At 53.5% G+C, this 283,992-nt stretch overlaps 2 protein-coding genes and 1 pseudogene across 3 annotated transcripts; all 3 read left to right on the plus strand.

Annotated features, from left to right (window-relative positions):
- The first annotated feature begins 4,221 nt into the window (after window positions 1–4,221).
- On the plus strand, window positions 4,222–30,554 carry SC5D (sterol-C5-desaturase). Its single transcript, XM_081114112.1, has 5 exons — window positions 4,222–4,430; window positions 23,274–23,491; window positions 24,701–24,833; window positions 26,622–26,722; window positions 28,391–30,554. Exons 1-5 carry the CDS (start codon window positions 4,391–4,393, stop codon window positions 28,844–28,846), a joined length of 948 nt encoding a protein of 315 aa, XP_080970238.1. The 5' UTR covers window positions 4,222–4,390; the 3' UTR covers window positions 28,847–30,554.
- Window positions 30,555–41,572: 11,018 nt separating this feature from the next.
- LOC308535283 (protein SET-like) lies at window positions 41,573–42,811 on the plus strand (annotated as a pseudogene). The gene is made up of 3 exons: window positions 41,573–41,784; window positions 42,030–42,590; window positions 42,704–42,811. The product of its transcript is annotated as a protein SET-like (transcript).
- Window positions 42,812–75,608: 32,797 nt separating this feature from the next.
- Window positions 75,609–228,404, plus strand: SORL1 (sortilin related receptor 1). The gene is made up of 48 exons (XM_081113349.1): window positions 75,609–75,692; window positions 96,258–96,374; window positions 102,137–102,262; window positions 106,421–106,582; window positions 108,718–108,785; window positions 115,364–115,544; window positions 118,200–118,301; window positions 119,430–119,599; window positions 121,752–121,944; window positions 123,908–124,025; window positions 124,236–124,309; window positions 126,536–126,624; window positions 135,006–135,184; window positions 141,909–142,095; window positions 145,803–145,931; window positions 146,856–146,941; window positions 150,774–150,946; window positions 151,801–151,932; window positions 154,758–154,849; window positions 156,636–156,882; window positions 157,411–157,549; window positions 164,791–164,964; window positions 167,790–167,903; window positions 171,046–171,168; window positions 172,740–172,859; window positions 176,938–177,063; window positions 180,797–180,904; window positions 182,003–182,134; window positions 183,811–183,954; window positions 184,554–184,688; window positions 185,714–185,869; window positions 189,704–189,853; window positions 194,325–194,456; window positions 195,653–195,779; window positions 197,179–197,348; window positions 198,483–198,595; window positions 198,791–198,895; window positions 199,573–199,645; window positions 202,325–202,407; window positions 203,491–203,587; window positions 205,568–205,752; window positions 211,636–211,755; window positions 215,608–215,772; window positions 216,974–217,148; window positions 218,001–218,107; window positions 220,815–221,007; window positions 226,307–226,519; window positions 228,256–228,404. The coding sequence occupies exons 2-48, from the start codon at window positions 96,285–96,287 to the stop codon at window positions 228,321–228,323; spliced, it is 6,345 nt and encodes a 2,114-aa protein (XP_080969475.1). The 5' UTR covers window positions 75,609–75,692; window positions 96,258–96,284; the 3' UTR covers window positions 228,324–228,404.
- The last annotated feature ends 55,588 nt before the right edge of the window (window positions 228,405–283,992 follow it).

The following is a 283,992-nucleotide window of genomic DNA, read 5'->3' on the forward strand; positions in this document are numbered from 1 at the left end:
TTTCAATTATAGAACCTAAACAAACCAGATACCGTCTTTCAGCAGCAGAGGCCTAAGAGCTGGAGCCTCAGAGCTAAAGCTGGCCCAGAATTTAAAAAAAAAAAAGAAAAAAAGGAGCGGTTGGGAGCTTCTGTCACCCACCAGCCTGAGAACAGCCCTAAGCCCCTCACCCAGGCTGGCCAGGCACCCCAGTGGGGACGCCTACCCTGAAGGGTGTGTGACCAGCTGCAAACAGCCATCATCCCCTCACCCAGGCTGGCCAGGCACCCCAGTGGGGACCCCCACCCTGATCCAGGACACCCTTCAGAGCAAACCAGCCGGCCCCCACCCGTGCACCAGGCCTCTATCCTATATAGTAAAAGGGTAATATGCCTCCCGGCAATGGGATCAGCATGACAGGGGGCAGCGCCCAAACCCCCTGATCGTCCTGCAGCTGTGTGTGTGACAGGGGGTGGGGCCACAACCTCCCTATCGGCCCTGCTCTGTTCGTGACAGGGGAACGCGCCCCAACCCCCTGTTCAGCTCTGCTCTGTGCCTGATACGGGGGAGGTCCCCAACCCTGATTGCCCTGCAGCTCTGTGTGTGACAGGGTGCGGCGCCCCAACCCCCTCCCCCCCACGGGCCCTGCTCTGTGTGTGATGGGGTAGAGCCATAACCTCCCCATCGGCCCTGCCCTGAGTATGACAGGGTGCAGCACCCCAACCTCCTGATCCGCCCTGCTCTGTGTGTGACAGGGGGCAGTGCCCCAACTCCCCTATTGGCCCTACTCTGTGAGTGACAGGGGGAGCTCCCCAACCCCCTGATGGGCCCTGCTCTGTGCGTGACAGAGAGTGGTGCCGCAACCTCCCCATCGACCCTGCCTTGAGTGTGACAGGGGACGGTGCCCCAACCCCACAATCAGCCCTACCCTGAGCGTGACTGAGGGTGGCATTGCAACCTCCCGATCCGCCCTGCTCTGTGCATGACAGGGGCGGCGCCCCAACTCCCCAATCAGCCCTACTCTTAGCCCGACCAGGGGCTGCACCTAGGGATTGGGCCTGCCCTCTGCCACCCGGGAGTGGGCCTAAGCCAGCAGGTCGTTATCTCCTGAGGGGTCCCAGACTGTGAGAGGGCACAGGCCGGGCTGAGGGACCCCCCCTTCCCCCCCGAGTGCACAAATTTTTGTGCACCGGGCCTCTAGTATTTATATAACTCTCCAACACATCCAATGTTCCAAGTTCCATTAATGGCCTCACCAGCTCTAGCAAAATGTAGCTCTGTGTGGGGACAGGTGGAGGGTGGAGGTGGGCGGGGGGCGGGGAGGGGGGGGGGAATGGGGAGGAAAGGCTTGCATGGGCGATGGTGCCCGAGGCAGTGTGCGTATGACGTGTATTGACGTGTACACTTCAGGCCTGTATGGTTTCACGGACCAATGTCACCCCAATAAATTCAGTTTAAAAAATGTAGCTCTCATTTCACCTTTCCTTTTCCATTGCTAATGATCTTACTTAAGCCTTCCCAGAGCCACAGCCCCTTCCACACTGTCTTCTACACAGAATTCTTTCCCCAAATAATAATGCCTCATTGGCTAATGGCCTGTCCCTGGGTGTGGCTGGCAGCCAGCACATCCCTAGTCATGCCAGGGCACTGGCACCGGGCCCGCGTCTCCCCGCCCTGGTCGTCCCTCCTCCAGTGCTTTGCTGGGAGCCGGTCTGTGTGGCCGGCCCGAGGGGAGGAACTAGAGGCCCCTGCAAACCCCAAAGAGAGAACAGGACGCTCCCAGGAAAGAGCTAATGGAACGACAGCAATTCATCAGAGGTCCGAGGAGCGGCTATAATGATGCTCAAGGATTTAGTGAGAACCACACAGCATGGAAAAGAACATAAATACCTTTTCAGTCACATTTTTATTTTTCCTAGATCTGCATATAAAATCTTAATCTAAAAAGTTAAAGGATGAAATAAGAATAACAAAGAAGAAATGTGATTTAGAAAGTATGAGGCAATTTTACAACATATGGAAGTCTAAAGTTTTGTAGAGCTGACATTCATATGTTAAGTGGCAAATTATTTTTAAAAGTCGGAGGCAAACTACAGATGTTTGAAACAATACTGCACACAGACGGTGTGTTTGGAGTCTAATCCCCCCCTTACAGCAGCGCCTCCAATGGTCCCTAAGGAAAAAGGGGGATCCCCGAGCGTCGTCGCCTCCCATGTCAGGTGTTTGTAATATGTAATATTATGTCATGTGTGTGATATGTAATACTATGTCATGTGTGATATGTAATACTATGTCACGTGTGTGATATGTAATACTATGTCATGTGCGTGGTGTGTAATACTATGTCATGTGTGTGGTATGTAATACTATGTCATGTGTGTGGTGTGTAATACTATGCCATGTGTGTGATATGTAATACTATGCCGGGTGTGTGTAATATGTAATACCATGTCATGTGTAATATGCGATACTATGTCATGTGTGTGATATGTAATACTATGTCATGTGTGATATGTGATACTATGTCATGTGTGATATGTAATACTATGTCATGTGTGTGATGTGTAATACTATGTCATGTGTGTGATGTGTAATACCATGTCATGTGTGTGGTATGTAATAGTATGTCATGTGTGTGATATGTAATACTATGCCAGGTGTGTGTAATATGTAATGCCATGTCATGTGTAATATGTAATACTATGTCATGTGTGTGGTATGTAATACTATGACATGTGTGATATGTAATACTATGTCATGTGTGTGGTATGAAATACCATGTCATGTGTGATGTGTAATACTGTCATGTGTTTGTAATATGTAATACTATGCCATGTGTTTGTAATGTGCAATGCCATGCCATGTAATATGTAATACCATGTCGTGTGTGTGGTATGTAATGCCATGTTGTGTGTGATGTGTAATACTATGTCATGTGTGTGATGTGTAATGCTATGTCAGGTGTTTGTAATATGTAATACTATGTCGTGTGTTTGTAATATGTAATACCATGTCATGTGTTTGTAATATGTAATGCCATGCATTTGTAATGTGTAATACCATGTCATGTGTGTAATATGTAATACTATGTCAGGTGTGTGTAATATGTAATACCATGCCATGTGTTTGTAATGTGTAGGTATGTCATGTGTGTGGTATGCAATGCCATGTCATGTGTGTAGTGTGTACTACTATGTTGTGTGTAATGTGTAAGACTATGTCATATGTGTAATGTGTAATGCCATGTCGTGTGTGATGTGTAATACTATGTCATGTGTTTGTAATGTGTAAGACTGTCAAGTGTTTGTAATGTGTAATACCATGTCATGTGTGTAATATGTAATACCATGTCGTGTGTGTGCTGTGTAATACTATACCGTGTGGGTGATATGCAATACCATGTCATGTGTTTGTAATGTGACAGCATGTCATGTGTAATATGTAATACCATGTCATGTGTAATGTGTAATACTGTGTCGTGTGTGTAATATGCAATACCATGTCATGCGTTTGTAATGCGACATGTCACGTGTGTAATGTGTAATACCATGTCATGTGTAATATGTAATACTATGTCGTGTGTGTAATGTGTAAGGCTATGTCATGTGTCTCCTGTTTCTCTCCGGAGGGAGCGGCTGCTCGGCTTTCCTGCCTGTCCACCCGCCAGAGCGACGCTCTCAGACCTGGTCACACGCAGCCCCGACACAGTTCCTGCGAGGCCGGCCGCCCGGAGCCGCCTCGCCCCCGGGAGGGGCCTGTGCACGCGCGACCCGCGCGGATCCGAGAGCTACAGCCGCCCCCGCGAGCCCTGCGCCCGCACCAGCGCCTCCGGGGCCGGGCCCTGCAGGGCACGGAGCGCGGCCGGGCTGTGAATGGCTGTGCCCGTTACCCTCCCACGGAAACCGGTTCGGGCAGATTCCGCCCTTCCGGGCAGGGCAGCCGGGAAGGCCGGGAGCCTGACGGACGCGGGCGCCGCCCTCGCGGGACGGAAGGCCCGCCGTTCGCCGCAGCGGAGAGGAAGCCCACGCTTCCCGCCAGAGAGCCGCCGGCAGGACCGTTTCCAGGAAGACGGCGACCTGCTCCCCGGGCCGCCAGCGCCGCCAGCCCGGGCCGAGGCAGCGCCGATGACGCCACGACCCGGACACGTCATCACACACCACCGGCCGCTCCCACTGCAGAGACACGCACCGAGCCTGCCCCGCGCGGCCCCGACCCGCGACCCGCGCCGGTCCCGCCCACCACACGTGACCGCGCTGAGCGCCGAGGCCCAGTCACGCGATCCGCCGTCATATCAGCTTATGGCCGCGGCCCCTGATTGGCTGGCGGCTCGGGGGTCCTGGCCCCGCCCCCGTAGGCAGCATCATTAGGCGGCCCGGCCCGGCCCCGGCCAGTGAGTCGGACCCACCGCTGGATGCGCAGCGCCGCCGCCCGAGCCGCGGCCGAGCTCCCAGGTAGGGGGCGGCGGGCGCGGAGGGGAGCGGGGCGGGTGGGGCCGCACTGAGGCCGGCACCGGCCGTCCCGGGGAGCGGGCGGAACGGACCCGGGGCTCCTCCGCCGGCCGGCCGCGGGCCCGGGAACCTGCGCGGTTTCCCAGGTGCACACGGGGGCGGCAGGTGAGCGGACACCGGGGAACGGGACGGGGCTGGGACGCCGCCGCTGGCCCGGCGGGGGGCGGGGGGCCTCGGGGCCGCTGCCCGGCTGGAGCGGCGTTCCGGCGCCGAGAAGGCCTGGCTGGCGGGAGGGGCTGGCGAAGAGGACGTGCTGGTGGCGGCGGCGGCGGCCCCTGTGCAGGGAAGGCGTCCCGGGCGCTGCTGCGCCTGTGAGGGCCTCCCTCTCGGTGGACAGAGGCTCCGCTTGTTTTTAGGGGAAGGGACTCCCGCTGACCGGCCGGGGGCGCGGGGGGAGCCCCCGTGGAGGAGGTTAGAGAGGAGGGAATCCACCAGCTTAGCGTCCTCCAAGGAGAGCCGAGCGCATCGGGGTCGGGTAGAAGACATCGCCTCGGTTGTGGATAAAGTTTCCAACGTGGGAAGCTTGGGTGGCTGGGCATGTTTAGCCAAGCCCGGTAGCACCTGAATTTATATCACCTTCCTTTCTTTTTCCCCTTAACTTTGTAATGCTAAATACCTACCAGTCAGAAGTGCATGACCCTTTACCTCTAAAGAGTGCTTTCCATTCATTGTGTATTGTACTTAACATAGCATCTCAGTTTCCCATCTGCACGTGTCATATCTCCAGAGATAACCTGATGGAATAGCTAAGTAGACAGACTCTGGAGCATACCTCCCAGCTGCTGCTTGTTTCTGTGGTTACTGAGCAAGTTACTTAGATACTGCTGATCTTAGTTTCCCATCTAGAAAATGGGGGTTATAGAATTAAACAATGGAAGACATAAAAGTGCTTTAAATATTACTAGGGCTATGAGAAATGAGGTTATGAGAATTAAGCAATGGAATACATAAAAGTGCTTTAAAAATACTTGGTTCTTAATAAGTTTTAGCTATATACTATACTTTTAAGGTAAAGCAAAATAGTAATGGTAGGCTCAGTCATTATAAGCTTAATTGTGTTTTATTGATAATTACATTTTAGGAAAAGATTTCTTCGTTGTTGCAAAGGTAAAATAATATTTATTATAAGCTATTTCTGGCAGATGTCTTTATTTTTTTGACTTTCTTAAAAAATTTTGTTTTATTGCTTAAAGTATTACAAAGGCTATTACATGTCTCCTTTTTTCCCCCCTTGACATTCCCCCGGCCTCCCCTACCCCCCAGTGTCTTGTGTCCATTGGTTACGCTTATATGCATGCACACAAGTCCTTCGGTTGATCTCTTACCTCCCCCTCCAGCCCCCCAACCCTCCCCAGCCTTCCTGCTGTAGTTTGACAGTCTGTCCCATGCTGCTCTGCCTCTGTATCTATTTTTGTTCATCAGTTTATAATGCTCTTTATTATCCATAAATGAGTGAGATCATGTGGTATTTTTCTTCCATTGACTGGCTTATTTCACTTAGCATAATGCTCTCCAGTTCCATCCATGCTGTTGCAAATGGTAAGAATTCCTTCTTTTTTACAGCAGCATAATATTCCATCGTGTAGATATACCACAGTTTTCTAATCCATTCATCTACTGATGGGCACTTAGGCTGTTTCCAGATCTTAGCTATGGTGAATTGTGCTGCTATGAACATAGGGGTGCATATATCCTTTCTGATTGGTGTTTCTGGTTTCTTGGGATATATTCCTAGAAGTGGGATCACTGGGTCAAATGGGAGTTCCATTTTTAACTTTTTGAGGAAACTCCATACTGTCTTCCATAGTGGCTGCACCAGTCTGCATTCCCACCAGCAGTACACGAGTGTTCCCTTTTCTCCGCATCCTCTCCAGCACTTGTTGTTTGTTGACTTGATGATAGCCATTGACAGGTGTGAGATGATATCTCATTGTTGTTTTGATTTGCATCTCTCGGATGATTAGTGACTTTGAGCATGTTTTCATATGTCTCTTGGCTTTCTGAATGTCCTTTTTAAAAAGTGTGTATTTAGGTCCTTTGCCCATTTTTTGATTGGATTGTTTATGTTCCTTTTGTTAAGTTGTATGAGTTCCCTATAAATGATGGAGGTTAAACCCTTATCGGTGAAAACATTGGCAAATGTGTTTTCCCATGCAGTGGGCTTTCTTGTTGTTTTGTTGATCGTTTCTTTTGCTATGCAGAAGCTTTTTATTTTGATGTCGCCCATTTGTTTATTTTCTCTTAAGTTTCCAATGTCCTAGGAGATGTATTGGTGAAGAAATTGCTTCGGCATATGTCTGAGATTTTGTTGCCTTTGGATTCCTCTAGTATTTTTATGGTTTCCCATCTTACATTTAAGTCCTTTATCCAGTTTGAGTTTATTTTTGTGTATGGTGTAAGTTGGTGGTCTAGTTTCATTTTCTCGCATGTATCTGTCCAATTTTCCCAACACCATTTATTGAAGAGACTGTCTTGACTCCATTGCATGTTCTTGCCTCCTTTGTCAAATATTAATTGAGCATAATGGTTCGGATCGATTTCTGGGCTCTCTATTCTATTCCATTGATCTATATGCCTATTCTTGCGCCAGTACCAGGCAGTTTTGAGAACAGTGGCTTTGTAATACAGCTTGATATCTGGTGTTGAGATCCCACCTACTTTGTTCTTTCTCAGGATCGCTGCAGCTATTCGGGGTCTCTTTTTATTCCAGGTGAATTTTTGGAGAGTTCGTTCTAGGTCTGTGAAATATGTCGTTGGTATTTTAATGGGAAGTGCATTGAATTTATAGATTGCTTTGGGTAGTATGGACATTTTAAGGATGTTGATTCTACCAATCCATGAACACGGTATATTCTTCCATCTGGCAGATGTCTTTAACTTCAGGTTTGTAGAGCCCCTAAGGTCAGCCCCTTAAAATGATACGCAAAATTATATGAGCTTGTAGAGTCACTGAGAATTTAAAAAATTAAAGAGCTAAAGAGTTGAGAGTGATGAAGAGGCAGTAGAACTTGGTTAAAATCAGTGGATTTTACAACCAGACTTCATGTATTTTTTTTTATTTAAATATATTTATTGATTGATTTCAGAGAGGAAGGGAGAGAGAGAAACATCAATGATGAGAATCATTGATTGGCTGCCTTCTGCTCGCCCCTGACCCGAGCATGTGCCCTGACCAGGAATCAAGCCTTGACCTCCTGGTTCATAGGTCAATGCTCAGCCATTGTTTTACTTGACTGTCCTGAGCAAGTTACTTGAATTTTTTGTGCCCAGTTTCATCTGTAAAATAAAAAAAATGGTACCTAACTCTTGGGGTTTCTTCAAAGAGTTGAATGAGTTAATATTTATAATACATAGTATATAACAAATATTAATATTTTAGTATTACCAATGTTTAATTGACTGCTAATTATTTTTCAAAGAAAAATCAAGTGGCACCTTATTTTTAGTTAGGTTGAGGTAGTTTTAACTCATCTTTGGCTCCCATTACAGTAGTAATAATAGCTCCTATAAATTGACTATTTTCTGTGCTGTGTATCAGATCATGCCTCAAAACTGTGTTCTTAGTCTATAAATCTTAAACAGTCTATAATGTGGATATGTTGTCACCACTTTATAGATGTGGATTTGAATCCAAACTTCAAAATTGAGTTGCATTTTTGCAATAGTGTTATTGATTTCAGAAGATTTTGTATTAGATGTAAGAAATTACATCAATATGTTAATAAATGTCCACTTGCAACATTTAGCAAATAGAATGAATCGAAACCAAAATTCTGAAAACTGCCTGTAGATTGACTGAGGCACTTTTCCTCCTCCCATCCAGGCACTGGTTTACCATCTAGTTCAGTGGTTCTCAACCTTCTGGCCCTTTAAATACAGTTCCTCATGTTGTGACCCAACCATAAAATTATTTTTGTTGCTACTTCATAACTGTAATGTTGCTACTGTTATGAATCATAATGTAAATATCTGATATGCAGGATGGTCTTAGGTGACCCCTGTGAAAGGGTCGTTTGACCGCCAAAGGGGTCGTGACCCACAGGTTGAGAACCGCTGATCTAGTTAAACCTCAATATAACGGATTGATTCAGGTGAGGGATGTCCTTTAAAGCCAAAAATCTGTTATATAATAAAGTAGGTTTTTCGAATGCATATGTAAAATATTGACAATTTAGTTTACCTGTTTTTATTTATGTAGATAGGTTTGTATAATTAAAATTAACTATGTATGAAAAGTTTAATTTCATTTTAATCTTTGCTCATTACCTAAAGCAGTGTTTGATATTTAATTATTGAATGATTAACAATGAATGATGAATGATACATGTCAATATCTGCCATTTGGTATTAATTAAAATTTTATTTCAGTGAGAAAAAAATATGTCCAACTCATATCACAAACACCCTAATACATAAAGAGCTTTTAGAATTTGATTTTAAGAGACTAAAAACCCAGTGGGGAAATGGGCAATGGACAAAAACAGATAATTTACAAAAAAAATACAAATTATTCTAAATAGATAAAATGATGTTCAACCTCACTTACAACAAGACAAAATATAAAATAAATATGCAAGGAGAAGCAAGATGGCGGCACCTGCTGCCTCCCACAACCACATCAAAATTACAACTAAAATACAGAACAGCTATCATCCAGAACCAATGGAAAGCTGGCTGAGTGGAAGTCCTGCAGCCAGAGCGGTAAAGAAGAAAGCGCACCGAGACTGGAAGGAGCTGCTGAGCATGGGACGGGCTGGTCCGGCCGAGTGTGCCGCTTTTTTAATCGGGAGGGAGATGGCCTCTGTGGGGGCCGCCCAGAGGACAAGAGGTCCCAGCTCCACACCAGACCCCTAGCCCAGGGTTCCACAGCTGGGGAAAGAAAGCCCTATGGGCATTAAGAACTATGGACTGTAAAAACCAGTGGAGATTGGGGCTGAGTGACACACAGGCTGCTGGAGACCCAGCAGCTCTTCTTAAAAGGCCACAAACTGAATTTACAAGCTCTCACTTCCTCTGAGCTCCAGCGCCAGGAGAGACTCTGGAGGACCCAGAAACATGGGGAGAAACTGGACTGTCTGGCATTGGAGCAGGAACTTGGGGGTGGCTTTCTTCCGGACTGGTGCTCACAGCGGTCATTGTTCCTGTGCAGGAACTGCTCCAGTGTAGGGCCTGCTCCAGTGCAGGGCTGAGTGGCAGCCATTTCTGTTTGCTCGGCCCTGGTGATTCCCTGAGACCTGGCCCACCCAATTTACAACCCCACCCAAGCTGTAGTCAGTGGCTTTTGCATATGAATGGCCTGTCCTTTCTCAAGCTAAAACTCTGTCAAACAAGCTGTAGCTGGGTCAGGGAGCCCTAACCCTATCAGTAAAAGGCCCAAGTCCCAGCACCAGCACCAGCTTGCCTGCCTTGCTTCACAGCTTGGCCTCGTCTGGGCACTTCCAAACCCAATACAAAGAGGAGGAATCTGAAGATCTCTCTGTAGCTCCTGCTGGGTGGCCCCAGGCACTGGCTGACTGCCCCTTCCTGGAGACCCAAGAGCCAGTGTACCCAGTGATCATTGTGAGACCATATCAGATTACAACTCTACACATCCATAAGCAACACACTCAAGGGGTAGACTCAGTGAGCACCAAAGCCCCACTGAAGCAAGTCCTACTCCATTAGGGTGTCTCCTGCACAACAGCTCTTCCATTGTAGACACAGCTGGTCCCCACAGCCAATTGGCCTTGAGGTCAATTCCTCCCAGTGACACCAACAGCAATTAAGGCTCAACTACAACAAAATTGTGCATATAGCCCATCAAGAGTGTCTACCTCAGGTGATTGCTGAGGCTGAGCCACTGGGCCCTATAGGACACCTACTACACAAGGCCACTCTATCAACTCAAGGAGACTTACATAGAAACAAACACAGGGAAGCAGCCAAAATACAGGGACAAAGAAACATGGCACAAATGAAAGAAATGGAAGAAAGCAAACTACTGGATGTAGAGTTCAAAACCACAGTTATAAGGTTACTCAAGAATCTTCTAGAAACCTCCAAGGAATTTAGTGAGACTTTTAAGGATCTTAGAATGCCAACAGAATGGAAAAGGACTAGTCAGAAATTAAGCATACACTGACTGAAATAAAGAATAATATACTGAGATTCAACAGTAGACTAGAGGATCCTGAGAATCAAATCAATGATTTAAAATAAGAGGAAGCAAAAATCCCAACCAGAAGAGCAAAAAGAAAAAAGAATCCAAAAATATAAAGATAGTGTAAGGAGCCTTTGGGACAACTTCAAGTGTACCAGCATCCGAATTATGGGGATGCCAGAAGAAAGAGATAGAGCCAGATATTGAAAACCTATTTGAAGAAATAATGACAGAAAACTTCCCCTACCTGGTGAAAGAAATAGACTTATAAATCCAGGAAGCACAGAGAGTCCCAAACAAGAGGAATCCAAAGATGACCACACCAAGGCACATCATAATTAAAATGCCAAGGGCCAAAGACAAAGAGAATTTTAAAAGCAGCAAAAGAAAAGCAGTTAGTTACCTACAAGGGAGTGCCCACACGATCGTCAGCTGATTGCTCAACAGAAACTTTGCAGGCCAGAAGGGAGTGGCAAGAAATATTCAAAGGGATGAATAGTAAGAACCTACAACCAAGATTACTCTACCCAGCAAAGCTATCATTTAAAATTGAAGGTCAGATAAAGAGCTTCACAGACAAGAAAAAGCAAAAAGAGTTCATCACCACCAAACCAGTATTTCATGAAATGCTGAAGGGTATTCTTTAAGCAGAGGAAGAAGAAGAAAAAAGTAAAGATAAAAAATATGAACAACAAAGTGGCAACAAATACATATCCATCAACAATTGAATCTAAAAATCAAATGAATAAAAAATCTGATGAACAGAATAAACTGGTGAATGGAATAGAATCAGGGGCATAGAAATGGAACAGATTGATGATTCTCAGAGGGAAGAGGCTGTGGGGGAGGGGCGGGAAGAGATTAAACAAAGATCTTATATGCATGTATGCATTTCCTATGGAAACAGACAATAGGGTGGGTTGGGTCCTGGGTGAAGGGGAGCTATGGGCGAAGGGAGGAGAGGGACATCTGTAATCTCAACAATAAAGATTAATTTACAAATAAATATGCAGCAAGATATCATTTCTTTGCTATGAGATTAATGAATATCCAAAAGTTTGATGATATTCTCTGTTGTTAATGTTGTATGGAAATAGGGACTATCCTACATTACTATGGACTTGCAAAGTAGCACAACTCCTATGAGATGAAATTTAACAATATTTACTAAAGCTACCAGTGCAATTACTCTTTGACCTTTGCAGTTACTCAAAGAACTCCTAGAAGTTCTTTGATTGTAGGAGTTTACCAATATAGGGTTAGTCATTGTAGCATTGCTTGACTAGTAATAGCAAAGGTTAGTTTCTATCCAGGTGTCTATATGTAGGTTGAATAAACAACAGAGAAATCACACAAAGGAACGTAGGTCCCACAGTCCCTTAGCCACAGTTTCAAAGTCTGGAAAGACCTGACTGACAACCAAAAGTTCTTTTAAAATTTGACCCTCTGCCCTGGTCAGGTTGCTCAATGGTTGGAGCATCATTTTGTATGTCAGAATGGTGGTGGGTTCAATTCCTGTTTAGAGCAATACCTAGATTGTGGTTTCAATCCCTGGTTGGGACACATATGGGGGCGACCAGTCAATGTTTCTCTCACATTTATATTTCTCTAAAATATTCAATAAAAGCATATCCTCAGGTGAGGATTAAAATGTTAAAAAATGGTGTTCAAAGTCATTTAATAGCAAAACTTGACTCCAGCTGATCTTGGTGTACCTACCAGGTCCTTCCTCTATTTTTTGTTTGTACTGTTTTGTTAGTTTGAGTTTAATTACATGTGAAAATAAAAAATAAAGGTAATCTGTGAATAACAGAATGAATGGAAACATCTGTGATTAGTAACATTAAAGGACATGGAGGTATTGTAAGAGCTTGTGCCTGGTATGTCTGTGAAGCATTGTACTGAAGAATAAGTGACTCTAAGAATAGAAAGACAGGCCTGACTGGTATGGTTCAGTGGTTGAGTGTCGACCTATGAACCAGGAGGTCACGTTTCGATTCCTGGTCAGGGCATGTGCCTGGGTTGCAGGCTCCATCCCCAGTATGGGGCTTGCAGGAGGCAGCTGATCAATGATTCTCTCTCATCATTGATGTTACTATCTCTCTCTCCCTCTCCATTGCTCTCTGATATCAATGAAAAATATATTTTTAAAAAAGGGAAGAACAGGAAGATAGATTGCAGATGTTTTACACTGGCAATGAGGACTGATAAGGATGAAAAGTAAAAAACCGCTGAAACCGGTTTGGCTCAGTGGATAGAGCGTCGGCCTGCGGACTGAAAGGTCCCAGGTTCAATTCCGGTCAAGGGCATGTACCTGGGTTGCGGGCACATCCCCAGTGGGAGATGTGCAGGAGGCAGCTGATCGATGTTTCTCTTTCATCGATGTTTCTAACTCTCTATCTCTCTCCCTTCCTCTCTGTAAAAAAATCAATAAAATATATTTAACAAAAAAAAACAACATTTCATGGGTTAGAAAATGATGATCCTAACCATGTTTTCATTAAGTAAATTTGATAAGGAGGTAAATAAATGCCACTGATTGCTTTGTTGATCATGACATAAACTAGAATATATCAGGAAGAGGTGCTGCTAAAGATGAATGTTAGTATTGCCACTGGAAATGGAGTCACAAGGAAAGCATCTAGGAGACCCACATCTGGGAGAATAGGTGATAAAGTTTATTGAAGCTGAAGTAAATGCAAAGGGCTGTCGCAAGGCCAACACTGTCATGCTCTGAAAAAACTTCAGCCTTGTCTTCAACAGGCCCAGAATAGGGCAGTGTCCGGACATTTTGCGTGAGCAAATGAGGCAAGCCCGTGTTCCTGGGAGGGAAGGAAGGCGGGAGAGAGGCAGCTGCCCTTTGTCTTTGTTAGGCTGGTTATATTATCTTGGGGTTGGGAAGGATCAGGCACTCCTTCAAACTAACCAAACAATTTCCAGTATTTCCTGGCTGGCACTGCGTCCTCCCTCTAGCCAGTTCACTTCCTAGACCTTCCAGGGTCCTGTGTCCCTTAACCAATCCCATTCTTTCCCAGGTTGAGTTCGCTACCTTTGCTTCTACTGTACACGTGCTTCCCTCCCCTTTATTGTTCTACTAGTGGCCTGGTGCATGAAATTCGTGCACGAGGCGGGGGGTCCCTCAGCCTGGCCTGCAATCTGGGACCCTTTGGGCCTGGCAGTCAGACATCCCTCTCACAATCGGGACTGCTGGCTTCTAACCACTCACCTGCCTGCCTGCCTGCCTGATCTCCCCTAACCAATCTGCCTGCCGTCCTGCCCGTCTCCAACTGCCCTCTCCCACCGGCCTGCTTGCCCCCAACTGCCCACGGGTACCCTTGCAGGTAGCAGGTGCTGATTTGGGGAGGAGGGCCTGATTGTTTCCTGGGACTGTAGGTTTCAAAGCTTTGCAGAGGGTTCGGTAAGCCTTGGAGGGCAGGCTCTGGACAGCAGCCCTGTAGCGGTCGTCTTTCCTGGAGGTGCTGGTGGGGGGTCGGGGGGCACTAGGGGGGCGGGGAGGCCAAAGGGGGAGTAACAGTCAAACCTCCCCATTTGGCGCCATTCTTTAAATGTGGCTGTTTCACAGCTGTAAGTGCACAGGGCGGGGCTGGAGCCAAGCCAGGGTGGGGCCAGGCAAGCTAGGAGGGCAGGTTTAGCTGCGGCCCCCAGCGAGGTTCAGTGCATTTCCACTGCAGAGACAGTGCTGCTGCTGTGACGGGGGGTGGGGGGCATGGGGTGCCAGAAGCCAATTCCAGCATGTCATAATTTCAAGCATTTCATCAAAAGGTTGATGGAACTTGGGGACTCAACAGGGTTGAGTCACACATGTAGTCACCTGTTGGTAATGGCTAAAGGCATTTCCCCAAACCTGAAAAGGGATGATTGCTTGGCTGCCAAACAGCTCAGGGCATCTTAATCTACATGTTATTGCCTCCTACTGGCCAAACACCTGAACAGCTAATTCCCGTAGGCTAGTTCCCGCATTCTAATGCCTCTGTATTGGAAACACTGACCCTTTGAAGTGTATATCTCTGCCTCACCTCAGGACAAGTTGTGTTAATAAAATGCATGGGATCCTGAGATGAGGAGAACTTAAAACTTAGATCTTAGTTTCCTTTAAACTAGGCTCCTCTGACCCCCAAATGCCTTTCAAAATTATGCTTCGTCTCTGGACTCCTATTTAATCTACGCACAGCCTTCTCCAGATTTCCTGAACCCTTCTTGATGCTGGGATAAGAACCCCAACGAGTGGGGGGATGGGTCTGACCCTGGGGGGCTGCTCGGGCCTGCCTCCACCCGGATCTGGAGTTGTAGGGAGGAGAGGCGTGCCCGGCCCCAGTGGTAGGGACCTGACAGCGGCGGGCCAGGGGCCCCAGTTGCCTCGGGGTGCTGACGGGTCATCGCTGGTGTACTATTGTTGTGGGCACCCCTGGCGGGGGTAGCGGGGGGAAGAGATTGGGAGTTGGAGATGTGGGGTGCAGCTACCTCCAAGTCTGGTTCTTCTCCCGGACCTGTCAGCTTCCCTGTCCCCCAGGGGTGCAGAGGCTGGGGTAGGGTGTCCATGCAGGGGGATTGGAAGAGCTCCCTGTGGCTGCTTCCTCTTCTTTGCAGCCTGGGCTCCTGTCAGGTGCTCTCCTCAGACTCCCGGAAACGGCTCTGGTTGCCCTGCCCCTCCATGGCTCCCTGCTGCCCCCGCTTCACTCTGCTCTCGTGGGCCGCCTGTTAGGAGGCAGCTGGGCTGCCCTGCTCCGGGCAGCATGGTCCTGGGGCAGGGGGTGGGGATGTGGGGAGCAGCTCCAATAAAGTTTAGTAAACCCCGGGTCCACTTTGGGATTTGGCTGTGGGGCTGCAGGGGAGTCTGCCTGGGTGGGACAAAATCTCACTCGACCCAGAGTCCCGCCACGTGGCCCCACAACCCCGCCCACCTTGTTGACCGGTCATGACTGGGACACCGTTAAGACCAATTAGCATATTACCTCTTTATATATATAGACTAGTGGCCCGGTGCACGAAATTCATGCACAGGTGTGGGGGGGGCGTTCCTCAGCCCGGCCTGCACCCTCTCCAATCTGGGACCCCTGGAAGGATGTCCTACTGCCAGTTTATAGGGATCGGGGCTAAACCAGCAGTCAGACATCCCTCTCACAATCCGGGACTGCTGCCTCCTAACTGCTCACCTGCCTACCTGCATGATTGCCCCTAACCACTCTGCCTGCTGGCCTGCTCGCCCCCAAATGCCCCCCCCCCGCCAGCCTGATCACCCCTAACTGCCCCCCTTGCCAGTGTGCTTTCCCACAACTGCCTTCCCTGCCAGGCTGCTCACCCCCAACTGGCCCCCCTGCTGGTCTTCTCACCCCCATCTGCCTCCCTCCCTCCCCCCCCCCCGCTGGCCTGATCACCCACAATTGCCATCCCATCCTGGCCTGATCACCCACAACTGCCCTCCCCTCTTGGCCTCTAACCGCCTCTACCTTGGCCCTGCCACCATGGCTTTGTCCAGAAGAACGTCTGGAAGATTTCCTAGAAGGTCTCCCAGTCTAATTAGCATATTACTCTTTTCCCTGAAGGGTGGGGGCCGGCTGGTTTTCCCTGAAGGGTGTCCCAGATGAGGGTGGGGGTTCCCTTAGGGTGTGGGGCAGCCTGGGCGAGGGGCCTGTGGTGATGGCAGGCCAGCCACGCCCCCATGGTGTGAGGGTCCCCGCTGGGGGTGCCTGGCCAGCCTGGGTGAGGGACTGAGGGCTGTTTTCAAGCTGGCCACACCCCCTTCAGGATGGGGGTTCCCGCTGGGGTGCCTGGCCAACCTGGGTGAGGGGCTGAGGGCTGTTTGCAGGCTGGCCATGGCTCCCCAGAGTCTCAGGCCCCTAGTCCCTCCTTGAGCGGAGGCCAGGACGGGATGGAAGCCTGCTTTGTCCCCAGCTACCCAGGCTCCCAGCCACTCCTTCAGTGGTGGCCAGGGGAGGTGGGAAGCTTGACTTCCTACGTCACCGGGGGCAACCCAAGCCTCCAGCTCTGTGGCCACCGCCATCTTTGCTGGGTTAATTCGCATACTTGCCCTGATTGGCTGGTGGGTGTAGTGAAGGGATGGTCAATTTGCATGTTTCCCTTTTATTAGTATAGATTCCCCCCAGTGATATGTGGGGCACAGACCTGTAGTTCCCAATGGGGTGTGTGAAACTGTAACTTCCTAGGGAAGCAAGCCAGCTTATTGTCCAGTTCAGCTCCCTGGTTTATTAGGCTTAATAATATCTCATTTACTTTGCTCCCTTTCTTTAATAATATCTAGCTACCTACACTAACAGTAGTATTAAGAAGGAAAGATTCAGAAATTTAGGAAGCAGTGTGGTGAAAAATATCTGAAAGTCTGATAAATACTCTGATCCTGAAGTAGCTAAACATTACCTTGATGAATTTGCTGAGATATCTGATGAAGACCTGAATGCTGAATAAATTTTCAATGGTGATGAAATAGTTCTGTATTTGTTTTACATTCCAAAAGCTACTTCAGACTGCAGGAGCAACACCAGTGCTTCAGACACACACAGATAAAGTTGGCAGTGATAGAAAAAACCACCACCTAAAGCAGTGATGGCAAACCTTTTGAGCTCGGCGTGTCAGCATTTTGAAAAACCCTAACTTAACTCTGGTGCCGTGTCACATATAGAAATTTTTTGATATTTGCAACCATAGTAAAACAAAGACATATTTTTGATATTTATTTTATATATTTAAATGCCATTTAACAAAGTAAAATCAACCAAAAAAATGAGTTTGCGTGTCACCTCTGACACACGTGTCATAGGTTCGCCATCACTGACCTAAAGTGTTTGAATCAGTCTCACAAAATTCCTGGGCATCTTTATGCCAAAAATCTTCAGCCTGATTCAGTAACACATCCTAGACAGCTCTTTAGTGCACTCTCCTCAACTTTTTTGTTAAAATAATGTTTTTTCCATTTGCTTTCCACCCCCTGTGACTGAGATACAGCCTTTATACCACGGTGTGTTACACTCTGGGAAAAATAAGTATTTGTAATACCTGCAGTAGTTAACAGAGACCTACAAATTAGCACCAGAAAAAGAAACCCCACACATGTATACATAACACATAGATGCAGATAAAAGTGTGGCGATAACCAGAGGGAAAGGGCCGTGGGGACTAGGTAGAAGTGGGCAAAGGTAGGGAAAATGGGGATGGAAAGAGACTTGCTTGGGACAGTGGGCACACAATGCAGTGTACAGATGATGTTTTATTGAGTTGTAACTTGAAATCTGCATGGTTTTACAGACCATTATGACCCCAGTAAACTCAATTAAAAATAAAAAGCTTTTCCACTTTTAGGAATTTATCCAAAGAATCCTGAAACACTAATTTGAAAGAATATATGCACCCCTGTGTTAATTGCAGCATTATTTACCATAGCCAAGATTTGGACGTAGCCCAAATGCCCATTGGTAGATAATTGGATAAAAAAATATGTGGTACATTTACACAATGGAATACTACTTGGCTATAAAAAAAAAAAGAAGGAAATTTTACCCTTTGTGACAGGATGAATGGACCTGGAGAGTGCTGGGAGCCGGTCCATCCTTGCTGCTTGACACAGTCGCTGCAGGGAAGGAACATCTGCACTGCATATGTTTCAAGGGACCTGGCATATATGGCATACTGTTCTTAATATGTTTGCTCACCTTCTTGGCACTATGTGTTTTAACCAAGGTCACCTCTCCGAGAAAGGTTGTTTCCCCAGGTAGGGATTTTCCCCTGAAGTTAGGGAGGGAATAAAACCCCTTAACTAAGTGCCAGGCGGGTAGTTAATCACTTTAACTACGAACAATCACACTTACACCTACATAATCTTTACTCTCTGGAATGGAGATAAGAAACGCCCTAACCTTTGGGATAGAGTTTGATAGGTTTGGAATCAACTGGTATAAATACAGATGTGACAAGACAACAGGACACAGAACCTAGAGACAGAACCTAGCAAGAGAACATGGCAAAAGATCCTGGACAGAACCTGGCTACAGAACTTGGCTGGAGAAACTAGACAGAACCTGGCCACAGAACCTGGCAACTGAACCTGGCTAGAGAACCTAGCGAGAGAACATGGCTACAGAACCTGGCTGGAGATCCTAACCAGAACTTTGCTGGAGATCCTGACCAGAGCTTGGCTAGAGATCCTGGCTAGGCTGCTGATCAACTGAACGCTGACTCTGTGTCATTCCTTCTTCGCTGACTCTGTCCACACCTTTGGGGACCCCTGGACCTGCTGGGGTTGGACCCCAGCAGGAGAGCATTCTGCTCAGTGAAATAAACCAATCAGAGAAAGACAAATACCATATCATCTAATGAACAAACAGACTCATAGATAGAGAGTAGGCTGATAACTATTGAGGGAAGTGGGCTTGGGGTGGGGGGACAGTGCATGGAGGGATTGAGCAAAAGAGAATAAAAGAACCCATGGACATGGGCACAGTGGTGATTGTAGGGGGAGAGGAGGGGAGGACGGTATAGAGGGGATAAAAGGTGATGGATGGAAATTTTACTGCGGGTGGTGAACACACAGTATACAGATGATGTGCTGTGGAATTGTGCACCTGAAACCTGTATAAGTTTGTTAACTAGTGCCTCCCCAATAAATTTAATAAAAAGGAAAAAAATTCTAGAAGATAAAAAAGTCAATCATAAAGATCTTGTTTTCCAAATTGCTAATGCTTGAAATGATATTGATAAATCCGCATTATTAAATGCTAAACACTGTAGTGACAATAAAGTTTGAAAATGAACCTGCAAATAAGGATTTTTGCAACATTTTGTATCACCAATGAGAAGATGATACCTGACTTCATTAAGTAGACCAGATATTTTAACAGCCGAAACCATAAATAAGTCAGCAGAATCTGACATTGAAGAAATGTTGGACATCGATCGCGATGCTTCCGTTATGCATTCTTGGATGGTGGGGAAACTACTGAAAGATTGTTAAACGCAAGCATGAAGAAAGTCATGCCTGCGTTGGTGGCTACATTACGAATACAAATGGAAAAATTACTGAAGGTATTATGGTGACAAACAGCATTGGTGGAGCAGAAACATTTAATATGACAGATGACATTGGTAGAAATCTTTTCAGGAGGCCATCTTGAGTAGCGTTGCTTTTTCACTTGAGAATCCTGATCCTGGCCCATCATCAATGTCTAATTCTAACCTCATGGGCCCTTCTCTACAAGATCCTCCAGCTACCAGATTTCATGAAAATGTATTACATATATAGACACACATACATGCAGTTATTTAACTTTGGAATGTATTTGAAAGTTTACCGAATATTTTCCTTTAAAAATAGAAGTAATAACTGTTTTAGTCTATACAATTCTATATTTGTTTATTACTACATATAGTTACTATATAAATTATTATACTGTTTGCAGTGTGCATCCATTTAATGTGAATATTCATTTTTCTAAACAAATATTTGTGTTTACTAGCAGGAAGATGTTTTTACCTTGGAGAAATCTAGAAATTCTGAATTGCAAAATACATCTGAAACCAAATGTTTCATGGAAAAAAAAAAGATGGTAGCCTTGTACTATAAAAAAGGAGATGGTGACTTCCAGAATAGCAGAGTAAGAACCTCCTCGGAAAGTCTGCTTTTTTATAAAAGCAACAAAACACTGACAAAAGTTGCCAAGATCAATGTTTGTAGAACTCTAGGAATTAAAGATTTACAATAATCCTAGGAAGGTTTATTCTAGAAAAATGACTGAGACACAGAAAGAGCAGGGAGCTTTGTGGCATTTTAGCTTTCCTTATTTCTGTCCCCTTCCCCCAGCTTTGTGGGAGCCTTGAAAATTAGCCTTACATCTGTAGGAGTTGTGAAGCACTGCAGCCTAGCAACCCTGGAAGGGACAGGACAGGTTTGCAGTTCCCCAAAAAGCCCCAACCCAGAGAATTTTCACTATTTGACCTCTCTGGCAGTTCTCTGAAAAACTTTATTTTCAAGGTTCTTCTTTATCCCCAAGGTTTTTGTCAAGAAAATCGGTGGTGATTGCTTAACCTCATAGTTTTAGGAGACAGTTGGCACTAACAAGAGCCAGACCAAAACTCTTAAAAGGAAACACTGAGGAATGTCCATAGGAGTCTTTGCAAAGCTCTAACATTTTGTTGGGAATCCAGAATGATATCCACGGGAAGGGTTGTGTACCCAAGAAGATGGAAGAAGGCCCTAATCTCTCACTTCTGGCTGACCCTGCAGGTCTGTGCAAGCAGGAAGTGAAGGCTAAGTCAGAGTTGTAACCTGCCCACGGAAACATTGAAAGCATGGCCCTATACACAGCACCCCACAAAGGCTGATGGTTTAAGGCATTTAAGAAAGTCTGTCCACCCATTAGTGAATAAAGACTTCAGTAGCTGCACACAACAAGGAATATAGGTGTTACACAAGCAGTCTGGAGAAGTCACTAAAATAACAGCAACATGAAACCCTGAGGAAGGCCCATGGGGAATCTGATTTCCAGAGCTGCCCATTATGTGATATAAAAGGTTCCTTATGGGACACACAGAGGAGCAGGTAATTATGGCCTGTGCATGCACAAGGAAGCAGTCAATTGAAACAATCTCTAAGAAAGCCCAGATTTCCTGGGAAAAGACTTTAAAATTGGCTACTACAGATATGTTTAAAGAACACCATCTAAATAACTCAAAGAAAGTAAGAGAACAATATCCCAGCAAATAGAGACTATCAATAAAGTGATAAAATTTATTTTTTAAAGAAAAGAACCAAATGAAAATTCAAGAGTTGAAAATATAACAAGTTTCAAATGAACTTAACATCATATTTGAGTGAAGAGAACAAAGAATTTGAAGATAGAGCAACTGAGATTTACCCAATCTGAGGAACAGAAAGTAAGAATGAAGAAGAATTAACAGTCTCGAGACTTGGAGGATACCATCAAGATACCACCATACACATAATGGGAGTCCCAAAAGAGAAGAGAGAAAAACTAGTAAAATGGTTGTTTTAAGAAATTATGGCCCAAAACTCCTTAAATTGGATGGCAAACAATGTACACATCTAAGCAGCTCAACAGTATGGAGAATGAGTTTCTTTTGGAGGTGGTGAGCGTGTTCTGAAATTGGATAATGATGATTGCACAACTGTGAGAATATGCTAAAAACTTTTGAATCATTCCCTATAAATTGTATCTTAATAAAGCTACTTTATTAAAAACAAAAAAGAGGATATTCTTATGATGGAAAGATCTCCAAAATACATGGTAAGAGAAAAGAATGTGTGACAGTGTATGTAATATGTCACTTTTTGTAAAGAAGGGGGGAAATAAAAATTTGTAGTTGGCTCTTACATTTAAAAATATTGTAAGGATTCATAGGAACGAATAAAGATGGTTACCCACTTGGCTGGAAGTGAGGTGATAATTGTGCTGTACGTATGAAAGCAACACTTCTCTGTATCTCACTTTACAGTGATTATTTTAAACTACATGTATGCATGATTTTGAAAAAGTCTAAATTCTTGTGTGGAATCAATGGGGAATCTAGTAGGGGAAATAGACTGTAAATAAGTAATTATATAAACATTGTAAAGAGTTATTTTAATTTTTTAATTTTATTTCATAAGTTGATACTTATTTATATGGTCCAGTATGTAGCAGATAAAGACCATGTGATAGACACAGGCAATGGTGTGGTGAAGGCCTGGGAGGGGTAGGTGCTTGTTGTTTATAGGAACAGGTTCTGGGTTTGACTCGGAGGCCCCAGTTTCCTAGCCCGTAATCTAGAGCAGTGGCCGGCAAACTGCGGCTCGTGAGCCACATGCGGCTCTTTGGCCCCTTGAGTGTGGCTCTTCCACAAAATACCACGTGCGGGCACGCACATACAGTGCGATTGAAACTTCGTGGCCCATGCGCAGAAGTCGGTATTTTGTAGAAGAGCCACACTCAAAGGGCCAAAGAGCCACATGTGGCTCACTAGCCACAGTTTGCTAACCACTGATCTAGAGCATTGCTTTGTGGGGGAAGGAATAAATGTATTCTAATGCTTAACATTAAGAATATATCTACCTTGTTCCGTCAATGAGAGTGGTCTTTCCTTGTGTCATAAGATCAGATAGTGCCTGACTTCTTTGCTTGTGGTGGCAACATAGATACCTTTTAGGAAATTAAGTTTCAGCACTGAAGCAAAAATCTCTGAAATGGGAGGTGTTTTGGTTTTTTTTTTAGGAGAGAGGCTGCTAAAACTTGTAGCTTAAAGAGGAAACCATTTGCCTAGGTACCTAGTGCCTTGCTTTCCACATCTTTACTACTTGCCGTGTTGCCCTTGGGCATAATAGGAAAGAACACTAAAAAGGAATTGGATCCCCATTTATCCATGGAAATGCTAAACCTTAGGGAAAAAACTTACTGGGTCTCGGTTTCTCTAACTGAGCTTTGGTGCCCCCTTCTACAGCATGAAGAGATTGGACTAGAGATGGTACTTCAGATCCCTCTAGCTCTGAAGATGGGCATTCAGGAGGTTCCGGTAGGAGCTGACTTCTACACATGCTTGTGAAAGCAGGCACTTCGGGTCGTTTTTCTGAAAACGTTGCTTTGAGAAAGGACGGCATGTAACTGTTGCACCTGTTTCTCCTCCAGGTGCGGAGATGGACCTAGTTCTCAGTGCTGCCGATCGTTATGTTTTCACACCATACGTATACCCAGCCACGTGGCCAGAGGACAGCTTCTTCCGACAGACTCTCAGCCTCCTGATTGTGACAAACCTTGGGGCTTATATCCTTTATTTTGTCTTTGCAACACTCAGCTATTATTTTATCTTTGATCATTCTTTAATGAAACATCCACAATTTCTGAAGGTAAGTGATTTTCTTACCTATTTTAACTACTGATGCAGTAAAAGGAAAGCACAGTGTGATGAACTTGTGAGCTACTCAGATCAATTGGTTATAAGCAGTAAGTAAAGTTTTTGAAACCAGCCCCAGATGGGTTATATGTTTTTGGTAGGGCTAATCCCACATCTCCTTCCTTAATTTAAACAAATAATGAATCCAACCTTTTTTTAAAAAACTAAAATCCTGGTACTTCGTAACTTTAGTTACAAAGAATTTCTTTAGTCCTGGCTGATTTTGCTCAGTGGATAGTGCATGGGCCTGTGAACTGAAGGGTCCCGGGTTCAATTCTAGTCAAGGGAACATGCAGGGTTGTAGGATTGATCCCTAGTAGGGGGTGTGCAGGAGGCAGCCAGTCAATGATTTTCTCTCATCATTGATGTTTCGATCTCTCCCGCTCCCTTCCTCTCTGAAGTCAATAAAAATATTTTTTTTAAAAAAAGAATTTCTCTGCTAATAGTGGTAAATAAATGCACACATTTGTGTAGTTATTTTTATATTTGACTCATAACTGAAATAAATTTTGCTATGTATATTTTTCTTTAGCTAGAGGATCCAAACACAGTAATTTTAGTTTATAATCATTTCTCTGTTTCAGTTATTTGTATTTGTCAAATACAAGTCTCCAAGAACTGAGGAAAAAGAGGATTATGGATGGACGTTAACTATGAAAGAAATAATTATTCAGTAAAATCGAAATTTAGAATATAAATTTGTTGGAAGGAGAATAAGCTTGAGAATCTTAAATATTTATTGTTTTTGCTCAGAACAAAAGGAATTTTTTCTGACCCATTCCCACGTATTAACATTTTAATAGAAACATTTTGGGAATTAGCTTGTTGATATAAAAGAGATTCTAGGCCGGCCTGTGTTGCTCAGTGGTTGAGCATCTACCCAGGAACCAAGAGATCATGATTCGATTCCCCATCAGGGCACATGCCCCAGTTGGGCTCAATCCCCAGTAGGGATTATACAGGAGGCAGCCAATCGATGGTGTTTGTCTCATTGATGTTTCTATCTCTCTGTCCCTCTCCCTTTCTCTCTCAAAAAATCAGTAAAAACATATTTTATTAAAAAAAAAAATACAAGAGATTCTAAAAATCCAACCCCAAACAACGCTGTGCTGGTGTTGCTTAATGAGCAGTGATTTTTAAGTATCGGAAATTTCATTTTCAGAACCAAGTCTATCGAGAGATCATGTTCACTGTCCAGGCCCTGCCGTGGATGAGCATCCCCACTGTCGCGCTGTTCCTGCTGGAGCTCAGGGGTCACAGCAAGCTGTACGATGACGTGGGAGGCTTTCCAAGCGGTGAGTGAATAGCACGGCCAGCCCACGCTGGTGTTTCTGCAGAGCCTAACCTGCCTCTTCCTTCTTTTAAAATAATTGGAAAGCCCTGGCCGGTTTGGCTCAGTGGATAGAGCATTAGCCTATGGACTGAAGGGTCCCGGGTTCAATTCCAGTCAAGGGCACATTCCTGGCTTGTGGGCTCGATCCCCAGCAGAGGGTGTGCAGGAAGCAGCCAATCAATGACTCTCTCACATCATTGATGTTTCTCTCTCTCTCTCCCTCTCCCTTCCTCTCTGAAATCAATAAAAATATAAAATAATTAGAAATTGCTCAGTTGTTTCTAATATTTGTTAATATTCTTTTATTTTATGCATTTATGTCTTCCCATATAATGTGCATTTATTTAAGTTTATCTGTCAATTTTAAATCTTTGTTTTAGATGAAATTGTGCCTGGAGAAAGATTGGCATGATCAGATATATAAGCCTTTGCATTTGCTTCCCTGTATTGAAATCAAACTTCTAAAAAGATAACTCAAGTAATACATGACAATTATGGAAAATACAGATTTTTAAAAATCAATTATCTTTCTACCAGAAACTGTAAATCATCTGACATGTCCTCTATGCCTGTATACTTCATTACCTACATTATAAAAATGAAACCTCACTATGCATACTGGTTTGGAGTCCATTTTTTTCCTGTTAACAATATCTATGCCCATATTGTTATGCCTATAAATATTAGCATTATCTAATGTTTGTTAGTTTCTCATTCTGTAAATAGCCATAGTTTATTTAAATGAGCTCTAATTTTTAGGCCTTTAGAGTGTTTCTTTTGTCTATTATAAACAGTCCTATAGTAACTAAGCTCACTTTTTGTGAAATTCTGAAATTATTCCATCAAGATACATTTCTAGTGTCTAGTATTAAACAGTAAGAATAATAGTTAACATTTATTGAGTGTTAATAAGTACCAGCTACAGATTTAAGCTTTTCACGTCTTAATTCATTTTATCCTACGTAAGTTGTATGAGGTAGGTTCTATTATTCTGCCTTATGGTGAGTAAATTAAGTTTGCAGAGAATTTTAGTAACTCGCCCAGGTTTCTCAACCAATAAGTGGTGGGTCAGCCCCAGCCCCTGCTTTCTAAGTGAAGATCAGTTAGTTAAGGGAGGGAACAGAAATCACACACCAGGCTTTGAAAAGTGATAGGATTGTGAGTGAAAATCAGTGGCGGAAGGGCATCTGGACGCATGGAAACGGATGAGTAACGGTATAGCGGCAAGACTTCCGAGATGTGGGGAGGACGTTGAGTAACCCAGCCTGGTTAAGACAGGAATAGATGACGTTGGGAAAATCAGAAAGGGCTGGGTTATGGAGTAAATGCTCAGTTTGAGGTATTTAGTGAAAAATGAAATTCTAACCAGGGAGATAATGTATAAAGACGTGTTTATGAAGGAAGATTATTAAATAGAATTATTCTCAGAGATTTAAATAATACCGATGCTTCAGGAATATCTTTTTTTTTGTCTCATTTTTTTTTGTCTTATTTAAGGTATAAATACCTTAATAGTATAATTAAAAAAGATTTTAGGTGGAGCATTTCCAAGTTTTTATAGGAAGAAAAAGAGGAAATGAGCAGATTCCAGAGAGTCAAAGGAGATGAATTTATAATGTGTTTAACTGGCAAAACCGATAGTTTGTAATATTTGAGTCTAGGTTCATACTTTGCATTTAGACATGTAAAAAATAAATGCTAATCCTAGGAGCTGACTGTGGATTCCACTGTGCACTGTTCTCTCTCCTAGGCTGGTTTCACCTCATTGTTAGTGTACTGTCCTTCCTCTTCTTCACTGACATGCTCATCTACTGGATCCACAGAGGCCTTCATCATAGGCTTGTGTATAAGGTACATCATTTTTTAGGGAAAGAAAACAATAGTATATATGAATATATATAAAACTGAAACTCATAGACACAGACAACAGGATGGTGGTTACCAGAGGGAAGGGGGAGGGCAGGTAGTAATTGGGGGCAAATACATGACGACAGAAGATGATGTGACACTGGGTGGTGGGCACACCATGCTATATACAGAGCATGTATGATAGGATTGTACGCTTGAAACCTATATGACCCTATTAACCAATGTCACTCCAATAAATTTAATTTTAAAAAGCAGAAATCGCCCTAACCGGTTTGGCTCAGTGGATAGAGCGTCGACCTGTGGACTGAAGGGTCCCGGGTTCAATTCCAGTCAAGGGCACATGCTGGGATTGCAGGCTTGATCCCCAGTGGGGGGCGTGCAGGAGGCAACTAATCAATGAGTCTCTCTCATTATTGATGTTTCTATCTATCTCTCCCGCTCCCTTCCTCCACATAGAAATATGCCTGAGTTCAGTAATCTGATGTGGCTTACAAAAAAACAAAACAAAAAAAACCAAAACGAAAAATCCTGCCCTAACCAGTTTAGCTCACTGGGCTTGATCCCCAGTGGGGAGGTGTGCAGGAGGCAGCCGGTCAATGATTCTCTCTCATCATTGATGTTTCTGCCTCTCTCCCTCCCTCTCTGAAATCAATAAAGAAATATATATATTTTTTAAAAATCCTATGCCTGACCTGATTTGTTGGTTTAGTCAATGAATCCCACCACTCAGGATCCTTGTGTAAAACTTCAAGAATAATTTGAGTTTCTTGATCCTGGGTCAGTCCCACTAGATACCTTTAGTCCAGACTGGCGCCCTTCAGGCGAGGCTAGCTGGGATCCGGGTTAGTAGGGAGGATGGAGTTACCAGGTTCCCAACTGATGTTCTCACTGAATTTTGTTGCCCATTTGAACAAAACTATAGATTCCACTGATACAGATATTGATTGACCACTGATACAGATTGAGGAACATGGAATTTTATTGACTGAATTGTGATTTGCCACATACCTCGTTCTAACTAAAATCCTACAGCAAGTGTTGCAATCTAGCAGTATTTTCAAAGAGGGTCCCCAGACTACCTGGGTCCTTATTAAAAACTGATATCTGGCTCCCACTCTACACTTAATCCATCGCAGTCTTGGAGCTAGAACTCAGGTGTCACTTTATCAAACTTCTCAGATGATACTTAGACACTAAAGATTGACGGTTGGAAGATGGCTGGGCGTCCGGAGAGAAGCCATGATGAGGGTCCCTGGTTCTGGCAGGGGATGCAGTGTGGAGTGCCCCATAGTGGGATGTAAGGCAAGCTGAGGTGACCAAAAAAAAGGAAAAATAGTATACATTTAAGCAGTTTGCAATTATAAATTAGTTCTCTATTTCCAAGAATTTCCTCTAATTATGGTAAATACCTAAGTAACCATAGTGATGAAAATACCAGGTGTATTTTGCTTGTATTTTTTATGAGTCTGGAGCGTTGGTCCTAAAGTTTCACTGTTTGGCAAGTAAAGAAGGAAGGCATTTTATAAGGTGATTCTGCTAGTTTCGGAGGGGTGTTTAGCTTAAGTCTTCTCCACAGCGTGAGTATGCCAAGCTCAGCTGAGTGCTGACCGGCGAAGTGTGTAGTGCTGATGGTGTTCTTTTCTTCTGCAGCACATCCATAAACCTCATCACATCTGGAAGATTCCTACTCCGTTTGCAAGTCATGCTTTTCACCCTGTGGATGGCTTCCTTCAGAGTCTGCCTTACCACATATATCCTTTTATCTTTCCACTGCACAAGGTGGTTTATTTGGGGTTGTACATCTTGGTCAACATCTGGACAATTTCCATTCATGATGGTGATTTTCGTGTCCCCCAAATCTTAAGGCCATTTATTAATGGCTCAGCTCATCATACAGATCACCACATGTTCTTCGACTATAACTATGGACAGTACTTCACATTATGGGATAGAATTGGAGGCTCCTTCAAAAACCCTTCCTCCTTCGAAGGGAAGGGACCACTCAGTTACGTGAAGAAGATGATGGAAGAAAAGTGCAGCAGCCACGCAGGGAGTGCTTGCCAAGATGGAAAGTCACTCCTTGGAGAGTTTACAAAGACTGAGTAGATTATTAAGTATTTTTAATAAGAAAAATACTCTATATCCAGCCAAGAGCCTAGCAGGTAAACAGTATCATTTGAAATCAGCATGTGGTGCTGCTGAAAAATGACCCCTGTGGTGAATCAAGGCAAGACGCTGTGAGCATCGTGAACTTAACCTCATGCCGGAACTCCGGATGGGGGTCCCAGGGACAGCGTGTGTCTTTCTAGGCAGCAGGGCTATCATCTGTATCGTCTCAATAACCGTTTTTAAAAGAGATACAATGCCTTAATCTATCATAATCATTCAGAAAAATCCGTTGTGCTTAAAATACCAAGGCAGCACCATGACAGTGAAATACTAATATAGAGATGGTTCCTTGTTTCAGGAATGGTTATCTCTGGTTTCGGTATGATTTGCTCAGACATCAGCGTGGAAAGAGATCCTCATACCGCATATCACAGCTTTGTAAATGGCCCATGAGAGCAGTGTAACTAGGTTACCACTTCTTACACATAGGAAGCTTATTCTCTAGGAACATTGTTAAATAATATGTTTTACTGATGAATAAATAAATTTGAATTTAAAAAAATAATTCATCCTATCATGGTTTAATCCAGATCAGAGATTATTTAAGATTTTGATGGGTTTTATTCAGAGCTACTATTTAATAGTTTAAAAATATATGAACCTGAATATGCAGTATTTCCCCCTTATTCATGGGGATACATTCCAAGACCCCCCGTGGGTGTGTAAACTGTAGATATTTCCAAACCACATATATGTATATATGCTATATTTTTTCTATACATACATAGCTATGATGAAGTTTAATTTATAAATTAGGCACAGGTTAACAACAATAGCCGATAAACTACGGTACATAGAAAGGAAATTAGATGCCCAAATAATACATTTGACACTACTGATTTTTAAATTAAGTTGATGCACTTTTTTGTTGAAAAAAATGAAATGTAAAGTATCCCTTTTATGAAAATATTACCATGGAGGCTATTCAGCATTTAAAAATAATAACCATTAGTAATAAAATATGAAGTTTTTCATGTGATTTACAGGAAAGTAACAAGATCTTCGCCAGAATTTTCTAATTTCTAACACAGCCCAGAAACTATGTCAGAAATCACAAAGACAAAATTGGTTCCGTTTTGAAATATGAATGGCATTGGTTATGCTGTGTTAATTTTGCAAAATCAAGTCTCTAGCTGACCTGGCATTCCTTTTGGCTGGATGCACTGCACTTTTGACGTTTCACTGTCACAAATCTATAATTTTCTATAATCATTGCCAAATATGTAGGCCTAACACTGAAGGTTAGTTTTGAAATATTCTCCCCTCACTTTTTCCCACTTCCTCTGCAAAAGATTTAACTAATATTTTCATAAATGTTGTTTATTGTAAAAAATATATTGGAGAAACATGGTTTGCAAAGACATTCTTTTAAAATCTAAAATCAATAAAAGATGATTATGACTATTATATTGTATCACAAATATTGTAACAGCGCAGAGTACTCTTTGTACACTTTGATATTAATTTGAAACCACAGAAATGATGTGGATTGTGAGAACTGTTTTAGAGTGTCCTCAAATGCTCATTGTCAAGGGGAGAAGAAGAGAACCTAATTCTCTTTACGTTTCACGTTTGTATTAGATTTGAGGGGGTAAGCACTCTAGTTTATGAGACTTGTCATAACACTAAATACTTGGGATCCAAATGAATTGTTTTTCCTCTTTGAATCGCTGCGACAATGTTTAGATTAAGTACAGCAGTGTACTACTCAATTTTCACTGGTCAATGTATCTCAGTGCTCTTCACTAACTACCCCCACCCCCTAGTACTCTGCTTTGCCCAAGAAAAAGGAGGAAAGTTAGAAGTAAATTTTGTTTCCTAATGATAATGGGAGCTAAAATTTATGGAGCTTTTACTCCTGATCAGACACTGTTATAAATGCTGGGAAACTGGGACCGGCTGCATAACTGTCCCAGGTTATCTCTCTCGTAAGGTTCAGTGAGCAGCCTCCACAGTGACTCGGAGGTTCCTTCCGCCTTGGGAGCCGCCTGGCTCTCAGTCTGCAGTCTCTGTTCAAGGGGCCCAGAAGGGAAGGGGGAGAGGCACCCATGGACATGTCTGGGTCAGGCCTGGACGTCAGGCATATCCCTCGCATATGTTCCTTTGGACAGAACTCCGTCACGTGGCCCATCTAAGTGAGACTCAGAGACTTGGGTAATCAGTTTCTTGGACAATTAGCCAGTTTGCCAAACTCATGTGATTCCCCTTTTTTATGGGGGTTGAAGTAAAGGTGTTGAAGAGATAAGTGCACTCAGGCCATCTCGAGTTATTCTTGAACACGTTGTCTTCACATCCTTAATTCCGTAACCCTAATTGTGAACGTTGAAGCTTCCTCTAGGTTTCATTACTGTGTAGCTAATAGGAAAGAAAGGGCATAATTTATGGAGAGAGGGAAGCTTCCTCAAAGGTAATCGAACTAGTGCCTGCCCTCCCACCCTTTTCTTCTTTTCAATCCTCACCGAATGATACGCTTTTATTGATTTCTAGAGAGCGAGCAAAGGTCAATCAGTTGCCTCCCCCATGTACCCTGAATGGGGATCGAACCCACAGCCTTTTTTGATGTACAGGATGATATTCCAACCAACTAAGCCACGCGGCCAGGACCCACCCTTTTTCTTAAAGTCTGGTCTTACTAAGAAATAGTGTGCTGAGCAGTCCTAAACACTTTTGTACACTACCATCACATTCTATTCTCCAGGAAAGGATTTCAGAGAATATTCTCTGACGTGAGGATCTAAATTCCCACAGGAAGGGAAAATCAAGATTATATTTTTCATGTTTATGTTAAAACTTGGAAAATGGATGGAGGTGATACAAAACCCAGAAGCCTCTGCTGACTCCTCATCGGTGTCTGTCTCTCTCTCCCTTGTCGGATGCTGTGGCCGCTGCCTTCTCATCGCCCTTCACATGTGTCTTTTCCTCCATCTTCAGGAAGTCGGACAGAACTCCAAGTTCAGTTCCTGAGACCTGGTTTACAGTGCAGGCTGGTTGTTTACATAGAGATGGTGTCTGGGAGGAAGACGGAAACTAGGGAGACAAATCAGAACAAATACATTTGTGATTAACTCCTGGAGGAAAGGTTTGAGACCCTGAGACTGATTGCCAATGAGTGCATGAAAAAAACAATGTCCAAAGAGACCAACTGAAGGGTGAAGAACTTTTGCTTGTTTTTCTAACTTCAAATTCAAAACACTTGCTAGGCTGTCTGTGTCAGTGCTCACTGCTTTCTGTCGTTGTGCTGCTGTTTATCCTAGACCCTAAATTCCTTCAAAGTAGAGACCATGTGTGAAACGTGGCTGTAGTGAACCGTATGTCCTGGAATGCCCGAGACCTGGGTGTGGTTCAAGAAATACTTTGCTGAATGAAGGAGCGGACATGCCGCACCTTTCAATAAATATTTCACCCCTTTGTCAAACACTGAATAGGTGCAAATCTTTCATCTCAGACACTGTCTTTTTAGGCAACCATTTTTCTCATTTGTTCCTTAGCTGACATTTGCTGTGTGCCTGGGGGAGTCCCAGGGAGAGCGACGGAGAACTAACACGGTCACTGCAGCAGAAACAGGCCATCTTCGTTTCCTTCCTCTGGAAGCGAACCATCCAGTCCCCGGGATTCAGACCACGTGGGACTCGACTCGGTGGTACGAGTACTGCTTCGAGGGGAGTGAAACGGGTTATTACATAAACTAGCTCTGGCACAGGAAAACCCTCACAAGTATTGATAGCTTCCGTCAAGAAGGTACACGCCTGGCAGGGTGACCTTTAGCTTCAGGTGGAGCCCAATTCACCTCGGAGGAATTGTGGAAGCCAAGAGCTTTGGAGGAAACAGTTTCGAATCGTGGCTCTGCCACTTGGCCGACTTCATGGCCTTGGTTGCTCTGTCTGTAAATGGATGAAAATACTACCTACCTAGTGAGACTAAAGTTAGAAACATGATCAGAGGCTCCCATTCATGGAAGTTGTGCTTCGTGTCTCCGGGTTTAATGGTTATTGTTAAGCCGACGGTATGTTGAGTAGAAATCGGTCGCAGGGAGAACAAAGCCCAGAGAGGACCTGAGGTGGCTGCTGCGTAGGTGGAAGCCACACACCTCCCCACACTACACCGAGGTCACAGCTAAATAAAACTATCGCCTGGGTGAGCAAGTGAAGGACGCTGAAGAGGAGATTGTATCCAAGGATTTTAGGAGACGTGGCCCAGGGACTGGGAGGGGCTGAGAAGCTGGAGGGATATCCAGCTGCAAGGGTCTCGCCTTAGGAGTGTGGGGTGTCAATCCCAGAACTCCCAAACCAGAGCCCCAGGGCCGGGAGGAGGAGCCTGCAGTGTGGCAGTGAGTCAGTGGGACTCTGTGCCCTGGAGAGAGGAGGAGCCCCCTAAAGCATCAACCCCGGGGCCGCCTGGAGCTCTGGTAGAGAGAAGGGGATGGCATGGGGCGCCATGAAGACCTGGGAGGTGTGGCTCCGGAGGGATCCAGAGGGCCGGCTGCTGAGGTCCTGTCCTGGGTCAGCTCCCACTCCGCCTTCAGGTGCCACATCTCAAGGCCGGCGATCCTACCTTACAGCACCTCCTGGGCCTGCACCTCCTGGGCCTCCACATAAGGTGGCACCACCATGCCAAGCTCCACTCTGGTAGAAAGGGCCGTTTGTCTATCAACAGGGTCCTGAGCTGTGCTCTTTTCCTGGAGAAACTATCGGCAGACTCTCGGTCATTGAACTGTGACCTTGAACAGGGACAACCCCCCCACCCCCCCAAATGGGTTCGACAGGCACCACTCCCCATGGAAACCCCTCTGCTGACCTGCACCACCCCCAGTGGAAGTGCTAATTCCCACTCGCCCTGCCTAGCTCTGCTCAGCTCAGGGGAGGAACTTGGCCCTGCTCAGAGGTGGGGCATTCATTAGAGAACATCTCCCCCAGAGGCTGCATGGAGGGGCTACAGCAGGCGTGGCTACAGGGCTGAGGGGAGGTGTGCAGCTCGCCCCTTTCCCTGGCCCAGCGGTGCCACCCCAGTGGAGGGCTTTCATCTCTTTGTCTAAGTCCTGGTGGCCTCAGTGACCTCGTCCTGCTCAGCTGGCTTCTGCAGTGGGGACAGCTGGCTGCACCCAACATGAGCCTGTGGTGCGCTCCTCCTGGGGGAGCTGGCGTTGCAGGCTCTGGCAGAGACTGAGTGGTATGGCTCTGCAAAGGCGGCCACCTTCTCCCCATTGAGTGCCTGATCGTGCTGCCCCAAGTCAGACACCCAGGAGTCCTGTCTTCCCAGCCTAGCTGCCCCACCCTACTGAGCTTGAACCATGTGTAAGGGTCAGTGGGCCTGGCCAGTGTGGCCTGCTCTGTAACCTTTCTGCATTAGACTCTGGGAAGTCCAGGCAACCTCAGGGGGAGGGGCTGATAGGAGGTTGTCGACCTTAGGAGCCTTAGACTTTTCATCTGCTCCAGCTCAGAGCTTTAGGAAGCCAATCCTGGAACACAGCTTGGCCTCCCACACACACCCCAAGACCAGTAGACACAGCCACAAAGAGCAAATAGTGTGGTGGCTCCAGATGGGTAGCCCAAGGCTGGTTACACACAACATCTGACATTGACCTCCATTGGAGTCCTGGCCAACACAACCAGTGGTGGGCTTCCAAACACACCAGAGCTCAACCCAACTAGCCACACAAATGGCACAGGCAAAAGGGGGGCCCGGAAGCCACGAGACCCTGCTGGGACCACTCTGCCTCAGGGGGCAGCTCTCGACCAGCAGCTCACACATGGTGAGTGAGTTCTGTCCAAATAATCAGGTCACCTGAAGGTTAACTACCCACCAAGTGACCCACAGCATTCGGCACATGACCCACACAGGAGTTACTTCTGGAGCACCTGGCTCCAGGGTTTAGAAGATTGCACCACCGAGACCCACAAGGGACCTGCATCAGAAGCCTCGTCACAAGCGTGGGAGTCAGCAGATCTACCCAACACACACAGGTGAACACAGAAAGGTAACAAAATGGGGAGACAAAGAAATATTCTTCAAATGAAAGGGCTAGAGAAGTCCCAGAAAAAGAATTAAATTGAAGCAACAAAACACCAGACGCAGAGTTTAAAGCACTGTTATAAGGGTGCTCAGGGAACTTGGAGAACAGTCTCAGTGAGAAGTTAACAAAGAGACATTTACTAAAAAAAACACAGAAGCCATGTAACAGAACCAGTCAGAGCGAACGGTGTCATATTTGAAATGAAGAATATGCTGGAAGGAAGCCCAGCAGGTTAGATGAGGCAGAGGTTGGATCAACAATGGAGAGGGCAGGCGAGCAGTGTGGCTGGCCCTGGCCCAGTGTGGCGGCCAGGAAGCCGGAGGGTATGGACTGCAAACTCCTGAACATGTAATATCACTTATATATTTGATCAATTATATTTTCTTAAACATTTTTTAATATTTTTAATTTATTGATTTTTGAGAGAGAGAGGAAGGAGAGAAAGAGAGAGAGAGAGGCAGAGAGAAACATCGGTTTGCTGTTGCATTATATTATGCATTTACACAGAAGTAGAAAAATGCGTCTCCCTTACGTAAAGGGACAAGTTAGGTCCAGGAGAGAGGGGCCATGCCTAACGATGTACCCAGAGAGTCAGAGCTCCTGTCTAGTCAGGACATGCCCCATCTGTGGGTGAGGAGGCCTGGTTTCCCAGGAAAAGCGGAGCTCCTAAAGCAAACGGGGCTGTGAGACCACCAGCTCCCCCTGGAGTAGGAGGCGCCCGAGTCCCATCCCCCCACCTGACTCCCTGGCCTGAGTCTGTACATCTTCGTGGGCAGGGCCACCTCATGCAGCGTCCTGCCTGCGGGATGGTCCAGCCTTGCATCTAGCACCCTCTTCAGACTCACTCCTTGCCACCCGAGCAATGCCAGAGCCTCAGCTAACGTGCCACCTCCCACCCGGGACCACTGCTCACTGAGAAAGGCTCGTGACTGTGGGTACCAGGCAGAAGGGGGGAATTGGCTGGTGCTCTGGCTAACATTACCCACCACTGCTTCTCTGTAAATCAGCGCTCATTTAGGGCCCTGCAGCAACCTCCGGGGAGGGGCCAGTGGACAGCGTCATGCCTGGACCTTTTGAAGGCGGAGAGAATGCTAAGCCTTTTCCAGGCCGAGCACCAGGCTGCGTGGGAACGCCATGTGCCCACCTGCTGAGCCGCAGCCCCAGCTCCCTGATTGCTCAGTAGTGCTGCTCCTGGCCCCGCCTGGGCAGGTGGGTGCCCGGCTGACTGTGCCCTGCTGCCCAGCAGGCTCCTTACAGATTCCCAGGCTGCTTCCTGGGGCTATGGAGGTGTGGCCTGGAGGCAATTTTAAAAATATATTTTTATTGATCAGAGAGGAAGGGAGAGGGAGAGAAAGATAGAAACATCAATGAAGAGAGAGAATCGTGGATCAGCTGCCTCTTGCACGCCCCCTACTGGGGATCGAGCCCACAACCCGGGCATGTGCCCTTGACTGGAATTGAAACTGGGACCCCTCAATCCGCAGGCTGATGTTCTATCCCAGGGGTGGGCAAACTTTTTGACTCGAGGGCCACAATGGGTTCTTAAACTGGACCGGAGGGCCGGAACAAAAGCATGGATGGAGTGTTTGTGTGAACTAATATAAATTCAAAGTAAACATCATTACATAAAAGGGTATGGTCTTTTTTTTCAATAGTTTTATTCATTTCAAACGGGCCGGATCCAGCCCGCGGGCCATAGTTTGCCCACTGCTGGTCTATCCAGTGAGCCGAACAAGTTAGGGCGGCAATTTTTTTAAATTGATTTCAGGAGGAAGGGAGAGGAACAAGAATTGGAAGCATCAATGATGAGGGAGAATCATTGGTCGGATGCCTCCTGCATGGCCTCTGCTGGGGATCGAGCCCGCAACCCTAGCATGTGCCTTGTCCAGAATCTAACCCAGGACCCTTCAGTCCACAGCCTGAGGCTCTATCCACTGAGCCAAAGCCACCAGGGCGGGAACAAATTTTTGACAACACACCCAGGGGCACTCTGAGGCAGCAAGTGCAGCAGCTGGCACTGGGAAACGATTGGTGCACCTCAGAGCTCCGCATTAATGCAGAGACAGCTGGTGGCCTCCCTGAACCTTGGATGGCGATTTTGGCATTTAGACTACTCTGAGTTGTCCTGTTATAATGCCCACATCACAGGATCACCAACTCTGCTTCCTCCCAGCCCCCCAGAGCAGAAGCTGGCCGGAGCAGCACACAGCCAGCAAGTGTGAAATATGGAGAGACTTCCCCTAACCAGGTCTCAACAGCCCTTTAAAAAATGCAACAGAGCTGGGAGAACCAAGATGGCGGGGTAGGAAACGCCTGTACTTGCTGCCTCCCACAACCACATCAAAATTACAGCTAAAATACAGAACAACCACCAGAACCACTGGGAAGCTGGCTGAATGGAAGTCCTACAACCAGAGAGGTAAAGAAGAAAGCGTGCTGAGGCTGGTGGGAGTAGCAGACGCGGCGGAGCAGGCTGATCCAGCGCCCACATGGATCAGAGGAGATTGCCTCTGTGGAGGCCGCCCAGTGGAGAAAGGGGTCCCAGCCCCACACCAGACCCCCTGCCCAGGCACCCAGAGCTGGAAAAGAAGTCCCTATGGGCAGTAAGAACTCTGGACTGTCAAAACCAGGGCAGACTGGGGCTGAGTGACACACAGGCTGCTGGAGACCCAACTGCTCCTCTTAAAAGGCTAGCACAACAAACTGAACTTACGAGCTCCTGCTTCCTCTCAGCTCCAGTGCCGGGCGAGGTTTGGGGGACCCAGACACATGAGACAAGAAACTGGACTGTTTGGCATCGGGACAGGAATTTGGGGGTGGCTTTCTCCCTGACGGGAGGTGCTCACAGCGGTCATTGTTCCCGAGCTAGGACCACCCCGGTGCAGGGCTGACTGGCAGCCATTTCTGTTTGTTCCACCTTGGTGATTCCCTGGGACCTGACCCACCCAATTTACAACCCCACCCAAGCTGTACACAGCGGCTTTTGCATATGAATGGCCTGTCCTTTCTGAGGCTTAAATCTCTGTCAAACCAGCTGCAGCTGAGTCAGGGAGCCCCAAATCTATCAATAAAAGGCCCAAGGCCTGCACCACCAGCAGCCGGCCTTGCTTCACAGCTGGGCCTCGTCTGGGCACTTCCAAACCCAATACAAAGAGGAGGAATCTAAAGATCTCTCTGTAGTTCCTGCTGGGTGGCCTCAGGCAATGGCTGACTTTGCCCCTCCCTGGAGACCCAAGAGCCAGTGTACGCAGTGGTCAGTGTGAGACCATACCAGATTACAACTCTACACATCCATAAGTGACACACTCAAGGGGCAGACTCAGTGAGCACCAAAGCCCCACTGAAGCAAGTCCTGCCCCATAAGGGTGTCTCCTGCACAGCAGCTCTCTCACTATAGTAGCAGCTGGTCCTCACAGCCAATTGGCCTGGAGGTCAATTCCTCCCAGTGTCACCAACAACAGTTAAGGCTCAACTACAACAAGACTGTGCACAAAGCCCACAAAGGGGTGCACGTAGAGCAGTGATGGCGAACCTATGACACGTGTGTCAGAGGTGACACGCGAACTCATGTTTTTGGTTGATTTTTCTTTGTTAAATGGCATTTAAATATATAAAATAAATATCAAAAATATAAATCTGCCGAAACTGGTGTGGCTCAGTGGATAGAGCGTTGGCCTGCGGACTGAAAGGTCCCAGGTTTGATTCCGGTCAAGGGCATGTACCTTGGTTGCGGGCACATCCCCAGTGGGAGATGTGCAGGAGGCAGCTGATCGATGTTTCTCTCTCATCATTGTTTCTAGCTCTCTGTCTCTCTCCCTTCTTGTCTAAAAAAATCAATAAAATATATTTTAAAAAATATATATAATCTTTGTTTTACTATGGTTGCAAATATCAAAAAATTTCTATATGTGACACTGCACCAGAGTTAAGTTAGGGTTTTTCAAAATGCTGACACACTGAGCTCAGAAGTTTCGCCATCACTGACCTAGAGTTTCCAACCCAGGTGACTGGGGAGGCTGAGCCAATGAGCCCTATAGGACACCTACTACACAAGGCCACTCTATCAACTCAAGGATACTTAGCAGCTACTCAATACATAGAAACAAACACAGGGAAGCAGCCAAAATTCAGAGACAAAGAAATATGGCACAAATGGAAGAAAGCAAACTACTGAATATAGAGTTCAAAACCAAAGTTATAAGGTTACTCAATAATCTTCTAGAAATCTCTGAGGAACTTAGTGAGACTTTCAAGGATCTTAGTGAGAATGCCCAAAAAATGGAAAAGGATCAGTCAGAAATTAAGCATACACTGACTGAAATAAGGAATAATATACTGGGATTCAACAGTAGACTAGAGGATCCCAAGAATTAAATCAATTATTTCGAATATGAGGATGCAAAAAACACCCAACCAGAAGAGCAAAAAGAATCCAAAAATATGAAGATAGTGTAAGGAGCCTCTGGGACAACTTCAGGCATACCAATATCTGAATGATGGGGTTGCCAGAAGAAGAGAGAGAGCAAGATATTGAAAACCTATTGGAAGAAATAATGACAGAAAACTTCCCCTACCTGGTGAAAGAAATAGACTTATAAATCCAGGAAGCACAGATTACCCCAAGCAAGAGGAATCCAAAGAGTATCAAACCAAGACACATCATAATTAAAATGCCAAGAGCCAAAGACAGAGAGAGTTTTAAAAGCAGCAAAAGAAAAGCAGTTAGTTACCTACAAGGGAGTGCCCATACGATCATCAGCTGATTCCTCAACAGAAACTATGCAGGCCAGAAGGGAGTGGCAAGAAATATTCAAAGGGATGAATAGCAAGAACCTACAACCAAGATTACTCTACCCAGCAAAGCTATGATTTAGAATTGAAGGTCAGATAAAGAGCTTCACAGACAAGAAAAAGCTAAAGGAGTTCATCACCACCAAACCAGTATTACATGAAATGCTGAAGGGTATTTTTTAAGCAGAGGAAGAAGAAGAAAAAAGTAAAGATAAAAAATATGAACAACAAAGTGGCAACAAATACATATCTGTCAACAATTGAATCTAAAAATCAAATGAATAAAAAATCTGATGAACAGAATAAACTGGTGAATGGAATAGAATCGGGGCATAGAAATGGAACAGACTGATGATTCTCAGAGGGAAGAGGCTGTGGGGGAGGGGCCAGGAAGAGATTAGACAAAGATCTTATATGCATGTATATATTACCTATGGACACAGACAATAGGGTAGCAAGGGCCTGGGGTGGGGTGGGAACTGGGTGGAGGGGAGCTATGGGGGAAAAACAAAGGGACCTCTGCAATAATCTCAACAATAAATATTAATTTTATAAAAATGCAACAGAGCCAATTGTATTTTTAATCACATCTCTCTACTCCCTCCCTAGCTCCCCACTGTCCCTTGTGGATCCCTCTAGCAGTCCCAGAACATAAAGTTCCAAAAATGCTGGCCACATGCCCAAGCCAGCACCTTCATGGATATGTCTGTTTGCGTTTAATATTGCACGATTGTACACTAACAGAAAAACTTCAATAGGAAGATAATAGTGGAAACCCGAAACACTCATCAGGAAGATTATATGCAGCCCTATGTTCATAGAAGCACAATTTACAATGGTTAAGACTTGGAAACAGCCTCAGTGCCCATCAGTAGATGAGTGGATTAAAAACCTGTGGTACACCTACACCATGGAATACTACGCAGCAGTAAAAAAGAAAGAACACTTACCATTTGCAACAGCATGGATGGACCTGGAGAGCATTGTGCTGAGTGAAATAGGCCAGTCAGAGAAAGATAAGTACCATGTGATCTCATATGTGGAATCTAATGAACCAAATAAACCGATGATCAAAAATAGACTGAGTCATAGAAGCATGAACAGACTGTTGAACCTCAGAGGGAAGGCAGGGGAGGGTGGGTGGGAAGAGATCAACCAATGAACTTGTGTGCATATATGCATAACCCGTGGACACAGACAAAGGGATGGTGAGGGCCTTGGGTGGGGGGAGGATGGGAGCAGCTGGAAGAGATTAATGGGGGAAAAGGAGGAACCATGTAATACTTTCAACAATAAAAAGAAGAAGAAGAAGAAGAAGAGGAGGAGGAGGAGGAGGAGGAGGAGGAGGAGGAGGAGGAGGAGGAAGAAGAAGAAGAGGCATCAGTGTCAGGAATCTGTTAATAAGACCAAATTTTGGAACTGATCACTGTGCACCACAAGCCTCTGAGGCCGTCGTCACCCAATGGCAGGAACAGAGACAAGGGGATGCTGCCGGGGGAGCCTGCTGGATGGAGGTGACACACCCACGATGGAAACTGCAGCCTGACCAAGAGTAAGAAAGCTTCTATGCCCTTATTTGGGAAAATGTTTTTAAATATAATGTTAATTGAAAAATAAAAGCAAAATGCAGAATCAAGATGACATATGTGTGTATTTATTTATATCTGCATTTCTGGTTGGATATGTTTTTTAAAATAGTATTGCCTGCCTTTGAGGAGAATGGAGTGGTGGTGTATGTATGTAGGAGAGAATGTGTGGGAGAGGGTTCTCATATGCTCTTTTGTACGTTAGTTAATGGTTACCTATTCCAGACATTAAATTAAAGACATATGGACAGCAGCTCCTCGGGCTTTCCTTACAGCATGGTTCCCAGACGCCAGTCCTCGCTCCCATCTCCAACGAAGAAACCAAAACTGCCTCAGCTCCCAAGCCAGAGAAGACGCCGACCCCTCAGGATGTGCCAAAGGGAGAAAAAGAGTAGCAAGAAGCGATTGAACATGTTGATGAAGCACAAAATGAAATAGACAGACTTAATGAGCAGCCAGTGAGATTTTGAAAGTAGAACAGAAATACAGTGGGGCCTTGACTTACGAGTGTCCCGACTAACGAGTTTTTGCTTTGAGTTGCGAGCTAAAATTCAGGTTATGAGCCAGCTTCAGATACCCCACCGCTGGTTGGTGCAGCGAACGTCACAGTGAACGCCACAGTGAACACCACAACATCAGCCCAGCATCACGTGTCTCACTTGTTCACTTTTTGATTTGACATACGAGTAATTTGTGTTACGAGCTTCGTCAAGGAACAAATTAAACTCATGAGTCAAGGCCCCACTGTATAACAAACTCCGCCAACCATTTTTTCAGAAGAAATCAGAATTGATGTCAAAATCCCACATTTTTGGGTAACAACATTTGTCAACCACCCAAAAGTGTCTGCACTGCTTGGGGAAGAGGGGGAAGAGGCGCTGCATTATTTGACAAGAGTTGAAGGGACAGAATTTGAAGATATTAAATCCGGTTACAGAATAGATTTTTATTTTGATGAAAATCCTTACTTTGAAAATAAAGTTCGCTCCAAAGAGTTTCATCTGAATGAGAGTGGTAATCCATCTTCAAAGTCCACTGAAATCAAATGGAAATCTGGAAAGGATTTGACGAAACATTCAAGTCAAACACAGAATAACGCCAGCAGGAAGAGACAGCACGAGGAACCAGAAAGCTTCTTTACCTGGTTACTGACCATTCGGATGCAGGTGCAGATGAGTTCGGAGAAGTCATCAAAGATGACATTTGGCCAAATCCATCACAGTACTACTTGGTTCCTGACATGGATGATGAAGAAGGGGAAGGGGAAGAAGAAGAAGAAGACGAAGACGAAGAAGAAGAAGAAGAAGAAGAAGAAGAAGAAGAAGAAGAAGAAGAAGAAGAAGAAGAAGAAGAAGAAGAGAAGGAGGAGGAGGAGGAGGAGGAGGAGGAGGAGGAGGAGGAGGAGAGGAAGGGTTGGAAGATATTGATGAAGAAGGGGATGAGGATGAAGGTGACGAAGATGAAGACGATGAGGAGGGGGAAGAAGGAGAGGAAGGTGAAGGAGAAGATGACTAATGAACACTGATGGATCCCAACCTTTTTAATTTTCTCCAGTCCCTGGGAGCAAGTTGCAGTCTATTTATTCTTTTTCTCCACCCTCCCCTTGTGCTCAGTCGCCCTGTTTTTGAGGTCTCTCTTCTCTCGTTTACATCATCTTTACACCATGGTTCTCACCTTCTTTGGGGGGCGACGTGTACCTTGAGCAGAATACAGTGGAGAAGAATGTTTGTCCCTTTCTGTTTCAAATTCACTGCTATCCCTTCCTGTCTCAAGAAAAACTTAATGGAACCAACACCACCATGCTCTGTGGGAAAAAAGGAAAACCTTTGCTCCCTGAGCTCTGCTGGGAGCTGGAGGTGGCTAGGCCCCTGTGTAGTAGTGCATAGAATTCTAGCTTTTTCCTCCTTTCTCTGTATATTGGGCTCAGAGATTACACTGTGTCTCTATGTGAATATGAACAGTTAGCATTTACCAACATGTATCTGTCTATTTTCTCTTGTTTAAAAAAAGAAAAAAAATTTAGAAAGGGGGAGGGAGGTTATAGAATGTCAGCAAAGGGTGGGTCTGAGACGTTTGGTGAGTTAAGCGGGCATTTTGACAACATGTCCCCTTCTTTGGCATGTTTAATTGTTGTTTAATGGACATCCTTGCAGTCTAAGATGGAATTTTTAAAATAAAAGTCTCTCCTAATGATGATGTGAGTCCTGCCACTCGATGGGAGAATCAGCAGACCCTGTAGGACAGGGGTGGGCAAACTTTTTGACTCGAGGGCCACAATGGGTTCTTAAACTGGACCGGAGGGCCGGAACAAAAGCATGGATGGAGTGTTTGTGTGAACTAATATAAATTCAAAGTAAACATCATTACAAAAAAGGGTACGGTCTTTTATTTCAATAGTTTTATTCATTTCAAACGGGCCGGATCCGGCCCGCGGGCCGTAGTTTGCCCACGGCTGCTGTAGGATCTTATTCAGAATTGACATTTCTCTATTGTAATTTTGTTTCAGTTTATTTTTAAATTTTATTTTTGTTTCACTGGAAAGAAAAGATGATGCTGAGTTTTAAACGTTAAAAGTGTACAAGTTGCTTTGTTACAATAAAACTAAATGTGTACACAAAGAAAAAGAACATATGTACATTAACAACTCTTAAGTACCATTGTGGGAATGCAGGTAATCTGCATGGAGCGAAATGTACAAGTATTTATTTTAGCTTTAATCTGTTTTTTGTTTGTTTGGTTTTTTTGCAACAGTTCCGCCTCTCTAATTATGTTTTGCTCACCATAAATTTAGACCAAACCTGAGTTACATGAACACACACAGCTAGACAGTAGAAGGAAGCAGCTAAGAAGAGAGTCACAGAGGAACATTTGCATAATGAAGCATGTTTAGGGCTTGAAGGGGACAGCGTTACTGGAATTTGCATGCTCTCACTAACTGTCAAAGGTCAACCTAAAATTATGGCAGTGGATGGCAGAAAATAGCCCGAGCCTTCCCCTCTGTGTGGCCACACCCGGACCCTTGACTGGTAGGTCTTCCTATCAAGCAATAGACCCTAGTTCCCTATTTCTTGACCCTGGCCTGCCTCCTGACCTTCTCTGGCTAATAAACTGAAGCAGACCCAGCGCTGTGCTCCCCACGCCCTGCACGAGAGGCCTTGCACTCTGCACATCCTCTTAGAGCCCTGACTTGGGCAGAGCCCAGACCTGGGCTCTCAGTTAGGAGGGGAGACCACATGGACCTTCGCGAGGGTTTCAGGTATGAGACAGCCACTGAGATCAGCAAAGTCTACAAGCCCACTGAGTGCAGACAGAGGAGAGTCCCAGGGCCGGAGCCGGCAGCTGACCCAGACACTCAGGACTGAAATAAACGCTGCTGTTTAAGCCACTGGGCTTTGTGGCTGTTTCTGGACAGCCCCACTGCAGCAACACATGACTGACACGGGACTCTGCCCTCCTCCTTCGCTTCCTGCCCTCCCCTAGAACTCTGCCATCGCCTTCCGATACCCACCCTCAGTCTCCATCCGGTGTCAGGTCTCCAATGCACAGTCCCTGGCCCCCGGAAACGGACAGGTGGGGAAGCAGGGAGCTAGGACTGAAGGGTGCAGTGACCATCGTAAGCATATAGGAGAGGGGACCAGCCCAGCCTGGAGCTCAGCACCATTTGCCGGTGCTTGAGAGAAATGCTCACCTGTCCGAATTCAAATAACGGACTCAGAGACAGAAGTGTGGAAAACCAGACTTCCAACGCGTTCCTGCAAGAGCAGGTGTCGGGTGGAACAGGCACACGGAGCAGCGAGCTCAGGCTGTGTATCCTGAGGGTGTGAGTCCCTCCTCCGGCTCCTCATTGGCTGAGTTCTGTGGGGTCACCTAGGTTCTTCTCTACATGATCCATTGTCATGGGATGGTTTGCTAATGAAAATAATCCTATCTAATAAAAGAGAAACATGGTAATTAGCATACGACCGCTACCCTTCCCATTGGCTAATCAGTGAGATATGCAAATTAACTACCAACCAAGATGGTGGCCGGCAGCCAGGCAGCTGACGTGAACAGGGAGGCTTTCTTGCTTCAGTGACGGAGGAAGCCAAGCTTCCCTGCCTGCCTTGCTGGCCTCTCAGCTGCACTCTAAGCAACATTGTAACAAATATAGAAGCTAAACAAAACCCCAGAAACCTGCTTTAGTCCCGGGCTTCAGCCAGCAGGATCGCAACATTGTTTCAAATACAGAAGGTAAACAAAGGCCAGAAACCTGCTTTCAGCAGCAGAGGCCTAAGAGCTGGAGCCAAGCCTGAGAGCTACAGCTGGCCCAGAATAAAAAGAAAAAAGAAAAAAAGGAACGGTTGGGAGTTTCAGTCACCCGTCAGCCTGAAAACAGCCCTCAGCCCCTCACAGAGACTGGCCAGGCACCCCAGTGAGGACCCTCACCCTGAAGGGTGTGTGACCAGCTGCAAACAGCCTTCATCCCCTCACCCAGGCTAGCCAGGCACCCCAGTGGGGACCCCCACCCTGATCCAGGACATCCTTCAGGGCAAACCAGCCAGCCCCCACCCATGTACCAGGCCTCTGTCCTATATAGTAAAAGGGTAATATGCCTCCCAGCACTGGGGTGAGCATGACAGGGGGCAGCGCCCAAACGCCCTGATCGCCCTGCGGCTCTGTGTGTGACAGGGGGCGGGACCACAACCTCCCTATCGGCCCTGCTCTGTTCGTGACAGGGGAAGGCACCCCAACCCCCTGATCAGCCCTGCTCTGTGCCTGATGGGGGGAGCTCCCCAACCCCCTGATTGCCCTGTGACTCTGTGTGTGACAGGCTGCGGTGCCCCAACTCCCTGATCAGCCCTGCTCTGTGTGTGACAGGGTGCGGTGCCCCAACCACCCCCCGCCCCCATGGGCCCTGCTCTGTGTGTGACGGGGTAGAGCCATAACCTCCCCATCGGCCCTGCACTGAGTATGACAGTGGTGTTGCCCCAACCCCCTGATAGGCCCTGCTCTGTGGGTGATAGAGGGTGACGCCCCAACCGCCCCCCACATGCCCTGCTCTGTATGTGATGGGGTAGAGCCATAACCTCCCCATCGGCCCTGCCCTGAGTGTGACAGGGTGCGGCGCCCCAACGCCCTGATCCACCCTGCTCTGTGTGTGACAGGGAGCAGCAACCCAACCCCCTGATGGACCCTGCTCTGTGCGTGACAGGGGGTGGTACTGCAACCTCCCCATTGACCCTGCCTTGAGTGTGACAGGGGACGGTGCCCCAACCCCCGAATTGGCCCTACCCTGAGCGTGACTGAGGGTGGCATCGCAACCTCCCGATTCGCCCTGCTCTGTGCATGACAGGGGACGGTGCCCCAACTCCCTAATCGGCCCTGCTCTGAGCCCGACCGGGGGCTGCACCTAGGGATAGGGCCTGCCCTCTGCCACCTGGGAGCAGGCCTAATCCAGCAGGTCGTTATCTCTCGAGGGGTCCCAGACTGCAAGAGGGCACAGGCCGCACTGAGGGACCCCCCCCCCTTCCCAGTGCACAAATTTTTGGGCACTGGGCCTCTAGTCCTATCTAATAAAAGAGAAACATGGTAATTAGCGTATGACCGCTACCCTTCCCATTGGCTAATCAGGGAGATATGCAAATTAACTTCCAGCCAAGATGGCGGCCGGCAGTCAGGCAGCTTGAAACTAACATGAGGCTTGCTTGCTTCAGTGACAGAGGAAACCAACGTTCCCTGCCTGCCTTGCCGGCCTCTGAGCCTGCAGTTTGAAACATTGTAACAAATATAGAAGCTAAACAAAACCCCAGAAACCTGCTTTCAGCCATCCGGGATCTCAGAGCTGGAGTTATACATTGTTTCAATTATAGAACCCAAACAAACCAGATACCTGCTTTCAGCAGCAGAGGCCTAAGAGCTGGAGCCTCAGAGCTAAAGCTGGCCCAGAATAAAAAGAAAAAAGAAAAAAAGGAGCGGTTGGGAGCTTCCATCACCTGCCAGCCTGAAAACAGCCCTCAGCCCCTCATCCAGACTGGCCAGGCACCCCAGTGGGGACCCCCACCCTGAAGGGTGTGTGACGAGCTGCAAACAGCCATCATCCCCTCACCCAGGCTGGCCAGGCACCCCAGTGGGGACCCCCACCCTGATCCAGGACACCCTTCAGGACAAACCAGCCAGCCCCCACCCATGTACCAGGCCTCTGTCCAATATAGTAAAAGGGTAATATGCCTCCCCGCACTGGGGTGAGCATGACAGGGGGCAGCGCCCAAACCCCCTGATCGCCCTGCGGCTCTGTGTGTGACAGGGGGCGGGGCCACAACCTCCCTATCGGCCCTGCTCTGTTCGTGACAGGGGAAGGCGCCCCAACCCCCTGATCAGCCCTGCTCTGTGCATGACAGGGGGGAGCTCCCCAACCCCCAGATTGACCCTGCTCTGTGTGTGACAGGGTATGGAGTCCCAACCCCCTGATGGGCCCTGCTCTGTGCGTGACAGGGTACGGAGCCCCAACCCCCCTGATGGGCCCCGCTCTGTGCATGGCAGGGGGTGGCGCCGCAACCTCCCTATCGACCCTGCCTTGAGTGTGACAGGGCGCGGTGCCCCAACCCCCCATCAGCCCTACCCTGAGCGTGACTGAAGGTGGCATCACAACCTCCCGATCCGCCCTGCTCTGTGCATGACAGGGGGCGGCACCCCAACTCCCCAATCGGCCCTGCTCTGAGCCTGACCAGGGGCTGCACCTAGGGATAGGGCCTGCCCTCTGCCACCCGGGAGCGGGCCTAAGCCAGCAGGTCGTTATCTCCTGAGGGGTCCCAGACTGTGAGAGGGCACAGGCCGGGCTGAGGGACCCCCCCTTCCCCCCCGAGTGCACAAATTTTTGTGCACCGGGCCTCTAGTATATAATAATAGCTTTAATAATACAAAAGATGATACATGGCATAGTTCAGTCAATACAGTTCATTAAAATTTCCTATGATTTACCAGTCTGTCTTGTTTTTTTACATACCTGTTACTATCACAAGGGGACAGTAGTCACATCAACCACAGCTTAATATAAAAAGACTGATCAGCATTCAGATTAAGTTCCCATGGTACAGAAATTTTTTTTTGCAGTAGTTGATGATTTTACAGTACATGATTTTACATTTACCCAGTAATTATAATTCACGAAGTGTCGTTTTACCTCCAATACTGCTGCTTTCAACACAGCAGCAGCTTTCTACACAGTCGCCGCTCTCTACACATGTGTGACTGGTCCGCATAAGTACATTTTGGCGCCAACCCTGTCACATACACCTGTATTTGTACGGGGTGTATGTGATGGGGTTGGCGTGATGATGTCATCATGCCAGGTACTCGTATGTGGGTGTATCTGCATGTGGGCAGACCTGCCTGGAGATGGATAGAGGAGCGGTGTCTCAGTTCCCAAGATCACTGAAAATATGTGTTTTCTGATGGTCTTAGGCGACCCCTGTGAAAGGGTCGTTCGACCCCCAAAGGGGTCGCGACCCACAGATTGAGAACCGCTGTTTTAGAGAATCTCACCATCAGAGTCTAAGGCATATTTTCTTTAGTCTTTTCACTGTTGTAAAGCTACTGAGACCAGAGGTAAGATACAATTGAGAAGTGTATTTTTTGACCAAAAAAAAAAAAGGGAAATAAAGTCCATACAAATATTTACATGTGAATGTTCAGGGAAACTTTATTCATAACAGCCCAAACTGGAAATTACACATCCATAAACTGGCAAATGGGTAAACAAGGCGGTATATTCAGACAACAGATGTGATTCGACCACAGGAAGGAAGGAAGTGCCGCTGCCGCTATAGCATGGATGGACCTGCGGTGCGTGTGCTGCTCCGACCTGGCCACTCAGGTGCTCGGAGCATCGCCCCAGTGCGCCCGACTCATGCTCAGCATTCACTTGGGGCACATACACATGGCAGCCAATGGATGCCTGGGTGCTGGAGCAGCCAATGGATGCCTGGGTGCTGGAGCAGCCAATGAATGCCTGGGTGCTGGAGCAGCCAATGAATGCCTGGGTGCTGGAGCAGCCAATAGATGCCTGGGAGCTGGAGCAGCCAATGAATGCTTGGGTGCTGGAGCAGCCAATGAATGCCTGGGTGCGTGGAGCCGCCAATGAATGCCTGGGTGCTGGAGCAGCCAATGAATGCCTGGGAGCTGGAGCAGCCAATGGATGCCTGGGTGCTGGAGCAGACAATGGATGCCTGGGAGCTGGAGCAGCCAATGGATGCCTGGGAGCTGGAGCAGCCAATAGATGCCTGGGAGCTGGAGCAGCCAATGAATGCCTGGGTGCTGGAGCAGACAATGGATGCCTGGGAGCTGGAGCAGCCAATGGATGTCTCTCTCTGGCTCTCTGGCTCTCTCTCATCAATTTAATAAAGACAGTACGCTCAGTAAAATAAGCCAGTCATAAAAGGTCAAGTACTGTACGACTCCATTTATATGAAATATCCAGAAAAGGCAAGTCTACAGGGACAGAAAGTAGTGGTGCTGGAGCTACGGGTGGAGATGGGGACGGAGATGCTCTAAAATTAGGCTGTGGTGACCATTGCACAACTTTGTAACTTCACTACAAATCACAAAAACGTATACTTTAAATGAGTGCATTTTAGTGTGTGCAAATTATAACAATAATTCTTTTTCAATAATAAAGTATGATAATTATAACCTATCTAAATTGATTTTTTATTGATTTTAGAAAGAGGAAGAGACAAAGAAACATTGATTTGTTGTCCCACTTATTTTCTAATTCTTTTTTAAAATAGTTTTATTGATTGCAGAGAGGAAGGGAGAGGGAGAGAGAGACAGAAACATCAATGATGAGAGAGGGTCATTGATCGAGTCATTGATCGGCTGCCTCCTTCATGCCCCACACTGGAGATCGAGCCCGCAACCTGGGCATGTGCCCTGACCAGGACTTAAACCATGACCTCCTGGTTCATGGGTTGATGCTCAACCAGTGAGCCATGCAGGCCAGGCTGTTGTCCCACTTACTTTTTTTAAAATATATTTTATTGATTTTTTTACAGAGAGGAAGGGAGAGGGATAGAGAGTTAGAAACATCAATGAGAGAGAAACATCGATCAGCTTCCTCCTGCACACGCCCCACTGGGGATGTGCCTGCAACCAAGGTACATGCCCTTGACCGGAATCGAACCTGGGACCCTTCAGTCCACAAGCCGATGCTCTATCCACTGAGCAACACTGGCCAGGGCTGTTGTCCCACTGACTGATGCACTCATTGGTTGACTCTTGCATGTGCCCTGACCGGGGATCGAACCGGCAACCTTGGCATATCAGGACAACGCTCTAACCAACTAAGCCACTCGGCCAGGGCTCCAAACTGATTTTTGTGTGACTTCTGAACCAGCTCTAAAGTAAATGCAGAGAGCGAGAAATTTCCCCCCTTCCAAAGTGTCACGATCGGTGGAGCAGTAATAGCAGTATCTTGAGAATGAGTGCGCATTTCTGGCCAGGAACTGACAGCCAAGTTCATTTTCACGCAGTCTCACACTTAGGGTTTCAGAGTCTTGACCACTTTTTCTGTTTTCAAGGTCTGAGTTGATGGCAGAGTAAGAATTAGGCTTTTTCCCCCTGTGGCTAATTTGCAAGATCCCTACATACAGGAATAACAAAGAGCATTCTGCCAAGGAGAGAATATCTCTAAAAGGGGGACATGTTGCCCTCCCTCCCAACCAGCCCCGCTCCCTCCAGTGTTGCTATAGTAATGGGCAACCTTCCACTCAAGTCCTTTTGCCCGAGTCCAAGAGAAATCGCACCACAATGGTATTGCCTATTCAAAGCCACAGATACACAGAAACAACTCAAGCTGCAGCCCAAGCGAGTGCACATGCTTTGATAAAACGGAGTTTCCGAGCCTTCCCAACTAAGAACCAGCTCCTAGACCTGGGGGTGCCCAAGCGTGGACCGGTGTGGCAGCCTAAGAGATGGGGGGTCTGACGACTGTAGTTCTCTCATCATTTAAATTCAAAAAGGCCTCTGGACATGGGAGCCTGGAACAGACTGAGGAATCTCGGAGGGGGTGGGGGGTGGGAGAGATTCACCGAAGAATTTACATGCACATATGCATAACCATGGACACAGACAATAGTGTGGTGAAAGGGGAGGTGATGGGGGGAGTACAGGGTGGAAGGCGTCAATGGGGAAAACAGGGGACATTGTAATAGTTTCAACAATAAAGATAAATTTTGTTTGACGCCCTCTGACCCAAACTGAGCCAGCGGTAGCTTGGCCCCTCCCATAACCAGCTCGCACTGAGGTGCCAAGTGCTGAAAGTCCCTCCAAGCTCAACGCAGTCACTGGCCCCACCTCTGGGGTGGCCCTGTTTGTTGCGGGAAGGGGCTTCCCGTGAGCTTGGCAACACTACAAACTTAAGCAACAGTCAGACCCCCTCCCCCGCTCCTGCTTCTGGCCGGTGCAAAATCTATGCAGCTGTTTAGTGTATGCAGCAACCAGAGGGGATGCTGGAGCTGGTGCACGTATTTCAACTGGCAGCGCGAGTGTCAACATGCTGGCCACTTCCGCTTCCTGTCCTTCCCCTCCCTCAGAAACCACAGGAGGCAGGCAAGGCAAAGCAGCTCGCTCTTTTCCCCTCTGCTTGCATCTCGTCTCCCATGGCTGCGCTGACCAGGGCGTCCCGCGCGGCAATTCCCGCTCAGCTTTGCCCTCCTGGATGCCACTCCAAGGGTTGTTTCCTCCTCTCTCCTCTGGGCTCTGTGACAACTGTCCGTGGCTGGATGAGATGTCTGTACCCCGTGTTCATAAGCACTGTCTACAAGAGCTAAGACAGGGAAACAACCAAGGACCACCATGGGTGAATGGATTAAGAAAGTGAGGTATACATATAAATGCGATACAACTCAGCCATAAAAAGATGGAGATGCTGCCATTGTGACAACATGGATGGACCTGGAGGGCATGATGCCAAGTGAAATAAGTCAGACAGAGAAAGAAAGAAATACTGTATGATTTCACTTATATGTGGACGCTAAGAAAAAAGTACCAGACTAAGAAAAACAGATGAGATTTGTGGTTATCACAGGTAGGGGAAGAGGGAATTAGATGAGGGTGGTCGAAAGGTACAAATTCCCAGTTATAGATCAATACTGGGATGTAATGCACACTGTGATGACTGTGGTTAGCACTGCTGTCTGGTTGTTCAGAGAGTACATCCTAAGAGTTCTCATCACAAAGAAAAATAAATTCTTGCTTTTGTATCTATATGAGATACTGTCGTGGTAAACAACCTGCTTCCCTATTTATAATGGTCTGGCCCTCTAGCAACTTCAGGGTGAAATTATAGCTAATTTGCCTACCAATGTCAGGTGGTCATAATAATCTGGCCACTCTGTATATGTCAAGTCACCATGCTGCACACCTTAAACTTACCCAGTGCTAAATGTCAATTTGTATAGATGTAGATGTGAACAAAACTAACTCCAAAAAACAAATGGGCTTGGCTTGAGTCTCATTTCTCACATCTGGTTGAAAAACATGGAAAACGATTTTAAAAAAAACCTCACCACTACCTGTTGCTAAGTCACTGATGCAGCTCCCAGTGTGTGCTCATCCCTTCCCAGCTGTGGGATCACAGATTTAAAGCCCCCGCTCCCAGCTCCGCGGTCTGCGTCATCTTGGCTTGCAACTCTGAGGGTTGAGCAAGAAGGACCCATATTCTGGGTCTCACAGCACTGTTACTCAAAGCAAGGATTTCCCCACACAGCCACATGCCCTGCAGAGAAGAAGAGAGGATGGAGAAATGAGTTCCTAGTCGGTGCTGAGTATATTTGACATGGTTTTAGTTTATGCAGACAGTTACCAAGGAGAGAAGACTAAAACCTCAGCATGACTTGCTACGCTTTTGTTCCTAGCATTTTCTTTGGATCAACTACATCTTCATGTTATAACGTACTCGATGGTCTATTGTGCTCACACCTTAGTGAGAATGAAACCATTACCCACTCTCCTTAATGAGCCGTTGCTTCTCGACTCGCCATGTCCCTCCTCAGTTTCCCATGTATGGTTTTAGAGTGCACGGCTGCAGCTACTGAGAAATTCAGACACACCAGTCTATTTAAAATTCTCATGCAGTTTCTGCACCCTTCTGCTACCACTAAAATTATTGGTATAAATGGGCCTATGCTCATGCACTAATGATAAAACAAGAGTAGGGAGTGACAGGGGCAGAAGGAGAATGTTGGGGACCAGCTACAACTGTAAGAAATACTCTGCCCTGACCGGTTTGGCTCAGTGGATAGAGCGTCGGCCTGCGGACTGAAGGGTCCCAGGTTCAATTCCAGTCAAGGGCATGTACCTTGTTTGTGGGCACATCCCCAGTAGGAGCTGTGCAGGAGGCAGCTGGTCGATGTTTCTTTCTCTCTCATCAATGTTTCTAACTCTCTATCCCTCTCCCTTCCTCTCTGTAAAAAATCAATAAAATATATTTAAAAAAAAAAAAAAAAGGCGCCTTCTGACATGGCCCTGGGAGCTCACCTGGAGATGCAGCCCCTCCTCCCCATCGGGAGCTGCCTATCATCACGGAAAGATGAGCAACCTGCTGCAGACCCCAGAGCCCTCAGCTCTTTGAATACCGCCCCTTCCCTCCACCCCTTCCCCCCCGCCCCCAGCCTTTGCATGTCGCCAGCCCTTTGACGAACCCAGCCCTTGCATATCTCTAAGCTCTTTGAGGATGCCCAGCCCTTTATGTACCTGCAGAGCTTTGCCAGTCACCAGCCTGCTGACCTGTAAGCTGCCCATTTGGCACGCCCTTTGGTTACTTCCCATGCAATCTTCGTCCTTCTACCCATATGAGCAGCCGGCTGATGGTGGAGGGCAGAGCAGATTCTGTGGATGACCTGCTGTTCTCCCAGGCTGCTGGCTGGATTGAAATAAACGCTCATATGGTTCAGCCTTGCCTCTGCTTATTGGCTCAAGGAGTGACAGGCAGCCTGGACCCCGTGGTGTCTGGTTACAGGAGCATGTGGTTGGATACCATGAGCAGGGTCCTGGCGGAAGACATTCGAGACCTTGGAGCAGTCACTGAAGGTGCCGTGGGCGCCTCTTCCCAGATAACCGGGAGACAGTGGGAAAGAGTTGGTCCGTTTGTGCTGGTGGAGCATCGGGAGCCAAGGGAACGGGCCAGGTGATTTTGGCAGTCTCCTCCTGGGACACGGTGGAGTGCGCTGATTCAGAGCGTGGACTTTGAGCCAAGCAGACCTGGAGAGGAAGCCCTGTTCTATCCCTCACCAGCTGTGAAGTCTTGGGCACCTACTTAATCCCTTGTTAATGAAGACTACACAAGATCCATGGATACCAAGTGTGTTTAGCATAGAACCTGGCACCAAAGTACTCCCTAAAAACCAGCTTCTGCATTTAGCCTTGAGTTTTATTCATCCCTTTCTCCCAGCTCCCCTGCCTGGCACCTGTGCAGGTCCACTCTCAGGCAGCCACTGGGCTTCCTCCCATCCAGCCTCAAGGCTGTAGCCCTCCGCTCTGCAGCCGTCACCTTGCTGCTCCCACAAGAGTGTCATCCAAGTCATTCTCTTCCGTTCACTCACGGCATGTAGAACCTGCTGACAGCTTCACTATTTCTCTTCATTGTTCAAGTCTGGAACCACATGTTTAAAGAGCTAAACCTTTGCCCTGGCTGGTTTGGCTCAGTGGATAGAGCGTCAGCCTATGGACTGAAGGGTCCTGGGTTTGATTCCTGTCAAGGGCACATGCCCGAGTTATGGGCTCAATCGATCCCCGGGAGGGGGCATGCAGGAGGTAGCCAATCAATTATTCTCTCTTATCTTTGATGTTTCTATCTCTCTCTCCCTCTCCCTTCCTCTCTGAAATCAATTTAAAAAAAAAAAAAAAGCTAAATCTTTGAGGTGGAAGGAACCTTGGCGCCATTTCGCCTGGGGTAAATGCTATGCCACAGGCAGACCTAGGGTGGGCATGGAACTCACACTGTAGGGAGCAGTCTTTATAGGGGTCTTGCTGGTACAGTGGGCTCTGCCGAAACTTTGGGGAGGGGCAGACGTGGATGGGAAGTGGTGGGAGGAGGTTTAACAAAGGAAACGTTCAAACAGCCCATGACCCTAAGGGACCGAAACACAGACTGGCTGAGGGCGTGGGTGTCAGAAAGGAAGTAGAGATAAGGCTAGATTGAGAAAGAATTTCAGAAAAGAAAAATAAACAAAAACATTGTAAAATATTCTAAAGTGTTTGGTAGCATACATTTTGTTATCTTTTTTCTTATCTAACTTTCCTTATTTAGTTTCCAAGGCAAATTTTCTTACCTTTATCTTCTGAGGTAGAAGATGAAGATGAAGATGAAGGCAGGTATTGTCTTTAGTTCTATCATGTATATCAAGGTCTTAAAATATGATGTTTTAAAATGATTTAAACTGAACCTTCAGGCCACAATATCTCTGACAAGTGTTTAGTCGAACTTAAATACTTCCCATGTGAAGGAGCATAATACTGGAAGAGGCGCTCATTTTATCCTTTTGTTCATTTATTAAGTTTACTTTAAATTGACGTATACTTACGTAGAGTAAAATGCACAGAACTTACCTGTACTTTGGTGAGTTGTGACAAGTATCTGTGTAGTTTGAAAATGGCCAGCTCACCAAAAACGTCCCCGTTTGGCCGTTCATGCCCTTCCCGCCCTCCCAGGCAACCACAGTTCGGATTTCTGTCCCCAGAGGTGAATTTCGCCTCTACCTGGACTTCACATAAGTGTAATCATTCATTGTCTGTATTCTTCTGTGCCTGGCTTTTTCACAGACCCATTTTTTGGAGATTCATTTGTGTTGCTGTATGTCTTAATAGGTTGCTCCTCTTTATTGCTATACCAGAGGCTCAGTGCATGAAATTTTTGCACCGAGAGGGGTGTCCCTCAGCCCTCTCCAATCTGGGACCACTGGGGGGATGTCCGACTGCCAGTTTAGGCCCAATCTCACCACAGGGATCAGGCCTAAACCAGCAATTGGACATCCCTCTCACAATCCGGGACTGCTGGCCGCCAACTGCTCGCCTGCCTGCCTGCCTGCCCAATTGCCCCTAACCGCAAGCCTGCCTGTCTGCCTGATTGCCCCTAACTGCTCACCTGACGGTCTGCTTGATTGGCACTAACTGCTTCTGCCTGCCGGCCTGATCGACACCTAACCACTCCCTTGCCGGCCTGATTGCCCCCACTGCCTCCCCTGCTGGCCCGGTCGCCCCTAACTGCCCTCCCTGCTGGCTTGGGCACCCCCAACTGCCCTCCCCTGCCAGCCATCTTGTGGTGGCCATCTTTGACCACATGGGGGCGGCCATCTTATGTGAGGGTGTGGTGGTCAATTTGCATATTACCTCTTTATTATATAGGATGGATATACCTGAATTTGTGTATCCATTCTCTTATTGGCAAATGTCTTCATTGTTTTCAAAGTCTGGAAATAAGAAGTAAAGCCATATTCTTAAACAACAATTTTTGTAGGCATATGATTTAATTTTTTTAAACTTCTGGATCACTAGATAGGTAAATATTTATAATAAAATGCCAATTGTCCAAATTGGCTGTATCATTTTGTACTTTCACCAGGAATGTTTAAGAGATCCAATTGCTCCACAAACTTTCCAACAGGTGGCATTGTTAGAAATTAACATTTTTAACCCTTCTAGTGTGTGTGTAGTGGGGTTGTGTCCCATTGTGGTTTTAATTTGCATTTCCCTATTGACCAACAATGATGAGCATCTTTTTTATGTACTTACTAGAGGAACAGTGCACAAATTCATGCATGGGTGTAGTCCGGCAAGGCCCCCCATCCCCATAGGGGCTGATCAGGCTGGGCTGGCCTGGGGGAGGGGCCACCCCCCTGATCGGGCCAGTTGGCCAGCCACAGTGCCCATCATAGCAACCAGTTGTTTAAGTGTTACGGTCTCTTGGCTTTTATATATATAAACTAGAGGCCCGGTGCACAAAAATTTGTGCACTCGGGGGGCAGAGGGGGTCCCTCAGCCCAGCCTGTGCCCTCTCGCAGTCTGGGACCCCTCGGGAGATAATGACCTGCTGGCTTAGGCCTGCTCCTGGGTGGCAGAGGGCAGCCCAATCCCTAGATGCAGCCCCTGGTCAGGCTCAGAGCAGGGCCAATTGGGGAGTTGGGGCGCCGCCCCCTGTCATGCACAGAGCAGGGCAGATTGGGAGGTTGTGATGCCACCCTCAGTCACGCTCAGGGTAGGGCCGATTAGGGGGTTGGGGCATCGCCCCCTGTCACACTCAAGGCAGGGTCTATGGGGAGGTTGCAGCGCCACCGCCTGTCACGCACAGAGCAGGGCCCATCAGGGGGGTAGGGGCTCCGTACCCTGTCACGTACAAAGCAGGGTCAATCAGGGGTTTGGGGAGCTCCCCCCTGTCACTCACAGAGTAGGGCCGATAGGGGAGTTGGGGTACCACCCCCTGTCACACACAGAGCAGGGCGGATCAGGGGGTTGGGGAGCTCCCCCCTATCAGGCACAGAGCAGGGATGATCAGGGGGTTGGGGCGCCTTCCCCTGTCACGAACAGAGCAGGGCACATAGGGAGGTTGTGGCCCCGCCCCCTGTCACACACAGAGCCACAGGACAATCAGGGGGTTTGGGTGCTGCCCCCTGACATGCTGATCCCGGTGCCGGGAGGCCTTGTGGCTCCGCTGATCCCGGTGCTGGGAGGCATATTACCCTTTTACTATATAGGATAGAGGCCTGGTGAATGGGTGGGGGCCAGCTGGTTTGCCCTGAAGGGTGTCCTGGATCAGGGGGTCCCCACTGGGGTGCCTGGCCAGCCTGGGTGAGGGGATGATGGCTGTTTGCAGCTGGTCACACACCCTTCAGGGTGGGGGTCCCCACTGGGGTGCCTGGCCAGTCTGGGTGAGGGGCTGAGGGCTGTTTTCAGGCTGGCTGGTGACTGAAGCTCCCAACCTGTCCTTTTTTCCTTTTTTTTTAATTCTTGGCCAGCTTTAGCTCTGTCTCCAGGTCTGAGGCCTCTGCTGCTGAAAGCAGGTATCTCGTTTGTTTGGGTTCTATAATCGAAACACTGTATCAACTCCAGCTCTGAGATCCTGGGCCAGCTGAAAGCAGGTTTCTGGGGTTTTGTTTAGCTTCTATACTTGTAACAATGTTTCAAACTGCAAGCTCAGAGGCCGGCAAGGCAGGCAGGGAACGTTGGTTTCCTCCGTCACTGAAGCAAGCAAGCCTCATGTTCGCTTCAAGCTGCCTGGCTGCTGGCCACCATCTTGGCTGGCAGTTAAATTGCATATGGCCCTGATTAGCCAATGGGAAGGGTAGCGGATGTACGGCTAATTACCATGTTTCTCTTTTATTAGATAGGATAGAGGCCTGGTGCATGGGTGGGAGCCGGCTGGTTTGCCCTGAAGGGTGTCCTGGATCAGGGTGGGAGTCCCACTGGGGTGCCTGGCAAGCCTGGGTGAGGGGCTGAGGGCCGTTTTCAGGCTGGCCAAGCCCCCCGGCAATGGAAGCTCCCAGACTCTCCTTTTTTTCTTTTTTTTTATTCTGGGATTTATTTACTTTCTATAATTGAAACTTTGTTGCCTTTAGTGGAGCTCAGAGCCAGCTCCTGCTTGCTCCAGCTCCCTGGCCACAGCTGGCTGAAAGCAGGTATCTGGGGTTTATTTACCTTCTATAATTGAAACTTTGTTGCCTTCAGTGGGGCTCAGAGACGGCTGAGAACTTCATCCATCACTGCTCATTTCAGCCCCGTGGTTGCCGGCTGCCATCTTGGTTGGGTTAATTTTCATATAGTCGCTCTGATTGGCTGGTGGGCGTGGCTTAAGGCATAGCAAAGGTGCGATCAATTTGCATGTTTGTCTTTTATTAGTGTAGATTAGCCAAGTAAGTGAAGTGTTTGTCCTATTTAAAATATTGCCTATTTAAAATATTGTCTTTTTGCCTGGCCAGTGTGGCTCAGTAGTTGAGCATCCACCTATGAACTAGGAGGTCATGGTTCAATTCCGTCAGAGCACATGTCCAGGTTGCGAGCTCTATCCCCAGTAGGAGTGTGCAGGAGGCAGCCAATCAATGATTCTCTCTCATCATTAATGTTTCTATCTTTCTCCCTTCCTCTCTGAGATCAATAATAATATATTTTTTAAATAAATAAAAGTTAAAATATTGTCTTTTTATTATTGAACTAGGGGCCCGGTGCACGAAATTCGTGCACTGGGTGTGTGTGGGGGGGGAGTGTCCCTCAGCCCAGCCTGCCCCCTCTCACATACTGGGAGCCCTCAGGCGTTGACCCCCATCACCCTCCGATCGCCTGATCGGCCCCTTGCCCAGGCCTGACGCCTCCACCAGAGGTGTCAGGCTTGGAGAGGGGACCCCCATCTCCCCCCAATCACTGGCTCTGGCTCCCGCCCAGGCCTGAGGCCTCTGGCCCAGGAATCATGCCTGGGCAGGGGACCCCCATCTCCCTCTGATCGCTTGCTCCACCCCCCGCCCAAGCCTGATGCCTCTGACCCAAGCTTCAGGCCTGGGCAAGGGGACCATCATATCCCCCCAATCCCCGGCTCCGCCCCCCACCCAGGCCTGATGCCTCAGCCAGAGGAGTTGACCCTCATCACCCTCCGATCACCAATCACCGGATCGGCCCCTTGACCAGGCCTGAGGCCTCCGGCAGAGGTGTCAGGCCTGGGCAGGGGACCCCCAGCTCCCCACGGTTGCAGGCTCCGCCCCTGCCCAGGCCTAACGCCTCTGGCCTAGGCGTCCGGCCCAGGCAGCGGGGACCTGCAGTGGCAGCAGGGGGCGCCGCGATTGTGGGCTTCGCTTTGGGCCCAGGCAAGGGACCCCTAGCTCCCGGGACTGCCAGCTTCGACCGTGCCCAGCTCCCATCGCTGACTCCACCCCTACTTCCTGCTATCACTGGCCAGGGCGGCAAAGGCGCCTGATTCTCCGATCATGGCTGGGGGGCAGGGCAAAGGCGGCCCCAGGGCCGCCTTTGCCCTGCCCCCCAGCTCTTAGCTCCCCCCTGGGTTTCTGATCACTGTCAGTGGCAGGGGGCTTCTTCCTGCTTTCCCTTTCGCCTCCCTGCATTGTGCCTACATATGCAAATTAGCCGCCATCTTGTTGGCAGTTAACTGCCAATCTTAGTTGGCAGTTAATTTGCATATAGCCCTGATTAGCCAATGAAAACGGTATCGCTGTACGCCAATTACCATTTTTCTCTTTTATTAGTGTAGATTGTAGACGTTCTTTCTGTATTCTGTTTATGAGTCCTTTGTCAGAGATACACAGGGTAGGCAAAAGTAGGTTTACAATTTTGAGTATGCAAAACACAGAATGTATTATTTATTTGCATGACAACCATAAACCTGCTTTTCCCCACTTCTGTATATTTCTCTCAGTCTGTGGCTTGCTTATTCATTCTATTAACAGTATCTTTTGATAATCATAATTTTTATTTTAATAAAATACATTGAATCTATTTTTTATTTTATTATCACTTGTGTGTTTATGTGTGTCTTACCTAAGAATTCTCTGACCACTCCAATCTGCGAAGAGATCCTTCTATATTTTCTTCTAGAAGGTTTACAGATTAGCTTTTACATTTAGGTTTATGGTTTATCTCAAATTAACTTTTGTATATGATGTAGAGTAGAGCTGGGGCACACCTGGAGTTCTATTTAGGGGATTTTCAAATGTCACCTCATCCACATAAATTCCACTCAGGTTGAAAGGGGCATATTTTGAAGAATAAAAGACATCTTCATTGCCCCTACCACTTGGGAAATTCCAAGGGTTTCTGTGCCAGAATTGAGATGAAGGCCAAGTATATACTAGTAGAATATCCTATATAACAAAGAGGTAATATGCAAATTGACCATCACGCCCTTGCTCAAGATGGCCATCACCATGTGGTCAAAGATGGCCGTAACCATTTGGTCAAAGATGGCCGCACCCATGTGGTCACAAGATGGCTACCACAAGATGGCCAGCAGGGGAGGGCAGTTGCGGGGGGACCAGGCCAGCAAGGGAGGGCAGTTGGAGGGGACCATGCTGGCAGGGGAGGGCAGTTAGGGGTGACCTGGCTGGCAGCGGAGGGCCGTTGGGGGCGACCGGGTTGGTAGGTGAGCAGTTAGGCATCGATCAGGCTGGCAGGGGAGTGGTTAGGAGGTGATTAGGCTGGCAAGCAGAAGCTGTTAGGGGCAATCAGGCAGGCAGGCGAGTGGTTGGGGCAGGTGAGCGGTTGGGAACAAGCAGTCCTGGATGAGAGGGATGTCCGACTGCCGGTTTAGGCCTTATCCCTGTGGTGGGATTGGGCCTAAAGTGGCAGTCAGACATCCCCCCAGTGGTCCCAGATTGGAGAGGGTGCAGGCTGGGCTGAGGGACACCCCCCCACCCCAGTGCATGAATTTTGTGCACCGGGCCTCTACTTTATGATAAACTAGGGGCCCGGTGCATGAAATTCGTGCACTGGGTGTGGGGTTGGGGGAGTGTTCCTCAGCCCAGCCTGCCACCTCTCACATACTGGGAGCCCTCAGGCATTGACCCCCATCACCCTCCAATCGCCTGATCGTCAGGCCTGGGCAGGGGACCCTCATTTCCCCCCATCACTGGTTCTGCCCCCAGCCCAGGCCTGATGCCTCTGGCCCAGGAATCAGGACTGGGCAGGGGACCCCCAGACCCCTCCGATTGCTGTCTCTGCCCCTTGCCCAGGCCTGATGCCTCGGCCAGAGGCGTAGACCCCAATCACCCTCCGATCGCCTGATCGGCCCCTTGCCCAGGTCTGACGCCTCCGCCAGAGGTGTCAGGCTTGGACAGGGGACCCCCATCTCCCTCTGATCGCTTGCTCCACCCCCCGCCCAAGCCTGACGCCTCTGACCCAGGCTTCAGACCTGGGCAAGGGGACCATCATATCCCCCGAATCCCCGGCTCTGCCTCCCACCCAGGCCTGATGCCTCTGGCAGGGGACCCCCAGCCCCCCGCCCAGGGCCTGATGCCTCGGCCAGAGGAGTTGACCCTCATCACCCTCCAATCACCAGTCACCTGATCGGCCCCTTGACCAGGCCTGAGGCCTCCGGCAGAGGTGTCAGGCCTGGGCAGGGGACCCCCAGCTCCCCGCGATTGCAAGCTCCACCCCTTCCCAGGCCTGACGCCTCTGGCTGAGGCGTCCGGCTTGGGCAGTGGGGACCCGCAGCTGCAGTGGCCCCGCGATCGTGGGCTTCGCTTTAGGCCCGGGCAAGGGACCCCTAGCTCCCGGGACTGCCAGCTTCGACTGTGCCCAGCTCCCATCGCTGGCTCCATCCCTACTTCCTGCTATCACTGGCCAGGGCAGAAAAGGCACCTGATTCTCTGATCATGGCTGGGGGGCAGGGCAAAGGCGGCCCCAAGGCTGCCTTTGCCCTGCCCCCCAGCTCTTAGCTCCCCCCTGGGTTTCCAATCACTGTCAGTGGCAGGGGGCTTCTTCCTGCTTTCCCTTTCGCCTCCCTGCATTGTGCCTACATATGCAAATTAGCCGCCATCTTGTTGGCAGTTAACTGCCAATCTTAGTTGGCAGTTAATTTGCATATAGCCCTGATTAGCCAATGAAAAGGGTAGCGTCGTACGCCAATTACCATTTTTCTCTTTTATTAGTGTAGATTAGAATAGTTTACATAGCTCTCCTGTTCCATTGATGATGGAAGTTTTTCCTTATTCGTAATTACTGTATTGTCTGTAATTTACTTTTAAATACTTTAATATAAACAATGTCAGGTACTTGTGCATAAAGTAACTTTAGTTAATGTGGGGGTTACTAGTATACAGTCAGCCTCTAAGGGTCCCTGTGGGCCGCACGCTCTGAGTGTGACCAGCATCCAAAGGGTCCCTGTGTGACTTCCCTGCTGCCTTTTTCTAAGACACATTTGTGTGAGTGACAGAACCAGATTTGAGGCCCATGCACGAAATTCCCTCAGCCCAGCCTGCACCCTCTCGCAATCCGGGACCTTTTGGGGGATGTCCAACTGCCGATTTAGGCCTGATCTGCGGGATCAGGCCTAAACCGGCAGTTGGACATCCCTTTTGCAACCCAGGACAGCTGGCTCCTAACCACTTGCCTGCCTGCCTGATCGCCCCTAAAACTCAAGCTTCTTCTTTTTTCATTTTTAATATTTATATTTCTTCTTTATTTTTTATTTTAAAAGTCAAGCTTCTTGAGAACATGAGGCATTTAACATTATTCCATATTCCTTACAGAGAGCTAAGCATGGCAAACACAGCAAACACTTAATACTTACGGGCTTCTATACAAACACCTTCCAAACAGGAGTGTTTTAATAGGCAGTCTCCAAACCCTTGAACTGGAAAACCTAAAATTAGAGTGCTCAGATTTCAGGCATCAGGTGCTATTAGCAGGAGTTCTATCCCAATTAAACTCTAATTCTGAGCTCTCAACAGTCTGGACAAACTGCCCTTTACTGTCTCCAAAGTTTTTTATTCATCACTATCCCATTTTCCTTTTTTTTTCTTGTTGAGTTCAATGTCTTATATCCACATCAGTATCAACATATCATACAAAACCCACCTGCCAGCCTAGCTGGGAAGGCAGGAGGGGGATCCACGGCAGCATAGAAAACTGGGGTTCTTGCCCCAAAAGAGGAGAAAATGGGTTTACAGTCAAGGAAACAAAATCAGAACTCAACACAATCAAGGAGAAGCCTTGGGACTGCGTCAAGGGGAGGTGCCGTGGGCGGCGGTGCCTCCCGGCTGGCCCGGCAGTGCCTGCAGCAGCCTTGGTTCCTGGGAAGCCTGGGGTCAGGCAGGGCCCAGCTCTTGAGGTTATTGTCAATCATTTTGCTTTTGGGGGGAGGAGGGCTTCTGGGCAGCAGCTCCATGTGGGGGTAACCGGTGCGGGTTTCACCTCAGGGTTGGGAGGGGAGGTTGGGTCTGTGGGGCGGCCCCAAATGTCACAGTGGAGGTTCTTGGAAGTGGCCAAGCGCAGTTCCTTCCTGTCTTCTTCCTGCCCTGACCCCTGGTCTATGGCTTAAAAATCAGGGCACCAGGCTGGGGCTGAGCACCCAGGGGCCTTTGTAAACATCTGAGCAGGTACAGGCAGGGGGAGCTTGGGGAACTGCAGGAACTGTGGGGGCAGCCAGAGCCGGGGAGGGCAGTGCCCACGGGACGGGGGCATGGGGAGGAGGTATGCTCCTCTAACAGAGACTTAGAGAGACAGAGAGGACAGAGATGGGGATAGAAAGAGTGACAGGAAGAGAGAGACTCAGAGAAAGCAAGAGAGATTGAGACAGAGAAAGATTCACAAAGAAGAGAGACAGGCGGACAGAATGAGGGAGTCCTGTGCTGTATGAGTCAGCGGGCTGTGGGGTAGGGGTGGGGGCCGGCCGGGGCTCGCAGGGGGTGTGCAGTGTGACGGCAAGTGCGTCGCTGTGTTGCAGGAGGGAGGGTGCTGGTCATGTCGCACCAGCTCCTGCAGAGACCGAACAGGTTGTCGGGCTCCGCAAAACCCAAGCCAGCGGCCGAGCGGTAGATGACACAGCGCTTGGAATCGCCGTCCACCCCCACCGGCAGGCACAGCGGCCCGCTGGCTGCTCTCAGGGATGAGGAAGGTGCCCTCCCGCCTGCCGTCCAGCATTTCCTCGTCCTGCGCGCGGTGGATCGTGCCCACACGCCAGGTTCGCCCCTCACGGTGGGGAGGGCACCCTCATCCTCCATCAGTGCAGACTGGGCTTCAGGCTCCTTTGTGATTCCCGAGCACTCGTTGATTTTCCCCGCCAGCGCCTTCCTGAGCCATACCAGGTCCTGGTCTCGGATCTGCGCTGTTGCCTGAGGTCTGGCTTCAGGCTGCTCATGCGCTGATCGGTCTCCGGGTTGTCCGAGGCCCGTGTCCGCAGCTCCTGTTCCGGCTTCGTGCGGCTCTCATGGGTCCTGGCGATGCGAGACTTCCGCCGTTCTGAGCCCAGCAGGACCCTCTGCATCTCTTTTCATTGCCCTCTGGCCAAGCGCTCCAGGTACCCCGCGCTGCGCTTCTCTGGAGTCTGGCCCTGCTCTCCCAAGATCTGGATGGTTTCATGGAAGCTTCCATTGCGGTGGCTTCACCTGCGGCTCCTGGGAGGTGCGTGTGCTCCTCATAGAGCTGGTCCTACTCGCAGCTCCTGTCCCAGGTTCAAACCAAGGTAACAAACCAAACCGTTAATTCTGATCTTCCTCCCCACGAGGCAGCAGCAAACCTCAATCGAAATAATTTCCCGCCAGAAGTCACGTCCAAATACTGTAGGGCTGAGGACTAGAGGGCTGACCATGCACATGCAGTAACAGGCTCACGTCTAGCCCTGGGCAATCCCACAATCCTCTGGGCGCCCAGGCTCCCCCACAATCCCACAGTCCTCTGGGCGCCCAGCCTCCCCCCACAATCCCACAGTCCTCTGGGCGCCCAGGCTCCCCCACAATCCCATGATCCTCTGGGCGCCCAGGCTCCCCCACAATCCCATGATCCTCTGGGCGCCCAGGCTCCCCCACAATCCCACGATCCTCTGGGCGCCCAGGCTCCCCCACAATCCCACAGTCCTCTGGGCGCCCAGGCTCCCCCACAATCCCACAGTCCTCTGGGCGCCCAGGCTCCCCCACAATCCCACAGTCCTCTGGGTGCCCCGCCTCCACCCCAATCCCACAGTCCTCTGGACGCCCAGCCTCCCCCACAATCCCATGATCCTCTGGGCGCCCAGCCTCCCCCACAATCCCACGATCCTCTGGGCGCCCAGCCTCCCACACAATCCCACAGTCCTCTGGGCGCCCAGCCTCCCCCACAATCCCACAATCCTCTGGGCGCCCAGGCTCCCCGCACAATCTCACGATCCTCTGGGCGCCCAGCCTCCCCCACAATCCCACAATCCTCTGGGCGCCCAAGCTCCCCGCACAATCCCACGATCCTCTGGGCGCCCAGCCTCCCCCACAATCCCACGATCCTCTGGGCGCCCAGCCTCCCCCACAATCCCACAGTCCTCTGGCCGCACACTCCCGGTCTCTCTAGCTCCTCCTTAAGTGTGTTTCCTTCAGTCCCGTTGCAAGTCCAGGGCCTCTGGTTGGAGGATTTTTCTGTTCTTTGGCGTTGATAGCTGTTTGCTATTTGGAATCAGTGACGTTTCGGGAGCACAGCCACTGCCGTGAACATGTCGGCCCCAAGCGCACTCATGAGACAACCGCCCATTCAGTCCCCGGCTGGCGCTGTCCTGGTCGCAATGAGAAAGGCTCTGTGCTGAGCCGTTTCCAATTGGGTCTTCCTCTTCCTTCCCCAGCTCACCCCACACCTACTCCCGCCGACCACCCCAACCCCGCAGACCCTTACGACCTTCCCCCCTATTTATCTGACTTTCGCCCATCAAACTCGCACCCTAGCGTTGCCTACGGGGCGCCCCTAACCACTCCCTGGGTGGCGAGGCCAGCCTGGGCGAGGGGCCTGGTATTCTGGTTGTTCTGGTCATTCCGGTAGCTGGCTTTTTATATATATAGATGTCATGTGGTCATGAGGTCAAGGGCATATACAAACCTGAATAAAAACCTGAAAGTTGCTAATGGTCAAAGGGATTTAACAACAATATCTCTGACCTGAGCTCATGTTTTACTGCCAAGGTTTGGTCTAAACCAGGGGTGGGCAAACTTTTTGACTCGAGGGCCACAATGGGTTCTTAAACTGGACCGGAGGGCCAGAACAAAAGCATGGATGGAGTGTTTGTGTAAACTAATATAAATTCAAAGTAAACATCATTACATAAAAGGGTATGGTCTTTTTTTTCAATAGTTTTATTCATTTCAAACGGGCCGGATCTGGCCCGCGGGCCGTAGTTTGCCCACGGCTGGTATAGGATGAGTGAATGATGAGGCCGGGAGTCACCCACAGATGAAAGTAGTTGCCATGCTGGATCGAGCTGATCTTCTGTAGGTTCTAAGCCATTAACCAGTTGGAGGTTGGTCTTGCTATCTCCTTCATCGTCCTTGTAGCCCTTCTCGGCTACAGCTGTTTCAACACATACCTCAGAAAATACTCATTTCCTGCCCAGCCAGTGTGGCTCAGTGGTTGAGCATTGACCTAGGAACCAGGAGGTCTCAGTTTGATCCCCAATCAGAGCACATGCCTGGGTTGCGGGCTCCATCCCCAGTGTGGGATGCACAGGAGGCAGCCAATCGATGATTCCTCTCATCATTGATGTTTCTATCTCTCTCTCCCTCTCCCTCCCTCTCTCTCTCAAGTCAATAATAACATACTAATACAAACAAAAAAAGACGACTCACTTCTTGGCCAGGCTGACTCACCTAATGCTGACAGGTCCTCAGCTGTCTTTCTAGTGTCCTTTGACGTAAGCCTGGGAGGGCTATTTTTTCCCAGGAGCAGTAATTCAATGTGTTCTTCCTCACAGAGCCAACAGCTACGGATGTGAGTAGCGGAGGTGGGGGTCATTCTATCCTGCCCCCAAGCTGTTTATTTCAGTTCAACAGGATATAATCCAGTAAGTGTAAGACAGGGAAATAGATCCAAAGACCTGATTATAATTTAGAAAAGGAAGTAGGTACCAAAATAGTTGCTATAATGGAAGTCAGGACATGATCATATCAAGACAGACATAAATCAGGGCTACAGGGCTGTGGATTGTTGAGGGGAATCGGGGCAGAATCAAGAAGTGGCCTTTTAGCTGATGTGTTAAACAATGGTGGCTGGAGGGGCAGCATTTTTAACCTGTTTTTCCTGGTGCAGAAAAATGGAAGAAGAAAAAAATATCCTAGGTCCCTGTGAGGACGCACTGCAGACAGGTGGGCCTAAAGCCGGCCTGCGTGCCTGCTTCCCAGTCTCACAGCCCATGAGCACGTCGGGCGTCGGCCGAACTAGTCTCACTCCAGTGGAGTTGGGTCCACGCTGCTTGGGGCGCCTCTCAGCACGTTGGTGCCTGAAGGTGTGCCAGCCAGTTCAGCACTGCAAAGGCTCCCAGGGGAAGACACATATGAAGCTGATACGTAATGTTCAGGATGTCAAAGAATCCTAGTCCACATCGTAGGAAGGAGATAATCTCCCAGTGACCTTCCACAAACCCTCGTCTGAGGCCAGGACATTTGTCTTGGCATCTCCATAACAATAACCAGCTCTCAGGTTCCCCTTCACACACAAAGGCCTAAGTACTTCCTCATAACAGTTCCAGAAGTCCTGTTTCTGAGAAGTAAGGCGAGACACCAGGGTGAGCAGTGGGCCAGCTGTGCACCTTCACAGATATGGCACCCAAGTCCCCCATTTGAAAATTTGAAAACAAATCCCCCAATTTGTCTTTCTAGAAAGTGTGGACAACAGGACTTGCCTCGTGGCTCTGTCACCTTACTCCCTCTTGCTCGTCACACCTCCACAGGCACAGGGCAGGGACAGTGCCCTAAGGGAGGGCGAAGGAGGGACAAGCTGTGAAGGAGTGAGGACCCAAGCACCCATCTTCCTGCCCTGACTCTCACTGTCCTGCTGTACCCGCACCTGAAATACCAGCTTCTCTCCCTTCTTCCCGAGGGAGTCATCAGACATTGTAGAGAAAGTCGGGAAACCTGGGTGTGACTCTAACCTTACCAAGTCCTGTAGCCATCCTTTCTGCACCTTAGTTCTCAGGTTCTGTGACACACGATGCTGATGCCTGCGTTGGCCCACTTCAAAGGCTCGCTGTGAGATGGCATCTGGTAGGTGACACAGTTATACTGTTATGCATATGTAAATCACTGCTGTGCAAAAGGACTGCTATTTCCAGAACCTTCTCTGAAATTCAAGAGTGAGATTATAAATTGCTTAGTCTAAGTTCTGGGTGCATATGTATTTTAAACCTCATAAATTACCCTGGACTTGGCCTTAACTAAAGGAATTTTTGGCAATAGCAGAAGAAATGAAAGGGGGCAGAAATAGAATTTGGGGAACCAGCTAGTATTGTAAGAAATATTATTTGTGCTGTGTTCACCAGGATTGTTTTATTCTGATTAAAGACTGGAGCTGACCTGGAAATGCAGCCTTCTTCCCCATTTGGAGCTGCCTGTTATCATGGAAAGATGAACAACTTTGCAGCAGAAACAGGAATTGCCAGCCCTTTGAAGATCCCTAGCCCTTTTTGCATCCCTGCAGGCCTTTGCAAATCTCCAGCCAGCTTACCTGTTAACTGATTTCCCCAGGTAACCCCAGCCCTTGCATATCACTAGGCCCTTTGAAGACCCCTAGACCTTTTGCATATCTGCAAACTGCCCTTTCGCCTACTTTCCTTTGTCCTTTACCCAATATAAGCAGCTGAGTGATGGTGGGGGACAGAGCAGATTTTTGTGCATAACCTGCTGCTCTCCCACATCGCCAGCAGGATTGGCATAAACGCTTGTAACGATTCAACCCTGTCTCTGCTTACAAGTAGTGCCAGGCAGCCCGGCCCATGGTTTGTCCAGTTACAGAAAGAGCTATTTCTTGGGCAGGGGGCACTTCTCTCTTCCCCTGGCTGGTGAGCTGAATGGGAGAGACGTGACGGAAGTGATGTAGAAGGGGAATCAAGTCCCCACTTCCGTGTTGGAAGGTCCCCTTCCTGTGTCAGTGACTGAGAGTCTAGCTCGGAAAGGAGTGGTGCAGGGCAGTGAGGTAAGAGAAGTCCTGAAATTCAACTACATTGGCCCCTTAACCCTCACCACAAGGCAGATGGGGGTAAACCCCACCCCCATCATTCATGCTCATACAGTGTATGAATATCACGGAGCACCCACCCTATGCCAGGACTATGCCGGCACTGGGAACGCAGATGTGGAGTATGACAATCCTGGTGTTGCCCTCCTGCTGCTTGTAGTTTAAGAGGAAGATGAGGCTAAACAGGTAATGTGACCAGAGAGTATCAAAGAAGGCAGGGGACCCAGAGCCTTCACGGCAGGAGGAGGCCTCTTGGCACCTGAACAGGAATAGAAGGCAGGCGGGGGCTGGAGGAGAGTGGGCAGACATCCCAGCATCTGGGAAGCCCACAAGAGGAGAGCCAACAGAAAGAAGTCCAGTTGGGCTTGGGGCTCCCCCTGCTCCCCTTCTCTTCATGGCTGGTCTAGTTGCTATTTTAAACGTGACTCTGTCTGGATAAACACGTGGGACGCTGTGGCCTCTGGGGGATTTTCTCCTACCCTCACCTCCAGCCCCAGCTTCGCAAGGCCGGGGATGGGCAGGAGGACGGAGAAGGGCGTTTAGGTCTGACCACGGGCTCGGACTTGCTTATCGCCAGCCGTGAGGCTGGCACTCCGTGCCTCTGCGTGTTGTTTCCTCATGATGTGGGGCAGCATCGAGAGCAAGGCCGTGCTGGTTGGGGTGGAGGGGGATGGTGTGCCGCCTTCTGTCTTCACTCCCACCCCAATGTGGATGTTATTTTAGAGGAAGCAGAGGTTTGTTTACGCCCTAGAGACCCGGCTTTGAGGTTGGAGGAACACTCTGCTCAATTGCACAATTCAGGTCTGACCGGGCCCTGGGAGGCCGCTCCTGTGGCTGCGCCATCTTGCCCAGGAGGGGCCTCCACGGCGGTGGGGGTGATCGGGGCTGAGGGCTCTCTTCATTTCACACAGGAAGAAGCCAGTGCCCAGAGGTAACCAGGACAACAATCGTGCAGAAACGTGGTTGCAAAGTCGGACTAGAATTCATGTCTCCAATGCCCCTGCGTGAACGCTCCTGCGTGAGGCCTTTAAACTGGCCCACGAGTTCAGTTCAGACGCACTTCCTCACCTGATGCTCTCAGTAATTCCGTGCCATAGGGAGGGGTCAAGATCCTTATTTGCAGATGGAAAAACTGAAACCCAGAGAGGTTATTTGGCCAAGTCTCCAAAGTTAGAAAGTGGACCTTCTGAGGCAAAACTCAGTGTGCTTTCCACCACGCCTGTGCACGGACAGAAGGCACACACAGCTCAGGGTCTGCAGAGCATCCACCCGGAGTGGCTGGGAGTGTAGGCCTGATCAAAGAGGAAGGCTTTCCGGGAGTCAATAACCACGACTGCACATTCCTGCCCTTCAAAATCACCACCAGCAAGTAGCAGCCCTGCGCCCAAACTGCCACCTGAACCTCAGGGCAGCAGTCAGGGTGGTCAGAGCCCCTCCCTCCCTCCCTCCAAATCCACATCCAGGCATGTGTTTTCTGCAGGGTCTCTGACGCTTGCCTTTTAGAGGAGGCTCTCATTAAACACACGTCACAAAAACAAGACCTGAACTGTCTGTAGGGTGTTCCGGCTCTGGCCGCTCGCGCGTTTTCCCTTGGGTTACGTGGCGGGTGCAGTTGTCTTTGCTGCGGGTCTCGGAGGCCACGGGGCCACTCCTAGTAGGCAATGCTGACAAGACGGCCGGCTCTCCAGGGGGAGGAGCTGGCAGGGGGTCACGGCTTCCCCAGAGGATAAGCAAGTTAGTGGAGGGGAGACCTGGGTGCTTCTGAGGTTATGCTGAGATGGAGAGAAAAACTGGGGGAGGAAAGCGGGGACTGCAGAACCTGAGGCAGGACCCCCACATGTGTGGCACGGGGTCAGGGAAAGTGGCAGAGAGCTGGCCTAGGGCGGTGGGAAAGACTGCCTGTCCTGGGCAGGTTGTCACTGAGGGTGCTGGGTGGGGCTGGCAGCTCTGCTTACTCACTGGGGAGAAGGGTAGGAGTCCAGCTGCTGTTGTTCACTGAGTGTGAAAAGCAATTGGGAGGAACTGACCAGGCCCTCCTCCCTCTAGACCAGTGGTTCTCACCCTTCCTAATGCCGGGACCCTTTAATACAGTTCCTCATGTTGTGGTGACCCCCAACCATAAAATTATTTTCGTTGCTACTTCATAACTGTAATTTTGCTACTGTTATGAATCATCATGTAAATATCTGATATGCAGGATGTATTTTCATTGTTACAAATTGAACATAATTAAAGCATAGTGATTAATCACAAAAAATATGTAATTATATATATGTTTTCCGATGGTCTCAGGCGACCCCTGTGAAAGGGTCATTAAACCCCCAAAGGGGTCATGACCCACAGGTTGAGAACCGCTGCTCTAGACCAAGGGATCCGGGCTCAGGGCACAGGGAACCATAGGGATCCAGGCTCAGGGCACAGGGAACCATAGGGATCCAGGCTCAGGGCACAGGGAACCACAGGGATCCGGGCCCAGGGCACAGGGAAGCACAGGGATCCGGGCTCAGGGCACAGGGAACCATAGGGATCCAGGCTCAGGGCACAGGGAACCATAGGGATCCAAACTCAGGGCACAGGGAACCACAGGGATCCGGGCTCAGGGCACAGGGAACCACAGGGATCCGGGCTCGGGGCACAGGGAACCACAGGGATCCGGGTCCAGGGCACAGGGAAGCATAGGGATCCAGGCCCAGGACACAGGGAAGCACAGGGATCCAGGCTCAGGGCACAGGGAAGCACAGGGATCTGAGCCCAGGGCACAGGGAAGCACAGGGATCCAGGCTCAGGGCACAGGGAACCACAGGGATCCGGGTCCAGGGCACAGGGAAGCATAGGGATCCAGGCTCAGGGCACAGGGAAACACAGGGATCCGGGCTCAGGGCACAGGGAACCACAGGGATCCAGGCTCAGGGCACAGGGAACCACAGGGATCCAGGCTCAGGGCACAGGAAAACACAGGGATCTGAGCCCAGGGCACAGGGAAACACAGGGATCCGGGCTCAGGGCACAGGGAACCACAGGGATCCAGGTCCAGGGCACAGGGAAGCATAGGGATCCAGGCTCAGGGCACAGGGAACCACAGGGATCCGGGCTCAGTGCACAGGGAAGCATAGGGATCCAGGCTCAGGGCACAGGGAAGCACAGGGATCCAGGCTCAGGGCACAGGGAAGCACAGGGATCCGGGCCCAGGGCACAGGGAAGCATAGGGATCCAGGCTCAGGGCACAGGGAACCACAGGGATCTGAGCCCAGGGCACAGGGAAACACAGGGATCTGGGCCCAGGGCACAGGGAAGCATAGGGATCCAGGCTCAGGGCACAGGGAACCACAGGGATCCGGGCTCAGTGCACAGGGAAGCATAGGGATCCAGGCTCAGGGCACAGGGAAGCACAGGGATCCAGGCTCAGGGCACAGGGAAACACAGGGATCCGGCCCAGGGCACAGGGAAGCATATGGATCCAGGCTCAGGGCACAGGGAAGCACAGGGATCCAGGCTCAGGGCACAGGGAAACACAGGGATCTGAGCCCAGGGCACAGGGAAACACAGGGATCCGGGCTCAGGGCACAGGGAACCACAGGGATCCAGGTCCAGGGCACAGGGAAGCATAGGGATCCAGGCTCAGGGCACAGGGAACCACAGGGATCCGGGCTCAGTGCACAGGGAAGCATAGGGATCCAGGCTCAGGGCACAGGGAAGCACAGGGATCCAGGCTCAGGGCACAGGGAAACACAGGGATCCGGGCCCAGGGCACAGGGAAGCATAGGGATCCAGGCTCAGGGAACAGGGAACCACAGGGATCTGAGCCCAGGGCACAGGGAAACACAGGGATCTGGGCCCAGGGCACAGGGAAGCATAGGGATCCAGGCTTAGGGCACAGGGAACCACAGGGATCCGGGCTCAGTGCACAGGGAAGCATAGGGATCCAGGCTCAGGGCACAGGGAAGCACAGGGATCCAGGCTCAGGGCACAGGGAAACACAGGGATCCGGCCCAGGGCACAGGGAAGCATATGGATCCAGGCTCAGGGCACAGGGAAGCACAGGGATCCAGGCTCAGGGCACAGGGAAATACAGGGATCTGAGCCCAGGGCACAGGGAAACACAGGGATCCGGGCTCAGGGCACAGGGAACCACAGGGATCCAGGTCCAGGGCACAGGGAAGCATAGGGATCCAGGCTCAGGGCACAGGGAACCACAGGGATCCGGGCTCAGTGCACAGAGAAGCATAGGGATCCAGGCTCAGGGCACAGGGAAGCACAGGGATCCAGGCCCAGGGCACAGGGAAGCATAGGGATCCAGGCTCAGGGCACAGGGAAGCACAGGGATCTGAGCCCAGGGCACAGGGAAACACAGGGATCCAGGCTCAGGGCACAGGGAACCACAGGGATCCGGGCTCGGGGCACAGGGAACCACAGGGATCCGGGCTCAGGACACAGGGAAGCACAGGGATCCAGGCTCAGGGCACAGGGAAGCACAGGGATCCAGGCTCAGGGCACAGGGAAGCACAGGGATCCAGGCTCAGGGCACAGGGAAGCACAGGGATCCAGGCTCAGGGCACAGGGAAACACAGGGATCCGGGCCCAGGGCACAGGGAAGCAGGATGAAACCACAGGGGATTGGCCGTGGCTACTCCCACAAACCTGCAAAAATTATTCATCTGGGCTGAGCCTCAGCAGCTGCAGCTGCAGAAGTTTTATCTCCGGAGCATGAGGGTCTGGATCTTCAAGCTGAATTCAGGGTTAGTTTGAAGTGTGCACTCCCTGCTCCTTGGGTGTCTGCCCCTCCTGCCTCCAGGGCAAGCCTTACACCCTGGCTGCAGGCCGAGGGGCTGGCGGCCGCCTGTGCCCACTTGCCTCGGAGACTGGGGGGCTCTGCGCTTGCTCTCCGGAGGGGTCGCGAGCCAGCCCCCCGAGTGGGGCTGTGGCCACCAGGACCTGCTGGGCTCAGAGTAGCTGACAGTTTCCGAGGGGCGGTTTCACGTGGCCTCTCCTGGGCGCTCGGTGATCTCCCAGCTCATTTTCTTTGGCCAAGACTTTCACCGGGTCGGTGGGGCTGCCGCCGGGCCCTGGCGGCGGGCGGGGGCGGGCAGGGCTGTGCCGTCGGAAAGGAGACGGTGACACTTAGGGCGGCCTGGCCACGACCCCGCGCGGGCTAATCCGCCCCGAGGTGGAGCTGGCACGGCAGCGGGGAGCCGGGCCAGGTGTGCGCGGCGGGGAGGGCGCACCCGCGAGCCTCGCGGCCTCGACCTCTCCGTCCCTCGCGGCCTGACTCCCCCCTCCGCCGGGCGGGGCAGGCGCCGGGAGGCCGCTGGCGGGAAGGTGCACGCGGGACGCGGCTGCGGCTTCTCACGTGACGGCGCCGCCGGGAGCGGGCGGGGGCGGCGGGGGCGGCGCGGGGCGCGGGGAGGGCGGGGCTGGAGCCGGGGCGGCCGCGCTCCCGCTCGCGCTGCGCATTCTCTCCGGGCGGCGGCGCCCCCTGCGCAGCGCGAACATGGCGCCCCCGAGCCGCAGGCAGCCGCGCCTCCTCCGCGCCCTGCTCGCCCCGCTGGCCCTGCTCGCGCTGCTGCCGCCACCGGCTCCGGGCGCGGCGGGGACGCAGACGCTGCCCGGCCGCACGCCCCGGGCCCAGGACCGCGGCTTCCTCGTGGTGCGGGCCGACCCGCGGGAGCTGCGGCCGCGGGCGCGCGGGGAGCCGCTGCGCAGGAGACGGAGCGCCGCGCTGCAGCCGGAGCCCATCCAGGTGTACGGACAGGTGAGCCCGTGGCCGGCGCCCAGCCCCTCCTCCCCGCGGCTCCCGCCCCGCATCCACCCCGCGCAGCAGCCTCCGGTGCGGCACCGCGGGGAACCCCGGGCTGGCATTCGTTCCCGACCCCTCCCACCCCCAGGAGCACACCCTCTGCCGTTGAATTGCATTCATCTTTCCTTCTTCCCGTCGGTTTTAGCAAACGTATTCCAGGTAACTGGGGTGCACCTTCCCCAGGGGAGTCTGTGGGTGCGGAAGCATGGGGTGCGCTTCATGTTGCGTGGGGGTGAGAGGTGGGCCGTGCCGGCGAGCAGCCTGCGGTTGGCGCAGAATAGCGCGAGGAGGGGGTTTCCACTCTCACCGCTCTGCCCGCGGTGGAGGTGAGCGAACCGGAAAGCAGACATGCAGATGCAGCCAAGGGTTACTGTGTGTGCGTGTGTGCGCGTGTGTGTGTGTGCGCGCGTGTGCGTGTGTGTGTGTGCGCGCGTGTGCGCAAGTGTAAGCTTCTAATCTACCCCACTCCCTGAAACACAATTGACTTTATTTTGGATGCGAATATCCCTCATGATTTGAAAGACTGCAAACATTTGTTGAGCATTATTCTGTGATCTATTTCTATCCGGGCAATGGCTTTATTAGATCATGAGTAACATGAATTTCACTTCCATGGCCAGACTTCATGCTAGAAATTGCAGACCGAGTCTGTGGGTTAGTATCAGGTTTGGAAAAATTAATTTGATGGTGTAATTGGTTCACGAGACTCCCAGGCCTGCGGTTAAGATCGACATCGGCAAAAATCGAAGGTCAGTGGGGGAGAAAAGGTGGGACCAATGGAGCTCGTAAACAGCACGATTTCTACAAAGTGTCCCCTTTTAAAAGAACAATTAAAAGATTAGTCTGAATTTTGCCTCTCTTCACCGATTTTTCTTTAGCCATTTCTTCAGGAAATAGAGTTAAACATTCAATCCTCGGAGCCAGGAAGAACCTTATAAACAAGCCATCTTACCCTATTGTATCGTAAATTTTTTTAAAATTAACTATATTGCAGTGACATTGGTTAACCCTACTGTGTCATTTTGTTGATGAAGAAACCAAACCTGGGGCAGGTGAAATGACGAGCCGAGGTCACATGGGGCCGGGCTGCCTGCTCCCTAACTTGTGGCTGCATTGTCTCTGACTTTAGGGGGACCAGACAGTTGCAATGACATTATGTAAAGCTTCTTAAATACCTACTTTTAACTCCTGTGTGTGTTGGGCTGTGACGGGGGCGGGAGGTGGTGAGTGGGCGGGAGCATTTGACTTCTGCCTGCTGTCAGCCCCTGGGGACCTGGTGTGTGCCAGTGGGGATGTGATTGCCCCCACTCCATCTGAAAAGTGTGTGTTGTTGAAGTCAGCAAGGTCCTTGCTCAGCAGAGATGCCAGCATCCTGATGGAGGGGTGAGGAGTGGGGTTCCCTTGTTCATTGAGTCTCCCCAGTCAGCTCTGCTGTGGACCTGAATCTGCTCTCTGGGGGCCTGGAGTGGACGTGGGTGCAGGAGGGCGAGGAGGGGCGCAGTCCCTTCCTGAGCTCAGGTCTGCTGCAGCTATAGCTGTGGAGGGAAGAGCTTTCCTGTCTCAGAAATATGCACACAGTTGCCCTTCCCCCTTGCATTTGGGGCAAGTTAACGATGAACTGTGTTCTCAAAAACCACGGCTCTTTTATGCAGCCAGGCAGCGTGGGTTTGTTCCAGTTGAAGGATGGAGAACTCACAGTCCAACATATAATGAGGAATTCCTGCCCAAAGCAGGACACGGGCAGTGCTGCTGTTTTCCCTCGGAGACTGTCTTCGGTGCCATTGCTCGCGGATGCCCCGGGTTAATTTGGGTCTTTAAGGAGTGGGCTAGGTAGAAAGAAGAACTTCCTGGTGCTGGGCTTCCTGCCGCGAGGAGCCCTATGCAGACCCTTCGGCTTTGCGCACAGGAATCAGTGACCGAAGGGGCCGGCCGGCCCCCTGGGACCTCTGGAGGAATTCACATCTATTTGGAACGACCGTTCTAGCAAGGGGGACCTTGTGCGGGCTTTTCCTGGACAGACCTGGTTTCTCGCTGTCCCTGCGGGTTATGAGCAGTGCTGCCTTCACTGTTGGTCAGGACATGGACTATACACATGCCCATCCTGCTTCTAGCCCAAAGCCAGGTTCCACGTTGTACTCCTTCCCTTTAACTTTAAAACCTAGAATGTCAGTGTTTTCCCTTAGTATCGTTTGAATTGAGTGTGGTTCTGTAGAGATGGGAGTGCAGATGGGGGCGGGAGTACTTCATCCTGCTTTCAGAAGACTTACAACGTAAGGAGGTAAAGCAGATGCAAGTAAGGCACGTGACTGTCCAGACCAGAACAAGGAAACACGGATGCAGTAGCCTTTCTCAGCTCAGCGGGGGTTGTTTGATAGGGGAGGGCATGGGAGACGGAGTGGTAATGGGTCAGTGGGCCCCAGTACTCTGTAGGTTCTGACCTCTGACCTTGGATGAGGTTGAGGATATCTGGTAGCACAGATTCAGGCTGGAAACAGGAGCTGCCTAAATGCAGAAGCCCTAGGCCACCAGCTTCGGGAGGAGCGAGGAGGGCTTTGGGGGGCGCCCTGCGCGGGTGGAGAAAGGGCCCTGTGGTGTGGTCAGTTCTTTTTCTCTGGCTCCACTAACCTGTGGCGTTGAGCCCCTCCTTACAAAGGTCAAGTCCAAGAAAGGGGATTCCATAATTCTTGCTACACTGAGTTTCTTCTTGATTTTATGTCCGCTCCGTGTCCCTGTGCCTTCCTCTGCCTATTCCATCCTTCAACACACAAGCAACTCCTGGGGGAAGAGCTCTTTTGAGCTCAGTTGCAGTGTTACCAGCCTTGCGTTGTGTTGGTTTAACTCTCACGTCTCCATGTTTGCTCATTGGGCGTGGATCAGGTCTTTCTCTCCTCTGTGTCCTGGCACCGGGGAGTCCCTTCAGTAATATGGGTGGACCTGGTAGAAGCCAGGCCTGGGTGTAGGGAGTCATCCAAGTTCTAGAACAGGTGTTCCAAGGAGGGCCTGGCGGAGGCTGATGGTGAGTTGGCTCACTTGCTGGGGAGGGCAGTGGTCGTGGGGCCCCTTTCCTCTTGTGTGATCCGGGGGGCTATTGGAGTGATGAGCGGGGATTTGTGGTGCAGTGCCCTCTCTTAGGCTCTGTGGCATCGCTAATGTATTGTTTCAGGGAAAAATCCTCTGGAATGAAGCTCAAAGCCTAACAGGATTTACAGGTTTATTTTCCTTCCAGTGAGCTCTCTTTATAATTCCAGGGAGTATTCAGTGTCCTGATTTGAGACTGAAAATCAAGTGTCTGTTACAGCACAAGGTCCTGGGACAAAGAGCCTCCTTTGGGGGTGGCACACTGCTGAGCTTCGGTCTCTTTGGAGTGGATTCTTGCCCGATACACTGGCCTGGGAAAGAATTGGTTGGATGGTTCTGAAGTTAGAATGTTTGACCTGCATCTTCTAAAAGATGGGAAGGCAAAGCATTTTCTGTTTCCAGTTGACTTCACGTAGGTGCAGAGTTGCCTGGCGTGTTGGGTTGGCTGGATAAGGGATGTGACCTTGAGAAACGTCCTGGTTCCATTTGGCATCCCTTATTGCATGCAGCTCAGTTTCCGGCCACCACTGAGCTCATTGCTTGCTTGTTTTGGGGTATGTAGGTGGGTAGAGGCTTTACGATGTGCAAAGAATGGGAGGAAGGGGGACAGGGATGGAGAATTAAAGGGATAAAGTGAAAAGTCATCTTGGAGAGCAGTTCCCTAGAGATATAGAGCTCAGAGATGCAGGACATCAGAATATAGAGATCGTGGATATTGGTGTGTGTTTTTAAAAATATATTTTTATTGATTTCAGAGAGGAAGGGAGAGGGAGAGAGAGAGAGAAACATCAATGATGAGAGAGAATCATTGATTAGCTGCCTCCTGCATGGCCCCTACTGGGGATTAAGCCCACAACGTGGGCATGTGCCCTGACTGGAGCCTTCAGCCTGCAGGCCGACACTATCCACTGAGCCAGACCCGCGAGGGCTGGGTATTGGTTTTAATTCATGTTGTTTCCAAGAAGGCTTTCTTCATAGGGAGTGAAATGAAGCTGATGTTGTGCTTAATAAGTGCTTTGATACCTGGGATCCAGGAAGCAGATCCCAACAGCAACTAACAAAGATGGAAGTTGTTGAAACATCTCTTTGTGGATTTGGATCTGCTTCTCCTTAGAGATGAAAGCCAGCTTTGTACTGTTACTACCCGGCCCCGGGTCCGAGACAGATGGGGCCAGCCCGACAGCCCAGTAATCTGCAGAGCTGGTGACCCAAAAACAACCCCTCTGCCTTTGGTATGTACTTAGTCTTTTTTTAAAAAACACCAGTGTACTTTCTAATTACATTTTCCTCAGACAAATATTAAAATGAGTTTGCATTTTTGAGCAACTGGTGTGTGAAATGGCTGGCATGAACAGAAGCTAGCTTGGAGTTTAGAATTTTTGATAAGTCAGATGCAGATAATTGACTGCATAAAAGTGAATTAAAGCTGAGGTATTACATTGACCTTTTCTCCATTTCTTGAAGATTTAGTGGAAACTAAAGGTGAGCTCCCTCCATTTTGGCTTGCCTGTTTGGGATTAGGATTTTTCCAGAAGGGGTCTGGGCTGCAGGGGTGAGGCGTTCTCTTTGGTGGTGAGCACACACCTTCCTGACAATTCTCTAGGTGCACCAGGACATCCACTGGCACATGGTGTATTCAGGCCAGCCACACCGATGCAGAAATCAATTTCCTTCAGTTTAAAATGAGCCACAGTTAATTCCGACCTAATTTACTGGTTTATTGAGCTGTGAACGTTGGGCCTTCAAAGAAGTGGCATGGGCGGCCTTCTGCATGGAGGCGGCTAAGGATGCTGATATAAATCAGGGAAAGTAGGGCGGGCTGCTGATAGGTCAAGATTTGGGTTCCACTCCGTTATTGTGAAACCCTCAGTTTTTTTAATTGTAATATAGGGATGCTTTGTGCATTTCTTTTTTTGAGGGTGTGTATGGGGGGTTTCCATGAAGATAGAACTTGATAGTGATCACAATAGTGAGTTAAAAAGATTTACAGCATCTGTGACTGTGGGTAACTGCTGCCCGCAGTGGGAGCGTCCATGGCCCTATCACTCTGCTAGCCAAGAGCTGGAAGACCCTCCTGGCCCGTGAGGGAGCTCCCAGTGGAGCGCTTTTTTATTCCTCACCTGAGGATCTTTCCCCATTGATTTTAGGGCGAGTGGGAGAGAGAGGGAAAGACAGACAGAAACATCCATGTGAGAGAAACATAGATGGGTTGCCTCCTGCATGAGCCCTGACCAGGGCCCGGGCCTGGGAGGAGCCTGCAACCGAGATATGTGCCCTTGACTGGAATCGAACCCGGGACGCTTCGGTACACTGGCCAATGGTCTGTCCACTGAGCCACACCAGCCAGAGCCCAGTAGAGTGCTTTAGACACCTGTGATGATGGGAACAGTCTGTGTCTGGGCTGGCCGGTGTGTGCACTAGCAACATGGGCGGTTGAGCGCTTGAAATGTGACTGTATGACTGAAAAATTGAAATTATTTTATTTCATTTAACCTTATTCAATGTAAATTTAAGTTTAAGTAGCCACATGCAGCTCTTGTCTAGTGTTCTGGACTGGGTAGCTCTTACAGGCTGTGGGAGGTCTTCTCTCCCAGTGGTGGACGGCCCCTACCTCCCCGAAGGGTCCCTGGATCGATCTGGTCAAGGGCACCTACCTCGGTTGCAGGCTCCTCCTGGCCCGGGCCCTGGCCAGAGAGAAGCGGAGCTGCAGCAACGGGGCATGCATTTGTTTTACCTCAAATGGGAGGGAAATGAGCGTTTTTTGGATGACCCGCTCTTCAGGTCATTGGAATGAGGGCTGCCGTCAGACCCAGGTGCTGCTGGCTGCTGGCTGCTGGCTGCTGGCGGGAGTCAGTCTCTTTCTCTCCTGGCAGGAATGCTTCAGGGGCTGAGGATGGCACGTGGGTGGGGTGCTTGTCTTCGGGGTGCCTCTGCACAGCTGCTTCCCCCCATCAGTGCCTTGGGCGATGACAGCTGACGTCTGTGCCTCACTTCTGATGTGGCCTTGCACCAACGGCCCCTCGTGGGTCTTTGCTGAGTTGCTGGGCAGACTCGCAGGTCTGTTGAGCCTGGAAAGAGTTTAGACAGGGGGGCCTGCCCGCCCCACCCCGTGTGCCCTGGACTTGTTGACTGGCCTCCCTGTAGCTGGTTCTGTCTTCATCTCTGCAGCCCGGACGGACGGCTGGCACGGGGATGACAGCACTGGCGTGTGTCTCCATCGCCGCGGCACCCGCTCCCGCCCACCCTGCACTTGGTGCCGTGGCCGCGACAGCTGTGGGCTGTGCGCTGGGAGCACGGGGGCCTCCCCATGGTTTACCTCCAGTCTAAAAGCACGCTGTGGCTTCTCAGAAAGGCAGGCTGATGCGCTGATAGCCCAGATCTGAGCGGCAAACAGAACAGCAGAGAGGTGTGTCTGTCAAACGCGATTCCTGCTGTTTAGGGGCCATCGTGCCGTTCATGATCCCTCTCCATTTTTTAAATGAAGAAAGTAACTAAGGTGGCTTCTGTTATTGAGAAAAGACCAGCCTATTGAGTAGAAACCCACTTCCGCCAAATACTTGTGAGTCAGGGGGGACGATGGTGAGCGTGTGGAGTAAGTGGGTTTGAGCCATAAGTGGATGGGTCCTGATTGGGATTTTCATGTTAGTTGGTGCCCAGGTGAGAGCCAGTCAACCTTGCTGAGCCTCGGAGCTGAGTAGTGTCACGAGGAAATTTTTAACTCTTAGGAAACCTTTGGCCTAGAAAAAAGGGGGAAAAGCTGGGATGATCTCATGGAATGTGGAGGACCAGTGTTAAGCAAACTTGGGAGAAAGGCTAGTGTAGGGCCTCTCACTGGGTGACGCAGGCGGGTGCCTGTGAGATGAGCCGTGTGTGAGGCAGAGGCCCAGGTGGTCAGGGACCCTCCTCTGTCTGCCCAGGGCCTCTGTGCGAGATAGGGCCCCTCGGCCTGCCCGTGGGGCCTGGTGAGGGGGCGGGGCTGGATGCCCCGGAGCTCAGAGAGGAGCCCACAGTGCCGGGTGTGGGGACGGAGGGAGGCGGGCGAGTGGCCTGTGAAACGTCAGCATTGTTTGGAAGAGACTTGAAAGGTTTTAAACCTGGGCTCAGTTACTTGAGTAACATGAGACTCTGTACCTGTACCTACTTCGTTCCCTGAAGTTCTCTCGCTGAGTCTTTAAAAAGATCCTGCGCTTACTGGGCATGTGGTCGCTGAGCTTGGCGAGGTGTGCCCCGCTGGGGATGGGTCCTGCGGGTAAGGCCTTGCATCCTTGGAGGAGAAGAATTAAGGGGTGGCGGTGGGGAGCTGGACAGAGGTAAATGGGGTACGGACACAGGGCAGTGGAGTTAAGCTAGGAGTCAGCAGCTTCGCGCTCCGTAGGTAAAGAAGCCCCTGGTGAGGACAGGTCTGGGGGCCTTCAGTTCTGGGCTGTAATGTGTAAATGCTTCCCCTGTGGGGCGAGGAAGCCGGAAATGCGTGCCACACGGGTGGGCTGGAGGTGGGTTCCCCCGGGTTTCTGAGCCCGGTGTGGAGGGAGGGGACCGCCCGAGCTGGGCTTGGCCTGAGCGCTGGGCTTGACCCGGCTGGCAGGTCCGACCCGTCCATCCACACTGCCATGGCTCTCCGCGTCCAGCCCTGCTGGGCTCGGTGCCTTTTCATGGAGCCGTTTGGTGCAGAGCGGCTTCCTTTGCTGTGAAGAATCCCCGTGAACGGCAGGGAGCGGTGTGAGCATCCTGAAGTCTGGAGTGTGTGTGCGTGGCGCCCGCGCCGCTGGGCAGGCACGGCGAGCGTTGTTGCTGCTCTCGTTTCACAGGGGGGTCTGGGGGCTCGGGAAGGTGACAGCCTCACGCAGCCAGTAAGTCGCCGGGACCGACACTCCGGCCGCTGCGCACCGCACGTCTGCCTCGTCACTGTTCCCGCGCCAGCCCTGCTCCCAGCCAGGGACCACGGCCTTTTAGCTGTAAAAGGCACTCTCCCCCTTTTACACCCTGGAGCTCGTTTCATGTCACGCTCTTCTCGGTGCTCTTGGCCACACTAACTTCCTGTTGCAAGTGCCGAGCCCTCCTGGCTCCTCCTGGCCAGCCCTCCTGGCTCCCTCCTGGCCAGCCCTCCTGGCTCCTCCTGGCTCCTCCTGGCTCCTCCTGGCTCCCTCCTGGCTCCTCCTGGCCAGCCCTCCTGGCTCCCTCCTGGCCAGCCCTCCTGGCTCCTCCTGGCCAGCCCTCCTGGCTCCTCCTGGCCAGCCCTCCTGGCTCCCTCCTGGCCAGCCCTCCTGGCTCCTCCTGGCTAGCCCTCCTGGCTCCTCCTGGCCAGCCCTCCTGGCTCCTCCTGGCCAGCCCTCCTGGCTCCCTCCTGGCCAGCCCTCCTGGCTCCCTCCTGGCCAGCCCTCCTGGCTCCCTCCTGGCCAGCCCTCCTGGCTCCCTCCTGGCCAGCCCTCCTGGCTCCTGGCGCTGCTCTGCTCTTGCGGGAGCCGCACTCTGCCCCACCCCCAAGTCCGCTGTTGTCCTAATTCCTAGCCTGGAGTCTGGCATAGTAAATATTTATTGAGGGAAGGAAATGACGAGGTTGCAGAGCCAAAGAGGAGAGTCTGGGAAAGTTGATGTTCCGGAACCTTCCTGAAGAGCTCCCAGAAGTAGCTTGTAGTTCGTAGGTGAACCCTCACTTAACACTAGCCCTGGCCCAGGGTGCTCAGCAGCGGTTAGCACTGGGGGTGGGGTGGGTGTCTGCCCTGGCCTGGGGTTTTGATGCAGGTGCACCACCCGCGCTGCAATGCGGGAGACGGGGTAGAGGTGCCCTGACGCTCCCCCGAGCCTGTTTTCTTACTTGCCACCTGGTACCCGAAGGGGTGATAATTTTCGTGACAAAATGCCTTTCACAGGTTCTCGTTAATAGAGCAGCAGACGCGCTGTTCGCTGAATGACATGGGCTCCCCGGGAGGAAGCGCACGTGGAGGCCGATGCACAGAGATTCTGCTCCCTGTGTGGAAAGTCAGTGAGAACAGGGTCGTCCCCCTTTGGGTAAAGAGAAAACAGGATTATCTCCTTACCTAAAACCATGAGCTTGTTTTCCCCTAAAAAGAGATCACGATTTTAGTTAAAGAGATTGTAGTGAAATGCCAAGTTTTTAAGCCCAAGGTCCTCATCTGTGAGATGGGCGGCCAGATTTATCAGCAGAATAGGTCCTGAGGTCTGTGGGCGAAGGGTCTCGAGCAAACACAAGGAGAAGTGAGTGAGCAAACACAGGCGGTGCCGTGAGCAGGGCTGTGTGAGGCAGCTCTCACCTAGACTCCTTCGGGCTGGGCTGCAGGGAGGACGGCGAGCTCACTAAACGGTGAGAACAGTCTTTTAAAAAAATTGTATTTTTAAAATTGATTTTAGAGAGCTCGGGAGAGGGAGAAAGAGCTAGAAACATCAGTGATGAGGGAGAATCATTGACTGGCTGCCTCCTGCACACCCCACACTGGGGACCGAGTCTGCACCCAGGCACGTGCCCTGACTGGGAATCGAACCATTGATCTCCTGGTTCATGGGTTGACGCTCAACCACTGAGCGACGCTTGGACTCGGAGGGCCATTTGCAGGCCTAGCATTTAGGTCGTGCAAACAGGTGGTTGGAGAAAACCTTGTTATTCTTGGACCTCAGGACTCTGGCTTTGGCTTCCTCAGGCCCGTCCTGAAGTTCAGGGCTTTGTAGCCGCCTGTCCTTGCTGCCGGCTTCAGGGACAGGATGCTTGCTGTATGTGTCACTGTCCACAGTGCGTTCTGAAGATGCTCCTTTGTATCTCCCTGGCAGCGAGGCAGAGAAAGAGCCAGGCGGCCTGTTTGTCCTCCCGGGACTGTGCTCTGGGAAGAAGCTGTACAGGAGTGACGAGGATGTAGGCTGTGGTGTCTGGGTTTGACCAATTTGAAAGAGTTGATGCCAGAAGAAATGAATAGAGACGCTAGGGGACCCATTCCATATTCTGGATAAGCCTCAATGATGGTACTGTGGTTTTATTGTAAATTTCTCATTACCGTCAGATTTGCAACACTAATTTCCCCCAGAAGGACTCTGTGTACTTTTGACAGGTAAGAAATGGTTCAAGAGCCCCAGTGGCCCTAGGTGGTGTGGCTCAGTGGATAGAGTGTTGGCCTGCGAACTGAAGGGTCCCAGGTTCGATTTTGGTCAAGGGCACATGCCCAGGTTTCGGGCTCGATCCCCAGTAGGTGATGTGCAGGAGGCAGCTGATCAATGATTCTCTCTCATCATTGATGTTTCTAGCTTTCTCTCCCTCTCCTTTCTTCTCTGAAATAAATAAAAAACATGTTAAAAAGAAAAAGAGCCCCAGTGGGTGCCTTGCACCTAGTGGGCCTCATGGATGTGCAGTCAGTAAGGGAAGCATGAGAAGTCAGCCTTCACCCCACCTTTGTCCTCCTTTTATTGCTAACAACCCAGGGCTCGAGGCTGGAGACCATCTACCTCTCTGGATGCCCAGGCACGCTGGTGGCGAGAGACAGCCATGGTGAGGTGTCGGCGTTGGGTGGTGACTGCTGTGAGCCGGAGGTGCACACGGCCTCCCAGCCCGAGGCGCCCCACTGGGCACGGGGGCTGGGCCCCGGGGAGCCCACCCGCAGGCTGCTGGGCTCTGCACAGCCGCTGACGCGCGGACGCGTGGCTCTGGCAGGACCCGGCCCTCGGCCTGCTTCCCCGGGACTCGCTCCAGCTGCGTCGCTTGGTGGTTTGAAGGATCCACAGGAGATGAAAGAAGCAGCTCTGAAGAGTGGGAGCTCCGAGGTATTGGGTCAGCACTTGAGACGTTTTCTGTTCTTTCTAGGTCATAAACAGAGTCTTTTAAAAAATTGAGCTGAGTTTCACATAACCACTTGGAAGTGCACAATTCAGTAGCATTTAGTACATTCACAGTGTTGTGCAACCACTGCCTCTGTCCAGTCCTAGACCATTTCATCCAGAACAAAACCCTTTCCCAGTGAAGTCACTCCCTGCTCCCCCAGCCTCGGGCAGCCACCAGTATGCCGTCCACCTCTATGGACTACCTGTCCCGGACGTTCATATAAACACTACCATGCAAGACAGACAACTTTTGGGTCTAAATAGGGTTTTTGAGGGTTCCCACATTTGGCTCAGATCAGTAGATCATAGAGTTTTAACAGCTTCCCAAAGACAGCTGCCCCATAAGGAGTCTTCTGGCCGCCATCATTTTTAAAAAAATATTTTTTATTGATTTTTTACAGAGAGGAAGGGAGAGGATTAGAGAGTTAGAACCATCGATGAGAGAGAAACATTGATCAGCTGCCTCCTGCACACCCCCCACTGGGGATATGCCTGCAACCAAGGTACATGCTCTTGACCAGAATCGAACCTGGGACCCTTCAGTCTGCAGGCTGACGCTCTATCCACTGACCCAAACCAGCCAAAGCTGGCCACCATCATTTTAAGTCCTAGGTCCTGCCAGTAGGAAGGGGAGTGGACTAGACCCATTGCATTGGAGACATGCCAGGTATCGCTTTGAAAAATACTGGTTCCTGGGCTCCAGTCATGGGGGTTCTGAATTAGTGGCCTGGGGTGACTCTGCAGCCATGTTCGGGACCCCTGGGCCAGGTGACCTCTGTGGCTTTTTCTCTACTCTTCAGCCACCTGCAAGCCTAACAGAGGCCTGCAGCGCCTCCCGGATGCCAGCGATCGTTCGTGACGTGGTTTCTGTGTACAGGACTGTCTGTGGTGTGTGATTTTGCTGTGTTTGCTTCCAAGGGGAGATGGGCCCCTCCCTGCTGCCTTTACAGCTCCAATTCACTGTCTCATTATCAAGCTCCAGCTACGCCCTGTGAGCTGGAGGTTGCAGGGGGCGTGTGGTGCATGCCTGGGGGTTGCTGTGGTAAGTGACTGCACATCCAGGCTACCTTCCTGCAAAAGCCACCCGCCCACCCTCCCCTGTCTGGCTGTGGAACCTGCGTGAGCAGGTGGTCTGGAAGCCTCAGCCGCTGAGGGAGGCCTGAGGAGAGCCTGGGGGGCGGGGGGAGTCCCTGGGGCTGGAGAAGGCATCACACAAATCCCAACCACCAGGAAGGGGAGGGGTCTGTCCGCTGCCCACAGGTGTCACTGCTGGCGGCTGCCCTGGGCGAGGGTTCCTGCTCACTGTCCATGGCGAGCAGCTCCACTTCCTTTGCCCCCTGGGCAGGGGCGGCAGGGGCGACGGGGGAGGCAGGGCGGCCAGAGAACAACGCGGGTCTTCGCTACCTGCGTGCCACCTCCCCTCTCCTCAGTGGCTTCAGAAGGGTGCCCGACTCCTGCGGCTGAGGCTGGGCTTGTGCTGGGGGATGGGCCCCGGGCACCTGGAGGATTAGCGGTGACGCAGCCAGAGGCTGCGCGGCTCAGCAGGGACTTCCTCACCCAGGAGACGCCATGCTGCCATGCGGCCAAGGGGGGGGCTCAGCTGTTTGGGTGGCCGGGCTAAGACTTTCTTGCCAGGGATTTCTTTTCTCCCTGCTGGGCTGCCCTTTCAGTCTGTGGTAGGAATGGAAGGGACATATAATACAGTGAAAATAACTTTTATTTACTTGTTTGTATTGTGTGCATGTTTTTTCTTTTCATCTTTATTGTTGAAAGGCCCTCCTTTTCCCCCCATTAACCCCTCCCAGCCGCTCCCGTTCCCCCGGCCCTCAGCACCCCGTTGTCCGTGTCCACGGGCCAGGCATATGTGCACACGCGTTCAGTGGCTGATCTCTTCCACCCACTAAACGTAATGCCTAACAAGGATTTCACCCAGCGCACCCCCTGCGCTTCCTTTGTGACGCCCTTGGAGTTTGATGTCCTTTGCACCCCCGCCCCCTTTAGGATTGGGGGAGGGGCCCCATGGAGCTCATGCTCTGAGTGGAAAGACTCAGCACGTCCTGTTGAGACCTCTTTCCCACTCTGGTCGCTGCTGGCCTGTGCCTGGGCAGTCGTTTCGTGTCACCTGCCGGAGGGACTGTTCAGAGGTGTCCCGAGCGAACGAACCTTGGTGGGCGTTCCCACCCCAGACCCCAGATGAGCTTGGATGTTGTTCTAGGGCCACGTCCTTGATTGTGCAGGTGTTTGCGTACTTCTCTGTGGATTCCCCTCTGGTTCTGGGGGGATGTTTTCAGAGGGAGACTTTCGGCCGGCGACTAGGCTCCTGATCCCAGGTTCTTCCCGAGGCGAGGGCTGGAGGAGCTGAGGGAAGGGAAGGGAAGGGAAGGGAAGGCCTGTGGAGATTCTCTTGGCTCCTTTCTCCCTGTGCATTTTGGGTTAAAAGATGTACTTATTTCTGTTTTTTTCTTATGTATTGGTTTTGGGTGTACCGCTTAGTGGTTAGACAATCATATACTTTCATAGTATTCCCCTCAATATTTCCAGTGCCCACCTGGCACCATCCATGGTTATCACAGTATTACTGACTATATTTCCTAAGCTTTACTGACTTCCCCGGGACTGTGTTGTAGCTGCCATTTTGTGCTTCTTAGTCCCTTCACCTCTGTCACCCAGAGCTCTGAGCTGTGCCCCCCCCCCGCCCTCCCTTGCCGCCCCCCCCCCCCGACCCCCCGGAACCACCAGTTCTCTCAGTGTCTGTGAGTCTGCTTCAGTTTCATTTGGTCATTTACTTGTTCCTTTGGCCACATATGTAAGTGAACCATACGGTATTTGTCTTCCCTGACTGACTTCACTTGGCATAATACCCTCTGGGAGCAAGTGGCAAGGTGCCATTCTTTGTATGGCTGAGCCATGTTCTGCAGCGTGCCCTGGTGTGTGGCACTGCTTTTCTGCCCTTGTCTGGGACGGGCTCGGGCTGCTCCCATCGCGGGGCTGCTCCCATCGCAGGGCTGCTGTCAGGATATGAGGCTGCGCTGAACATGGGCGGGCGGGTTCTTTCCGATCCGTGGTTCGGCTTCTTCGGGTAAATCCCCAGAAGGAGAATCACTGGGCGGTAAGGCTACTTATTTCCACTTTTTATTTACATTTCTCTGTTGATGCCTGGACTGCCCTGAGCAGGAACATTTTGGGATTGACATACTTTCCTAAAAACATCTCGGGTCATTTTCTTTAAAAAAGGCCCCATTTCGTATATTTTCCAAGAGTTTGGATGCAGGTGCTTAGGACCCAGAGCAGAGTTAGGGTGAGCCGCCTCCATGGGCTGGCGCAGGCGCTCTCTCCCACCTGGGGTGTCAGAGCTTCCCCGGAAGTGGGTGGGAAAGCCGGCCAGGGGGGGAGGGGGCGGCGGGGGTGGAGGGCGAGGAGTGGGGGCAAGGCCCTGGGCGGGAGGGTTTCGCTGGAGCTTCTATGGGAAGCCTCTCCGAAGGCACGTCCGCAGGGGCTGCGTTGGGCAGCAGTCCGGGCAGGGGTGGGGTGTGCAGGCCTGAGGGGCAGAGGCTGCTGGGAGCCCAGAGCTGGACTTCCTCCTGCCCCAGCCTGAGGTGAGAGGTCACAGAGACCAGGATCGGCCTCTCCCCGGCTTGCTCAGGAGGGGAGCCCAGCTCCTGTTTCTGGGCTTTTGTCCTGATTTTGAATGTTGACGGCAGCTCTCAGGATTTCTGTTAGTGTGGCGATCAGTGTGTTCTTCACCCAGAGGGCGAAACGCAGTGCACTCGGGTGTTCTAAAACGGCAGCGAGATAGGAAAGAGGACCAAGAGACAGCTGGAAAAATGCTCCAGGTCACTAATCATCCGAGAGATGCAAATCAGAACGACATCGAGATATCACACCTCACACCGGTCAGAAGGCTACCATCCACCAATAAACCAACAAGTGCTGGAGAGGATGTGGAGGAAAAGAAACCCTCCTGCACTGCTGGTGGGAATGCAGACTGGTGCAGCCACTGTGGAGAACAGTATGGCGTTTCCTCAAAAAACTAAAAATGGAACTTCCATTTGACCCAGTGATATTCCACATCTAGGAATATATCCCAAGAAATCAGAAAAACCAATCAGAAAGGATATATGCACCCCTATGTTCATAGCAGCACAATTTACAATGGCTAAGATTTGGAAACAGCCTAAATGCCCATCAGCAGATGAATGGATTAGAAAACTGTGGTACATCTACATGATGGAATACTACGCTGCTGTAAAAAAGAAAGAACTCTTACCATTCCCACAGCAAGGAGGGACCTGGAGAGTATTACGCGGAGTGAAATAGGCCCGTCAGAGAAGACAAGTATCAGATGATCTCACTCATATGTGGGATCAAATGAAGCAAATAAACTGATGATCAAAAAATCGACCGAGAGGGGCACAGGGTAGAGAGGAGAGCTCTGGGCCTTATCCCATCAAGACTCGCCCTCCACGGTGCTCCCAAGCGGCTGCTGAGAGTGCCCACCACCCAGGCCTTTGGAGGCCCAGCGCCAAGACCTGCAGTGCCAAGGCCCCCCCCTCTATGTCAGGGCCCCGAAGCGGGGTGGAGACTATTGTCTACCTGAATCTTCAGACTGTCCTTTGCTGTCGCTGGCCTGACTGCTCCTGGACCCCCCATGTCCGGTTGTCCTGGATCCGGAAGATGGTCCATGTCCAGTGCCCAAGTGCTGGGCTGTCAGGTGACTGCTCATTCCGGGATGCTTGTCTTCCTCTTGAGCTCAATCCTGACTGCCCCTGGGATGACACGTGGTGTCTTCGAGAGGATGTCTCTGCCCGAGGAGAGCCTGATCGTCTAGAGCTGTCTGATCCGCCCACGCCAGGTCCCTGTCTTCTGTTCCCACTTGAGCCTGAATGTCCATGGACAGACTCAGATGGCCCATGCGGGCTGTCTGCCCTCGATGGGACCCAGGTTGTCCAGAGCTAGCTCCTGACTGGCCATGGGCAGCCCCATGGTGGTCTCCTGACGCAGGCCCTGATTATGTCTCTGGATCTTCCGAGTGTCCTTCGCTGCCACTGTTCTGATTAGTGCTGGACCCTAGGTTTCTGGCTGTTTTGTCATTAGTGGTGTAATTTCATACTTCTTTTGTGACTTTTTGTTGTTCTGACCTGTATATCTCTCTATTTTTCAACTTTCCTCTGTTGGATTTAACGCTGAAATTATAAGTATTTTTGTTTTTTCCCCCCAATTGTCCTTTTTCCTGTATCTTTTTTCATGTGCATATGAGTCACTGTGTTGTTTTTTTCAAGTTTGCACACCATGATCCTGTGTTTTCATAACTAATTTCATCATCTTTGCCTCTATTTCCCCTGATTGGGCTAACACTTGACTGTCGCCTGCTTCCTTCTACTTCAGTAGAATTTGACCTACTTTTCTCTTTTCCCCTTTTGTTGTGATTTTCCCCCATACGTGTCTCTAGGTCTGCAAGTAGATGTATCACCTTTTCCCTTTTTCTTTCAGAGCTAGACCCAGGCCTTTTCCCTCTTCCTCTTGGGCCCTTGGCTCTTGCTTTTCCCCTCCCATCACTCTCTGAATGCCTGGACTTTCCCTCTCTATCTTCCTCCTCCTTGTCTTCCTCCTATTTTCCTTTATGTCATGTTCTCCGTGTTTCTTTAGGTGTCCCTTCTTTTTCTGCTTTGGTCTGATGCTTGGAAATTCGTCTCATTTAGGGTAATAGTAGGCTTCAGCGAACTTGAATACCATCAGAAAGAATTCTTCAAAGTCTAATTTCTGGTTGTGGTCTATGTCAAGGATATCCATAAAGACGTCGGCAGTATCTGGTCATCTGGATTCTGTACAGAAGATATACAGAAGGGAGGGTTCATTAGGCAGGCTCACGCGGTCAAATGAACAATCCAAAGTCCATTTAGGGAATGTGAATTTTTGCTACTTAAATTGAAACCAAATCAGGTGTTTTTTTCTTGATATAGTTTAGCTTATTGTGACTCTGCAGAAAATTAGAGGTAATTGAATAAAAGAAAGAAATGTTAAATACATGTGACATGAAAAGATTTGTTGGCTAAGTTTCTCTTTTTCCTACTTCAAATATCAAAATATTATAAAGCCAATAATTGAACTATCTTTTAAACATACTATCTTAATGTTCATTATGTAGGAAGAATATTGTGAAGGTCTAACTAATTGGTATTTATTTCTTTGTCATTAAATATTCATATTATTATCCTTCAAAAGAAAAATAGACCCCAGACCCTAGCTGGTGTGGCTCAGTGGATAGAGCAGCGGGTCCTCAAACTTTTTAAACAGGGGGCCAGTTCACTGTCCCTCAGACCATTGGAAGGCCGGACTATAGTTTAAAAAAAACTATGAACAAATTCCTATGCACACTGCACATATCTTATTTTGAAGTAAACAAAACGGGAACAAATACAATATTTGTATTTGCATGTGGCCCGCGGGCCGTAGTTTGAGGACCCCTGGGATAGAGTGTTGGCCTGTGGACTGAAAAGTCCTGGGTTTGATTCCGGTCAAGGGCACATCCCAGGTTGTGGGCTTAATCCTCAGTGGGGGATGTGGAGAAGGTGGCTGATCAGTGATTCTCTCTCATCATTGATGTTTCTGTCTCTCTGTCCCTCTCCCTTCATCTCTGAAATCAATAATAAAAAAATATATATACCTTATCTAATAAAATGTCAATATGCAAATTAACCATCACTCCATCACAAAGATGGTGGCACCCAGACCTCTCAGCCACAGCGCCGGGGTGGGGGGTGGTGGCCGCTGAGAGTGGGCAGCGTGAGCGGCCTGGCGGAATGATTGCTTCATTGCCACGGTGATGAGGCAAGCGTTGCACCCCAGGCCGCAGAGGGCCTCTAGGCAGTGGGCACGGAGCGGCTGGGGCGGTGGGGGGGGGGGAGGGTAATGCTTGCAAGCATTTTGTGCCTGGCTGCGGATGGGCTCTGGGCCGTGCAGAACCTCTGGGCAGTGGGTGCTGAGTGGCCAGGCCCCGCAGAGAGCTACTGGTGCACGGATTCATGCGCAGAGTTACTAGTATACATATACATATACATATACATATACATATACATATACGTGTGTGTGTGTGTGTATATATATATGTATATGGGTATAAAAAAAGCCAGCAAGCATAATGCCGTGATGACCAGAACACCGGTCTCTATGACGCCCAATGCGGCCAGCGAACTGGCCCGATCAGGGAGCGGGGCTGGCTGTCCAACCTTCTGCAGCCCCTCCCCCGGCTGGCCCCACCCCTGATGGGCCCCAACCACCCCAATCGGCCCGCAGCCCCACCACCCAGCCAGCCCCACCCCTGATTGCCACCCCCTACCCCAATAGGTGGCAGTGCCAGCCGGTCAACCTCCTGCAGCCCCCCCCCCCACCAATCTCCACCCCAGATTGGCCCCCCACCCCGATCAGGGGCAGGGCCGGCTGGCCAAGCACCTACGGCCCCTTTCCCCAGCCAGCCCCACCCCCAGTGGTCCCCCACCACCCCGATTGGTCTGTAGCCCCTTCCCCCAGCAGTTCTGCCCCCAATAGGCCCCCCTACTCTGATCAGGGGCAGGGCTGGCCAGCCAACCACCCATGGACCCTCCCCCATGCTGCTTGCCCCTGATTGGCCCCCCCTACCCCATTTGGGGGTGAGGCCAGCCGGCCAACCTCCCACGGTCTCCTTCTCTTGACAGGCCCAGCCCCGATCCACCCCGATTGGAGCAGGCTGGCTGGATCGCACTCGTGCACAAATTCGTGCACTGGGCCTCTAGTATATATATAAAAATAGACCCAGAATCACAGAAGCATGAACAGAATGTTGAACCTCAGAGGGAAGGCAGGGAGGCTGGGTGGGAAGCAAATCAACCAATGAACTTGTATGTATCTATGCATAACCTGTGGACACAGAAAAGGGGTAGTGAGGGCCTGGGAGGGTAGAGGAGAAGAGCACTGGAAGCGGTTAATGGGGGAAAAGGAGGACCTATGCAATACTTTCAACAGTAAAGATTTAAAAAAACAAAAACAGTAATGAGGTTAGTTTTCCATAACAGAAACTAAAGGAAGTGTTCTTTATTCTGGGAGTGTATGTTTCCTCAGGTTTCGGGGTTACAGTGTCCTTTGTTTAAGAGTGACAGTGATTACAGAGGGCACACGCTTGGCTTGGGGGCGGGTTAGGAACGTACCTGATGACTCCCAGGAGCTCAGGTGCCAGCCTCCCTCCCAGTTATGAGACCTGAACAGCGAGGGCACTGGTTAGCAGAGGCTCTCTACTCATAGACGTGGCCCCTACCTCAGGTGCTGCCCCTCTGGGATGCCAGGGCCCTGAAAGCAGCTTTGGGATAGAAGAAAGCAGGACTGAATGCGGGCGGAGACATCTGATACCTTTCCTTATGTTCCAAGGCTGAAGCTCAATCTTGGGTTCACACACCATTGTGGGTTTACACCCAATGGCCACAGCTAGTTCACACCCCAGTGCAGATTTCACACCCCACTGACAGTTCACAACCCACTGCCAGGTTCACACCCACTGCCAGGTTCACACCCCACTGCCAGGTTCACACCCACTGCCAGGTTTACACCCACTGCCAGTTCATACCCCACTGCCAGGTTCACACCCACTGTCAGTTTATACCCCACTGCCAGGTTCACATCCACTGCCAGTTCATACCCCACTGCCAGGTTCACATCCACTGCCAGTTCATACCCCACTGCCAGATTCACACCCACTGCCGGTTCACACCCCACTGCCGGTTCACACCCACTGCCAGGTTCACACCCCACTGCCAGGTTCACACCCACTGCCAGGTTCACACCCACTGCCAGGTTCACACCCACTGCCAGTTCACACCCACTGCCGGGTTCACACTCCACTGTCGGGTTCACACCCACTGCCGGGTTCATACCCCACTGCCAGGTTCACACCCACTGCTACTGCTGGGTTCCACCCCACCCAGCCTGCTGTGTCCTCAGGAAGCAGGGAAACAGCAGATGAGTCATGCTCTGGCACAGAGGCTGTCCCTGTTCTTAACTGGAATAAAAGGAGTGGCCATCAACCTCCTATTGGCCTTTCTAATTTACTTTCATTTTACTGGTTTACAAAATTTGGAAGCATGGGAACGACTATAGCAAAAATCCAAAGGTCATTTCTTTGAAGTCCTGTTCCTCATTGGGGACACTAAACCTCTCTGAATAAAACTGCTGTTTTGACCATTTTCTCTTTCGCCCTTGCTGTGAGCTGAGGGTGAGCCGTGCCACGGGGCCCAGAAGCCCTCATTCCAACGAAGGTTTGAGAGCGCGGCCTTTCTGGCTGTGCTCTTTCTGGACGGGAAGAGGTTCCGCTGTGTTGGAGCGCATGTCACGTGTGGAGTAAGGATGAGAGGAACCAGATGGGTTTCACAAATCAGTGAGAGCCCAAGACCCTTCGCAGTTCTGTTATGTTACAAAGAGCAGAGGACTAGAGTTTCTGGGGGAAGTTGACGCTGGTGGAATCTGTGTGTGTGTGTGTGGGGGGAAATAGGCCACCCCACCCCCCACCCAGTGCTCCAGATCTAAGGATGGTAGTCGTTTCTGAGTGACAGGGGAGGGAGTCATGGCCCTAATTTCTGTGTTGGTTTTGTCTCCTAGGTTAGTCTGAATGATTCCCACAACCAGATGGTGGTGCATTGGGCCGGAGAGAAGAGCAACGTGATCGTGGCCTTGGCCCGAGATAGCCTGGCCGTGGCCCGCCCCCGGAGCAGCGACGTAAGTGTCCGTGTTTCTCAGGATCCTCTTCCTCCATGCCGCCAGCATGTCCCTTTGTGATGTGCCAGGGTTCTCATTCCAGAAAACAGCGGGTCATTGGAGAACGGACGGCATGAGTTACATCCAGAAAAGAGAATCCAGAAAATAATAAATGCCCCTTATTTGTTGACCACAGGGCCATGCAGTCATTGCCAACGGATCATGTGATGTGTGATTGCTTTTGCGAGGTGACAGGGGGCGGTCTGGTGGTTGTGTCTGTTCACAGTGCGGGAGTGCCTTCCGGGCAGAGTGTAGGTCTGCTCACAGCCCGGGGAGAGCTCATGGTCCTTCTGTCCGTTCTCCCAACACCTACAATTGGGTGCACTGTTGAATCAGATTCGCTCATATTCTTTTTTAAATTTTTATTTTTAAAAAACTTTTACTTCTGTTAATCCTCACATGAGGGTATTTTCCCATTGATTTTTAGAGAGATTGGAAGGGAGGGGGAGAGCCAGAGAAAGAGAACCATTGATGTGAGAGAGACACATTGATTGGTTGTCTTCCATGCGCCCCGACCAGGGCCAGGGATTAAGCCTGCAACCAACACACGTGCCCTTGACCAGAATTGAACCTGGGACCTTTCAGTCCAAGGGCCGATGCTCTTTCCACTGAGCCAAACCGGCCAGGGTGATTCGCTCATGTTCTTAATTCCCACAGTTGCCTTATACAGTGCTTAGCAGTTAGGTGCTTTGAAGACCCGAGACAAGTGCCACATACGCGAAGGCCTGTGAGAGGCCCTGTCTCCACGCTGATGGTATTCTTTCCTCCACCAAGAATCATGGCCTCGCCCTAGCCCATGTGGCTCAGTGGATAGAGTGTCGGCCTGCGGACTAAAGGGCCCCAGGTTCGATTCTGGCCAAGGTTGCGGGCTCCACCCCCAGTGGGGTCGTGCAGGAGGCAGCCAATCAATGATTCTCTCTCATTGATGTTTCTAGCTCTCTCTTCCTCTCCCTTCCTCTCTGAAATCAATGAAGAAATATATTTAAAAAAAAAAAAGAATCATGGTCTCTCCCATTTTGCTTGCCGTACATGGCCCTCTGGGGCAGTATGTCATTTGTCCATTCTCAGTGGAGATGCAGGTTCAGGAAACGTTCCCTAGAACCTCGTCAAGCGTGGTGACTGGCACAGCCTCGGTGCCCAGGACACTGGGCGGTGGAAGGACTTTGTGAGCTGGAGCAGAGACTGCCCAGGCGTGACTCGCTCTGGGTGCCAAGTGGGAAGCAGGAGCAGGGCCCAGTGTTGTCAGATCTTCCGAAGTTTCGAGAGAAGTTCAGAGATCCGGATTTTTATATGAAAACTGCTGATTCTTATAGTTGGCAGCTAATGTGTAGTTCTTGCATACAACCTGTAAGCCAAGTAAAATGCATGAGGGCCGGCTGGCCCTGGTCCTTCAGGCTGTGGCCTCTGCTCCAGACTCCCCCTTGCAGGAGGACAGGCACTCTGGTGTGGGGGGCAATGTGGGGGACAGGCACTCTGGTCACTGGGCGCTCTGGCCAGAGGATGCCTCCTGGGGAATAGCCAGCATGTCACGTCAGCCTAAGCACACAGTCACCATTCCTGAGTCTAGACTTGATTCTGGGAGGTCCCTTGTATGTCCACTCTCGGAGTTGGATGTGCTCTTGGGTAGGAGGTGGGGCAGCCCCAGGAGCTGTTTCCAGTGGAATCGGGGAACCTGTGGGCAGGGAGGGAGAGACAGGGCTGGACCGATGCACAGCTGTGTCCGTGGGGGGTGCGGAGCAGGGGCCAGTGAGCGCTTGGACCGACAGCCACTCTGGGTGTGGTGGACGCAGCAGGCGGGCCTCGTGGGGCCATCACTGTAGCCTGTTTACAAATGCGGCCGGGTGTGTAGCCCAGTCACAGTGTGCAGATGCCCGCTGGCCCATGGGGATCTGTGGGCACCTGTGGGGGTCAGCATAGTCTCTGCCACAGACATAACCCCAAGTGCAGGACGTGGCTCTGTGCCCTGCTATGCTGAGAAAGTCCTCCTTAGAGATGTTTTGTTGTTAATCCTTGTCTTAGGATATTTTTCCCATTGATTTTTAGAGAGAGAGAGAGAGAGAGAGAGAGAGAGAGAGAGAGAGAGAGAAAGAGGGAGAAACATCTATGTGAGAGAGACACATCTATTGGTTGCCTCCTGCACACACCTGGACCAGGGCTGGGATCGAACCTGCAACCCAGATATATGCTCTTGACCAGGAATTAAACCTGAGACCCCTAGGTGTGAGGCCTCACGCTCTAACCACTGAGCACACCAGCCAGGGCTTTCTTAGAGTTTTTATGAATCAAAAATTTTTTGCCTAGGTAATATTTTTTTGTGAGACAGGTAAAGACCTTCATGGTTGTTTTATGGTTTTGCTGAACAAACAGGAGATAGAGCTAGTCAGTGACTCACATTAGGTTTCTTTGCGTGTCTGGGTGGTCTGGGGCTAATGAGAATTGATACTTGGCATGTGAGGATGTAATGTGTTTTTTTTTGTTGTTGTTTTGTTTTTTTATATATATGTTTTATTGATTTTTTACAGAGAGGAAGGGAGAGGGATAGAGAGTTAGAAACATCAATGAGAGAGAAACATCGACCAGCTGCCTCCTGCACACTCCCTACTGGGGATGTGCCCACAACCAAGGTACATGCCCTTGACCAGAATCGAACCCGGGACCCTTCAGTCCGCAGGCCGACGTTCTATCCACAGAGCCAAACCGGTCAGGGCGGATGTAATGTTGCTACGGGTGACCAGCTGGCCTGGGTTTCGGCACTGTGAGTCCCCATTTGGGACCACCCTCCGTCCCAGAGGAACCAGGGTGGTTGGTCACTTTGGTGTTGCCAGTCCCCATCCCAGTTCTTCCTCTGTCTGGATATTGGAGTGTATCTGGGAGGAAGCACTGGACATTGAAGTGATACATTGTCTGGAATGAAGGGTGCCTACGAATAACAGGAGGGAATCTAATGCTCTGGACAGTGAATAAGGGCAGCATGTGTACAGCTGCTTTAGGAATTGGCAGGTGAAACAGATGTTCTGACATGAAAAGTTAATGCAAAAATAAACGATGGCTCAGGCAGGAGCTGCTGGTGTCAAATTAGTGACATTCACGTCTCCTCTGGAGGAGCCTGGGTGGGAGGCCCGGCCGCGTCCCAGGGAAGGGAGCTGTGAGCGTTGGGATGGCCAGCGTGTGCACATTCAGAATAGAAAGGGCATGGACCTGGGGCTGGGATCGGAAGGTTTGCTATTAAACCAGGAACTCAGTGGTTGAACGTGCCCTTCGTCTTTAATACTTACCCAGTTCTAACTAACTGATTGTTAATATCATCCTATCTAATAAAAGAGAAACATGGTAATTAGCCGTACGTCCGCTACCCTTCCCATAGGCTAAGAAGGGCGATATGCAAATTAACTGCCAGCCAAGATGGCGGCCGGCAGCCAGGCAGCTTGAAGCAAACATGAGGCTTGCTTGCTTCAGTGACGGAGGAAACCAACGTTCCCCGCCTGCCACTGCCCGCCTCTGAGCTTGCAGTTTGACACATTGTTACAAATATAGAAGCTAAACAAAACCCCAGAAACCTGCTTTCATCCAGCCGGGATCTCAGAGCTGGAGTTGAAACATTGTTTCGATTATAGAACCCAAACAAACCAGATACCTGCTTTCAGCAGCAGAGGCCTAAGAGCTAAAGCTGGCCCAGAATAAAAAAAGAAAAAAGAAAAAAAGGAGCGGTTGGGAGCTTCGGTCACCCGCCAGCCTGAAAGCAGCCCTCAGCCCCTCACCCAGACGGGCCAGGCACCCCAGTGGGGACCCCCACCCTGAAGGGTGTGTGACCAGCTGCAAACAGCCATCATCCCCTCACCCAGGCTGGCCAGGCACCCCAGTGGGGACCCCCACCCTGATCCAGGACACCCTTCAGGGTAAACCAGCTGGCCCCCACCCGTGCACCAGGCCCCTATCCTATGTAGTAAAAGGGTAATATGCCTCCCGGCACCGGGATCAGCGGAGCCGTGAGGCCTCCAAGCACCGGGATCAGCGTGACAGGGGGCAGTGCCCAAACCCCCTGATCGCCCTGCGGCTCTGTGTAGACAGGGGGCAGGGCCACAACCTTCCTATTCGCCCTGCTCTGTTTGTGACAGGGCAAAGCGCCTTAACCCCCCCCCCCCCCCCACGGGCCCTGCTCTGTGTGTGACGGGGTAGAGCCATAACCTCCCCATCGGCCCTGCCCTGAGTGTGACAGGGTGTGGCGCCCCAACCCCCTGATCGGCCCTGCTCTGTGTGTGACAGGGGCGGTGCCCCAACTCCCCTATCGGCCCTACCCTGAGCGTGACTGAGGGTGGCAGCGCAACCTCCTGATCCGCCCTGCTCTGTGCATGACGGGGCGGCGCCCCAGCTCCCCAATCAGCCCTGCTCTGAGCCCGACCAGGGGCTGTACTTAGGGATTGGGCTTGCCCTCTGCCACCCGGGAGCAGGCCTAAGCCAGCAGGTCGTTATCTCCCGAGGGGTCCCAGACTGCGAGAGGGCACAGGCCGGGCTGAGGGGCCCTCCCTCCCCCCTGAGTGCACAAATTTTTGTGCACCAGGCCTCTAATCTATATATATATATAAAAGCCTAAATGACCATTATGACCAGATGACTGGCTGACTGGCCAGTAGCTATGATGTGCACTGACCACCAGGGGGCAGACGCTCAATGCAGGAGCTGCCCCCTGGTGGTCAGTGCACTCCCACAGCCATCCTCCTGCAGCTGGCCAACATCTGCGGTCCCTCCCCCTGGCCGGCCCCGATTGGCCCCAGTCGCTGGCCAGGCTGAGGGACTCCACCTGTGCATGAATTCATGCACCAGGCCTCTTGAAGTGAACTGTCAGGCTTGCTTTTGACCCACTGGTTATGTTCAGTATGTCACGTTGCACGGGTAGTGAAGTCTAGGTATAGGATGTTGGACAGTCCACCTGCCATCCTGACCTGAGGTGTAATGGCTGCCACCAGTTGGGTTTACCTGTGTTACTTCTGCAGGTGACTGACCTGCTCAGCCTGCTGTCGGCCCTGGAGTTGATTTCACAGTTGCACTTGCCACACAGGGTTGTGGTGGATCCGCCTGAGCTCCTATGGGAAGGTGCTGGGATAGGACCCGCCTCTAGGCACTCAGGGAGCAGCCTTCCTGGGGCTTATCACTGCGACTGGGCCGCTGTGGCCAGGGGGCTCTGCTCCGTGGGCTCACCTCGGCAGCTTGGCCTCCCAGCACTCTGCATTTCCCCTCGGGCGGGCGCCTCTATGGAGGCCCGTGCGGATTTTCTGTCGTCCGGGATGCTGTAGGAACAGCCTTCCCAGCGTAGGGATGGTCATTAGGCGACCTTTTGGGGACATTTCCACAGATGGCGGACACCTGCTCCGTCCTTCCCCGCCGCCCACCGCTCCTGTCTGCCTCTGGATGCAGTTTGTTAAACAAGGAACTCGGCCTGTGGAGCCGGGTACCCTGTTTCCACTCGCCTGGCTTCCTCTCCAGGGACTCTGTCTCCCCAGAGCAGGGGCTGCCCGCTCCCAGGCTGTCCGCCCCGGGGCCAGGGACAGGCAGGCGCCCCGCTTCTCCTTTGTGGGTTATCTTGTCACACCAGGAACCACGGGGAGACCACAGGCAGGAGCTGGCACACGATCACGATCACGACCGAGGCAGGATGTTTGAGAGTGACGGCTCTTTCCGCTGCATTTCTCACCAACTCTTTTTCCCTCCCCTCTTCCCTATCCCAGGTGTACGTGTCTTACGACTACGGGAAATCATTTCAGAAAATCTCTGAGAAGCTGAACTTCGGTGCGGGAAACAGCAGCGAGGCGGTGATCGCCCAGTTCTACCACAGCCCTGCTGACAACAGGCGGGTGAGGAGGGCTCTCGGGCTGGGACGCGGGACCGCGTGGGCTGTGCTTGGGGAAGAGGGCTGCACTCGGAGGCTGGGCGAGGGGCCGCTTTGTCATCTTTGCAGCATGACTGGTGGCCGGCGATGGTTTTTCTGTTTCCCTGGGAGTCTGACAGAGTGCAGTGCTCAGTTGGATCCAACATACCCAAGCCAGCCAGGTGCTGGCGGGCAGGGTCCAGGCAAACAGTGGCTGGTGAAGGCACAGAAAACCTGCCAGCTGATAAGTGGTGGCTCATAGGCGGCAAAAGTGTTACCAGTCCCCAGGCTTTCTCTTGCAGTCTAATCGGGGTCTTCCAGACTGGCTGCTGCGCTCTCTTCCTGGCATCACTTGTGCCTGTGCGTGTGTGTGCCTGTGCGCGTGTATGCATGTGCGTGTGCACGTGTGCACCCTCCTCCCTCCAGCCTGTCCTGGTACAGAGGTCACCAAGGCAGTAGATGGAGCTGTGTCTCCTGATCTGTCCTCCCAACTGGCTGGCCTGGTGCTTGTTTCTGCAGAAGATCCCCACAGCCCCCCCCCACCCCCCCCCCCCACACACACACACAATGTGACTTGGAGGAGGTTGCCCTGGTCCCCGGGGGAGGTAGGAGGAGGGCAGAGGACGGTGCAGGAGTCCGCCCCTCAAGACTTTCCTGCCTGGTGGGAGCTCTGGCTCCACTAGGAGTTGTATTTGCTGCTTTGGTCCCCACTGCCCTGCTCCCTCCCGCACGCCCAGCTCATGTCCATGCAGCATGGCAGCTCTCAGGATGCTGAGGGACGGGGACCTGCTCCTCTTCCGGCCCCAGAGAGGGAGACCCAGGTGCCCCCGTGCCTGCGCCTGCCCTGCGCGCTGGTAGCAGACGTGGAATGGAAAGTATTTCGCCACTGGATTGGCACTGACCACTCAGACCTGCCTGACGTGGGAGCTGGTCCGGAAGGCCACCCTTCGGGCGGGCACTAACCTTTTAGCTGCTGGGCTTGGGGGAGGTCTTGGCGAAGCGGCCAGCCCGCTGCAGCTTTGGGAGGAACACCCACAGGTTTCAGGGAAGTGGGGTGTGGAAGCAGTTTTTAAAAATATATTTGTATTGATTTCAGAGAAGAAGGTAGAGGGAGAGAGAGATTCATTGATCAGCTGCCTCCTGCACGCCCCACACTGGAGGTCCAGCCTGCAGCCCAGCATAGGCACTGACTGGGAATCCAACTGTGACCTCCTGGTTCAAAGGTTCATGCTCAACCGCTGACACATTACCTGGGCCGGAAGCATTATTTTTAAACAACTGGAAGAGTCATTGCTTTTACCCACAGGTTAAACCTCAGCCCTGCTTAATCCAACGTGAGTTGGAGCGGCCAACTCACGTCTTACCTAACTTCTTACCTACCTGAAGGTGACAGCACCCCACTCCTCTTACCTACCTGCAGGTGACAGGACACCCTCTCCTCTTACCTGCCTGGAGGTGACAGGACACCCTCTCCTCTTACCTACCTGCAGGTGACAGAACACCCTCTCCTCTTACCTACCTGCAGGTGACAGCACCCCTCCTCTTACCTACCTGCAGGTGACAGCACCCCACTCCTCTTACCTACCTGCAGGTGACAGGACACCCTCTCCTCTTACCTACCTGCAGGTGACAGCACCCCTCCTCTTACCTACCTGCAGGTGACAGCACCCCACTCCTCTTACCTACCTGAAGGTGACAGCACCCCTCCTCTTACCTACCTGCAGGTGACAGGACACCCTCCTCTTACCTACCTGCAGGTGACAGGACACCCCCTCCTCTACCTACCTGCAGGTGACAGGACACCCTCCTCTTACTTACCTGCAGGTGACAGGACACCCTCTCCCCTTACCTACCTGAAGGTGACAGCACCCCACTCCTCTTACCTACCTGCGGGTGACAGGACACCCTCCTCTTACCTACCTGCAGGTGACAGGACACCCTCCTCTTACCTACCTGCAGGTGACAGGACACCCTCCTCTTACCTACCTGCAGGTGACAGGACACCCTCCTCTTACCTACCTGCAGGTGACAGGACACCCTCCTCTTACCTACCTGCAGGAGACTGAACACCCTCCTCTTACCTACCTGCAGGTGACAGGACACCCTCCTCTTACCTACCTGCAGGTGACAGGACACCCCCTCCTCTTACCTACCTGCAGGTGACAGGACACCCCCTCCTCTTACCTACCTGCAGGTGACAGGACACCTCCTCTTACCTACCTGCAGGTGACAGGACACCCTCCTCTTACCTACCTGCAGGTGACAGCACCCTCTCCTCTTACCTACCTGCAGGTGACAGCACCCCCTCCTCTTACCTACCTGCAGGTGACAGCACCCCTCCTCTTACCTACCTGCAGGTGACAGCACCCCTCCTCTTACCTACCTGCAGGTGACAGCACCCTCTCCTCTTACCTACCTGCAGGTGACAGCACCCTCTCCTCTTACCTACCTGTAGGTGACAGAACACCCCCTCCTCTTACCTACCTGCAGGAGACAGGACACCCTCCTCTTACCTACCTGCAGGTGACAGGACACCCTCCTCTTACCTACCTGCAGGTGACAGGACACCCTCCTCTTACCTACCTGCAGGAGACTGAACACCCTCCTCTTACCTACCTGCAGGTGACAGGACACCCTCCTCTTACCTACCTGCAGGTGACAGGACACCCTCCTCTTACCTACCTGCAGGTGACAGGACACCCCCTCCTCTTACCTACCTGCAGGTGACAGGACACCTCCTCCTCTTACCTACCTGCAGGAGACTGAACACCCTCCTCTTACCTACCTGCAGGTGACAGGACACCCTCCTCTTACCTACCTGCAGGTGACAGGACACACCTCTCCAGTCTTGCCTGCCTTCAAAGCCCAACACGTACATGGAGTCATTTCTGGTCTTGCAAACCGTAACCCATCTGTAATCTTTGCTTTCATAGGACGTACCACGTCTTCTCATTTACTCTCACTTTCCCCTGAAGTAGAGTCAGTTGTGGGCATGTCGTCCCCCCGACCCCGCATAGATTCTGGGCCACCTCTGGGGATGGACCGTCTGTTTTCACTGTGGCACCCGCTGTCCGGTCCCTGGTGAATATTCAGATGCACGCTTGTCAAACAGTCACCTCGTTCCCTCCCCTGGAAGCTGCGAAGCTGCAGTTGTTCTCTGGCTCAAACCCACTCGGTGTGCGGGAGCAGAAGGAGGTCAGGCCCTGGCTCCATGGCGCTACTTCCTGCCGTGTCTCCCAGGGCGTGTGCCCCAGTGCCCACAGGTGTTAGAGCTCCCCCGCCTGGCATGGTGGGCAGAGGGGGCAGTGGTTTTCCCAGGGGCTGTGGCTTCTCTGGAAGGCCTGTCGGAGACGAGTCCCGGCTGTGTGCAGGCCGAGGGCAGGCCTTCTCTGTCCTGGCCTCCGTAGCCACCTTTCGATTGTGACCAAGTGGTTCACCAGAGAGAGAAGGCTGTGCCATCCGAAAAAAAACCAGGCTTGACTATGAGAGAAATGCTCACCTGTCTGAGTTCAAATAGCAGACCCAGGCAGGCGTGGGGCGAAAACGAGACCTTTAATACGTTCTTGCAAGAGTGGGTGTCGGGACGGGCACATGGAGCAGCGATCACAGGCTATTTATCCCGAGGGTGAGAGTCCCTCCTCCGGCTCCTCATTGGCTGAGCACCATGGTCACCTGTTCCCTCACAGGTCGCCTGGGTCTGCTGTCTCCCATTGGGCCGTTTAAGAGGATGGGCTGAGGCTTTTTCCAGATGCCTCCCCCCCCCACCCCCTAGTTGAGGTGGGCGCCCCTGGGGTTCCCACCAGGATGCTGGCCCACGCCCACAGTTCTTTGTTCGTACATCCTCTCCCCTCCTGCCCACATTCTGTGCGCCATGGGGAAACTCCCTGACGCTTCCATCAAAAGCCGGCCATGCTGGGGCGGACCACAGAGGCCCACTTCCCACACAGGCTCATTATCTGGTTAAACACAAGCCCATCCTGCACCCGTGCCTTTGCTGAGTCATACGGGTGTGCACCTGCTCCCTCAGCGGGAGAGGGTGAGAGAGCGGGAGGGGTGAGCCCGCAGGCCCGCGTGCCAGGCGCTCACTGCGGGAGGGTATTGGCGGCTCCGCCAGGCCCGCTCCAGCTGCCTCCTTCCTCTGCAGTACATCTTCGCAGACGCCTACGCCCAGTACCTCTGGATCACGTTCGACTTCTGCAACACCATCCGAGGCTTTTCCATCCCGTTCCGGGCAGCCGATCTCCTCCTGCACAGCAAGGCCTCCGACCTCCTCCTGGGCTTCGACAGGTCTCACCCCAACAAGCAGGTAAGAGGGTGTCCGAGCATGGCCGGGCGGGGCTCCGCCAGGCTCCGCCCCTGCCTCTGTCCTGTGGACTGTGTCCTCTGAGTGACCTCCCCCGGCCCTTCCCTCCTCCGCCCTCAAGCTCAGCCTTTGTAGCTGTTGTGTGCTCCCTGAGGAAGGAATGCACCTGAGCCAGGGCGCACCTAGCCCCTGGCAGGCCCCAGTCCTTAAGTCTGATGCCCTCCTCAGGGCGGGCGGGACCCTTTGCCAGCCTCAGAGCAGTGGGGAGCCTGGCGCCAGCCCTGCAGAGCCTGCCAGCCACATTCCGCTGTGCCTTTTCTTCCCTCTACCTCCGCTCTGCTGCTGCCCGCCATGTGCTTGAATTTACCACGGACACGCATCTTCTCTTGGGGTGCGTGTGCGCCAACGCACTGCATAAATGTGCGCGTTTCCTCTCAATCCGTATTCGAGAGGGTGAGCGATGGGAAGGAGAGCTGAGTGGCACTTATATTTCAAGGCTGACACTGGCGAGTTGAGATGAGTGGCCTGGCATAACCCTGGGAGACCTGCAGATCCTGGACTCCATAGATCCAGGATTGGATCTGTGATAAGTTTTGAATGACTTTGCTCAGAGAAAGCTTGGAACATTCCTTTTCCTTTGCAGGTTGTTTAGCCAAAACGTGACCTGTTTACCTTCGCATGCATAGGGGGAGCCTCCGTGTGGGCAGGGCCAGCTCACCAGTGTGGTTGGGTTACTGCTGTCTGTGGGCTCCTGCTGCTCACCGCAGGGTGGTCAGGCCGAGGGGCACAGGTGTGCCTGGGGAGGGGGAGGGCTTTGGCGGGTTACTGGCTCACAGCGTAGCCTCCCTGTGTGTTCAGCGACCCTCTGGTCCTTTCTCATCCTGTACCTGACCAGCGTCCTTTCCATCTCCTTCACGGCTGTGGCCGTTGCATAGTTTTTTTTAAATTTTTATTTATTTTAATCCTCACCTGAGGATGTTTTTCCATTGATTTTTAGAGAGAGTGGAAGAGAGAGGGAAAGACAGAGAAACATCGATGTGAAAGAAACACATCGATGGGTGGCCTCCTGCACGTGCCCTGACCAGGGCTTGGGTCGGGGAGGAGCCTGCAATTGAGGTACATGCCCTTGACCAGAATCGAACCCGGGACCCTTCGGTCCGCAGGCTGATGCTGTATTTACTGAGCCAAACCGGCTGGGGCTGGTTGTATAGTTTTAAGGACTCTTCCCCAGGTGAGAAGTGCCAAGCATCGTCCTTTTGTTTTTACCATTATCTGAGGGCTAGTCTTGAGGAAATACAGTTTCTGATAATCCACAGATGGAAGACAAGTCCCATCATTTCCTTCCCGTGTCTGTGGAGACCTTAGTCACTATGGAGGGACACAGAGGGGCAGAGGGCTCCCCTCCGGGCTGGTCTCCCTGGGAGTGACGCGCTGGCCCCGGCCGGCCGTGGTGCCGTCCTGTCCTCGCAGCCCCCAGCCTCTGCGGCGGGTTTCGGTGGGTTTGGCAGCCCAGCCTCTGCGGCGGGTTTCGGTGGGTTTGGCAGCCCCCAGCCTCTGCGGCGGGTTTCGGTGGGTTGGCAGCCCCCAGCCTCTGCGGCGGGTTTCGGCGGGTTTGGCAGCCCCCAGCCTCTGCGGCGGGTTTCGGCGGGTTTGGCAGCCGCCAGCCTCTACGGTGGGTTTCGGTGGGTTTGGCAGCCGCCAGCCTCTACGACGGCTTTCGGTGGGTTTGGCAGCCCAGCCTCTACGACGGGTTTCGGTGGGTTTGGCAGCCGCCAGCCTCTACGGTGGGTTTCGGCGGGCTTGGCAGCCCCCAGCCTCTACGGCGGGTTTTGGTGGGTTTGGCAGCCGCCAGCCTCTACGGTGGGTTTCGGTGGGTTTGGCAGCCGCCAGCCTCTACGACGGCTTTCGGTGGGTTTGGCAGCCGCCAGCCTCTACGGTGGGTTTCGGTGGGTTTGGCAGCCGCCAGCCTCTACGACGGCTTTCGGTGGGTTTGGCAGCCCAGCCTCTACGACGGGTTTCGGTGGGTTTGGCAGCCGCCAGCCTATGCGGCGGGGTTCGGGTTTTGGCGGGTTTGGTAGAGCCATCAGGTTGTGCCGCTTCTCCCCTCACAGCCACGCTTGTCACTTTGGTCTTTGCAGCTGTGGAAGTCGGACGATTTTGGCCAGACCTGGATCCTGATTCAGGAGCATGTGAAGTCCTTTTCTTGGTAAGTCCTGTCAGCTCAGAAAATGAATTCCATAATCTCCTTTTTCCAGTTCAGCTGCAGCAAGGGGGGGAGGGCATTCTCCAGACGGGGAGTGTGTCAGGCGGTGCATTCTCCAGACGGGGAGTGTGTCAGGCGATGCATTCTCCAGACGGGGAGTGTGTCAGGCAGTGCATTCTCCAGACGGGGAGTGTGGCAGGCGGTGCATTTTCCAGACGGGGAGTGTGGCAGGCGGTGCATTCTCCAGACGGGGAGTGTGGCAGGCGGTGCATTCTCCAGACGGGGAGTGTGTCAGGCAGTGCATTCTCCAGACGGGGAGTGTGGCAGGCGGTGCATTCTCCAGACGGGGAGTGTGGCAGGTGGTGCATTCTCCAGACGGGGAGTGTGTCAGGCGGTGCATTCTCCAGATGGGGAGTGTGGCAGGTGTTGCATTTTCCAGATGGGGGAGTGTGGCAGGTGGTGCATTCTCCAGACGGGGAGTGTGGCAGGTGTTGCATTTTCCAGATGGGGGAGTGTGGCAGGTGGTGCATTCTCCAGATGGGGAGTGTGGCAGGTGTTGCATTTTCCAGATGGGGGAGTGTGGCAGGCGGTGCATTCTCCAGATGGGGGAGTGTGGCAGGCGGTGCATTCTCCAGACGGGGAGTGTGGCAGGCGGTGCATTCTCCAGATGGGGAGTGTGGCAGGTGTTGCATTTTCCAGATGGGGGAGTGTGGCAGGTGGTGCATTCTCCAGATGGGGGAGTGTGGCAGGAGGTGCATTCTCCAGACGGGGAGTGTGGCAGGCGGTGCATTCTCCAGACGGGGAGTGTGGCAGGCGGTGCATTCTTTATACGGGGAAGTGTAGCAGGCGGTGGGAGTTGAGAGCGGAGGCTTCTTGAGGCTTTGGCTCCTGCGTCCTCAGTCCACCAGGGAGCGTGGGGATCTTAGTGCTCTTTCGGGTGGAGAGGTTTCTGAAGACATTCATTTTTAGAGCATCGCATCAGAAGTGGGGAATTTTCTCTATATAAGATCAATTCATTTGTTTATTCATAACAGTTTTTTGAATGTCCACTGAATGTAAAACATGCTAAATGTGCTTTCGGGCAGTGATGGCGAACCTTTTGAGCTCGGCGTGGCAGCATTTTGAAAAACCCTAACTTAACTCTGGCGCCCTGTCACATATAGAAATTTTTTGATCTTTGCAACCATAGTAAAACAAAGATTTATATTTTTGAAAAATCAACCAAAAAAATGAGTTCGCATGTCACCTCTGACACCCGTGTCATAGGTTTGCCATCACTGCTTTAGGGTGTGTGAAGTTGACTAATTCATGGATAAACTTGTTAAGGAGATTGTAGTTTAGGAGATACGGAAAGATTTTTTTAAAAACAAGAAAATTATTGATTTTAGAGAGACAGAAAGAAACATCTATTTGTTGTCCCACTTTTTCATGCATTGATTGGTTGATTCTTGTATGTGCCTGACATGGATCGAACCTGGGATGACGCTCTAACCAGAGCCCCTGGCCAGGGTGGAAAGACCATTTTTGCACCTAACACCCGTTAAGAAGCTCAGGAATTGCGGGCATGGCATGAGACGGTGGAGGAGGGGCCTGTTCTTTGCAGATGGGCGCTCGTGGACAGCACTGGCTGCATGCAGCAGGTGGGGTGCACTGTGGGGGTGCAGGAACAGAATGGCCAGAGTGTAGACAAGATGATGCGGTGCTGGGGTGTAAAATGCTGAGTTTTATTTTGGGGCCGTGTGTTGGGTAAAGATGGGAGAGGAATTTGGACTGATTCTGAAAACGATGGAAGCCTTTGTTGGTTGCTGAGAAGGAAGGTGAAATCAACAGGCTTTTAAAAGTACAGTTGTTTGTAGTCCTAGTTGCTTCTGATCTTTTTCTGTTACAGGGTCATTGGATCAAAAATAGATATATTTATTGATTTCAAAGAGGAAGGGAAAGGGAGAGAGAGAAATATCAATGATGAGAGAGAATCATTGATTGGCTGCCTCCTACATGCCCCCCTCTCTCCCCCCAGTGATCGAGCCCACAACCTGGGCACATGCTCTGACCAATAATTGAACCGCAACCTCCTGGTTCATAGGTTGACCTCAACCACTGAGCCATGCTGGCCGGGCACGTTGTATATACTCTTGAATATATGTGCAGGCGGATATGTAGGACGGATTCCCAGGGGGCACGAACCGGATCACACACAGCAAGCTTGGTATCTCTCCAATACACTCTCGATCTTCCCCTCAAGATCCGATCCAGCCATGATCCTCCCCATTTCAGTGTCTAGTTGCTCAGCCCCAAAACTGAGTCATCACTGAATCCAAGTTTCTTTCCTACTTCCCATTCCGCCTACCAGGAGTCCCGAGGGCGCCCCCTTCAGTGTGTGGCCGGGATTTCCTGCTCCCTGCCGGCTCCTCGGATGGCCGCCGGCTCCCTGCGGCCCCTCAGCGAGTGCTCAGCACAGAGACGGGCCCATCCTGTGAACCCTCGGGTCCTGTTCCTCTGCTTCGAGCCCTCGTGCCGTCCTCGTTTCTCTCAGGCAGATGCCAGGCACGCCCCTGCCACTCGCGTGGCACCTGTTATTCTCTTCAGCTCTCGCTGAAGCTCGGTCACTGCTTACTCCCTGACCTCAGCCAGGGCGGCTGGAACACACGCCCCCAGGAGGTCTGTCCCCAGGGCCCATGGCAATGGCAGCTGCTCTCCTGGTTCCCAGGCTGCAGTACCTGAGGGTTCTTTGCACAGCACTTAGAGCTGTCACTCTTATTATCTGTCTTTCTCTCTTTAGTAGAATAAAAGCTACACGAGGACAGGGGCTTTTGTCAGTTTTGTGCATTGATATATCCCCAGTGAATGAAGCTTTGAAATTATAACTTTCGTGGAGATTGCCAAATTTTCTACAGAAAGACGCAAATTTCAGCAGCGTAGAACTGTGCGTCTCTCCAAGCCTCTGTGTTAGGAAAGAAATACTATCTCAGTGTAGTTTCCATTTGCACTTTTCTGGTTGTGAATGATTTGGGACCTCTTTTACTCTTTAGGTTCATTTTTGTATATTTTTGGTGACATGTCTGTTCTGCCATTTGCCCTTTGACGATTGGATTCATCATTGTTTTATTACTGGTTACCAGGAGCTCTTGATATATTTGAGATTAGTTCTTCGTGATATGAGATAGATGGTGTGTATTTATATTTTCCAGTTTGTCATTCCTTTTTAAAAAATATATATTTTTATAGATTTCAGAGAGGAAGGGAGAGGGGGAGAGAGAGAGAAACATCAACGATGAAAGAGAATCATTGATCAGCTGCCTCCTGTACGCCCCCCATTGGGGGTTGAGCCTGCAACCTGGGCATGTGCCCTTGACCGGAATCAAACCTGGGACCCTTCAGTCCGCAGGCCATCAGTCTATCCAGAGCCAAACCGGCCAGGGCTGTCTTTTCACTTTTAGTTTTATCTTCATTAGATGTAGCGGCCCAGCGGGAGGGGCGGTACTCTGTGCCTCTTCACCGGGAGCCTGTGAGGAGGAGTGTCTCTGAGTTGCATTGCTCCCCTAGGGCTTGAGGCCAGTGCAGATGGGGCCCCGGCGAACCTCACCTCGAGCTGCCTTGGCAGAGAGGGCGGCTGTTTCCGGCCAGTTGTTCTTTTCCTTGGGCAGAGGTTGTGGAGCCTCAGTGAGATTCCAGCCCTACTCTGGTCCGGTCCGAGTGCGCCCTCCATCAAGGAATGCCTGCAGAGCTTTTGGTGCTTTCAGGGACAAGTAGCTCTTTCATTTGTTCGGGGAACCATGTGCTAGGAGGGAAAACCAGCTGGATTACTAAACAAGGATGCTTTGTGCTGAGAATTAGTGTGACATGCAGATAGTTTAGGGCGGGCTCATCTCTGTTTAGATAAGTGTGTGAGGTTGTCAGGGCGTCCCAGGCCATTTGGGGGCCCCCCTAGGGTTCCCCACAGTAAGTGCGAGTGTGATCTCACCCCGCAGAGAGCAATGGCAGCCTTTGGAGCAGCAGGAGAGCCGGAAACCTACCCCGTGTGCTATCCAGAGCTGGAGGCTGGTAGACGGGACAGGGGAGGAGCTGTGGGTGGGGCCGGATGCCCAGGGAGCAGCACTGAAGGGCTGTAAGTGGGGCCCAGGGAGCCGGTGAGGCCAGGCAAGGCTGGTGACTGCTGGGAAGTAGAGCAAGGCATGGGATTTCCAGATGAGGGCACACAGAAGAGGAGGCAGGTGTGAGTGAACGTAAGAAAGGGGAGGCCAGGACTGCAAAAACGCAAACTCGCAACCTTGTAGGGCATGGTTCTCAACCTTCCTAATGCCGCGACCCTTTAATACAGCTCCTCATGTTGTGGTGACCCCCCACCCATAAAATCATTTCCGTTGCTACTTCATAACTGTAATTTTGCTGCTGTTATGAATCGTAATGTAAATATCTGCTATGCAGGATGTATTTTCATTGTTACAAATTGAACATAAAGCACAGTGATGAATCACAAAAACAATATGTAATTATATGTGTATTTTCAGATGGTCTTAAGTGGCCCCTGTGAAAGGTTCATTTGACCCCCAAAGGGGTCGCGACCCACAGGTTGAGAACCGCTGTCTTAGGGGGAGCGGCTCTCAGAAAGGGCGGTCCCCACGGGGTTACAGAACTGACCTGCTCTGTTTCTCCGTCTGAACAGCAGAGGTGAGCTGTTCCCAGACTTCCTCTCTGCCTTGTTAAAAATACCCCGCAGCCTCAAGCTCATTTGCATGTCGCCTGGAGCAGAGGGTGTACTTTAATCAGTGCTTCTAATTGTGGAAGAGAAGGGAGCAGGCCACCCCTCACTGCACAGAGCCTGTGACCACGGCGCCTCCCACATTAGGCCCAAACCCGGCTTCTCCAGCGACTCTTCCCTCCCGGTTACGGGGCCAAAGGTCTTCCCTGTGCAAAGAGGCTCTTCCGTTCTTCTCTTCTTACCGCCTTCTCTCTTTCTCCCCAACTTTCCCTTCCTTCCCTCCCCCCTTCCCTTATTCTTTCCTCATTCTTTCATTCTTTTTTCTTTTTCTTTTTCTGTTAATCCTTGCCATCCATTGATTTTTAGGGAGAGTAGAAGAGAGACAGACAGAAATATCGATGTGAGAGAAACACATTGATTGGTTGCCTCCTGCACAAGCTCAGACCAGGCAGACCAGGGCCCGGGCCAGGAAGGAGCCTGCAACCCAGGTACGTGCCCTTGACTGGAATCGAACCCGGGACCCTTCTGTCCGCAGGCCGACACTCTATCCCCTGAGCCACACCGGCCAGGGCCATTCTCTTTTTCTTAGAATATGCTCTTGGCAGTGCATCTTGAAGCTTCGCGTTTGGTGCCCTAACCTTCATTATCCGAGCTCTGTGCATGGGAGGAACGCAGGCTCCTGTGGGTGAGCTCTGCCTTCCTCACCTTTGTCGGGTGCGGGTTGGCCTGGCCTCGGGGCGTGAGGAGCCTGGGGCGGGTCCGTCCCCTGGGCTGCGGCTTGGGCTGTATTTGGGGGAACAACAGTGCAGGGGCGCTTCTCCAAGGCAGTTTGATCTCCCTCTGCTGGTCCCCTTTTGGAGTAGCCCTGGGATTATGGCCTGTAGACGCAGTGCAGCAAGGATCAATTCAGGTGGGAGCGCTGTGGGATAAAAAGACAGAAGGCATGGTTTGAAAGGCGTTTGTGCTCTCTTGGAAGCTCAGAGAGCTGCAGTGTAGGGACCGCCATACATTGTAACTTGGTACATTCAGTGTTGAATGATACAAGAAGCAGTGCCGTGTCAGGTACGGGGACTGCTTCAGAGCCCATCCAGCCAAAGCAGTTTCCTACGTTTGAACGCATATAAAATGAGTTAAAACGCTTGAAATCCGGTGCCGGGGAGGCGCGGTGCCGGTCGGTGAGACGGGGTGCACGCCGGGGAGGCGCGGTGCCGGTCGGTGAGACGGGGTGCACGCTGAGGAGACGCGGTGCCGGTCGGGGAGACGGGGTGCACGCCGGGGAGGCGCGGTGCCGGTTGGGAGTGGGAAGCCAGCATGGGGTAAGGCTTCCTAGAAGGGAGGCTTGAACTTGGCCCCCGGAAGATGAGGGAGACTGCGAGGTGCAGGTGAGGGTGTGGGAAGGCCTCCCTACGGGGGGGTGCAGAGCTGACAGAAGTACGGGTGAGAGATGCACCCCGTTTCTGAAGGTCAGTGTGCGCAGAGTTGTGAGGGAGACTCGCGGGGCAGGGCGCGCATCTCACTGGTGAACCAGCAGCAGCGGCCTGAGCAGGAGGAGGCGGGGGGACCTTGGAAGGATGTGCCTGGCTGGTCCCCGCGCGGGTTCCTCCTGAGTTATCCTCCCGAGAACCCAGCATCCTGGCAAACTCCTTCACTCCGCCGGGGTTTGTCACCGAGGCCAGAAACGTGCTGACAGCCTCAAGCCGGCCTTCTGGATCCCAGCACGCCCTCTTTGCTCTTCCTTTCCCCACGCTGCGAACGGGACCAGAGCAGCCCAGGGGGGTGCTGGCAGCACGGGCGGTCCCAGCGGGTGGTGGCCTGCGTCCTGGCTGGCTGGCTGCCTGCCTCCGGACACACTGGGAAAGGCGGTGACACTTGTTTCTTTCAGGGGGATTGATCCCTACGACAAGCCAAACACCATCTACGTGGAGAGGCACGAGCCCTCCGGGTACTCCACAGTTTTCCGAAGCACAGACTTCTTCCAGTCCCGGGAGAACCAGGAGGTGATCCTGGAGGCCGTGAGAGACTTCCAGCTGCGGGACAAGTACATGTTTGCCACCAAGGTGGTGGTGAGTGGAAGGCGCTGAGGAATGAGCTGCCCGGAGTGTCCCCTCTGAGGCTTGGCGTTCTGTGGTCAGCGGGTGGGGGCTGGCCTGGACAGTGCTGGCAGAGACGGACATGCCCGGAGGGTGTGGGAGGTCCCGGAGGTCGAGCGGTGGAGAAGCTCTGAGATCTGGTGGTTTTGCATGAGTCCTCCACAAACACATGTTTCTTTGAAATCCCAATGAAAAGAACTCGGGGAGGAGGGCGGAGCTCAGCGGCGTTTCTTTCATTCCACTGCCTGACTTCTTTCCAGTGGTCCTGTTTCTTTGTGACGGGGTGGGGCCACAACATTAGTAACAAAGAAACAGAATTTCCGGAGGATGAGGCCCAGAAATCAGGATTTTAAAAAGCTTCCCAGGTGACTCTAATGTGCAGCCCAGGTTGAGAACCACTGCGTTCGGCGGAGTCCTCTGTGAGTTTTGGGCCCACGTGCAGTTACGTGGCTAACAGAATGTGAGTCAGGGGCCGCGAGAGTTAGAGCTCTAAGAAGGGCAGCAATTCAGCTTTCAGCTGTGAGGAAGTAGCTGCCCTCCCAGACCTTGGGAGCATTTCCCCCTTGATTGGATGGGTTGGAGCCAGATGCTGAAATGGAGAGTTTGCTCATCTCACAGAGCTTAATTATTTAGCAGGACTTGCCTTGCAACTGTATCAAGTTGTAAGCTGCAACTAAACTGTCCTGTGTCCGGGAGAGGACAGGCCCAGCCAAGAGCGCTGGCCTGTGTCCTGGGGGTATAAGCTCGCTTTCTTGATGGCAGCCAGTGGCCGGGACCTCGGCTCTGAGGCCCCTGGGAACTGGGAGGTTGCTCTGCTTCCTGTCGCTGTTACCCTCAGGGGCAAGTGAGATGCAATGCTTTCCTCCAGGTTCTCATTCATGTGATTGGCAGCTGGCCAGGCAGAAGCGGGTCAAAGCCCTTGGGATTCTGGGTGAAGAGAGGCCTCCCCAACAGGGAAATCAGGGAGTAAGGCTGGAATGAGGAGAGGGGATGTGGGCGGCTAAAGGCAGGAGGGCTTCCCCACCACATGCCTTGAGAAATGTTTTCTTTTTTTAAATAATACATTGTTACTGATTTCAGAGAGGAAGGGAGAGGGAGAGAGAGAGAGAAACATGAGAGGGAATCATTGATCCGCTGCCTCCTGCACGCCCCGCACTGGGGTTCCAGCCGGCAGCCTGGGCATGTGCCCTGACCGGGGCTGCCTCCTGCACGCCCTGCACTGGGGTTCCAGCCGGCAGCCTGGGCATGTGCCCTGACCGGGACTTGAACCTTGGCCTCCTGGTTCATAGGTCGACACTCACCACTGAGCCATGCTGGTAGGACTTTGGAATTTATACATGTTTTTCTGGGAACTATTTTCTTATTCAGGTGATACACTTTACATTTTTAATAGGTCCATATTTCCTACTGGTCCCACACTGAGTACAAACTATTAACACGGTTTTTAGGGTGCCCCTGGCTTTTTTAAAACAAAGGACTTTCCACACTTGTCAGTGGTGGTTTGAATACGTGTGTGTGTTGCTCAGAAGAGTCAGACGTGACATGGTGTCTGTCGGCTTGCTCTCCACGTGGTACTTACTGGGCAGCTGGGAGCACAGCTCGCCACGGTGAGGAGACACGGGTGTGCTCCGTATTCTGTGGGGAGCTGGGGTCCACAGTGGGCAGTAGTGAGCCGTCGAGGAGGAGGCAGCCAGCCCAGCCCTCCAGGGCGCCTGCTGGCCACGCGTGTGGTGATGGCCACATGAGGAGGGGCCTCCCTCAGAAGTGCACAAGCACAGAAAGCGCCTGTGCTGCTGTCCTGTTCGTGAATCACTGAGAACCTGCAAAGGGCGGCCCCTCCCTAGCAGAGTGATGAGTGCATCTGCACAAAATGTGTGCGCAGTGCTTCCGGGTTCCGGGGCCATTTAAACCCGTCCAGAGAGCAGCCCCAGTCCGACTCCGCTTCTCGTCTTGTAGTTAAACAGCGGCCTCGGGAGATGTAGTGGTCTCCTCTTAACCAGTGTTTTACACACATTGTTGTGGTTCCAGCCACGGTTTCATATCGAAAACACAATGTGACGTGGCCAGCACCACGTGGAATACTCTGTACTCTACCAGAAAAACCCCAAAAACAAACACCATATTTTAGCAAAATACCTTCACCAACGAGAAGTATTAAAAGACTTTTCAGTCTTTTAATTGAATCAATGAAAATTCCCCCGTTCTTGGTACCAGTGCAAGCCTGTGAGTCAGGTGTCCTCATAACCTGCAGGGGGCCTGGGGTGGAGGAGAATGTGCGCCTGGTGCGTGTGCGCTCACCGTGGTGGTTTCGGCTGGAAGCTCTGCCCACCCGCCGTCAGCCTCGTCCCACGGCCCCTCCCCTCCCCTCTCCTCTTGAGCTGCGGGGGCTCCATCCTTCCCCAGCCACGTCTCACATCACAGTGTGGTCCTCCTCCTCTCGCATCCGGGAGCGCCTGGGCTCCATTGCAGACCCGTCTGGGGGAACGCTGAGCGGACGCCGCAGGAAGCACGTCTCTGGGGCGCACTCCCTGCTGAGCGTCTCGGTGGAATTTAGGGCCCGACTCCTGTTTTGCACGTAGTTTGAGGGGCTGATGCAGCACCACTGATTGTCCTCCTCTTCCTCGGCAGCACCTCCCGGGCAGCCAGCAGCTGCCGTCCGTGCAGCTCTGGGTCTCCTTTGGCCGGAAGCCCATGCGAGCAGCCCAGTTTGTCACCAGACATCCCATTAATGTAAGTGGGTTCTTCAGGGCCGGGAGGAGGCGTCACTGTCCCTGCAGGGCCAGGACGGGGTGCTGTGGGTGTCCTGTCTGGGACATTTGACCAGGCGCCTTGAGTCACTTTCCAGAAAGGTCTCTAGAGCCGTTATGCTCTGGGCGGGGGTCGGGTTTCTTCTCCAGCGAGGGAGGTTCAGCTGAGCCCGAGCCTGCATTTGCTGTAAGTGGGAGAGGGCAGCGAGGGGCGAGGGCAGAGGCCGGGGCCGGGCCCGTGCCGGACAGCAGCGCTTACCGAAGGCCCTGCTGGGTTACACACTCTGGGTTCAAAAAGGTGTCAGGTTCAGCTCCTGCCTTTCAGGTGCAGAGGCTGAGACGCCCACGGGGGAGCACATGTAGTCAGAGGCCATGGGTGTCGCTCGGAAAGGTCAGGTGGGCTGAGCCATCAGAGAAGTGGCCGCAGGGGAAGCAGCCCCCGAAGGCCCTGACACTGGCCGTCGGCGTGGAAGGCCAGGGCTCCGGGGTGTCTGGTAGAAGCACTGCTGGGCTTTGCTTCCTGCGGGCTCAGCTGCCGGCGGTCACCTTGGAGAAAAAGGCAAGGACGCTCTTGGTCATCTAGATTGCGTTCTGTACTGATGGTAGGTCTTCGGGGAAGAAGGGAGACGTTAACTAAAAGAGGTTTTTAGGTCACGTATGGCGTTCGTGGCCCATTTTCCAGTCAGAACCCCCTTCCAGTGGCCGAGCGGCCTCCGTCTCCAGAGGGAGGGGAGGCAGCCCTGTGCCGGGCTCGGGGCGCGGTCACGCTCTGTGGGCGTCATTGCTCTAGCCAAGGGTGGGAACGCCGCCCCGGGGCCCGTGGAGGCTGCGAGATCGCCCTGCCAAGGCTTAGTGGTGACTTAATTAAATGTCTGACCAAGCACAGCAGGCTGGTTTTTAAGTTGGTAACTTTGGCCCGAGAACGATGCCAACATATTCAAATGCAGAAAAAGAAGGGCAGGGGCACGTATGTAAGTTCCTGCCGCGTTAGGCACAGACGTCCAGGTTCAGAAAGGGCTGGAGTTTGGGGGAGAGAAGATCCCACCCGCTCCCCTCACTGAGGGAGCGCCCAGGACCGCGTGGCTCATCATTCTTTCCTTTCGTCCCCAAGGAGTATTACGTTGCAGACGCCTCCGAGGACCAGGTGTTTGTGTGTGTCAGCCACAGTGACAACCGCACTGACTTGTACATCTCGGAGGCGGAGGGGCTGCGGTTCTCCCTGTCCCTGGAGAACGTGCTCTACTACAGCCCGGCTGGGGCCGGCAGTGACACGCTGGTCAGGTAAGGACCCCGATCCTGCCCGCTGCTCAGATCCACGGGGCCCGCTGCTCAGAGTCACAGGACTGGCCTCTCGTTGGTTTTCGGCAACAGCTGCACATTTTCACTCAGTTGGGGGTGTTTTCAAAAACCCCACTCCTGGCTCCAGGTCCCAGAGAGGACAGTTGGACTGGTGTGGGTGTGAGTCCCCAGGTGATTCTGGTGGCTGCCTGGCTGAGCCCCGCTGCTGTAGGCGACATTTAGTATCTGAGCCACTGTCCGCCTCTCACTCAGGGTTCTTGTTCAGGTGCCTGGTTTTGTGTGAGGTATTGTTCTGTCTCTGAAAGGACACTAACGTCATTGATTCTTTATCAGTAAATCACGCGGTGAGTTGATTGTTCTGCAATAACGGGGCTCCTGGGCTCCGGAAGGCCCTGGGGCTGGGGGCTCAGTGCCGTGGCCGGGGGCACTGATTCCTGCGTGCCACCTTTGTCCTGTGACAACCAGACTTCTGGGAGCTGTCCCCCTGATAGGATCCCCCTCTGCTCTTGGGAAGTGTCCTCTGGCCAAGCTGATGACTGGTCTGCGTGGAGGTCGGGCTCTAAAGCTGTGGCCCCGGGTCAGAGGGCACGTCCCACCGCCCACTGTCCCTCCAGGCTGGCGGCTCATTTAGTCAGCAGTTCATTCAAGGCAAGGACGCTGCTGCCAAGAGCCAGCCCGGCTTTAAGGACAGCAGTGAGGTCCCTGTGCGGGAACTTTCGTCCTCCTTAGGAGAAGACGGGACATAAACAGATACGTCACGTGCCTGGCCATGGTGAGTGCAGGCGAACAGGAGAGGTTCTCGCGGTATCATTTATGTCGAGGATCATGGAAGTCGGTTCCAGGAGGGTCACGTTAGCAGGTGCCTGAGTTATAGGAGGAGGGAGCCAGGCAGACACCTGAACTGAGCTGCGGCCACAGGGAATAGCAGGAACAGTGACTAACTTTAGAAATAGTGAGGAGGCCAGGGAGGCGCAAACTGAAGGAGGGAGAGAGAATCCAAGAGGATCAGAGGGAGCAGGGCCTTAAAGGGGATGGAAGACATTTAATTTTTCCTTCTTAGTAGAATGCAGGGTTTTGAACAGAAGACAGACATTATCTTTACCGTTTAAAAATTGTGAATTGCATTATATAAAGAAAAGTGCATTCAACAAAAGTGGACAGTATTGTAAATAATTTTAAGTGATCACCCATGTAACTTGTATTTTACTTTTTTAAAAAAAATAAGTTTTATTGATTTTTTTACAGAGAGGAAGGGAGAGGGATGGAGAGTTAGGAACATCGATGAGAGAGAAACATCGATCAGCTGCCTCCTACACACCCCCCACTGGGGACGTGCCCGCAACCAAGGTACACGCCCCCAATCGGAATTGAACCTGGGACTCCTCAGTCCACAGGCCGGCGCTTTAGCCACTGAGTCAAACTGGTCAGGGCGTATTTTACTTTTAATTAAAAATTTTATTTGAAAACATTTTGAATGACAGAAGAATGTGGACCCTTCATGAATGTGCATGTCACCCTTTAGTGGGGCGTGCTGATCTCAGTAATTCCATTGTAGCATGTCTGCTGCTAAAGTGACTTCTCTTTAAAAAAGCCAAACTCAATGCTGCCTGGAAATCAGACCAGTGGAGGTGGTGAGAGTGCGAGCCAGAGAATCATTGTGAAAATGCCGCAGAGACCCAGGCCAGTGGAGGTGGTTGTGGGTGACCAGGCCAGTGGAGGTGGTTGTGGGTGACCAGGCCAGTGGAGGCGGCCGTGGGTGACCAGGCCAGTGGAGGCGGCCGTGGGTGACCAGGCCAGTGGAGGCGGCCGTGGGTGACCAAGCCAGTGGAGGCGGCCGTGGGTGACCAGGCCAGTGGAGGCGGCCGTGGGTGACCAGGCCAGTGGAGGTGGCCGTGGGTGACCAGGCCAGTGGAGGTGGCCATGGGTGACCAGGCCAGGGCAGTGCTGATAATAGGAACGGTTACATTCTGACCATTTGCTAATAGGTTTGCTGACAGATTGGATGAGAGAAGGAGTCCAGAGGCTACCAATGCGACTGGATTGTGCAACTTAACATGGTTACACTTTATGTTCTTTACAATAGAAACATACTAAGAAGCAGCGCGTCAGGCCCCGCTGTTCCTGTTCTCTGTAGGTACTTTGCGAGTGAGCCGTTTGCTGACTTCCACCGCGTGGAAGGGCTGCAGGGCGTGTTCATCGCCACCCTGGTGAACGGCTCCATGAAGGAGGAGAACATGAGATCAGTCATCACCTTTGACAAAGGGGGCACCTGGGAGTTTCTCCAGGCCCCGGCCGTCACGGGATACGGAGAAAAAATCGATTGCGAGGTACGGATGCTTTCATCTCATTTGGCTTTTTAATACACAGCTTTGTCTGTCGTTCTCCACGCACAGTTCCCAAACTCTGTACGAGGACACTGAGGTGCTCTGTGGACAACAGGGCACCGCGGACAGTGTGAGCTTAGGAGGCTCTGTGATCCTGGACAGCTGGCTGCTGGCCCCTGTGCGCTCCTGTCTCCGCCTTTGCTCACACTGCACTTCTCTGGGTGACATCCTATCTCTGTGAAACTGAGTTCTCAGCAGTGGAGGTGATGGAAGGGAGGTGAGGAAATGGAGTGGGGGCCTGTGACTCCAGGGAGAGAGCCAGCGGGTCCTCACAGCCCATTATGAAGTGCCTGTGGGTGTTTAAGGATGAAATGAAATCTTGGTTTTGCTTTTGCCGTTTCTGCACAGCACTGCTACTCGCTCTGCTCTGAGCTCTGAGGACGAGTGTGCTCTTGGCATGTCTTCTGGCCGATACGTGCTATCAGACATGGCCGAGGCACCACTGTGCTTCGCACCAGGACATCTGTCAACCTCTCCCACCGGAAGCTATTTCTGTAGAATTTCTTTTAAAATCCCTCTCTGCATATCATTTAGGATTGTCTGATTTCATCTGTCTGTGGCTTCATCAGAAAAGTTAAGGGTACTGAACTGCAGTATTTGGGCCCATTAAATAGTCCTGTATACCAAACAGCTCCTTTCTTTTCCCGCAAAAGAACAGGTATGGTCCCTGGCTCTGTCCAGTCACCACATATCTGTGTTCATCGCACATCCAGGACCAGGGTGTGAAGTAGGCGGACAGAGGGACGCAGATAAAAACAAGTAGTACTGATTTTTGGAGAAACGATAACATTTTAGTGAGACATTTACTTGGTCTTTTGGGTTATTGAATTTTGTTTGTCTGTGGTTAAATATATACAGTATCTGTGGTTCTTGGGAAAACTTCTTTGGACGTTTTGCTTGAAAATGTACTCCCTGATTTATCTTCTGATTTGCACCAACTCTTGACTGAACACATCACATCGGTACATGCAGACCCTCATTTTCTCAGCAGTGTCTTCGAGATCTCTGAGCTGGGCCTGAGTCAGATGTGAGTGGCGGCAGGGTTTTTCAGCTTGTGGCGGGGGCTGAGCCTGGTTATGTAGAATTAATGGCATTGTTAAGAGTCAGCTTCCTGTGTCATCGACTGATCACTGCACAAATGGACTGTATGACAGCTCCTCGGCTTTTAGTTTCTCCTTCTGATGTTAGGTGGTGAAAGACAAGGAGAAAGGTGGAAGAGGTTGGCAGATATTTCTTTGGGACCCAACTCGATTTGCTATAGTTTTCACTTGCCAAACTGTGATGCTGGCCAGATGGGTGTTTGTTAGCGATCCTTTTAGTATAAAAAACTGGAGTATCTAGCAAACCAGGTCACCGTTGTTACCTGTCCGTAAGCACCCACAGAGTGAGCCTGTGCAGGACACGTCTGAAGCCATTTCTGGCCAAGAGAGTCAGGCACGCCCCTACACAGAGGCCTTGCCTGCAGCACCAACCTGCAGCCTGAGTGATGCAGGTCAGTTTGAACAACTCAAAGTCTCCAGTGAACACCTGTAGACGTGCTTGGTACAGATGTGGCATTCTTGAAACGTTTCCTGTGGCTCCTTCTGGGCCTGGATTCGTGCTGTGTCCCGGGACTCACATGGAGAATCCCTGGGGACCGTGGAGAGATCGGTAGCTCTCCGTCTCCTTGAGCTGATGCTGATTTCTGGTTGCTGTTTTGCTGAGTCCCAGCGGAGTTTTTAGCACTTTTCTCTTTCTCTGAGGGGAGGCGTCGGTGCAGTGTGGGGCCAGCGGCTGGGACTGCTTTCCTTTGGGCCTGGCCCCTTCCTCTGCCTCAGGCTGCAATGCCCACTCACAGGCTTCCGTGTCTGGGGGAGACGTAGGCTTCGCACCACTTGCTGACAGAGCCTGGAACTTGTGTTTGTAGCTGTCCCAGGGCTGTTCCCTGCACCTGGCCCAGCGGCTCAGCCAGCTGCTCAGCCTCCAGCTGCGGAGGATGCCCATCCTGTCCAAGGAGTCGGCTCCTGGTCTCATTGTTGCCACCGGTAAGTGTGCTCTGCCTGTTCTTCCCGGGTAAGCGTCTCTCACGTGCAGCCAGCTGCATGGTGGCCACCCACCTCTGCCGCAGCAACTGCTGTTCTGTGGTTTTAAGACATTCTTAGTTGCTGGATCCTACTCAGAATTTCTAGTTGGACAAGGTGTTGATTACCTGACAAATTCTTGAATAAGAAGTCATTGTTCCTCTTGTGTTTCAGGTTCGGTGGGAAAGAACTTGGCCAGCAAGATGAGCGTATACGTCTCCAGCAGTGCGGGCGCCCGGTGGCGAGAGGTCAGCCACCTTGGGTCTTGTGTGAGCTTGTGCACTGAGCCAGCATTTCAGGAACGCACATGCTTGTGGTGCAGGCACCCATCTCAACTATGATTATAAACAGAGAAGCACCTGGAGCCACACACAGGGTCCGCTGCACTGATCTGTATGCACACCTTGTGGTGTGCGCTTGTGATTCTGCAAAAATGCTACTTTGAATCAAAAACAGACTTAAAGAAATAAATGTTCTAAGGTTATAAGTTCCATGAGCACAAGGCAATGTCCATTTTGCTCACTTTAAAAAATATTTTTTTATTGATTTCAGAGAGGAAGGGAGAGAAACATCAATGATGAGAGAGAATCATTGATTGGCTGCCTCTTGCACACCCCCACACGGGGGATGGAGCCCACAACCCAGGAATGTGCCCTTGACCGGAATCGAACCCGGGACCCTTCAGTCCACAGGCCGATGCTCTATCCACTGAGCCAAACCAGCCAGGGCTGCTCACTTTTTTGTACCTGGGGCCTGGTAGCGTCTGGTAGGTGTGGGTGTTCAGTACATATCGGCTGATCATTAGTAAACGATCATACAGTCGTCATGGTGCCAGGCCGGAGCCTCACGATTTATTGCTCTTGTGTATCCATGTTGAAATGGAGCCTCCTCTCTGAGCTGTGACCTGCAGGTGCTTCCTTCCATTCTGTGAAGAAGACGGCTTTCGCCTTAGGCTCGTGTAATTAACGTGTGTCCTCAGGCGCTGGCTACACCACTTCGGAGGGTACAGCTAGTTCTCTAGTCCTTGGACATTAGGGACTCCCCAAACTTGTAAAAGGAAAGTTCTTCACCAGCCTGCCTGCCTCAAGGGCCAGGGGAGTGCCTCTGCTTTCGTCCGGGGGAGAGGGGGGTAGCTTTCTGAGGCCCTGCTGCACGTGGGGTAGGGAGGGAGGGCAGCCCCCAGAACTCAGCCAAAGCCTCGGTCAGAGCGCCTCCTGCAGGCTGAGTGTGATGTCCGGAGGTAGGTGGGGTTCTCAGAAGAGCTCACGCATAGGTCCTGCGCTCATGCCACTGCTTATAGGGAATGTTGTGTGCACTTCCATGTTTAGATATGCAATCCTATGTAATAAAAGGCCAATATGCAAATTGACAGAACAGCAGAACAACTGGTCGCTATGACACGCACTGACCACCAGGGGGCAGACGCTCAATGCAGGAGCTGCCCCCAGGGGGTCAGTGCGCTCCCACAGGGGGAGCGCTGCTCAGCCAGAAGCCAGGCTCATGGCTGGCGAGTGCAGCAGTGGTGGCAGGAACCTCTCCCGCCTCCAGGGCAGTGCTAAGGAGCAGCAAGCTAAGCAGTAAGGAGCAGCGAGCAGGTGGGTGGTAAGGTGCGAGGGGTCCCGGGCTGTGAGAGGGCGCAGGCAGGGCTGAGGGACACCGCCCCCCCTCCCCCCGCCGCCCCCAGTGCATGAATTTTGTGCACTGGGCCTCTAGTATATAGATTGTCATAAAGCCCCACATTGCTTGGCTTTTCACAGTTACAGAGAACTGTCACACACCTCACCTCTAGCCAATAGGTTGGACACCCAGACACTGCCTGTGTGTGTGTGTGTGTGGTGTGTGTGTGCACGTGCATGTGCACTTGTGTGCCTCCATGTGTGTATGCATGTGCACTTGTGTGCTTCTGTGTGCTTTCATGTGTATGCATGTGTGCTTGTGTACTTCCATGTGTGTGTGCCTGTGTGTCTCCGTTTGTGTGCCTCCATGTGTGTGTGCATGTGTGTTGTGTCTCCGTGTGTGTGGCCTCTATATGTATGCATGTGCACTTGTGTGATTCTGTGTGTGCTTTTGTGTATGTATACATGTGTGCTTGTGTCTTCCATGTGTGTGCCTGTGTGTCTCCATGTGTGTGGCCTCTATATGTATGCATATACACTTGTGTTATTCTGTGTGTGCTTTCGTGTGTGTGCATATGTGCTTGTGTGCTTTCATGTAAACATACATGTGTGCTTGTGTGCTTCCATGTGTGTGCCTGTGTGCCTCTGTGTGTGTGCTTATGTGCTTCCGTGTGTGTGGCCTCTGTATGTATGCATGTACACTTGTGTGCCTCTGTGTGTGCCTCCGCATGTGTGCATGTGTGCTGTGTACATGTGTGCATGCACATGCATGTGTCTCTGTGACATACTCGTGTGTGTTGTGTGCCGATTCTGCCCGTCACTCCCCGCAGTGGTGTCAGCGCTGTCCTCTCCCTCCAGGCGCTGCCCGGCCCTCACTACTACACCTGGGGAGACCACGGCGGCATCCTCGTGGCCATCGCCCAGGGCATGGAAACCAATGAGCTGAAGTAAGTGTCTGATGAAGCTTGTCCTTTAACCCCACACTGTCCTCCCAGAGCATCCGAGTCTGGTGATAACAGGCCTGCCTCTGCCGCCCTGGGTGTGACAGCACAATTGTGATGTGAAGAACCCACTGAGCTCCGCTTTCCACGTGATAGGAGTGATCACCTGCCCTTCCCAACTCCTGGGCGCCACGAGGAATAATGAGATAATTGTATTGATTTGAGAAGGTCCAGCTCCATTTAAATACAAGTCACTCGTGGTTTAACGATAAACTGCCGGCTCGTCGCATTGTTTTCATTGCCCTGTGTGTTACACACAGACGTGTACTCGTGCAGCCACTAACAATAAGTAACCACGATACGTGAGTGATGATTTCAGGGTTCATGCAGATTGGTAGCCAGTTGACTTTTGCTGTCATCCAATGGTTTTAGAGGGGACAGTGGGTAATCAATCACATCATCTTACAGAGGGGAGACCGAGCTCAGCAGCATAAAGGGACTTGCCCAGCGTCTCCCGTTCGTTAGCGACAGGGAGACTGGCACTCGGGTCTTTAAATTATGTCTGCACTCCTTTCAACATGTTGCTCGGAAAAGCGACAATGTCGGGAGTTTGAAACTTCTGCCTCCTGAAGTCTGATTTTATCAAAACCAGTCCTTTGATTGCTTTTGTCCCTTAGGACAGTGAATCTGTTAGCATTAGATCGGGAAACGGGCTCCCTGCTCCCTGCTGTGAGGAGAACCACGCGGTGAATCCTGGGAGCGATGGAGGGCGTCGGTGCCGTTGTGCTCAGGGCAGGAGGAACGCTGCAGAAGCAGGGCCGGCACTGAGAGGGGCAGATGGTTTGCAGAAGGGATCTTAGCAGATGGTTCCCCTGCGGTGAATTTGACGTGTGCCGAGCAGCCCGGCCTTGGAGCAGGGAGAAGCCGGTCCCAGTGCCTGGCGTGGCCCGCATGGTTCCAGGCCGTGGGCACTGCACTTGGTATCTACGTTCGGATGGCATTGGCTCAGATGAGGCAGCCAGAGCTCACTTCCCACACGAAGCTCCATGTGTTTACCTTATTGATCCCATCTCACCCATCAGCCAGCTCTGATCCTGTGAGGCAGCGTGTCCAGTGACCAGTAGGCTGTTTCCCCATCTCTGAAGGAGTTCCTACTGTGTGCGGTGCTGGGCAGCGACTGAGAGAAACAGAGTAGGGACATAGTCTGGCTTCCTAGGAATCCGTTTATTCTTCCCGTGGCCGGCAGACCGTGGTTGGTGCCTGGTTTTCCGAGTGTAGCTTCTGCAGGTTCCATTTGCAAGCTGGCTTCTCCGAGTGGTCATGAGACTCCTGTCCCCACCTCCTGCTGGGGCTCAGGGGCAGGGTCCTGGCGGCACCAGCTGGTGCTGGATGTGACCAGGAAAACCTGTGGCCGGGCCCCGCTGCCTCCGGACACTTAGAAATGACTGGCTGTGGGCTGTGGGGACCACGGACACTGTAGCATCGTTCTGTGTGGACAGGCCGTTTGGAGTGTCAGTGGGTATGATGTAGGGATTTGCATCTGTTGATAAGTGCACGTGTCCCAAATATCAGTCTGAACTTGGCCCGACTCTGTGTGGCCACCTGGCACTGACTCGGTCTGTTGCTCACAGTGTTTTGCTTCTCCCGCAGCTCTGCTTTTGCCCTGGTGCTGCGTGCTGGCAGCTTCCTCAGATGAGATGCAGGAGGTAACACTGCAGTCAGTTCACATCCTCAGACACATCGCCCTCCCAGGCGTGTGCGATGGCTGCTGGGCCGCCCTGGATGCCAGGGGCGTCCGAGGCTCCAGGACTCGAGCCGGGCCCCCTCCACAGCCACGGCTCGCTCCCGAGTTTCGGAGCGTTTATTGGCCGTCTCATTAATTTTCCATTGACCACCAACTGACTCCTTTTGGCAATTCCTTTTAATTACGTGTCCAGTTCCTTATTCATTTGCACATGGAATCCCGTGACTGCGACGGTCGGTAGTCAGGGCCCAAGCTGGAACGGGGGCGTATTCTGTTCGGCAGGATCTCAGGTCAGTTACCCCAGCATCTGTTAACATCTGTAATGAACCGGGTGTTCTAGGTCCCAAGGGTACAAAGGAGAGTGAGGCACCGTTTGGGAACTTCCTGTGTCCGCTGTGAGTCTGTTGCATTTTGAGCCAGCTGGATGGAGAAGGAGGCTAGGTGAGGGGAATGTGTGTTTTTTAAAAATATTTTATTGATTTCAGAGAAGAAGGGAGAGGGAGAGATAGAAACATCAAAGATGAGAATCATGGATTGGCTGCCTCCTGCACGCCCCCTACTGAGGGTGGAGCCCACAACCCGGGCCTGTGCCCTGACCAGGAATTGCGCCGTGACCTCCTGGTTCACAGGTCGGTGCCCAGCCCTGCGCCCTGCCGGCCGGGCAGGGAGGGCCTGCTTTGAAGGGAGCTTTCTGAGCCAGGCCTCGGAGGAAGCAGCGTCCCATCAGGGACTCGGGTTCGGTGGGGACACCGCGTGAAGCGGGTTTTGTGTTGTTCCTTTAAATTGCCCGTGTCTGTCCCTTCCTGGGGAGCACGGATAACCCGGAGTGACTATTACTTGTTTCAGCTTCTGCCGCGGTTCTTCCCTGAGGCTGTGACCTTTGTCAATGGGAACGGAAATTGAGACAAAAAGTGGACGCTTTGTTTTGCTCATGTGGACGTGTCTGAACTGGTAAATCAGAGGCCGTTGGGGGTTCGCTTCCTCACCTGCGCAGCTCGCTGCCGGGACCGGCTCAGGCAGGCGTCCTGCTCGCTCACAGGAGCCCGTGTGTCTGTGCACTGACCCCAAAGACCCAGACACAGGTGCTGACTCGGTCGTGGGGATGGAATTGGTGTCCATTCTGTGCCGGGCGCCTGGCAGGGTGATGGTACTATGAGCGGCTCCTAGAGCCCTTGTACTGGCACCAATGCAGCTCTCCTCTCAGGCGGCTTCCGGTTTGGAAAGGGTCCCTCTGGGAGCCCAGAGAAGGCACCGGAAGGCCACCCAGGAGCACGTTTGGACCTGAGTCCTGGAGGCAGCGCTGCAGCTCCAGGGTGTAGGAGGCGGCGGCTAACGGTTGACATGGTTACGCTTCCTGGGAGAGCTGCCGGGAGCCGCCTCACCCTCTTCTCACCCTCACGTGGGTTCTCCGCCCCTGAGTTATAAAGGAGCAGTGTTCTTACCCCTTCTCACTGTGGTTGGCGTTCGTTGTATTACCTGTATGACTAGCCTTGCTCCCTTTGCAGATTTGATAGCCCTACCTTCCTTTTTGTTTTACGCAGCTCATTGACAAATGGGTCCAGCTCGGTGGGAACTAGATGTCTTATTTTGAGTTGAGATCAAACCATCTATCAGTACACTGGGGATTTATTTGTTTCCCTGGCAGTGAATGTATTTAACTGTGTGGTTCACGAAGATCCTCCTAAAATATAATGCTGCATGTCATTACCCTGCTTCAGAAGTGGTGCAGCCCTGGCTGGCGTGGCTCCGTGGGTTGGAGTGTTGTCCTGTACACCAATAGGCGACGGGTTCGATTCCTGGTGAGGGCACATACCCAGGTCATGGGTTCGATCTCTGGTCAGGGTGCATACAGGAGGCAGCTGATCGATGTTTCTCTCTCACATGGATGTTTTGATGCGATCTTTCTCTCTCTCCCTCCTTTTCTTGTCTCCAAAATCAAGGAAAGTGCTAAAAGTGGTACTAAGGCTTGCTCTAGGTTAAGAGACTAAAGAGGTGTAAAGCCCAGTGCAATGAGTAATCCTTGACTGAATCCTGAACTGGAGAAAGAAAGTAGCTACAATAATATGGAGCCAAGGAAAAATAAACAGTCTACAATAACACCGAGTTGGTGTGACTGTTCTTAGATGTGATACTTAAGCACATCACACTGGTGCAGGAGGCTGAAGGATTTAACTCATTCCCGTGTCTGCTTCAAAATGACCTCAAACCAAAAGCATACCTGCCAGTGAGAAGTCCTCCTTAGACGATCTCCAGTGGGGAGATCAGTCAGTCCCTCTCCACATTCTTTGTGTTGCGCTGCAAACCGCGGAGTGGTTTAGCGCGTAGCCTTCTTGCAGAAGTATCAGTTCTGGCGATCTCAGTACGAGAGGAAGTGCGTGGGTCAATGATGCCATGAACAGGTTTATGTCAAGGATTAAGTCCCTGAGTGAGTAAAACTGAAATCTCAGAAACAAGTGAAAAGTGAAAGGAAAAGTTTTACATAAAATTGGTACCTAAGAAGAAGCTCAGTATCTTTGTGATTCTAATGAAAGATCTAAGTGAGTGGTTTCTCATGTTGAACGTCGCACCAGCTTCCTGGGTGATGAAGCAAATAGGCACATTTTCTCCTCCTCCTTTTCAATCCTCCTATGTAATAAAAGCCTAATATGCAAATTGTCCCCTCGACTGCTCACTATGACGTGTGCTGACCACCAGGGGGTGGCATGGAACATGGCAGGCATCGGTGATGTGGTGCTGGCAGCGGGTGGCAGTGAGGAGCTGCCGGCTCCAGTGGGCCCCGGCAAGAGTGGGACCTCGGTGGGATGGTGGAGCAGGTGAGCGGGTGGCTCCAGGCCATGGTGGATGCAAGAGGGGACCAACTGTCCTGAAGATGGTGACCAGCGGTGGCGAGGGGGCGGGGCCACTGCCCGGCTCCCAGGCACTGAGAGAGCCAGGCAGGAGCCCGATCGCCCCACAGATCACCCCGCAGATGGGGCCTGATGACTCAGGTGGAGGGGAGTGCATGGGGGCCCAGAGGTCAGCTGGCACCTGCCCTTCCACGCCAGATGCTCGCGCTTCAATCATCGGTCAGGCTGAGGGACCACACCCCTGTGCAAATTTCGTGCACTGGGCCTCTAGTATAAGTGATAATTTAAAATTATTACAGCTCAGCTGGCGTGGCCAGTGGTTGAGCATCGACCTGTGAACCAGGAGGTCATAGTTCGATTCCAGCCAAGGGCACATGCCCAGGTTGTGGGCTAGATCCCCAGTGTGGGGCATGCAGGAGGCAGCCATTCAATGATTCTTTCATCATTGATGTTTCTATCTCTCTCCCTCTCCCTTCCTCTCTGAAATCAATAAAAATATATTTAAAAAAACAAAAATAAATAAAATTACCATAATTGCTTGGATGCTGTTCAGTTTCTCAAGGGCTCGCTTTGTCATCCTGATGTAGTCTGCCTTGGAGACTTTCCTCCTCATATACTTTCCCTCCAACTTTTTAATTTTTAGGATCTCAGGAAAGGTAGAAAGAATTACATAAAGAACACTCACGTACCTTCACCTAGGATCACCAGTTGCAAATTTTCTCAACTCTGTCTATCACCCATCTATTTAGCCTGTCTGTCTGTCGATCCATCCGTATTTCTTCAATACATAAAGGTATTTGTCCATACAGTCAGAATGCCATTATCACATGTAAGGAAATTCACATGAACTCAGTATTACTTGTAGACTATGTTTATTTTCCCTTGGTTCCATATTATAGCTACTTTCTTTTTCCAGTCCAGGACTCAGTCAAGGGCTACTCACGGCATTTGGCTGTTACACCTCTTAACCCATAGCGAGCCTTCTCCCTTTTCTGTTTGTTTTTCATGACCTGGATTTGTTTTGAAGACTCCAGACCAGTTGTCATGTGGAGTGATGCTGGGGTCCAACCCCAGCAGGTCCAGGGGTCCCCAAAGGTGTGAACAGAGTCGGCGAAGAAGGAATGACACGTTCAGTTGATCAGCAGCCTAGCCAGGATCTCTAGCCAGGATCTCCAGCCAAGTTCTGGTCTAGATCTCCAGAGAGGTTCTGCTTTGGATCTCCAGCCAGGTTCTGTGTCCATGTTCTCTTGCTAGGTTCTCCAGCCAGGTTCTGTAGTCATGTTCCCTCACTAGGTTCTCCAGCCAGGTTCTGTCCAGGTTCTCCAGCCAGGTTCAGTCACCAGGTTCTAGTCAGGTTCTCTTGCCATCTTCTATCCAGGTTCTGTAGCCAGGTTCTGTCTCTAGGTTCTTCAGCCAGGTTCTCTCGCTAGGTTCTGTCTCTAGGTTCTGTCGCCAGTTTCTGTCCAGGGTCTTTTGCCATGTTCTCTCCAGCGAAGTTCTTCTGTCTCTAGGTTCTGTGTAGGTTCTGTCTTCTAAGTTCTGTCTTGTTACATCTGTATTTATACCAGTTGATTCAATCCTATCAATCTCTATTCCAAAGGTTAGGGCGTTTCTTATCTCCATTCCAGGGAGTAAAGATTATGTAGCTTAAGCATGATTGTTCATAGTCAAAGTGATTAATTACCCGCCTGGCACTTAGTTGAAGGGTTTTATTCCCTCCCTAACTTCAGGGGAAAATCCCTACCTGGGAAAACAACCTTTCTCAGAGACCTTGGTTAAAACACATAGTGCCAAGAAGGTGAGCAAACATATTAAGAACAGTATGCCATATATGCCAGGTCCCTTGAAACAACAAGCATGGACCGGCTCCCGGCAAATCTCGAATTCTGGATTTATTGCATAGAATAGCTCATAGATGACTATTGCCCTTAGCACTTTATTGGAAGCACATATTGTCCTGCTATTAGTGATGCAAGTTTGGTGAAGGTCGTGATTCTTACAAGATTCACTGTAAAATTTTTATCCGTGGGGAGCTCTCCTTGTCCTCACCGGTTGCTGTAAGTGGGCTTCTTGGGATGTCCCGAGAAAAAGAAGCTTCTGAGACTTGCATGGGAGAATGAGTGGCATTTATTTGTATTGAGTTAAATCAAGGTCCCATTTCCCTTCTTCCTATAGAGGAAGCGTAGCTGTGGCTTCAGCAGAGCTAGGATTAAAGCTGTTGCCCAGAGGTTCTGGAACATTCCATGTGTGCACAGAAGAGGGAAAGACAGCATCAGGCTGACTTAGCTTGTGTTCCCCACTGCAGTCCATCTGTCCATTGCATGTGCAGTCTGCAGGATCACACGGGCCAAGAGAGCGAGCACCTTTTTCTAGGGGACTATGTAATTCCAAATTTTTGCACGCTTGCAGTGGCCTTGCCTTGCGTGGCCAATGATTTCTACTCCTAGGTTTGACTGACAGGCACCTTCCCTACGTCACCCCAACTTCGCTTTGTTGAGCCCCTTCCCCCAGTGGTCTGTGGGGGGTGGACCAGCAGTTCCCTGGGGAGTGTGAAATAGCAGCTCCTGGTGAAGATGCCCAGATGATATGCCTGTAGGTTCTGGCCTTCCCTTCGCTCCTTTCCTGCTACTAATACCGAGCTAATTACAGTGGTTTCAGAGTTACATTTCCCTGTTTGTAATGAACGATTCATCTGTGGGTTGACATCTTTGCACCATGTGAACAGTCGGTCCCCAGCTCGCTTCAACCAGTGATTTGAGCATCTAATGATGATCTTGTGGTCACGTTGTGGGCTACAGAATGGTCAGTTTTCTCATTCTGTCATTGTTTTCAACATTTGTTTGGTAGCACTGAATATAAGAAATAAATTTCCTCCTCCCTTTCTCTCTCAGTGTTGGTGCCATTTAGATCCCTGGGCTCTGTCTTCAGTCAGTGCATTCTCTGCCATCATCATTTTTCTTCTTTATGTTCACACTAATGGCCCCGTGCACAGATTTGTGCACATTGAAAGGAAATTAATTAGAAGGTGGCTGGCAGGGCGGGACTGGGTGAGACGGGCCAGACACGCCCTGGAGTCAACCTCCCACGGTCCTTCCCTGGCCAGCTGCACCTGGGGCGGCACTACGGCCCAAAGGGCATCTGCAGGGTGAGCAGGGTCCCTCCGGCAGGTGGGGTCCCTCAGCCTGGCCTGCAGGGATCAGGCTGAAACTGGCTCTCTGACATCCCCCCGAAGGGGTCCCAGATGCAAGAGGGCACTCTGCCAAGTTGCGGTCGTACAGGGTATGGAACGCAAACGCAAGTGTGCAGCAAACCAGATTTGGGGCCAACAGTACCCCAGCAACAACATAATGCAGGGCCGAAGGTGGAAACGTGTGGCCCTGCGAGGAATCGGGCTCCCTCCTCTCTGGTTCTGGGGTGTGTCACCCGAGAACTGCTGCTGCCAAGTCACTGTAGCTCGGCAGCTCCTGTGCTGAGCATCTGCCCCCTGGTGGTCAGTGCACGTCATACCTACCAGCCGGTCAGACAGTCGGATGGTCGCTTAGACTTTTATATATATATATATTTTCCTAAATTCAGCCAGTGGGCCCCCATCAAGCTGGCTCCTGTGTCCTCTGTACTGACTGCATTGTCGCTGAGCGCGTCCTCGCTCTCTGGCACAGCCTTACACTCTCTGCTCTAGCCCAGGACCCGCTGCTTCTCCGGGAGCCCTGGCTCCTGTCACCGGTGAGTATTACCTGAGAGCCAGGCCCCTGCCCTGAGACACTAACTGCAAGGCTCCTCTCATTGCCTTTGGGCAGATACAGCACCAACGAGGGGGAGACCTGGCAGACGTCCGTCTTCTACAGGAAGCCCGTGTTCGTGTACGGGCTCCTCACGGAGCCCGGTGAGAAGAGCACCGTCTTCACCATCTTTGGCTCCGACACAGAGAATGTGCACAGCTGGCTGATCCTCCAGGTCAACGCCACCGACGCCCTGGGTGAGCCCGGCCCCGCGGCCCTTTGTGGGCGTGGTTACTGGCCAGAGCGCCCCCTGCCCCGTGGCCCTGTGTGGGCGTGGTTACTGGCCAGAGCCCTGCCCCGCGGCCCTGTGTGGGCGTGGTTACCGGCCAGAGCGCCCCCTGCCCCGTGGCCCTGTGTGGGCGTGGTTACTGGCCAGAGCCCTGCCCTTCGGCCCTGTGTGGGCGTGGTTACTGGCCAGAGCGCCCCCTGCCCCGCGGCCCTGTGTGGGCGTGGTTACTGGCCAGAGCCCTGCCCTGCGGCCCTGTGTGGGCGTGGTTACTGGCCAGAGCGCCCGCTGCAGTGCTCTGTCCTCAGGAGAGTTGGTGACCATTTGAATGAGGGGCACACACACAATATGTGAGTGAGAGGTATACCAGCTGTTTCTTGGGCAGTTGTTGTTATTTGAATCCTCACCCAATATTTTTCCATTGGTGTTAGGGAGAGTGGAAGATGGTGGGAAAGACAGAGAGAAACATTGATGTGAGAGAAACACATCAATTGGTTGCCTCCTGCACGTGCCCTGACCAGAGCCCGGGCCAGGGATGAGCCTGCAACTGAGGTACTTGCCCTTGACCAGAATCAAACCCGGGACCCTTTGGTCTGCAGGCCGATGCTCTATCCACTGAGCCAAACTGACTAGGGCTTGGGCAATTCTTAATGTGGGACCATGTGCTATTCTTTGATTCCTCATTTTGTGGTGGTCATTAGCACATAGTAGCTTTAGGTATGCCTGTACTGAATATGAATGAATGAATGATTTAATAAATGAATGAATGAATGAATGGAAAACATTCTTTGAAATGAGCAGTTTGACAAATGTACCCGTCCCTGCTGTGTGAAAGGCAGTGCCCACGGCTGCAGGCCCTCACTGTGTCTGGACCCTCAGCGTGATTTGCTAGTCTAGGCAGAGAGAAGCGACTCGTTCCTTCCCTGCTCCTTCCCTTTCTTCCTCCTCTGCTTGGCTAATGTTGTCTCAGCTGCGTGGAATGCCCCCATGCCTCCCATTCAGTGTCCACCAGGTGAAAGCCTTTCATGTTTCAGGATCCGATGGGCTTGGCTGCCAATATCCGGAACCCTTCTCCCCACCTCTGTGTCGGAGCATTGCGTGCAATCTGAGTTATAAATGTGTGTCTCCCCTCGGTGTCCGTGATTCCCATCAGCGAGAGCATAAGGTCCTTAGGACAAGGCCTGTCCTCTGCATCTTTACTCTTCATGTGCTGCATAGTCTGATCGCCTTCCAGCAGGGCTAAACACATACTTGCTGGTTGGAATGGACAGCCCGTTATTTTCAGGCAGCACCGAATCTGACCGAGGACACACATGTATAAGAACGAAATGAAGTACCAATTTTGACATAGGTTGGCTTCGGGATTCCTGTGGAACCCACTCTACCTAAATTTTGAGTGAATGCAGGCAGATTAAGTGATCGTCCAGGTTGGCTTATCTTTCTCAGCCGCCTTCCAAGAAGACCCTGTATCGGCCAAGCAATGACAGAAAGATCTGCATTGCTCTCCGGCCATGCTGCCTCATGTGCCCGCACCAGTCCCGGAAGCAGGCAGGGCCCCGTGCTCCTGAAAGATGCCGTCTGCACGGACTCAGCCTTTTACCAGCTCCTTAGGAGACAGACCCCTCCGGTAGCCAGACGCACCAGGGACACACAGAGAGAGGACCAAATAAAGTCAGAAACGGAAGAGGTGAAGTGACAACTGACCCCAAGAAATACAAAGGAGAGTAAAAACATATTATGAATGACTTTATTCCAACAAATGGGACAACCTGGATGAAATGGACATATTCCTAGAAAAATGCAACCTTTCAAAACTCAACCAGGAAGAATCAGACGACCTGAATAGGCTGATAACTACTGATGAAATTGAAGCCGTAATCACAACACTCCCAGCAAACAAAAGCCCCGCTCTGGATGGATTCACAGGGGAGTTTTATTAAACATTCAAAGAAGAAAGAACACCTATTCTCCTCACACTATCCCAGAAAATTCAAGAAGAAGGAACGCTTCCAAGCTCTTTCTATGAGGCCAGCATTGCTGTAATTCCAAAACCAGATAAAGACACTAAAAAGAAAGAGAACTATAGGCCAGTATCTCTGCTGAACAAATACAGAAAAAGACAGAGAGAAACATCAGTGCATTAAAAAGATCAGACACCATGACCAAGTGGGACTTATTCCAGGGATGCAAGGCTGCCACAATATTTGCAAATCAATAAATGTAACACATCACATAAATAGATCGCAAGACAAAAATCACATGATCATATCAAATTGATGCAGAAAAAGCTTCGACAAAATCCAACACCCATTTTTTATAAAAACTCTCAGCAAAGTGGGAATAAAGGGATCATATCTAAACGTAATAAAGGCCATATATGACAAACCTACAGCCAGCATCATACTCAATGGGCAAAAACTAAAACCATTTCCCCTAAGCACAGGGGCAAGACAGGGATGCCCACTCTCACCATTCTTGTTCAAAATAGTACTGGAAGTCCTAGCCATAGCGATCAGACAAAAAGAAGAAATAAAAGGCGTCCAAATTGGAAAGGAGGAAGTAAAACTGTCATCATTCACAGATGTACATAGAAAAATCCATAAAAAATCGCTAAATTTTATAAATTAATTTGGCAACATATCTGGATACAATATTAACACCCAGAAACCTATGGCATTTTTACACACCAATAATGAGCTCTAAGAAAGAGAAACTAAAAAAACCCCAAAAAACCTCCCATTCACCATTGCAATAAAAAAATTAAGATACTTAGGAATAAACTTAACCAAGGAGGTAAAAGACCTGTACTCGGAAAACTATAGGATGTTGAAAAAAGAGATAGAGGAAGGTATAATAAGTGGAAGAATATACCATGTTCATGGGTTAGTAGAATCAACATCATTAAAATATCTGTACTACCCAAAGCAATCTATAGATTCAATGCAATTCCTATTAAAATACTGACATATTTCACAGACCTACAACAAACACTCCAAAAATTTATATGGACCCAAAAAAGACCCCAAAAAGACACAGCAATCTTGAGAAAGAAAAGCAAAGTTGGAGGAATCACTATACCAGATATCAAGTTATACTACAAAGCCGTTGTTCTCAAAACAGCCTGGTACTGGCACAAGAACAGGCACATAGACCAATGGAACAACAGAGAACCCAGGAATTGGCCCAAGCCATTACACTCAATATTTGACAAAGGAGGCAAGAGCACACAATGGAGTCAAGACAGTCTTTTCAGTAAATGGTGGTGGGAAAATTGGATAGATACATGCAAAAAAATGAAACTAGACCACCAACTTACACCACATACAAGAATAAACTCAAAATGAATAAAAGACTTAAATGTAAGTCGTCAAACCATAAAAACCCTAGAAGAAATCATAGGCAGCAAAACCTCAGACATCTCTCATATCAGTGTGTTTACAGACACATCTTCTAGGTCAAAGGAAACTGAGGAGAAAATAAATGGGACGACATCAAAATAAAAAGCTTCTGCGCAGAAACCATCAACAAAATGACGAGAGAGCTTACTGTAGGGGATAATATATTTGCCAATGATACATCCAATAAGGGGTTAATCTCTAAAACAGGGGTCCTCAAACTTTTTAAACGGGGCCAGTTCACTGTCCCTCAGACCGTTGGAGGGCTAGACTGTAGTTTTTTAAAAAAAAAAACAAGTCGGCTGCTAAGCAACAGGCAGCGGCGGCAAAAACACCCGGCGGGCCGGATGAATGTTTTCGGCGGCGCATGTGGCCGCGGGCCGTGGTTTGAGGACTCCTGCTCTAAAATAGATAGGGAACTCATACAGCTTGATAAAAGGAAGACAGACAATCCAACTGAAAAATGGGCAAAGAACTTAAATAGACACTTCTCCAAACTGGACATACAGATGGCCTAGAGCAGTGGTTCTCAACCTTCCTAATGCCGTGACCCTTTAATACAGGTCCTCATGTTGTGGTGACCCCCAATTTCATTGTTACAAATTGAACATAATTAAAGCACAGTGATTAATTACAAAAACAATATGTAAATATATATGTGTTTTCCGATGGTCTTAGGCGACCCCTGTGAAAGGGTCGTTCGACCCCCAAAGGTGTCGCGACCCACAGGTTGAGAACCGCTGGCCTAGAGACATACGAAAAAATGCTCAAAGTCACTGATCATCTGAGAGATACAAATCAAAACAACAATGAGGTATCACCTCACACCTGTCAGAATGGCTACCATCAACAAATCCACAAATGACAAGTTCTAGGGAGGATGCGGAGAAAAGGGAACCCTCGTGCACTGCTGGTGGGAATGCAGACTGGTGCAGCCACTGTGGAAAACAGTATGGAGCTTCCTCCAAAATTAAAAATGGAACTCCCATTTGACCCAGTGATCCCACTTCTAGGACTATATCCCAAGAAATCAGAAACACCAAACAGAAAGGATATATGCCCCCCTGTGTTCATAGCAGCACAGTTTACAATAGCTAAGATTTGGAAACAGCCTAAGTGCCCATCAGCAGATGAGTGTATAAAAAGCTATGGTGCATTTACACAATGGAATACTATGCTGCTGTAAAAAAAAGGAATTCTTACCATTTGCAATAGCATGGAGGGACCTGGAGAGCATTATGCTGAGTGAAATAAGCCAGTCAGAGAAAGACAAGTATCACATGATCTCACTCATATGTGGGATCTAATGAACCAAATAAACTGATCAACAAAATAGATCCAGAGACATAGAAGCATGGAGCACACTATTGATCCTCAGAAGGAAGGCTGGGGTGGGGCAGGTCTGGGGGTGGAAAGAGATCAACCCAAGAATATGTATGCATATATGCATAACCCATGGACACAGACAGTAGAGTGGGGAAGGCCTGGCGCGGGGCGGGGGGGCGGTTAGGACTAGAAGTGGTCAGTGGGGGGAAGGGGACATATGTAATACTTTCAACAATAAAGATGAAAGGAAACCTCTCTGGTCCCTGCTTTTGCAGGGAACTGTAGGCTGTGGGAGCTTCCACGGTGCTCAGGGATCTGAGTTGGCAGCGCAGTAGGCGGGAGCCTCACACACCGCCTCCCAGGACCACAGTGGAATTAGAACTCAAGTACAGAACCATGGACCTGAATGCCAGCTGGAGACCAGCTGAACAGAAGTGCCGTGACCACGGGTAACAGAAAAAGCCGCTTAGAGACTGTGGGACCGCCCAGCAGCTGAGAACGTGGAGGACCATCTCAGGGAAGAGGTCCCCTGAGGAGTGGGGTCCTCACCCCCATGCCGGGCTCCCCGGCTGGAGCCCTGGTGCCGCAAAGAGGAGGCTGTGTAACGGGCTGTGCTGCCGGCTGCCCGTGAGGCGCAGGGAGTCTGCTGGAAGCCCAGGCGCTCGCCCAGAGGAGCAGGACTCGCACCCCGGGCGCCAGCAAGACAGCAGCCCGGCTGGGACCGAGCCGCACAGGAGAGAGGTGGCTTTCAGACGAGGGCCATCTTCTCTCGCCCCGACCAGTCTCCCTCCACGCGCCTACCCCTTCCTGCCATAACCTGAGGAACCCTGCTGGCCTCCCCAGGAGAGCCCCCCGAAACCCCACCCACCACACAGTCCTCAGACCCCAGGGGTGGCGCTGACCTTGGGGAGACCTGAGACCCAGACTGGAGCTGAGTTTGAATCTGTGTTCACCTGTGAGCACCGCTTGCTCCTCCTGGAGACTCATGGGAGCCTGTCTCACACAACTCGAGTGTCGTCGGAGCTGTTTCAGTGGCAGAGCCTGACCAGCAGCTGCAGGAGGGAGGCCACAGGAGGAGCGGGGTCTTGGGGTGCCCTGGGTCTTTGGCCGACCTGCCCAGGCTCGGTGCTGGGGGAAGTCTACCTTACTCAGCTTGGCCCCTCCCATACCCACCCTGGCCCAGCAGAGACAGCCACCAACTGTGGAACAATCTGTGGCTCTTACCAGGTGGCCCAGGGCCGGTCACAGACGGCATCTCACCTTGACCTGCCTGGAGTCCCTCCCAAGAGGCCCCAGCACCAACACATTCAGCTGCGGGATTGAGGCCATATCGGACGGTCCTCTCAGCAGTCTGAGCTCAGCCCTGCCCACAGACCGGCAACAGCGATGGAAACAGCCCTCCCCGGAGCCCACACAACCCAGGAGGAGCCTTCCTGAGCCCCCAGCCCAGCTGACCAGGCCGACTGCGCCCCTGAGCCCAAAGACACCTGCTGTATCAGGCCCTCCCCAGACCGGGGTCACAGGGAGCCACCCAGTACTCAGAACCCAATCCGGAGGGCAGCCAAGTGGGCACAGAGAAGCGTGCCCCGATGAAGCAACGGCAGGCGTCCCGGGGGAAGAATTAAGTTCCATGGAGGCAAACAGTCTCCCAGAGACGGAGCTCAGAACAGTGGCCCTGAGGATGCTCGAGGGACGTGGGCAGAGGATGGACGCAGGGGACCTCCACAGAGTGCGCGTCAGGACGAAACCCTAGAGGCCCGTCAGCGACAGGCCCCACGGGCTTGCTGCTTCCAGCTTCTCAGATGAACGTCTGTGTTTTGGGGAGCCGCCTCCATTTGTGTGGGTGCCACCCCGCCTGACAGCAAGCTGGCCAGAGGCTTGGGGCGGCACTGGGGGTAGGGTTGGGGGGACATGGGCAGTGGGGCTGCGGGCGGGAACCCTCCAGGCAGCGGCTCATGCTGTCTCCCTCCGCAGGGGTCCCCTGCACCGAGAATGACTACAAGCTGTGGTCCCCGTCAGACGAGAGGGGCAGCCAGTGCCTGCTGGGCCACAAGACGGTCTTCAAGCGCCGGACGCCTCACGCCACGTGCTTCAACGGCGAAGACTTCGACAGGCCCGTGGTGGTGGCCAACTGCTCCTGTACCCGCGCCGACTACGAATGGTGGGTTCCCGTCCCCGCCGTGGGGGGTGCGGACGCTGGCCTGGCCCCTTTCCCTCAGGAAAGGAAGGAATCATGGGAAGCAAATAGTGGCTAAGCACCTTTCATGTGCAGCTGCTGGGCCCTGTGTGCCCAGCTCGCCCATTCAGCTTCAGTGACGTGTGGTGTGGGCGCAGCGTTCCCCCGGGGAGCTGCAGCCTCATTCAGCAACGGGCACTTGGCTTGTTTCCGTGTGGGCACCCCACATGGCACATCCTGAGCTCCATGGTGGGCGGCTCCTTGTTCTTAGGAGCCCTGCTCTAGAGGGAGGTTCTTTCCTTTCTTGAAACGTGGGAATATTAGTGCGCACACACAGAGACACACACATGCGCACACCCACGCGCACGTGCACACGTAACACACACGTGCACATGCACACGTCCTTGAATAGAGCACGCGAGGGCTGCTGAGAATGCAGAAGCAGAGGAGTGACACGCACACAGGTAACTAACGGGAGGGAGCTGCCAGCCTGGGGGGACGCACTTCCTTGTGAGTCCAGATGGGAAGGAGGAGATGGAATGGCTGCTGGGAACTGAGAATTTCTGGAGAAAGCATGTGGGTGATGGCCTTAAGGAAGGCCTGGGTGTGTGGGCAGGAGCGTTCTGTGGGGCGGGAGCAGCAGTGTGGGGGCAGAGGTCACTGGGGCTCTCTGGATGCCTTGCTGGGTGTCTGGGGAGGGGGGTCAGTGCGTGGAGATGAGCCCCGAGAGCAGGAGGTGTCTGAAGGCTCCGCGGAGAGCTGAGGTCGGAGCCCTGAGGCAGGTGCTCAGGTCTGTCACCCGCAGCAGATCCGCACGCGTTCAGCAGGTCCGTCAGCAGAGCTCGGGTACTGAGCACAAATAGCTGACTCATTTTTCAGCAGCTGCTAAGGCCCAAGGAAACTCAGGTTTGCTTCGGGAAGTGCACATATCTTGACTGAAGCCGGACACCTGAGGTGCCTCTGGTCCAAGGCTGGATCCGGCCATCCAGGGAATGTTTTCGGCCTTGCAGGCCCCGTGGTCTCTGCAGCTGCTCTCCTGGGCCTGGGCAGCAGGCACAGGGCCCGGGTGGGTAGGTGTGGTTGGACCCAGTGAGTTCTCTACTGAAACAGCTGCCGCCCCTGAGCACGCCTCTCGGACCAGCTTCTGACATTGTGCGCACGGGTCGCCGGGGCCACGCTGTGGTGCGAGGCCTGACTCCCGAGGCGGCACCTGCAGTGCAGACAAGGGCGATTGGGACGCTGCTTCTCTCCACACCCGCCCGGGAGCAGGGGCTTTGGGCAGCTCAGACACACGTTCCTCCACGGCGTGTGGTCCTAGGAGCAGCATGGACGCTCCATAGCGCCCCGTGCTGGGTGGTGCCCTCTGCTGCCAGTGCGGTGCCCTCTGGCCTCTGCTCCCTGGTGGTGCCCGAACCTGTAGCTAATCCGAGAGCCGTGCTGGCCTGAGCGAGTGGTGCCCTGACTGGAGAGGCCCTAGTCAGGGAAGGGCCCTCCTCCTCCTCCTTTATCCCCATGAAGTGCTTCAAACAAAAAGAATGAAAAATGTGCAAGGCAGTCTAACAGGTCTTTGATTCTTTCACTGTTTTTTCACTTGATGGACACTGTTATGCCTTTTCTCTAAAATCTGCCACCTGGCAGCAACACCAGAAACCAGGTCCCAGGGCCTGGTGGGCTGTCCTGAGCCCTGGCCTGGCTCTCCTGGTCCATATGCCCACCCACCGGCCGGAAACCCCGGGTGCTGAGTCTTCGTTACCAGGAAAGCCACCGTCCCTGCCCCGATGGAGCAGGGCTTCGGGAGTGAGATGGTGAGCGTGAGGGTGATGGCCCGCAACAGTGATAAAGGGAGCGCAGGTCTCAGGCCGCCCTGCTGCTGTGCATCCCTTTGTCCATTTGCTGCAGCTGCAGGGAAGGCACCAGCGCCCACTGGGCAGACCTTGCAGGTGTGTGGCCCTGGACTTGGCAGTGGCCAGTGCGATGGTCTGAGGATGGACCACAGGAGAGGAAGTGAGAGCAAGTGCCAGTGGGCTGTGCCGTTAGTTCAGCTCCCTAGTGGCATCTGCGTTGGAAAGTGAGGCTGCTTCTGAGCCCCTCAGCCCCCCGCCTTGCCACTCTCCCGCCCCCCAGAGGCCCCACCACTGGCCCACAGGTGCCCTGGTTCAGGGTATAGGTTCTTTTACATCTTTTTCTTTATCCAAGTATAATAGACTCTCTTACATCTTTACGTTTCGCCACATTGTCAGCAAGTGTGGCTTTCAAACTCCTGACTGCAACTCCTGGGGCACACAATGCGTTTCTAGTCTGACCCGGTGCCCACACCTTTATACATGTCGATGCGGGCACACCCGTGATTGAAACAGAAGTTCTGTGAGGTACCAGCTCCTGGTGAGGGGCTGCCTTTGGCAGTCTTCTATGTTTTAAGGGAGTTGGGGGGAGTGGTCTCAGGCCTCCTACACGTGCACTGCCCGCTCGGCTGAAGGTGGAGACACCGGCCTGGCAAGGGTGCTCGGCCGTTGGAGACAGAACAGTAACTAGCGAACGCTCCAGCCAGGCCCCGAAGATGTGAAGCAGCCCCTCAGTCAGACCTGCCTGGCACGGCAATACACTTTCCTCTGAGCAATTCTGTACAAGTGCTAAGTGTGGAATCCGACAGGCTACAGACACCACTTGGCCCTGTACCTGGTACGTGGTTTTCACATACTAGGTGTTTAAGAAGTATTCGTTGGGCTGAACAGAGTAAGTGAAGCCTTTCGGGAGAGCGCAGCAGCTGGCGGTGCCTCTGAATTACCAGTCACAGTTTGGGCGGGGGCTGGCGAAGCCGCCTCACCTGGGCGTCCTTCGGTGCAGCCGGGAGAAGTAGGCCGACCGCAGACCGAGACCTGCCCCCGCCCCGCTCCCGGAGCTGGTGGTGTGGAGGAGGATGGGCCACACTGCAGAAGGTCTCGGAGACCACGGCACTGGGTCCGGAAGGGCAGGAGGCGGGACACAGGTGATGTCAGGGAGTCTGTGGACATGATCTTAAATAACATCCGTTAAAACATCCTTGGTTTTAAAAAAAGGGGGGATTATTCTTTTTAACTTATCTCTTTTAATCCTCACCTGAGGATATTTTCCATTGATATTTAGAGAGAGTGGAGGAGAGGGAAAGACAGAGAGAAACATCAATGTGAGAGAAACGCATCGATTGGTTGCCTCCTGCACGAGCCTTGACCAGGCCCCGGCCGGGAAGGAGCCTGCAACCGAGGTACGTGCCCTCGACCGGAAGTTTATCTGGGACCCTTCGGTCCACAGACCCACGCTCGACCCTCTGAGCCACACTGACCAGGCCTTAATTTCTCTCCTAAGTCTCCCAGTCGTGTCAAGAGGGGCTCGCCAGGTGCTAGTGGTCTGTGGACATTGCTTGTCCTGTCAACACCGGGAGGGCAGACCAGAGTCTTTGGGTAGGTGCTGGATCTAGCTAAACATTTTAATATTTTGGCTTTAGCATAATGATTTGTCTTGGTTTCATTTATTTCTGGCACATGATAGTGGTTTAAGATTGTGGTTCGACGTAAAGGTCTTCTGGAATTGTGTGAGTGTAGAGATGTGAGCAGTCTGCAAAGGGGCGTGGAAGGAGCTCTTGATGCAGGCGCAGGCAGCGTGTGGAAACCCTGAGATGCAAACCGTGGCCGTGACAAACCCTCGTTGCCTTTCAGTGACTTCGGCTTCGAGATGAGTGAAGACCTGTTGTTAGAGGTTTGCGTGCCGGATCCTGAGTTCTCTGAGAAGTCACATTCCCCGCCTGTGCCCTGCCCTGCGGGTTCCACTTACAGGAGAACAAGAGGGTACGCCTCACAGTGGTTGCAGGTCGGGGACTCGGGGTCTACACTGGGTCTGAGAGCAGCGGGTGCCTTTCGTACTGGAAATGCCGGACTTCTAAGGCGAGCAGGTGTCTTTTTAAAAAATCCTCATCTGAGGATATTTTTCCATTGATTTTTAGAGAGAGTGGGAGAGAGGGAAAGATAGAGAGAAACATCAGTGTGAGAGAAACACATCGATTGGTTGCCTCCTGTACACACCCGACCAGGGCCCAGGCTGGGGAGGTATGTGCCCTTAACTGGAATCTAACCCAGAACCCTTTGGTCTGCAGGCCAATGCTCTATGCCCTGAGCCAAACCAGCTAGGGCTCGGCAAGCAGGTTTCAGGTAGCTCGGGCAATATTTAAAGTCAGGATGTTTGTAAACTCTTCCATCCGCAGTGAGAAAAAAGGGCAAGTCTGTAAGGTCCTCTACAACTTGACCTGTATCTGAAGTCATACGTTTCAGCACGGCACATCGTCAGAGGAGTTTGGGGGAAATATGTGTAAAAGTTGTGTGCAGAAGAGCGCTCCCGTTTGTCTGAGCTGCTCCTGATTCCAGGCAGCGCTGGGCCTGAGGGATCAAGCAGCCCTTCCTGTTCTATGGGGAAATGAGCAGATGAACCCTCTGTGTATGCTGGGAATGCGTTCCAGTCACAGAGCCTTTAAAAAAATATATATATTTTTTATTGATTTCAGAGGGGAAGGGAGAATCATTGATTGGCAGCCTCCTGCACGCCCCCTACTGGGGATCGAGCCGGCAACCCAGGCATGAGCCCCGACCCGAATTGTTCCCCAGACCCTTCAGTCCGCAGGCCGGTGCGCTCTCCACTGAGCACCCGGCTGGGGCTACGGAGCCTGGATGGCTGTTCTCTGATGTGTCTCACCTCTTGCTCTTGGGTTGGGTTGACAGCTATCGGAAGATTTCCGGGGACACGTGCAGTGGAGGAGATGTCGAAGCGCGACTGGAGGGAGAGCTGGTCCCGTGCCCCGTGGCAGGTAAGGGGCAGGGCTTCCCTTTGGCTTCTTGAGCCGTCGTCGGAATGTGGTGATGACCCCACGGCCTGTCTTGGTTCTCCCGACCTTGTGGAGAGAAAGAACGGAGTTAGTGTTTCTCAGAGCTTCCTAAACTTGGACCCAAACCCAACGTATTGTAACCGTATGACTTCACAGGAATGAAAAGTATTTTTGAAGGAAATCCCCTTTGTTCATTGAAAAACGCTCACTCAGCATCTGCTGTGGTCCAGGCATGGCGGGCGGGCGGCACCCGGCCTCTTGTTCCTTGACCTGCTTGTCAGAGCCGATGGGAAAGAGGCTTTTGGGGAAGTAGCTAGTGGCCTCTCTTATTTTTGTATTGCTTATTATAAATGATATTGTCATAGTTTTACACATTTCCGTGTGCTTTCCATGTGTTGTCATTTTAATCCCTGAGACATAATTAGCTCCATTTTTAAGAAATATGAGGAAGCATGTTCAGAGGAGAGGATGGAATGACTTCCTTGAAGGCCACACACCTGGTCAGTGACAGAGAAAAGCACACTCTCAGCCATGCTCTCGTGACCGCCCACGTGACGAGGGAACGTGCTTCCCGTGAGCACATGCATGCTAAAAACTCCTTTGGCGTGTGTGCACACGCTATATGTGTGTTCCAACATGTTTAAGCTGATTGAGCGGTGATGCACACATTGAGGTATTTGTGCTGTCACATGAAGTTATCCCTTTGCAAAGTGTTCATCCAGGCATCACTTCCTCCTTCACGCTCTTTCCAGTTCTCTTCATGGAAAGCTTCCTCATTGGCCCTGAGCCCTGCCTCCTGCTCAGGCCTCAGGGAAGGTGATGATTGACCTGAACTCCCACCCGCAGGTGGTGTCTAACTGAGCAGCCAAGAGTGCCCAGCAAATCCCGAGAGAAGCCGGCGTCTGTGCCAGCAGGGAGCGTGGCCTCTCGTTGGCTCACTGCTTGCCTGCTCGCCCTGTGTTTTGCACGCTTAGCTCATTCGGCCTTTGATTGAGTCTTCCATCATTGCCAGCGACCAGCATGCCTCGCTGTGGAGACGGCCGAGGAGCAGGCTGCAGCGGGTCTCACCAGGCGGGCGCTGGGCTGATGTAGCTCGCTGAGTGGGCTTAGTGATTGCTCCGAAGGAGCTGGAGTGCATACTTTTTAATAAATACTAGAGGCCTGGTGCACGAAATTCATGCACAAGGGGGTTCCCTCAGCCCAGCCTGCACACTCTCCAATCCGGGACCGCTGGCTCCTAACCACTTACCTGCCTGCCTTCCTGATCACCCCTAACCACTCTGCCTGCCTGCCTGATCACCCCTAACTGTCTGTGCCTGCCTGCCTGCCTGATCACCCCTAACTGCCTCTGCCTGCCTGCCTGATCACCCCTAACTGTCTGTGCCTGCCTGCCTGCTTGCCCCTAACTGCCTCTGCCTGCCTGCCTGATTGCCCCTAACCCCTCTTCCTGCCTGTCTGATCACTCCTAACTGCTCCCCTACTGGCCTGATCACCCCTAACTGCCTCTGCCTGCCTGCCTGATCACCCCTAACTGTCTGTGCCTGCCTGCCTGATTGCCCCTAACTGCTCTCCCCTGCCAGCCTGGTCACCCCTAACTGCCCCCACTACCGGCTTGGTCGCCCCTAACAGCCCTTCACTGCCAGCCTGGTCACCCCCAATGGCCCTCTCCTGCCGACCTGATCTCGCCCCCAACTGCCCTCCCCTGCCTGCCTGATTGCCCCTAACTGCCTTTGCCTCAGCCCCCACTACCATGGCCTTGTCCAGAAGGAAGTCGGACATCCAGAAGATGGCTGGTCGACCCAGTCTAATTAGTATATTACCCTTTTATTAGTATAGATAGATTATATAGGATAGGATTGCTTAAATGGGGGGAGGGGGCGCATTTTCAGCAGGAAGAGATGCTCTTGGCAGACAAAAATATATAATCCCTATATCTGGACTGATAGCCAGCCATATGCATTATACTGCCAAACTGGTCATTAAAAAATTGAACTGCTTTCTTACACCTTACACCAAACATCTGTTGCCCTTAAAACCCCTCCTCAGCCCCCACCTTAGGTTCTGCCTTTGCAGTTCACCCAGATTAGGTTCTGATTGGTCAGTTTCTATGTCAGTCAGTGTCAAAAGCTCCACCTCCTAGGCAGCCATTGGCTCCTCGCAGTTCACCCAGATTTGGTTCTGATTGATCGGTTTCTATGTCAGTCAGTGTCAAAAGCTCCGCCTCCTAGGCAGCCATTGGCTCTTCTGGGAAATCCAGAATGGCCCCGCTGACAGCTGTCTCTCTCTTCGGGCCTCTCTCCAGGCCTGACCTGCAGGCTCTGCAGCAGCTGCTGATCAGGCCCTGCCTCTCTCTCCGGGACTCTCTCTGGGCCTGATCTGCAGCCACCAGGCAGAGGCCAAGTCATTAGGTCTCCGGTCCAGCTTGGGCCAGGCTAATGACCTCGCCCCACCCACCGCCATCCCTTGCTGTGATAGGAGCCTGTGGGCACCAGGGGAAGGACTGAGAGGTGCTCCATTCACTTCCTGGTGACCAGTTGTCCGCCTGGTTAGGTCGTGATGGCCTTAGGCTATTATTAGTATAGGGAGTGGAATGGGGGGAATGGAATGGGGGGGAATGGAGTGAGGGCCACCAGGAACTGTGCAGACATTCAGCAAAGGGACTCGGGTTTGCACTGGGTCCGTCTGCTGCACATTGTCCAGTTGGGTACTTGGGCATTTTTAAATATATTTTTATTGATTCCAGAGAGGAAGGGAGAGGGAGAGAGATAGAAACATCAGTGATGAGAGGGCGTCATTGATTGGCTGCCTCCTGCACGCCCCACACTGGGTTCGAGCCTGAAACCTGGGCCTGTGCCCTGAACCCAGGACTTCAGTCCCCAGGCAGACTCTATCCACTGACCCACACCAGCCAGGGCAGAGGCTCGAGCTCTTGTAGTTATTCACGGGACATGAATTAAACCTCCTAGGAATCCCGGGCCTTTCTACAGGTTGAAAATGGCAACGTTACTATCTCCTTACCACAGAGGCAGCCTGTGAGGCTGTGGATAGCAACGCCTGCTCAGCCTCGGTCCTAGCTTCCTAGTCGTGTGGCCATGGGTGAATCACCTAACCTCTCTGCTCTCCATTTTCTGATCTGAAAATTGTGTTAATAGTAGTTCTGTCATTCTGCAGTTATGTGGATTAAACGATGCTTGGTACACAGTCTGTAGATTGTGTATAAGGACTTGTTAAAGACATAGAGTTTATGATAATTACGTTGTAAAGCATTTGTCAGTAGTCAAGAACAAATGTGTTATTATTGTTTTAAAAATAGAACAGGGTGATAAGATTGCCTCATGCCATTGTGAACAATATGTAATAGGCATGCAAATGGATTAGCAAGCTTGGCTACACGTCTTCAGTGGCGAGTGGCTCTGGCCCATGATGGTGGTGCCACGCGGGCAGTCCTGGCGGGCAGTCCCGATGGGCGGCGTGCTGGGGGCTGCTGGTCCTTGTCAGGTGTGACTGACGCCGTTGAGGCTGAGCTCAGCATCTTGGATGATGGAGCATGCCTGCGGGGGGGTGGGGGGGTCTAGATTAAACAAAGGAAAGGAGCATGACACACGTGGCGGAGGAGAAACTCCCGTAAGATCCACAGGAGCTTGAGCAACCTGCCCAAGCGGGAGATGTGCCCCCGTCCACCGTCCACCGTCCACCTGACGCCCGTGCTCCCCCCGACCCCCATCGACCCCGCGTGCCAGCGGCTCCGAGGTGTGTGTGAGAACCAGGCCAGGGTGCAGAGACCCCGCTCACGCTCTGTCTGTGGTCTGTGCAGAGGAGAACGAGTTCATCCTGTTTGCCACGCGCAAGTCCATCCACCGCTATGACCTGGCCTCGGGCGCCACCGAGCAGCTGCCGCTCTCCGGCCTGCGGGCCGCGGTCGCCCTGGACTTCGACTACGCGCGCAACTGCTTGTACTGGTCCGACCTGGCCTTGGACCTCATCCAGGTGAGTGGTCCTGGGGGCCGTGCTTGCATCGCCCGATAGATACGCTTCCTTCCGCGTGGCCCGAGGAGGCGGGTGCCAGAGGGCTCGGCCTCGCTCGCCTCCGGGCCGGCTGATGCAGTGCGGACAGGGCGCCTTCCTTTCCCTGCGGGGGGGACTGGACACTCCGAGTGCCGGCGCGTAGTCACTTCCTGTCGCACACGTGCCTTCGGCGCCTTCTCCCCAGGCCACGGAGTCCGGCTTCGCTGTGGCTGTGTACTCACCACGTTGGCGTCTGGGCGCAGCGAGGACAGAGGCGGGCTGTGCAGGTCCCCGCAGGCCCGGAGAGCCACAGCCTGCACCCTGCATTTCAAAGCAGAGCTGTTGGGTCTTCAGTCCTTTTAGAAAAGCAAGTTCAACAAGTTTATCCGGACTTCTCAGCCGACAGAAATTTCACGGGCTCGACAAATTTCACGGGCTCGGGTGTGTGAGGGGGGGCACGGGGTGACTGCTGAGGTCTCTCCCCACAACGGCACCCGAGGGCTAAGAGCCTCGCCAGGGAGCGACTATGAAAAGCAGACAGAGGGGCTTAACAGGAATGCCAGCCTGCGTCGCTCACCTGAAGAGCGAACAGCGCCTGCCCCGGCCTGGCTGCGGGGCGGCGCCCAGGCTCACAGACCCCTGCAGGGTGCCGCTCTGTCTAGTTCTCTGCTTCACAGGAAGCCGTCCACCCACGAGACGTGCACTGATTCACCCGCTGCTTCATCAGGAAAGCTCACTGGTGCCGGCCAGGCCCGCCGCGGGAGGGTGCCGGTCGGTGGGCTCACTTGGCGAGGTCCTTGGGCATTTCACACAGTTGCTGCTTCTTCCCTCGCCAGCGCCTCTGTCTGAACGGGAGCACCGGGCAGGAGGTGATCATCAGCTCCGGCCTGGAGACCGTGGAGGCCTTGGCCTTCGACCCGCTCGGCCAGCTGCTGTACTGGGTGGACGCCGGCTTGAAGAAGATTGAGGTGTGTGTGCCCTGTCCTTACTCAGCGAGTCGGACTCCAGCCAGGCGGGACTGACGGGGCCGGTGGTCAGGTTTTACTCGGCGGCCCCGCGCCTCGAGCAGGAAGGAAGGGGCTGGTCTCTGAACGCGGCTCTCGGCCGCGAAGGGCCCCCCACAGAACGCAGGCACCTGCCCAGCAGGTTTCATGCAGGAGCCTGAAAGGTTCTGTTCGGTAGAGGAAACAGAGTGGTAACAACGACAATAATAGTATCGTCCCATCGTCATGATTATTTTAAACATTTTTATTGATTTCAGAGAGGAAGAGGGAGAGAAACATCAGTGAGAGAAAATCATTGATTGGCTGCCTCCTGCATGCCCCCTACTGGGGATCAAGCCTGTGACCTGGGCATGAGCCCTGCCCTACAGGAATCGAACCTGAGACCCTTCAGGCCACAGGCCGACGCTCTGTCCACTCTGCCAAAGTGGCTAGGCCCATAGCATCATTATGCTGCTCTGCCATTGGCACTCTGATGGCATGGTGGTCGGTTAGAGTGATAATGACAGCAGCATTGTCGTCATCACCATCATCGTCACTGAGTGCGATGACACGTACACTGTGCCCGCCCCTGCTGGAGCCTTGGCAGGACTTATTTGATTGACTTCTCCCAACACCCAGCAGGGTCGCTCTTCCTGTATCCTCACTTCCTCCATCTGCAGCTGAGCCGACCCCGGCACATGCAGCTGAGCCGACCCCGGCACATGCAGCTGAGCCGACCCCGGCACATGCAGCTGAGCCGACCCCGGCACATGCAGCTGAGCCGACCCCGGCACATGCAGCTGAGCAGCGGCTGCCTCTGTGCCCTTCCTCCCCGTGGGATGGGCACTGCCTCTGTGCCCTTATTCCCGTACTCCCTGTGGGGCGGACACTGCCTCTGTGCCCTTATTCCCGTACTCCCTGTGGGGCGGGCACTGCCTCTGTGCCCTTATCCCTGTGGGGTGGGCACTGCCTCTGTGATCCTGTTCCCTGTGGGGTGGGCACTGTCTCTGTGCCCTTATTCCCGTGGGGTGGGCACTCCCTCTGTGCCCTTCCTCCCTTTGGGGTGGGCACTGCCTCTGCGATCCTGTTCCCTGTGGAGGTGGTGCGTGGGGCAAGGGGAAGCAGGTGGCCGCAGAGCCCAGGGAGGTTGCAAGACATGAGCGCAGGTGAGAGGTAGGCCTGGGTCCCCCTGTATTCCAGCGGCCGAGGGACTTGGCCGCAGGTTCATGTGTCCGTCAGCCATTGGCAAATGCAATGCTTTCCGAGTGCGTGGTACCTGCCAGGAGCTGCTTCGCCTTGTGATGGCACAGTGGAGGCGAGGCATGTAGGCTCAGGTGAGGGATAGAGCTTATTTTTTATTTTTTAAATATATTTTTATTTATTTCAGAGAGGAAGGAAGAGGGAGAGAGAGAGATAGAAACATCAATGATGAGAGAGAAGCATTGATTGTTTTCCTCCTGCACGCCCCTACTGGGGATTGAGCCCACAACCCAGGCATATGCCCTTGACTGGAATCGAACCTACAACCCTTCAGTCTGCAGGCCAACACTCTATCCACTGAGCCAAGCTGGCTAGGGCTGAAGGGTAGAGTTTAGTGGAGAAGCAAAATGACGTGGAAATGGGCAGTCACGCCTGGTGGTGGTGCGTGCTGCATTGGGGGCGCCCAGTGAGAACATCAGACAGGCAGTGGGCAAGCACAGCGAGGGGAGAGGCGCGGTGGGGGCGCACAGCGAGGGGCAGAGGAGCCTTGGGGCGCACAGCGAGGGGAGAGGCGCGGTGGGGGCGCACAGTGAGGGGCAGAGGAGCCTTGGGGCGCAGCACCTGAGCTGAACCCTGACAGAGGTGGGTCCCTGGAGGGTTCTCCTGGGGCAGTGAGAGGAGAATGGAAGGGCACAGGGCCTGCCACAGGGAGCTCTGCTGTTGGTCCCTTTTTTCGTTGTTAATCTCACTTGAGGATATTTTTCCTTGATTTTTGGAGAGAGTGGGAGAGAGAGGGAAAGACAGAAACATCGCTTGGTTGCCTCCTGCACGAGCCCTGACCAGGGCCCAGGCCAGGGAGGAGCCTGCAACCGAGGTACACGCCCTTGACCAGAATCAAACCCAGGAATCTTGGGTCCGCAGGCCGATGCTCTATCCACTGAGCCAACCGGCCGGGCTGCTGCTGGTCTTGTCCGTGTCTCTTCTTTAGCGGTGTGTGGCCTGTGCTCTGTGGCCAGCAGGAAGCAGGCAGAGCCGTGCTCACACTCGCACAGGCACTGCTCGTGCAAACTGGTGTAAAACTAGAGGCCCACTGAGCAAGGTGTTCAGACGACGTGGCAGAGGAGGGGGCCTGCGGTGAGTTTGAAGGAAGGACAGGCTTTGATTAGAGAGCAGAGGACAGGCCCGGGGAGATGGCAGAAGCAGGCGGGCTCGGAACGGTGGGGAGACAGGCCTTGGGAAGTCGTAGGAGCTGAAGTAGAAGCGAGAGAATGTGGGACCAGCCTGTGGAGGCTTAACTGCAAGGCTGTGACGTTGAGGCTTTGCTCTGTGACGGTGTGGCGCCGGGCGGCTGGGGCCTGGGCCGCAGGCGGCTTCAGTAAGTAAACACATGAGTGCGGGGCAGGCGTCGTGCCTGGGCGCCGGCCGGTGCTGGCGCCTCTGCGGGAGCCAGAGGAAAGGCCACGCTGACCAGGAAGAGCGGCAGATTGCCCAGGTCAGGCCGGAGCGGAACCGCGTGGCATGGAGGGGCCTGTCTGCAGGCAGGAGCTGGACGGAGGCCGCGAGGACCTCTGACCCATCTGGGCCCTTTTCTCTTCCTTCATGTTTGTCAGGTCGCTCATCCTGATGGTGACTTCCGGCTCACGATCGTCAATTCCTCTGTGCTCGATCGGCCCCGCGCTCTGGCCCTCGTGCCCCAGGAGGGGTAAGTGTGGCCCCGTGGAAGACGGTGTGAGTCCGAGGCTGCAGCAGACAGACTCACGGATGCAGATTGCTGGGCAAAAGCTGCTTCTCAGGATTGTGGTTGTAATAAGCTGTTACCCGAGTTTGAAACCCTAGTCTTTGTCAGGTGACTTTTCACCAGCAAGCATCCGGATTTCTTAGACATCCAGATGTCCACATCTGTGGGGAGTTTCTCCAACCAAAGGGAACATCAAGGCCTGGCCAGCGTGGCTCAGTGGTTGAGCATCGACCTATGAACCAGTTCGATTCCCGGTCAGGGCACATGCAGGCTCGAACCCCAGTAGGGGGCGTGCAGGAGGCAGCTGATTGATGATTCTCTCTCATCATTGATGTTTCTCTCTCTCTCTCTCTCTCTCTCTCTTCCTCTCCCTCTCTGAAATCAATAAAAACATATTAAGAAAAGGTAATATTAAAGCTTTTCTGTAGACATAGGTCTGATTGGATAGTGTGAGGATTCTTTTTCTTTTAATACCACACACACATTTATTGTAGCATTTGTTTTATTTTTTAAAATTTATCTTTATTGTTGAGAGTATTATAGATGCCCCCCTTTTAACCCTCATTGCCCCCCTCCACCAGCCCCTGCCCCACCCTGGCCTTCACCACACTACTGTCCGTGTCCACGGGCAGTGCATTTCTTGCATGGTCCACACATTTAAAAAGCATCCTCGGGTGTGAATGAACAACAACAAAAATCTGAAAGTAAATCTGAAAGCAAATGCATATGCCCTTATGCATTTGATTCAAAACATTGAAAGAGAACAGAAGTTTATGAAGTGGACAGTACTGTTTCTCCTTCTCACTATTAACTGTTTGCCTCACATTTCCAGGGGTTAGTGGTTGGTTGTGTCTCTTTCAGAATTTCTTAGCCCACATACAAGCACATATCTTCAAAACACTCAGACACATACATGTATATGCCAAATAGAGCACTAAGATATGCATTGTACTATTCTGCATATGTTAAATTTCTTTTTATTGGTTACAGAGAGGAAGGAAGAGGAAGAGAGAGATAGAAACATCAGTGATGAGAGAGAATCATTGCTTGGCTGCCTCCTGCATGTCCCCCACTGGGGATTGAGCCCACAACCCAGGCATGTGCCCTGACTGGGAATCTAAGCATGACCTTCTGATTCATAGGTCGATGCTCAACCACTGAGTCATGCCGGCCGGGCCATATATTAAAAGTTTAATATGTTTTGAAGATGGTTTCATATGAGCACCTATAGACTTTAGGCTGCATAATTTTCTTTTGTATGTATCATAATGTATCACTTTTCCTACAGATTAAAATACATATATGTATACACACACAAAAATACATACATGTTTTATTTAAAAAATTATTTTTGCTAGTGTGAATAGTCTTTGCTACGATGACCATCATTTTTATGTTACCTTTGTATCACTCGATTATATACATAGAAAATGCCCAGTAAAGGAACTTTTGGGTCAAGGAATGAAATGGTTTAGGTATTCTGATTACATACTGTGATAATAAGACTGAAATAACCCACTGGTGGGAGGGCCTCCCCCGGGGAGCAGGGCCCAAGCTCCTGTCCCTGTGCTGGTGGGAGGGCCTCCCCGGGGAGCAGGGCCCAAGCTCCTGTCCCTGTGCTGGTGGGAGGGCCTCCCCCGGGGAGCAGGGCCTGCTCTCCTGTCCCTATGCTGGTGGGAGGGCCTCCCCGGGGAGCAGGGTCTGCTCTCCTGTCCTGGGATCTGGTGACACGTGCTCTCCGGTTGCACAGGGTGATGCTCTGGACCGACTGGGGAGACCTGAGGCCGGGCATTTACCGGAGTGACATGGACGGCTCTGCTGTGCGCTCCCTCGTGTCAGAGGACGTGAAGTGGCCCAATGGCATCTCCGTGGACGAGCAGTGGGTCTACTGGACGGACGCCTACCTGGACTGCATCGAGCGGGTCTCCCTCCGCGGCCAGCAGCGCTCGGTCCTCCTGGGCGGCCTCCCGCACCCCTATGCCATCGCGGTCTTCAAGGTGGGGCTCCCTCCCGCACCCCTGTCCCCTGCATGGCAAACGGGCTGGGTGTTTGCAGGGAGGCTAGTCTAACCTCTAGAAGAGACTCATTTCCGAATTCGAGGCTGTTTGTTTCAGCCCATTCAGAGGGATGCAGACAGGTGCCTGGTGCCCGGTTTCAGCTCCGGCCCGCGTCTCTGGGAAGCTTTGCCCAGCCTCGGTGTGGCCCCCGAGGAGCCTGTACCTGTGGGGCCGGCCACCCCGCGTGGACTCTAGAATGAAAGGTTCTCCCAACATTGAGGAGGAGATTTCAAACGGGAGGTTGGGCTCGTGGGCAAACATGAGTGTCGACTGAATCGTTTCTTTCGGGCAGTGCCTTAGTGTGGGTACTGGCTGAGGTTTGGATGGTCTCCTGACTCGCATCGTGTGGGGCCCAGAGGGGGGCCCACAGGGGCCGCGGCGGCGCCGTCCCTCCCCGGCAGCTCCACTTCTCGCCGAGGCCCGGAGGGAAGCCCGAGTCACACTGAAGAGCCGCCGTTTTCTTTTCAGAACGACCTCTACTGGGACGACTGGTCACAGCTCAGCATCTTCCGAGCGTCCAAGCAGGGCGGGTCGCAGGAGGAGCTGCTGGCCGGCCAGCTCCCGGGGCTGATGGACATGAAGGTTTTCTACAAGGGGAAGACCGCTGGTAAGGGCGCCTCCTCCCTCCCCTCCTTGGTGGGTCTCAGAAAAGGGCTGGGTGCTGGCAGCCTCCCCCCAGCAGCTCCGCAGCCTCAGCCAGTCTCAGCCGGTCACAGCCAGAATCAGCCAGTCACAGCCAGAATCAGCCAGCCTCAGCCAGAATCAGCCAGTCTCAGCCAGTCTCAGCCAGAATCAGCCAGTCTCAGCCAGAATCAGCCAGTCTCAGCCAGAATCAGCCAGTCTCAGTGGCAGGCACACCGATCACTTCTTGCCAACGCCATTGTGATTCCTGTTCTAATGAGACACCGCAGCTGCAAGAGGCGTGCCTTGCCCGCCCGCGCTGGTGGTTGGTAGGTGAGTCCAGCCTCCCGTTCTCGTCCCCTGCTGAGTGGGGATGTGCCCTCCGCTGCAGCCAGAGGGGCCCCGCATGTGCTTCGTTCCTGCCACACCCCTGTCCCAGGGCCACGCTGCCCGCACTCCCTTCCCCGGGGCTGCGCTGCTTCCCGGCAGGATCCCGTCTGGGTCTCGTGGCTCAGATGAGCACGCGTCTGCCGTGGTAGAGGTGCTGCTGAATGATGACTCGCTGTCCCCACCATGAAGCGTGGTTCTACCAGAGCGTGGCACTTAGTAGGTGCTGCTTCACGTTTGTTGGAAGAAGACGGATGAGGAGGAGCTACGGTCAGTAGCTTTCCTACAGATTGTTGGCTGCAGCTGCTGAGATGCTGGGAGGCTCTGGCCTCTGGGTCCTGGAGGCGAGCTGTTCTGTGGAAGTGCCCTGTGCCCTATGCCCTTTCCCTCTGTTGACCTCAGCGCACGGTGGGCACAGAGAAGGGGGCAGTCTCTCCACGGATAGCCTTTCAGGAAGCGCCTCTTTGGCTGCAGGGTTTGGTGGCCCTGAGTCGGCTGACTCCCTGGCCGGACACACGGCCGGGCTCTGGTTTGAATTAGAATGTGACATTGTCCTGCCGGCTTGGCTGGCCCTGTGCTCAGAGAAAATTGACAAAGGGAAGTAATACGGTTAGAGATACCATAACCCTCCTGGGACCAGTGCGGGCGCAGAGAACTGTAAGGCAATATTGTTATGTCCTCGCGGCTGACCTGCGGTGGGCAGGGCTGGAACGGGATCCGTGGTTAGAGATTTGGGAGTGACATCTTAGAGAGGAATTTGTTTTCCCAAGGGCCCCTGGCAGCCCAGGGGCTGAGTTTTGTTCCAATTCTGCCACGAAGTGGAGAGGCCACATTCGTTCTTAGAGGAGGTGCCTGGCCTGAACTGGGGCGATGAAGGGATCAGCTCCCAGCTCGTGACTGAGCCGTGGCGAGGACACCAGCCCGCTGACCACCATTTCTCAGCTCCCGCCTGGCCCAGGAGGCCGGTCTGCACCTGACGCGTCCCTGTGAGCATGCGCGTCCCCGTGAGCACAGGCCGCTCCTGAAACACAGCAGTCAGCGGAGCCGCCCCCCTGGCCCTCAGGCCCCTGTTGGCAGGTTGCTTCCTCCCGGCTGGCCTGCAGCCACACTTCGGGGAAGGGGCTTGGACGTGAAGGGGAAGTCGTGCTGTCGGCTGCTTCCCGGAGACCTGCCGCCGTCCCGGGGCTGGAGCAGCAAGGCTGTGATCTCTCCGACGGGCCGTGGGTTACATCGAGGCCTTTGCACAGCCTCTGGCTGCCGCACAGCTCATGTGCAGTGGGGTGTCTCCTGGCCTTCAGCTTGGCTCGAGCCTGCCTGCTCCTTTGGACACTGAGAATATGGCAGATCCCTGTTCCGGGGGCCAGTCCTGGTGCCAGGCAGTCTGTTGTTTTTGTTGTCTGCTCGTGGCACATGGAGGACTTTCTGTGAGTGTAAAATAAAGATGATAATAACTACATTTATTTAGGCATTGTGACGTCATCATGTGAGAAATGCTCACCTGTCCGAATTAAAATAACGGACACAGAGACAGAAGTACAGCGAAAACGAGACTTTGATGCACGCTCAAGCGTGGGTGTCCGTCCGGTTGTGCAGAAACACTTGGGGCAGCGAGCACAACCCATTTACTCAGTCCCTCCTCTGGCTCCTCATTGGCTGAGCATCATGGTCACCTGTTCCCTCATAGGTCGCCTAGGTCTGCTCTCTCCCATTGGGCCATTTAAGAGGATGGGCTGAGGCTTTTCCCAGATGCCTCCACCTCCCCCTGTCGAGTTGAGGCGGCACCTTGGGAGTTTCCTCCATGATGCTGGCCCACGTGCACAGCTCTTTGTTCATACATCCTCTCCCTTCCTCCCCACATTCTGGCGTCCTGGGGAAACTCAGCAGCCGGTTCCATCCAAAGCCGGCCATGCTGGGGTGGACCACAGGGGCCCACTTCCCACAGTGAGCACCCACATGTGCTTGATGGGTTCTGGGACCTCAGTTCATCTTTCCCAAACCCATGTGCACCATCCATATTTCCATTTGATTGACGAGGACGTGGACATGGACAGAGTCGGGCTTAGTAACTCTGCGTCGCACGCTGAGTGAGTGGCAAGAACCTGAACTGCGGCTGCGTTGACCCGCTCGGCTGCTGCTGCCGCCCCCGAAGCCACAGGGCCTGGTTCACGGCCGACTCAGCAGTTTCACTGGTTCTGTCTGTGATAGAACTTTGTTCCTTCGGAACGTTTGTCAGTTTGAGCTGCTTGCTTTCCGACAGCTGCGTTTTCCATCCTGACACCCGGCTGGTTTGTGCGTGGAATCACTGGGGCTTGTTCTTCAGTCTTTTCCTGAAGCAGCTGACTTTGCGAGGCTGTTGATATGGTTAGTATGTGGGGGCCCTTGGAATTCTTCCTCAGAGCCTGCAAGCAGCACATGCTTTTAACTGCTTATAATGAGGGCAGGTATGCATTTTGGGGTGGGTTTGAGTTCAGTCATTGCCAAGTGTATAGATGACTAAGGTAGTAGTTTTGACTCCGAACTGGCTCCATTACAGGCCCAAGGTTCGTGTTCCTGATGCTTCAAAAAAAGAAAAAAAAGGCCGATACGTATTCAGTGAGCCAGCGTTTGGAGCAGGCAAAGGTTTATTGGTTGAGAAGGCCTTGCTAGAGGAGACGGGAGAACTGGTTCTCAAGTCCATCTTGGGAAAGACTGGACCCCATCGTCGTTCACTGTTAAGGGAAAGGAGGAGGGCAAGGCCAGGGGTGCTTGCTGGCCCGGGGCCGGCCAGATCCCAGGCTCGAAGGGAAATGTGGGCTTCCAGACCCTCTGTTTCTGCTGATGCCAGTCCCGCTGCGGAGGCGCCGGGGAGTCTGAAAACAGTCACTCTCTGTGCTCATTGCCTCTCGGCTGTGCCGGCGGCTGTGCTGGCGGGGATTGCCTCTGGGAAGCGCATGTCACCCCGGAGCGCAGCCTGCAGGCCCTCCGAGGGGGCAGTCAGCCCAGCGCCTCCTGGAGGGGTTTCCCAAAGAGGATGTCAGGAAACCTGACTGACAGACACCCAGGGCCGGGCTCGGTCTTCTCAGGGGACCCCCTCCCTTCACACTGGGGTGATGCCCTTCCTGTTCCCCGTCCTCCCACACTGACTGGTCCGGTGGGAGGGCCGGGCTCGGTGCTTTGTTGGACTGCACCCCTGCCCTCCAGGCTCCCCCTGGCACAGTGGCCCTGTTTCCTGCACCTGCCTGCCTCTCGGGGTCAGCGACTGGGTCCGCAGGGCTTGGGGTTTGCCCTGAGACTGGTCTCATGCGTCTCTGTCTAGCCGGGCTCCTGAACACTGCGTTCCATTCTGGCTTCTGTGCTTTTGGCTCTTGCCTCTTCGCATAGGAGCATTTGCTCTTCGTGTGAAAATGTTAGTATTTTATAGACACAACCCGTGTGAAAATATCCTGATTGAAATTTTCCAAACATTCGATTATCGTTCAGTGTCTTGGCGTATTGGGTGATGTGTCGTCTTTTTGCTACAGGACAGGAGAGGGGCTCGTCTCCCCAGTTGCTCGTGGAAGTGGGGTTCCCGGGGAGCCACTGAACCAGTATGTCAGAGCCCCAGGGAGGGTGAGGCAGGGTAGAAGCTGTATGTCCGAGGATTCCCCCTGGGTTTCCACAGCCCCCCCCCCCCCACCCTCGTCCCGTCATAGCAGCGCGGCTGGGCTTCAGCAGAGCGAGAATCAGAGCCCGTGTCCCGGGGGTCCTGTCCCTGTGGGAGCCGGGTCCAGCCCAGCACCAGCTGGCTCAGTGTGTGTCCCCGCAGGCCACCGTCCCTCGCGTGTGGGGTCTGCATGCCATGGGCCACCGTCCATCGCGTGTGGGGTCTGCATGCCGTGGGCCACCGTCCATCGCGTGTGGGGTCCGTGTGCAGTGGGCCACCGTCCATCGCGTGTGGGGTCCGCGTGCCGTGGGCCACCGTCCATCGCGTGTGGGGTTTGTGTGCCGTGGGCCACCGTCCATCGCGTGTGGGGTCCGTGTGCCGTGGGCCACCGTCCATCGCGTGTGGGGTCCGTGTGCCGTGGGCCATCGTCCATCACGTGTGGGGTCCGTGTGCCGTGGGCCACCGTCCATCGCGTGTGGGGTCCGTGTGCCGTGGGCCACCGTCCATCGCGTGTGGGGTCCGCATGGCACATGGCTGTGGAGGAAACGCAGGCAGGAAGCAGACAAGGGGACCCAGGAGCCAAAAGCCAAGCACAGCAAGAGCTGGGCCCTGAGAGGGAAGCCCTTTGCTGAGGGGGTTACCATTCACTCCAGTCCTCAGGCTTGCAGTGGCCACACCCGCCCTGCCAGCCATGCCCGTCCCCAGGTGATTGACACCCAGCACCTTCCCTGTGTCACTGGGCACGGGCCGGAGAGCGAGAAGCTGCGGCTTCCTGGTGAGGCTGCTCCAGGGACGCCTCTGCAGGGCCTGGCTTCCCGGCTCCTTCCCGGGAGGAGGAGCGGGCTGACTGCAGCGGCCTCACCTTGCGCAGTGTGTGGGTGCCGTCCTGTGGAGAATGACTCCTGAGTGGCAGCCCCGCATTCCCGCCCGCAGCCTGGCCGCGCCCCTGAGGGAAGGAGTGGGCGCCTACCGGGAGCGGGTCCATCCTAGCTGTTTCAAGGGACCTGGCGTATATGGCATACTGTTCTTAATATGTTTGCTCCCCTTCTTGGCACTATGTGTTTTAACCAAGGTCACCTCTCTGAGAAAGGTTGTTTCCCCAGGTAGGGATTTTCCCCTGAAGTTAGGGAGGGAATAAAACCCCTCAACTAAGTGCCAGGCGGGTAATTAATCACTTTAACTACAAACAATCATGCTTAAGCTATGTAATCTTTACTCCCTGGAATGGAGATAAGAAACGCCCTAACCTTTGGAATAGAGATTGATAGGATTGAATCAACTGGTATAAATACAGATGTAACAAGATAGCGAGAGACAGAACTTAGAAGACAGAACCTACACAGAACCTAGAGACAGAACCTAGACACAGAACCTACACAGAACGTTCTCTAGAGACAGAAGAACTTCGCTGGAGAGAACATGGCAAAAGATCCTGGACAGAAACTGGCAACAGAACCTAGCGAGGGAACATGGCTACAGAACCTGGCTGGAGAACCTGGAGAACCTAGCAAGAGAACATGGACACAGAACCTGGCTGGAGATCCTAAGCAGAACCTCTCTGGAGATCCAGACCAGAACTTGGCTGGAGATCCTGGCTAGAGATCCTGGCTAGGCTGCTGATCAACTGAACACTGTCTCCATGTCCTTCCTTCTTCGCCGACTCCGTCTACGCCTTTGGGAACCCCTGGACCTGCTGGGGCAGGACCCCAGCAGGCGCCCCTGTGGAGCGGAGCGGGCGCAGCCCAGGTGTCTGGCATGTGTGCTGGGGTTGGCTGTGCTGTGGTGCCGTCAGCCTTTAGGGTTATGAGGTTGCGTGGGGGACCCTTGGATGTTCGTCCCCTGGATTTCCCTCCGTGGGTGGGTGTGTTCTATCTGTTTAGTCACGTCTTGTAATCCGTGGCCTTGCCTCTGGGAGATGGCGATGTTTGTTGTTATGTTTGCCGGTTAACGCTGATACGGGGCCCACACATCCAAATGGCCCATCGCCCGCCCGGCACTGATGGCCACGGGTGAACCCGTCTTCCAGCCGCAGGCCGAAGGCCCGGCTCGGCAGGCACGGTGGCGTCTGGCTGCAGGGGACAGGTCACCGGTCTGATGCTGGCGGGTCTCTGCCTGTGAGGGGACAGCGGGAGGCTCCCCATCCGCTGAGCTTTATCAGAGACGCATGTTTATTTTTTCCATCTTGATGCCGACGAGCCCACAGGAGAGGAAAACGGCGCCTCTCACAGTCTGGGCGCGTGCTGCTCCGTGGCCTGCGTTCCGTTGCTGCAAAGGGTTTATGCTCCTCTGGCGTCCGCCCCAAAGACGCTGCATCTAGGGAAGCACTGTGTGCGTCCTGGCTCAGCCAGTGTCCTCTCCAGCACAGGGAGGGCTAGGAGCTCCGTCCGCCATCCTCTCAGAAAGCCGAGAGGGACGTTTGGACACAGTGGGAGGGATGCCCACGGACTGGTCTGTGTGTGGGTTTGTGGTGTGGCAGCAGAGCCTGATGAGGCCTGTGGCAGGTTCCTCCCCCTCCTCCTCTTCCCCTGCCTCTCCCCTCCCCCCCTCCTCCTCTTCCCCTGCCTCTCCCCTCCTCCTACCTCCCTCACCTGCCTCTCCCCTCCCCCTCTCCCTCTCTCTTGCCTCTTCCCTCCCCCTCCCCCCTCACCTCTCACCTGCCTCTTCCTCCCCCTAACCCCCTCACCTGCCTCTCCCCTCCCCCCTGCGCCCCTTTCCCCTCCCCCGCCCCCTGTCTCTCTCAACCCACCCCTCCCCTCTCTCCCCTCCTCTTCTCTCTCGCGCCCCCCGTCCCGCGCCCCCCGCCCCCCCCCCACATCCCCACTCTGCTTCTCCCCTCCCCCTCCCCTGCCTCTCCCAGGTCCCTGGTGCTGTCCAGCCCGGACTCTGCATCCTCTGAGTTGGTCTTGGCCTCCACAGGTGGGGCTTGCCCTGCACCACCCCTGACGCCCCCAGAGGACTTTTCACCCACTCAGCTCCCTGGTTCCCGAGGTCGTCAGCCTCCCATTCTGAGTTCCCGGAGCCCAGCTCCTCTGGGGACTCTGGTCTGCAGGGCTGGGTGTGGGCAGGGACTTCCCTGAGGCTCTGAGCAGAGGGGTCCCAGGAGTGCCCGCACGGGCCACTTCCTCTCGTTCTCAGCCTCATACGAGGTGTCTGTGGAGGGGGAGCTGCTGTGGGGCCTCCGGGGTGAACATGTGTCCCTGACTCTGTGCCTCCCCCAGGGAGCAACGCCTGTGTGCCCAGGCCCTGTAGCCTGCTGTGCCTGCCCAAGGCCAACGGCAGCCGGAGCTGCAGATGCCCAGAGGGCGTGGCGGGCACCCAGCTCCCGGCCGGGGACCTGCAGTGCGAATGCCCGGGGGGCTACCAGCTGAAGAACAACTCCTGCGTGAAAGAAGGTGCGCTGCTTCCCTTCCCCCCTCCCCTTTCCCCCTCCACCCCTTCCCCCCTCCCCATCCCTCTTCCCCTTTCCCCCTCCTCCCCTTCCCTCCTCCCCTTTCCCCCTCCACCCCTTCCCTCCTCCTCCCCTTTCCCCCTCCCCTTCCCTCCTCCCCTTTCCCCCTCCTCCCCATCCCCTCTCCCCTTTCCCCCTCCTCCCCATCCCCCCTCCCCTTTCCCCCTCCTCCCCATCCCCTCTCCCCTTTCCCCCTCCTCCCCATCCCCCCTCCCCTTTCCCCCTCCTCCCCTTACTCCCTCCCCTTCCCCACTCCTCCCCATCCCTCTTCCCCTTCCCCCCTCCCCTTTCTCTCCCCCCTCCCCTCCTCCCCTTCCCTTCTCCCCTTTCCCCCTCCCCCCCTTTCCCTTCATCCTCCCCGTTCCCCCTCCTTGCCTTTCCCCCCTCCTCCCCCTTACCCCCTCCCCTTTCCTCCCCTTGCTCCCTCACTCTCTATTCCCTGACATCTTTGAGTTACTGAAATGCCCACAGTGGAAACAGCACCACTCCGAGCCTGCACACACCTGGCTCAGGGTCCACCATGGGACTTCAGTCCTCATTCAGGACAGCCCTGAGCTGTGATTTAAAAACTAGAGGCCTGATGCACGAAATTCATGCAAGGGGCTCGGCCCTCGCAGCCACAGCAGCTTGCCTCAGCCCTTGCAGCCCTGGCTTCGTTCAGAAGGTCGTCCAGAAGGACATCTGGAAGGTCGTTTGGCTGTCCAGTCTAATTAGCATATTATTCTTTTATTATTATAAACTAGAGGCCTGGTGCATGGAACTCGTGCACAGGGAGCGGGGTCGGTGTCCCTCAGCCCAGCCTGCACCCTCTCCAACCTGGGAGCCCTTGGGGGATGTCTGACTGCCGGTTTAGGCCCGATCCCACAGGCATTCGGACATCCCTCTCACAATCTGGGACCACTGGCTCCTAACTGCTCACCCAACTGCCTGCCTGATCGCTCCTAACCACTCTGCTGCCGGCCTGCTCCCCCCAACTGCCCCCCCCCCCCCCCGGCCTGATCACCCCCAACTGCCTCTGCCTTGGTCCCACTGCCATGGCTTTGTCCTGAAGGATGTCCAGAAGGTCTCCTGGTCTAATTAGCTTATTACCCTTTTATTAGTATAGATAAGAGCTTATGCTTTTGGTTTAATGTTGTGAGAAATGCTCACCTGTCCCAATACCTGACAGACGTGTGGCGAAAACGAGACCTTTAATACGTTCTTGCAAGAGCAGGTGTCGGGACGGGCACATGGAGCAGCGATCACAGACTGTTTATCCCCACGGAGCGAGTCCCTCCTCCAGCTCCTCATTGGCTGAGCATCATGGTCACCTGTTCCCTCATAGGTCGCCTAGGTCTGCTCTCTCCCATTGGGCCGTTTAAGAGGATGGGCTGAGGCTTTTTCCAGTTGCCTCCCCTCCCACCCCCTAGTTGAGGTGGGTGCCCCTTGGGTTCCCACCAGGATGCTGGCCCACGCCCACAGTTCTTTGTTCGTACATCCTCTCCCCTCCTGCCCACATTCTGTGCGCCCTGGAGAAACTCCGTGACGCTTCCATCAAAAGCCGGCCATGCTGGGGCGGACCACAGAGGCCCACTTCCCACAGTGCCCGGTGCAGGGCCCTGAGCTGCCTTTCCCTTGTCTGGCCACTGCTCTCCTTGCTCGTCCCTCCCCTAAGCTCTCTAGCTTCCTGTAAGTTGGACCAACTGGACTAGGAGAAAGAACTGCTTTGACTCCACCTCCCCCACCCACCCCGCCCCGCCCCGCCTGGAGCCCTGAACTTTCTGGCAAAGTGCCTCAGGGCCCCGCGTCCCTATTCCCATCCAATGGCTGTAGCAGCCTCTTCCCTCTCCCTTTGAATTTGAATCCACGGATTCTAACTTTTCCCCTGGAAAGCTGCTTCACCTTCCTGTCTAATTGTACCCTCCCCACTTCCTGGTCCTCAGCCTCCTCCTCCTGTCCCTGAGCTGGGTCCTGGAGGGGCCTTGCTGGGAAGCACCCATTCAAGCCCCGAGTTTCCTCTTCCTTGAGCTCCAGGCTCTTTGCTTTGTGAGGGAAGCCCCCCCCCCCCCCCCCCCCCAGCAGCTGCTTCATCTAGGGCATGAGCCACCTCTGGTCTCTGTTAGAAAGACAAATGGAGGAGGAGGAGCCTCCCTTTCAGGCACAGGAAACTCTTCCGAGCTCTGGAGGGCTTTGGGAAGAAACATTGACACCAAGTCCCGGTGAAGGGGACCCGGCCCTCTGTCCCGACAGAACACCCAGGGTCCCCAGCCCGGGGCCCTGCTCGCCTGTTCCGGACCGCGCTGAACAAGGCCGGCATCTGCGGGAGGGTCCTAACTGCTCGCTTTAAAGAAAAACCCTCACGGGTGGTAAAGAAAGTCTCCCCTGACGCTTGGTTGGTAAATTGAATGTATGTACCTACATTGGACACACATAGCTACAGACACACTGAGCACGTGTGTTTGAATGCTGTGCGGACGCGTGCATGAGGGAGTCATTAGCATTCTGTGACTTCGGTACATGGTTTCTCTACCCACCGGGCCCAGTTGGCGTCACCACGCTCCTCGTTCGTCATCGTGCCCGCCTGCAAGCACCCCTCCTGGCCTCTTCTCCTGGAGTGTGACTGGACGAGGAAAGAGGCTAGAGGCCGCGTCCCTGCAGGCACCTCTCTTCTGCTGTGCGCTCTGGGCAGGCCATGAGGAAGAGAAATGGGAACTCGGGAGAGAGGTCTGGTCCAGCCGTGAGCGAGAGTAACCTTGGCTTTGTTTCTCCCCTCCCGCCGCCCGCCCACAGAGAGCGCCTGTCTCCGCAGCCAGCATCGCTGCAGCAACGGCAACTGCATCAGCAGCGTCTGGCGGTGTGACTTCGACGACGACTGCGGAGACCTGAGCGACGAGAGGAACTGCCGTGAGTCCCGGAGGGCCGAGTGCCCAGATGTTAAGCATTTCCCGTTACACAGAAGGCTGGCCAGCTCGCGGGTGGGACTGGCCATCGAGGGCAGTGACTGTCCATCTTTTTCATCTCATGGCACACACAAGCTAAACCAAAAAGCCGATTTTTTGCTGATCTGGCAAAAATAGCTATAACTTTGATTCGTTCTCGCCGTACCGGATGGCTATGTGTCCGGTTGTGTTGGCTGTTGTCATTTTTATTGGACAGTCTGAGGAAGAGAGGCCAGTGCCCTGACGAATAGGAACTGTGAGCTTTAAACGTTCCTTTGGCACACCGGCCGAGAACCGCAGGTCCCGGGTGCTGGCTGGCCGTCATGGTTGGTGATGCATGCAAGCGGATGGGGTTGCTTGGAGGACAGAGAACACACCATTGTATACCCAACTAGATATGTATTATTATTTAAAACAGACCCACATAGATCATTGTAAGACGTTCACAGATAAGCATCACGCGGCTGAAAGTGGGAGTCGGGCAGCTGGCGACGGGGCAGGGACAGGTGGCGGTCTGGGTCTGTAGGTTCGATGCTCGCCTTTGGGAGGTGGACCAGGTGCTCCCCGAGCCTGCAGGTGAGCAGAGGTGACCGAGCGTAGGAGGTGGGAGCGGCAGGTATGGAAGCTGTAGGGCAGAGTGCATGTGGCCTGGCCTGGAAACGGGGTGGGTCGTGGAGACCTGACTAGGAACCTGGGGCCGGGGCATGCGTGGGGCTGGCGCAGCAGGCGTTGAGAGCTCTCAGGAGGGAGGTGGGGCCCTCGGAGTGAGAGGAGGAACCTTCCCTTTGGAGAGGTGAGCTGTGGGCAGAATGAATCGGAGGGAAGGACCAGAGCTGGGAAACTTCTCTTCCAAACGCTGTGTCCTTGGAGCCCGGCAGCTCATGGCCACTGTGTTCTGAGGAGGATGCTGGTGGCTCTGGCTCTGTGTCCACCTGGTGTCGGGAGGTGTGCGTGGCCGGCATCCACCTGCAGAGCCCCTGCCGTTTCCCAGGACGCAGCAGGGAGCGCCCACTCTCCTCCCCCTGCAGGTCGGGCACCGCCCATCCTGCCTGTGGGGACACGAGGACGTGTTCTTCCGATGAGGAGAGCTTCCGAGGCCAACCTCGGGGAGCACTGCCTCTGCCTGTGGGTTCTGCTCTGCACACCGACACAGAGCCCTTCCCTCCAGACCCCCAGGAAGGTCTGGTATCGGGGGAGGAGCCAGAGCGCCTCGAACACGGTGATCCAGGGCAGCAGCATGGAGCTGACCTGGAACGGAGCCTGTCCCAGAGCAGGCGGGAGGGGCCTGCTCCTCAGAACCTGCACTTCGCAGGCACGCTGCCCAGCCCTGACGAGGCGCCATGGAAGCAGAGGCGGGGGATTTCGGGACCTCGTGGCCAGTGGCCAGGGGCTCCTCCTGGGGTCCTGGGCGTTGGTTTCGGCTGCAGAGACCAGTGTGGGTCTCACAGGCTCCGTGTTCCCAGAGAAAGCACCCCGGCCTCTTCAGGGTGCTGCCTCCAGCCCTGAGCTCTGCCGTTGGGTGAGGGTGCCGCTGGCGCGGGCCCTCCTGGGGGTGAGAATGTCAGCCTGGGCGACCTTCCCAAGACCCGAGACTTGCCTTCCGCTTGGCTCAGGCCCAGCTGGTCAGGTGTAGCCGAGTGAGGAGGTGAGTGTGAGGGACCGGAGTGTGGGGCTGGGGATCAGGGGCACCCATGCCTCTGTGCCCGGCTGTGTTTCCCCACTGAGGCGGCGGAGAGCAGCGCCGCGGGCATGAGGGCAAGCGCAGGAAGCCCGGGCTGAGGGACCCACTGTCTGGGAGGCTGGGGAGGCATCCTGTCCGCTGCCAGGAGACGAGGGGTGACGGAGGGAGCCAGGGGTGTGGCCAGCACGTCCCCCTGCCCTTAAGCAGGCTCCTGTGGGGTCCTGTCAGGAGCTTGGGGTTTAGATGTGCATCCCCTACAGTCTCGGCATCGTTGCATTTACCCTGCTCCCTCCACAAGCTCAGTCCCAGAGAGGAAATGGAGCCTCACGTGAGAGCCGCCAGGGATGCTGAGCTGCAGTGTTGCCACAGCTTTTCACCTTATGCCCACCCCCCTCCCCGTCCCAGGCTGGGCCACACCCTTCCTTCTACAGCTGCCCCCCCCGCCCCCCACCGCCCAGCGGCCTCTCCCCAGGCCTTTCCGCAGGCTCTGGCTCCCAGGGGCTGTGCTCGAGCCCCGACAACTGCTGTTTAAAGGGGGGAAGCTAATTCGGCCTCAGAGTGAGGGCTCGAGGACGGTGAGGGAGAAGTGACATTATGTTCACACCCATTGGGTGGCCTCTGACCCACACGTCTTCTTATTCACCATCACGGTGACTCGGTGAGGGCGTGTTGTCATCATTTAACAGGAGAGGGAAGGAAGCAAGGCACCGGCAGCGGCCACGGGCCTCTTTATCCTTTCATCTTGTTGTTGTTAAATCCTCGCCTGAGGATAATTTCCCTTTGGTTTTAGGGAGAGTGGGGGAGAGAGGGAGAGACAGAAACATCGATGTGAGAGAAACACATCAGTGGGTTGCCTCTTGCATGCACCCCGACCAGGGCCTGGGCCAGGGAGGAGCCTGCAACCGAGGTACATGCCCAGAATCGAATCCAGGACCCTATGGTCCGCGGGCCGACGCTCTATCCACTGAGCCACACCAGCCAGGGCTGCCTTTCCCTCCTTTTACTGTGGAGCACAGAGGCTCGGGGTCACCCGGAACTGCTTGGCGGGAGGCGGAGCCCGTTCCTGCTGCAGATCCCCCTCCCCTCGACCTGCATGCACACGAGGACGTGCAGCTTCCTGGGGGGCCCCGGGCTGCTGGTGTGGTTTTCTCGGTCAGGGACCTCCGGCCACTTCCTTGGGGCACCGCCCATCGGAGGGGGTCCTGGGAGGGAGCCCCCATCACTCGCTCTCCAGCCAGACGCTTCCGCCTGTCGCAGCTCCCACCCCGGCGCTGCGGCCGTACACGTCGGGCTCTCGCCGTTTGTTCTTCCATAGTCTCTGTTTTGTTTCCATTGCTTCTTCTTTTTAAATTGGTTTTCCAGTGGGGCGTTTGTGTTTGGGGGCTGAATTGCACCTCGTGAGTGTGCCATCTCTCTCCCTTCTCAGCTACGACCGTGTGTGACCCGGAGACGCAGTTCCGCTGCCAGGAGTCGGGGACCTGCGTGCCGCTCTCCTACAAGTGTGATCTGGAGGACGACTGTGGCGACAACAGCGACGAGAGCCACTGTGGTAAGGGGACAGGCCGGGCTGCTCCCAGGAGGCCGCATGGGGTTCTGAAAGCCACGCGGGAGTTACGAGGCCCCGCTGCCGACCCTCCGCCTCGCGGGGGCCTGGCTCGCCCGGAGCAGCGCTGGCTCACCGCGCAGGGATGCCGCGAAGGTGGCCGCAGCAGTGGGAGGGGGTTCTGATGAGCTCAGTGCTTGTCAGAGCCGAGCCGACGGCCCTCACCTCTGGGTGGCTGGGAGGTCAGCCTCCGGAGGACACACATCTGCACTCTGTGAACTGTGTTATTTTTCTTTTTCTTTTTTTTTATTGATTTCAGAGAGGAAGGGAGGGAGAGCCGGTCCTGGGGCTGAGCTTGCGTCTGGCAGGGCCTGCCCAGCAGCAGGGCGCTGACTCACAGGGACTAGGCTCCTGCCTGCCTCTCAAAGCATTTTTGAGGGGAATTACATACATTTTTTCATCTTTGTAGAAATACGAAGTGCAGAACAGTCTGTGGGATGCACAGCTGTTTTCCCTTCTTTCTGCCCATCTCCTCGACACTGGAGGCGTCAGTGCTCAGGAGGTCTGCTCTGGTGGGAAGGAAGCTGCGTGTTGCATTGCTGGTGGCATCTCCCTCCCTCACTGGCACATGTTTGGCCATCGAAGCCACAGCACCTTCAGACCCCGCCCGTTAGCTGGTCCTCAACCTGCCGGGGCGCCGTGGTCCCTCCGCAGGCCAGCCTTTCCCACGCGTGGCCGAATCTCCAGCTTCCCGAGCATCCTGGCTCCTGAGGAAGGCCAGCGAGGCCGCCACGCTGGGCCAGAGGCTTGGCTGCTGCTGTTGTTGAAACTGTTTTAAAATTCCGTTTCTTCTTTTTTAGTGTGTTTTTATTGATTTCCGAGAGGGAGTGAGAGATGAATATAAGAGAGAATCATCCATCAGCTGCCTCCTGCACGCCCCACACTGGAGATTGAGCCTGCAACCGGACATGTGTCCTGGCCAGGAATCGAACCAGGGACCTCCTGGTTCACAGGTCGACGCTCAACCACTGAGCCACGCCGGCCCGGCTAAAATTCCATTTCAAGGCGTTGCTTCACTGCTACGCTCAGGACACCGTCCCGGGGCATAGCCTCCTTCCAGGTCCTGGCAGGCCGGCTGCCCCCCTCCCTCCGGACAGCCCGCAGCCAAGCTCTGGGCTCTGCTCACAGCGGCCCCAGGCCCCTCTGCGGGCAGGTTCAGCACTGACCCTCCCCTGAGCTAAGCTCCCTCGGGACTGTTCATTGCTCCTTTTCTGCGGCCACAGGCTCTGTCTCTGGAAGCTTCTGTGTCTTTAATTCCACTTTCTGGGCAGCTAGCGGGTGCTTCCCTCCTCCCCATCAACAGATGTGGGATGAAGGTTTGTCCAGTGCACGGAGCTGATGGATGTGCTGGGGGGGTCTCGGCGCACTGGCCCAGAGGGCCTCCTCGGCGCCTCCCTCCCTGGTTAGTTCTCGCCTGCTGCCGGGGCCGTCGATGGGGCTGGGTGCACTGTGACCCTCGGGACTCGGCCGCAGGAGCCAAACCCGCACGCTGTCCTCACCCCTGGTTTCACCTGCAGAGATGCACCAGTGCCGGGACGACGAGTACAACTGCAGCTCGGGCCTGTGCGTCCGCGCCTCCTGGGTGTGCGATGGCGACAATGACTGCAGGGACTGGTCCGACGAAGCCAACTGCACGGGTCAGTGTCCGCACGCGGTCCTGGGTCCTGGGTCCTGGTCCTGGTCCTGCTCCGCTCCTCATGGGCGCCTGCGGGGTCCCAGCGCCTGGGCTCTGAGAAACAGGCCCAGACACCACCCATCGGCGCTGCTCCACAAGCTGGCCCAGCCGCTCAGCACGAAGGCAGACCGCCCCACGTCCTGCACGGAGGGGTCTCCTGGGAAAGAGTTCTGTGAACTGAGCGTGTCCCGAGTGCACGGCGCTGGTTGGCGTGCGGGCTCGAGCTGCGCTTCCTTCAGGACCAGCAGTAAGCAGCTCCCCGCCGGCCCCTCGTCTGGGCCATGTGTGGAGGGCACCGAACCAGCTCATGTTTCTGAATCTCGGGCATCACGGGTTCCCTGACTTTGAGAACGTAAACGGTGCTTGCATCTCTTTGGGGTGAGCGTTCATTAAAAATGAACCTGGAAACAACATGAGAACGTCAGCGAAGGCTGATCCTGTAGTGTGAGGTCCAGGTGCTGTTCTGGTTCTGCTGAGGAACGGCTCCTCCTGTGACCACTCGGCTTTTGTGCTGGCTGAGTGCGGAGTGCATCTGCAGCTCAGGGGGCAGAGCTGGGGACGTGGGGAGGAATGAACAGGACTTCGGTGCCTCCTGTGGACTTCCCCGCACCCAGCTCCACACTGCCCTCCAGCCGTGGCTGTGCACCCACTGCCTCCCCACGGTTCTCCTTCCTGCCCCCTGGGGCGGGGGGGGGGGGCGGGGGCGGGGTCAGGTGTGAGCTCACTGAAGTGTGGGCCTGGTGCTTCACGTCCTCGCCAAGTAAATGGTGCAGCGCCCAGAAAATAGACCGGCCGCCGACCTGCTGCCCCGCCGCCTGTGGTCTGTGCGGGGCGTGCTCCTTGCTTTCCGCTCCCCCCTTCGCTTCCCGTGGAATTGAGGCGCTTCCCACCCCTCGGCACCGGCTGTGACCTTAAACATTGACGTGTGTGCTTTACCTGTCACTCTCTGTGTGTTCTTCACCGACTTGCTGTCTCGGACCTGCAGGGCTTCAGAATGCTTTCATCCTGATCGCTGCACGCAGGGCCAGTACTTAGCACTTAAAACACTGAGTACCTCGTGTTTCGTTCTACAATTCAACGCCCGACAGTTAGTAATTCCTATTGTTTTTTAGTGATAACTCACTGGGGCACCTCCCTCTTCTCCAGTTACCTTTGCCCTGTAACCGGTGCTCCCCGTGGCCCGCAGGGTTCCTGAGCGGTGAGCTCTGAGGTTCCGTTGGTGTGATCACGCCTCCGTTTCACGCTCGGTCCTGAGCGCGGGGCACCTGCACGTCCTGGTGCGCGGTCCCTTCCGTACGTGCCTCCGTGGAGTCGTTCTGTCTCCTGCGGGCTGAGGCCAGTCCTCCTGAGGGTCCTGCTGAGTGCGACTGGCACCGTCTCCAGGCTCGTCAGCGTTGCGCTTTGTGCGCGTGTGAGGGTGGGCTGTTGCGGTGCAGCGTCCCCTGCGAGGTGTGCATCATTTCTATGCTGCTGGCTTCCTTTCCAGACGACGAGGACCTGCCGTTCTCCTTGGTTCTGGGACGTGGCAGCCTCACCTTCTCGGCGTGTCTCCTGCCCGCTCAGGGCTCGTCCTCCGTGGCCGCAGCCGCACTCCGTTCTGTCGCTCGCGCCTCCCGTGTCTGTGCTGTCTCTCCGTCGGCTGGAATTTCCTTTCCCTTCTCAGCTTCCCTTCTAGGTCAGCAGTTCTCTGTCCAGCTAAATCCAGCCTGCTTCCCACACGCCAGCCGAGCTGTTTCTGTGTCCCGTGTTCATCTCTGGAATCCTGTCTGGGTCTCTTGCAGACCTGACCTCTCTGCCAGCGCCCTCGATGCTTTGGATTGCTTTTTACGTCATCGCCGTTCACGTTGTGTTGACATTAACGTTGTCCCCGCGGAGCAGGGTTCTGTGGTGCTGAGGCCCTGGTTCTCTCACCGCCGTGGTCACGCTGCCCTGCCCGCGTGGTTGGTTCATCTGTGAGGGGCTGGGGAGGACCTGCCGCGTGTGGGACAGTGGCCTCTGGGAGAACCCGGGTTGTCCTGGCTTCGTGACTGTTCCTCCGGCAGCTCTTCCCAGTCTGACCGTCAGTCGTCTTGCTGTGTGAAGGATGGCTCTTTACCTTCCCCAGACTCTTCCATTTGTACCAAAGTCAGTTTCTCTCACCCTGTCATTAAACACACTGCTTACGGGACCCCCAGTCTCGGGGAGCTCGTAGTTCCTCGGAAGACGGGGCGTCAGGAAGGCGAGTCCGGGCACGCGGAGATCGTGCTGACCGGTCAGGCTCTGCGCTCGGCCGCTGTGGGGTCTGGCGGTCTCCACTCGCCTCTCAGAATTCCGGCTGGAAACCCGTGAGCCCTCCAGAATGGTTTCAGTGAGACACGAAGTGCATGGGCCGCACAGCAACAACCAGGTCCGTGTGGAAATGAGTTCCGGCAAGCGTCTTATGAGAATGAGCAAGGCTTTGGTGAGGGACTTGTTTAAGGCTGTCAGGCTTGTAAAGCCAATAAAGCAAAATGTTTCCAGGCAACGGCTGTTACTGGGGAAGGCTCCTGCCACATGCCTGGCACAGTACTCCTCTGCCAGAGGCAGGTCTGCTCTAAGGGCCTGCGTGGACCGAGTGCCGAAGTCGAGTGTTGAGGCGTGTGTGGTCTGGGTGCATGCTGTCAGGCTCAGCGTGACCTTCAGAGAGATGTGAGGACAGCAGTGACAGGCCACCTGGCTTGCAAAGTCAGGCTCTCTGTATTCAGACGATTGCAAACAGCCTCAGATGCAGGAGACGTTCCCGAGAGCATTGGAACCCGTGTTCCCGCCCGTGGGCGGCGTATGGCGATGGTCTCGCCTGGACCAGTCACCGCCGCGTGTGCTCCACGGCCTGTGTGTTGTTGTTGTTGCTCCTCTTGTTGTGAAGACGTCCCAGCCACGTAGAGAAACGGGCCGCGAGCCCGTCCAGCTCGGTTAGGCCGTGTGAGGCCGTGGTGAAGAGGGCGGCCGGCTCCCGTTCAGTAACGGGCAGACAGGAGCCCTCCCGAGGCGGGGAGCTGATGGAGAGGGCAGGAGGGGTGCTGGCTGGGTTTGAGGCTGAGCATGTACATTTGACCTGGGTTTTTTGACAAATCTATATTTTTATTGCTTTCAGAGAGGAAGAGAGAGGGAGAAACATCAGTGACGAGAGAGAATCATGGATCAGCTGCCTCCTGCATGCCCCCAACTGGGGATCCAGCCTGCAACCCGGGCATGTGCCCTTGACGGGAATTGAACACAGGACCAATGCTCTGTCCATTGAGCCAAACCAGCGAGGGCCTGACCTGGTCCTCGCCCAAGGCTTTGAGATGTTTCTCAATGACTTGCTGTGGCCGCAGCCCCGCGTGCCCAGGAGGCTGTTCGCTGACCGCGCGCATGCCGTCCCCCTTGCCTCCGTTCTGTGGTGGTTGCCGTGGGTACCAGCGACCCTGGTTGCCTGGCAGACGTTGCTCTCGACGGTCCAGAAAGGTAGCCAAGTCCCGGTTCTGGGCTTGCTTTCCTTGTGATGGTGGAAAATCTGTTATGCTTTTGGACATAAGGTTTTCCACGTTTGAAACTGGGCAGGTCCTTCCAAGCGTCCAGGTCCTTCGATGGCAGGACAGTGGGTGACACGGGCCCGGACGGGGCGGGCAGGGCTAGGGCCGGGCTCTGGCACCTGCCACGGAGTCTCCGGTCGTTGGGGCCGACAGGAGCGAGGGGTTACGTGAGAATTAAAGTAGCGAAGACGAGTGGAAGCACGGGCTCTGGCCCTGGGCAGCCTGGTGCCAGTCCGTGCCCCCCTGTGCCTGTGGGCATGTGTCTGAGTCCCCAGGCCCGTTCCAGCTGCCGCAGGGGAATGGCGCTCCCCCTGGTGGTGGAAGCACAGCTTTTAGCAGGTCCCTCTGCTTGTGTAACATGGTGATCCCGCCGCCTCAGGTGCCGCCCTGCAGGAGGCTGTGCCCACCACTCACTCAGGCGCCAGGCAGCCCCCCCTCAGCAGCTCCTGGAGGTCGAGGGGGAGCGAGAGGAGGGCGCTGACTGTTCTCTCTTCTCGTTGCCGGCAGCCGTCTACCACACCTGTGAGGCGTCCAACTTCCAGTGTCGCAACGGGCACTGCATCCCCCGGCGCTGGGCCTGCGACGGGGACCTGGACTGCCAGGACGGCTCCGACGAGGACCCCGCCAGCTGCGGTAAGTATGCACGCTCGGTCCGCTCCTGGGCATCTCTAGCGTCCACCGCTCAGGAAGAAGCAGGACATGAGCACTGCCCTGCTGTGCCCGGGTGCCCACATTGACAGCCAAGTGTGCCTAGGTGCCCATGCCGACAGCCAGGAGTGCCCAGGTGCCCATGCTGACAGCCAGGCATGCCTGGGTGCCCACGCCAACAGCCAGGAGTGCCCGGGTGCCCATGCTGACAGGCATGCCTGAGTGCCCACGCCAACAGCCAGGAGTGCCCGGGTGCCCATGCCAACAGCCAAGTGTGCCCGGGTGCCCACACTGACAGCTAAGTGTGCCCGGGTGCCCACGCTGACAGCCAAGTGTGCCCGTGTGCCCACGCTGACAGCCAAGTGTGCCGGGTGCCCACGCTGACAGCCAAGTGTGCCCGGGTGCCCACACTGACAGCTAAGTGTGCCCGGGTGCCCACACTGACAGCTAAGTGTGCCCGGGTGCCCACGCTGACAGCTAAGTGTGCCGGGTGCCCACGCTGACAGCCAAGTGTGCCCGTGTGCCCACACTGACAGCCAAGTGTGCCCGGGTGCCCACGCTGACAGCCAAGTGTGCCCGGGTGCCCACACTGACAGCTAAGTGTGCCCGGGTGCCCACGCTGACAGCTAAGTGTGCCCGGGTGCCCACAGTGACAGCCAAGTGTGCGCGGGTGCCCACGTTGACAGCCAAGTGTGCCCGTGTACCCACAATGACAGCCAAGTGTGCCCGGGTGCCCACAATGACAGCCAAGTGTGCCCGGGTGCCCACACTGACAGCTAAGTGTACCTGCGCCCACGGTGGCAGTGCCATAGGACACACGGGATGTGGTGCAGCCAGTTCCCAGGCAGGCACGTGGCTCAGGCTTTCTGCGCAGCTTTGAAGAAAGTAGCTGGTACTTTGCTGCGGCCTCAGAGAGCATGGCTCCTAGCCCCAAACAGGCCTTTCTCCGCATAATTGACTTAAACAGAATCCCGAGATAGTCAGTCGCCTTCACCACAGAACGGCTGCCGCAAAAGCACCATCTAGAGAACGCTGCTTCGCACCAGAGTGTCCAGGCTTCCTGCCCTGCCCAGCTCTCCGTCTGCAGAAAGCCCTCCCGTGGCTGCCCTTGGCTCGGGTGCGCACAGAATTCTTGGCTTCCGGACAGTTCTCCAGCACCAGCTGGGGCCCCCTGGCCTGACTGTGGCACTGTTTTCCCTGAGCTACTTGCATCGGACCTCGCAGATTCAGGGCTCAGTCCTGCAAGCCTCCCTGCGCCCCGCGCCCCCCTGCCCCCACCACCCCCCGACACACACTTTAGTGCCGACCCCAACCCCAGCTTCCCCTGCACTCCTGCCCGAAGCTGTGAGCCTGGGCTCCCAGGACTCCCTGCCTGGGTTTGGTCATTTGCTGAAACATCTCACAGACCTCAGAGAAACACTGGTTTATCATGGAAGGGATGACGGAGGGTGGAGGCGAGCATTGGAAGGAAGAGAGGCACAGGGCAGGTGTGGGAAGGCGGCAGAGCTCCGTGCCTCTCCAGGTGCCGCCCCAGCCCCCAGCCCCACCAGCACTCAGCAGCCTGGACACTCTGGGCCTGGACTCTGGTTCTATGGAATCTTCACCATACGGCCCGCCTGGCGCACTCCCCGTCTTCTTCCTTCTCTCCTCCTGGAGCAGGGAGGTGGGAGGCCCCGCTTCCTGACCTTGTGCAGGAACCGCCCGGTGTGATCTAAGAACAGGACACTCGTGTCCACCAGGGAAATGCGAGGGTTTTAGTAGCTCTGTGCCAGCAGCCAGAGGCAGAGACCAGTGTATTATTCCCATTATTTACACCGTACGTTCCAAACTTCCATGGAATGGGCGTCATCTACACGTTGTTATGCATCTGTGCTTGTGCAGTTAGCACTCCAGTGGCAGATGTGTATTCCCGTCGTGTTACTATCACTTACTTAGCTGCACCCCAGCTGGACCTCCAGGTGTGTTCGGTGTCGCCCTGGTTGGCATAGTGAAACTGCACATGTCCTGGGAACGAAGGCGTACTTTTACCCTGAGGTGTAGCCGTCCCTTCGTCTGCAGGGTTGGTCCCAGGGCACCGGAATTGCGGCTGCCGCCGGCCCCCAGCCTCGGGCCCCGTTCGGGCGTCTCCAGGTGGTCTGGGAGGGTCCACGTTCTCACTGGTCCCGTGTTCTCATTAGCGGTTCCAAGTTGTTATCCTGACAGGCGTGTCCATCTGAGATGTGCTGTGTCTCCCCGGGGTCCTAGGCATCACCTCTTTCCTTCGCTTTCACAAGCTTCACGAGTGGGAGTCACCTCATGTCGTTTTAATTTTATACTTTTCAACTTTCAGACTCTGGCCTATTGCTCCAACTGCGGCACTCATTATCGGTTTCTGTTTGATGTCTCCCAAATAATTTCTTAGGAATGATTACTTTTTACAGGATTAAAGCATATTTTCTTCTTTTTTTTAATCTTCACCCATGAATATCTTTCCATTGATTTATTGATTTTTAGAGAGAGGGAAAGACAGAGAGAAACATCGATGTGACAGAAACACATGGATTGGTTGCCTCCTGCAGGCTCCCCAACCAGGATCCAGGCCAGGGAGGAGCCTGCTACCGAGGTTTGTGCCCTTGACCGGAATCAAACCTGGGACCCTTAGGTCTGCAGGCCGACGCTCTATCCACTGAGCAAACAGGCCAGGGCTTAAAGCACATTTTCCTGCCTTACCCCTGGCCCTCCTGGTGCGGTGCACCGAGGCTGTGTGCGCTCGCCTGCTGGCGTGGCTCTGCTCGGGAAGCTGACCGGGGCTAGATTCTGTGCTGAGGCGGAAACCCACGTTTCTGCACATTTCTGGGACAAACTTTATCCAAAGGGGCTTTGGCGTAGAATTCATAAAGAATTCAGAGTGAGTGATGGAGGAGAACTTCCAACACCAAGGCTTCTAATCAGGACGACGTTTTCTCTTCTCTTCACTGAAGCTTTTACTCTTTAAACAAGATGGACTTGAATTTTTTTATTTTTTAAATATATTTTATTGATTTTTTACAGAGAGGAAGGGAGAGAGATAGAGAGTTAGAAACATTGATGAGAGAGAGAAACATCGATCAGCTGCCTCCTGCACATCTCCTACTGGGGATGTGCACGCAACCAAGGTACATGCCCTTGACCGGAATCGAACCTGGGACCTTTCAGTCTGCAGGCTGACGCTCTATCCACTGAGCCAAATCGGTTTCGGCGGACTTGAATTTTTTGAGTGGGGAACACGTTCACATGGTTTGAAATGGGAGAAGTATTGAAGTTGCACAGGAAACACCTTCCCGTCCAGCTCCAGCCTGTGCGCCCAGGAAACGGCAGGGGCCTCCGCACAGCCGGGCGTGTGCCGGCTCAGGGCTGCGCACCATTTGCTCCTCCACGGGCGTGTGCGCTGCCTGTTGTTCGCACTGCTTCTCACACGCCCGAGCGAGGCCACGTGTCCCCAGCGCTTCTTAGCTCTTCCTGGTGGTCAGTGCCCGCTGGCTGCACCCTCGGGTGCTCCGCCCGGGCAGCGTCTCGGGGAAGGGCCGGCGCTGACGTTGCTTCCTGTGCGGGCAGGCTGCGTTTCTCCAGGCAGCTCTGCTGGCCACAGCGCGCACCTGTCACGGTGAGGGCGCGGGACAAGCCGCCCTCGGGGCCAGGACAAGTCCGGGCCTCCCGGCGCCTGCGTTTCCTCATGGCCACGCTCCTCTTTCCGTTTCAGAGAAGAGGTGCAACGGCTTCCGCTGCCCGAACGGCACCTGCCTCCCCTCCAGCAAGCACTGCGACGGCCTGCAGGACTGCGCCGATGGCTCCGACGAGCAGCGCTGCGGTGAGTCCCCCGGCGCGCGGTGGTGGGTATGAAGGGAGTACACCGTGGATGAATCTCTGTGGTAGCGACGTGTCCTTCGCTTTAACCGCGCTGCCCCTGACTGCGAGGGAAAGTCTCCCGAGAAGCAGAGCCCCTGGAGGGGCATTTGGTTTGGGCTTGTCCCCTGCGGCGATGAAGGCTGGCGAGTCAGAACCTGCAGGTGGCTGGAGGGGGGTGGGTGCCCTGGTGGCTGTGGCTGAGGCTGAGTCCGGGCCCCCGACTGACCTCCGCGTCCTCCTGTGGCCTCGGCTCTGGGCTTGCATCTCCGGTCTTTCTTCTTGTAAGAACACTGCTCCTGCCTGGCGGGGTGGTTCAGCGGTTGAGTGTCGACCTATGAACCAGGAGGTCATGGTTCAATTCCTCACCAGGGCACATGCCCAAGTGGTGGGCTCCATGTCCAGTGGGGCATGCAGGAGGCAGCCAATCAGTGATTCTCTCTCATCACTGATGTTTCTCTCTCCCTCTCCCTTCCTCTCTGATATCAATAAAAATGTATTAAAAAGAAAAAAGAAAAAGTAATACTGGTCCTATTGGATCTGAGCTCTGCCCTGGCCCATTTAGCGTCCATTTGCTGCTTTTAACTGTATTTACTTCATTGACCTTAATTGCCCCTTTAAAGGCCTGTCTCCAAATACAGTCCCGTTGGGAGTTAGGGCTTCAGCGTACACATTGGGGGAGGTGGGTACAGTTCAGTCCGACATGGGGCCCTCACAGCAGCCTGTCAGCCCCTGTGTGAGTCACTGTCACACTGACAGGGGCTGGGATGTCAGACAGCTTTGGAGTTCGGCTTTGGCTCCGCCCTCCTCAGCTTGCAGAACACGTACTGCCGCCGCCCACGTTCCCATTTGGAAGCAGGACAGTGAAAGCTCTTGGGTTGTGTTGAGAGCTCAGTCGTGTCCTTTTGCATCAGGTGCTCAGGTCAGGGCTGGCCATAAACCACGCGCTCGGTACCTGGCGGCTCTCACGGCAGCTTCCCGGGCGAGCACTGTGCCAGGTGTGTGGGCCCAGGGCCCGTGAGCTCCCACCCTGTGCTCAGGGCCTCTCCCCCTCCCCTTTCAGAGCCTCTCTGCACCCGCTTCATGGACTTCGTGTGCAAGAACCGCCAGCAGTGCCTGTTCCACTCCATGGTGTGTGACGGGGTCGTGCAGTGCCGGGACGGCTCGGACGAGGACGCTGCCTTTGCCGGCTGCTGTGAGTGGGCGGCCCTGGGGGCAGGTTCGCGTGGGGAGGTGCTGCCTCTAGTTACAGATTTGATTTTACATTTCCAGTCTTGCATTTCTTTTTTTATTTTCAACATTTTAATATATTTGATTGGTTTCAGAGAGGAAGGAAGAGAGAGAGAGAAATAGAAACATCAATGATGAGAGAGAATCATTGATCGGCTGCCTCCTGCACGCCCCCTACGGGAGACTGAGCCCACAACCTGAGCGTGTGCCCTTGACTGGAACTAAACCGAGGCTCCTTCGGTCCGCAGGCTGACGCTCTGTCCCCTGAGCCAAACCAGCCAGGGCTGGTCTTGCATTTTCTGGGGAAGACACACGTTTCCTGCCTCAGGAGTCATGCGTAGTAGCTGCTGGTGCACACACAGGAGAGATGGGGTGTGGCCTGGGTTTGTCGGGCTCTCCTGCCCATCCCTGGAGGCCTCGCCTGCTCGTGGCTTCACAGCTCTTGTCCCATGTTGCACAGTGTGTCAGCCTTCCTGCCTGTCTCCGGGACCGGGTGCCCCGAGCAGGCGGAGCCTGGTGTCTGCTGGGCCGCCTGCTGGGATGGCCCTGCAGGAAGTGCGTGCGGCATTCGTTGGCTTGGGCGGCCCCAATGAGGGACTATGGACTGCAACTTAAATGTCAGAAATGCATTTCCTCTGGCCCGGGAGCCTGGGACTCAGGCTCAGAGTGTTGGCAGGTTTGCTCTCCTCCGAAGCCTGTCTCCCGATGGGTAGGTGCCCAGCATCTCCCAGGTTCTCACATGGTCTCCCTGTGCCTGTCTGTGTCCCCATCTCCTCTCCTTTTAAGGACCTCAGTCATATTGAGTCAGAATTTCACCCTGAGGACCTCCCTTTAACTTAAGACCTTATTTACAGCCCTGGCTGGTTTGGCTCAGTGGATAGAGCGTCGGCCCAGACAAGGGGTCCCAGGTTAGAGTCTGGGCAAGGGCACCGACCTTGATTGCTGACTCTCCCCACCCCGGCCCTGGTCGGGGTGCGTACAGGAGGCAACCAGTTGATGTGTTTCTCTCACATTGATATTTCTCTCTGTCTTTCCCTCTCTCTTCCACTCTCCCTGAAAACCAATGGAAGATTATCCTTGGGTGAGGACTAACAAAAAAAATAATAATCCCAAATAATAAAAGCCTAATATGCTAAGTGTACAACCGTTCGACCAGTCACTATGACACGCACTGACCAGTGGGGGCAGATGCTCAACTGGTAGGTTAGCTTGCTGCTGGGGTCTGGCTGATGGAGACTGGGTGAGATGGGCCCAACATGCCCGGGAGCCCCCCATGGTCCCTCCCCGGCCCTGACCACGCACCTGTGGGGTCCCTCGGCCTGGCCTGTGCCCTCTTGCAATCCGGGACTCTTCAGGGGATGTCGGAGAGCTGGTCTCGCCTGATCCCCACAGGCCAGGGCAAGGGGACCCCCCCACACACCGGTGCACGAATCCGTGCACCAGGCTTCTAGTAAATAAATAATGACCTTATCTCCGAATTCTGCGATTCGGGGGACGCCTTCACCTCTGACCTGCTTTCAGGACTTCTCCAGCGACAGTCTCTGGATGGAGACTCCCTCTTCCTCCTGCCGCAGCCGCGTCACTATGAACTCTTCGGTGACGAGGTAGCCGGGATCTCACGGACATTTGTCTCTTGTCCAGCCCAAGACCCTGAGTTCCACAAGGATTGTGACGAGTTCAGTTTCCAGTGTCAGAACGGCGTGTGCATCAGTGTGGTCTGGAAGTGCGACGGCATGGACGATTGCGGCGACTACTCGGACGAAGCCAGCTGTGGGGAGGCCGCAGGTCTGTGCCTCTCACGCCTGCTCTGGGGCCGCGGCCCCTGTGGTCGAGGAGGGCCCTCACTACCGCCCTTGCACCCCACCTTCCCGCCGCCTCCCTTGGCAGTATTTCCTGCCAGTTCTTGAATCTCCATGTAGGAGACTGCGTGTGAACTGGCCCCGACCCCTAGCGGGACTAGAGGTGGCTGATTCCATTTCACTGAGTCGGGGACTTGGTGCTCTGTGAAGCGTGGGAGGGAGGCGTTACGTGGTAAATGTTGCGGAGGAGGCTCCCCTCTGCTCCTACAGGTCGTAGATGCCAATGGAATCGCACCACTGTTACCTCTGTGTTAGCAGGAGCAAGGCCGTTCCTTTGGTAAAGTGTGAAAATTGAACACTCGGTGTCATTTGCGAGATCCATGGACATGTGGGTCCGAGACACCCGAGTCGGGTCCGGGAAGGCGGGCTCTTCCTGAGTGTGTCAGCGCTGGGTCCCAGAGGCTGCCTGATCCACCTGGTGGCGGGCGGCTGCCCTGGGACTCGGTGTGGAGGAGGCTGTGCGTACAGCGCAGCTTCACGTTCACGCTGGGCGGGGCCCACAGCGGATGCTGTGTTTTTCCCCAGAAAGCCCCACCGAAGCCCCCAACTGCTCCCGCCACTTCCAGTTCCGGTGTGAGAGCGGCCGCTGCATCCCCAGCCGGTGGAGGTGCGACGGTGAGAATGACTGTGGGGACTGGTCCGACGAGGAGGCCTGTGTAGGTAGGTGGTCCCCACGCCGCCCACGGCCGGCCTCGGAGGGGCCCGGCCCCTTTCATGACTCGGGGGGTAGCTCTCTGAGTTCTGTCCCCTTCTTAGTTGGTTACTAGAGTGGCTGCTTCCATTTCTGGGGCTACGTACCCCACAGTTCACAGGTGCGGGAAGGACCCGGGGCCTGGCTGCTCCCGGTGTGGCCTCAGACCAGCAGCCTTGGTCTTTCCTCAGCGCAGCCAGAATGTCCGACCTCCCCCAGAGCCCGCATTTTACCAGGCTCTTCGGGGGCCACGTGCCTCGAGCCACGTGCCTGGTGCTTCAGAGCCTCGGTTCCACGTGCCCTGGTGCCCCGGGGCCACGTGCCTGGTGCTTCAGAGCCTCGGTTCCACGTGCCCTGGTGCCCTGGTGCCCCGGGGCCATGTGCCTGGTGCTTCAGAGCCTCGGTTCCATGTGCCCTGGTGCCCTGGTGCCCCGGGGCCACATGCCTGGTGCTTCAGAGCCTCGGTTCCACGTGCCCTGGTGCCCTGGTGCCCCGGGGCCATGTGCCTGGTGCCTGGTGCCTCATTGGACCCAGGTGCCCGGGGACTCATTCCACGCGCCCTGGTGCTCCAGGGCCTTGGAGCCATGGCCCTCGGCGCAGTCGAGAGGCACTGAGGTGCGGTGCATGCTGTCCCTTTTGCTTGTGGTTTTCTTGTCTCTGAGCCAAGCCTCTGGGTGGCTGTCGTGGGTGGAATGAACCAGAACAGTGTTCCACCCCCCACCTGTGCATCTGAGTCACCTTCCTTTCAAAGCAAACGCATCTGAGTGTGATTAGCTCAAGTCAGATGCAGCAGGTGAGGGGCTCTCCGGAGAGGAAAAGCAGGGTCCACTCTGACCACCAGGCTGGTGGTTTTGAGAGGAGCTGCGGCTCAGAACCTCCTGGGCACGTGGCTGGGTGGTACAGCTGAAATGGGCGTCCGCACGAGCTTGGACCTATTTTGGTCTCAAATTGAACTTCTTGTAACTCTTTCTGTTTTTTCTTGGTGTTTCCTCAGATTCACAGATTCTACCCTCCCCCACTCCTGGGCCCTCCACGTGTCCACCTAATTACTTCCGCTGCAGCGGCGGGGCCTGTGTGATGGACATTTGGGTGTGTGATGGCTACCGGGACTGCGCGGACGGCTCGGACGAGGAAGCCTGCCCTTCGCCTGGTGAGTGCAGTGCCCTCTGCCCGGCACCTGCTCTGCGGGGCGGACCTCAGGGTCACCCTGGCACCTGCTCTGCGGGGAGGACCTCGGGGTCACCCTGGCACTGCTCTGCGGGGCGGACCTCGGGGTCACCCTGGCACCTGCTCTGCGGGGAGGACCTCGGGGTCACCCTGACACCTGCTCTGCGGGGAGGACCTCGGGGTCACCCTGACACCTGCTCTGCGGGGCGGACCTCGGGGTCGCCCTGGCACTGCTCTGCGGGTGGACCTCGGGGTCGCCCTGGCACTGCTCTGCGGGGCGGACCTCTGGGTCACCCTGGCACTGCTCTGCGGGGCGGACCTCGGGGTCACCCTCACACCTGCTCTGCGGGGAGGACCTCGGGGTCACCCTGGCACCTGCTCTGCGGGGCGGACCTCTGGGTCACCCTGGCACCTGCTCTGCGGGGCGGACCTCGGGGTCTCCCTGGCACCTGCTCTGTGGGGCGGACCTCTGGGTCACCCTGGCACTGCTCTGCAGGGCGGACCTCTGGGTCACCCTGGCACTGCTCTGCGGGGCGGACCTCGGGGTCACCCTGACACCTGCTCTGCGGGGAGGACCTCGGGGTCACCCTGGCACTGCTCTGCGGGGCGGACCTCGGGGTCGCCCTGGCACTGCTCTGCGGGTGGACCTCGGGGTCGCCCTGGCACTGCTCTGCGGGGCGGACCTCGGGGTCACCCCGGCACTGCTCTGCGGGGCGGACCTCTGGGTCACCCTCACACCTGCTCTGCGGGGAGGACCTTGGGGTCACCCTGGCACCTGCTCTGCGGGGCGGACCTCGGGGTCGCCCTGGCACTGCTCTGCGGGGAGGACCTCGGGGTCACCCTGGCACTGCTCTGCGGGGAGGACCTCGGGGTCACCCTGGCACCTGCTCTGTGGGGAGGACCTCGGGGTCACCCTGGCACTGCTCTGCGGGGCGGACCTCGGGGTCACCCTGGCACCTGCTCTGCGGGGCGGACCTCGGGGTCACCCTGGCACTGCAGGGCCAGGCTGGTGCCCGCTTTCTGGGACTTTGAGCTCAGAGGCCAGGCTGCTCCTCACTGCAGAGCAGGGGGACTCATGGGAACTGGAACTGGGGTGTCTCGTCTCCTATAATTGCCCTGTGATCTTCCTGCCAGAGAGGGCAGCCTCCCGTCTCCCACTCGCTGCGTTGGGGCACCTTTGCTCTCCTCCCAGGAACTGCCATGGAGCGGTGCAGGGGGTGGGGTGGGGGTGTTGGTGTTGGTGTGGGCGGGAGCCAGGTTCCCTGCTTTTGGCCGGCTCTCCTACCGAAAGGCGGGGGAGCCCTGCCATCTAGTGGCCGGACCAGCGGCGGCTGAACGCGTGCAGTGGCCCAGCCGCAGGAGGCTGGGACGCAGGAGACCCCATCCGCATCCAGAGGCAAGGGTGCTGCTTCAGGCTCAGTTATCCCAAGAGCTGTTTGCCAGGCTTTTGTTGGCACATTCCTCGGCTGCCACCTGCTTTTCCTCCTCCCGAAGAGCCCCACGCCGCTGCCCTGCCCTGCTCGGAGGCTTCAGGGCTCCCTTTGTCCTCGGTCCAGGGGCTAGGCTAGCCCCTGCCCTGCCCATGGCTTCTCACACGGTGCTGGGCCCGCTGCGGCTCCGCGCCTGCTCTCACCCGCGTTCCTTCCGCCCGGTTTGCTTTGTCAGAGTCCTCTTCCTCCTTGGCCCTGGAGGACAAGGTTCCCCTACTTCCCTCCAGCGACGCCCACCGTCCAACAGGCAGGGCATGGGTTTCACAGCTGGAGAGACCAGGATGTGGTCAGTGTTTCTCTGAGCCGCCCCCAGCTCCCCTGCGACCGAATTCCGGCGGGTGGGGGGCGGGGGAGGGTGGCCATAAAGGCACAGGCTCGGGGCTCCCAGGTGGAGCCAGGAGCTCCCATGTGCTCACAGGCCATGAGTGCGGGATTCCTCCTTCCAGCCCCTCCTCGCGGAGCCTTTACATGATGTCGATCTCTTTCCCAGCCTCAGTGAAGTGCCTTCTGATTCTTGACTGATCGGCTGGCCACTGCTTCCTACATGTTCCATGTGTGTAAATATCTTCTGCCCACAGTGACGTGTGTACCTTGTGGGGGGTCATGCATGCTACGTTGACTCCATCACTGTGCGTATCACAATAATAGGCAAATAATTAGGCATCCCATACATGCTTCTCAAATTAAACTGATTGGAAAACCCCAAAAACAAAACACTTGGAGCTCTGCTTCCCCCCAAGGCCCGCCTCCCTATTCAGTAACTGGATCATCCTTCTCTCAGTGTATTTGAATGTTGAAACTCTAATGCAGACGTTAAGAAACTAGCGAGTTCCGACTAACCCCATGAATGAACAGACTCCTGGTTAGGTGTCCCTTCAGCTTTCGTGAAGATTTGTGTTTCTGATGCACGTTGTTGGAGCACCTTTGGCTCGGTGGTGTCTCGCTGTCGCATGTCACTCAGTGGGACAGTCACCTGCTGGTTCCCCGAAGCCGCACATGATGCGAGATTGTCCCCGCCCCTGTACCAGAACCCTCTACAGGCTCCCTGTGGTGCAGGTGTGAGTGCCAGGACTGACTGTGGCCGAGCTCGTTAGCCTCATGTTTGCCACTCTTCTCCTCAGACCTGTTTCCGCAGAGTGCAGGGGTGGGAGAGGCCCCTTTGGAAATTCAGTTAAACTATGCAGACACAGACTGTAAAAGTTGAGTGGTTGCTGTGTGGTGTCTTGTTAGCGGGGTTAAGTGTACCATTTGCTAGTGCTCGCCACCTGTCAGGAGCCTCCAGTAATTTCCCAGAGTCAACACATCAGATGATCCTCAGCTCCAGCGTGTCTTAGCCCTCCCCCACCCGCTCTGGGCCTCCCCCTCCCCCACCTGGGCCTTCCTCTCCTCCCACCTGGTTCTCCTCCCACCTGGGCCTCCCCCTCCTCCCACCTGGGCCTTCCTCTCTTCCCACCTGGGTCTCCCCCACCCCCACCTTGGCCTCTCCCTCCCCCCACCTGGACCCTGTCCCTCCTCCCACCTGGACCCTGTCCCTCCTCCCACCTGGGCCTCCTCCCACCTGGGCCTCCCCCTCCCCCACCTGGGCCTTCCTCTCCTCCCACCTGGGTCTCCTCCCACCTGGGCCTCCCCCTCCTCCCAGCTGGGCCTCTCTTCTGGGCAGCATGCCCAGCCCTGGGACTTCTCTGCCTCCTGGGAATGCTCTCTGACTTCTCCCTGATGTAGATGCTGTTTTCTGGGTTGTGTGTCCTGCTTTTTCTTGGTTCACTCCCTTGTTTGGCTGAAGCACGCCCTCCAGTAGCTTTGTCGGGTGAACGTGATGGTGCAGGAGCCGCGGACACAGTGAGCTTGGCTGTGAGTTCATCCTGATTGCCCTCTGCCCGGGACACAGGTGACTCTCTGAGCTGTCACTTCTCCCTCATCCTGAGGACTCACTTTTCCTCCCTCGTGTTGGAGTTCTGTTTTTCTCCATCCCAGACTGAGATACCAATTTCAAGCTTTTTGAAGATTCTGTGACATTGATCTAGCTGGTTCTTAGCTTTCTCCCTGACAGCTCGGAGAGGTTACAGCTTCTTGGTCTCTCTCGGCACCCATCACTGGCTGGCTGCTTCCCAGCTCTCAGAATCGTGTTGCTCTTGTCTTTTTAGGTTCCCGTGAGAGAGCAAAATTAGATGCCTGTGTGTAGTCAGTGTCTTTTCCGGAACTCACGTCGGTCTCAGGTCCTCGTAGTCATTCTTGAGACACTAAGCTCCCAATGCGTGGAATTGGTTACTGTTGCTGGCCAGCTCCCTCCGTTCTAAAAAGTAAATTGTAAAAATGTCTTTTTCTAGCCGGTGTTACTGCTGCCTCCGTGCCCATCCAGCTCGGGCAGTGTGGCCGGTCTGAGTTCGAGTGCCACCCGCCAAGGACGTGCATCCCCAACTGGAGGCGCTGTGATGGCCGCCGCGACTGCCCGGGAGGCCAGGACGAGGCCGGCTGCCGTGAGCTGGGGGCTCAGCCCGGGGGGAGGGGGGTGCCGTTACCGGGTGTCGTTCGTCTCACTCACCTTGTCCTTTTGGTATCATCTCTACTACGGGATAGGAAAATTAGGCTTCAGAGAGGACATGCCATCAGTAACAGACTGGAGTATTTATTTAGTATTTATTTATTTGGGGGGTGGTTTTGGGTACAAAGTTATCTGCTTATTATTATTATTTTAATTGATTTCAGAGAGGAAGGGAGAGGGAGAGAGAGATAGAAACATCAATGATGAGAGAGAATGATTGATCGGCTGCCTCTTGCATGCCCCCTACTGGGGATCAAGCCTGCAACCCGGGCATGTGCCTTTGACCGGAATCAAAGCTGGGACCCTTCAGTCCACAGGCTGACGCTCTATCCACTGAGCCAAACCGGCCAGGGCCAAAGTTGTTATCTTTTTATCATGTCTTGTTGAAAGTTCTTATAGAGTGAGTACTCCAAAATAACACGGAGAAATTAGATGAGGATTAGTGTAAAATTTCACATTTCATTAAAAGAACAAAATGTATACCATTGGGACATTAAGGTAACAGGTCAGATTTAACCCACACTTGTCAAAATAATAGCAGGAATATCTGAGCCGAGGAATTAATCACAATAAGATGGAAAATAGTTAACAACAAGGAGTTGGAATAAGACCTTCCTTCTGGGTAAGATGAACTCATTGATTGGTATTCATTCTTTAAATAAGTTTAGCTGGTTTTAAATCTGCCTTTTCTTAAGGATGTTGCTTAGTTAAGGTTCTTAAAACCTAGATGTGCTCTCCGACGAGTGTGTGACTCACTAATCTCAGAGCCTGTCTGAGAGGAAATGAGATGAGTGCGGCCTGACTCCTCTTAGAGGACAGCCCCTGAGCACCCGCACTCTGTTCCACGTGCCCATTGATACATGTTTAATCACCAGGTCAAGACTTTCAGAGATCATGACGACCTCATTTCTAACTTAAACCCTATGTTTTCCCACTTTCAAAATTTTGAGGCATGTTTCATGAACCTCAGACATCTTCCCACTTCACTACTCAGCTGTTGGATTATATTTTACGACATTCTTCTCATATGGAATAATTCTGCGATGGGGACCTTGGACTTTTCTGAACGAATCCTCTCCTGAGCAGAGAGCTCTTCCCTGCCTGTCCTGTAAAAGTGACTCTCCCCGCCCAGCCCCCCGGTCCCCGTCACGCTCGTACTATTACTCTCTTTGTAGCTCTTATTACTACTGGTACCCAGAATCACACATTTGTTTACTTCTTTGCTGTCTCTCTCAATAGAAGATAAGCTCTTTGAGGGCAGGTCCTTTGTCTGGTTTACACCTCACCTCTTCATCTTATTCATCTCATTCATTGGGAGATGCCCCTGAATGTTTGTTGGATGGATGGATAGATGGGTGGATGGGTGATGGGTCGGTAGATGGATAATGAGTGGCTGGATGTATGGGTGGGTTAGTGGTGGGTGGATGGATGGATGGGTGGGTGGGTTAGTGATGGGTGGATGGATGGGTGGGTAGTGGATTGGGTGACTGCATGGATGGGTGGCTGGCTGGGTTAGTGGTGGGTGGATGGATGGATGGGTGGGTGGGTTAGCAGTGGGTAGATGGATGGGTGGGTGGATGGATGGGTGGCTGGGTTAGTGATGGGTGGATGGATGGGTGGGTAGTGGATTGGGTGGCTGGATGGATGGGTGGCTGGCTGGGTTAGTGGTGGGTGGATGGATGGATGGATGGATGGGTGGGTGGGTTAGCAGTGGGTAGATGGATGGGTGGGTGGCTGGTTAGTGGTGGGTAGATGGATGGATGGGTGGGTAGTGGATAATGGGTGGCTGGATGGATGGGTGGGTGGCTGGGTTAGTAGTGGGTAGATGGGTGGCTGGATGGATGGGTGGGTGGGTTAGCAGTGGGTAGATGGATGGGTGGGTGAATGGATAGAAGGGTGAATGAATTCCATCTAGGGCTTCTGAGACTGTCACAGCAGTGGTTCTCGAGCCATTTCTAAATACTCTAGTGCAGTTTTATCTGTAACGGTTTCCTTCCCACCTCCCCAAGGAGAACCAGTTTCATCTCAGCATGGGACACCGTATCAGATGGTGATTTTCCAGGAGATGGGGTGACAGCCTGTAATTAGCCTCCCAAGTGGTTGTGATGTTTTCCCTCTCTCACTGAGAATTAGTCTTTTAAATCTATTTAGCTGAAGTCTGGACTTCCATCCTAGACACATGCTAGACGTCTTAATTCTTCTTTCACATGGAAACTCCTCAGTTGAAGACCATTGCTGCAGGGTTCTGTCGTCTCCCCCGGCTCCTGTGTCCTTTCCTCTCTAGTTAAATGTCCTGGTTGCTCGTCCCTCCCCTGGCATCATCCAGGTTCTGCTGCATCTTGGAGCAGAGGCAGCTTCCGATAGGAAACAGGTCACCTGACCTTGTTCTGGAATCGAATCCCTCAGCACTGGCTGATGCTGACGAATTGCCGCGGAGCTAGCAGACACTGCACACGCCCCGCTCCATGTGTCTGCCTCAGGCTAGGCCAGTGATGGCGAACCTTTTGAGCTCGGTGCGTCAGCATTTTGAAAAACCCTAACTTAACTCTGGTGCCGTGTCACCTACAGAAATTTTTTGGTCTTTGCAACCATAGGAAAACAAAGACTTACATTTTTTATATTTATTTTATATATTTAAATGCCATTTAACAAAGAAAAATCAACCAAAAAAAAGAGTTCTTGTGTCACCTCTGACACGCGGCCATAGGTTCGCCATCACTGGGCTAGGCAGCTCTGAGGACGTGGTGATGTTTAGAAGCCCCCAGAAGGATCTGTTACGAATCTGTTTTATAAATCCTCTCAGAATCTACATGGCTTAGTGATCTCGGGTAATTTCTTGTAATATCGGGGTAGTCATGGACTATTGAGTGCATTTTGCATGGGGTGGGGAGAAGGAGCTAGGAGGAGTCTGGCCTTGAGTCCCAATAGAGGAACGGGAATTGGAACTTGGAAACCCAGTAGCACCGCCAGGTCAGAGGATCAAGTGTGTGCAACAGTCACCACAAACCTAACATCGTAAGAAGCAGTTACTTTCTATAGTTTGTGGGTCGGAAATCAGATGTAGGTTTTCCTGACTAAAACCAGCATGTGGGCAGGGCTGCTTCTCTGGTGGCGGCAGGAGAGATCGGTTCCTTGCTATTCTGGCTGCGAGAGGTGCCTTCCTCCGCGTCTGACCAGCAGGTCCGTCTCAGGTGCTGCTTCTGACCTCACCCCCTCTCCGACCCCAGTCTGGAGGGCCTCTCAGGGCCGCCCGGTTGGATTGTCCCCCGCCCCCCCCCCCATGATCCCGGATGCGTTTCCGACGTCGGGGCCATTAGCTCAATGACACCGGCCACGTAAGGTGACCTGCAGCATGCCTCACAGATTACGACGTCGATGTCTCTGGCTGGAGGAGCAGGAGGGTTGTAGGGCCTCCTCCTGGTGGGTGGGTTCCGACGTCTCCCGTCCAGCGGGGCAGGCCCGTGGGAGCCTGTAATGAGGCTGAACCCCTGCCCCTGGGTCAGCCAGACTCACGTGGGGCAGGAGGTTTATATCTTCTCTGTAGCCTTCCTCCTCTTCTCCCTTTTGACGATCATCTGCTATTATATGGTCATTGCCTGCTCTTTAGAGCCTGACGCAGCTTACCTCCTTTAGAACTGGAGCGGGAATCTGATTGCGGTTCATCGCTGTAGGGTCGTGTCACTCATGTCACTCAATGCTCTTTGTGTGCACGCTTCCATTTCCTGGTAAATACTTTGAAACCTACACATAATGAGGGGTGCCACTCAGTGTTGTGATCATGGCGTCATTATTAGCATGACTCAAACCGGAAATCCGAGTGTCATTCTGACTGCCGCTGGGACAGAAATAGCGATTACTGTCGGCATCCTGCCCGCCAGGGCTGCAGCGGGCACTGGCATCTCTAAGGAAGGAACCCTGATCTGGGGCTGCAGCTGGGAAGAGGCCAATGTGGGCCTCCGGGCAGGAGGCTCCCTCACCTGACAAACAGGCTAAATGACAGCACGGTTTGGGGGCTAGAGAGAGAGCCCCTTAACCAGTTCACTGCCACAGCATTTTGAATTTAGTTTACAAAGGTCTTCCACTCGCGTCTATAGATGCTTATGGCGTACACATGGTTAAGCATCCTGACCTCCCGCTGCCCCTGGACCCTGGGAGACACGACTGATGGGATTGTCCCCCGGTTCTGTAGATGGGAACGGAGCTCGTGCTGTTCAGTGGTTTGCTGCAGATCATGCCGAGCCAGGATCGAGCCCCAGTGTGCCCCCAGGGTTCCGAGTGTCACAGAGCAGATGCCAGTTCCCGTCAGAAGCAGGCCCTGTGACGCCTGCTCAGTCACTGCTCATCCTCGGGGCAAACCCTGTTCCCACACCCACAGATGCTCACACAGCACGGCCCCTGTGTTGCAGCCACACGTGGTGCCCTGGCCTGTGCGAGCGGCGAGTTCCCATGCGCGGACGGTGAGGCCTGCCTGCGGCCCTCGGAGCGCTGTGACGGCTTCCTGGACTGTGCGGATGAGAGCGACGAGCAGGCCTGCAGCGGTGAGTGCCCAGCCTGGTCTCCCCCTTTGCCCTCCTCCACCCCTCCAGGGCCCAGCCTTATCCCCTGGCACAGCCTCATCCCTTGGGGCCACTGGAGAGAACCCTCTGAGTTTGTCCTCAGTCTGAACCAGCCCCTGGCGTGGCTCCCAGCTCCCCATGCCTGTGGGAAGGTTCCCAGCTCCCCATGCCTGTGGGAGAAGCTCCCCATACCTGTGGGAAAGGCTCCCCATGCCTGTGGGAAGGCTCCCCATGCCTGTGGGAAGGCTCCCCATGCCTGTGGGAAGGTTCCCCATGCCTGTGGGAAGGCTCCCCATGCCTGTGGGAAGGTTCCCCATGCCTGTGGGAAGGCTCCCCATGCTTGTGGGAAGGTTCCCAGCTCCCCATGCCTGTGGGAGAAGAGCTCCATGCCTGTGGGAAAGGCTCCCCATACCTGTGGGAAAAGCTCCCCGTGCCTGTGGGAAAGCCTCCCCATGCCTGTGGGAAAGCCTCCCCATGCCTTTGGGGAGGTTCCCAGCTCCCCATGCTGTGGGAAAGGCTCCCCATGCCTTTGGGGAGGCTCCCAGCTCCCCATGCCTGTGGGAAAGGCTGGTCTTGAGCCTGTTTTCCTGGCTCCCCACCCCAGGCTGCTGCACCGTTGCTCCCACAGGGCCTGGCACTTCCATCTGGAATGAATTGAGTAGTGGCCTCAGTCCCTTCGGTGCCACACAGAGCATGCAGACTGGGTGGCTTACAAAGAGGAGGCATTTAGTTTTCAGTCTGGAGACCGAGCGTCCAGACCCAGTCACCAGCAGGTTCCCTGTCCGTCTCCTGGTTCCCACTGTGTCCTCGGGGAGGTAACGAGGCAGCTCTCTAGGTCTCTTGTGGACACTTTGCTCATTCATGCGGCTCCAGCCTCATGACCTAACCACCTCCCAGGGACCCACCCGCTGAGCCGTCCCGGAGTTAGTTTTCAGCACGTGAGTTCTGAGGGAACACGTTTAGTCTGCAACAGGCCTGTACCCAGCCCCCTCTATTGAGAAGTGGCTCTAAATGCGTGTAGACAAGGAGGGGAAAGCTAGGAAGCCCTGGGGACATCTTTAGGGTGTCAGTGTGGTCTGGCCGTCTAGGTCAGGGAGGTCTGCCCACATCAGGAGCCTCTGGACTCTTCTGACACCCAAGAATGTGTGAGCTCTCTTCCCTGTGTCCCTCCTCTTCAGATGAACAGGCTGTGTACAAGGTGCAGCACCTGCAGTGGACGGCCGACTTCTCTGGGGATATCACTTTGACCTGGATGCGGCCCAAGAAGATGCCCTCTGCTTCCTGTGTGTATAATGTCTACTACAGGTAGGGAGGGAGCGGGTCCTCCCGTCTCAGGGGTCCTGTCTCCAGGGAGAGGGAGCGGGTCCTCCCGTCTCAGGGGTCCTGTCTCCAGGGGGAGGGAGCGGGTCCTCCCGTCTCAGGGGTCCTGTCTCCAGGGGGAGGGAGCAGGTCCTCCCATCTCAGGGGTCCTATCTCCAGGGGGAGGGAGCGGGTCCTCCCGTCTCCGCGGCCCTGTCTCCAGGGGGACGGAGCGGGTCCTCCCTGTCTCCAGGGGGAGGGAGCAGGTCCTCCCGTCTCCATGGCTCTGTCTCCAGGGGGAGGGAGCAGGTCCTCCCGTCTCCGGGGCCCTGTCTCCAGGGGGAGGGAGCGGGTCCTCCCGTCTCCGCGGCCCTGTCTCCAGGGGGAGGGAGCGGGTCCTCCCGTCTCCGGGGCCCTGTCTCCAGGGGGAGGGAGCGGGTCCTCCCGTCTCCGGGGCCCTGTCTCCAGGGGGAGGGAGCGGGTCCTCCCTGTCTCCGGGTCCTGTCTCCAGGGGGAGGGAGCGGGTCCTCCCGTCTCCGGGGCCCTGTCTCCAGGGGGAGGGAGCGGGTCCTCCCGTCTCAGGGGTCCTGTCTCCAGGGGGAGGGAGCGGGTCCTCCCTGTCTCCGGGGGGAGGGAGCAGGTCCTCCCTGTCTCCGGGGGGAGGGAGCAGGTCCTCCCGTCTCCGGGGCCCTGTCTCCAGGGGGAGGGAGCGGGTCCTCCCGTCTCCGGGGCCCTGTCTCCAGGGGGAGGGAGCGGGTCCTCCCGTCTCCGGGGCCCTGTCTCCAGGGGGAGGGAGCGGGTCCTCCCTGTCTTCGGGTCCTGTCTCCAGGGGGAGGGAGCGGGTCCTCCCGTCTCCGGGGCCCTGTCTCCAGGGGGAGGGAGCGGGTCCTCCCGTCTCAGGGGTCCTGTCTCCAGGGGGAGGGAGCGGGTCCTCCCTGTCTCCGGGGGGAGGGAGCAGGTCCTCCCTGTCTCCGGGGGGAGGGAGCAGGTCCTCCCTGTCTCCGGGGGGAGGGAGCAGGTCCTCCCGTCTCCATGGCTCTGTCTCCGGGGGGAGGGAGCAGGTCCTCCCGTCTCCGGGGCCCTGTCTCCAGGGGGAGGGAGCGGGTCCTCCCGTCTCCGCGGCCCTGTCTCCAGGGGGAGGGAGCGGGTCCTCCCGTCTCCGCGGCCCTGTCTCCAGGGGGAGGGAGCGGGTCCTCCCGTCTCCGCGGCCCTGTCTCCAGGGGGAGGGAGCGGGTCCTCCCGTCTCCGCGGCCCTGTCTCCAGGGGGATGGAGCGGGTCCTCCCGTCTCAGGGGTTCTGTCTCCCTCGGGCAGAAAGCGGCACTGTGCTGTGCAGGGAAGGGCTCTGTTCACGGGTGGGCCCTCGCCGCCCGCCTCCGTGTGACCTGCTCTCTTCTGTGGGCCAGGGTGGTGGGGGAGAGCCTCTGGAAGACCCTGGAGACCCACAGCAACAAAACCAACACGCGGCTCCGAGTCCTGCAGCCGGACACCACGTACCAGGTGAAGGTGCAGGTGCAGTGCCTGAGCAAGGTGCACAGCACCAACGACATCCTGACGCTGCGGACCCCCGAGGGGCGTAAGTGCTGCCCGTGCCTGCGCCCGACAGGCCTGACGTGGTGTCTCGGTTTCCTGTGGCCCTCGGGGAGGGCGCGGGGCCACCCGCCTCAGGCGTAGACGCAGGGCGACTGCTCTGTGGTCCTGCCTACGTTGCTGGACATTTGTTCTTCTTTTTAGTGTATTTTACTGATTTCAGAGAGGAAGAGAGAGAGAGAGAGAGAGAGAGACATCAATGATGAGAGAGAATCATTGATTGGCTGCCTCCTACACGCCCCCTGCTGGGGACCAAGCCCGCAGCCTGGGCAGGTGCCCTTGACCGGAATCAAATCCGGGACCCTTTAATCCACAGGCCAGTGCTCTGTCCACTGAGCCACACGTGCCAGGGTGGACGTTTGCCCTTATTAAGTCACACAATTGGCCTACGAAGGTGCGTTCAGCTTCTGCCCTCCACTGCCCTGTTTTGCGTTTGTTACCGAGTCTCTGCTTCTGCCTTCTGTCTTTAGGGGTTTCCCAGTGCTTGGCCCTTGAGAGCCCATCGTCGTTAAGACATGAGGCATGTCAGAGCGTGTGGCTCAGTGTAACATACTGCCCACACGCGTGTGTCCGAGGCTCCCGCGTCCACGGCCTCGTGAGCGCTGTGTTAGCTGCTGCCCCAGGACCTGTGTGAGCGTTTCACACGAACCTCGTTCAGGGGGCCTGGCGCCGAGTAGCCTGCAGAACCCGCGGGCAGCCAGGTGAAGGGCGCCCTCGGACCCTCAGGAGGCCAGGACAGCGCAGGCAGAGCAGCAGGGCCTGGACTGGGCCCCGGGTGGTGTGCCCCGAGGTTCCCAGCGAAGGCTGGATTGGTTCAACCCAAACCAAAAGAGGGGGCTTTGGAAGCTTTGCTGGAGTCTTTCCCCAGGGGTTCATACGGGGAGGCCCTGGGAGGTGGGGAGACCCGTCAGGGGCGGCTCGGCCCTCGTGGCACCAGCCCCGGGAGCCACGAGCAGGCTGAGCCCCAGGCCCAGCCTTTCCTGTCGTGTGGGGGCCAGCAGCAGCCTGCCTGGTGGAGTGGTCACAGGCCGGTCCAGACCCCTCCTCGTCCTCATGCGAAGCTCGGGACTCCCCCAGGGACCCGTGCGCAGACGTGTTTAACCCCCTGCCTCTCTCCTAGTGCCCGACGCCCCTCGGAACCTCCAGCTGTCCCTGCCCCGGGACGAGGAAGGAGCGATTGTGGGCCACTGGGCCCCTCCCGCCCACAGCCAGGGCCTCGTGCGAGAGTACATTGTGAGTGCCTCCTGGGCGCGCCGCGGAGCAGACGTGTCTCCCGTGTGACTAGGGTTTGGTGGGATGTGACCTCGTGGACAGTGATCACCTCTTAGAACAGCTCCTGTTTCCCGTCGGCTCTCTGGCCCCTGCCAGGCGTCAGGGTGCCCCGACCTGTGATGGCCTTTCACCAACACGTGTTTCTTCTCCCGTCAGGTGGAGTACAGCAGGAGCGGGTCCAGGACGTGGGCCTCCCAGAGGGCAGCGAGCAACGTCACAGAGATCAGGAACTTGCTGGTCGGCGCTCAGTACACCGTCAGGGTGAGCTGCCCCCTGCAGCCTCGCTCACGCGGGCTCAGGCCGTGGGGGACGGGGCTGCCCCTGAGCACGCAGCGCCCTGCTTGCCTTCCTGAGACCTTCATTCCGGCCTCGCCCTGGGGCCGCTGTTTCCTTCTGTCTCTTACCCGCGTCCCGTCCTAGAGAACCTGAAGTCAGACTCCCCTCAGAGCCGAGGGTTTCTGGGAGCCCTGCTTTGCCCGATATTCTGCTAACTCTCCTCTCCTGTTGCAGCCTCACGGCGTGCAGAGCTGTGCCAGGCCTTTGCAGACGGGTGCTGTGAAGTTCTTATAAAACACACTGTCAGTATCCCCCGCAGAAAAGAGAGAGAGTTTGTGCAAACATGTTTGACACTGTAAGGCTCAGCGCCGCTGTCATGTATGTGCACACTTACGTGTGTATTTATGGGCGCACACTCCCCTGCTCCTCGGGGAAACCGGGCTTCATGGCCAGAGTCGTGTCCTGACCTCAGTGCTGCGGCTCCCTTTCCCCCAGGCCTCCCACCCCCACCTCTTTCCCTTTTTCAGGTGCGGGGCCTCTGAGGATCCTGGCCCCTGCCTGTACCTGTGGCACCTCACTGCCCAGGCCTCTCCTTGGCCCCTGGGAGTCTGGCTGTGTGGTTACGGCCTGTGTTTCATGCAGAGTTCACTCTGTTTGAACAGGTGGCTGCGGTGACGAGCCGTGGAATAGGAAACTGGAGCGACTCCAAATCCATCACCACCACACGGGGAAGAGGTGCGTGGTTCCAGGTCGCAGATTCCGGGGAGAGAGCGACCTGCAGAGGCACTCGGTGTGCCTGGGGGAGGAGGGCGGGATTAGAGAGCGTCACACGGCCTCTTCCCCAACACAGGCGCGGGCGCCCTGGGTGACGGGAAGTGGGCACTTCTTCTAATGCAACATGCAAAGGGTTTGCAGAGGCCACCAGGCCTGGCCCGCTGTGTTTGCGCCAGCACCCCAAACGGAGGAGAAGGCACCTCTCCTCTGCGGAAGGTGACGACCTCGTGTGCATGTCTGTCTGGCGCTGGGCTGTGTTCCGGCAGCTCCGTCAACGTGCAGGTGGCTGTGTCCAGCCCAGGAGCTGGTGTAGGGACAGCCGCTGGCTCAGTGACCCCTCAGATCACCTGCAGGGACAAACGAGGGACTGCAAAGAGGCCACGTCACTTGTCACCTAGTCAGTGCCAGCGGAGAGGAGCCGGATCCTCTGCCCCACACTGTGCCTGAGCCGCTGTGAACCTGCAGCAGCGAGGCGGGCCTGTGGCGCTTGGCCCGCGTGCTGGGGGCCGGTGCCTCGCGAGGGCAGAGGCCGCTCCGCTCCCTCTGCTCTGCCGCTGGCCCCGAGCAGGAACCCAGGAAACAGTTGGTGAGGGTGAAAGGAAGTGATTAAGTGGAGGCTGTGCACACTGATGGGGGGGCAGAGGTGGCTCCCGATGTTGCCGTGGTGCCTGGGGCTTTGTTGATGGACTGTGGGCATGGATGTTGGAGTCAGGAGGTCGCGTGGAATGTCTTGGGTATCTTACCTTCGCCTGAACCTGTGAGAGATCGGCTCCGGGTCCTTAAGAGTCCCTGTCTGGTCGAGATCAGGCCGGGAGGCAGCCAAATCCAGTGGAGGCTTTGGAGCAGGTGCTGTGGGGATTGAAGATGGGTCCTGAATTCCCCTGCCTGGGGCTTTTATTATGGTATCATGTCCTCGCACAAAAGCAGGGTCAAAATATGACTGACTGGATGGACTACAGCCAGGTGCTTTGGAAGGTCAGCACCTTGAGCTCCGGGCAGAGTCACATCTGCCTTTGCTTCTCTTAAAACCCTTCGGCTTGAGGAACCTGGGCCCCTGGCCTGTTCTGGTTCGGTACGTGCAGGAGGCAGCTCTGTACGGAGTCAGAAGTATTTGTTGTGAAATGTCATAATGTTAAGAAGATGAAGGCCCTGGCTGGTTTGGCTCAGTGGATAGAGGTCGGCCTGCGGACTAAAGGGTCCCAGGTTCGATCCCTGGTCAAGGGCACACACCTTGGCTGCAGACTCCTCCCCAGTCTAGGCCCTGGTAGGGGCATGTGCAGGAGGCCACCAATCGATGCGTTTCTCTCATATCGAGATTTCTTTGACTTTCCCTCTCTCTTGTACTCTCTCTAAGGATCAGTGGAAAAGTATCCTCAGATAAGGATTAAGAAAAAAGAAGGTGAAGGAGAAGAATAGCAGTGGCGTAGACCAGATTAATTGTTGAATGTGGTGGATGAATAGTGACAATGAGACAAGCCACTGCTTAGCAACACTTTTTGTGGCCCGACTACCACTTGTTGTTTTATGTGAATCGATCTCCTCTGATTCTCATTGATCCCACGAGTCTGACAGTGCAGCTGCTGTGGCTGAGGAGCGTGCCCGCAGAGTGGCCCACCCCGCGCGCGCGGCAGCTCGGTGGCCATGCGGGCAGCTTCCTCACGGCACTGCCGCCCGCCACGCCCGGCGGTGCTCCTTCCCTGGTGCTGTTTCCTTGAACCCAGCGTCATTAATGGCTGATGATCTGAGAAACCCCAGGCCGTGCTGTGTCTGCCAGCAGGTGGTGTCCACTCCCTGAGTCTCTCCTGCCTGTGCCCTGCACCACGCATCCCCTGAGCCCTTCAGGTTTGGGGCAGGAGCCCGTCAGCTGGTCGGGGACGTGGAGCAGCCTTTGCCTGCTGCCCCTCCCCGCGGCTCTCAGCTGGAGCGTGCTTCCTCTGGATGCCAGGCTCCCACAGGAGAGGAGAGAAGGGGCGCGTAGCTGAGAGCCAGACTCTTACGGGCGTCCCCACGGGATGCCCTGGCCTCTGGAGTGTAGATCGCCTCTCGGGCTCCGGCTCGGGAGGATGGGTGGCTACTCCTTGTTAGCGTCTGAGCGGGAGGCTGAACTGGGTTTGCCAGACTCTGGACTAGGTTCTTTCCGTTTGCCGTGGCCTGCTGTTCACTCTGCTGTCGTCCTCCCAGAGGGACCAGGCCACAGGGTCGTTATCCGTGCCCGTGAAGGGGCCCCGTGGCCTCTGCCCGCGCGGGCACGGGTTGTTGGGCATCGACACATGGAACTTCCCCGCTCGGCGTCACTGCAGGAGAGCTAGTGAGCCCGGAGCGGTGGTCGCCAGGGGGCTGGGACCCTCAGCTCGGGAAGCAGGGCTACGAGAGACGCGTCACTGCAGGAGAGCTAGTGAGCCCGGAGCGGTGGTCGCCAGGGGGCTGGGACCCTCAGCTCGGGAAGCAGGGCTACGAGAGACGCGTCACTGCAGGAGAGCTAGTGAGCCCGGAGCGGTGGTTGCCAGGGGGCTGGGACCCTCGGCTCGGGAAGCAGGGCTACGAGACGCGCGTCACAAACAGCAAGGAGACGCCTTCCCTCCGCCGAGGCGCGCTCGGTCCTGCCGCCCCTCCCCTGACGCCTCTTGCTGGTTCTTTCAGGGATCCCTCCTCCGGACATCCACATCGACGGCTGCACCGAGAGTTCTGTGAGCTTCACCCTGACCACGCAGAGCGACGTCCAGGTAACGCGGGCCCTCGGCTGGCAGGCGGGCGGGGACCCAGTGCCAGTGAGGAAGCAAGGGATGGGCCAGTGCCGCTGGAGCCCAGGGCGGCTCCTCCCACGGAGAGCCCTGAGCCTGCACAGGAGTGTCCGCCTCAGCCGGTGCCTTTCCCACATCATGTAACTAAGTGGTTCGCAGCCACGGTTCCGACAGGCAGTGCCGACAGGCCAGTGCCGACAGGACGCGTGCCCTGCAGTGCCCAGCGCCATGGGATTGCCTGGTGCTGGTGCTGGTGCTGGTGCAGGGGCGCCACCGCGGACGCATCTTATGAGAGAGTCACCTACGCGGAAGCACTGCCACTCCCTCCACCCCTGTCCCTCTTCCACCATCCCCGTCCCTCTGCTCAGCCAGCCGCACGGCCGCCTTCCCCTGCGCCCCGGGTTCTCGGGCTTTTTCTTGCCTATTGCTCCTGCATCACCCTGTCTGTGAAGTGTGTGGGGGGCAGACAGACAGAAGCCTTCAGAGTCTCTGCCGTTCACTGTGCTGCAGTTTGCTGTCTAGCCCTCCTTCCGAGATGGTCGGTGCGAGAAGCAGCCTCTGCGTGGGGCAAGTCCAACTTGTCTTTGGTCTTGCAAGCATTCTTGTTTTGTTTGTTGTCTCATATTTAAAGATCTTTAGGTCCGACTTTTCCATGAGCTTAGGACCTGGAGGAGGCCGGCTTCCTGGGCCTGGGCACGCTCGCTCCTGTGAGCGCTGAACCTCTTGGCCTTCACTGCAAGGACCACCTGAGCGTCAACGTATCTTTAATTACCAGGACCTAATTCTTCTTCATTTTCCCCTCCTTCTGCCTCTGCATTGGTTCTTGTCCTTTTATTCTATTTAACTTTTGTTTCACTGACTGTATTTTACATCGTCAGTGGCCTCCCCCTGGCTTTAGAACGGGCGTGCACTGGCCCTCGCTGCAGCACACGCGGAATTCGTGTAAAGACCAAGAGGAACAAGCCCCCATCGGGCCGCTCGGCAGCAGAGCCCGCAGGAAGGGGTGCCGCTCCAAGGGGGCTCTGTGGCCGGGCTGTGGGTGACCTCGCTCTTGGTCCGTGGCAGGTGAATGGCTACGTGGTGAACCTCTTTTGGGCATTTGACACTCACAGACAAGAGAAGAGGACTTTGAACTTTCGAGGGAGCATGTTGTCCCACAAAGGTAACCCCTTGGAGCTGGTCTGTGTGAGCCGGAGGGTGGGCTCGGCTCATGTTTCCTGGCAGCAGAGCCATGAGGGGAGGCGTGGGGAGAGCGTGTGCATGGAGGCCTCCTGGCTGCCGTGCGGGTGGCAGCGAGGATGTGAGTGACTCCCGACTCCAGGGAGAGAGCCACAAGCCCCTCTACCCTGGTGGCTCTTCATGGAAGTTGGAGACTTGAAGGGAAAAACACTGGAGTGAAGCCAGATTAACCTCATGCAGAGGCTGTTTAGCTCCAAAGGAAAGAGCTCCCAGGTCAGTTACCTGTTTCTCTCCTGCTTTCGTTGGCTCCTTCTTGGCTAATAGGAGGGAGCTCGGCCTGGGCAGAGTCAGTGTTCAGTTTATATTGGTCGAGTGAGTGGACGGACAGCCTGGGCTAAGGAGGGAAGGACATCGTCTTATTCCCCTTACATCTGTGTGAATTCCGAGTCTCAGTGAAAATGCTCATATTTGAAAATGGGCTCAAGGAGAGATTTTTTTTTTAATCCTCACCCAAGGATATTTTCCCCTTGATTTTTAGAGAGAGTGTAAGAGGGAGGGAAAGACAGAGAGAAACATCCATGTGAGAGAAACACATTGGTGGGTTGCCTCCTACACAAGCCCTGACCAGGGCCCTGGCTGGGGAGGAGCCTGCAACCGAGTGCGTGCCCTTGACCGAAATCGAACCTGGGGCCCCTCAGTCCGCAGGCTAACGCTCTATCCACTGAGCCAACCGGCCAGGGCTCAAGGGAAGATTTAAATTCTGCCAGGGAGACCCTCCAGGACGAAGGCTGCCTGTGTGTCCTGGGAGGACACGGGGCATCTTCCCTTCCCTGCCGGCCTGTCTGCAGAGCTGTTGGTCATGTGGTTCCTCACGGCTGAGCGAGGACTGTCTGTGTGGAAGAGGAAAGCTGCCCACGAGGTTGCACAAGAATAAAAGTGACGCCAGCACCTACTGTGTGCAGGCGCTTGCTTGCCGAGGCTCGCGGGGTGTGTGTTTTGCGTGACCCCAATAACCAATCTGTGGGATGGGTCTTATTCACTGATGAGAAAACAAGGCTCAGAGCTGCAGTTATCCCCTCAGAAGGTGGCAGAGCCCGTTTTGAACCCACATCTTTCTAATTCCAGAGCCGGTGACTTCGGGCCTCGGTGGCGCACTGGGCGTCGGCAGGCCAGCAGGAAGGCTCGGCCTGGGGCGCGGAGGGCCGCGCGCTCGATGCTGGCATCACGCCGAGCACGTCACAGCATTTTCTTTAAACGTGCCCTTCTGCTTCTCTCCCCCACAAAAACAATGGGCTTAGGGAGTCTGGCCGCTTTATCCTGGGAGCACACTGAGCGTGGAGCCCCCGGGCCCAGGCGCTCTCGGGAGCCCTGGCTCACCGCTCTCCGCTCCATAGCGGCATTGCCACCCACAGAGAAAGGGCACCGTTCATGACAGAACATTGAGAAAGCAAGACAGTGCAGTGACCATTAAAATTTCCCACAACTTCACTTCCCGGGAAAACCACGTTTGAACTTCAGATGTCTCCTGAATGAGTAGGAGCTCCCGTGTAGCTTTATCGCCTGCCCTTTTCACTTAACATAAAATTGGAAAGGCTTTTCGCTCTCGTTAAATATCCTTGGAGACAGCTTTAGGGGGCTCCGTCACAGTGGGTGGGACACACATGGAGTTTGTGGAATGTGCGTTGTGTGATGATGGCCCACCCTCGGCGGTCTGACTGTGCGCAGGTTGTCCGCCGTAAGAAACACTAATGCACGTGCTGGTTGCACCGTGTCTGGCCCCTCTGATTCCGTGGGCTGGCTGACTGGAGGTTAGGCGCTGTGGTGGCCATCAGTAAGTAACGGCGCTTCTGTGACAGCGAAAGCCGCCACCTGGGGCTTCACCAACTGAGAGGTGCCTGTCGGGACGCCAGTTCTCGACTCCCACCCCGGCTCCCTCCCGCATTTCCTCTTCCTGTTTCCACAGTGGGCAATCTGACAGCGCAGACGTCATACGAGATTGCCGCCTGGGCCAGGACCGACCTAGGGGACAGTCCTCTGGCATTCGAGCACATCGTGACCAAAGGAGTCCGCCCTCCGGCTCCCAGCCTCAAAGCCAAAGCCCTTAACCAGACGGCTGTGGAATGCACCTGGACTGGGCCCCGGGACGTGGTGAGTGAGCCAGGGGTGCGGACCCCTGATTCTAGCTCAGGGACAGCCTAGGCTCTCTCCCCCTAGTGCGCGCAGACTCCCTGATTCTAGGTCTCGGGCAGCGCTGGGCTCTCTCCTCTGTGGCTGTTTCATCCTTTCTCACCCGAAGCTCAGCCACCCTCCTGGTCAGCTCTGGGTACCTGTAGAGGCACCTGACATCCCAGCCCAGCACCCCTTTCTCCCTCTGGCCTGGCCCCGGAGAGGAAGTGCCCTTGCTGTGTGTTGGGGTGTGGAGCGTGCGTGGGAGAGGTGGCTGCTCCAGTTCGTAGGACTCCCCTGGGCTCAGGTGTAGGGATGGTGACACATTTCCATCCCCTCCCACCACAGGTCACCCCCACCCCCAGGCTGCCTTCTCTGGGCACCCCCCCTTCCATGTCCCCACTGCACTTGAATGCTGGTCTTTGTTTGTTCTTACATGTGCGTTTGGATTCCCTGTGATGAAGGTTGTGCTTCTCTCCGAGTCTGGCTGTTACTTCCCCTCTCTCAGTGCATCCCTTCCTTAACCTTCAGGAGGGTCTTCCCAGCGCCTGTGTGCCTCGCCTCCCTGCACCCTCCTCCTGCTGTGCAGCCACATCCTGCTCTCTGCTCCTTGGCCTCTTCCCTCAGGGCTCCTGAAGCCGTTACAGTTGGGTCCATATGGAGTAATGTTTCATTAGCTACTGCTGATCCCATTTGATGCTTTCTCTCTTCTTTTTTAAAGATGCATTTATTGATATCAGAGATGAGAGAGAGAGAGAGAGAGAGAGAGAGAGAGAGAGAGAGAGGGAGGAGAGAAACATCAATGATGAGAGAGAATCATTGACTGGCTGCCTCCTGCAGGCCCCACACTGGGGATCCAGCCCGTAACCGGGCGCATGCGCCCTGATCTGGAATCGAACCGTGACCTCTGGGTTCATACTAGTAGGTCGAAGCTCAACCACTGAGCCAAGCCGGCCGGGCTATTTGATGCTTCTATCTGTTCTCTAATCTCCTTGAGTAGTTTGCAAGCTCCTTACAGGGAAGCAGTGTTTTCCGGGTTTGCCAAGTGGAAGAGGACAGGGAGCTAAATCTGTCGTTGAGAATTAGGGCGTCCTCAGGGGCTGTGGGGGGATGTGGCCTGCGGCGTGTCCACCGCGGGCACCCAGTGCACTGGGTGCAGGGCTGATTCCTGGGGGTGAAACCAAGTTTGCAAGTGACTGCAAGCTCAGCCACGAAGAAGGAAGGAAACACAGGTTACTGGGTGCCCACTGGGTGCCAGGCACAGCTGGAACCCTCACACACCTCCTCCCACTTTCTCCTGTCAGCAGCTCAGTGGGGAACATGCTCCTTTACCAGTGAGGAGACGAAGGCTCAGACTGAGTGACTGGCCAGCTCTCGGGAACGGGAGCTCTCGGGAACGGGAGACAGGGTTCCTAGCCCTTCTCTCCTGTGGCTGCAGAACCCAGTGCCAGGCGGGGCGGGGTGGGGACAGGAATGCCCAGCCGGTCCCCGGGCCCCCTTCACCTCGAAGTGGACTCTGCTTACAACGGGCCTTGCTTTCCATTACACCCCCGCTGAGGGACGCCCTGGTCACCCAGCTGCCCCCCAGCGAGGCTAATGCGCAGGGCGCTGGGACAGGGCCTGGCTCTCTGGTTCCCTGAATTGGGCCGAGGTAGCCTGCTCACCTCCTCTTACTGAGGTAGCTTCGGAGGGAGAGGGCCCAGGTACCTGTGGAGGCAGTCACCTCCTTTGCTGTCCGCAGGACTCCAGCATCTCCCTCATTGTGCCCCCTGCCTGACAGCGACTTTCCTCGTCCCTGTGCTGTGCCGGCCTCCTCACACCTGGCCCTTGGCTCCTGGACCCCGTTCCCTCCCGCGGTGCTCCCGGGCTGGTCCTCCCCCCACAGTACTCCCAGGCTGGTCCTCCCCCCACAGTGCTCCCGGGCTGGTCCTCCCCCCCCTGCGGTGCTCCCGGGCTGGTCCTCCCCCACAGTGCTCCCGGGCTGGTCCTCCCCCACAGTGCTCCTGGGCTGGTCCTCCCCCCACACAGTGCTCCCGGGCTGGTCCTCCCCCCACAGTGCTCCCGGGCTGGTCCTCCCCCCCATAGTGCTCCCGGGCTGGTCCTCCCCCCCCTGCGGTGCTCCCGGGCTGGTCCTCCCCCCACAGTGCTCCCGGGCTGGTCCTCCCCCCCATAGTGCTCCCGGGCTGGTCCTCCCCCCTCTGCGGTGCTCCCGGGCTGGTCCTCCCCCCACAGTGCTTCCGGGCTGGTCCTCCCCCACAGTGCTCCCGGGCTGGTCCTCCCCCACAGTGCTCCCGGGCTGGTCCTCCCCCCACAGTGCTCCCGGGCTGGTCCTCCCCCACAGTGCTCCCAGGCTGGTCCTCCCCCACAGTGCTCCCAGGCTGGTCCTCCCCCACAGTGCTCCCGGGCTGGTCCTCCCCCACAGTGCTCCCGGGCTGGTCCTCCCCCCCCTGCGGTGCTCCCGGGCTGGTCCTCCCCCACAGTGCTCCCGGGCTGGTCCTCCCCCCCCTGCGGTGCTCCTGGGCTGGTCCTCCCCCCACAGTGCTTCCGGGCTGGTCCTCCCCCACAGTGCTCCCGGGCTGGTCCTCCCCCACAGTGCTCCCGGGCTGGTCCTCCCCCACAGTGCTCCCAGGCTGGTCCTCCTCCCCATAGTGCTCCCGGGCAGGTCCTCCCCCACAGTGCTCCCAGGCTGGTCCTCCCCCACAGTGCTCCCGGGCTGGTCCTCCCCCAAAGTGCTCCCGGGCTGGTCCTCCCCCATAGTGCTCCCGGGCTGGTCCTCCCCCACAGTGCTCCCGGGCTGGTCCTCCCCCACAGTGCTCCCGGGCTGGTCCTCCCCCACAGTGCTCCCGGGCTGGTCCTCCCCCACAGTGCTCCCGGGCTGGTCCTCCCCCACAGTGCTCCCAGGCTGGTCCTCCCCCACAGTGCTCCCGGGCTGGTCCTCCCCCACAGTGCTCCCGGGCTGGTCCTCCCCCCCCTGCGGTGCTCCCGGGCTGGTCCTCCCCCCACAGTGCTCCCGGGCTGGTCCTCCCCCCCCTGCGGTGCTCCCGGGCTGGTCCTCCCCCCACAGTGCTCCCGGGCTGGTCCTCCCCCCCCTGCGGTGCTCCCGGGCTGGTCCTCCCCCCCCTGCGGTGCTCCCGGGCTGGTCCTCCCCCCCCCACAGTGCTCCTGGGCTGGTCCTCCCCCCACAGTGCTCCCGGGCTGGTCCTCCCCCCCACAGTGCTCCCGGGCTGGTCGTCCCCCCACAGTGCTCCCGGGCTGGTCCTCCCCCACACAGTGCTCCCGGGCTGGTCCTCCCCCCACAGTGCTCCTGGGCTGATCCTCCCCTCACAGTGCTCCCGGGCTGGTCCTCCCCCCACAGTGCTCCCGGGCTGGTCCTCCCCCCCACAGTGCTCCCGGGCTGGTCCTCCCCCCACAGTGCTCCCGGGCTGGTCCTCCCCCCACAGTGCTCCCGGGCTGGTCCTCCCCCTGTGGTGGTCAGAGGCTTGTCCTCACTGTGCTCAGCCTTTTTTGGCCTCCTGTCCCATCTCATGCTGGAGCCCTCTCATTTTCCTGGTCCCACTCTATTCACAATTGCTTTCCACCCCCTTCGAGCCCCTAATTCTTTCTCTCCTCACCTCGAGTCTGTCCCCCTCGGGACCCCGGCTCTCCCCTCCCTGTCCTGGCTGCAGGCAGTGCCGGAGGAACACGCCGAGCTGCTGGGAAGGGACCCTTGCGTGGCCTGATCGCTCCCTCCTTCCCTGGCTGCCCTGGCCTTCCCGTTTCCTCTCTTCCGCCGAAGAAACCACTCTTGGAGACCATGCTTTGTGGCTTTACTTACAAAGAAGCGCACTCGGCACCTCCCACTGTCAGCTCCCGGCTCCCCCTCCGCCCTCACATTCTCCGTCCCCGCTGTGACTCGTCCCTTCCCCGCGGGGATCAGTGAGGTCCGGCTCACAGGACGACATGGAATGTCACGTGGCCGTAGACCATCGTGGTCCGTCCCAGGTCCAGCCGCCCGGCTTCCGCAGCTGCAGCCTGGTTTGATTGGGACCCAGGCCAGACCCTGCACCTGACGTCTGTCTTCCAGGTCACCTCTGGGTCCAGAGGCTCCTGGAGCCACAGCCTCACCTGCATCTGGGCGGCGGGGGGCAGGAAGCAGGGCCCCCTCAGAGGCCCGTAGCACTCGGCTGTATCCCATCGACTAGGACTGTCACGTGGCTCACCGAGCTTTGAGGGAGGTGGGAATGTGGACTCCTTGTAGGCAGCACTTCTCACTAAGAGCAGGACTCAGCTGAGGAGGGATGGGGAGCTGGCCTCCTCAGGCAGCTGCTGTGTTACCCTGCAGCCCCCTCCCAGTCCGCAAGCTCCCACCTCCCCCCAGTCCGCAAGCTCCCCCCTCCCCCCAGTCCGCAAGCTCCCACCTCCCCCCAGTCCGCAAGCTCCCCTCTCCCCCCAGTCCGCAAGCTCCCACCTCCCCCCAGTCCGCAAGCTCCCCCCTCCCCCCAGTCCGCAAGCTCCCCCCTCCCCCCAGTCCGCAAGCTCCCACCTCCCCCCAGTCCGCAAGCTCCCCCCTCCCCCCAGTCTGCAAGCTCCCCCCTCCCCCCAGTCTGCAAGCTCCCACCTCCCCCCAGTCTGCAAGCTCCCCTCTCCCCCACAGTCTATAAGCTCCCACCTCCCCCCAGTCTGCAAGCTCCCCTCTCCCCCACAGTCTATAAGCTCCCACCTCCCCCCAGTCTGCAAGCTCCCACCTCCTCCCAGTCTGCAAGCTCCCACCGCCCCCCAGTCTGCAAGCTCCCACCTCCCCCACAGTCTGTAAGCTCCCACATCATCCCAGTCTGCAAGCTCCCACCTCCCCCAAGTCTGCAAGCTCCCACCTCCCCCCAGTCTACAAGCTCCCACCTCCCCCCAGTCTACAAGCTCCCACCTCCCCCCAGTCTGCAAGCTCCCACCTCCCCCCAGTCTACAAGCTCCCACCTCCCCCCAGTCTGCAAGCTGCCACCTCCTTCCCAGTCTGCAAGCTCCCACCTCCCCCCAGTCTACAAGCTCCCACCTCCCCCCAGTCTACAAGCTCCCACCTCCCCCACAGTCTGTAGGCTCGCACCTCCCCCCAGTCTGCAAGCTCCCACCTCCCCCCAGTCTACAAGCTCCCACCTCCCCCACAGTCTGCAAGCTCCCACCTCCCCCCAGTCTACAAGCTCCCACCTCCCCCCAGTCTGCAAGCTCCCACCTCCCCCCAGTCTACAAGCTCCCACCTCCCCCCAGTCCGCAAGCTGCCACCTCCCCCCAGTCTACAAGCTCCCACCTCCCCCCAGTCTGCAAGCTCCCACCTCCCCCCAGTCTACAAGCTCCCACCTCCCCCCAGTCTGCAAGCTCCCACCTCCCCCCAGTCTACAAGCTCCCACCTCCCCCCAGTCTACAAGCTCCCACCTCCCCCACAGTCTGTAGGCTCGCACCTCCCCCCAGTCTGCAAGCTCCCACCTCCCCCCAGTCTACAAGCTCCCACCTCCCCCCAGTCTGCAAGCTCCCACCTCCCCCACAGTCTGCAAGCTGCCACCTCCTTCCCAGTCTGCAAGCTCCCACCTCCCCCCAGTCCGCAAGCTCCCACCTCCCTGTGTCCACATTCCTCTCCACCTGGTGGAGGGCTGCGGCTTTGGAGATCCCCTCTGTGGAGCTCCCAGCAGTGTGTTGGCAACTTGCTACTTATCTGTTTTCCTTCTCTGCCTCTGTGAGGACAGCGCCCGGCCCATGTGCCTTGGCTGTAATGCTGATGAAAGGGACATGGAGTGAAGACTGCTCTCTGGGCTCTGGCCTGGTCCAGGGTCTACATTAGGATTTCAGGGGAACGGTAGGTCGTGGCCACGGAGCTGACGCCCCTCCTGTTCCCGTCAGGTGTATGGCATCTTCTATGCCACGTCCTTCCTTGACCTCTATCGGAACCCGAAGAGCTTGACGACTTCGCTCCACAACAAGACAGTCACTGTCGGGAGGGATGAGCAGTACTTGTTTCTGGTGAGTGTCCCGTGCCAGAACGCCCAGGGGCGTTTCTCTGTAAGGGATGGTTTCGTTCCCGGGCTCCGAGCTCAGACCAGGCCTGGGGCACTGAGGGGAGGTCCAGGGCCCGGGTGTGACAGGGCGACTGGCCTCTCGGCCACACGAGTTGAGCTCATGATAAAGCCACACAACTGTGGCTACACTGGAGAACTGAGCACTCGGCGTGCAGCCACAGCAACTGATGAAACCCTTTGTCGCATTCTACTTACAGGAATTCAGCCTACATGCTCTTCCACGCCTGCCATGCTGTTAGCCTACATGCTCTTCCACGCCTGCCATGCTGTTAGCCTACATGCTTTCCTATGCCTGCCATGCTGTTAGCCTACATGCGCTTCCACGCCTGCCATGCTGTTAGCCTACATGCTTTCCCACACGTGCCATGCTGTTAGTCTACATGCTCTTCCACGCCTGCCATGCTGTTAGCCTACATGCTTTCCCACGCGTGCCATGCTGTTAGCCTACATACTCTTCCACGCCTGCCATGCTGTTAGCCTACATGCTTTCCCACACGTGCCATGCTGTTAGCCTACATGCTCTTCCACGCCTGCCATGCTGTTAGCCTACATGCTCTTCCACACCTGCCATGCTGTTAGCCTACATGCTTTCCCACACGTGCCATGCTGTTAGCCTACATGCTCTTCCACGCCTGCCATGCTGTTAGCCTACATGCTTTCCCACACGTGCCATGCTGTTAGTCTACATGCTCTTCCACACCTGCCATGCTGTTAGCCTACATGCTCTTCCACGCCTGCCATGCTGTTAGCCTACATGCTCTTCCACACCTGCCATGCTGTTAGCCTACATGCTTTCCCACACGTGCCATGCTGTTAGCCTACATGCTTTCCCTCACCTGCCATGCTGTTAGCCTACATGCTCTTCCACGCCTGCCATGCTGTTAGCCTACATGCTTTCCCACACCTGCCATGCTGTTAGCCTACATGCTTTCCCACACCTGCCATGCTGTTAGCCTACATGCTTTCCCACACGTGCCATGCTGTTAGCCTACATGCTTTCCCACACGTGCCATGCTGTTAGCCTACATGCTCTTCCACGCCTGCCATGCTGTTAGCCTACATACTTTCCCACACCTGCCATGCTGTTAGCCTACATGCTCTTCCACGCCTGCCATGCTGTTAGCCTACATGCTTTCCCACACCTGCCATGCTGTTAGCCTACATGCTTTCCCACACCTGCCATGCTGTTAGCCTACATGCTTTCCCACACGTGCCATGCTGTTAGCCTACATGCTTTCCCACACGTGCCATGCTGTTAGCCTACATGCTCTTCCACGCCTGCCATGCTGTTAGCCTACATGCTCTTCCACACCTGCCATGCTGTTAGCCTACATGCTTTCCCACACGTGCCATGCTGTTAGCCTACATGCTCTTCCACGCCTGCCATGCTGTTAGCCTACATACTTTCCCACACGTGCCATGCTGTTAGCCTACATGCTCTTCCACGCCTGCCATGCTGTTAGCCTACATGCTTTCCCACACGTGCCATGCTGTTAGCCTACATGCTCTTCCACGCCTGCCATGCTGTTAGCCTACATGCTTTCCCACACGTGCCATGCTGTTAGCCTACATGCTCTTCCACGCCTGCCATGCTGTTAGCCTACATGCTTTCCCACGCCTGCCATGCTGTTAGCCTACATGCGCTTCCACGCCTGCCATGCTGTTAGCCTACATGCTTTCCCACGCGTGCCATCCTGTTAGCCTACATGCTCTTCCATGCCTGCCATGCTGTTAGCCTACATGCTTTCCCACACGTGCCATGCTCTTAGCCTACATGCTTTCCCACACGTGCCATGCTGTTAGCCTACATGCTTTCCCACACGTGCCGTGCTATTAGCCTACATGCTTTCCCACATGTGCCATGCTGTTAGCCTACATGCTTTCCCACATGTGCCATGCTGTTAGCCTAAATGCTTTCCCACACGTGCCATGCTCTTAGCCTACATGCTTTCCCACGCCTGCCATGCTGTTAGCCTACATGCTTTCCCACACGTGCCATGCTCTTAGCCTACATGCTCTTCCACGCCAGCCATGCTCTTAGCCTACATGCTTTCCCACGCGTGCCATGCTCTTAGCCTACATGCTTTCCCACACGTGCCATGCTCTTAGCCTACATGCTTTCCCACACGTGCCCTACTGTTAGCCTGCATGCTCTTCCACGCCTGCCATGATGTTAGCCTACATGCTTTTACATGTGTGTCATGGTATTAGCCTACATGCTTTTATATTTGTGCCAAGATATATGGAAAAGATCTGTGACATAGTATTGCTTGTTATAGCAAAATATTTGAAACAAATGTTTATCAAGGAAAGACTGTCTTATTAAGTGAAAGATGCTAAGAACATAATGTGTAAAAACACTTTTCGGAAAAATTGGTTACATATACACACATGCATATAAGTATATATCTATGCACACACAAATATTTGTATTTCTATATGAACATTTATCTGTACATCTGCACTAATAAAAGACAAAGATGCTAATTGACCATACCTTCGCTATGCCCTAAGCCACGCCTGCCAGCCAATCAGAGCGACTATATGCAAATTAACCCATCCAAGATGGCGGCCGGCAGCCACGGAGCTGGAGCAAGCAGGAGGCTTGGTTGCCCGGGTGATGGAGGAAGCCAAGCTTCCTGTCAGTCCTGAGCCGGCTGAGGCCTCCACTCATGGCAACAAAATTTCAATTATAAAAGACAAATAAATCCCAGATACCTGCTTCCAGCCAACGTCCACTGGGAGCTTGGATGGCTAGGGGTTGTGGCCAGCCTGCAAACAGCCATCAGTCCCTCACCTAGGCTGGCCACACCCTCATGGGGTGAGGGTCCCTGCAGGGGGGCTTAGCCAGCCTGAAAACGGCCCTCAGCCCCTCACCCAGACTGGCCAGGCACCCCAGTAGGACCCCAACCCTGAAGGGGCTGTGGCCAGCCTGCAAACGGCCCTCAACCCCTCACCCAGGATGGCCAGGCACCCCAGTGGGGACCCCCGCACTAAAGGAGCTGTGGCCAGCTTGCAAACAGCCATCAGCCACTCACCCAGGCTGGCCATACCCTCATGGGGTGCGGGTCCCTGCTGGGGGGCTTGGCCAGCCTGCAAACAGCCATCAGTCCCTCACCCCGGCTGGCCAGGCACTCTATATAATAAAAGGGTAATATGCAAATTGACCCTAACAGCAGAACAACTGGGAATGACTGGTCACTATGACACACACTGACCACCAGGGGGCAGATGCTCAATGCAGGAGCTGTCCCCTGGTGGTCAGTGCACTCCCACAGGGGGAGCTCTGCTCAGCCACAAGCCAGGCTGATGGCTGCCAGCACAGCGATGGTGGTGGGAGCCTCTCCTGCCTCCTCAGCAGCACTAAGGATGTCCGACTGCAGCTTAGATCTGCTCCCTGCTGGCAAGTGGACATCCCCCGAGGGCTCCCGGGCTGCCAGAGAGATGTCTGCCAGCTTAGGCCCAATCCCCTGGAAAGCAGGCCTAAGCCAGCATCATCCCCCAAGGGGTCCCAGACTGCGAGAGAGCACAGGCCGGGCTGAGGGAACCCCTACCCCCGAGTGCACAAATTTTTGTGCACCGGGCCTCTAGTACATACATAAGACATTTCTGGAAGGAAGTGCACAAGTGTTACCAGTGGTACCTCTGAGAAAATAAAGCAGACATTCAGGGCACGTGGGAAATTGGTTCACATGTGAATCTTTCTGTGAGATTTCAGTTGGTTGTGCATGCGGCTCACTGTTTCATTGGGAAGTGAGTTGATGGCGACAGCTGAGAGCACGGGTGTTCGTTGCAGGTCCGTGTGGTGGTGCCTTACCAGGGGCCGTCCTCGGACTCCGTGGTGGTGCGGATGATCCCGGACAGCCGGCTCCCGCCCCGCCACCTGCACACGGTGCGCACGGGCAAGACCTCCGCTGTGATCAAGTGGGAGTCCCCTTATGACTCCCCTGACCAGGACTTGGTGAGCGCGCAGCGGCCCTGGAGCCCGGGGTGTTCTGAGTGTGGTGTGGGGGCAGGTGTGCGGGTGAGGACGGTGTCCTGGGCCGGCACCGTAGACCTGGGGATGGGGGCTCACCCGGGGCCTCCTTTCTGTCCCACTGAGGATGGGGGTTGTTACAGGTGCCTCTTCTTAGTTGTCACCCCGCCCCCCCATTGCCAGCTGGGACCTGGCTCACCCCCGCTTCTCTGCCTTCTCACATCTCCTTCCCTGGCAAAGGCCTGCGGGCCAGTCCAGGCTGTCACCTGGTTTTGAAAACAGTGTGATTAGAACCAAGGTGTTCCGTCGTCTGCATTGCGGAGCTGAGTCCTGCAGTACTGGTCCTCTGCCTTCACGGCCCAACTATTACTAACTGGACCCTCACATAAAAGTTTGCTGGTTCTGATCTAAACGGAGAAACATCGAATCTAGAAAAACTCCTGTGTCCTCCTGCTTGGCTGCCTTCACCTCCATGCCCTCTGCCCTGGCCACCCCAGTCCAGGGGCATTTAGTGTGTGGTTGCTAAGACTCTTCTTGTCTGTGGACTTCTTCCTGAGGAATGAGTGGGTCTGCTGCACTCACTGCCCGTCCCTTTCCTGTGCCCTGTCCCCGTCCGTGAGAAGCAGCCTGAGAGAGAGGAAAGCTTCCGCCTTCACCGCTTCCCCTCAGTGTCTCCCGTGAGCATCCCGGGCGACGCCGGAGGCGGGGACGCCCACGTTCAGCACTCACCTGGGCTCTCCTTGCCTGCCCTCTCCCTGCTGCTGCCACAATACATAGGCTTTCCCTCAAATTGCTTTTTGAAAATATATATTTTTTTTATTGATTTCAGAGAGAGACAGAAACATCAATGATGAGAATCACTGATTGGCTGCCTCCTTCACCCCCCTTCTGGGGATCAGGCCCACAACTCGGGCATGTGCCCGTGACCTGAATCGAATCTGGGACCTTTCAGTCTGTAGGCCAGTGCTCTATCCCCTGAGCCAAACCGGCTAGGCTAGAATTGCTTTGGGGATTGAAGTGTAATTCTGTGCACAATTCTGGGGTTGAATCCTTGTTGTGAGGTTGGATCTAGCCACCAACAGCTTCCTAAAGAGCAGAGTCAGACTTTGGGGCTGAGGGGCACAGCCCCTGAGACGGTGTGTCCCCCGGGGGAATGCCGCATTTCTACGACCTTTCCTTGTCCCAGTTGTACGCAGTCGCAGTCAAAGATCTAATAAGGAAGAGCGACAGGAGCTACAAAGTGAAGTCCCGGAACAGCACGGTGGAGTACACCCTGAGCAGGCTGGAGCCCGGAGGGAGGTACCACGTCGCTGTCCAGCTGGGGAACATGAGCAAAGATGCCAGCGTAAAAGTCACCACAGGTGAGCAGGCAGAGGCCACCTGTGCGGGTTGCGTGCTGCTGGCCCTTCTGAGGGGCTGACAGACACTGCCCACAGGGTCCACATGGGCCAGCAGTGCGAGGCCTCACCAGCCGGGTGCCGTGAGCTGGGGAGCGGCCGTCCATTCCATCATCTCTCTCTCTCTGAATCTGTGCTGCTGGTGTTGACACTTACAGGGAAATAGAGGGGGAATGCCCAAAATAGTTAGGAAATAAAATTGTGCATTTGCCACTAAAGCCAGGCACCGTTGGTGGGGGCCTGGATGAAGCCACCTGGCCCGGAGGCAACATGACGTAGAGATGGAGGGGCCAGCGCGGGCAGCTAAGGAAGGGGCATCCCATCCTGCCAGCGGGGCTGCTCTGTAGTCAGGTCAAGTTCAGAACGCGGGCAGGGCTGGGTCCCTGGCCATGAAGGCTGCAGAGGAGGGGCCTGGCTGTGCTGTCTGGGCGGAGGGAGTGCCCTCCCCCTCGCTGGGCTCGGCTCCCCCTCGCTGGGCTCGGCTCCCCCTCTGGCTCATGACCAGGAGAGCAGGAAGGTGGGCAGCAGGAGTCCAGGTCAGCCCATCCCACTCCTCCCTCCAGCCTGCCTGCTTGGTTCTGGCTCCTGGGGTGTGAGGCTACTATATTCGATACTGTTCACGTTTCTTGGCTAAGAGAGGCACCAGCTCAAGAGTGTCTGCCATGTGCTAGGTTATGTACTAACAGCACACGTGTTTTCTCCTTAAATTAATCCAGTCCTTCAAGGTGAGCATTATTCAATCTCCATTTGACGTAAGAAAACGGCAATTCAAATGTATGGTCACTAACTGCATCCTGTTTCATCGTTAATTTTCAGTTTCATTGTCAGCACCTGATGCCTTAAAAATCATCACAGAAAATGACCACGTCCTCCTGTTTTGGAAAAGTCTAGCTTTGAAGGAAAAGTATTTTCAGGAGAGCAGGGTGAGTTCCTCCCTCCTCGGTGACGGACAGTTGGCTGGGAGGCTGTTCCCAGCATGCAGCGGCGCAAGGGAAGCACGAGGCAGGGCGTGGACGGGGCTGGGGACCGCCGCTGTGGGTTGCTCCCTAGCGAAGTGCAAACACTGCCCTTTGAAGATGAGCATCTTGCCCTGGGCCCGTCCTTCCCAGGCCTGCTGCCCCGCTGGGCCTCCTGGCGCTGGGCCCCTCCCCACAGTCAGCGGCGGTGACGGGGCTGCGCCCAGCGCTGGGCCCAGGCTGCTCCCCACCTGGCGTCTCAGCAGCTTCCTCCTGTGAAGGTCAGGGGAGCAGAGGCACCTGAAGGCAGTCTGTCCGCATCAGGAAAACACTCGGTTTGCCTCACCGGAGACCAGGTACTCTGCTCCAGCAGTGAGGGCAGGAGGGAGCACTGAGCAGCGCTGGTGCCCGGGGTGGGCAGGCCATCGCCGGCAGAGCCTGAGCTTCGCGGACGGAACGCCTGGGCGGCCTGGCGGCTAGTGCGCGCCGAGTCCCAGGTTCTAGAAGGCACGGTGTCATGGCAGAAGCAAAGCTAAATTACAGTCGGGGTGTCCTCACAGCTCCCACCATCGTGATGGAAATGACTAGTGCACGTAAATGTAAAGAGCGCTCTCAGAGCAGTTCCAACAGAAACACTCTGACTTTGAAGAAGGTACCAGAAGTGACGTGAAAAGTTCCGGCGGCAGGTTAAGCAATGAAAAAATGCTCAGCGTCACTAGTGACCTAAGCAGCAAAGGCTGCTCTTCCCTCTCAACGGGCAGAGCTCGAGGAGGCGCCCCCGTCGGGTGACGGGGAGGTTAGCACCGGGAATGAGTCGGCTCAGCCTCTGTGAGGCACTGTGGTGACAGGTATCAGAACAGCAAGTGTTCACCCTGTGACCCAGCAGTTCTTTCCTTTTCCTCTCCCGGGCGGGGGCGGCGGGGGGAGCATTTGGACATTTATGACATCACTCGCAGGCCCCACAAAATTATCAACTTAAAAATTAGCCTGCTATATACTTTCTTAAATGATTTTAGAGAAGAAGGGAGAGGGAGAGAGAGATGGAAACATCAGTGGTGAGAGAATCATTGATCGGCTGCCTCTTGCACCACCACCACCACCCCTGCACACACACGCACACACACACACACACACACACACTGGGAATCAAGCCCTCCACCTGGGCCTGGGCCCTGACCAGGAATCGAACAGTGACCTCCTGGTGCACAGGTCGATGCTCAACCCCTGAGCCCCGCTGGCTCTATTTGGTCAAACATTTACTGACCTCGCCCCGCTGCCTTGGCAGGGTTAGGGTTAGGGTGAGCTTTATCGGGCGGGGCAGCCCCCACCCGGTGCTAAGGAAACGACGTGAAGAGTTGGCGTGCGAGGCCGCAGGGCAGTTTTGTTTGTGGAGGAGGAGAACCTGCCACCCGCAGAAGAGGACGCAGAATAGGTTACGGGTGGTGGATGCCGTCGTTTAGCTTCTTCCTGCATGCCTCGTGGACTTGGCATTAGAGTGTGAGGAGCGCCAGGGCACGGAGAGGACGGGCGTTGGGGGCGTGGCTTGGCGGTGGCTGTCATCGGCCCTTCCTGGGGGCAGGAGCCCAGCGTCTCGGTTGGGGCTGCAGCTCAGCTGCCCAGCCCGGTGGCTCTGGCCGAGCCCTGCACGACCTCCCTCCCCTGACATGGAGTTCCCAGAGTAGACAGGTCAGGGACCAGGAGACTTTGAGGATGCAGTGGGGCCCGCAGGTGGGTCTGTTTTGGGTGGGGGTGGGGGTTAGACACTGGACCACGGGAAAGCAGCAGGAGTCCTCAGGTCTGTCCGGAGCCCACGGCATGTGGGTCAGGGCTGTCCCAGTTGGGATGTTTCCAGCACAGGAATCAGCCCGTGTCAGTCGCAAACTTGCTTATTTCATTCGCCCTGCAGAGCCCTCGTTACGGCAAGGCCGGGCCAAGGGGGCTGCCACCAGCCTGGAAAAGCCGGGAAGCAAGGAGCCCTGGGCAGAGGAGGGGTCCCTGTGGGATCGGCCGAAACCGGCTCTCCGACATGCCCTGAGGGGTCCTGGATTGTGAGAGGGCGCAGGCCAGGCCGAGGGACCCCACTGGTGTGCGATCAGGGCGGGAGGGACTGTGGAAGGGCTGCAGGCATGTCTAGCCCGTCTCGATCAGGCCTGTCTGGCTCAGTCCCGATCTGCCAGACCCCAGCAGCAAGCTAGCCTACCAGTCGGGGAGCATCTGCCCCCTGGTGGTCAGTGCATGTCATAGTGAGCAGTTGCGTGGCCTTAGCATATCATTAGCATATTACGCTTTGATTGGTTGAACAGATGACCAGACACTTAGCATATTAGTTACATAGGATTAGCAGAACCCATTCCAGCCGCTCCTACTGAATTGTCCAGGTTCTCGGTGGCACTAACATTGCCTGAGACGCGTGGGCTGCTGCCAGAGCCTTGGTGTGGCCGGGTGGGGTGTCTGGAACGGGGCTGTGGTTCGGGCTGCACTGCGGGTATTTGAGACGCTTGGGATGGGAAGTGCCTGTTTTCTGGATCCAGGATCCCAGAGGTGACGCAGAAAGCTCTTGTGGGATACCCAAGGCGCTCTGACACCCGTGAGCGCGAGGGGGAGGTCGGGCAGGGGAAGCCGCGTGGAGCGGGCAGCCTGCCTCAGCTGCCTGACCCGCTCTCTCTGTTCCCAGGGCTACGAGATACACGCCTTCGATAACGCCATGAACACCACGGCTTACCTCGGGAACACGACCGACAATTTCTTCAAAGTCTCCAACCTGAAGCTGGGTCACAATTACACGTTCACCGTGCGAGCCAGCTGCCTCCTGGGCAGCCAGCTCTGTGGGGAGCCGGCTGTGCTGCTCTTCGACGACTTGGGGTCAGGTCAGTCTGCTGCCTCCAGTTCCCGCCTCGGTCCCGGGAAACATACTAAGCACGGAGCGTGGCCGATGAAAAGATGCTTTCTAAAATACTCACCCTTCGGTGCAAAAGAAAATCACTAAACTACCCACTTAACCCGGCACGGGCGTATTTATACGCACCCTGAGCGGGCGAGGCGGGGAGCTGCGGGTGTCAGTGACCACATGCTGGGTGTCACCCTGAGCGGGCGAGGCGGGGGAGGTGCGGGTGTCAGTGACCACATGCTGGGTGTCGCCCTGAGCGGGCGAGGCGGGGAGCTGCAGGTGTCAGTGACCACATGCTGAGTGTCACCCTGAGCAGGCGAGGCGGGGGAGCTGCAGGTGTCAGTCACCACATGCTGGGTGTCAGTCGCCCTGAGCGGGCGAGGCGGGGGAGCTGCAGGTGTCAGTGACCACATGCTGGGTGTCGCCCTGAGCGGGCGAGACGGGGGAGCTGCAGGTGTCAGTGACCACATGCTGGGTGTCGCCTTGAGCTGGCGAGGCGGGGGAGCTGCAGGTGTCAGTGACCACATGCTGGGTGTCGCCCTGAGCGGGCGAGGCGGGGGAGCTGCAGGTGTCAGTGACCACATGCTGGGTGTCACCCTGAGCGGGCGAGGCGGGGGAGCTGCAGGTGTCAGTGACCACATGCTGGGTGTCACCCTGAGCGGGCGAGGCAGGGGAGCTGCAGGTGTCAGTGACCACATGCTGGGTGTCGCCCTGAGCGGGCGAGGCGGGGAGCTGCAGGTGTCAGTGGCCACATGCTGAGTGTCACCCTGAGGCGGGCGAGGCGGGGAGCTGCGGGTGTCAGTGACCACATGCTGAGTGTCACCCTGAGCAGGCGAGGCGGGGGAGCTGCAGGTGTCAGTCACCACATGCTGGGTGTCACCCTGAGCGGGCGAGGCGGGGAGCTGCAGGTGTCAGTGACCACATGCTGGGTGTCACCCTGAGCGGGCGAGGCGGGGAGCTGCAGGTGCCAGTGACCACATGCTGAGTGTCACCCTGAGCAGGGGAGCTGCAGGTGTCAGTGACCACATGCTGAGTGTCGCCCTGAGCGGGTGAGGTCAGGGAGCTGCAGGTGTCAGTGACCACATGCTGGGTGTCGCCCTGAGCGGGCGAGGCGGGGAGCTGCGGGTGTCAGTGACCACATGCTGAGTGTCGCCCTGAGCGGGCGAGGCAGGCGAGCTGCAGGTGTCAGTGACCACATGCTGGGTGTCACCCTGAGCAGGCGAGGCGGGGGAGCTGCAGGTGTCAGTGACCACATGCTGGGTGTCGCCCTGAGCAGGCGAGGCGGGGGAGCTGCAGGTGTCAGTGACCACATGCTGGGTGTCGCCCTGAGCGGGCGAGGCGGGGGAGCTGCAGGTGTCAGTGACCACATGCTGGGTGTCACCCTGAGCGGGCGAGGCGGGGGAGCTGCAGGTGTCAGTGACCACATGCTGGGTGTCACCCTGAGCGGGCGAGGCAGGGGAGCTGCAGGTGTCAGTGACCACATGCTGGGTGTCGCCCTGAGCGGGCGAGGCGGGGAGCTGCAGGTGTCAGTGGCCACATGCTGAGTGTCACCCTGAGGCGGGCGAGGCGGGGAGCTGCGGGTGTCAGTGACCACATGCTGAGTGTCACCCTGAGCAGGCGAGGCGGGGGAGCTGCAGGTGTCAGTCACCACATGCTGGGTGTCACCCTGAGCGGGCGAGGCGGGGAGCTGCAGGTGTCAGTGACCACATGCTGGGTGTCACCCTGAGCGGGCGAGGCGGGGAGCTGCAGGTGCCAGTGACCACATGCTGAGTGTCGCCCTGAGCGGGTGAGGTCAGGGAGCTGCAGGTGTCAGTGACCACATGCTGGGTGTCGCCCTGAGCGGGCGAGGCGGGGAGCTGCGGGTGTCAGTGACCACATGCTGAGTGTCGCCCTGAGCGGGCGAGGCTGGCGAGCTGCAGGTGTCAGTGACCACATGCTGGGTGTCACCCTGAGCGGGCAAGGCGGGGGAGCTGCAGGTGTCAGTGACCACATGCTGGGTGTCACCCTGAGCGGCGAGGCGGGGGAGCTGCAGGTGTCAGTGACCACATGCTGAGTGTCACCCTGAGCGGGTGAGGCGGGGGAGCTGCAGGTGTCAGTGACCACATGCTGGGTGTCACCCTGAGCGGGTGAGGCGGGGGAGCTGCAGGTGTCAGTGACCACATGCTGGGTGTCACCCTGAGCGGGCGAGGCGGGGAGCTGCGGGTGTCAGTGACCACATGCTGGGTGTCACCCTGAGCGGGCGAGGCGGGGAGCTGCGGGTGTCAGTGACCACATGCTGGGTGTCACCCTGAGCGGGTGAGGCGGGGGAGCTGCAGGTGTCAGTGACCACATGCTGGGTGTCGCCCTGAGCGGGGGAGCTGCGGGTGTCAGTGACCACATGCTGGGTGTCACCCTGAGCGGGCGAGGCGGGGAGCTGCGGGTGTCAGTGACCACATGCTGGGTGTCGCCCTGAGCGGGCGAGGCGGGAGCTGCAGGTGTCAGTGACCACATGCTGGGTGTCACCCTGAGCGGGCGAGGCGGGGGAGCTGCAGGTGTCAGTGACCACATGCTGGGTGTCACCCTGAGCGGGCGAGGCAGGGGAGCTGCAGGTGTCAGTGACCACATGCTGGGTGTCGCCCTGAGCGGGCGAGGCGGGGAGCTGCGGGTGTCAGTGACCACATGCTGGGTGTCGCCCTGAGCGGGCGAGGTGGGGGAGCTGCGGGTGTCAGTGACCACATGCTGGGTGTCACCCTGAGCGGGCGAGGCGGGGAGCTGCGGGTGTCAGTGACCACATGCTGGGTGTCGCCCTGAGCGGGCGAGGCGGGGGAGCTGCAGGTGTCAGTGACCACATGCTGGGTGTCGCCCTGAGCGGGCGAGGCGGGGGAGCTGCAGGTGTCAGTGACCACATGCTGGGTGTCGCCCTGAGCGGGGGAGCTGCAGGTGTCAGTGACCACATGCTGGGTGTCGCCCTGAGCGGGCGAGGCGGGGAGCTGCGGGTGTCAGTGACCACATGCTGGGTGTCGCCCTGAGCAGGCGAGGCGGGGGAGCTGCAGGTGTCAGTGACCACATGCTGGGTGTCGCCCTGAGCGGGCGAGGCGGGGGAGCTGCAGGTGTCAGTGACCACATGCTGGGTGTCGCCCTGAGCGGGCGTGGCGGGGGAGCTGCAGGTGTCAGTGACCACATGCTGGGTGTCACCCTGAGCGGGCGAGGCAGGGGAGCTGCAGGTGTCAGTGACCACATGCTGGGTGTCGCCCTGAGCGGGCGAGGCGGGGGAGCTGCGGGTGTCAGTGACCACATGCTGGGTGTCACCCTGAGCGGGCGAGGCGGGGAGCTGCGGGTGTCAGTGACCACATGCTGGGTGTCGCCCTGAGCGGGCGAGGCGGGGGAGCTGCAGGTGTCAGTGACCACATGCTGGGTGTCGCCCTGAGCGGGGGAGCTGCAGGTGTCAGTGACCACATGCTGGGTGTCGCCCTGAGCGGGGGAGCTGCAGGTGTCAGTGACCACATGCTGGGTGTCGCCCTGAGCGGGGGAGCTGCAGGTGTCAGTGACCACATGCTGGGTGTCGCCCTGAGCGGGCGAGGCGGGGGAGCTGCAGGTGTCAGTGACCACATGCTGGGTGTCGCCCTGAGCGGGCGAGGCGGGGAGCTGCGGGTGTCAGTGACCACATGCTGGGTGTCGCCCAGGGTTGCCCAGGAGCCTCTCTTGGTAAACGGTGGGTTAATAACAGCACTTGGGAGCCTGGCATTTCCTCCGTTTCAGGGGAACCAATCAGCAACTTTTCCGCAGACTTGGGGACGCTGCTGTGCGGACCCCTGCCCGCTGCCTCGGAAACCCTGGTTCGCCCCCAGTCTGCATCCTGCCCTGTGCTGCTCTCTGGGCCTGGGCTGTGCTGGGGGCAGGAGCCCCCTTACTCCTGCCTCTTCCACCTGCTGCCCCCTCTGGACTGCCCCAGCCGTGAGCCACCCCCTCACAGCCACCTCACAGTTGGGGTTAGGTTGCCACACATGGTATACGCTCCTTTTTGCTTTTGCTAAGTCAATAATGACAGAAATTAAAGACACAAATACTGAATTGTTATATTTGGCGAGACCCTGCTCCCAGGCCTGTCTCCAAGAGACCCTGTTGGGGGGAATCCCTGGGCAGCTGCCGGTTTCTGCCTGAGGCCAGGCCCAGCCAAGGCCCTCCCCTGCTCCAGGGGGCAGCCCCAGCCGAGCAGGCTCCCAGGCTCCGTGGGGACCCAGAGTGTCCACTGTGCTTCCTTAGAGAACAGGCTCCCAGGCCCACATCCTGCCTGCAGCTCAGGCGCCTGGGGTTTCTGAGATAAAGTCTGCCCCTCAGGGGTCCCGGCCCTGACCCCACAGGGAACGGCTTTGCTCTACAGCAGCGGCTTCCGCTCTGCCTCCCGTGGCACCCGCCGGCCAAGGACTGCAACTCTGTGGCACCAGAAAGTGGGGTAGTTTTGCCCATCGGACCAAAAAACCCCAAAAATATAACTTTGATTTGTTCACACTGGATGGCGGTTGTTGTGTTGCCATGTTTTCATCTGGTGACCTGAGGGAGCAGGGTCGGCGCCCCAACGGCCTGGCCGGGGGTGCCTGTGGTGAACAGTCTCAGGGTGCACTGGCCGGAGATCGCTGCCCAGAGCCTGTGACGCCGGCGTGGAGCTGGCGTGTGTTTAAGACGATGGGAAGCGGCACATGGTCAGGTTAGAGACACGTGCCTGGCTTTGCAGAGTGTAAACAATGTCAGGTGTTTATAGGAGGTTCTCACCCTCTCGGTCGAAGTAAAACCCTGTAAAGCTCCCTGCGCCGATGAGTCCGGGCTGCAGGGGAGCAGTGCTGTCTGTCGCTTCACGGAGCTTCAGGGAGTGCAGTTGGGGGTCTGGTGCGAGGTGGGGGAGTCAACGCAGTCCCATTCACTAGTGCTGAGCACATGGCTCCCACACACGTCTGACCCCGTCCTCCTCTGCGAGGCACGCCCGTGGCTTAAGCAGTTGCTACGGAAACCAGTGTCGGGGCTCAGCAAAGGTCTCCCTTTGGAGAGATGACCCAAATAACCCGCAAGGTGTGTTAGCAGTCCCGTGGAGTTACCGTGTTTGCAGGCAAAGGGCTGGGGTCTGTGGGCTCAGGCCGGGAGCCAGGAGCCACGCTGCACCGTGTGCGGGAGCCTGGCCAGCGGCAGGCGGTCTGAGCGGGTGTGGCAGGCTCCCCGTGTTCTGCGTGGGGGGCGGTGAGGGCTGCCTGCTCTGACTCCGGCTCCTGCCCTCTCCGGGAGGCTGACGGCTGCCTCTTCCCTTGCAGGTGGGGATGCGTCAGCGCTGCAGGCTGCCAGGGCTCCCGACGTGGCTGCCGTGGTGGTGCCCATCCTGTTCCTGGTCCTGCTGAGCCTGGGGGTTGGCTTCGCCGTCCTGTATGCCAAGCACCGGCGGCTGCAGGGCAGCTTCACCGCCTTCGCCAACAGCCACTACAGCTCCCGGCTGGGCTCGGCCGTCTTCTCCTCGGGCGACGACCTGGGTACGTGGCCCATCCTCCCTGGGCACATGGCCCATCCTCCCTGGGCAGGGCGGACCCCAGGGGGGCCTTGGTTAGGAAGCACCTACCTGGGCCCATCCTCTGGGTCTAGAGGGCACGGTGTTGACAGCGATCCCATTGCTTGGGGTTAAACCCGTGAAAGCATTGTCCCTGGGGAAGTGTGGCGCTGGCTGAGCGCAGCTCCAGGGAAGCCCTGCTGGGTGCTGCCTGGTGCAGGAGCAGCAGCCTGTCAGGCTCTCAGTCCCGGCCCCTTATCCTTCAGACCAGAGGTCGGAGGTCCCCACACCCAGTCAAGATGAAAAGTCATGCTTTCGCCCTGGCCAGTTGGGCTCAGTGGAGAGGGCATCGGCCTGCGGACTGAAGGGTCCCGGATTCGATTCCGGTCAAGGGCACAGACCTCGGTTGCAGGCTCCTCCCAGCCCAGGCCCTGGTCGGGGCTCGTGCAGGAGCCAACCCATCGATGTGTTTCTCTCACATGGATGTTTCTCTCTGTCTTTACCTCTCCTTTCCACTTTTCCCTAATAATCAGTGGGAAAACATCCTGGAGGTGGGGAGGGGGGAGATTAACAAAAGACAAGAAGCCATGCTTCCACCTTGCTGTCCCCTTTCTGATGTTAGTGCAGCCTCGCTGGCTGCCCCTCTGTACTGACAGCACGTGGCCGGGCACGAGGACAAGCCCGTTTATAAACGTCTACAGCAGTGACAGCGAACCTTTGGAGCTCGGCGTGTCAGCATTTTGAAAAACCCTAACTTAACTCTGGTGCCGTGTCACATAGAGAAATTTTTTGACATTTGTAACCATAGTAAAACAAAGACTTATATTTTTGATGTTTATTTTATATATTTAAATGCCATTTAACAAAGAAAAATCAACCAAAAAAATGAGTTCGCATGTCACCTCTGACACGGGTGTCATAGGTTCGCCATCACTGGCCTACACTCACCCATCAAGTGCCAGTCGAGCTGTGGCCACTCCTGTACTGAAGTGGGTGTGTGGGGACCTCCCTCAGCTTGGGCCCCTCCACACTCAGGTTGCTGAGCTGAGGGTGTGTAGTCGTTGCTTTCTGTACATGAATTATGGTTTGTTTGTCAGGACGTTTCTGAACTCCCACCCCCGACCGTTTGCATTAGCTCTGCCTGCTGCTTCTCAGCTCCTTTCTGCTGTGCGTTTGTGGGCGCCCTTGCGTGAGTGCAGCGGGCGCTGCGTGTTGGGCAGGGGGAGTCAGCCACTGAGGTGCTGCCAGCAGGGCCAGGGAGGGCGCTGGGCAGCCCCACGGGGCGCACCTGGGTCACAGGACGGCCTTAAGCTGGGCAGCTGTCCTCCGAACACTCAGGCCTCAGATCCTTCCCTAAAGCCCAGGGCTGGGGGAGAGCCCGCGCAGACAGCTCACTGTGCTCCCGGTGTGCGTCACCCCAAGGCGGGAGTGAAACACCGGGGACATGTAAGTGCGGAGTCAGACGCTCCTTCCCAAAAGATGGGCTTTGCTTACGTGGTTCGGTCCAAGCAGTTCTTAGAAGGAGCTTGGCCACCTGCTGATGGGGAGGTGACTGAGTCAGAGCGAAGCTGGACTGGGCTTCAGCGTTGCTGGCTGTGCCTAGGGCTGGGCCGGTGATAGTGGGGGCGGGGCGGGGGCAGGCACAAGGGTACGGAGGGGCATGGTGGCGGGAGGCTGGACAGACACCGTGTGCTGGGACTCACGCTGGCTGTTCTGCTTTAGGGGAGGATGACGAAGACACCCCGATGATAACTGGATTTTCCGACGACGTCCCCATGGTGATAGCCTGAGAGAGCTCCTTTCCTCGCAAGAAACCAAATGGTGTAAATATTTTATTTGATAAAGAGAGTTGATGGTTTATTTTAAAAGATGCACTTTGAGTTGCAATATGTTATTTTTATACGGGCCAAAACCAAACAAACTGAAGAAGAAAGAAAGGAATGAATGAACTTTGTAGTAACAATGGTGAACGTCAAGCGCGTTGGCTTTGGCCGCCCGACGGCTTTGATGCGGTGTGATGTCGGCTTGCAGGGCTGTGAGATGGCTCTGGTTGAGTAAATCGCCATCTTTTATTTTTCTAAGACACATAAATGCATTTGATAAACAGGTCAGGAGAGTGGCGAGTGGAGTCCCTCCTCGTGGAAAGGACGCTCCGCATTTTGGATTTCGTTTGGGTTTAGTGTGTGAACGTTTGGTGGGAAGATTCTGTTATGTCTTTCTGTTAACTTATTGGGACTCTGCATGGGGGGCGTGAGGGCCGCCTGACACCATGGCGAGGAGCCCACAGTGCGAGGGCAGGAGCAGAAGCTGTTTGCCGTGGGGAACAGCCCAGTTTTGTTCCCTGCGGCACAAGGAGGGCCCGGAGGGCGCCTGAGCCTCGCCCCTTCCGCCCCGAGCAGCAGCTCCCCGTGACCAGCTGGATCGCGCTGCACCGCCCGCTCCCTGCAGGCCTGGCTTCCAGAGCGCGGTGAGGACTGTGTGGGTCGTCGCTGCAGCGGCTGCTCCGGGTGGGAGAGCTGCAGCTCCATGCCCGTGCTTCTGTTTTGTCGTCACGTGTCGCTGACGTGTCTCCAATGTCCAGTTCTGTGTGTGTCGGAGCGGCCACTCCCTGCCCTCCAGGGTCTACACTGATCTATGCAGTCATTTGAACTGGCCAGTGCCTTCTCTCCTTCCTTTCCTTCCCCCTCCCCGTGTCTCTGCTGGTCTGAGGGGTTCCAGAGATCTGGGCGCCTGTGACTGGAGACCGTCCAGTCCCATCACGCGGCAGGGCTGCTCTCGGTGAAATGCCCGGGATCGTGTTCTCCTGTAGATGCCACCCCGGCATCCAAATTGTGGCAACTCAGCAGGTGTGTGGACCCATGGCGGACGGGCCCACCATCCGCTGGAATGTTGTGGGGACTCCTGCTGCGGGAGCCCACACAGACCACCCTCCCCAGGGGCAGGAGCCGGCCGCCCAGGGGCCCGAGCCGGCCGCCCAGGGGCCCTCGTACCGCAGCTGCACAAACACCTCTCCTCTCAGATGCAACGCACCGCCTTCCCCCACGTGTTGCTTTCTTTTAACCAAAACAACCATCTTGGATTATAACATAGATTCCTTCTCTGTAGGGATTGTTTGGAAAACAAAGAGTAAATGAAATTGTAGTTTAAAAATACACCGGGTGGGGCAAAAGTAGGTTTACAGTTGTTCATCTGGGAAACGTACAGTAATTAATAAGCAGTGAGGGAAGAATGAGCTGTTCCCGCACAGCTGTGAGCCTGCCTCTGCCCGCTCCGCGCTTGTATTTTGGGTGAGGAATGTTTCAGCGGTAGGCGTTCACTCTGTCCGTGGGAAAGGCGCGTCTGCTCTAACACGTGGTGAGGGGGAGCCTCCTCGCCTGTTTTCTTTCCGTCTCTTTCCTCTGTTACTGTTCGGAGATTGGCCTTCCTTTCCCGTGACTCACCTTGAAGTTCTGCAGCACTGCAAGCCCAGCCTCCCCGCCCCCAGTCTCCTTGAGTAGCGGCAAGGGGAGCCCGCGGGGGACACGCACCGTCAGCGGGGCTGGTAACCGCGGCTGCTGCTGCCGCGAGAGGCGCTGCGCCCTCATTTTCAGTCGCTCCACAGGCCGCCTCTTCTCCGGCTCCAGGGCGCCTGGGGGAGCTCTGAGGACCCAGTCTGCTGACCAGCGCCTCCTGGGGCCCGCCGCCCCGAGACTGGCCGCCTGCCTCTCCCTCCGTGGCGGGAGGGGAGAGAGGCCGCGCACCATCTGAGAAAGCAGCCTTAGGGTGGGCTGTTCATGCAGACGCGGAGCTAAGTCCCGAAGAAGAGCTCGACGGGCGCTACGTGCCAAGTGTCTATTCTTACGAACATTTGAGGGGTGCACTCTTCCTTCCCTCCGCACAGCTTCCGGGGTTGGGGGACATGTGCTGTCCGCTAGAGCCAGAGGCGGAGTGAGTGGGAGATGGGGAGATGGAAGCAAAAGCTGTGGGCGCCCTTGGGTGGGGCCCGGCCGCTGTGTGCACTGGACCAGTCGGAACCCTGGCCGTCTGTGACCTCGCTGGCGATGCCACCTGAACGTTCGCCACGAAGGGAAGAGGGTTGTTCTCCCGGGGCCTCTGAGAACTTTCTAGAAGTGCACTCTGAGTGAGCCGCGATGGACCGCTACCGCGCCACTGGCACTCGGCAGCCAGGTGAGTGCGCACATTTCCTCCGGACGCTGGCTTTGCCCGTCTGTGTTGCGCGCCCGGAGCCTTGAGACCTGGGTTCATGCAGACACGTGAGCGTCGGTCTCCGGGGTCCCGGGAGAAGCCGCGCTGTGCGGCCTGCTGCCAGGCTCGCGAGGAGCCAGGGGCCCCAGCCGCCCCGGCCGCCGAGGGCATGTTATGCTGCGTGGAAACGTCTGCCTGGGGAGGAAGGGCTCCCGGGCTTCCATGTTGGCGGTGTTGTGAGGGGCACTTGGGGGGCAGATGTGGGGCACACGACCACGTGCTCTGCCCATTGGGGTGCTCCCCTAGGTTGGGCTTCACTTGATTTTGGGAGGGTCTAGGGCGAGGGATGGTGTGCGAGGCCCTCGTTCCCCAGGGAGATCCAGCCCCACGTCATGCCCATCACGGCCTCGGGGCGACCGCGACCCTCTGGGGCCCCCGTGAGCCCTGCAAAGGTCTTTCTTCCTCTGCCGGGGCTGGGCGGTCCTTCAGAGAGAGCCCGGGTCACGTGAGCAAACCGAGTGTCACCTCCGCTCGGTGTGGCCGAGGCAGAGTCGGCCCTTGGGCTGGGGGTGCGTGCTGCCCTCGGGCCGTGTCTGTGATCAGCCAGTGCGTTTAGCTTCATAGGAGACTTTCTATGCAGACCGACTGCCGGTGCGAGGACGGTAGACGAGTTTTGAGAAGGTTGCGGGAGAAGAGGCTTCCGTGTGGGCTGCTCACTGATTCATCACAACCAATGGCCCAAGCACGGCATTGTCACGTGGCAGCGCACTGGGGTGAGGGTGTGGGCCACGCGGTGGGCAGTCTTCTCAGAGAGGCCACGTCATTTCCTTGTTATGAATTAGGAACTTTATGCAAAATCAAAAGTCTTCGCAGCAAAATAAAGGTCTAATCTCTTATTTAAAGTGAAATGCTGTGTGCTTGTTTCTCTCCAAAGTGAAAAAAGGCATTTATGGTTTCAACTGCCTTGATAAGTTTCCAAATCACGATGTATGCTGAAGATTTTCCTATATTGTTGCACAATTTTAAGATAATTTTTGTCTCAATATCAACTTTTTTCAATGAATAAAAATTGAACTGGGTCAAGAAAACGCCTATTTGAAAGTCTGTGCTGCCAGCGTCCGGAGCTGTCCTTCTGAGTGCAGTAGGGATGCTAGGCTGTCCCTGCCACCGTTCGCTGGGTCTGCTTCAGGATGTTTATTTCATAGATGAGGCAACTCTAACTGTGGCTAACCAGCCGGTCTCGGCTGGCGGCTCCGTGAGGAGCACGTGCCTCTGGGGGGGCTGAGGGACGGGAGAGGCTGGGAGGCTGTGGAGTGACTAGACTTGTGTGGGGAGGGGTTCCTCTGAGCTGTGGTTCCCTTTGCTAAGAGAGAGGCATTAAGAAGGCAGTTTCACACCCAAGAGAAGGAGGGAGAGTGAGTGAGTGAGTGGGTGAGGAGCCTTGTGGCCAGGAGCCTCTCGGGAGGTGGGCCAGGCGGGAGGTCCCGAAGGGCGCCCACTGGCCTCTGCTCCCAGTGGTGGGCAAATGCACCTGCGAGTCAGGATGGGCGTGTGGGCGGGGAGGGCAGGTGCTCCTGATCCACAGGCCTCTGGTGTGCTGCTGGCGTTGGAATGTTGAGCCCAAATGAAAGGGAAATGTCATCCTCCTGTTTCCCAGGCGAGGAGAAGGCTCAGAGAGGTTAAGAACTTCTTCCAGGGAAGCCAGAGAGTAAATAGCAAAACCAGCCTTTGGTGACGGGAACTCAGACCCAGACCTCCTGCCCCAGTCAGTGTCCGAGCCAACACTCAACCCAGCACCTTGCGCACAAAGAAACCCAGGGGACACCCGCGCCCTGGTGAAGTCAGCGGCCACAGCCTGGTCCTTGGGGCTTTGGCTTCGATGACTTGTCGGCACATGACAGTTGTTGGGTCTGGGCCGCTCTGCTGGGGACGCAGGGATTGGGAGAAAACACGAGCAGCGCGGGCAGATAGGATGTGCTTTACTGCCGACCAAGACAGCCATGGAGACAGAGGAGCTGTTGCACACAGCCGCCCCTACGCAGTTCAGCAGCACCTTTTATTCTCAGACAAGAGAGACTGCTTGCCAGGTGTGACATCAGCGTTCCATGAGACACGTGCACCTGCGCAGCGCGTACAGGACAGTGCCTTTCACATCCAGCGTGCTCTGGTCGGGGTCCCCACAGCAGTGGATCTGTCTCTCGTGGGTAAAACACCTTCACAGGCTTGTGAGACTGACGTGCCGTGGACAGTGAGGCCCGCTGTGGCCTCAGACAGCGTGGGCGCGTGGCCAGAGCATCCTGGCCCTGAGGGGACACCTGCCCTGGAAGCAGTCACAGCTAGAAGGCAGCTTGGGGAGCATGGACGCAGAATAAAGGCAGTGGGAGGGGTCCAGGTGAGAACAGTGATCGCCCAGCGAGCAGAGAATGAATGAGCGAATGATTGACACTCCGCTACAGGAGTAATTCGCTCCATCGAAACTCAGTGTTGGAAACCTCCAGGCTACAAACTCCCTGTATCCACTTTTATGTAAGAAGTCCTCAAAAATTAAATATGCAACTGCCATTTGACCCAGTGACCCCACTTCTAGGGGTATATCCTAGGAAACCCAAACACCAATCAGAAGGTATGCACCCCTATGTTCATAGCAGCACACTTTACAATAGCTAAGACCTGGAAACAGCCCATCAGTAGACGAGTGGATAAAAAACTGCTACATTTATACCATGGAATACTGTGCAGCTATAAAAAAGAAGGATCCTTACCCTTTGAGACAGCATGGAGGGACCTGGAGAGTCTCATGCTGAGTGAAATAAGCCAGTCAGAAAAAGACAAATATCACAGGATCCCACTCATATGTGGAATCTAATGAACAAAATAAACTGATGAACGGAATGGATCCCGAGACATGGAAGCATGGAACAGAGTGCGGAACCTCGGAGGGAAGGCGGGGGAGGGAGGTTGGGTTCGGGGAGTAATCTACCAAGGACCTTGTATGCATATATGTATGACCCCTGGACACAGCCAATGGGGTGGTGAGGGCCTGGGGTGCAGGGGTTAGGGGGTTGGAAAGGGTCAATGGAGGGGGGGCGGTGAAGGGGACATATGTAATACTTTAAAAAATAATTACTTTTTTAAAAAAAGTCTTGATAATGGGGTCTTAATCCTTGAAATCCCTTCGTGACAAATTCCATGCATGGGGTTGGGCACTGCCCACTGTTTGGCTCTTCATTTTCTGGTTTTTGTGGGTGGGGACACCCACCCCTGACCAAAACCTTCCATAGCCAATGTCCCTGCATTTGGACTGGGTTACAGTAAAACCCTCCTGGCTGAGCGCCATTGCAGCTGTATGATCATTCTTCCTCCTCTGTGTTGATTTTAAAGTTTTAAAATCTTGGAGGACACCTCAATGTAGCACCCAATTTTTTAAAATATATTTTTACTGATTTCAGAGAAGAAGGGAGAGGGAGAGAGAAAGAGAGAAACATCAGTGATAAGAGAGAATCATTGATCAGCTGCCTCCTACACGCACCCCAACTGGGGATAGACCCCGCAACCTGGCCGGTGCCCTTGACTGGAATGGAACCCGGGACCCTTCAGTCTGCAAGCCAATGCTCTATCCACTGAGCCAAACTGGCTAGGGCTGTAGCCGCAAATTTTAACTACATCTGTCATCTGTGAGTACCTGGGTCCCCAGCCCATAGCAAATTAAAAAATAGAAATAAACTGCTAAAGACAGACACCCTGGTAATAAAAGTTATAATTAAACTATCAGATGCCTTTGTTAGCGAGAAGGAACTCAGCAAGCAGCTGGTTGGGACCATGGAGACTGGGCCGCTGGGGCGGGCCCTGCCTTTGAGTAGCCCACCTGACTGGGAACGCTCCTTTCTGTGGGGCCTCTGCTGGGCGCTGCGAACTCTCCGGGACAGTTTTCGTTGTGAAGGTGATCTGTGACTCAGACGGTAACTTTTCTTTTAAAAGACGAGGAAAGTTGATCTTCAGGAGGGTGAGTAACCTCTCCAAGTCGCACGTGTGATTGAAAGAGTAAAATGCAGTCCGAGGTTGATGTCATTCTTAAGTTTGTGTTCCTGCTCACCTTTCAGTGCCATGTTAGAGGCCTGTGATAGTGACACTGTCTGCTTAGGGCAGCGGCTCTCAACCTGTGGGTCGCGACCCCTTTGGGGGTCGAACGCCCCTAAGACCATCGGAAAACACATCTATAATTACATATTGTTTTTGTGATGAATCACTGTGCTTTAATTATGTTCAATTTGTAACAATGAAAATACATCCTGCATATCAGATATTTACGTGACGATTCATAACAGTAGCAAAATTACAGTTATGAAGTAGCAACGGAAATAATCTTATGGTTGGGGGTCACCACAACATGAGGACCTGTATTACAGGGTCGCAGCATTAGGAAGGTTGAGAACCACTGGCTTAGGGAAATCAAGGACACGGCAATACATTTTTTAAAAGTTTTTATTTGTGTAGTTGGTATAAAATGTTAGGTTCAGGTGTTCAATATAGTGATTCCACGTGTGCATTTCTTGCGATGTGGCTGCCACACTCAGTGTGGTGACCGCCTGTCACAGGGCAAACTGATCGCACTACCATCACTCCACCCCCCCTCCCTCCTGGCGGCCGGTCGCTTGGTCTCTGCTTCTGTGAGTCGGGTTTTATTCCATTTGTTTTGTTTTCTGAATTCCACATATAAGGGAAACCTAGGTATTTGTCTCTGGCTTGTTTCACTCAGTATCATACCCTCAAGGTCCATCCATGTGTTGCAGATGGTAAGGTTTCATTCTCTTTATGGGTGAGTCGGTCCGTGTGTGTGTGTGTGTGTGTGTGTGTGTGTGTGTGTGTGAGAGAGAGAGAGAGAGAGAGAGAGAGAGAGAGAGAGAGAGAGAGAGATCTCCTTTATCCACTCATCTATCAGTGGACAACTAGGTTGCTTCCATGTGTTGGCTGTTGTAAATAATGTTGCATTGAACATAGGGATGCATATATCTTTTTAAAAAAATATTTTTTTATTGATTTCAGAGAGGAAGGGAGAGGGAGAGAGAGAGATGGAAACATCAGTGATGAGAGAGAATCATTGATCAGCTGTCTCCTGAGGATCAAGCCCGTAACCCAGGCATGTGTTCTTGACCTGAACCGAACCCAGGACCCTCTATCCACTGAGCCAAAAGGGCTAGGGCCATATATCTTTTTGAATAGTGTTTTTGTTTTCTTTGGGTAAATTCTCAGATGTAGAATTGCTGGGTGATACAGTAGAATATTTGTTGGTTTTTGAGGAATCTCCACTGTTTCCACAGAGGCTGCCCACCCTGCAGTCCCACCAGCAATGCACAGGGTGCCCTTTCTGTACATCCTCACCAGCACGTGTGTGTTGGCTTTTTGGCAATAGCCAGTCTGCCTGGTGTGAGGTGGCATCTCATTGTGGTTTTGATTTGCATTTCTAAAGAATTTCCACCAGATCGATTCAAGTTGACATTAGGAGACTGAAGGAAGCGGACTTCACTTTCTTTGCAAATCCTGTGGAACACAATCTTCCCCACCAACGCGCGACCAGCGAAGCGTCTGCCATTATTCATTTATTTTCTCAGAATCGTTTCATGTTGGCTTCATGTGGACAGCACAGTGGTTAGGCAGTCACATGCTCTCCCAGGTGCTCTCCGGATTCCAGTACCCCCCGGGCACCATGCACAGTCATTGCAATATTATTGACTAGACTCCCGGTGCGGTGCGTTACATGCCCATGACTCTTCTGTTACTACCACTTTGTACTTCCTGACCCGCTCATCTCTTTCACCCAGTCCCCCCTTTTCTCGCCACCATCAGTCCACTCCCTGTGTCCTTGAATCTGTTGCTATTGTGTTTGCTTATTTTGTTAGTGAAACCTTTTTTTAAAATCTTTATTGTTGAAAGTATTATATAGGTCCTCTTTTCCCCCCATTAACCTCTTTCAGCCACTCCCGTCCCCCACCCCCCACCCCCAGGCCCTCACCACCCCATTGTCTGTGTCCACACATGCATATATACACACAAGTTCTTTGGTTGATCTCTTCCCACCCACCCTCCCCTGCCTTCCCTCTGAGTTTCAACAGTCTGTCCATGCTTCTATGACTCTGGGTCTATTTTGTTCATCAGTTTATTTTGTTCATTAGATTCCACATATGAGTGAGATCATGTGATACTTGTCTTTCTCTGACTGGCTTGTTTCATTTAGCATCATTCTCTCCAGGTCCCTCCATGCTGTTGTGAATGGTACGAGTCCTTCCTTTTTTACAGCAGCGTAGTATTCCACTGTGTATATGTACCACAGTATTTTTATCCATTCCCCTGCTTATTGGCAGTGAAACCTTTTTTTAATTGGAAAATGTTTTGTAAACAATTCAGTGATTAGAAACTTGGAGATTCTTTTGCTCTGTGACAACCAGGTTAGTTTTTATCAAAATCCTTTGCATCTGGGAAAAGAATGTTCAGCACACGTTCTGTTCATCTTGGCTTGTGTACACCGAGGGGCACACCTTCGCCGCAGGTTCTCTTGGGGCCGTAGGTTGGCTTGCATGGGACTGGGGTCCCGGCACAGGAGGTGGCTGCCGTTCTCATCCAGTCCTAGCTGCTTTGATGCCAGTGCCCCACTGATTTTCTAAGGTCATGTGTAGGGTGATTTACAGAAGAACAATGATGCTAAAATGCTAATGTTATCATTGTAATATCACAATCCTATTTCATGTCAGAATGACAGCTGGTAATGTTTGGGAATATTTGTATGAAAACAGTGATATTTCATTCTTAAAACTCAGCATCAGCAAACTTTAAGGACGATAAAGAGGCTTGAATTTATTTTATTTTATGAAAAATATTTTTTTATTAATCCTCACCTGAGGATATTTTTTCCATTGATTTTTAGAGAGAGTGGCAAGGAGAGGGAGAAACGAGGAGAAACATCACATAGATTGCCTCCAGCACACAGCCACTGCAGCCAACGTATGTGTCCTTGACCAGAATTGAACCGTGGACCCTTCAGTCCACAGGCTGACCTCTATCCACTGAGCCCGAGCGGCCAGAGCAAGAGGCTCAAGTTTAAATATAAACCAGCCTTGACCTGACTGGTTTGGCTCAGTGGATAGAGCGTTGGCCTAGGGCAGTGATGGCAAACCTTTTGAGCTCGGCATGTCAGCATTTTGAAAAACCCTAACCTAACTCTGGTGCCGTGTCACATATAGAAATTTTTTGATATTTGCAACCATAGTAAAACAAAGACTTATATTTTTGATATTTATTTTATATATTTAAATGCCATTTAACAAAGAAAAATCAACCACAAAAATGAGTTCGCGTGTCACCTCTGACACACGTGTCATAGGTTCGCCATCACTGGCCTAGGGACTAAAGGGTCCCAGGTTCGATTCTGGTCAGGGGCATGTACCTTGGTTGCGGGCACATCCCCAGTGGTGGGTGTGCAGGAGGCGGCTGATCGATGTTTCTCTATCATCGATGTTTCTAATTCTCTATCCCTCTCCCTTCCTCTCTCCAAAAAATCAATTAAATTTATTTTTTTTAAATAAATAAATATAAACCAGCCTTTCATGAAGTGTGCCCTCTGGCTCTCAGCTCGTCTCTCAAGCCTTGAAAGCCTATGAGAGGATCGGTCTCATAATGGAAACTTACTTTCACTCTCTCTGTAGCCCGGGCTCCTCCAGCTCTACATGGTGCAGGACTGCCTGTCTATGTGTGTGCACATGTTGTATGGATTCTTCACCGGAAGTAGAGGGACAACACAAGAACATCCAGCTCTTGACTTTATACGACACCTTATTTCAGACCCGAAACACCTTCAAGGAGGACATTCTGTCCACATCCAGGTGTTTAAGACCCTGGATACAGTGCTTCCAAAAGGTGGCTCAGAAACGCTTGAGCAATGGCAGTAGGTGGCACTGAGTACTAATAGCAAGCGTGGCAGCTCTGCATGCCAGGCATGATGCTGAGGGCTTCTTATATATTAGCGCATGGAAGCCTCACAACAATTCTTTAAGGAGAATATTATTATTCTCACATTCCAGATAAGGAAATGAACGCACAGGAAGGTCAAGAAATGTCCCCCAAATCACAACACCTAGTAAGAGTCAGCCCTGAGATTTGAATCCAAGTAACGTGGCTCCATAGTCTGGGATTTGGATTATTTCACACAACTACTCCAGTGGACCCTTTGGCTAGTCGTATATGGGTGTATGCACTTGGAATTAATTTACCTGTTGCGATAACTTTGTTTATTATAAAATGAATTTGGGTTCACTGTAGAAATTTTGGGAGAACAAAAGCACCAACCAGAAAATGAAATGTTCTGGTAATCCCAGAGATAACCACTGCTAGCGTTTGGCATGTGCCCTTTCATCAATTTATTCTGTCTGAGCAATTGCATCTGGTTACAGCCTGTTGTCACGAATCTGCCGAGTTCATGTGGGGGGTTTACCAAACCTCTGCCACTTCAGTTGGATCCTGATTCCAGCCACAAAGGCAAGTCTGGGCTCAGGTCTCAGAAGCAGAGCGATAGTCTCTTCCCCTTTGTCCCTGTAAGCAGCTGGGTCTAGATTGACCCTGAGCACCAGCTGCACTCCCACCTGTCACCACAGTCATCACGAATGAGTGTGCAGTGGGACCTACTTGCTTTCTCTGGCTCACGTAGGTTTCCCTATTGAGTGTTTTGCTGCTTGGAATGTGGGAGGAACAGCTATCAACGCATCCCACCAAAAAAGTGTGCTGCGCCAGCACAGTCAAGGGTGAACCTGAGTGGGGCGGCTGAAAGGCTTAGAAAAGACAGACAAGAGAATGAAACCTGGGTCTCGGTGGGATGCTGCTTCTCTGAGAGACAGCAACCATGCCCACAAGCCGAGTCTTTATTTTATAGCAGAAGCTACGAGGCAAAGTAAGGCCGTGATCAAGATGTTTACAACATTCTCCTGGGTTTCAGTCCTACTCAACTACATGCACCTGAACTCTCTCACTCAGGCACGTGGGGCCACGTGTTCGGACCACAGGTTCAAGCTTACAACGATAGCTGTTGGCTATAATTGTGCTGGGAGGGCCCTGCCCTCTAAGCAGGGACTTGCACGTGGCAATGAGAGGACTGTGCCCTCCCATTAGTCCAAGGCTTGAACCTGCCCAAACACTGTAGCGGCTCCCCACATATCCCCCTTTTATTTTTAAACACTTCTATTTACATTATCAAAAAACTCTAAATAAATTATTCAGTATAATCAAAACAAACTCTGGCTATTAACAAAACAAACAACACAACAATATTAATACAGCAACAAGAGAACAAAACTCTGGCTGTTAATAATAACCATAACAAAACTATGCCAGAGCAACACAGCAATAAGAGAAAAAACAAACTATAGACGTTTTAACATGTTTAGGATATCTTACTCAGAGTCCTTAGAGTTAGCTCCACAAGATTTTACAGAAAACTGGCAGTTCACCAACGCTAGCATAGCTTCCACTTCTTGCTTTTCTAACATCTGCTTGCCCTCAGTCTCATCTTCTTCAGCTGACCCCATGTTGATACCTCGATCCCTTATGTAGTAAAATGCCGCCAATGCAAAGATGTCGTCAGTGCAAGCCTGGTCCCCTGGATCAGGCTGTTTGGACGGTTGGCCTTGGCACAGAGTCGGCACCAGTCCCAGTCAAATCAGGCCCGTCCGCACTGGTGGAAGTTTCTCACCAGACCCAGAGTCCCAGGGAGCTATCAGGTCACACAAGCAAAAACAACCAAAGCCCAGAAACAATGCAACTGCCGCAAGAGTTTACAATCTGGGTCAGAATAAAAGTTACTTCCTCAACATCATCCACAGCCACTTTTTGCTTTACAGTGGCTTAAACAAAACCTAGGAGATATCTACCTTTGTATCTCCTATTTTCTACTTTACTTTATTTTCTACCCATGTCTACCTCCTATTTCTACCACTTATTTCTACTGCTTATTTCTCTATTTCTACCGCTTATTTCTACTGCTTATTTCTACCGCTTATTTTCTACTTTCTCTTATTCTCTTTAAATCACAATTATGCTTTACAGACCTGTTTAATTTTTAAAAAATGCTTTAATAAGAATTGTTCTAGGGATCCTCTTTATGCTTTTTCTACCTTATTTCTTATCTATTTTCTACTTATTTTCTTCTTAAGAAATTTAAGAATGCTTCTGCTAAGCATTGTTACATGTTTTACACCAAGCTGCTACCAAACCTCGGCTCCCTACCTTTTGCTTTTAGCCTTACTTTCTGCGTGCGCGCCTTGGAGCCTCCTTTCACCTAACAATTGTAGTTCCCCCGAACTCAGGCCCTGTTCGGGCGCCACTTGTGCCGCACCAGCATGGCCAAGGGTGAACCTGAGTGGGGCGGCTGAAAGGCTTAGAAAAGACAGACAAGAGAATGAAAGCTGGGTCTCGGTGGGATGCTGCTTCTCTGAGAGACAGTGCCAATGCCCACAGGCTGTGTCTTTCTTTTATAGCAGATGCCACAAGGCAAAGTAAGGGTGTGATCAAGATGTTTACAACATTCTTGTGGGTTTCAATCCTACTCAACTACATGCACCTGAACTCTCTCACTCAGGTATGTGGGGCCACATGTTCGGACCAGGCACGTGGGGCCACATGTTGGGACCATAGGTTCAAGCTCACAACTACAGCTGTTGGCTATAATTGTGCTGGGAGCGCCCTGCCCTCCAAGCTGAGACTTGCACGTGGCAGTGAGAGGACTGTGCCCGCCCATTAGTCCAAGGCTTGAACCTGTCCAAACACTGTAGCCGCTCCCCACAAAAAGAAGACAGCGTACACGTGGGTGTGAGAGTGTAAGACAGATGCATAAGCAGAAGATGGGTTGCAAAGATGGTTGTCACAGGAAGCATGTTGGTACAATAATAACCTGACTAGCCAAGAAGGATGAGTCTGAACTCCTAAGGAGCAGGGTGGGGGGCCGAGGGCCTAACGACTGCTGAGGGGGAGGTGATGGGTTAGTGTGTGTGTCTGTATGATGGGGTGGGGAGAAATGAGGGAGTTGGAAGGAGCGTGTTACGTGTTACTATATGACTTTTACTATCCCTCAGGGCTGCAGAATGTGATGCTACATTGAACGGATTAGGGTGAAGGACACATTTCCGAAATGCAGCAAACTTTCTGAATAAGGGCCCGACTGAGTCCTTTGGGGCTTACACTTCTTAAAATGTATTCCAAGTTCAAGTGGGCTTTTTCTTCATACAAAGACATATGAGCCAGAAGTGGCCCTGACCATCCCCCGTGAGAGAGTGCCCAGAACGTGAGCTCTCCATTTTAGGGGCATAGTCAGCCCTTCCATGGAGACATTCATCTGAAGGGCAGAGCATCAGCTGGAGATGCTGATCTCACCAAGAAATAAAACTGTCACTCTTGAACAATCCTTGATGCTTCATACAATCTGTTGGTGTAGGGCAGTGGTCGGCAAACTGGCTCACAAGCCACATGCAGCTCTTTGGCCCCTTGAGTGTGGCTCTTCCACAAAATACCACATGCGGGCGCACATGTACAGTGCGATTGAAACTTCGTGGCCCATGCGCAGAAGTCGGTATTTGGTGGAAGAGCCACACTCAAGGGGCCAAAGAGCCGCATGTGGCTCGCGAGCCGCAGTTTGCCGACCACTGGTGTAGGGGAACAGAATTGCCACCCCAAAATATGCCTCTTTGGCATATGGATTACTTTTAATTAAGGTTACTCAGTAAAAAGCTAGTGCATGAAGGATACTCTGACCCTGCTTGTCCCCCCGAAAGGAGGAACTAGATCTTCCTTCCCCACACCAGGAGAGAGAGAGAGACGTCCTCATCGCTAGAGAGAGGGAATTCAGGACTGGGGAAAACTGCAAACACTGTGCTCAGTGTTTTCACCAGTTAGTGCTTGAGCCCACGTTTCTTTGTCTTGTCAGTCCTTCGCAAGTTTATTTTTTAATGTCTCTTACAGGAGAGGTAGAACCTGTTACTTACCCAGGGAGGCTCAGGCCTTGGGTGGTGCTGAACTGGTACTTAGTGTTGGATAATGAACACTTTCTCCTTTTCAACTGGGCAGGGAACATGTTAAATGGGGAAACAAATTCTTAAGTTTTAAATTGCATCACATAGTTATGCCAAAGCTAGAGGGCATAAAGTGTGGGTTGTATGTGAATAGCTCCTTATTGAAATTTCTTATATATGTCTGCAGTCTCTAGGCTACAGAGATATCAACTAGGGAGAAAAAAAAATGCTTAGATATGGGGCAGTGCCTGAAGACATTCACGATTAATGTCAAGTCTCAAGGTTTAGGCTGGCAAGATTCAAAACTCCTTATTCAATAAAACACCTGTTTCATGCATCCAAAAGCAACATGCATTCAAATGTTCTTATTTAGCACTTCTTCTGTGCTAAGTCCTATATTAGCCGTTAGAAGAATAACAGAAGAAAAAAGATAGAATTCTTTGACCTCTGGAGCAACTTAGAATAAAACATCAGGTTGTAAGGCCATTTTGAATCTTATTTATATCTTTAAATGATTTTTTTTATTTTATTTTTATTTTTTAATTGCTTAAAGTATTACAAAGGGTATTACATATGTGTCCATTTTATCACCCCGCCCTAGACAGTCCCCCAGCCTCCCCTATGCCCCAGTGTCTTATGTCCATTGGTTATGCTTATATGCATGCATACAAGTCCTTTAGTTGATCTCTTACCCCCCTACCTCCTGCCCCCCAACCCTCCCCGGCCTTCCTGCTGCAGTTTGACAATCTGTTTGAGGCAGCTCTGCCTCTGTATCTATTATTGTTCAAAAGTTTATAATGGTCTCTATTATCCATGAATGAGTGAGATCATGTGGTATGTTTCCTTCATTGACTGGCTTATTTCACTTAGCATAATGGTCTCCAGTTCCATCCATGACGTTGCAAATGGTAAGAGTTCCTTCCTTTTTAGAGCAGCATAGTATTCCATCGTGTAGATGTACCACAGTTTTCTAATCCATTCATCTACTGATGGGCACTTAGGCTGTTTCCAGATCTTAGCTATTGTGAATTGTGCTGCTATGAACATAGGGGTGCATATATCCTTTCTGATTGGTGTTTCTGGTTTCTTGGGATATATTCCTAGAAGTGGGATCACAGGGTCAAATGGGAGTTCCATTTTCAGTTTTTTAAGGAAACGCCATACTGTCTTCCATAGTGGCTGCACCAGTCTGCATTCCCACCAGCAGTGCACAAGTGTTCCTTTTTCTCCACATCCTCTCCAGCACTTGTCGTTTGTTGATTTGTTGATGATAGCCAGTCTGACAGGTGTGAGATGGTACCTCATTGTTGTTTTGATTTGCATCTCTCGGATGATTAGTGACTTTGAGCATGTTTTCATATGTCTCTTGGCTTTCTGAATGTCCTCTTTTGAAAGGTGTCTATTTAGGTCCTTTGCCCATTTTTTGATTGGATTGTTTATCTTCCTTTTGTTAAGTTGTATGAGTTCCCTATAAATTTTGGAGATTAGGCCCTTATCAGATATGACATTGGCAAATATGTTTTCCCACACAGTGGGTTTTCTCATTGTTTTGTTGATGGTTTCTTTTGCTGTGCAGAAGCTTTTTATTTTGATGTAGTCCCATTTGTTCATTTTCTCTTTAGTTTCAAGTGCCCTAGGAGCTGTATCAGTGAAGAAATTGCTTCGGCATATGTCTGAGATTTTGTTGCCTTTGGATTCTTCTAGAATTTTTATGGTTTCCTGTCGTACATTTAAGTCCTTTATCCATTTTGAGTTTATTTTTGTGTATGGTGTAAGTTGGTGGTCTAGTTTCATTTTCTTGCATATATCTGTCCAATTTTCCCAACACCATTTATTGAAGAGACTATCTTGGCTCCATTGAATGTTCTTGCCTCCTTTGTCAAATATTAATTGAGCATACTGGTTCGGGCCGATTTCTGGGTTCTCTATTCTATTCCATTGATCTATATGCCTATTCTTGTGCCAGTACCAGGCAGTTTTGAGAACAGTGGCTTTGTAATACAACTTGATATCTGGTATTGAGATCCCACCTACTTTGTTCTTTTTCAGGATTGCTGCAGCTATTCGGGGTCTTTTTTTATTCCAGATGAATTTTTGGAGAGATCGTTCTAGATCTATGAAGTATGCCGTTGGTATTTTAATGGGAAGTGCGTTGAATTTATAGATTGCTTTGGGTAGTATGGACATTTTAATGATGTTGATTCTACCAATCCACGAACACGGTATGTTCTTCCATCTGTTTATGTCTTCCTCTATCTCTTTTTTCAACGTCCTGTAGTTTTCTGAGTAGAGGTCTTTTACCTCTTTAGTTAAGTTTATTCCTAGGTAGCTTAATTTTTTTGGTGCGATGGTAAACGGGATTGTTTTTATAATCTCTCTTTCTGAAAGTTCACTATTGGTGTATAGAAATGCCTCAGATTTCTTGGGGTTAATTTTGTATCCTGCTACATTGCCAAATTCATGTATTAAGTCTAGTAGCTTTTTGATGGAGTCTCTAGGGTTTTGTATGTATAATATCATGTCATCTGCAAATAAGGACAGTTTTACTTCCTCTTTTCCAATTTGGATGCCTTTTATTTCTTCTTCTTGCCGAATTGCAATGGCTAACACTTCCAGTACTATGTTGAACAGGAGTGGTGAGAGGGGGCATCCCTGTCTTGTTCCTGTTCTTAGGGGAAATGGTGTTAGTTTTTGTCCATTGAGTATGATGTTGGCTGTGGGCCTGTCATATATGGCTTTTATTATGTTGAGGTATGATCCATCTCCTCCCACCTTGCTGAGAGTTTTTATCAAAAATGGGTGTTGAATTTTGTCAAATGCTTTTTCTGCATCAATTGATATGACCATGTGGTTTTTTTCTTTCAATTTGTTTATGTGATGTATCACGTTTATTGATTTGCGGATATTGTACCATCCTTGCATCCCTGGGATAAATCCTACTTGGTCATGGTGTATGATCTTTCTGATGTACTGCTGGATCCGATTTGCTAAGATTTTGTTGAGGATTTTGGCATCTATGTTCATGAGGGATATTGGCCTGTAATTCTCTTTCATTGTGTTGTCTTTACCTGGTTTTGGTATTAGGGTGATGCTGGCTTCATAGAATGAGCTTGGAAGTGTTCCTTCCTCTTGAATTTTCTTTAGTAGTCTGAGGAGGATAGGTTTTAGTTCTTCCTTGAATGTTTGGTAAAACTCCCCTGTGAAGCCGTCTGGTCCTGGGCTTTTGTTTGATGGAAGCTTTTTGATGACTGCTTCAATTTCTTCCATAGTTATTGGCCTGTTGAGATTTTTAGATTCTTCCTGATTGAGTTTTGGAATGTTGTATTTTTCTAGGAATTTGTCCATTTCCTCCAGGTTGTCTAGTTTGTTGGAGTAGAGCTGACCATAGTATTTTTTAACAATCATTTGTATTTCTGTGGGGTCTGTTGTTATTTCGCCTCTATCGTTTCTGATTTTGTTTATTTGGGTCCTCTCTCTTTGCTTCTTGGTGAGTCTGGCTAGAGGTTTGTCAATCTTGTTTATCCTTTCAAAGAACCAGCTCTTGGTTTCATTGATTTTCTGTATTGTTTTTTTGGTCTCTATGTCATTTATTTCTGCTTTAATCTTTATTATCTCCTTCCTTCTGCTCACTCTGGGGTTTTCTTGTTGCTCTCTTTCTAATTCTTTGAGTTGTAGAGTTAGCTGATTTACTACCATTTTTTCTTGTTTTTTGAGATAGGCCTGTAGAGCTATAAAACTTCCCTCTCAGGACTGCTTTCATTGTGTCCCATAGGTTTTGGATTGTTGTGTTTTCATTGTCATTAGTTTCCAGGATGTTTTGAATTTCTTCTTTGATTTCATTGGTAATCCAATCAATATTTAATAGCATGCTATTCAGCTTCCAGGTGTTTGAGTATTTTGGGTTGTTTTTATTGTAGTTTATTTCTAATATTATGCCATCGTGGTCTGAGAAGATGCTTTTTATGATTTCAATCTTCTTGAATTTGGGGATACTTTGCTTGTGACCCAATATATGGTCTATTTTTGAATATGTGTCATGAGCACTTGAGTAGAATGTATATTCCGTGGCACTGGGGTGAAGTGTTCTGAAGATGTCTATTAAGTCCATCTGATCTAGTGAGTCATTTAGGATTGCTGTATCTTTGCTGATTGTTTGTCTAGAGGACTTATCCAGTGCTATCAGTGGTGTATTAAAGTCCCCTACTATGATTGTATTGTTGTTGATCTCTCCTTTGATATCTTCCAGGAGTTTTTTTATGAATTTGGGTGCTCCTGCATTGGGTGCATATATGTTTACCAGGGTTATATCTTCTTGTTGAATTGATCCCTTTAGTATTATGAAGTGGCCTTCCTTATCTCTTGTTATGGCCTTCACTTTGAGGTCTATTTTGTCCGATATAAGTATTGCTACCCCAGCTTTCTTTTCCTTTCCATTTGCCTGAAAGATATTTTTCCATCCTTTCACTTTCAGTCTGTGTGAGTCCCTTCTAATGAGGTGGGTTTCTTGTAGACAGCAGATGTATGGGTCATGTTTTTTTATCCATTCAGCCACTCGATGTCTTTTGGTTGGAGCATTTAGTCCATTTACGTTTAAAGTTATTATTGAAAGGTACTTATTTGTAGCCATTTCTTTTTTTGTGTGTGTGGCTGCTTTCTTTCTGAGCTTTTTATTATTTTTATACCAGTCCCTTTAGCATTCCTTGCATTGCTGGCTTGGTGGTGATAAACTCCCTTAGCCTTTTTTTGTCTGTGAAGCTTCTTATTTCCCCTTCAAGTTTGAATGATAGCCTTGCTGGATAGAGTATTCTTGGATTCAGTCCTTTGCTTTGCATCACTTTGTAAATTTCTGTCCATTCTTTTCTGGCCTGATGTGTTTCTGTTGAGAAATCATTTGACAATCTAATGGGAGATCCCTTGTATGTAACTTTCCGTCTCTCTCTTGCAGCCTGTAAGATTCTCTCTTTGTCCTGAACATTTGCCATGGTAATTATGATGTGTCTTGGTGTGGGTCTTTTCGGGTTCACCTTGTTTGGGACTCTCCGGGCTTGTGTGACTTTTTTCTTCCCCACCTCAGGGAAGTTTTCTGATATTATTTCTTCTAATAGGTTTTCTAATCCTTGATCATCCTTCTGTTGTTCTGGTACCCCTATTATTCGTATGTTGTTTCGTTTCATGTTGTCCCAAAGCTCCCTTAGGCTCTCCTCCTGTCTTTTAATTTTTTTCTCCAGTTGCAGTACATTTTGGGTGTGTTTTGCTTCCTTGTCTTCTAATTCACTAATTCGGTCCTCCGCTTCTCCTAGTCTACTGTTGATACTTTCAATGGAGTTTTTCATTGCAGCTATATCACTCTTCATTTCTTCTTGGGTCTTACTTAAGTTGTTGATTTTTTCATCTGTTTCTTCTAGCTTCTTCCATATGTTATCAATTTTTTCATCTGTTTCTTCTTGCTTCTTGCAGAGGATGTCGATTTTTTCCTCCATCCGGTTTATGCACTCTAGGACCCTTATTCTGAATTCTTTGTCTGTCATGTTGCATGCCTCTGTATTACTTAGCTGCTTTTCTGGAGAGTCCTCCTTCTCTTTCCTTTGGGGGTTTCTTTGTCTACCCATGTTTGATCTCACTGACATATCTAGACGTTGAGTCGTTCAGTGGTTGCTCCCTTGGTGGCAGTGACTCCTTGGTCTGTGGTTGCTCTTCGGGTGGTTGCGGTAGCAGCTGCTCTTCAGTTGGCAGCAGCTCCTCTGGTGTGTGCTGTTCACAGCTGAGGTGGCTCTTCTGGCTGGTGGGGCGAGGCTTCACATACAGCTGCTGTTCCTCAGCAGAGGGTGTGGTGCTCTGGAGGTTGCTGTAGCTTCGATCTGCTGCGTTGATTTAAAGGCACAAAATACAACACAACAAGGCACCACGTACCCGGCAGTATACACAAATATATTCACGATATTAATAACCCCAAATAAAGGTGACCACCCGAATTAAGAGAATTAGGGGATAAGGAGGATGGAAGGGAAAAAGATAAAAGAGAAAAAAGAAAAGAAAAGTAGAGACCAAAAAAAGGAGTGCAAAAATGAAATTGGGAAAAAGGAGGGGGGAAAAAAAGCGAGAAAAGAAAAGACAAGAAAAAAAAAAGGAGAAAAAAGAAAAAAGAAAAGAAAATAAAAGAGCGAAAAGAGAGAATGAAGTGGAAGAGGGGAAGAGACTTTTAATATGAGGAGAATACTCCTATAGAACCGCCATTAATCCCAACAGATTCCAGCAACAGCTCCCTGGAGATGAATGCAAACTAGAAACAACGAATAATATGACGATGAAAATAGAATGGAGAACACTAATCCCAAAATAAAATAAAGAGAAAATAAAATGGCACTTTAAAAAATGGTAAAATGGTAGCAGTAATAATACTGGTTAAAAATAAGAAGGTAGTAGTTAAAAGGGTAAAATGAGGTGATGGAAAAAGAAGAAAAAAAAAAAGAAGAAGAAGAAAAAAATTGGTTTCTAAGTTAAAAGGTGAAAAAAGAAAAATAAAAGAATTGCAGTAGTGAAGGTCCTTCGGTTCTTCTATTCTTCAGTGTGGCTCGCCTTAGACCTGCCAGGTATTCAGGAGAGTGTTGGGTTTCCCTGCGATACACTGTTCCTCTGTGTTGTAAACCACAGTCCTTATTTTAAAGCAGGCCGCATTTGTATCCCAGACTGCCTTATTTTGTGTTTAGCAAAGAGTCAGTTTGTGGGTCAGCCTCTGGGTGGCAGTGTTCTGGGGTTGGCCTCTGAGGCTATAGGGCCTCTCTGTCCAGTGGAAGTTCACTGCCCAGAGCTGGCTGCGTAATAGTTAGTTACCAGCGCTCTCTTTAAATGATTTTATAAAAAGGGAAACTGAGGCTAAGGATGTTAAGTGACTTACCTAAGAGCTCATCGTCCACTCAGTGAGTGAATCCATGTTAACTCTAGAAGCTTGAAGTCAAGCTTGTGCTAGTGGGCCCCATTTTACACAGGGGAGAGGTTGGGGGCTCCAGTTGGGGTTTGAGCCTAAGCCAGAGGTCCAGTTCACTTTGAAAAGATTCCTACTTACAGTAGAAGAGTGTATCAGTGAATAGAGTCAAGATGTCAGCAGAGTAGGTAGAAGTTACACTCGCCTCCTCCCAGGACTATATCAGAGTAGCGGCTATAGAACAGAAGAATCAACCTGAAGGACCATCTGAAATGAGCTAAACAGAAGCCTTAAAGCTAAGGATTTACAGAGGAACCTGTGTCAAGACTAGCAGGAAGGGCAGAGATGTGAGAAGGGCTGGCCCCACGGCCTGATGCAGAAGGATATCTCAGCATATCCCAACCCACCACCCCTGGAGTAACAAGTGGTCTCAGCCCCAAAACAGGCTCCCTGACTTGGAGCGCTAGACCCAGGAGGAAGAGACCGCACCATATCTGGCTGTGAAAATAAGTAGGGATTCCATTTGCCCTGGTGAGAAGGGGATGGCTCTCTTGAAGGGCCAGTGCACAGAAGTCAAGCCACAACAACAGGAGGCTCTCATAACCCCCACAAGGGACATCCAGGAGCACCTCGCTGAAGTGCCCAGTGAGGCTAAGCCACTGAGCCCTGCAAGACACCTACCACATAAGGATACCATGCCAAGATTGGGAGACATAGTAAAGCTACCTCATACACAGAAACAAATACAGAGAGGTAGCCTAGATAGGAAGACACACAAAAAAGGCCCCAATAAAGGAATGAGAAATCTCAAACACACACGCCCACACCCTCAAATGAAATGGACGTTTTCAAGTGTGCTACCAGGTACAGAGTTCAAAACAATGGTTATAAGGATACTAAAGAAACTGGGGGCAGATGAACCCACAAGTTAAACAAATAGTAAGCATAAAAAGGATGCAGACAACATTAATATCTGAAGTAAATAATACACTGCAAGGAAACCACAGCAGGTTTGAGGAAACGGAACTGAATCAGCAATTTGGGGGACAAGATAGCAGAAAACATCCAGGCATAGCAGGGAAAAGGAAAATGAGTTTTAAAAATGAAGAAAATCTAAGGCACCTGTGGGACAACATCAACTGTAACCACATCCACATATCCACACCGTAGGGGTGCCAGGGGGAGAAGAGAGAGCAAGGAACCGAGAATCTATTTGAAGAAATAATGGAAAAATTTGCTAACCGAGTGAAGGAAAAAGACACACAACTTCAGGAAGAACAGAGTCTCAAACAAAATGAACCCAACAGCCCTGGCCAGGTGGCTCATTTGGTTGGAGCATCATCACATTCACCAAAAGGTTGTGAGTTCGAGCCGCAGTCAGAGCACATGTGGGAGGCAACTGATCGATGTTTCTCACATCAATGTTTCCCTCTCTATCTTTCAAATCAATAAATATATCCTTGGGTGAAGAGGGGGGAAAAGATGAACCCAGTGAGGCCCACACTGAGACATATCATAAATGAAATGACAAAGATTAAAGACAAAGAAAATCTTAAAAGTAGCATGAGAATGACAGTTAGTTGCATACAAGGGAACTCCCATAAGACTGTCAGCTGATTTCTCAACAGAAACATTTCAGGCCAGAGGAAATGTCATGAACTATTCAAAGTGATGAAAAACAAGGACCAGAAACCAAGACTACTCTACTAAGACTGTCTTTTAAAGTTGAAGCTGAAATAGTTTCCCATTAAAAAAAAACTAAAGGAGTTCATCACCAGCAAATGTTAAGAGAAGAATCTCTTACCCTTTGAGACAGCATGGAGGGACCTGGAGAGTATTATGCTAAGCAAAATAAGCCAGTCAGAGAAAGACAAGTATCACATGATCTCACTTATACGTGAAATATAATGAACAAAATAAACTGACGAACAAAATAGAACCATAGATATGGAAGCATGGAGCAGACTGACGGATCTTGGAGGGAGGGTGGGGAGAGATTAATCAAATAACTTATATGCATAACCCATGGGCACATACAATAGATGAAGGCCTGGGGTGGGAGCTGGGTGGAGGGAGGCAAAGGCGGGAAATTGGAGACATCTGTAATACTCTCAAAAATAAATTAATAAAAAAATAAAATGCCAATAAATACATACCCATCAATAATCACTTTAAATGTAAATGGCTTAAATGCCCCAATCAAAAGACATAGGGTAGCTAAATAGATCAGAAAACAAGACCCATATATACGCTATCCAACTCAGAATGAAAGAGCGTGAAAGTAAACTTATGGAAGAAGAAACTTCGTGCAAATGGAAAACAAAACACCCCTAGGGTAGCAATACTGTAGCTGACAAAACAGACTTTAAAGCAAAGGTATAGCAAGAGACAGAGGACATTACTTAATGACAAAGGGATCAATAAAATGAGGATATAATCCTTGTAAACATTCGTGCACCTAAATCTGCAAAGCAAATCTTGAGGGACATAAAGGGAAAGACTGACAGTAATACAGACATAGTAGGGGATTTAAATGCCCATTGACATCAATAGATAGCTCTTCCAGACAAGTCAACAAGGAAACAGTGACCTTCACTGGCACATTAGGCCACATCAGGTTTAACTGGTGTCTTCAGAGCATTACAGCCTAAAACTTTAGAATATGCCTTTTTCTCTGTGTGTGCGTGTGTGTGTGCACATAGAACATTTTCCCGGATGGATCACATGTTAGGTCATAAAACAAGCCTTGGTAAATTTAAGAAGATTGCAATCATATCAAGCATTTTCTCTGACCAAAATGGTATAAAACTAGAAATCAATTACAAGGAGGGGAAAAAAACACTCTCAGAAACACACAAACACATGGAGGCTAAATAACATGTTACTAAAAAACGAATGGGCTTATAAAATAACTAGAGGTCCAGCGCATGAAATCATGCGGGTGGGGTTTCTAGGCCTAGCCCCTGTGACCAGGGCCACCTTCTGCCGGTTTGCCAGTCCCCAGGCCAAACCCCGCCCCCACTGCTAGGCTGTCAGGCTGTTGGAATCACCAGCTCATCCCCGGCTGCTCGGAAGCTCAGGCCTGTGGGAAAGCAGGTGCCGGCAACTTCACCTCCGTGTGTGTGTGTGTGTGTGTGTGTGTGTGTGTGTGTGTGGGCTGGTCGCTGTTGGAACGTGCTGTCTGCTTGGGGCCACTCACGTGGGTGCCGCCACCACTGCCATCACTGCTGCTGGGGCTTGAGGTGCTGACAGAAGCTGCGGGCGCCCCTGCAACCTACCCGCCCGGCATGAGCGGCCCGAGCAGGCAGTGTGTTCCATCAGCAGCTGGCCCGGCGCACACACATGGAGTGAAGTCGGCGAAGCCTGCTTTCTCGCAAGCCTGAGTCCCTGAGCAGCCAGGGATGAGCTGGTGATCCCAAAGACCTGACAGCCAGCCCAGTCCTCCCGCCACCCATCCCAATCCCCCGTTCACCATCGTTGATCCATCGGAGCCTGCGGGCTGGGGATAGGGACCAAGAGGTCAGCTGGTCAGCCCACTCGCCATCCCCAGTCCCGCCCCAACCCGCTCAATGCACCTCATGGTGACTGGTCATTTGGTCATCCTGGTCGTCACCGACACTGGCTATATATATATGTATGTATGTATATAGTGTGATCAAGAGAGAAATCAAAAGTGACTTTGAGACAAATGAAAACAAGAACACACAAACCAAAAGCTATGGGACACAGCAAACGCAGTTCTAAGGGGAGATTCATAGCAACACAGGCCTACATCAAGAAACAAGGAAAACCTCAAATTAACAATGGAAGGTAAGCATGGCATGCCTCAAGTTTGACATGCTTAATGTAAGGTTTCCCCTAAAGCAGTTATGGTGAACCTTTTGAGCTTGGCGTGTCAGCATTTTGAAAAACCCTAACTTAACTCTGGTGTCGTGTCACATATAGAAATTTTTTGATATTTGCAACCATAGTAAAACAAAGACTTATATTTTTGATATTTATTTTATATATTTAAATGCCATTTAACAAAGAAAAATCAACCAAAAAAATGAGTTCGCGTGTCACCTCTGACACTGGTGTCATAGGTTCGCCATCACTGCCCTAAAGGGACTAGAAAAAGAACAATATACAAAGCCCAGAGTGAGTACAAGGAAGGAAATAAAGATGAGAGCAGAAGAAAAACAAAACAGAGTCTAAAAAAAAACTATACAAAAGACCAGTGAAACCAAGAACTGGTTCTTTGTAAAGATAAACTAGGTTAATGAACCTTTAACAAGACTCATCCAGAAAAAAAAGAGAGAGAGAGAGAAAAGACCCAAATAATTAAAATAAAAAATGAAAGAAGCAGAAACCAACACCACAGAAACACAAGGGATTATAAAAAATATGCCAGCAAATTGAACAACCTGGAAGAAATGGATCAATTTCCAGAAACATACACGCTGCCAAGACTAAATTAAGAGGAATCAGAAAATCTGAACAGACCAATAACAACCAAAGAAATCAAAGCAGTAATTTTATGAAAAAACAAAAACAAAAACAAAAAACCTCCCAACAAACAAAAATTCTAAAAATTCTACACTGGATGGCTTGATGGGGGAATTTACCAAGCATTCAAAGAGATACTAACACCCATCTTTCTCAAACTGTTCTAAATAGTTCAAGAGGAGAGAAGACTCTCAAGCTCATTTTATGAGGCCAACATTTCCTAACTCCAAAACCAGATAAAGATACTGCAAAGGGGGAAAAATTGTAGGCCAGTATTCCTGATGAACATAGATACAAAAATCCTCAACAAAATATTACTACACCAAATGTAGCAGTACTTTAAAAACACTATACACCATGATTAAGTGGGATTTATTCCTGAGGTGCAAAGATGACTCAACATCTACAAATCAATTGACATGATACATCACATAAACAAAATGAAGGATAAAAATCATATGATCATATCAATAGATGCAGAAAAACCATTTGAAAAAAATCCAGTACTCATTTCTGATAAACACTCTCAGCAAAGCAGAACAGAGGTAACATATCTCAACATAATAAAATCCATATGTGATAACTTCACAGCCAATATCATACTCAGTAGAGAAAAACAAAGTGTTTTCCTTAAGATAAGGAACAAGACAGGCAACTTCACCTCCGTGTGTGTGTCCACATTCACCACTCTTATTCAACGTAGAACTGGAAGTCCTAGCCACAGCAATTAGACAAGAAAAAAAATTAAATTTATCCAAATTGGAAAGGAAGAAGTAAAATTGTCATTGTTTGCATGTGACATGATACTGTATATAGAGAACCCTAATGATTCCACCAAAAAAAACCAAAGAAACACTAGAACTGATAAGTGAATTCAGTAAACTAGCAGGATACAAAATATTCAGAAATCAGTTGTAGTTTTATATCCAATGATGAACTAAGAAAACAATCCCATTTATGATTGCATCCAAATAAATAAAATACATAGAAATACATTTAACCAAGGAGGTAAAAGACCTGTACTTGGAATATTTAAGATATTGAAGAACAAAGTCTAAGGAGATACTAATAAATAGAAACATATATTATGCTCATGGATAGAATAAATTAACATCATTAAAATGTCCATACTACCCAAAGCCATCTATAAAGTCATATATAATTCCTATTATGCTAGCAGTGGTGTTTTTTAGAGTATTAGAACAAATAATCCAAACATTTATATGAAATCACAAAAGGCCCTGAATAGAGGCAGCAATTTTGAAAAAGAAGGACAAAGTTGGAGGTATCATGCTACCTGATATTAAACTGTATATTACACGGCCATTGTAATTAAAACAACCTAGTGCTGGAATAAGAACATACATGTAGATCAATGAACAGAATAGAGAGCCCAGAAGTAAGTACACATGTGTTCAATTAATATTTGACAAAGGAGGCAAGAACCTGTAATAGCTACAGTTGAGCTCTCAATAAGTGGTGCTGGGTAATTGGACAGACACATGCAAAACATTAAGCTAGGTCACCTTCTTCACTATGTACAAGAATAAACTCAAATGGATAAAATACTTAAATGTAAGAACTGAAACCATAAAACGCCTGGAAGAAAACATAGGCAATAATATCTCAGACATTTCCCTTAGCAATATGTTTTCTTACATATCTCCTCAGGCATCACAAGAAACAATAATCAAATGGGACTTCATCAAACTAAAAAGCTTGTGCATGGTAAGGGAAAACATCAACACAATGAAAAGACAACTGCTGAGTGGGAAACGACACTCGTTAGTGGGACATTGGATAAGGAGTTAACATCCCAAATTTATAAAGAACTCAGACAGCTCAGCAACAGAAGAACAATTAAAAAGCGAGCAGAGGAGCTGAAGAGACACTTCTCTAAAGAGGACCTACAGATGCCAATGACATATGAAAAGTTGCTCCACATATTAATCTTCAGAGAAATGCAAATTAAAACCACAATGAGATGTCACCTCACACCTGTCAGAATGGCTGTAATCAATAAATCAACAAATCAACAAACAACAAGTGCTGGCGAGGACATGGAGAAAGGGGAACCCTCATGCTCTTTTGGTGGGACTGCAGAATGGTGTAGCCACTATGAAAACGGTATGAAGGTTCCTCAAAAAGTGGAACTGCCTTGTAACCCAATGATTCCACTTTTGGGTAAATATTTGAAGAAACCCAAAACACTAATATATGGGGTTGGTTTGTTTGTTTGATTATTTGAGGCCCTGTGCATGAATTTATGCACTGGTGGGGTCCCTCGGCCTGGCTGGTGATTGGGGCCATCAGGGCCATGGGAGGTTGGCTGTGGGAGTGCACTGATCACCAGGGGGCAGCTCCTACATTGAGCATCTGCCCCCTGGTAGTCAGTGCATGTCATAGCAACTGGTCAACCAGTTTTTCGGTTGTTCAGTCACTAAGGCTTTTATATATGTAGATATTTATATTGATTTCAGAGGGGAAGGGAGAGGGAGAGAGAGATAGAAACATCAATTATGAGAGAGAATCATTGATCAGCTGCCCTCTGCACACCTCCTACTAGGGATTGAGCCCACAACCCAGGCATGTGCCCTCGACCGGAATCAAACCTGGGACTCTTCAGTTTGCAGGCTGATGCTCTATTTACTGAACTGGGCCTCTAGTAGTATTATAAAATGAAGATACAAAATATTTTAATATCGCTATTCACCGTTTCTCTATAATAGAAGTGCCGCGAGTCAACGTTTATTAAATTGCCAGTGTGAGTCACATGTACCGGCCAGTCGGACAGGCGGACAGTCACTGAGCCATTTATATATATAGATAGTAAATGTAATTGTAGTTGAAAATCAACAGAAAAGGAAATATAATTATCCACATTTTATTAATAATGTGATACCTTGTTTCCTTTAGGCTATTGTTTCTTTTTTAAAATATGTTTTTACTGATTTTTAGAAAGAGGAGGGGAGCCAAGAAGGGGGAGAGAGACACATCGATCAAGCTGCCTCCTGCACACCCCCTACTGGGGACAGGGTCAAGACCACAACCTGGGCATGTGCCCTGACCTGGAATGGAACTAGTGACCTCTTGGTGCATAGGTTGATGCTCAACCACTGAGACACACTGGCCGGGCTTGGCTATTGTTTCTTATACTAGTATATAGACTTCCTCAAATGAAGAGAAGGACGAATGGCAGAATCCTACTCTCCAACTATTATTCTATAACCTAACGCTCTTCTTTTATCCTGGAGAAGTGAAAACTAATTACAGTAACTTCAGCCGAATGTACAAAAAGTAGACAATGTTTTTTACAAAACTCATATAGAGAATAATTTCTTTAAATAATCAATTCACCTTTCAAAGTTCTTCCAAGTCTTCTCTGTCACCTTCCTTTAGCACAATGGAGTGCCAGTGATACAACTGTCTCAACCACTCCATTCTGAACTCCGCAATTTATACTAACTCACCCGAAAAAGAGGCTCTAAAACATGAATTATCAAGTTTATCCTTCCTCTGAAGCCCACGGGTGGGATTCCTTCCCCTCGCCTCCGCTTTCAGAGAGCCCTGGAAACAGTGGCTGCTTCCCTCTGACCCTGGCCTGGGGCTGTGCACTAGCGCCTTCCCCGCAGGCCGCTGGGGTGGCGGCTGCATGCCTCCCGGATGCTGTGTGTCAGCGTCTGTGGCAGGGTCAGAGGAGGGGACACGTGAGGCGTGCACCCTGGGGTCCGGCTAGCCTCTCGCCACGTGCCACAGTCATTGGAAGGGCAGCTGTCTTCCGGTGCCCCCACGCAGGGCTATGTGGAGAAATGGCATATACACACGTGGTTCATTAGGGAAATACGTCATGCTGGACTTTTCCTTGGAGAAGTTAATTTTCTGATTGCAGGGGTTCGTGGCTATTGGGAAGCTTGGATGGGAGATTCATTTTATCCTTGGACTTGGGACAGATTTCTCTAACCCATTGTGGACGGCAAACTAAGCTCGCATCACCCGCACTTACTCCACCACCCTGGGTTTAAGGTTTTTTGGGAAAAGTGTGTTGGATGGGTGGGTGGGTGGATAAGAATAGCTCCTGTTTCTTTAGTACTGATGGTGTGCCAGGCACTACCATTTTACTTAACACTAGAGGCCCGACGCACAAAATGTGTGCAAGGAGCTCGGCCCTTGAAGCCCCGGCTTCTTCTGAAAGGTTGTCTGGAAGGTCGTTCGGCTGTCTGGTCTAATTAGCATATTACGCTTTTATTATTACAGATTAAAAATCCTTTGAGATAAATACACTCACCCTGTTTTACACAGAAGGTAAAGCTAGTTTTGAGCCAGCCTGTCTGACCCAGAGGTTGACCCACTCCCCTGGCTGATGGATGGTCAGTGTATGGAGCGCGCAGGCGCTTTGTGGGGTTCCCTGAGCTCAGAGCCCTAGAGCCTCCAGCGGGCGGGAGAGAGACAGGAGGAGACAGAGCCATTGTGCTCTAGAGGAGACAGCAGAGATGATGGAAGAGTGAGCCCAGAAAATTAATTTGACTTCCCCATATCCTCCCCAATGAGAGAGGGAGAGAGCGAGGACGCTTGAAGGTGATAGGACTACAGGGTGGAGTCAAGCTTGGAAAGAGCACTGGGCAGGTAGGAGGCTGGTTCAGAGCGTTTCCGGGGCTCAGAGAGACAGATGGGCTTGAGATTCATATCAGGACGGTGGTGGGTAGAGAGATGGGTGGCAAAGCCTGGGGAGAGTTCAGGAATCTCCCCAGGCCAGGATCCTGGGCTGAGCCCGAGGGCAGGTGGAGACGGGAGCACGTGGGTGCCCAGGACACAGAGATGTAAAGAGGGAGCATTCAGCCCTGGCTGGTTGGCTCAGTGGATAGAGCGCCGGCCTGTGGACCTAGAGGTCCTAGGCTCGATTCCGGTGAAGGGCATGTACCTCCCTTGCAGGCTCCTCCCAGGCCGGGTCCTGGTCAGGGCTCGTGCAGGAGGCAACACATCCGTGTGCTTCTCTCACATGCATGTTTCTCTCTGTCTTTCCCTCTCTCTTCCACTCTCCCTAAAAATCAATGGAAAAATATCCTCGGGTGAGGATTAACACAACAGAAAAAGAGGGAGTAGTCCTTCGGCCTGTGGAGTGAGGAGGAGCCGGGCCTGCCGTGCACAGCACTTCCTGGGCCAGGCAGCCTGTAGCGGCATTGCAGTGTTTTCCCTGCAGTCCCAGGTGGTCGAAGTGCTGGCTCTGGGATGGCAGCCGGTCTGATCCTGGCTGGGAGCTGTGACTGGGTGTCTGAACCATTTCTGTTCTTGTTTCCTTGCTTGTAAATGAGGACCCTCAGCACCCACCTCCTAAGGTCGCTTGAGGATTAAATTAGATAATGAAATGCGTTAGATAATGCATCCCATTGCCCAGCGAGTGCCCCTCCATCCGCCTGCAGCCCTGAGGCAGGCCGGGCCGGGCTGCACGGACTCACACAGGAGGAGCAGGGAATGGGGGCGGGGGGGGGGGGGGGGGAGGAGAGGGGGGCTTCCCTTTCACTCGATGGAGAACTAGGTGGAGCTGGGCCTGCCCAGTCACAGGCAGCTCCTGCGGCTCCATGTCGCTGCCGCGCCTGCGCCTGCACAGAAAGGGTACCCTGGTTCCTGGCGGGGCCCATTCCGCCTGCCCAGCACCTGCAGTGGCCATGGGCCGGCTCCCACCCCGTCTCCTGGAGGGAATGGGAGGGAGGGCTCTGTCCTCAGCAGGCTCCTCTGGGCAGTCCGCACGCTGAGCGCGGAGCTCAGGACGCAGGAAGCACAGCTGCCGGGCACTGCAGCCAGAGGCCGCCTGGCTCAGCGCCGGCCTGCCAGGGGGTGCCCATGGGCTGAGGGCTGAAGCAGCCTCGCTCTGGGCGGCCGGGAGGCCTCGGGTGGCACTGGCATTTGCCCTGGGCCCTGCGGACCTGGGGTGCGGGCAGGGGAGTGGTGCGGCTGCTGCAGGCCGCGCCATGGGGGGTGTGTGTGTGGGGGGGAGGGTGGGGGGTGTGTGTGTGGGGGGGGGGTGGGGTGTGTGTGTGTGTGGGGTGTGTGTGTGGGGGGGGGGTGCCGGGGGGGGGTGCCGGGGGTGGGGGTGGGGGGGGTGCCGTGCTGAGGGCCCAGGACTGATGGGGCTCCTTCCGGCTCCCCCCTCCTGCCCCCTCCCCAGGGCTGTTAGGGAGCCGAGGTCGCTACCGGGACTGGGAGTCTGAGGTCCTAGGGCTCTACGTCTGGCTTAATATTCACGCCTTCATTTTGCACCAGAAGAAGCAGGCATGTCTGCCGGTCGTGACGTGTTCCTCTGTGGCCGCGCTCCTTCCCGCGGAAGCTTCGGGAACACCAGCCTGTGCCCCCGCCCGGAGGGAAGGGACCCAGCCGGCCTGCGGTTCTCCCCGCTCCACGGCAGGCCGGCCTCCAGCCCTGAGCTGAGCTGTCGGTCAGCCCGGCCCTCTCAGACCCACCGCCCCTCCGCCCGCGGCAGAGCCTGGGCGGGACGCACCGGCCGAGACAAATGCGCGGGGCGGGCCGAGAGCGCAGAGCGGGCGCCCAGGGCTTCCGCCACCGGCGCTGCTGGAAATGAGCAGGTCCACGTGTTTTTGCAAACTCGATAGACTCTGGAAGAAATGAGAGGGTGTGTCATTCAATGGAGTCCAAGCCCCGCTTCTTAGCGAGGGAAGGGTCCCCCTGTAAGGCGCGCACCCCCCGCCTCCCCGCAGGCCCGGTTCTGGGCGTCCGGCGAGGGACACCTCCCGCGAGCGTGGGCCCGCCCGCTTTTCCCGGCGCCGGGCTCCCGCCTTTGTTGCGAGCACCGGGCTCCCGGAGTCTTTGTTTCAAGCGCGTGCTGTTTGGCCAGTAGAGGGCCCCCCAGCCGGAGAATGACTGCAGAATCCCCATGCACCCCGCCCGGACCCCAGCCCACACCCAGATTTTGGAGAGCACAGCGTCTCTTGCCAATTGGATTTAACTGGGGAGGGTGGCAGTAGCATCGATGTTTCTTTTATTTAGGAATTGACGCATAAAAGAACCCTCCATTTAAGAGAGCTGGAAGGGAGGTGCTGATCTTGTCTGTGGCAGCGATCCTGCAGAATCCCGCACAGCTCAGCTCTGAACAAAGGTTATTGCTGCGGTGAATGGAAACACACCAAGCGCGTGGAGAGAAGTGGGGCCATGGAATCCATTTTATAATGAGGAAGAGGTTTAGGGGGGGCTGGAAAACAGCATCTCACGCCCAGTGAGACACCGAATCATATTGTTTCTTTTCACAGCACTTTCCCTCCTCTCCTGGAGTTTTTCCACCCTACTGTGTGAGTCTAGTTCAGAGATTTTATTTGCTGAATGTTGAAAAACCCTTAAGTTCCGAGCTCAAAGGTGTCAATGTAGCATGAAAAATTCATATCGAGTCCCCAATGGATCAAAACACTAACCTGTGCAAAGCCAGGTAAAAATGAGAATTAGTGTCAAGAAAAGAGTCCAGAAAATAAATGTGGGCCAGTGACCAGGTTTCCTCAGTTTGTAAAACAAAGAAAATTCATCAAAACTTTACACGGATCTCAGTGTCAAAGCCAACTGAAGTCCGCTCGCGTTCTGATCTTCTACGGCCCGAACAAAGACTGAAGTTGATTGTGTTGATTTACATGGTTCCCCTGAGCGACTGGGTTTCCAGCCCAGAGCAGGGCCGCGGTGGGGACCAGGGTTTGGGCAGCTTTGAGGATGCGTTTGGGCTGTTCATGTCAGAACTCGGGGCTTCCGCTAGGGCTCCGCAGACCTGCGAGGACTGAGCTGGCTCTGCCACTGAGCTGTGAAGTGGGAACAAATCATTTTCTGACTCATCCGGTGAGGGTGGCCCATGCACAGGGCATATATTGACCTGAAGGTGAAACGGAAGAATGGTCCCCCTGGAGCCTCAGTTTCCCTCTGAACTTGGGGTTTGCAGGAGAAGTGGGCAGCGAAGAGCCGAGGGCTGACCTTTCTCCTTTAGACCCAGCCCTGGTCTGTGCACTGCTGGGTGCTGCTGGGGACTTGCTCCTGGCCCAGGGCCCATACCTGGGGGCCGCGTGTGGCACCTCCCCCCACCCCCCACCCCCAGGTTCTGACTGCGACACTGTTTGGAGGTCCCAGCAGTGGCGCCTCTGGCCCAGATCCCAGGGGCTGTGGAGAAGGCCTCATGTCAGGGGAATGGCGGGCAGGCTGAGCGAGTGGCTGAAGCCAGTTCCCTTCTCAGAATTGCCCCAAACGCTGGCAAAGCGTCCAGTCAGGGTCTGAGACCCCTCCCAGCCTCTGAACTCACAGCTGTCATTGTGATGAACACTCACCTGACATTAAACATACATTTCCCTCTGACATGTGTGTATTGTTTTAACAAATAGTTGTGTTGAGAGCAGGCAGGCAGCAAAAGTTTGCTGACTATTGAGAGACCTCGCGGGCGGGCGGTGCGGCTGCAGCTGAGCGCGCCCCGGAGGCTGCGAGGTTCCCAGCAAAGGGCTGGCGCCTGGTGACCCGGCCTGCGGACACGCGCCCCGGCCCCGCCGCCTGCGGACACGCGCCCCGGCCCCGCCGCCTGCGGACGCGACGCTGGGTTGGGGGCGGGGGGGCGGGTCGCCGAGTCCGAGAGGCCGCGGCTCCTTTGTTCGGCGGGTTCCCCCCCCCCCCCCGAACACAGCGGCTTCCCTGCCGCGCACCCACAAGCACCCCCTCCCTGCCTCCCCTGGGCGCTCCCTTGCTGCGCCCCCTCCCCCTCTGTCCGCAGCAGACCCGGGGGGCGGCTCTTCCTTCGGAACCGCGGAGGCAGCGCGCACTCGCAGGGTCTCCGCGCAGACCCGGCCGCGCCCCCGAGAGCGCCGGCAGGCACCCGCCGCGGCCAGCCGGCCAGTGGAGTCCGGGAGGCGGCCCCGGCCCGGGCGGGGCGCTGGGCTTCGCACCGGGCCCGGCAGGTGGCGCCCGCGAGCGGCCAGCCTCCCCGCCCCGCGCCGCCGCGCCCCGGGCCCTAACGAGAAGCAGATGTTCCCACCGCGTCCGGACCCGCGGGCCCGCGGCGGCGGCGAGACACCGCCCCCAGCGCGTCGGCCGTCCCCGCAGCGACGCCCCAGCGAGCCCGCGGGACGGAGCCCCCAGCAGCCGCCCTGACTCCGGAAGTGGGAGTCGGGTGTTTGTGTGTTTGTTTTGTTGTTTTTAGAGATAAGCCCGGGCGGCCACTCCAGCTCCCGGCGCACCCAGCGCGGGCGGGGGCCGCTGGGGAAGGTGCGGGGAGCAGCCCGCAGGACCCTCGCTCCGTGGCCTCCAGGGCATTCGTTCCAGGCGGTTCCCGCGGCGCGGCCGTTTGGGGGACCCACCTCCCGGGCGTCCCCCGCGGTCAAGTGCAGCGTGCGCCCGGCCCGACCCCGGGCGGCTGCAGGCGCCGCGCTGCGCTTCCCTGGGAGGAGCTCGGAGAGGGAGGCTGGTTTCCCCGCACGAAAGGGGGGCCCCGTGGGCCGAGGCCTGCGGGGGAGCTGGGCTCTCAGGGTCGGAGCAACAGGCCAGATGGGGGCGCTGGGCGCTGGGGGAGGCCTGTGGTCGCGCAGCAGCTCCGTCCGCGCCTCTGCCTGCACTTGGCGGCTCCTCGGGCGGGGCGGGGGCGGGGCGGGGCGGGGGCGGGGCCCCTGTTGAACAGCCTTGAGGGGCGCCCCAGGCTCCGCGCTCAGCGTGCGGACGGGGCTCCCCAGGACGCCAGCTCCAGGCCCCAGGGGACCCGGTTGGAAGGCGGAGGCCCTGAACCTCTGGCTGCAGACCCGCCGCCTCCAGTGCTGCCCCCGGGGTGTGTGTGTGGGGGGGGGGGGGCGGGGGGCGGGGGGCTGGGGAGCCCTTGCAGAGGCCGCTCCTGCCTCCACTCGGGAAGGACGTCTGCTTCCTCCGAGGGGGTCAGCCCCCTGCCTCCCCCCACCCCACCCCACCTCGCCCCGCTTTAAGTTGGTGCTCAAGGCCCAGAAAGACCGGCCCTGCCGGCCAGCCACAGGCCCCGCGGGCTCTGGCCGGACGTGGTTCTGACCCAGGCGTGCCCCCTGCAGGCCTGTCCCTCCGCCTGCTGGTGGCCACCCACCACCTGGCTTCCACACAGGAGAGGTGGGGGGGCCTCCCACACCTCCAGAAAGTTTAAGGATCCGAGCTTCCTGCCATTTTCCGCTCCGTTTGAAAAATACATGTGTCCCCACAGGTTGTGGGGAGATGCTGTCATTGTAGGAGCCGCGCCTTGGTCCTGGGGTGAGGGGTGCCGCCTGGGGAGTCGTCCAGTCAGGCCACAAGCGAGCACGATACCGCCATGGTCCCCGCCCCGAGGGCCCAGGGGTCCCTCCTGCCCCCTGCCCTGACTCCCTTCAGAGCATCAGGTTTGGAGGTCTCAGCATCCTGGGTGGACCCTGACCTGAGCTCTTGAGATCAGGACGGAAATGGAGTCGCGGATTGGCATCATTTTATTTTATTTAAGCATTTTTATTGTTTTCCGAGAGGACGGGAGAGGGAGAGAGAGGTAGAAACATCAATGATGAGAGAATCATTGATCGTCTGCCTCCTGCACGCCCCCTACTGGGGATCAAGCCTGCAACCCAGGCATGTGCCCTTGACCGGAATTGAACTCTGGATCCTTAAAGCCAACACAAGCCAACTCTATCCACTGAACCACACTGGCCAGGGCTTGGCATCGTAATTTTAAACCACGGTCCCCCTCACAGATGAGGTTCCCAGTGGCAAGGGGCTCAGCTAAGGCCACACAAGGTCAAGGTGAAAGCCTCTGGCTCCTCAGCGATGCTGAGGCCTTCCCCAGTCTTTCCACGTGACCCACCGGCCGTCACCTCTTCTCCGCCAGCCACGCCAGCCACGTTTCCCTGTTCTATGAAACTCTCCGACGACAAACCTGAGTTGCTATTTTGCCTATAAGAAATTTCAAAAGAACAGATGTTCAGATTTGCTGGTTTAAATCAGTGGTCACCAACCTTTCGGACCTCATGGACCACCAGATGTCCGCGGACCACCGGTTGGCGACCGCTGGTTTAAATAAATTCTTGTACTTGTTAGAAATGAGTCTCACCCTTCACCGATTTCTTCCTGTTTCCAGGAGATTCCCTTCGCATGATCACTGTGGTGATGACACACTGCAGGGGCTGTGTTCATGGGTGCGGCGAGGAGCGGGAGCAGCTGCGGGTGTGGGGGAGCAGGCGGGTGTGGGGGAGCAGGCGGGTGTGGGGGAGCAGGTGGCGCCAGGTGCTGGCTCCTGCCTCCCGCGCAGCACATGGTGGGCATCCTCCCACCACACCCCCTGCTGGGGCTGCTCTGTGCCCTGGGCACCCCAGCCTTTCCCCACCGCCAGCCGCACGCACCATCCCATTAACACCCGCAGGGCACGGGCAGCCGCTGCCCCCTCGGCCGCGGAGTAAGAATCAGATCTTTGATATTAAAGTTTGAGCCACTGGGAACAAGCGAGCCATAGAGCCTGGAGACTGCTGTGGTGAAAAGGAAGCTGAATAGGATCAGGCGAGGTGCCCTGTGTGCTGGGAGGGAGCCATGGCACCTCTGCGCCTGGGCTCTCCCCTGCGAGGCAGGGAGGTGGCCGTGGCTCCGCCATCTCTCCTGGCTCTGACGGATCCCGGGACCCTCCCATCTTCAGTCAAAGGTGAGGGCCGATGCTCTTCTCTCCCTCAGTCGCTCTCGAGCCATTTCCTGGGGCCCAAGGACTAGCTCATGACCTGGAAGTGCTGGTCCGGAGCTGGGCAGCTGCAGAAAGACAGACCTGGTGCCTACTCAGCCCTGGAGTCACAGGACAGCTACTGTGTTTGAAGAATTAATAAGAAATGCTCGAGAGAAACTAAGATGGCGGCATAGATAAACACCGGGAAATAGTCGCCTCCCACAGCAATTGAAAATTATCCCAAAGGACGGAGCAAACATCGTACAGAACAACAGGAAGGCTGGCTGAGTGTAATTTCTACAACTAGAAGGAAAGAAAAGCACGCTGAGAGCCAGAGGAGCTGCGGAGGCTGAGTGCAGAGGTACGGCAGCGGCTCGCGCGCGCGCGGAAAGGGGGTGGCATCTGAGGACGCGGCTGTCTTTTTGAATCACAAGCTCCCGACTGCTCTGAACTCCGGTTCTGGGAAGTCTCTGGGGACCCAGGACACATACGGGGAGAGGCTGCTCTCTCAGGCGGCAGCGGGCGAACTTGAGGGCGGATTTCCCTCAGAGGTGCTTGCAGCCGTTACCGGGACACTGAGACACGCGACTCCGGGCGCGGAGAATCAGCCATAGCTTCTTTCTCCGCCTTTTGACTCCCTGACACCCCGCCCCACCCAGGCTGCGGCAGAGGCTTTTGCATGTGAATGTACCTAACTACAGCCCAGCCAAGCAGACCCGGAACTTCCAAGAAGGCCCAAGGCCCCGCAGCGGCTTGCATTGCTTCACAGCTGAGCCTCTTCATGGCCCGGCTGTGAGGCCTCAGGCAGGGGCTGAATTAGCACCTCCTTAGATCCAGGAGCCACTGTACCCAGTGGTCAGAGGGGGACCATTCTCCCACTTCAGACACAGCTGCTTCCCACAGCCAATTGGCCTGGAGGTCAATTCCTCCCAGTGATCCTACAACAACCAAGGCACCAAGAGTGCACCAAGAGTGTCCACCCCAGGTTACTGGGGAGGCTGAGCCACTGGGCCCTACAGGACACCTGGCGCGCAGGGCCACTCTGTCAACACAGGGAAGCAGCCAAAATGTGGAGACAAAGAAACAGGTCACAATTGGCAGAAACGGAGGAGGCCAGACGACTGGATATAGAGTTCAAGGCCACGTTTATAAGGTTTGTCAAGAATTTTATGGAAACCGCCGATAAATTTAATGAATCCCTCAAGGAGTATAGTGAGACCATGGAGGACATGAAAAAGGACCAACTAGAAATTAAGCATACACTGACTGAAATAAAGAATAATTTACAGAGATCCAACAGCAGACAAGAGGATCCCAAGAATCAAGTCAAAGATTTGAAATACAAAGAAACAAAAAATACCCAACCGAAAAAGAAAAAAGAAAAGAGATTCAAAAAATATGAAGATAGTGTAAGGAACCTCTGGGACAACTTCAAGCGTACCAACATCAGAATTATAGGGGTACCAGAAGGAGAGAGAGGGCAAGATATTGAAAACCTTTTTGAAGAAATAATGACAGAAAACTTCCCCCACCTGGTGAAAGAAATGGACCTACAAGTCCAGGAAGCGCAGAGAACCCCAAACAAAAGGAATCCAAAGAGGACCACACCAAGACACATCATAATTAAAATGCCAAGAGCAAAAGATAAAGAGAGAATCTTAAAAGCAGCAAGAGAAAGACAGTCAGTTACCTACAAGGGAGTACCCATCCGACTGCCAGCTGATTTCTCAACAGAAACCATGCAGGCCAGAAGAGAGTGGCAAGAAATATTCAAAGAGATGAATAGCAAGAACCTGCAACCAAGATTACTTTATCCAGCAAAGCTATCATTCAGAATGGAAGGTCAGATAAAGAGCTTCACGGATAAGAAAAAGCTAAAGGAGTTCATCACCACCAAACCAGCATTATATGAAATGCTGAAAGGTATTCTTTAAGAAGAGGAAGAAGAAAAAGGAACTCTTACCATTTGCCACAGCATCGATGGAACTGGAGAGCGGATAAATACCACAAGATCTCACTTATTTGTGGAATATAATGAACAACAAAAACTGATGAACAAGGACTGATCCAGAGACGGAGAGGCTTTGATTGGACTGTCGGGCCTTCGAGGGAAGGTAGGGGAGGGTCGGGGCAAGGGGGAAGGATCAACCAAAGGACTTATATGCAAGCATATAGGCCTAACCAATGGACACGGACAACGGGGGGATGAGGGGATGAGCGGGGGGGGGGGGGGGGGTAGAGGGTACACATATGTAATATCTTAATCAATAAAAAAAATATAAAGAAAAAAAAGAAAAGAAAAGAAATGCTCACACCGCCCTAACCGGTTTGGCTCAGTGGATAGAGCATCAGCCTGTGGACTGAAGGGTCCTGGGTTCGATTCCGGTCAAGGGTATGTGCCTTGGTTGCGGGCACATCCCCGGTAGGGAGTGTGCAGGAGGCAGCTGATCAATGTTTCTCTCTCATCGATGTTTCTAACTCTCTATCCCTCTCCCTCCCTCTCTGTAAAAAAAAAATAATAATAAGAAATATATATATTTTTAAAGAAAGAAATGCTCACACCCATGAGAAAATCTTCCTGATTCAGAGAGAGTAAAGAAGCATCGTCACTCCATGCCATGTGTGAGCCCTGACAGGTCCTGGGTCCAAGCGGGAGAGACACTGGGGACAGTTAGGAAAATCTGAATGTAGACCGCATGGTGGGTGCATGGACAGTTTTTAGATGGGAGGGTAGGACTGTGGTTTTGTAGGAGAAAGTCCTTGTCATTAGAGGCATGCTGATATGGTTACCACGTTTGCAACTTACCTTTAAACAATCCCGGGGGAGAGGCAACGGCCAGAAAGCCAGCCATCGGTGGATCTAGGGGGGTTTTGGTTGCTCATTGACTAGTAATTCAACTTTCCTGTAGATGGAACATTTTCAAAATAAAAAAACAAGACAAAAAAGAAGTGCCCCTGTCCTCAGTGAGCTGACTGTTTACTCACGGTTTATCGACGGCAGAAGGACAGGAGGCTTGCTGTGTAGTAGGCTGGTCAGAACCGCAGCTGTGAGGACTGGCCCTTCGCCCCCCTAGCAGGCGATGGTGTGAGTTTCAGGGACAGGAGCTGTGATGGGTGTGAGTTTCAAGGACAGGAGGAAAGTGCCAGGCGAGTAATTCTATTTGCAGAGGTTGGGGAAATGCTAGCGAGGGGTCACGTGTGCGGGTTTTGAAGCTCAGTAGGAATTTGCCATCAGAAATTCATTAATTAGACAACGGAGTGTTGACAGTTGTGCAGGGAAATGTTGTCAATGCAGAATGAAGTGCATGTTTTGTTTCTCTCTTCTTGAGAAGTTCAATTTTTTATTTATTGACTTGAGAGAGAGAGGAAGGGAGAGAGAGAGAGAGGAAGGGAGCGAGAGAGGCAGAGGCAGAGAGCGCTGATTTGCCCTCCCACTCATTCACGCACCATTGGCGGCTGTTATGTGCTCTGACGGGTCGAACCCTCAACCTTGGCATATTGGGAGGATGCTCTAACCAGCTGAGCCCCCAGCCAGGCTAGAAGGGTCATTAGAAAGCTAACCTACCCCAGGGCATCCCTTCACACCTACTGTCTCCCAGGTGCTTTGTCCTCAACTCCATCAGGCTCTGTGACTGCTCCCCTTGTCCCCGCAGCCTGACTCGCCCTTTTCTGATCAAAACTGCACACATCTTTCTATTCCTCCGCAAGTACAGCCACCAGCCCCCAGCGCCCTGGGGGGAGGGAAGCATTCTTTATCCTGGGCTTCCAAAGGCACTGCTTACAGCTCCACCGCCACCTGCTCCTTCTTACCCTTTTGGATTTCCTTCGGCTCCACAAAGCTTTTCGTCCTTGCCTGAGGATCTGCCTTCTGGGGTAGCCCCCTGATGCTCTCAGGGTTCTTTGGTTTCCGCATGTTAGCTGCATCGGAAGGGCTGCAGGAAGGGGCCTGGCCTCGGCCCAGCGTATGCACTGGGACCTCTTAGGGCAGTGGTCGGCAAACCGCGGCTCGCGAGCCACACGCGGCTCTTTGGCCCCTTGAGTGTGGCTCTTCCACAAAATACCGACTTCTGCGCATGGGCCACGAAGTTTCAGTCGCACTGTATGTGCGCGCCCGCACGTGGTATTTTGTGGAAGAGCCACACTCAAGGGGCCAAGGAGCCGCATGTGGCTCGCGAGCTTCAGTCTGCTGACCACAGTTCTAGTGGATTCGTGTGGATGGGGCTTCCCAGTGCAGGATGTACTCACTCCCCCTCCAGGTCCTCAGGACAAAGCAGACCTGTATTGCATTTAGAACTTGTCGTGTTTGAAAGGTTCAGAGTGGGCCAGGGTGGCGCACCTATGGCGTGAGGCCATAATGTAGCAAAAGAGATTTTATTCCAGGCACCTGGGTGCAGGTGGGCTGAGACCGAGAAAGGCATCAGCGAAGAGAGCAGGGAGAGAGAGGTTTTTATTAACTTTTGCTGGCTGCAAGCCAGTCTGCTGACGTAAGGGTCCGGTCTGTCCTTGGTTCCTCCCATGCCAGGTGTCTTCTGGGTATCTGAGCTGTGCTGTGCTCAAGGCTGCAAGCTTTCCGCAAGATATCTGCTAAGCACAGGTCTTTCTCTGCCCCGGTTTAGGTTTATCCTCTTTAACCCTTTCAGTGCTGTGCTGTGATTACTTCTTTGTCCATTTCCCCCACTCGACCTGGAGCTCCGAAAGGGCAAGTACTATCTCAGTCAGCTTGAGTCTGCAGGATCCAGCACTCTGCCTGGCACTTGGAGCTGCTCAGTAAGTGCTGTGGGAAGAGCGGGTGCATAAATGCATCGACCGGAAGGGAGTGCCTGTTCCACGGCGTCCATTTGGATTTCTGCCCCTTTAGTCCCTTGCGTGAGTGCACAGTGAGAACGGACTACTTGTATGGAAATGCGTAGCCATCACTCTGGCCCAGAGCCGCCCCTCGGAGCGCCGCCTGGTTGCCTGTATTAGTGTGAGTTTGAAGGGCCGCTCCCTAAAACAGCGAGTCTCTGCCTGTGGTCCTCTGGGAAGCGTCTTCTTCTTGGGCTGTAGGAGGTCAGCTCTGCCTTGGAAACCGCAGTGGGATTCTAGAAGGTACCAACACAGAGCTCGGGAAAAGGGTTGGCTCATAACGCTTATTAATGAGACTTCGCCTGCACTGGCCCCTGGCACCAGCAGAGGCAGCGCGTGCACAGTTCACCAAGCTCAGGTGGGGGAGCTGTGCTCCTGTCAGTACCCTGGGAAACGCATTGTCATCACGCCGATGGGCACGGCGTGTCATCTGTGTCACATGCCAGTCAGTTGTATGCAGTCACGGGACCCAGGGTCAGAACACAAGGCAATTTCCATGAAGATCCCAGGCCAGGCACCAGGGGCCTGTTCTGATCACTAAATAACCATCCTTGGTGCGAAGGACAGATGGTGGGTAATTGTGTTGGCGGTCCGTGCGCTTTGTCCTGGCAGTGTCCCCACCCCCGCCTGGGAGGGATAGGAAGTGAGGCCCCAGTTGCTCTCCTAATTTAGGACCACGCGGCCACATCGGTGGGGTTCTGGTAGAGAATGAACGCTGCGTGTTGGGTGGAATGCAGTTTAAACCCCACGTAGGACGACGTGAAGTGGCTCTACTGACCGACTCTGCTGACCAAGCACAGACCCGGGAAGCCTGGCTCGGCTCCGGCTCTGGACTGAGAGAGAAGGCTCCCGCCTCTCCCTGTGGCCTCGTACCGTAGTAACCGCGGTGGCTGTCACTGAGCAGCTCTCCGAGCGAGCATGGCACCAGTGCTCGGGGCATGATGCTGCACACGGCCTGATTCTGCTCCTCAAGCCTCTGTGGGTCTAGGACCCATTTCCCCCCAATTTCCTGTAGGACCGCAGGCCCGAGTTCACCTCACATTCCAGGACCTGAGTTGGCGTAGAGCAGGGGAGCCAGGAAATGAAGGCCTGGGCTGCGTGAAAGAGTTGAGATGCAGTTGAGTGTCTTAGGAGAAAGTCGCTATGCCAGGAGTACCTGGCTGTGAGTTCAATCTCCCATTCATTGTTGGGGACATTTCTCTTTCCTCAGCGTTGGTGCCAGGAGTTCACAGACTTCAGCACAGAACGGGACCGGGGGCACCGCGTGAAGTCTTACTAGAAGAGAGACAGATGAGCAGGATTTTCAAAGTAGCCATGAAAGCAAATGCTAAGTAACCTTTACCCATCGGAGCTCTGCACTCCTAGATGAAGTTTGAAATTAATTTTGCTCAAATTTCCCAGACTTTTTTGCTGCAAGGGCCTTTTCTTGAGTTACTGTGACTCTAAGGTTCTGTGTTCAGTGTTGTAATGAAGGGCCCATCCTCTGTCTCACCACACGTTCCCCACTGGTCAGGTGGCACACTGACCACCTGCCAGGTGTGCAGCGCTGCGCCCCCTGCTGGTGGTGAGGAGCTGGGCCACCCTCAAAGAATGACTCCTCCCTGGTTGCTGATAACAGCACATTTAACCCTTTGGGCCCCGAGTCCCTGTGCCTGTCAATCGGGAATGTTCGTAGTACCTGTGGCCTCCAGTAAAGAGTAGGCGAAACACGTGGGACAAGCCCTGGCACTTGGTCGATACCAACAGCCTGCATCCCCTCCCTCTCCCTTACTTTAACTCTGAATCGCAACATTGCAAACTATACTAGTAGACAGAGTAACTCCGCCTTCGCCAGCAGTTTTACGGATTAAGTAGGAGAATCCATGTTACAGTGTCATAAGCTCTTGGCTCCTGCGATAGCCATGGCCGTTGCTATGGCCACTCTCAAAGCGCGTGCAGCGATGCTAGAAGGTGGTGACACCCTCACACAGCCGCCCGAGGGCCTTAGCGCCCGTGCCCTCTGAAGGCCCCATGCCCTGAAAGTACCCTGATGCCCGTATCTTCTGTTGGTGCCCCAGTGCTGCTGTGCCTCTATGCGGCTTGACCTGACCTATATTCCTTCTTCCAACGTGAAAATGGGGCAACAAAGGAGGCCAGCAGGCACCTTTCCGTGATATAACGGCCCATCCCACTTCCTGCCCACTCGGCCACACAGGCCTCCGGAGTGAGGTGTCCCCTGCTCCTCCCCATCCCGGGCCCCCGAGCCCTGCGTGCCTGTGCCTCTGCGAGCCAGGCTGGCTGCTTGCCTTCACACACCTGTCTCGTCCTGTCCCGCTCGGCGTCCTTGCCAGTGCTGGACCTGACGCTCGAACTGCTTCCTCACTCTGTCCCTGCCATTCATGTGTGATTGAGTCACTGTCTCTGTATGTTTGTCTACAGCTGTTCATTCTCCAGGACAACCCGTATAGAGGCTGCACGTGTTACGTGTGAAATGAATATTTGTGGGTGGATGGTGCACTTTTTCTTCAGCGTCTGTTCAGACGGGCTCAGGGGAAAGGCTGGCCGGCGAGGCGCTGAGCGGTGGAGGGTGAGTCTCTCCTGCGATGCTCTCAGGAAGGGCTCGCCCTCAGTGCTCAGCATCTGACGCCATCAGGCAGATACACTCCTTTCAGCAGCCAATGGCCTGGGGCCTGTTGGTACCCCCCGCCCCCCCAAACCTCTGAGTATGTGGAAAGGTCATACACGTGCATGTTCTGGGAGCAGGGCCCACGCTGAGAGCTGGAGCAGGGGAGGCGGGGAGAGCAGAGGTGCCAGATTTATTCCGGATTTATGGATGGGCTGGGGAGAACATGCGAGGAGGGCAGAAGCAAAGGTCCTCGTGGGTTTTCTCGTTGAGCCTTGGGCGGGTGTCCGCCACGCACTGAGCGTGGGGCCTGCGTGCGAGGCAGGGGAAGCCTGGGGGAGAGGAGACACCAGGAGTCACAGGAGGCTGGCGGGCGGCCGCACAGGTGCGGTGAGCAGTGGTGGACATGAACGCGCTCAGGGAGAAGCCGCTGGAAGTGTAGATCTGGGGTCATCGGTGTGTTAATGGTGTTAAAACCACCGGGTGAAGTGTCAGCCAGGGGAAGAGCGGCCCAGGGAAGGGGCCCAGACACTCAGAGCCGTAGATAAATGGAGGGCGGGGATCCAGCAAAGGAGGCGGACGGAGACGCCACCAATCAGGAGGAGAAGGTGCGCCTGGCTCGCGGAGCTTGGGAAGACAGCGCTGCCAGGAAGTCTCCTGGAAACGGATCGCCTTCGTGTGCGCACCCACCCGCCTGTCTCTGACGGGATGGAACTTCTCGATTGCAGGCATCGTATCTTTTTTATTTTATTTTATTTTATTTTTATTTTTTATATATTTTTTATTGATTTTTTACAGAGAGGAAGGGAGAGGGATAGAGAGTCAGAAACATTGATGAGAGAGAAACATCGATCAGCTGCCTCCTGCACATCTCCCACCGGGGATGTGCCCACAGCCCAGGTACATGCCCTTGACCGGAATCGAACCTGGGACCCCTCAGTCCGCAGGCCGACGCTCTATCCACTGAGCCAAACCGGTTTTGGCGTATCTTTTTTATTTTAGAGTCACCAGTGCACAGCACATCATCGGTATTTGCTCACTGTCTAATGGGTGGGAGGGGGGAGTCTCAAAAGCCAAGCAAGAGAATAAAATGCCCCCAAAGCAGAGACCTGCATGGCTGAGTGTCATTATTTCCAACATGCTTGCGGGGAGGGGTATGGGGGCTGACCTGTCCCCACACAGAGGGGAGGACAGTTGCATTCCTGTGCCGCAGGCTGGAGCCTCGGTGGGATTCTCAGCCAGCAGGTCACTGCACAGGGCACTTGGCGGAGCAGCCGCACTTCCCTCACCCATCTGCTTAGTGCCCGCCCAGCCCCGCTGCAGGGCCACTTGCCTCTTAATTACAGGGCTCCCACCAGCTCAGAGCAGCTTTGCCTCCTGTGCCTTTTCAGCGTGACCCTGAGACATTTCCCTGGCTGAGATTTCTCTGGGTTGCCTCCAGCCAGGGCTCAGAGCAGCCTGGTGTCCTGGTGGCCAGGCAGTGCTGCGAGGGCCAGGGTGAGGCTCTGAGAGCAGCAGCACGCGATGGCTCTCAGTAGAGGGCGCTGGGCGATCCTGGGCTGGTGCCTGATCTACCCTTGGTGACGCCAGGGTCTGGCTGATGGCAGTGTTGAGTCGGGGGCTCTGCCTAATGTCTGACACCCCGGATGTTTAATCAGTTCATCCCCCCAGATAATGTCCATTCTTTTTGTTTTGCTAAACTTCACCCGAGGATATTTTTCCACTGATGTTAGGGAGAGTGGGAGAGAGAGGGAAAGGCAGAGAGAAACATCGATGTGAGAGAAACACATCAATTGGTTGCCTCCTGCATGAGCCCCGACCAGGGCCCGGGCCAGGGAGGAGCCTGCAACCAAGGCACGTGCCCTTGACCGGAATCGAACCCGGGACCCTCTGGTCCACAGGCCGACACTCTAGCTACTGAGTCGCCCTGGCCAGGGCGATGATGCCCGTTCTTGAACCCTCCTCCCCTGAAGGAAGCAGAAGGAGTATCTTTGGGTTTATGGCATCTTCACTTTCCGGCTTGACCCCATCGTGGAGAGCTGTCCGCAGGTGAGCTGACCGCGGTTGCCGCCTCCCAGCTGATGCTGGTCTTTAACTCCAGTTAATGCCCAAGTCCCAGCTACCCTTCTGCTAAAGTGAGTGGCCTGTTTCGGGGGACGTTGGCCTCTCCCTGCGTGCGGAGGCCGCGTGCCCTCACAGTGGAAAGGAGCACGCGCCTGGGTGGGTTTCCGAGCGTCAGGGTCTCTCTGGGAGCTGGAGCTCTGCTGCAGTGTGGGTCTGCAGGAGGTCTGTGCGAAGGTTCACGGCAAGAGGGGCTTGTGTTAAGAAGCCGGCGGGAAGATGCGTTTCCCATGGCGTCCCGCACCGTCTGCGGGCTCTTTTCCTCCCTGGGACACACAGGGAGTTCCTCACCCACCGGGGCACCTGGAACTTGAGCCTGGCTCCTCGCTTCCCATGCCAGGCACAGGCTCTTCGAGGCTGGAAGGAGTACATGTGCTTCCTGGCCGTTCTCCTGGGATGGCGATGGCAGAGCTGCCCTGTCAGGGGCTACGGCTGCTGCGTGTCAGAGCCTTCACAGTTGGCAAAGGAGGGAAAAGGAGTACTTCTCAGAAACACAGTCATTTACTGTCATGTTTAGAAAATAATACTTATACAATAGATCACTTAGCAAAAGCCCTAATGAAATCTTGGCTGACGAGGGATGGGTGACTGAAATGTGGACAAACATATCTCACTTGTCCTCTGTCTGAACTGGCAAACCTGCTGGTTGGGGCCCAGACAGCTGGCACCACGCAGCCAGCAGCTCCTGTGCCACCAGGTGCAGAGGTGGGCGCCGCGCGGTGGGAACAGCCCTCGCTGGAGCTCCTCCCACCACACCGTGGTCTCGGTGGAGCGGGCCCTGGTGAACTCCTGTGCGAGGTCGCCCTGCAGGCCCAGTGCTGTCTCGGGCTTCCGCCCATTGGAAAAGCCCATGAAGGGTGTACATGCCAGAGATGGACTCAAAATGCAATGCTGTTGCAGAAGACCCCAGAAAAACCAAGCGACGCTTTGAAGAAGCGGAAAGACGCTGTTTTAATGACACCGGCGGACTCCGGGGAGTAATTTCCAAATCAGAGAGTGAAGCAGCACGTGGAAGGCTTCACTGTTTATAACCTTCGGGGTCTTCGTTTTGCAGACATGCCCACTGCCCCCCTTCATGGCCCTGCAGGAAGACCCCCAGGGTTGATGATCTGTCCTGGCGCCAGCGATAATGTCTCCCCCCCCCCCCCCCCCCCCCGCCCCAGGGAAGTTCACTGCTCCTGACAGGCCTTCCAAGACCAGTTTCTGGGATGGAGGCAATGACCCAATTATAGGTCGTCAAGAATGCACCCTGAACTTGCTGGCATGAATTCCAATTGCTAGCCCCCCAAATATCAGGGTTATATTTGAATTAGCCCTTTTTAGCCTCCTCACCCCCCTCCCCCCGTCCCACAAGCTGCTTTTAGCCTTGTGGAGCAATGACCAAGGGATGTTATGGTGAACATGGCGATGACCGCTCTTAGCTGCTTCCGGCTGGGAAGGGACGATGACAAAGGGGGTTAGCATCCCGTTTTTCCTCTCGGAGGGGTTTGTAGGACCCTCTGAAGTTTAAAGGCGTTCCCACCCAGTTTTCAGGCAGGCAGAGGTAAGCCGAGGTTCCACACATGTAGAATGTTCCTGCGGGGGAGTGGGGGTGGGGGTGGGACCAGGGGTAGGTGGTGTTTTCAGGCTTGAGGGTAGAGATGCAATTCATCTGGGAGGCGACCTGTTGGATGTTGGCCCTGGGTGCTGCTGAAACAAACAGGAGCAGCATTAGTTAGCTGCATTGTCGGTGACAGATCCTAGTATTATTTTTTCCGTCCAATACAATTCCCCGCCCCCGCCCCCGCCCCCCACACGCATTTGGTAGTGGAGTCATAACATGCCACAGGCTGATAGCTAACAAAAATCTGGCTTGGGTGGGGCTTTTCCATAGACTACCCGGTCTAGCATATTTGGGTAGCGAGTTTCTAAGCAAAGACACGTGGCAGTGGCCCCTTTGGGAGGCAGGTATGTGCAGCTAATATTATTAGTGGGAGCATGTTATTCCCTCTATGTTCAGTGGGGGTCCACAAGAGTGAACCGCTAGGACCAAGAGTAATATTATGACTATTCCTGCCAGGCAGACGTAGCCAAGGATGGCATGACAAGGCGTCGTCCAACAAATCATGATGAGGCCTTTGTCCCTTGCTGTGTGGGAAATAGTAATTTCATGGTGCTTCTGTGTCCCAGCAAGAGCAGATGAGTTCTCCTCCTGGTACTAGCCTCGGGTTCCAATGGCACCCATAAAAAGACAAAATGAGAATTATTAGAAAGATAAAACCAATGATTATCCAAAATTACCAGAGCATATTACCTTTAGGAGGAGGTAAGAAAGAAAGATTAGTGTTAGGGAGAATTCAGCAGGGTGTTATCAGAATTCTTTGGAGCAGGTTGATCGGCCAGGTCCGCTGTCTTCTTAAGGGGGATCTGCAGGGGGGTGTTTCTGGTCAGAGGTCACCTTCCACTCAGGCTGGGCATTGCTTGGCTGGTGGGCTGCCTTCACCCGGGAGTGGTGGGTCCAGGTGTTCAGTCCTGCAACCTTGAGAGCTGTGGGGTGGTTAATATGACAGGATAGGCCCCTTCCAGGCAGGCTTGAGGGGCTACTTTTTCCAATCCTTTACCCAAACCTGGTCTCCGGGTTTATAAGGATGTACGGCTGTTCCTAGAGAGATGGGTAGTCGGTCAGTAACCCACCTGTGACCTCAAAGACAGTTTTTCCAAGTCCTTGTAGTTGTTTCTGGATTTCTAAGTTCCCTATTTCTCCCAAATCTCCCTTTGGCCGAATCAAGGGAGGGGGTCTACCATAGAGAATTTCAAAGGGAGAGAAACCTACCCAGGCTCTTGGGGCACAGCGTACCCGCAAGAGTACAAGAGGCAAGATATCTGCCCAGGGTAAGGCTGTCTCTTGGCATAGCTTAGCCATAGCCTGCTTCATGCGTTCTACTTTCTCTGAACTTTGAGGCCTGTAGGCTGTATTTAATTCCTAAAGCCTTAGCTACCTGTTGTACTATTTCTGCTACAAAGGCTGGGCCATTATCAGACCCTATAGCCAGAGGCATTCCATACCACGGAATTATATCCTTCAGCAATGCCTTAGTGACTTCTCTCGCCTTTTCCGGGCGAGTGGGATACGCCTCGACCCATCCTGAAAGGTGCAAACAAAGACAAGCATGCATTTATTCCTCTGCCAGGCCCTATTTCTGTAAAATCTACTTCTAAGTCCTCAAAAGGAGCTGCCCACAGCGCTGAACTCCCATCGGTCCCACAGGACCCTGTTTGGCTTGTTCTGAGCACAGAGGAGGCAACGCTGGGAGACGGAGGCACACAAGGAGGGAAGACGGGCCATTAGGCAGCACCTGCCTAACAAGCTTCTGGGGCAGCCTTCCCTAAATGAGTGAGTTCGTGCTGCTGGAGGACTCCCTTAGGGGCTAACTGTTCCGGGACACAGACCCTATGATCTGGGAGCCTCCACCAGCCTTCCTTTGCTCTCTTGCCCCCTTCTTGCTGGGCCCAGTCCTCCTCCCGAGGAGTGTATTTCGGGGGTTCAGGTAATTGGGGGCCAACATGATCCGTGCCGGTGCCACTTGTCTTTTAGCAGCAGCTTGGCTGTGGCGTCAGCCCGTCGGTTCCCTTCTGACACCGAGTCTTTCCCCTTCTGGTGGCCTTTGCAGTGGATGATGGCTATTTCCTTGGGCTCCCAGACTGCTTCTAGTAACTTTAAAATCTCATTTTGGTTTTTGATTCCTTTTCCTCCAGCCGCCAAGAGCCCCCTTTCCTTATATATGGCCCCATGGCCCCATGGCAGGGTAGCAAAGGCATAGCGCGAGTCAGTGAAGATGTTGGCACGCTTATTCTTACTGAGTTCTAGGGCTCTTATGAGGGCCCAAAGTTCTGCCCTCTGCGCTGACCACCCTTCAGGCCGGGCCCGTGCCTCGATTGTCTCAAAGTTTGATACCCCTGCATATCCGGCTCGTCTTTTTCTTTCATCTAAGAAGCTGTTGCCATCTGTGAACAATACCAAGTCGGGGTTAGGCAGGGGCCCATCCGTTAGATCTGGCCGGCCTGAATGAACCTCCTCTAGGACTTCCAGGCAATCATGCTCAGGGGCCCCCTCACCAATGGGTAGAAAGGTGGCAGGATTAAGAGTTCTCACTGCTTCTAATCTTACCTGCGGATTCTCACATAACAATCCTTGGTATTGAGTCATTCGAGCATGAGTCAGCCAGTGCTGCCCCCTTGCTTCCATCAGGGTGACAACAGCATGAGGTACTTTAACATTTAGTTTTGTCCTAAGGTAAGCTTATCCGCGTCCTTGACTCACAATGCCGTGGCTGCAATGCTGAGGCACGGGGGGCGGGGGGGGGGGGCACCCAGAGGCAACTGGGTCAATCCGCTTGGAGAGCTAGGCTACTGGGCTTTGCCAGGGTCAGAGTCCAAACTCCTGGGTTAGAACTCCTAGGGCCACCCCCCTGTTCTCATGTATGAAGAGATTAAAGTCTCGAGTCACATCTGGTAGCCCTAGTACTGGCCTCAGTGAGCTTTGCCTTTATGGTCTTCTGCTTGGGACCCCAGTCAATGGGTGCCTTCTCTTCTCCTTTTAAAGCTTCATACAGAGGCTTGGCCAGGTCTGAAAACCCTGGGATCCAAATTCGACAGGACCCTGCTGCTCCCAGGAATTCTGGAATCTGCCGCAGGGTTCAAGGGACTGGAATGGCACATACTGCCTGCTTCCTTTCAGTCCCCAGCCTTCGTTTCCCTTGGGTGACCCGGAAGCCTAGATACTTGACTTCTTTCTGACAAATCTGTGCTTTCTTCTTGGACACTCTGTAACCTGTTTCAGTTAACAGTCTCAGAAGGGCTCGTGTTCCCTCCCAGCACTGAGCTCGCGTGGAGCTGGCCAGTAGGAGATCGTCTACATACCCGAGTGGAATACATCCCAGGTCCTGTCCTGGAAACTTAGATCAGATGCTAGTGCTCCACTAAAAAGAGTAGGAGAGTTCTTGAACCCTTGGGGCAGTCTGGTCCAGGTGAACTGCTCCTTGGCCCCTGTAGTTGGGTTTTCCCATTCAAAAGCGAAAAGAGGCTGGCTGGAAGGAGCTAATCTGAGGCAGAAAAAGGCATCTTTCAGATCTAGGCATGTACACCATTCCTCCTCTGATGGGATGAGCCCCAGAGGCGTGTAGGTGTTTGGCAGCTCCGAATGCAGGGTTATAACTGTGGGAAACTGTTTATTGCCTTCACTATCTGATAAGCATAGACAGAGACCCCCCCCCCCCCCCCCGCCCCAAGGCTGGGTGCCTTTGAAGCCCTCCCAAAGGTTGGAGCTAGGCTCCACCTCTGTTTGTCCAGACAGTGGTAGCTGAAACTACTCCCCCATTTATTATTATGTAAATCCTTGCTGATGGGCTAGTCTTCTTGTTACTAGGGGGTCACCTGCCTAAGGGCTGTGCTATGGGTGCATCCCAGATCAATAAAAGCTTGGTGAGGCCTGAGCACAGAGAGAAGTCCTTCGGGACTTGCCGCCTGGTCCCCCAATATTGCAAAATTATCTCGTGTCTTTTTCTCTCATTTGCTGTGCGGCTCCTCTTTCAGATACCGAACCCTACTCCATGCGAGTCGTGGAAGGAAACACACTCAACAATAACAGCCTCATTAACAGCACGGAGATCCTAAACGGGACGGTAATCATTAGTCCCAGGCTTTTTGACAGACAAGAGAGGCCTGTTCCATGGAGACCTGCATCGTTTGACAAGTCCCCACTGAAGCAGCCGGTCTAAGTGGACCTGGATTCCTAGGCGTGCTTCCCTTGGAATTGGATATTGGCAGATTTTAACAGGCTGTGCCCCAGGCTTTAAGTCGATCAGTATCCGGGCGTGGTCCTTAGCCAGGCCTGGAGGATTCCCCTCCGTCCAGACCAAAGGGAATTCTTTCTCTAATTCAGGTTCTAATGGTGAGGCCTTTGACTGGGCAGTATATAGTCTCCATTCTTCCTCCCTCGGCACTGCTAGGGGCAGGATCATTGAGGAGGTCTCCTCACTTAGACGAAGCTGTGCTGAGTCATTTGGAGTAAAAGTGATTTCTGCCCCCATTTTGGCTAAAAGGTCTCTGTTAGGTTAGGTGGCTCAGGAGGCGGCGCAAGAAATAGAGTCCAGTGAATCAGAAAAGAAAGGAAAGGAAAAGGTTTATTCTGCATCCCCGGGAGACCCACGTACCCCAAGGACAGGGCACGTGGATTCACGCCAACAGGGAGGGGGGCGCTTTTTTTATACTGCGGTTGGGTGAGGGGCGGGGACATGAGCTGAGGAATTCTCTGCTGCAGGGAATGGGCGGAATATTCAGGATGAAGATCTTATCTGTGTGGGGGTATGTGAATTCAGGGAGAAGAAGCTGGTATCTGTGTCTGGCACCTTGATCTGTGAGAAATTCCAGGGGAAGTCCATTATCTTGTCATGTCTGCATGTATCCGATCCTGGGCTCTCTCCGACCTAACAGTCTCTACCCTTTAGAGGCACTGGACAGTCTGGCAAGTACAGGAATTCATGAATTACTTGATGACCATCAAGTTGGCATCGGCGAGGGTGGCAGAATGGTCTACGGGTCGGGTCCCCAGTAGCTCCAATAATGGTGATCTCCTTTCCTGAGAGAGGCGCTACTTTCTGTGTGACTGCTGAGTGCTCAGCTCCTGTATCAACCATAAAGTCCACAGTCTGGCCCCCAGTTTTCATTCTGACCCTGGGCTCGTGGGGGCCCAGCTGAAAACAGCCCAGTCTGTCCTAGTCGGAATCAGCCATCGCTAGCCCAATGAGATCTGCTTCCGGGGGCTCTGGGTGATAGCGACTGGGTGGAAAAGGGGGCCCAGTTTTCTTACGTTGCCGTTTGGGACATTCATTCTTCCCGTGTCCTGTCTCCTTGCAGTCGGCACACTGGTCTCATCTCAGGCTCGCTCTTCCTTTTCCCCCTGATCTGTATTCTTCTTTCCCTGTCTGGTCTGTCTGGGAGCCTGAGCCTCTAAAAGCCGCTGCGATTATATTGGCACTTCTCTGTATTCTCTTTTCTTCCTCCCTCTTTGCCACACTATCTCTCGGTTGATGAAAACCTTGTTAGCTATCTCCAGCAGTTCGGTGGCATTTTTCCCTGCAAACTCTTCCAGCTTCTGTAATTTTCTCCTGATATCAGGCTGGGCTTGGCCTACAAAAGCGACATTTACCATGGTTTGATTTTCCGGGGCCTCAGGGTTAAAGGGGGTGTAGATCTGCTATGCCTCACACAGTCTCTCATAGAAAGCTGCTGGGCTTTCGTCAGGCTTCTGGAAAACCTCAGAGATTTTAGCCATATTGGTGGGCTTCTTGTCTCCGGCCCTGACCCCCTGGAGGAAGGCCAGCCACTATCTTTCTAGCCCGGCCCTTCCATCTTCTGAGTTCAGGTTCCAATCGGGTTCTTCATCTAAGAGGGCCTCCCTGGGACTTCTGTCTGTATCAATATTCCTGCCGTGGCCTGGGTCTGGAGCCACTTCCGAGCCTGTGTTACTACCCTCATGTGCTCCTCAGGGTTAAAGAACGTGAAAAGGAGCTGCTTGCAGTCCACCCAGGTGGGCTTCTGGGTCTGGAAAATCGTTTCTAGGAGGTCGACCATGGCCTGAGGTTTTTCAGAATAAGCTGGGGTGTGATGTTTCCAATTTAGGATGTCACTGGTGGTAAAGGGCTGATAATACACTGGCCTTCCTTCCTGTAAGGTCCCATCTTCACCAACCACTTGGGACCCCGAATCTCCCTGAGAGGCATCTGATGTGCTGGTTATGGCTTGGACCCTTGATTGGCTGAACGCAAGTGCCGCCCAACTGGCTCTAGAGAGCCCGGTTGAGGAGAGACAGAGGCGGGTGGTGTTTCCCGACTTTCCGGATTCCAGACCAGCAGGGGGAGCACTTGGTGCTGCCTGTGGCACATATGGAGGTGGTAAAACTGGCGGGACTTCCTCAGGGGGTCCTGGCAGAATAGGGGGTTGGGTTCCCTTCTGAGGGACCTGATTCTTTTCTCCTGCCTCTCCTTAGCCTGCTCCTGCCCTGCCTGCCTCTCCACTCCTGCTACTAAAACCTTACTCTGTCCCTTCTTACACACGCAGAACTGGACCCAAGGCGGCAAGGTTTGGGCAATTCCTAACCAGGTGTCTATGTAAGGGAACTGATCTGGGTGTTCAGGGTCTTCCGTGACTACATCCCAGACCACCTTGACCAGTCCTACATCTATAGGGCCTTCCGGGGGCCAGCCGAGCCCAAGGGCTGGCCATTCTAATTCACAGAATTTCCTCAGTGTTTTGGGGTTCATTTTAATACCATAGTCCTGAAAAAAACCCTTTTCAAAATTTTTCAACATGCAATTGAGAACAGTGGGTTTACTTTGTCCCGACCCCATGATGATTGGTGGCGAGAGACAGACAAGGGAGGGGTGACCTGTTTTCACAGATTCTCACTCAGATGCCCGCCTGGCCGCGCCCCTTGGGAGCTTAGATTTGTCTTAGCTAAGGTGCACCTGTATAAACCCCGGGCCTGGTCACCTCCACGTGGGGGTGAGTCACCGTTATGCCATATGACGTATCGCGGAACCGCAGGTTGGGGCCCACTAGGACTCCT

The sequence above is a fragment of the Myotis nattereri genome, assembly GCF_964212035.1.
Source record: "Myotis nattereri genome assembly, chromosome: 19".
NCBI classification, from domain to species: domain Eukaryota; kingdom Metazoa; phylum Chordata; class Mammalia; order Chiroptera; family Vespertilionidae; genus Myotis; species Myotis nattereri.

Coding starts and splice junctions, on each gene's coding strand:
- SC5D (XM_081114112.1), top strand. CDS start 4,391: ATGCGCAGCGCCGCCGCCCGAGCCGCGGCCGAGCTCCCAG. Junction 4,431..23,273: donor AGCCGCGGCCGAGCTCCCAG/GTAGGGGGCGGC, acceptor TTTCTCCTCCAG/GTGCGGAGATGGACCTAGTT. Junction 26,723..28,390: donor ATCATAGGCTTGTGTATAAG/GTACATCATTTT, acceptor TTTCTTCTGCAG/CACATCCATAAACCTCATCA.
- SORL1 (XM_081113349.1), top strand. CDS start 96,285: ATGGTGGTGCATTGGGCCGGAGAGAAGAGCAACGTGATCGTGGCCTTG. Junction 146,942..150,773: donor GGTCCCGTGCCCCGTGGCAG/GTAAGGGGCAGG, acceptor TGGTCTGTGCAG/AGGAGAACGAGTTCATCCTG. Junction 185,870..189,703: donor GGAAGCCTGCCCTTCGCCTG/GTGAGTGCAGTG, acceptor GTCTTTTTCTAG/CCGGTGTTACTGCTGCCTCC.